Genomic DNA, 225307 nt, shown 5'->3' with positions numbered 1-225307 from the left:
AAAAACTCAAGGTACCAAAGAATATATGTACAGATGTCAAAACCAAAATCTAACACACACACAAGTGTGCTTGTGACACTAGAAGACACTGTGTGAAAGAAAACTAACAAACTCAACAATCCTTGATAAGAGCAACATTGTCAAGGTCTATGGTCAAATGAAATCAGATTGCTCAAGGTACTTCAGTGAATATTGCCATGTACTTCAGCAGGTCTAAAATGTCCTTTTAAAATGGAGCTTATTCACAGGACTCACCTGGACCTAGTGACTTCCCAACTTGACTTCTCTACACCTAGCTATGAGCACACTCCTGCCATAAAGAATTCCTTTCATTAAGCTTATGAGAGTGTGCTACACCAGTTAGTAACCAAACACTGAACATGAGTCAGTTAGGTCATCAGAGAGGTGATTTGAGTAAAATAACTACAAATCGGAATGACTGCCACAGGAGCCAAAATCTTTGGACAAGATCCCTTGATTCCTCACTGTGAAGATCTTTTCTCATTACAATCCAATTGAACTGGGTTATTAATAGGCATAGCTGTGACTCCAACATGCCACTCTGTTTCATCGCCAATCTCCTTTTGCATGGACACCTCTGGCATTTAGTTGATCATTTTCATCAGTGTCACACACGTGTAGTGACCCCAATATTGCTTTCTGTCACTCATCATTAGAGGGTTTATCAGCACATGTCCAATCGTCATACTCCGAGGGAATTTAAGCATTTGCATGCAAAAATTGCTTTCCTTTCACATGGCATGAAGACAGTTTTGCATAATTACAAATTATATGGTGATCCCAGACAATTGTTGTACTGGGGTATTAGGATGAAAGTGATTGTGACAGAAACTGAGAGGACCTGGTATGACAGTGGGCTACAGTTGGTGAACTCTGTGTTGAAAAGGGAGTGCATGAAAGACATGTAATAATCGGATAAATAACTGAGGGATTTTGTTTGTATGTATTATTGATACGTTTGACCTCTTATGGTTGTTGTTTTTTTTCTCGAAGTGAAAAAGGTTAGGTATGACCCTAAGCTATTAAGTGACTGTTCGAGAAGTCGACTCAAAGTTTTATCATAAGGTGTTTCACTGGACACGCTTCTCTTCTCAACTGAGAGAAAGATCATAGCGATGAAGAGCTTGTTTCCTTTAGCTGTAACTAATCTTCCAGTCCTAGTTCCACTATCCTTGTGCTTGCCAGTGCCCAGGGTCTTAATGCCTGTGCTAAGGTCTGGTGATGAGCCTGGCAATACCACCTTTCGCTCTGGAGTATCCGCAGTGTCACTGCGATGGACTCACCCATCGCTGCTGGCAGTACACACTGAATCACTTACAACCAAAACTGTGACATGCAATGTACCATAAAAAACCCTATTCACAACGTAATGAAGCCAGCTTACTTTTCACCTTCGATGAAAACATGCACTTAGGCAGTCAATGGTTTTGATCATATTCCAAGAGGTACTGTCACTAATCCAGATAACAGGGTTATCTGTTATACATTGGAATATGTAGGCACCCAGAAAGTATTGAGAGTCTTCAAGCCTGTCAAGGGTGTTTAAACACCCAACAGGTGAAGCTTTTTTGAGTCTGAACTCTCCGGTTGAAACTTCTAGAGGAATCTTTATCTGATTCTCTATCATGTAGCCACAGTGAGGGAGAAGAGCAATGAAATGGGAAGAACTGGTATTGCACACAGCTGATAATAAATGTTACTGTAAAAAACACATTCCGCAGTGTGGTCAGCCACGAGGAGAGAGAGACAGAGACTGCACATGCTGTACTTGCCCAGAATAGGGTTTGAAGTAGTATTTTCATTCAGTTATATTGCATAGCAATAAGACATCCAGCGATATGAGCCAGATAAGTTTATCCAGTTATGTCTGTAAATGTAAATGTTCAAGTCCAATTAGAATAATTTTCACATGACGAAGTGAACTTGCCTGATGTGTTTGTTTCATGGACTCTTTGTATCTTTTAAGTATTTATGTACTAGAATGTTTACCTCACCACATTTGTATTCATATGGATAATAATTAAACATAAACCAGTACATGAATGAGGAGTCACTCTGAAATGTAACAGAATACACTGTTGTCATGGTTAAATGCTACATTGACCACCAAGTTTGTCCTCTGAAGAAGGGATTCTCATTTTGTATCTCAAGACCACTATTGGTTCTTCCTGTTCTTGTGTTAAAAATGGTCTTTCATTGTTCTGTTCTTCACCTAAAAGCAGTAGGTTGATTTTTATGAGATGACAATCTTGCATCAAGCCCCTCCCCCACCCATGCACAAAAACACTGTTACTGACCCTTTGCATGTGAACAACTACAGTATCTATGTTCCTGAGTCCGAGGAGCAGTAACTGGCTTCTCACAATAGCAGGCTCACCAATCCCCAAACTTGATTCCTTTAATGAACCCAGAATAAAGTGTATGTGTATATAGAGAGACCAGGAAGGAAGGAGTAAGAGAAATGAGGGAAACGGGGAATGAGGGCGAACTGAACTCATCTGCATTTCAGATGAGGCCTGTATGAGAAAATCAACCATCCATAATGCATTACATGTTTCCCCCACCCGAGCCTAGCGACAGCGGTGATCCCTAGCAACAGAATCCTAGCAACAGCAACAACCACCCCCTCACCTCTCAGCCTATCCACAACCTGCATGTCTGATCCAATTGAACCAATGGTGAGAAAGAGAGAAACTGTGAGGGAAAGTGATGTGTTTCCTCTCCTAGCTGGATGGACATGGGCCACCACAGAGCCACGACCTTTCCAGGATCTTTTCAGGTGGGAACAGATATAGCACACTGGCTCCTGTCATATTAGGAACACAAAAACTACCAGAGATGCTTAACTGTAACTTCCACATCCATCACTATCACAGATCAACTTCAGTATACTTCTTTTTGGACTCATGTTTGTGTGTATACGGTGTGCATGGGTGTTTTGTATCACAGAAAGGGTTCTTTGGGTGGACACTTTCTACTGAAAAATAACTTATTTTTGAAAAAGAGAATTAATTGTGTTGTGGAAACATTAAAAATAAAGTAAATAATGTACAGCATTAGCAGAAATAATGTAAGAAAATGCTCATGCACATTTACTGTATCAGACATGAGAGCATGTAACTTATTTGGGCTGTCTGTCAATCCATCTATCTATCTATCTATCTATCTACATTCAGGTTTGACCATACTCTTATTTAGAACAGTTTGACGAGACAGAAGGCCATATAAACAAGTACTCACACTTACAAAATTTACCAACTCAGCTAAAGCTGTCTGGTCTCTCAACCTGCACTTAAACCTAAAAAGACTTTCCTGTTTACTGTACACGTATTGCTTAGGGCATAAATCCATTCACATAATGAGATTAACTATATAGTTCAAGTCCAAAAACCTATCCATTAACCTGAAAACAGCTTAACAACATTGGAGTCTTATCCAGGATTCAATATAGCTTTGCATCTGACAGCAACATCGTCATTTCTCTCCACAATCAGAAGTAGGTATTATCTCTCGATTCATTCTTTGGCTTAATCCTAAGAATGAAAGAGAAGGCTTTACCTGTGCTTTGAAAAGACAAACGTGTCAGTCATGGCTTTCTTCTCTATGAGGGTCAATCTGACCGAGGAGCTTTCCATTCAATGTTTTCTTTTCAGAAAGAAAGAGGTTCGTATGAGGATTTATAGAGGCTGTATTTTATACATGAGAGAAATGAGATGACAGTCTCATATCTATATGTTACATAATGCTAGAAGATAAAAAAGAAAATATAGTGCTGGAAGACAATAAACAGTATGTGTCCTGTCTTAATGTCACAGAAGTCACACTTTCTTTTAATTATATTCTTTTGACACCCATCAAAGCCTAGCATGTATTTGACGATGTCAGTATTTTTCTCTTGACCGGACACCTTTATTTTAAAGTTATTTGATGAATTCATACAAGCCTTTGAGTAAATATTTTGGGCAAAGCTTAATGTGAGATCAAATATGAATAACTGAAATTACATTCTACCTGTTCTCACCTAAATGGTTTGACAATATTTTAAACAATTGTGAATGAAAAAGGTCATTCTCAAGATGGTCAAGGAATAACATGTCCTTCTCATTAGTCTATGCTAGGCTGTAGCACGTCAACGCCTAACACAGCTAGGTATCGGAAAACGATGCCTCTTTCCAGATGGATCTGGCCCTTTTCAAACTCAGACTGCATTTATTCATAGACTGTGTGTGACAAAAAAAAAGCAAAATGTGACAACGTGTAGGAAGAGACCCAATTAAGAACATTGCACAGGAATGAGTGACGCTAACATGGATTAAGACTTCCTTTGACATGCGGGTCCCTGGCCCGACAGGTGAGTTCTATTGCTCACTGTAGAATAAAGGTCAGTGATTCACAAACACAGTGATTCCCAAACACAGCCCACATGTCTATGGAAGAGCGAGGGAATCATCTTCGCTAAATTAAATAGAACAGGAGAAGGAACAGCCTTGATCCATGTTATCAGCGCGGATCACTTTTGGAACCCCAGCTAGCCAACATTGAACCTTTTCTAAACATAGCAGTTGATAGTAGGCCTATAGTTTGTTCCTTCTGTCAGGTCATCTTTCTGTTAGAGAGTTTTCAATGACTTGGCCGAGTCCTTTCTTTCTGGATAAGGACCTGTAGGCAGAAGGTACTGTATGACATTCATTGGATTCCGTTTGAGCAAAACCTTCATTTGGTAAGTCACTGATCACAATATAATAGGTTTAAATACAACTGCATAGACAACTACAAACTCCGACCAATTCCTTCACATATCTGATCACTTCAAGGAGGGGAGGGAAGATTACAAATGGGTTAAAAAAAAGCAACACTTAATTGTTAAGAACAGATAAGAACCGTCAACCTATTTCTGTTGAGTTGCTTGTCTGTTTGATTTGTTATCTATAAATCATGTTGTGATATAGAATGCACCCAAGCAGCCCAACAGCCTCCTCCACACTTGGCTACATGATTTGACTTCAGAATAAAGGAATGCACCAATTTATGCCCAAAGCCTCAGTCAGAGGTCTTCTTATTAACAATTTAACAATGTATGCACAGACAGGTCTCTTTTTTCCAGCTGTATCTCTCTCTCTCTCTCTCTCTCACTCCATCTCTCTCACACACATAATCTATTCTCTACTCTTACTTTTTCATCCCCTTACTTTTCTTTACCCCAACTCTCTCTCTCTTTCTCTCTCTCCCTCTCTCTCCTCAGGATTGTTTTTCTCCATGACTGCTCAGATTAATCAGTGGCTTCCTGCAGCTGTCTGACAGTTTCCCCCTAGTTGGCTTCCATCCAAATCAGACGAAGGAGAGGAGACGATTGCTCTGCTCTGGTCTGCAGTGAATCAGCATATTGGCAAATGTTGCCACCATAATTTAGTCCTGAGGGAATACAAGCTGCTGAGTAACAATCTCTCACATCTACCACCTTGTTTCATGTGAACGTGTGAGCACACATAAGACAAACACACTGAGACACGCACACACACACACACACATGGTCAGACACATGCACACACACACCACTACACACACGTGGATATGCACAAGTACACACATACACACACACACACACACTCACACACACAACTATTAAGTCCTAAATTGTCACACGCTAGTTGTACACAGAAGATTTTCACACTCATAAGCTGATTTCTGTTTGTTTTTTTCATACAGCAAATGAGCATACCTGCATATGTAATCAAGAAACGAAAACAATCAAGTCATGCTGATAACACAGTTTGATCCAGGAATTCAAGATGAAAGCTTTGAAAACTGTACAAATCCAAGAAGTACACAACTGTTCACAAACATGTATTTTTGGTAGGTATGAATTTTATGGATACAGTTGCTTCTGTCAAAAATGTGTGCTGATGGGCTGTGTGATTTGCATTGTTTTACATGCTCATCTCAGTCTGGGAGGAGGGGTGAGGGGTTTGGAAACAACTCTATAAACTAAGTCTTCATGCATCAAATGTGTGTTGTTTACATCGTATGAATGATATATTGATCGAAAAATGGAAATTACATTTCGGTGCCCGTCTATTTGCTCATAATGCAATACCTACAGTGCACAATTCAGTACCACCTTTCACCATTTAAAGTTTTACGTAATAGAGCTTAACAGACCATGTTTATACCCATCGATAGTCATACTATAACAAACTAACATACTATATCTATATCTATATGTGTTTGTACTATGAAATATAAACAGCTACATAAGCTATCTACAATGGCTTTATGACTGCCACCCAAACAGGGTGGAACAAAACACAAGTTGTCAATTAATTTCCATCCTGCCCAAACAGCCCTCTCTGGCTCAATCATAAGGATAGTTAGTATTCAGAGCAGAAAATAAATATACAATATACAATGATATGTTTTACAAAATACTTCTTTGTCTCTCTGTATGTGATCAAAGTGATTACATTTATGGTATTAATTAACCTAATTACTAAGACATCTCTCTATCTGGATCTTCCACTTCAGTGAAGAGCTAAGAGCAAGCTGCCAAGGAAGTCATAGGGAATGCTAATGTGACTAGACCACTGGCTTGCTGACTGGCTGACTTACTCTTCTGAATCCATGCTTGGCTGGTTGGACGTCTGTCTGACTTGCTGGCTGACTAACTTGATATGTCTGAACAGGTTGGAAATAAATGATTCTCTGTTTGTCTGTCTGTCTGTCTGACTGCTTTATGTCCTACTTTCTGTCTGATTGAATGGTTATGGTAGGTTTCATACAGAGTCTTTTATACAAATGCATTGATTGGTGCTGTGTCCAATAATACACTGCTCAATAACATCATGGTATTTCATTTCTGGTGTGATTTTTCAGTCCCCACTGAGCATACGTGTGTGTGTGTGGTGTGTGTCTGTCTGTGTGTGTGTGTGTGTGTGTGTGCGTGTGTGGGTGTGGGTGTGGGTGTGTATGTGTATGTGTGTACTTGTGCATATCCACGTGTGTGTGTGTAGTGGTGTGTGTGTGCATGTGTCTGACCATGTGTGTGTGTCCGTGTCTCAGTGTGTTTGTTCTATGTGTGCTCACACGTTCACATGAAACAAGGTGGTAGATGTGAGAGACATGTATGTATGTGTATACGTGTTTGATTCTGTGAACGTATGCGACTTGAGTAGATACATGCAGTTTGTATTTTGTAGAATGTATGGGAAGTATTTCCTGTCTTCAGCTCTCTCATGCGTCTCTCACTCACCTCTACTGACAACCAAGTGACAGAAGCCATAAGCCACCGAGAACCTTCACCACACACAGGCGGGAAAATTACAATTTGACGTCCCCCCCTTCCGTGGGGACGTAAACACAACGCTGAGGTACTCAAGAACAATTGTTGGACAGATCTTGTGAAAACCTCTGAATATTACATTTTTCTCTGAAATATTGTTTTTCACAAGATCTACCATGTTTCATCATATACTGCCATGTGTACATCTATGCTCTCATGAACCCCTCTCTTTCCATCTTTCTCACTAAAAAATAAAGAACATTACTGTATCTGCTGTGTGTGGATAAACTATAGGCCTCTGAAGGGCTACATCTGTATAATACAAATCTGCCAACACACTCAACATAGACATTGAAAAGATCATTCTGACTCAGCATCTGTGACTATTCCCATAAAATATTGATGTGTGAAGATTGAAGCAAAGTGTTGAAGGACAGGGGAGAGATTGCACATTAGGAACCTATCCTAAAATGGCTGTTATCTATAATCCATATTTAAAACTCTCATCCCGGTACACCTGCTCGGTCATACATAATTAACGAAAGGTGTCTCGGCCCAATGGGCACCCCCCCTTCTCTTTTTCTCTCCCTTTCTCTGTCTCCTACTGTCCCTCTCCCATTCTCTCTCTCCTACTGTCCCTCTCCCATTCTCTCTTGCACACATGCTCTAACTCTACCTTCATTTAATTTGTTGTAAAATTACGTTTCCAGATGAGAAACTTAATTACACTGTGCTTTTAAAAAAAAGTTTTTATAATAAATCATGATAACATTAATCAGATTCTGAATCTGAACTTTAGTGCTCTATCAGCCCCCTCACCCCTCACCCGGCCTCTCTCCATTTCTCGGTCACAAAAATTATATCAAAATAATGTTTTGATATGAGTTCAAACTGAGTTCCATTTAAAGCCACTCAGAATTGACCATGATCATCTTAAATAAACACTTTAAAACATTAGTCTAACACAGGAACACTAAATTAAAAAATCATGACTTCAAGTATCACACCTAAGTGGGCTCCTCCTGTTTTCAAACGCTTGTGCTGGACCAATCCCTCCTAAATATTGCTTGGTGAATAAGGGCTCTAATGGGATTCTCCACGCTGTTTTTTTTCGAGCAGTCCAATTTACTGGAAGTGTGTCAACAGACTGAGGAAGTTCAAATCACTGAAAATATTCTTGCCTTCATGAAGTTTATTTCAATTGAATGTTTTAGAGTTTTTTGTGTTTTATTGAACACTAATGTTGGAAATAATTCCTCTCACATCATAGCCTACTTTGAAAAGATTAGGCCCTAATAGGCTTCATAACGGAAAATAACCAGTCCTGGTCTGAAATCTTACCAACAGCATACTGTTCCATATAAATTCAACATTATTTCAATGTAGGTTTGTGTCACACTCACTCAAGAATATCTCAGGAAGGACCAATTTGATGGCCCTTACGAACAGGTGCACATTGTGTGATTTGTAACCAAAGCCCATATCCTTGGTTGGTTTTCCTTACTTATTTGCGCTCTGCCATCAGATTCATAAAAAATGTAGGCTAAATACAACGGCAAGATTTCTATATTTCTATTTTCCTTTCCCTCTGTCATTTACATATATATAGAATTTGCAACTGTTGAGAGAGCGAGGTGGGGGGATATCGGAGTGATTACAATGTGAGATTACGGGTAGACTGAGAAACCATTTGTGTGATTATAAAGGGAGAAGGCAGAAGAACAGTAGCCTATGCAGATACCCAGAATGTGGAATCCGTTCCATTTCAGGAAAGGTCTCCGCTACTTCTCAACACTCATGTGAATATGGAGATGTAAAGTCCTATCATTATAGATCATAATTTATTGGAGGCAAATATCAAACAAATAAAAATAATAATGAATTGGCCCTATTGTGCAATGTAGGCCTAGCTTTATCATTATCCCTTCATGATTTTATTAGGACCTTTTATTGGAAAGCTTTTGCACTCATTTACCTATGTATGTAGGCTAACTTTGAACAGTTTAGAACGCACAAAGTAAACAGTGGGTTAAGATAAAGCAAAGTGTATTGTAATTGTAGTGCTCCAATCAAGACATGAATTTACAAGGACAATAAAGGGTTTAAGTATACATTACCACACGCCTCCTGCTTATATTTGACAATACTCCCACCTCCCGACAAATCTTGGTAACCACGTCGTGTTTGTTTCTGACATTTAGAATTTTGTTTGACTTTTGAATAACAGTTTTTCCTCCGTGATATGGTATATATATATACAATGCTTTGATACTGTATACGTTTGGTTTATTCACAGTAAAAACATCATGGTTAATTGACGTTCAAAAGAGACTTTTATATTGAAATCAAAATGAAATGTCATACCGGAAGTAATAGTGTTACACATGGGGTCATGTTTACAGTTTTGCATGTTAGACCCTTTTCGTTGACAGTTCAAAAGTCATTAGTTTGAGGCGTTAATCTGTTCAATGTTTGATTAGTAATTACTCTACAGCGTTTTGAGTTGACACTTGAACTCTATAAACTCTATTCACAAACATATATTCTATACTTCTACATAACGGAGAATCGCGAGCTATGAGTGCAGTAATCCCTCGAATCGAGCAGTTGTCGTCCAGAGTTGTGCGAATTCTTGGGTGTAATCCTGGACCAATGACACTGCAAGGAACCAACACATATTTAGTTGGAACTGGCAAAAGGTGCATTGCTTTTATTTTCTGATTATGAGGGCTACTGTTGAACTAGCATTATCTCCACATGTAATTAATTAAACAGCCGCTGGTCTACACATTGTAATAGGAAAATGTAATTGAATTTAGAACTCTCTTTTTTTATTTAGCATTATAGTGAAGTTTTAGGCTAAGGCAATCAAAGTAAATTGTGTGAAACTTACATGTTACACCAAAATAAGTAACTCTTGCTTTTAGGCGAGTGTTAATAGACACAGGAGAGCCTTCAGTCCCAGAGTATATAAGTTCTCTCAAACAAGCCTTGAGCCAGTTCAACACCACCATCCAGGAGATCATTGTCACCCATTGGCATCATGACCACACAGGTGGCGTGTCTGACATCTGCAGGGACATAAGTGGAGGTGAGGAGCAGGAGATTGTGACACTGACTGACACCGGAGAGAGTAATTGTGTCAGGATGCTACACCGCAGTTTGACCGTTTGTTTCTTGTTTTCTCCCCACAGAGTTACAAGTCAGCAAACTTCCTCGCTCCCCACCAGCCCACGAGAGAATAGGATCTGAAAGGACATACACTTATCTGAAAGATGGAGATGTCATAGAAACAGAGGGGGCTACATTAAAGTGAATTTATTATAGTTATTAAGAGGCTGGGTCCTTTGTTATCGGGATGCATTATGTACAAGCCACCACCTTGATGTCAGCGGCTAAATCCAGTTCTCCTATCTGCTCTATCTCATGTGTTTGTGGTCACACATGTACACACAGGGTCCTGTTCACCCCGGGTCACACAGATGACCACATGGCTTTAATTCTGGAGGAGGAGAAGGCCATATTCTCAGGAGACTGCATCCTAGGAGAAGGAACCGCTGTGTTTGAAGACTTGTACGACTACATGAGGTCCTTACACATCCTACTAGATTCAAGTGCTGACTTGATTTACCCAGGTTTGCTGTTGATTAAATATACAAATCACTTCAAAACACAAGGTTCCCCCTTGTGTCGTCCCCCCCCCCCCCCCCCCCCCCCCCGAATACAAAAAAAATTATCCTTCAAACTACTTCAATACAAGTGGTTGTTAATTTGCATTGCTAGAATGTTGATACGAAAGGAACCACATCAACGTTTTTACAATGGGTAACGGCAGGTCACGGCCCGGTGGTCCACAATGCCGGCTCGAAGATTAAGGAGTACATCACACACAGAAACCTGAGGGAGAAACAGATCCTTGCAGTGCTCCAGGCGGCAGGGCAGAAGACGTTCTCCTCTATGGAGCTGGTGAAAGTTGTTTACAAGGTGGGGGTCATAAAGTAGCCATCCTTCTTTTCATACTCTGCATTGATACAGTGTACTGGTCTGATGAGCATATTTACCAAAAATGTGGAGCTCATCTATGTCCTGTCCCAAAAGCTTAATCAATAACACCTACATTTATCTTTTTCTCTGCAAAAGGAAACCCCAGTACATCTCCATAGGGCAGCAGAAGTCAACCTTGTACATCACCTGACAAAACTGGAAAAGGAGGGAAAAATATCTATTGGTATGTCTGAAATTGAATTTTTGTCTACCAAACATAAAAAATATAATTGAAACCATATCAAGTTATATAATACCGAAACATGTTCGAATCGTAACATATGTTATTTCTATACATCTCATTCAGCAGATGATTCTTCCCAAGTCAACAAATGGAAGAGTAACTTGTGATTTAATATAGACTACAACTACGCTGGATGGACAAACTAACATCTCGATTTCCTCACACACAACATTCAAGATAGATTTGCCCATTGCATTTGAGATGCCCTTATTATAGTTGTAGACAAGTATTCTTAATTTGAAAAAGTGGAAGAATATTTTAAAACAGAAATGTATTTGTGCAGGTTTGTGATGGAAGGTTTATGCTGCAAGCCTCATCATAGTTTGGGCAATGGAGAGAAACTACAACTGATATAGAGCAACAACAGACCTTGATTTAAGGTATTTGGCATTTAAAAAAGGTTGCCCTGGGTGCACTGGATAACACAAAACATTAAGATAAGACAAAACATTTTTGTATATGCAGCACTTTTCATGATGAGGAAAAAGTAGGACTGGAATTGAGAAATTAAACACCTAATAATAAATATGTGTAATATGTACTTGATCACTATGGATAATACATACATGGACCACACTTAAGCAGATTTTGCAGTTCAGTTATGTAATTTGTGAAGGCAAACACCAGGTGGCAGTGTTTGTTAATTAATAGTGGTCATCTTTATCTGAATATGAACAGTCATTTCTTGTTTTAGCCAGTTTGTTTTTTCTCTAATCATAACTCCCATGCCAATAGCTAAGATAAACAGAACCTGTAATTTACTCCAATAATAATTGTGAATCTTAAAGACATGCTGCTTCAAACTGTGTGTGATACAAAGCTGCTCTCAATCTTGTGACCTCCACATGACTGCCACCTGATATGTAACAGTAACTTTCACAGACACTGTATGAAATATTCTGTAGTTGAAACATTAACTATGGAGGCACTTTTGATACATTTCTTACATTTCTTTTAAGACATTTAAGACAGCCTTAATGGTTGTAATACATTTAATGTTGAAATTAGGTATCAAGAAATACCACATAAGACTACAGACCTTTCAACCGCATCAAAATAAAGGAATATAACAAATAAAATAATAATACATTAAAATGGAATCAAATACATTTTCTCTAACTTCCACCAAATGAGGTTGAGTTTTAAATGATAGCCAATAATACATACGAAATAGAAAGGATAGTCATGGGTACTTTCATTATCATTTAATTTCTAAACGTCTATTATAGTTTCTAAACGACAGGTAAGACACCATTGCAGTGTCATCATTGTGGACAGCAACTCCATTGTGGTAATGAGGACTAGTAGGCTACCCTGCGCGTGTGGGGGAGGTCTATTCGTAAGATAAACAAGCACCCAGTCATCACAGGAATATGGCGGCGGCGGCAGTGCTGATCAGTGCTGATTCCTGATTCCAAAGGTTCTGACACAGCACATTACATTTACGATAACCACAAGTTAAGGTAAGTTCACAGAGAATAACTGGCTGTTGTGCACTTCATATTTAGAAAAAGTGGCTCAATTTGGGGCTGTTAGTTTACGTAGAAGATTCATAACGTCAGCTTCATCATGGGAAGCGATGTCCTATAGGCTTATTTAAAGCAAACAATATCTTTAGGTGGTTCGGGATGACTTGTTTTGAGTATGACAGACGGTTAAGAGAGCTATCTCTTTAAATTAGTTTGAGAAACATTAATATTTCATGGGGTGATTTTTAAAAATAGACTAATATTGTCAATATTATCCATCGTGTTGAGGGTTTAGTTAGGAAAAGTTGAAGATATCTGAGATAAGAAAATTATAGCCAAAGCAGTAAATATTATAAAAGGTAAGATACCGCAGTTCAGTTCTTCAGAGACTCGTTGAAACCCAAATAAATTCAGTTGTAAGAGCAACAAACGTCATTGTGGTTTACGACTGTTAAAGAGGATTTTTGCCGTTCTCACTGTTTATTTCAGTCTTGTGGATAACGTAAGCCGTCTGTAAATTATATCTCTATAGTCAAACACTGTTGCAAGCTTAGAAGTGCAACAAAGTAATTGTAACATTCACAGAAACAACTAATGTGGCTTTGACTTCCTCGACAAACTGTTCATCAACCTTTGACAGTGACGTCATGAGCTTGGGGGAACGTGACAGAAGTGTCCTCAGCAGAGTTGTGCGACTTATGTCGCTGTGTCCCGCTTTTCACATTGGCCAACGCTATTGATTCTTTTATATACAACTCACATATTCGTAATAAGCAAAGTTTCATTGGACATAAGTTAATTTACTAGATAGGCTACAGGTCCGTTAACTTGATCTTACTCGAAGTTTATTCTTGCATGATACACGTCATAGCGTACTGAATCGGAGCCACTTGGCCAAATGTCATTCATTGTGTCTGAATACCATTCGAATCTGTTGGAATGCACAATATTACTATGCCAACTAGAGGCCTACTGATGTTGGTGAAATCTAATTTACTCTAAATATTGAAGTCAAGACAACATCCACACTCAAAGTGAAATTGCATTGTTAATCTTTTTTGTTCCTTTACTGTTAAAGGGTGTGTTGCAGAGTGAACTAGAAAGCTAGACCCATTGCCCCACCACATCACAGACCAGATTCCCTAACTCTGTACTCACAGATGTCTCACCTATAGTAGTAAATGTGCATTGGCTAGATATGTGTGCGAATAATGCTTGCTACATTGATGGCACACATGAACCTGTATATATTGCATGTATAGGCCTATAGGTACATGTTACTGGACAGGAGATGTTTTTGCTGCAGGACATGTTTCATACAGAATAACTGCTACGTGTAGGATTATACTGAAACTTTGAATTTCTAGTTTAGTATGGTGTTCCTGAAATTAAAAGGGTCCCTGAAAATAGGAATCAGTATCAGTTCACGCACACTACATTTGCATGTGGTATACTGGATATTTATTATACTCAACCTAGTGTTATTGGATAAAATAAAAAATGTAAGTGTTATAATTGGATATAAAAGAGTGTATCTGGTTGGTTCCACCTTCCAGTCGTGAGGGCAGGAATCAAATGAATGGTTGTTTGGTTCCGATAAAAAATTAAAAAAAAAGATTTGGTTTGTTGATTATGGTTTTAATCACATTTCCACTTTTCCCCAAAGGTGTAATCTTAGAAAATGCCAACTTAGCTTTTTAATAGCTTAGCTTTTTTTTCATATAGCATCTTTAACACCAGGAGCCCTAGGTACATAATGTGTGGGTTTGGCAGTGTGCCCTAACTGTGATCTTCCTGGCCTGAATTCCTCTAACTGTAAGAGAGCTGGAAAAGCATCTGGACCAATAGCAACAGAGGGGAGGGAGTCTGAGACTTGACAGAGCAGTTTTCTGAATAGTAACAGATTTCTGCAGGCTTATCCCCAACTTGCAAATCCATATTAAAAAGGTCCTTCTAAAATTGAATTGCAACATCAATGCTCACTCTGATTGCAATAAGCACTATACTTATTATAAAAAGTAAGCTTTAGCACTGGAATTCTTTCAATTGGACGCAAATTCCTGAGATTATAAGAAATTGTACATTACTTCTTGTATGACAGTCTTATCAAACGGCATACTACAGTATAATAATATCATATTTATGTTTGATATTGAATTGGAATTTTTATGTTGCTAATGGAGACCTCTGTGGTGAAAAAAAGATTCCCCAGCTGTTTAGTCCACAGAGTAGTCAGTCATGTTCAGTTAGGAGTTTTGTCCGCCTTTGATCAAACACAGCACACTAGCTCTTCTTCTATGTTTTAATCCTTATTTAAGAAAAAATGTACAGTCAAGTGATAGTTGTTTGCAGGTGAGTGCTTGCATTTGTGCTTGCTTGCTGTGTGTGTGTATATAGTAAGTGAGACTCCCTTGGAATCCTCATATACAGATGCATCAAAGCTGCCATCTGGATGTCACACTGCAGAGACAGTTGTGTCAACATTCTGATCCTGGTCCCCGACCCCCTCTACAACATTTTTTCATCTGATTAACTTGGCCACGGGCAAAGATTGACTGACCTGGCCATCTAGTCCTCTAACAGTCAATCCACCATTCAGCCAACCATTCAGATAATCAGAGTCAGTCAACCAGCAAAGTCAGCCTATATTAGTTAAACCCATGTTTTTTTGAAGCAGTGTTGCTTTTAAGCTTTGTCTGTCTTGATTTAACCTGTCCTTTCTAGCATTGACAGATCAAGAATTCAGTCTGCAGTGCTTGTTCACTACCGCACCATACATGCACTGGAAAACATGGCTACAATCAGGATTCGATGCTGTGTATTTCCTTTTTCCTTTTAAATTCAGGTAAAAGGAATTCACAAGTGCACTCTTGCTCGCACATGTGAACAACCAGGCAGGTTGTTCACATGAGAAATGTGTGTCTTTATTGTTCGGTACGCTCTAATCAAAGTATGTTGAGTTGGTAGGTTGCACTGCACAAACAGAGTGAGTGAAACAGTAGCATGACATGGTGGATAGGGAGCCAAGTCCAGGGCTTGCATAACAAGTGCTAATTTGGTTTTAGCGGTGGCCATAATTCTGCAGCTCTGTGACAGTGCTCTGGTGACCGTAACCGAACAGCCTCCATGTCAGACCCTGTCTAAAAGCACACGCCACTTGAGAAGACACCTTCTGGCGCTTCACATTGTGTTTTTTTGAGCTCAGGTTTTGACAGGTATCAGTTTGTATTTTGGAAGCTGGAGTGGATCAGGAGGGGGGACATCTAGGTTGGTTATCGACATGCTATATGTTGCCCAATCAGAATCTGGGCTATGTGTTTGTCCATGATTGGTCTGAGTGTTTATATCTGTGCTAATGAAGTCATAATGTGTGTTGTGTAGTTTGACCATTTTGGTGGTCAGAGTGGTGTTGACTTGCGGATGCAGTTATCAAGTACCATACCAAAATACTGCGATGTAATATTGTGATATACACTGGCACATTTATCTAGGTACAATACACATATTTTGCATCAGTTCAGACCCTCTTTGCTTCCAGAACAATATGGATTCTTCTTCATTCTGTTGGGCTGTGCTGTTACTTGCTGTTAGCTGTCACAATCTTCTCTTGCTCTAACCCTTACCTCCCTCATCAACAAACTATGTCTCACAAGACCCCTGATTGGTTGATTTTGAGTTTGTAGCACCATTTCCATTCAACCTTAGAAAATGTGTAAAGGACCAAGTCGGTGGCCTTCCCTGAGGTACTGGAAACGACGATCGGCGATCATAGTACCACCTCTTAAGTCCCTTAGATCAATCGTTTTGTGATTCAGTTGTACAGCAACTCAATGCCTTCATGCCCCCTTGTCTGGTTTATACAGCAAGTCATCCACATGACTCACTGTTGAGGCTATTCCTTTTCATGAACAAGGTGCTGTACTTAATAAACGATACCTTCCCAATGTGTCTCACTTTAAAATAGCAATAATAGAACGGAGAATGGATTCCCTCAAGGCTGAAAGCGAGACAATGTCATAAGATTATAATTTGTGAATTTTATTAATAGAATTAGACGACATTTGGTTGGCTCAGTGAGTTGTTCTGCAGGTTGCTTAGTAACATGAATGAATCATAGTTGTGAAGTAGGTCTTTCACTGTTTGTGCGTGTGTGTCTGCGCATGTGCAGTTGATGGAGAACTGAGTGATTGAGTGAGTGAGTGAGTGAGTGAGTGAATAAGTGATGGCAGATGTGTGTGCATGAAAAGGCAAGACCGCCACAGTTTATTCCATTTTCTGCTTTTCTATTTCTACTATTCTACTTTTTGTAAAGCTATTTATCTCAAAACCGTCGGTACATTCTAAAGGAAAAAATACATTGTACAGATCAAGGATTAGCAGAACATTGGGCACCTTAATGGTGTACATTAGTTTAGAGAACTTGATCTTGGATATCTTTTTTATGTCCCGTTGAAATAAAAATGACAGCTAACGTCAGCCAAGATGTATGAGGGAGGGAAATGAACACGTAGTTTCAGGACAGTTGGTGTTGGAGCTGCCTGTCCCCTCCCTCCCCCTCTCCCTCCCCCCCCTCTCTCCCTCCCTCCCTCCCTCCCTCCCTCCCCCTCTCTCCCTCCCTCCCTCCCCCTCTCCCTCTCCCTCTCCCTCTCCCTCTCCCTCCCTCCCTCCCTCCCCCTCCCTCCCTCCCTCCCTCCCTCCCTCCCCCCTCCCTCCCCCCCTCCCTCCCTCCCTCCCTCCCCCTCTCCCTCCCTCCCCCTCTCCCTCCCTCCCTCCCCCTGCCCCTCCCCCCTCCCTCCCTCCCTCCCCCTGCCCCTCCCCCTGCCCATTCCCCCTCCCTCCCCCCCTCCCTCCCTCCCCCCCTCCCTCCCTCCCCCTCTCCCTCCCTCCCTCCCCCTGCCCCTCCCTCCCCCTGCCCCTCCCCCCTCCCTCCCTCCCTCCCCCTCTCCCTCCCTCCCTCCCCCTGCCCCTCCCCCCTCCCTCCCTCCCTGCCCCTCTCCCTCCCTCCCCCAGTGGAGGAGGTCACCAGGAGAGGAGCCATGCCAAACAGCATCACATGATGCTCCTGACTGTGGAGAATCCATGTGTGTGTGTGTGTCTGGGATCTGACAGGGTTTGGTTGAAGTGTGTGGAACAGCAGCAAACCCAACACCAGTTTGACTGGTTGCTTTTGTTCGGGCCATGCAAGACTTTACCAGCTGGTGTCTGGGGCACCTAAGTCGTGAAGTCTCTGTTTGAACGGCTGGAATGGTTCCCCTTAAATGTTTATGTTTATGAACTTCAGCTCCACTCAGGTCTGTGTCTTTAATTCTCGGTCTGACACTCATAAACACCCGCCACAGAGATGCATGTGTTCAGACACACACACACACTGTTGTTACAGTCCAGTATTTCACTCTCTCACACACAAAACACACAGTGTTCTTGCCGGAGAAAAAGTGTTAACCACAGTGACCGTGTCACCATACTCACTCTAATACTTAGTACGAAATAGTCGCATCTGGCAATGAAATCCTGATCTTTTTTCCAACTACTCGTCATGGGGCTCAATGTTTTACTTCCTGCTCAGTCGGACCAGGTCACAGGCCTTCTCCTACTCCTCAGTGTCAGTGTGTGGAAGCAGGTGCCTCCTAGTGTGGCTGGTGGCGAGGGAGTCATCCCTTCTGTTCCTCCAGCTGGCCGAGAAGCACCTGTCATCCACCCGGACAAACCTCCCACTCTATTCGTTCTCCTCCTCCTCCACACACTCTCTGGAAAGCACCAACAGATGTTTAGAGTTAGCTTCTCGCCAGCGAGAAAAAAGGAAGCTTCCTTTTTTTTTCTTCTCCTCACGGTGTCCGATAGTAGGAGCTTTTTGTTGTTCCCTTCAGTGTTGTTCGCGCACACACGAGTGACCCGCGGTCACGTGACCCGCTCCAGCGCTACGCGCACGCCCTCCAACACCCGAGTGGGGGCATGTGTGGGGGTTACGCCCCGCGCCAGCCAGGCTCGCGTGTATATCCTGTGCTTGTGTGTCACAATCGAATGTCAGTTCTGCTTGTGTTTTGTCGTTCGCAGAGCTGAGTGTGTGTGATGCCTAGAGGCGTACCCCAAACAGAGGCCAACAGAGGATGCTTCTCATTTAGAGCCAAGGTGAGTCCGGGGAGTCCCAACTCAGCCACGTGACCAGACCCTCATATTCCCGGGGCCTCTGTTCGCATTCTGTTAGGTACTGTTGAAGCAGTCTCCAAGTCCACATGAGTTAGGCAAGCCAGCTTCGACCCATCCACTTATTGGTGTGTAATCCAACCATTTGTTCCTGCTTGAATGCATTTGCCATGGTCTTGGGGGTGTGATTGTCCATAGCCCGTTGGATTCACATGGGACTGCAGAGGACTGGTATACTGGTCCACTGAAAGACATAACTGCTCTCGGAAGGCCTGTACTTCCACACGCTTACATAACAAGCTGCAAAGTGAAAGTGACAAGAGGGGTGTGTGTGTGTGTGTGTGTGTGCGTGATTTCCTCTCCTGTGTGCATAAAACGGAGCTCTCTCATGTCTTCTACTTCCCTCTTTCTACACACTCTTTCTGATCGTGTCTGTCTCTCCCCTTTTTTTTCGAAAACAGCCCATGGTGAATGTCCCTGACCTTGGCTGCTTGTTTAGGATCATGTGACTTGAGCATTATCTCAGTTGAGAGTGGAAGAGAAAAGGGAAAGCACTTTCACCAGGGGCCGGGTCTGCGGCAAAACGTCCAAATGATTATTTTTTTTCTCCCCGAACACCGCTAGCTGTTATAACTTTGGAGGACTGGAGCTCCTCTGCCTCCGCTTCCTCCTCCTCGCTCTCCTGCTCCTCTCTCAGTGGCTGGGTTATTTGTTTCTGTCCCTCTTCCTCCCTTCTTCCCCCTGCCGAGGAGGCGGGGTCGTGGGAGGAGCAGGGGGGAGGGGATTGGAGGCTGACGGGCGGCTCGGGGAGGATTTGCGCTGCTGTAGTTTGTCAGCTGTCATTAGGAGCAGATGACACAGGGAGGTAATCTGCTGTTTTTGCACCCGGCACCTCCCCCTTACCCCCCTTCACCACAGCATGTGCCTCTGTCTACACAGGGAGCAAGCGCTAAGTGCGCTAGCCAGCTGAATACCTTAACCTATAGCTCTACACAGTGACAGGACGGCTTCTGGGCTTTTCTCTGAGGAATTTGTTGCAATGGACTTGTTATGGACAGTTTGGTGACAGTGAGGGTAAGTCATGAAGGGGGAAGGAGCATGTTCTATATACTGAGTGTCTTGTCTGTGTTGTGGCTTTTGTTAGTAGTAGTATTTGTTTCACTGGGCACTGTGCTTTTTGTCAGTGAAGTCAATTAGCTGTTGTGTGCTCTTATAGAGGTTTGGAAAACTTCACGACCAGCGGGAAATCATTGAGATAGCCACACATTCCTTTGACGCTGTCAGCGTCCCTGGTTCCACTGTCACCTAAGACTCTCACTGTGTCAACACAGTCGTAGCCTCACTGGTGTGACCCCGAGGACGATCAAGGTGGCAAGATAGCGCTAGTCTGTAGAGTCGGATTCACACCAAAAAAAGAGAACAGTTTGATTTCTAGTTTTCAGTAAACTTTCGTAATTTTCCTACTTCTAAATATCATCACAAGGTATAATAAAACATGTAAATATATATTACACGTTTCAGATGCAGATTTAGCCATTATACAAAAGAATAATAACCCCCCCAACACAGGCCATATATAGCTCTCTTTATGTGGATGGTCGATGAAATTCTGCTAAGTGATATCCTTTCACCATACTCAGAAGTGCCTGTCAGGAGACATCCTCACTTCTGTAGAGGGTTGGCTGGATTGGCAAGGTGGAAATGGCCCTCTTTGGCACAGTACACTGGCGTAATGGTTACAGGAAGCTGCCACTGACAGTAAACAAATTACAAACAAGTGTTCGTCTGCCAGTCTCTGGGATCGGGCTACCATTGCCTCTTCCTCTCTCTTTCTCTCCATCACATGAAGACACATGCACACTCCACCTCTTTTACACACACTCCACACATCACAATGTGGTTTCTGTCTGTTTGCAAATGAGTTATCCATGGGGGGAGGCATGTTCACTGTTAATGATCCGAATCTACAATCAATGAATACTTGCATTGTTGAGTAGAACGTCGAAACACACATTGTAATGAGTAAATCGGGGCTTGTGTTTCCGACCACTTGGATCAGTGTGAGGGCACATTTGAGTACACAGCCTGTTCATAGAAACCCATCATTGATTTAATTTATAAATACTATTTAAGAAATGAAAATGACCTATGTGACTGTATTTGAATAGCAATGAGGCCTACTGTATTTGAACAGAGAGAAAGTGTTAGTTGAAATGTAGTTGAGGACCTAGGAGAAGTGGGTCACTGAGTAGTGGCCCACTTGGGCTTTATGACAGCCCCAGTCTCAGCAGACAGGCAGCCCATTGCTTAACATTCCACCACACAAGTGTTACAAAGCAATTGGAAAACGAGAAAAGCTAAATTGAAAGTCGGAGACAATTGCTTCTGCTTAGTAGCACGGAGTGGCAGATATTTCCGAGGCAACGACGTGGGCTCCCTCAGAAGTAATGAAGAGAACCATGGGAACCATTTCTCCTTAAATAGTGGTCTAGTTTTTAAGGATGCCACATCGGCCAATGTGAGGAGGTGGAGGAAGGATGTCGGGGTTGAGGGGTGGAGGTTGAAGGTTTGGGTTGAGGGGTGTCTGGTTCTGGTGAAGGAGGCAAGATGGAGCTGGGATTCAATTTGACCCGAGGGACCGGCCTGATAATGGCTGGCTCCAGCTCTCATTCGTTGTCTTGTGGAATTGATTCTTTCAGTCTACTGCCTATTAGCCTGCTCGTTGGATCTCAGAGCGCTTCCTTTTCATTTATGTTACAATTATAACTTTCATGTTATACGCTGATTCTTTGTTTGTTTTAAAGCGTGTTTTCACACATCTTTCAGGTTTTGACAACCATATTGCAGTGCTATTTCGACATTTTTCTAAATCTGGTTTATCTATTTCATCATCTGTTTATCTTCTGAGCTATTTTGCTCTGTGCGGTATAGATTCAGTGGCCCTTATGCCTTATAGCCACCGGCTGGATAGCTTTGCAACTGGAATGTTCTGCTTTCACCTCACCAGCCTGCTGTTTCCAACAAGCCACAACATCTGAGACATAAACAAAGAGATTGGGATGTTCCACAAACAGCCGTGCTGCACAGTATACAGCCTGGGACAGGACATGGGTTTTAATCCATACGTACTGAACCGGCAGGGGTTCAATCTTCTTTAGTGTTGAATGTCTGGTGAAGGGGTTTCAGCTATGGTTACCATGGATATTCGATAGGCTTACGCTTCCGTCCATACAAGGATTAGACATCAGTGGGCGGGTTCTGGATGTGTCAGTCTTGAACAGTGTCGTTTGAGAACTGCACGCTCATTCCTTAACATGGGTTGGCCATGAGTTTGAACCCTAACCCAATGATAAGACTGTCTTTCATGACTCACAAGTCGGTAGATTTGAAAAAGCTTTTGGTGAAATCACCGTTCACGTGTGCTCGTGTAGAGTACGGCGGGCGCCGTCGTGTTTTTCACTCGCATCTCCCTCAAGGATTGGCTGAGTCGATGTAGAAATCTATAAAAAGCGATCCATCAGGGGAATATTCCAGTCTGTGACTGAGGCGTTTCGCTTGATTCAGACAGTAAAGAAGAGAAAGACAGGGATTAGGGAACGTGAAACTGTGGATGTCTGAATCCAGCCCTGGTTAGTGAATCCAGCCCTGGTTACCCTATCAGCCCCAGCATGGGGTATCCACACTCGACTCATGTAGTGGAGATGCTCTCCTGGGACAACTCATCTGGGAGGGGATAGACAAAGTTGTTTGGGCACTGTCCTCCAAACAGTGTTTCTGAAATCCAAGATTTGAGGCAGATCAAAGCTTCTTGAAGTCAGCCAGCTGCACATCGAATTCATGGAACACTATACCTCAAGCTATAGATTTTCAGTTCAACCTCAGTAGCCCCCCCCCCCAAAAAACATAAGATTCGATATTTCCGTTTCCATTTTCCTGCATTTCACCAGGTCGACCCGTTTCCTTTCGGCATTGTTTGGAAAGGGCGGCCGTTCTTCTTTTGTGGTGGAGGACTAACAACAACACAAGTGATCCCCCAAAGGTAAACAAGGGGGATGCTGTCACCCAGATTCAAATTCAGTTAAAGAAAGCTGAGATCAATTTGCTGCCTAATTCCTTAATGGCTGCTGGGTTTGACCTGTCACCTCTTCTCTTCCACGTTCGGCCCAAATTGTTTTTAAATGGCTTCCTTTGTGCAAGCCTGCCTCCACTAATGCGGTTAGTATTGGACAGGAAGGAGAGGCCGCCACGACTGTAAGCTTTGGAAACGGCCTCTAATATTACTGGTAATTCATCAAGTGAGTGTGCCCACCTGTGAGATGGATTGAAGGGGTTAGGTGTAGAAAGCTGTGAGGTCATCCTACTCAGGGTTTGATATGTCTCATCAACATAGGATGTCAGGTGGCTGAACGGTTAGGGAATCGGGCTAGTAATCAGAAGGTTGCCGGATCGATTCCTGTCCGTGCCAAATGACGTTGTGTCCTTGGGCAAGGCACTTCACCCTACTGGGGAATGTCCATGTACTTAATGTAAGTCGCTCTGGATAAGAGCGTCTGCTAAATGACTAAATGTAATGTCATCATCATCATCATCTCCATTACCACTGTTGTTCCTGGCCGGCGGTTGAGGATGTGAAGCGCTGGAGGATGGGAAACGTCCTGACTGGCTGTGGTAGGATGTCATGTCTTAACATAGTGTTGTTTGTTGTTATTTTGCACCATGCTGAATGCTGTCTAGTCGCCTCAGCAATCACATGCCTTCCTTTTGAACTTGCCTTCATCAACCCTCTCTGTAGGATCCTTCGTTAGTAAAGGGGTTCATTCTAAAGAAGGCCTAGCAGCCGGTAAGGCTTGTTGTTTTCTATCCGTCGGACAGGCTGATTTGTCTAGCACACTGTATTATGAATTCCAGACAAATGGATGTGTGTCTACTTTCAGACGCCACAGGGTCATGTTGACCTGTTTCTCCCCAGTTCTGTTGCATGGTAAAGTGTGTGTGTGGGAGGGATTTCTTTCTCAGTTCTTCTCATTCATCTGAATGTTGGTCATCCAGTCCACTCTTTCCTTGAACGTTTTCACCTGTAATGGAATCTTCTTCGGAATGCGTAAGAATTCAGTGGCTTTCAAGGCTCAACCGGGGGTCAGCACTGTTGATGTGGTTGAGAGGTCAAGTGTCTTGTTACTGTAAAGAGCATGTAGGGGAAGGATATTGCTCATTGCGGTTGGTCATGGACTTAAATGAGAAATCTTTGGTTTCTGATCTACTCGCGAGTTGACTCCCTTCTCCTTTATTCCAGTTACTCATTCTCCTCGTCCTCCTCCTGCTCACTCACACCATCCCTTCTTCACTCCCTCTTTCTGTGTCCCCTCCATCCACCTGCCTCTCCCCTGATTCTTCCTTTCCCCCCCCCCTCCCCCCCTGCTTCCTCCCCGCTCGCACCACTCTCCTGCAGTGGGATTCGGTGATTAGAACTCCAGCAGAGATCTCGAGGCTGATTATTCATTCAGCCTTTTTTTTTTTTTTTTACAATCTACTTTTCTCTCCTCTAACTCCAAACCCCACAACCCCCACCCCTCCCACCAATCCCCTCAGCGGCAGGTCCAGAGTTCCCTCCGTCCGCGGCGTTATGTAATGGTCAGGTGACACGGCAGCCCGCCAGGGGCCTTAAAACCCCAGAGTGTAGTGTGTGCCTGCTGCCTGGCAGCGTGCTGTGGGCTCCCCTCCCTGCAGCTCCCGCCTGCCCGCTCGCTCTGCTAGCCAAGCCTGGCTGGTCGCTGCTGACTCTGCCCCTACAGACCAGCAGGTCACTGGCCCGAGGCCTCTTAAAGGTTAGCCCGCTGGGGTTCTGCTCTAGACGTGGGGCTCGTCCCTCAGGTCGGCTTCGGCCCGCTCATTATTGTTCACCACTCAGATCCCAAAGACCTGAGAGAGAATCGAGGAATGCAGGGAATCAGTGACAGCACATCACAATCTGGAGTGAAGCTGTGGCATTTTCAATCAGGGCAGTCTATATAGGTCAGCTGTTTTTTTATTTGTTTTGTGTGTGTGTGTGTGTTATCCCATACATACCATGTTGATGACAGGACTATTCATGCATTGATTAATGCAGTGGTAGAATGTTAGCCTATTTACACCCAAGAGAGGCCAGAGAAGTAGCTGGGACGGTACATAGCTAAACATAGTCTGTCATCTGATTCCTGATGTTCCATGATCATTTACAATGTATGATGTATGTAACACTTCATGAAGAATACAAGCATGGGGAAGAAAACCTAGTATTTGAAGCAAAGTGAACTCTCTTCAATCAAATAACTTCCCGTTTCTTTTTCTGCTTCGATGTTGCTTTTCAATTAATGAGCTAATTAGGTTAGATCAGAGACTTATACCAAAAAATCAGAGGTTTGATATGTTGAGTTTTCCCATGGTTTATGCATGGGGTATAACGTCCTTGCCTGCGTATTGGAAGGGTATGAAACAGGAGGGGTGGTGGGGGTGGACAGAGGGCTCACTCTAGGCTCAGCTGGCCACCAGACACCACAGGAGGCCACCATGTGTGGAGACGGTCATGTGACCGAGACACGGCCTCAAGAATCCACACAGTAGCACGAGCACACAGCCGTTTTATGGGGGTAAACATTGAGCACTTTGTTGGTCAGCGTCCTATATAAGAGGTTTCACCCCCCCCCTCTCTCTCTCTCTCTCTCTCTCTCTGTCTCTCTCTCTTGCTCTCTCTTTCTGTCTCTCTCTCTCTATCTCTGTCTCTCTCTCTTTCTCTCTCTCTCTCTCTCTCTCTCTCTCTCTCTCTCTCTCTCTCTCTCTCTCTCTCTCTCTCTCTCTCTCTCTCTCTCTCTCTCTCTGTCTCTCTCTCTCTCTCTCTCTCTCTCTCTCTCTCTCTCTCTCTCTCTCTCTCTCTCTCTCTCTCTCTCTCTCTGTCTCGCTCTCTCTCTGTCTTTCTATTTCTCCCTCATCACTCTCTTCTTCCCTCTCTCTGCAGGCGCTAAAACTTGCTGAAGATGAGTAGTGGGGGGGACAGATCCCTGGAGCCTCCGAGGGGTGAGTCTCTGAAGAGGAAAGACTGCCCCCCAGACCTGCTAGGGCCCAGGTATGGAACCCTCCCCCCCCCTCCCCTCTCTTTCCTTCTCAGCTCACCAGCCTCTCCATGACATCACAAGGTCATGTCCGTCCTTAAGTCTTGTACTGGTCATGAGGAAGCAGGCTAGTCACAAAGTTGCGGACTAAGTTGAGTTGAACTGTTGAACTGTGGGCCTTATCTCCATGGTTCGGCTTGATACCGCAACACGGCAGCCTTTAGCTCAGCGTGCTGGCGGCCCTGGACCCCCTCCTCACGTCTGTTCCTCCGCAGCCCCAAGAGGAGCACGGACAAGAGAAACCGGGACCACGAGAACAAATACATCGAAGAGCTCGCCGAGTTGATCTTCGCCAACATCAACGACATGGACAACTTCAACGTCAAGCCTGACAAATGTGCCATCTTGAAAGAAACCGTGAAGCAGATCCGGCAGATCAAGGAGCAGGGTGAGTCGTCTGTTGACATCGGCTGCTTAGTTCCTCCCTGAACACTGCAGCCCTTTCTTGACTCACAGTAATCCCTGCCTGCCTTCGTGCTTGTGCGTGCACAAGGCGTGTGTGTGTGAGTGTGTGTGTGTACGAGAGAGAGAGAGAGAGAGAGAGAGAGAGAGAGAGAGAGAGAGAGAGACAGAGACAGAGAGAGAGAGAGAGCGCACTACTGCAATCTGCGTAGGGATGTGTGTGTGTGCGGTGGGGGGTGGATGACTCAGTGAAACGTGTGCTTGGAAGGCGTCTGGTAGGCAGGCTGCCTGTGGACATGCCCGCATAGAAGTCAGGGCTGGGAGGGCAGGCAGACCGAGGCCAGTGAGTAAGCCGGCCACGCAGCAGTCTGCTTGGGACTCGCAGACAGAAAGGCTTATGTAATACCCAACAATGTGATGTAAGAGCTAGATGAAACTTTTTGGATTCCTGTCGGCCAACGATGGCCCCCCGACTCACTCATGCGAAAGGAAAACTTGCTTTCACAGCAGCCATCAGGAAGTATTTCATCCCAGCCAGAGATATGGGATGATTTCATCATTTTCATTCCAAGAGAAAACGGTCGCAACACAACGTTGTGCACAACGTCAAAGTGGATGATGTGTTGTGGGACTTTGGTGGGTTTTGGTCAGCTTCACACAGTGTGTAGCTCTGGGAGAACAGATCCATAGTATTGATCTGAGGCTGTAGTCTGCAGCTAGGGCCTAGCACTTTGTGGATTACGCCAGCTTTTCTACGTGCTGCTTGTTTACTGTGGGATTTGCGGAACCTCATTTCAAAAACCAGTACAGTGCCATGTTAAAGGAATAGTTGACGACAACAAGAGTTGCGCCCCTTAAATCCATCCAGTGTATTTTTACAATTTACCCAGCTTTTAATGTTGGTGAACACTTCCTTTAGGGCAGGACACTCCTGGAGTTTAGTCTCACAGTAATGACAAACTGTACTTCACAAATAAGTCACATAGACATTCTCAGGGACAGTAATGATGATTTGGTCCTTGTGACGTGGCATTGTGACGTGGCCCCGTCCTAAGTAGCTGAGTCACATTAACAGTCCACCTGTCCACCTGTTCTCAGCCAAACACACCTGTGGGAAGGGACAGAAATGGACGCCGACGAAAAAGCCAATTTACCCCAATCTTTCATTCTGATCAAATGTGTGTTTGTGCGTGGGCATGTGTTTGTGGACGGAACTTGTTCCAGGCATGTCAGCTATGCGCTCTAACGAGGTGCTCAGTTGCTTGCATTTATACACTGGGAAAAAGGGGAGCGATGGAGGGAAATGTGTGTGTGTGTGTATGTAGGTGTGTGTTTGTGTGTGGAGGGGGGGTGAGGGCCTAGGATCTCCATGTGTGGAGCATGACAGGGGAGGACAGGCCTAGTGGTGCATGAACACAACATTCCTTCTCTCACTGCTGCACCCTGGGGGCGGGGAGGCGACCACTGGAGCAGTGTTCCACTCTCTGAAGCTCACAGGAGCACACTCCTGCGCTGCGGTCCAGGGCGGGATCAATTCTCTTTCATTATTGATGACGTTATGAACGATTTGACATACGGCATTGACAACAACCTATATAGATTTCCAAACCTATAGAAAGCGTGTCATAGGACGGTATTTGTTCTTAGACGTCGGTTAGGGCTGCATACCTCGTACGACGTGCGAGTGAACGCGTGAACTGTTGAGCTGAACGTCCTTGTCTCTTCCTCCTGCAGAGAAGACGCTTCCCGCCAACGCGGAGGAGGTCCAGAAGGCGGACGTGTCCTCGACGGCCCAGAGCGTCATCGACAAAGAGGCCCTTGGACCAATGATGCTCGAGGTAGGAGCCATTTGAGCCACTAAGATCATTTCAAGTCCCGCCTACATCCGCCGTGTCACTCACTGCCTCCCACGGCCCGAAACCCTGAAATCTAGAGCCTTCTCCGGGCTGGGCAAGCCGTGGATCGGACAAAAGCTTCACCTCAAACCCCATGATAGCAACTTGAGTTGCCTTAGCAGCCCCGTGGTACTGTGACGCGAGAGGGGCTCCATGATCTGCTCCTGTTTGTCGTCACCTGTCGTCCCGTGGCTGACGGTCTGAGCTGGGTGGTTTCCAGCTCCCCTGTCTAATCTGGCTTGTCACTGAGGTATTAAAACCTCCTCAGGTCTCCGACCACGTCACAGCACACACTACAGGCTAGCCGCTAAATATATGCTGCACGTTGCCTGAGCTGCAGGAAGTAGTTGCTGCAGGCCGGGCCGGGGCTGGGCTGGGTAGGCAGGTGGTGGAGAGAGTCTGGGACAATTCACAGCCAGAGCTGTGGGAGAGGACAGTGCTGAGCCGGCACAAATGACACAACGCCTTTGTCACGTTTTTGTCATTGTTGTTGTTTTTTTGTCTCAAAGTATGAGTTGTTTTGGCTGAGTGGAGTTACATGTTGGACATTTCTGAGACCGCTGCTGTCATTCTTTACCTAGAGTGTCTGTGTCACTTCAAAGTCTTATTGTCATAGTGGAAATGGAATGTTAGAAGTGCGAGGAAAAAAGAAATCCTCCTGTGTTTTCAGCTTAGAGATATAATTAGGCTAAGCCTACGGTAACACCCACAGACACACACTCATCACACCCCTGTAGGAATGCCAGTGTCTGATGTGTGTGTGTGTGTGTGTGTGTGTTCCTTATCTCCAAGCTACAGTATCTAGCTCACTGGGATGATGAGAGGAGTAAATCTAGGCCATCTAGTTCATGTCAAAAAGCAATTTATTGTAAAACTACTACTAGTATTCAAAGATTCCAACTTCCATTTTGGAACTGATTTATGACCTTGGTACCGTTGTCTTATTGAAAAGAGTGTCAATATCTGATCATACGCAAAAATCCTATTGAAAATCCATGACTTGATGTAAGTGCATGTCCCAGAACAATGGCTGCTCGACACAAACACAAAGAGCAAAGCCAGTATGGTCCCAACCCTTCCCCCTCCCTCCCTCTCTCCCCCAGGCCCTGGACGGCTTCTTTTTCGTGGTGAACATGGAGGGCAACGTCGTGTTTGTGTCGGAGAACGTGACGCAGTACCTGCGCTACCACCAGGAGGAGCTGATGAACACCAGCGTGTACAGCGTGCTGCACGTGGGCGACCACGCCGAGTTCATCAAGAACCTGCTGCCCAAGAGCCTGGGTGAGACAGCCCCTCCCTCCCTCCCGCCCTCGCCCCCAACACCAGCAGCTGCACCACGAGCGTCCACGCCGCGCAGACACACGTCCCACATTTACAGGTGTGTGTGTGTGTGGCTGTCTATGAACGCACACGTGTCTAAGTATGTGTCTGCATGTGTGTGTTTGCTCCACAGTGAACCGCACTCCCAGGTCTGGGGAGAACCCCGACAGGAACAGCCACACGTTCACCTGCCGCATGCTGGTGAACCCCCAGGGGGCGGCGGAGGAGGAGCAGGGGGAGGAGGAGCAGGGGGAGGAGGAGCAGGGGGAGCAGACGGAGGAGGAGCAGGCGGAGGGCGGGCCGGAGAGCCCGCTCAAGTACGAGACCATGCAGTGTTTCGCCGTGTCGGAGCCCAAGTCCATCCGAGAGGAGGGAGAAGGTATGTGCGTGCCGGCAGGGCAGGGCACTTGCGGCTCGCATACCCCAGGCTGTTCAGGTGTTCTAGCGAGGAATGCCTTTTATTTAGATGCGGTCGGCGCCAATCAATCTCAAATCGTGACAGTCTGGTGCTCAGACCTGAGGTTCACCTTGGCATTGGACTTGTCTTTCTCCCCCCCCCCACCCTCTCTCTCTCTATCTCTTTCACTCGCTCTCTTACACTCGTTCTATCTATCTTTCTCTTACTAACTCACTCTCTCTTTCTTTCTCTCTCACCCACTCTCTCTGGATGTCTCTTTCTCACTCACTATTTCTCTCTCTCTCTCTCTCTCTCTCTCTCTCTCTCTCTCTCTCTCTCTCTCTCTCTCGTGTGCCCTGTCCTCCTTCAGATTGCAATCATCCTCCCCTCCTCCATCCACGAGGGATCCTAATTAGTGTGTGTCACTTCCCTTCTCCCCCTGAGCTCGGGAGGAAATATGTCTAATGTCTAATTTTAGTCCCCAGCTTCCCAGATATTCTGCCAAATTTCTCGCCTCTGACATTGAAACCGCGGCAGGGGCTGAAAATCCATCAGTGACGTGTGGTTAATTAGGAGGTGTTGATGGCACACGAGGAGTGGAGCCAGAGGAAGACCTCGTGGGGAGGAAAAGAGGGCGAACGCCCGCACTTTGGTTCTCGATACCGAGAACAGACAGGGATCGCTGGAAGGCAGCACAGTAGAAAAGGACAATGGGAATGTGGAGCCAGTCCTAAACATTCCTTTGGTTCTCGTGTTGTTTATGTTGTAGACTTTCAGTCGTGTCTCATCTGTGTGGCGAGGAGAGTCCCCAAAGAGCGGCCGGCGCTGCCCAGCTACGAGAGCTTCACCACCAGACAGGACCTCCAAGGTAGGGAACCCTTCAGGACCACCTCGGCATACAGGTAGCCATGCCAATGTTCGTGAACACTAAAGCTGCATTCAGTGTTGACTAACTAAAATATCATTGACGTATGTCCAACAAAGCAGGGAAGCGAACTGGAATGTAGCAACAGTTCATTCGGTTTTCTCTACCGAGATACTCTTAGAACTGTGCACTTCCAATCCTTGATCTCGTGCTGCACTCTCTGTATGTTTCTATATCACTTTGGATAACAGAATCTGCTGAATGAATGAAATATGAAACTGTGACCCCTCGCCCTTAGGTAAGATCACGTCCCTGGACACCAGCCAGCTACGGGCCTCTATGAAGCCGGGCTGGGAGGACCTGGTCAGGAGGTGCATCCAGAGGTTCCACCTGCAGAACGACGGGGAGATATCCTTTGCAAAGAAACACCAGCAGGAAGGTGGGTCTGGGTATCCCTGAGAGTAGGGCGGGGTAAGGCTCGACCGTTAGTGTCTGGCTTTAAATTGCCACTCATTGTGATTCCTCTCTCTCTCTCTCTCTCTCTCTCTCTCTCTCTCTCTCTCTCTGTTGCTCTTTCTCGCCCTCCAGTCCTGAGACAGGGCCATGCATTCAGCCCTCTGTACCGCTTCTCTCTGTCTGACGGCACCATTGTGTCGGCCCACACCAAGAGCAAACTGGTGCGCTCCCCTGCTACCAACGAACCGCAGCTCTACATGTCCCTCCACATCCTCCAGAGGTATGTGTCTCTCTCACTTTGTCTCTCTCTCTTTCTTTCTCTCTCTTTCACACTCTCTCTCTCTGTCTCTCCCTCCTCTGGTGGAAGAGAAAATGCATCTGGTTCTCTATCAGTCAGATCTCCATGATGGATCAACAACCTTTCCCTCATCATTGTCACACTTGTGATGGTGAAGCAGCTCAATGAGGTCTTTGTGTTTGTGCTGTGTCTAAAGCCGTGTTGGAGTGTCAACGTTTTTTTAGTGGAGAGAACAGAGTATTGTATTGTTGATACAATGACAATAAATACAATGGCAAGTCTTTCATATATTCATATTCATATATATGTTTTAGTGGACGTAGTCTGTTGTACTTGGCTCCCTCGAAGTGTTCAACATTTTTTATCCTAGGTCATCTCAGAATGTTTTTTCTTTTCTGAGTAATACAATCACGGACATCCTTTTAAACCACTTTAAATGTTTGCAGCCTATACAAATATGGCCCATAACTGTGTTGGTCTTTTCAGGGAGCAGAGCATGAACCAAGACTTGCCCAGCGGCCCAGGCAACGTGAAGTCCATGGCCGCTGCCTCGTCCACGACCCCGCCCACCATGGGCGGCCCTTCGTCCTCCCCGGGATTCCAGGGCCAGGATGCCACTGTCAGCAGCAACACTAACGTGGCTGCCGCCAACACCATGGGGGGCCAAGGCATGCGCTACGGGTGCAGCCCGGGCGCAGCCAGCCGGACCCCCACCCCTCAGGGAAGCAACTATGCACTCAAGACGGGCAGCCCTTCCTCTCAGGTGCTCGGCAGCCCCAGTGTTACCTCAGGACCCCAGGGCGCCATCCTCTCGCCGCGCCACCGCCAGAGCCCTAGCGTAGCGGCGGCTAGCAGCGGTAGCCCCCGCGTGCCTCACCCTCCCTCGGGTCCCTTCTCCCCTGCGACGGCCAGTAGCCTGCACTCTCCACCGGGCATGTGCAGTAGCACAGGGACCAATCACGGTTTAGGCAACAGCTCCCTCAATGCACTGCAGGCACTCAGCGAGTGCCACAGGGTCTCCCAGGGCCCGAATCAGGGGCAGTCGCCTGACAGGAAGCCAGCCTTACAGAGTCCAGTCTCTGGCAGTCATGGTGCTAGCATTAGCAGCAACGACATTGGCCAGCCACCCAAGAGCGGTAGCAGCGAACCACATATGTTGAGAAGATACGGGGAGCAGGTTCACACCGAGTCCCAGGGGGAGGATGAAGAGGAGGAGGGAAAAAGTGGCACCCCGGATCCTTTCACCGGGGGTGGAAGTGGCGTCGGCGTCCTCGGGGAACTCACCGAAGCCCAGAACAGGCTCCTGAACAGCAAAGGCCACACCAAGCTCCTCCAGCTCCTCACCAACAAGTCCGAGCACACGGAGCCCGGCTCCCCTCACGGCAACGCGGGCGCGGACCCCCACAAGGACGCCGCGGGCGGAGTGGGCGGCGCGGCGGGGCTCGCCATGGGAATGGCGGGGCATAACAACCACTCCACGTCGCTGAAGGAGAAGCACAAGATCCTCCACAGGCTGCTGCAGAACAGCACGTCCCCCGTGGAGCTAGCCAAGCTAACCGCCGAGGCCACGGGGAAAGACGCCCCGGAGTCGTCTTCCGGGGACGGCATGGCCGAGCTAGCAGCGGCGGCCAAGCAGGAGCCTGTCAGTCCTAAGAAGAAGGATAACGCACTGTTGCGCTACCTGCTGGATAAGGACGATAACAGCGCACAGGAGAAAGGCATCAAGATGGAGCCAGGGGAAGGAATGAAGCTAATCCACGTCAAGACTGAGAAACATGACCCTGGGTACAACATGGGCGACCAGGTGAGGAGGCCGGAATCCATTTAAATCTATCTCTAGACACAACACACTGGATGAAGTCGGTTCTTTTTTTCAAATTAGGCATCAGTGGGCCTGGACGGTGTAAAGCTTGTAAAGAAGCTAGGAATCCTCTGACCAAAATCATATGGTTGTTGTCATGGAATCCTCTTACCTTGCTGTCTTGAATTGTTAAGTGTAAGGTGACAAGTTGATCTCCTTAAAACACAATAAGCTGTTAACTACATTTTCGTGTGCAGGTGAGACCATCTGGCAGCAGTTTGATCCTGTTGGATGAATGATCTGGCAAGGGTTCTCTCCAGTCAGCTCTGGCCCACAGAGAAGGAGCCTCCTGTGTTATTACACAGTGACATGGTTCACTGAAAAGATCCAGAATCTGTGTCGCATGTGCTGTAGACTGCAGACGGAGATACTGTGCATATAGGCTGCATCCCCTCCTACAGCTGGGGCTACGCACAGCAAGCGCACAGACATTCAGCAGATTAAATCAATAGCATACGTACATACATGCATAATACAAACACATATACATACAACGTATGTTGGGCGAAGTGCCCCTTTAAGACAAAGCTTGCAGTTGGTGTCCCAGCAGTGCCGTTGGTGTGGCGTATGGATTAAGGATAAGCATGGTAGCTCGTCTGAGGCACTGCAGACATGAGGCAGTCTGTCAGTAAGGATCAACATAGGGTCGGCTCCATGCTGTGACAACAGACCCACTTCTGCTCTGCTCCAGTAATGGATGTGATGGCAGGTTGAAAACTGAACACATCTCCTGGTTGTATTTAGTATGTATATATATATTATATATATGTATATATATATATTATATATATATATATATTATATATGAGAAGCGGTCGGTGTGAAACTTAGTTTGGTGTGGAACAAGTTCTTGGTTTCCGATAGCAGTGAATGAGAGGAAGGCAAGTTGGCCTGTCTGGAGTGTGTGCCTGGTGTGTCTGTGGGGCAGACTAAGCACATTTGGGGATTGAGTAAGATCTTGGCATTAGCCTGCTAAAAGCCTTAAATTATTAACCACCAGCCTCCGCACCGGAGCTCCACCAGCCTCCAAACACCGTTTGAGCCACTCGAAAAGATACCTGAGAGTCCAGATGTTCTCGGACAAGCCGCGTGGTCAGCGGTCAAGTTCTCTGTGTGGACGGTACAGGGGGCGGTTTCACGCCGGCAGCTTCCGGAACATGTCACTCGTTGACGGGATAGGGGAGAATGGATAGGAAGGGAGACGAGGGGAGGAGGGGGTGAAGCGGAGAGAGAGGGGAAGGAGGTCGAGGGACCACATAGCTACCAGCAGGTCACCCTGTGTGTGTGCACGCAGAGAGGAGGGCAGGCGTGAGCAGGGCCAGAGGAGAGTCTTACATCACACATGACCTCATTAGCTTCGTCACTCTATTTATATCTCCCGGCTCGCTTTGTCTCCCTCCGTTTTCTTTCTTTCCCTCCCTCTGTCTCTTTCTATTCATCGCCTGTATGAAAGGCCATTTGATGCTTTTCCCATCGACATGCCTCTCTAATGTGTTGTGTGAGACCGATCAATCACTTTGTTGGCATGTTGTGTGCGCTCTCTCATAAACCTCAAGTCTCATTCGGTACCAAAGACAGCTTCTTCTCAGCGTTCTCTTCACTTTCAGACCTTTAGTGTGAAATGTGACCATGTAAGATTTTTTTTAAAGACACAGTACATCAATTAGGCCATGCGGACAATAACATAATATTTCACTTTTCCAAGTGGCACATACAGACAGCCGCGATTCACGCCTGTCTCTTGTGTATAAAACGTATCTGTCTGACTGTCTTCCTGTCTGTCTGTCTGTCTGTCTGTCTGTCTGTCTGTCTGTCTGTCTGTCTGTCTGTCTGTCTGTGCCGTGCAGTCCAGTGATCTGGAGGACATCTTGGATGACCTGCAGGGGAACCACCACCTCCACCACCACCTCCAGAACCAGCAGCTGTTCTCAGGTCAGCAACAGCCATCCCGGCCCGGCTCGCTCCCTCCTGCCTCCATGGACAAGCAGTCCATCATCAATGACATTCTGCAGATGACAGAGAACAACCACAGCCCCACGGGCACTGCCACCCAGCAGCGGGCATTCCCTGGCATGGCCCCCGGACGTGAGTTCACCCCCCCCACCCCCAACCCACCCATTCTTATTATTGCGGAACTTCGGCTACTGGAGATGGAAAAAGTGGGGGCGCGTGGGGTTTGACAGCCTGGAGAGCCAGCATGGGAGGAGTTCACACGTCAAAGTATATTGTTGCTGCCGACATGAAAACACATGTACTGTGTGTGGTTGGGTGGACCCGTCTTAGCTCATTCAGGCTGTGTAAGATCGTTGGTGTTCCACATGCAGCTTGCTCAAATAAAGGCAAGCTTTAGAAAAAGTAGGTGAATATATTTGTCTGGAATCAAAGTCTCCCCTTTGCTCCCTAGATTTCAACAATCTCAGAATGAGCCAGCCAGGTCGAGGACCCTCTGGGCGCAGTGTGTCTCTGGACACCCACCCCAACCCCCGGCCCTTCCCCCCACCCAGGAACAACAGCCCCTACTCCCTCATGCAACAGCAAGGCATGATGGGAAACCACGGGGGGATGCCCAACATGGGAAACACAGGTGAGTCGTACGGGACTGCACAAAAACCCAATTTTCAACAGTCTTCAGCTCAAGTGGATGAGCAATATCATGAGAACCCCGACTGTCTCTCCCCCCGAGTCTCAGGTATGATTTGTGGGGGGCCTCCCCGCCAGGGCATGCCTCAGGGCTGGGGCCCCCAGGGGCCCGGAGGCTCAGTCATGGGCCAGGGACTACAGCAGGGCGTGGGCCCTGGACACCCTCGCATGGTGCCCAATGTCACGGCTGGAGTACCCATGAGGCCGAGCGGCCAGCCCGGGCCGAGGCAGATGGTTCCTATGCAAATGATGGGAAACGGTTAGTTGGCCAACACGCTTTCCCTGACACACACACACCATTGTTCACGCTGCCGCTGACTCACATATTCAAAGCGCACTCACCATTTCCCAATGTCTATGGCCATTCATTCACGCACCGTCACCGAGCATATTCTGAAGCTGTTTCCTGCTCCTCCCCAACAGTCCAATCGGAGATGGAGATGGGTGGTCCTACCTACCCCCAGCAGCAAGCGCCGCCCAATCAGACTGCTCCATGGCCCGACCGCATGATGCCTGTCGAGCACGGGCCTTATGGGAATCCAAACAGGTACTCCACTGAGGTTCTTCTCTCTGTCACTCGTGGAGTTACTCTGGAACACGGGCTACGGGAAGGTACCAGTGCTCTCACGATGTGTGTGTGTGTCCCTCCCTCACAGACAAGGCTACGGAGGTCCCCAGGAGGAGGGGGGGTGTCCCGCGGTGAGCGTGGGCGAGGGCCCGTCAGACGAGGGGGCTCTGCTCAACCAGCTCTACTCCGTCCTGAAGGACTTTGAGGGTCTGGAGGAGATCGACCGAGCCCTGGGCATCCCAACACTGGTCAGTCAGGCCATCCCTTAAAGCCACACCATTAGTTGTGTTCTTCACTAGGTTTTTAGTACTGGTTAAATATCAATTGGGATATTGATTCTGGCAGAATTCTGTCTATTTTCTGGCTTTTTTGTTTTTGTAAAATAATTTTGGGAGTTCTGGTAGCATTTAGTCATCAGAGAAGGAAAAGGTCTGCTGTGGCCTTTGTTTGTTCTGTTCCTTCTTGTTTGACCTGTACTCGTGTGTGTGTGTGTGCACGCGTCCATCCACAGGGTCAGCCCATGGAGCAGGACCAGTACTCCAGTCCGGAGACGGTCGGCTCCAAGCCGCTCATGTACAGCCACTACTCCCAGGCTGGCAACATGGCCCAGGGGGGCTACGGAGGCATGCCCCAGGATCCCAACTTCCACGCGGGCATGGGTGGGCAGATGGGCCAGCGGATGGCCTACCCCATCCTCCGCATGCCAGCCAGGCCAGGGCTACGACCGGGGGGCCCAGTGCCCGGCCAGCCTACCAACCTGAGGCTGCAGCTCCAGCACAGACTACAGTCCCAGCTGGTAGGACACACACCCTGGCTCCAACCCCTGAAGCAAGCTGATTCTAACGTTAGCGTCAGTGTGTCTACGTTTAGAATCCTGCCGGCGTAATCGGTAACACTAGAACGAACGCTACGCATAGCGACAAATAGTCTTTCGTCGATGGTGCTTCTATCCAAAACACCTTGAGGTGGACTCGAGGAAATGTTACACGCTGTGTTGGCTCTCGTTAGGAACAGCCTCTACTGCCACCTGCTGGGGTTCCTCAGACAACAATACATCCAAAAAGACAAACTTGTTGCACAATGAAAAAAGAGACATTCAATACATTTTAACTTTGTCTTTTAGAGTGTCCGTTTGTGATGACTAGTCTAATAGACTTTGATAACCATTCTTAATGTTTTTGAATTTCCTCTGCAGAACCGGCAACCAATGGTAAATCAGATGGCCGTAGCATCCAACATGAATCTACCACTAAGAGCTGCTGTTCCAAATCAGGTCAGTTAAAAGAGAGTTAAGACTTTATGAGTCCTGTATGAAGGCCAATGTGTGTCTGCCTGTCTAAAATGTCTTTGTGTAGCAGCAAGTGTGTGTAACACCCCTGTGTTTGTGTTTGACCTGTGTGTGTGTGTGTGTGTCCAGGGGACCCTGAACGCTCAGATGCTGGCCCAGAGACAGAGGGAGTACATAAACAACCACCTGCGTCAGCGGCAGCAGCATGTGCACCAGCGGGCCATGATGATGCGAGCACAGGGCATCAACATGCCACCCAACATGGCCGCCAGTGCCCCCACGGCTCCCTCGGCGGCCATGGGCACCAACCCCCGGATCCCCCAGGGCAACCCCCAGCAGTTCCCCTACCCGGCCAGCTACGGTACCGGTCTGGCCTCACCTCCTATCCCTCTTCCCCCCTCCACCAGTCCCTTCTCCTCCCCTCTCTCCCCTGGCCTGCCCCCCGGCTCCCAGCACCAGGGGCTCCACCCCCACTCTTCCCCCCACCACCTCCCGCACGCCTCCTCTCAGATGGGCCAGATGGCTAGCCAGGGCATGATGGGAAACGTAGGCGGCCAGTTTGGAGCGGTAGGGAGTCCTCAAATGCAGCACAGTGCCTTCCAGTTCCCCAGCCCAGGTATTGTTAGCTAAGCGGACCCTCGATACAGGTGTGTGTGTGGGTGTGGCACTGGGCCCAGATCATGTGACGGTGTACTGGCTTTCCATGTATTATTTTTTTTATTTGAATCATCATAATCACAATTAAAGCATGGGAACGTAATTAATTTGACTCATGCTGGGTGTGGTGTTCTCACGTCTCTCATGTGCGACTCCTTCGTGTCATTGATAAATTGACAATCACATTATATTTATTTATTTAGCTAAATCAGCCTAATTCCATATTCCATGCAGTCAATCCCAGCTGTTCCTTCCCATCCCGCCTTTTTCCATCTCTGTCATGGTGGAACATCTGCCTGTGCTGCATTTGTGTTTGGCCTCTTTTTGCTTTGGTGTCTTCCTGAATACGTTCATCCCAAATGGAAAGCACCTTCCTCTCGTGAGAGGCTCAGGATGAATGAGAGATGCTGCACAGAAGTCACAGATCTACAGACGTCTTCGCTATGCCTTCAAAACCTTTGAAATGAGTTAATTCCTCATGCATTAAGATCAGTAAATCTGTGCAGCATTCCAGCCCTGCAGAATGTCATTGTGTCATGGTTGACTGAAAGCACTGACGGCGATCCCTAACAAGCCCCTCCTCCCCCTGCCTTTCGTCCCTTAGGTATGAGCCACCAACAACAGGAACCGGTTTCAGGCTACACAGGGTCTGCCACCACCCCCCAAAGTCCCCTCATGTCCCCTCGGATGAGTCACGCACAGGGCCCCATGATGCAACAGGCTCAGACCAACCCCTCTTACCAGCCTTCCTCTGCAGACATGAACGGCTGGCCTCAGGGCAACAGGTGAGGCTTTTGATTGGCCGGTTTAGCAACATTGTCGGTGGAAGTGGAGCGTGCAAACTTGTTTGTGTGTCAGATGCAGTACCTGGGTCAAATACGTGGTGATAATAATCTGATAGATTATAGCTGTGTAATGCGTCTAGTCAACGCAATCCTTTTGTAGCATTCTGTAATAGATAGGGCCTTATTAACCGCTGACGTGAAATTATCTGGTGAAAATTTGCCTTTTTCTCTCTCCCACCTGTGTCCATCGCAGCATGTATTCGCAACAAACACAATCGCAGTATGCACAACTGCAACCCAATGGCGGAATGTACAACAGCAACAACTCCAACATGAACATGGGTGTTCCCATGGCTACCAGCGGAGGTGGCATGAGCAACATGAACCAAATGCCAGGACAGATGACAGTGGGGCCTGGAGCTGGCATGTCCTCCATGGGCACAGAGCAGGTGCGAGAGGGCTAATGCTAATGCTAATGTTGGCGTGTTCCCCCTGTGGTACGCTAATCAGTTACAGACATGTACCACAACTCACTGGCAACCGCTTGCTCCTAATCTCGGGTCGTGTTGTGATGTAGTGTAGCATTACTGGGACTTTAAACATGGACTCCATATCTGTGTGTTTTGGACCCAGGTGAATGATAATGGCCTCAGCAGTGATAGCCTCACTCTAGAGGAGTTGGCTGGGATGTTAACACAAGAGGGGGAAGCCACTCCTGTGAGTAAAGTTTTGCGGTTTTATGACGGGGGACAAAAAGTATTGTACAAACCGATCACAGTTATCATCATTTAGGTTCTTTATTTTTCACATTCAGGGATAGAGTGCCTGTCCATTCCAGTTTGATGAGTGCCTTTCACATGAAGCCTCTTCAGTGTAGTGCAGCTTGGACACAAGCCTGGGTCTGTTGAACCTCTGGCTGGGTTACCTAGATGAGGATGCAAGATGTTCAAAACCCCCTGTGACACAGAAACATGTCAGATGATGTGTCCAGGAGCAGCTAAAGATAATTTTCTTAGATATAATGAAGTTAATGTAATGACCAAACTGTACAAAAAGTATAGGATTTGCATGATTCTGCTCCACCTTGAGGATTTGCAGTGACCTTGTTTATTACATTCCCTATACCCTTTTTTCTTTCAGAATTATTGCTGACGCTGGTAAACTGTGGGTAGATACAGTTGGCTGTTGGAACCGTAATCCATCAAAAGCATTGGACCAGTCAAGTAGCCCCACGCTGCGTGAATGGATTACAAACAAGACTCACCCAATGAAGAACACTGTACAAACTCTCTGGCAGTCCCTGAGCCGCATTCACCTTAGTGTGACTTAGCCCCTTTCCCTCCCTCCCTCCGCCCTGCTGAGCACACACACACTCTCGCACACCCACTTACACACACATCAACGCTGTCCTGCCTGTCATTACCAGCAGGCTCATGGTCAGATGAATGTATTCCCATCAGGGGGCAGAAATCAGACATTGGGTTCCTCTCATAATTCTCCCAAATCTCCGCAGGTCTAAAGTAATCATCCGCGTGGGTGCATGTGTGTGTGTGTCTGCATCCAGGCACGTGAGAACTTATATGATTTAAATGTATTAAAGAGTTGATTTTCTTGATTCGAGAGCAATGTTCTTGAATGGTTATATTTTAAAGATAAAGTAGTTAATTGAAAGGTTTATAATATAAATGTTTTGCAGGTATTTATAGTTTTAAAAGGTTTAGAATTGTTCTTTGTATGACACAAAAAGAGATTTGGAAATAAAAAGCTAGCTTTCTGTGTATATTTGAAAATATATTTTAGGTCCTGTAGTTTCAGATCAAATGTATACTGCTGTACTTGTTATGAAGGTGAATGTTGTTTTGTTGTACATATGTTTTTAGGCTTACGGTTTGTCTGTTTTCACCCAGCCTAGCATTGTAAACAACCTCTAAAACATGTGACTACAGTATTGGTTTCTTAGACAAAGATGATGTCTACTCCAGCCAAGACTTAGGAGCCCTTTCAATAGGGATTCACCATGGGCATGTGTTTTAGTCTGGGACAAGGTGTCTGGGATACCAGTCCTCAGAGTCTGTCTGTGGGGTTCACCCACAAAGGAATGTTTAACTGTGCATCAGGTTTATGGATCAGGCCAAACTGAATATTCAAGGGTGCTCACTGTCAAGACTTAGCTTTTCTGCCCCTTGTACATACAATAAAAACCTATGTTGGTGTATGTAAAATAACCAAGAACTATTATGTATGTTGAAACCCTGTTTCTGTGTGGCTCTCGTATTGGCTCATAGTCTTTAAGCACATAGCAAGTAAAGAGGTATCATAGAATTGTATTATTATGTATTTTTAGGAGAAGAATGTGAAAAAGACAAATTGTCTGCTTGGTGAAATCATGAAATGAAGTTTGGCTCAAGATATTTAATTGTGTGTGTGAATGTGTGACCAAAAATAATCTATTTTGTAGTTTTTCTACTGGTCTCAATGACTAATGTGTTTTTTTTTAAGATGACAAACCTCTCAATCTATTTTACCTTTTTCTGCATAATAGTTGATCAGAGTTTAACAATTTGGAAGGTTTCAAGTTTATTCACATTCAAAATGGTTGTTTTAGAATGGATGTACTTCTCTCTCTCTGCAATCCAAAGATTTATTACAACCATGTAAGACATGCAGTGTTTTTGTGCAGCGCTATTAAGAAAAGGATTTGGCAATGTGTGACAAGATGCAAAGAAAGAGAGTATACCAATATTCTATTATCTTAGTTTGGACTATAAAACAACAGCTACTGTAAACATCTGTAACATTGAATGATCACAAATGGTTTTGGGATAGCCTAAATATGTTTCTTAATTTATAGATGGCTATATTATTAATTGGTAAATAATGACATGCATACCGTAACATGCTAAAGACATAGCATAATGCCTTAGATCTGTTTTTCTGTCTTGTGTATTACTGTGATGTTTACAGTCGTATCAAATAGTGAGATAATACTAGTGAAGATGGTGCATCGTCGCTCAGTGTGATTGTCTTGCGGCAAGAGCAGACCACTACACCCCCCATGGTATTACCGGTTTGTCTTGACAGTTTTACAAGCATTTTTTTTGTTCAATCATTGTCATGTGTATTTTTTGTACAGTTTGTTTCATAATGACTTTCTTTGAGAAGAGAAGTATGTACACAAAACAATGGTAAAAAATCTGCAATATGTACTTTGTAAAAACAGTTTGGTCTAAAAAGCTCAGTGTTACGGTTCAGAGATGTATTTTTCCAGGTGTGATGTTCATATTAAATATCCACCCTCAGCGAGGTGCATCAGTTGGAGCGTTTTATGCAACTTTCAAGCTCACACCTTATGCAAGCTGTTGACTGACATTGCTTTCGCCAATGCTGCTTGCTAATTTATGATTTATGCCATTGTAAATAAATTATTTTTATTGAGTGTAACTGTCTTCACTTTGTCTATAACCATTCTTAGGGTCATATACACACGAATCCACCAAAAAGATGGACAACAGAAATGTAGGCCTAATTAATATAATTAAAAATGATTTGTATCAATCATTTTCACTCAGAATGATAACTCTGCATTGCAGAGGCTGTAATAGATGTAATATTATAACCGATCACATGTTATATTCTAGCTGTGTTGTTGTTGAGATCATATATGGAATAAGTGCCTACATCAATCATGTGCAAAGGGCAAAATAGCACTTATGGAATACCCACTTTATAATTATAAGGTAAGCCTTAAACAACCTATCGAATTTCATTGGTGCTGCCAAAGACAATCAGGTCATCATGGACATTCCAGTCCCCCAGGTGTAATATCCTCCCACCAACCACAGGGGGCAACCCTGTCAAAAATAAGATACAGAGTGGTGGTGCAACTTATGAAGTACTGCTTAGCAATTGATTTCTTTATAACAAGCATACAAGGCAAATAAATCTCTCACAATCATATCGATCCATTGTATCAAAAGCTTACTATCAGCATACGTTCAATTCCTCAAACCATGACTAACCTTAAAAAACGGAAATTGAAAACGATATAGCATTTTAAGACATTTATGACATTAATTTTAAATGGGATTTGGATATGTATTTATTTGGTTAGAAATCAACGTATTTTAATTCAGTTCTTAACGCGTGTGACTTTTGATACAGGCTAGTAATAAATACATCAATTAATAATTGGCTAAATGCAAAACATTTCATATTTCAAATAATGGTTAGGCCCAGTAAATTATGGTTAGCTAGATATATTGTTAATGTTTCTTTTTTTTTATCATACATTTGTGTGTTTTTGTCTTGATGAAAAGGAACAAGACGACACTTCCGCCCCAGTAAAATCGAACCATTGAGGATGCTCTAGCGCTGCGGAGACCCGGCTCGTGGTGGTAAACAACTCCCGTTTTTCACGGGTGAAATTATGGGACGTCATTGTCTTTTTCCTCTCTCATGCAGTTGCTGAACTTGTGAAGAGGAATGAAGGGTTCTGCTATGGCGTATAAATATCAGGTTTGTTACGTAATATTGACAGCTTGGCTACTATGTTATATTATTATTTATTTTATGAATTGGGTGCCAGCTATCTGGCTCATACAGTAGATGACCACAAGCTCACCCTTTGGCACTGGCTAGCTGCTAGCGACTAATCATTAGCCGCAGACGGTGGCTAAGCTATCTTGCATTTCCCAATCAGATGGATTTGCACTGCAGCGTCCTTCTCCATCAGTTGTCTAAAATGCAACAAGATGGTATTCTGTTCGACATTATGGTTTGCAACTGCAAGCTATTCTGAAATCATATTTGATTCCAGAGACACTCACTATACAGCAATTTATTTTAATGTAGCTATTAAGGATATTTTTCAGTATACGTTATGTTAACGCTATGTTAACGCTTTACTTAATAACGTTCGCTGTACGACAGGGGAGGCTCATGTCCGTTTTCCTATCATCAATGTGATCAAGGGTTTGTTGCTACACTGGGAGAACATACATATTGTTTTATCTTTAACTTATCTTTCTGTGTTCTATGACAGGAATGACGCAAGGACTATGTCAAGGCTGTTAGCCAACTGCGCAAGTTCATTTTCATTTTGCTCTTCTTGCAAGCACCTGTCAAGTAATAAACCTTGCCTGACAGGAACAGTTCTGGAAGATCAGCAAGCACCTCATCCGCGTGCACGTGATACGACTAAAAAACAAAACATGCGGTGGTGCTGGAAACGTTTTTTTTTTTTCTTCAGATAAGCAAGTGTTCAAGCCATAAACCATGTATCCGCGCTTACAACAAGAAGCACTTTAACGCTTGAATGAATTTACATTTTGCGTGGTGACAGTTGCTGTAGAAAGTGAATGGACATTTTGTGATAGACTAAGTAACCGGCAACACGATGGCTTCATGTGAGCATGAAGATAAAGCAAGTGACCCTTCAGAAGCTCTTCAAAAAGTAGATGATTTGTCTGGTCAGTTTGAAGAGCCTAATCCTAGTTTCAAATCTAAAAGTCTACCAGTCTTGAATGACTCAGCCCAACAGCGTGAGACCTTGTTGGCCAGCACTATGCATACCTCCACAATATTGGATAAGAGTGCAGAATGTATCCAACTCCCTCAAAGGACCGAATTGTGTCAACCTGAGTCTCCCACCAGGACTAATTTCCAGCCCCCCACTTCACGAGTGGTGGCACTCAGTAGCTCATTCAACTCAGACGGACAGAAAGCAAGACGCATAATCAACTCAAACTTCCTCGTTTCAAGTCTAGGCCGCATTCGTTTGCCCACCCGGGAATATATGAGTGTGATTCTAAAGGACTCGCGTTGTTTTTTGTTCTGTATGTGCTATCTGACATTTATACAGTCGCTAATGGTGTCTGGCTACTTAAGTAGCGTCATCACCACCATAGAGAAACGATACAGCCTGAGAAGCTCTGAGTCTGGACTGCTCGTCAGCTGTTTCGACATAGGGAGCTTAGTGGTCGTCGTCTTCATTAGCTACTTTGGAGGGCGGGGACAGAGGCCTCGCTGGCTGGCGGTGGGTGGGGTCTTCATTGCAGTGGGGGCGGCCCTATTCTCTTTACCTCACTTCATCTCCCCGCCCTACCAAATCCAGGAAGTGAACTCATCCAGAGGAAACGAGGGCCTGTGCATGAACAACAATGGGAGTGGGCGGGACTTCCTGGATGTGTCTTCCTGTCCCAGAGACCAGGAGGGCAACGAACACAACCTGTATGTGGCGCTGTTTGTTATTGCCCAAATCCTGGTGGGCATGGGGTCAACGCCCATCTATACCCTCGGACCCACTTACTTGGACGACAACGTCAAGAAGGAGAATGCCTCCTTGTATCTAGGTAGGTACCTGTGTGCTGTGTTTGAGATGTCAAAGCAAATAGCTGTGGCATTTGTTGCATTTGTGTGAGTGCATGTGTGTGTGTGAGTGTGTGTGTGTGTGTGGTGAGTGCCATGAAGGCATTATCTGACTTAATTTGATGCGTGAGCCTCCTTTTGAAGTCCATGCTGAAAGAGCCCCTTACCCACCCTTGAGAAGAGAGTCACTGAATCCTATTGACTTTTAGCAAAAATATCATTTTGTTAGTCCACTGATGTTTGGTTAGATATTATGTCGTAAAAGATACAATGAATATCTGTCTTCAAATATACTCTTATCAAATAGGTGGAATAAGAACTGAATGCTAAACAAGTAGTCTTCAACTTTTATTGTCATTCAACGGTGAGATTCCGTACATTTAATTCAAAAAAACATGATTGAGGATGGCCATATGGATGCATTTGTTTTTTCAAAGTTACATTATATTTCTTGCTGAAAGACACAGTTGTACTTATCCATCGGAAAACTCTGAATTTAACCTTGGACCTCAAACAGTGAACAATCTTCTCTCCCATTCAAAGCTCTCTGTAAAACCTTTTGTCCCAATACCCTGATCAGTATCCTCAACAGGCACTGAACACGTTTGGAAACAGGCTGGTGCCTGCTACAAAGAATTGTGAAAAAAACCTTATAGCAGGCACAGTGCCCCCCCCCCCCCCCCTCTTCCTAGTCGACATGCTTTTCCATCAACATTCCTGTTGAAAGCCCGCTGGGATAACAAATGAAACAGGTCTTTGATCATTGGACAACACAGTTTCGTTGGCACCATCGGGTACTGTTGTACAATTGCCTTAATGTAAGGGGGCTGGTTGGAAACTAACAGAAGTGGTTAGTTACTGTCAGTAGTTAAAGTAGTGATTAGACTTGGAGACACAGCAAGGGCCTCATTCATTCATTCATATTTAATTGTAATAGCCATCAGTATTACATTTTGGTAGTTTGTCAATGAAGAACAAGGGAAACATGGAGTCGAGTCTTCCTGTCTGTGGCAGATCACTTCCTGTAACAGGCAGTAAAGCTCCCAGTCAGGAGGTATTGAGGACACACCTGCGGTAGGTGGGGAGGACAGCAGTCTTCATGTTCAGTCGACAGTTCACTGGTAGTTTCAAATAGATGAGCTATTTTAGTCCATATTTAAAGAGACAAACCTTAACGCAAGAAAAAAAACCTCAAGGTCACGAGGACTCCCTCGCTTATCTGCTTTCTACATTCAGAGGCCTGGTTTTATCAGTTAATCCAGTTAGTGGTTCATATTTCTGGGTGGACATTTAGGCCTCTTTTACAAGGTGTTGTTTTACACTCTTTTATTCTCAGATGTGGAATTGAAGAGGTTTTCTGTAACTGATACTTTCATCAGTGTTCATACTGGAACTAAAGCTTCTGCTTTGTAGAAGAGAAAGAAAAGAAAAACTGCTGACTCAAGCAGTCCTCCTGACACATTTGGGGGTTATCTGGGCTTGAGAATTCTGTGCTGTCAAATTGAACACCAATGGCACTAAAACCAAAGCTAGCCTAGAAAAAGCATCTAGTTACATGGTATAGTGATACGTACAAGAGGCTTTGTTGAGCGTGTCCTGTAATTAGCAATTGCGAAATTCTGCCCAGACAAAACATTCTAGCAAATGATGAGCTGGCTTTTCGGAGTACTTCTGTGTGTAGTTGTGTGTGTGTGTGTGTCCTGCTCATGGTTGAGTATGGAGGGATGGTGGGGCAGTAGGTTGGGAAGTTGGAGACAGCTGTGTCAGCAGTTGCCATGACAATGCCGTCATCCCAGAACATGTGATTGTGCCGTCCTGTCCCCCGGCCTGCCACCTCCATCTTCCACTGCAAGGTCGCATGCTGGGCACATTGATCCGACTGCCAGCCCCCTCAGTGACTGTTATGGATCGCTGCAGTCAATCACCTTTATGGGCATGTATGTTTCTCTCTGCTGATCTGGCCTCATGTACTACTCCAGATCCAAAAGATTTGGCTCAAAATCAACAATTGTAATTGGGCAATGGCAATGAATAAATCAAGTTGTATTAGCAATTGTTCAAGAAACCATTGGTTTTATATAGCAAAACCTGTGTTTTGCAGTATCCCTATCATAAACCCACACAAGAGGCAGTGATTAGGAAGGTGTGGAAACAGTTGACTCTTCATTCTCAATGTATTCCCACTTGCAGTGGTTTTCCCCATACTGACTAAACCCTTGTTGTACTTAAAGGGTCAGACGTCACAGCCATTAAAACCTTGAAGCCGTAGCCATCTCCACTTCTCCGTCTCCCTGGCTCTGGTGTGTTGGCCCGTGCTTCTTTTAAACGACTCTAATCCCCACCCACTCAGCCAAATAGTGCTACGGCAACCACATTCAGAGATTCAGGAACCATATTTCCACTCCCTGGCTGGTCAACAGGAAGATTGTCTGCATCTGCAAGACTCTCCCCGTCCCCCCTCCTCCCTCACCCCCTGCTTCCTTCCACCCTTTCCACAGCTCACTGCACTGCAGTCAGCCGTCCATGAAAGACGAGAAAAGCCTTTTTCCCGGGGAACGCTGCATGTTTCAGCTCCGCGTCTTAAGACGCTGTGTGGTCCAGAGAGGAGCTGCTGTCTGTCCCGACAGGCTGGCCTGTGTGCCTGCCCCTGCCTGCTGACCCCAGGCCTCCTGCTGCGTGGCTGGGTAGCATTGCGTAACAAGCAGAGCTAAGAGTGTTCTGCCCCATCACTCGGCCAGATAAGGGATTATTTCAGGCTTTGGTCAACTGAGCATAATACACACAATCGGACGGGGCTCATACTTCCTGAATGTGTCTGGCATTATTGGGGGAGTGAATCGGTTTACGGCGTGCGTGTGTTTTGTTTCTGTCGCAGATGTTGTTAGGTGTTTGGGATTTCTCTTCTCTCACAGAAAGAACATCATGTTCAGGAAGTAGGATGGTCCTTGAAACTTTGCTGCTTCAGTTAGTGTTGTATATCTAAATAGGATAACACATTGGCCCTCTGCAAGATCAACTTGTTATAGGAAAAGCGCTGGAAACCTAATCATTAGCTGTAACTTGGTATGCTATTTGGACCGGTGGCACCTATTAGGCCTACTGTGCATTGCTTTATCTCTGGATTACAGTATTAGACTGTATTATAAGGTTTAAAGGCATCCCAGTGATTCAATGATATGACCATGCCACATGGTGAAGTCAAAGGAAGGCACACCAGTCCTCACACCACCTCATTGAAAAACCAGTCATTACGTTTGAGTTTGCGGCCTCCCTTCCTGTAAGATGGCAACATCAGAAGAGGGGGGGGGGGGGGGGGGGGGGGGGGGGGGGGGGGGGTGGCAGATGGGTTAGATCCTTAGTAGGTCCTCAGGATATGGATGGAACCTGTCCCTCTGTGTCTACAGCCATCATGTATGTGATGGGAGCCCTGGGGCCTGCTGCCGGCTACCTGCTGGGCGGAGTCCTCATCGGATTCTACGTGGACCCCAAGACCGTGGTGAACATCGACCAGAGCGACCCGCGCTTCATCGGCAACTGGTGAGCCACAGCGCGTCCTCCGTGACGGCGTCCGGGGGGAAGCAGGTGTGTGGTCCTGTGTGTGTGTGGTCCTCTGTGGTTGGATAATGAGCTGTCCCCCCTCCCTCCCCCAGGTGGAGCGGGTTCCTGCTGTGCTCAGTCGCCATGCTGCTGGTCATCTTCCCCATGTTCACCTTCCCCAAGAAGCTGCCCCCCCGCCACAAGAAGAAGAAGAGGAGGAAAAAGATCACCCTGGACGACATGTCGAGCGACGACGACGTCATGCGGGAGAAGAACAACAGCAAGAGCCAGACGGTCACCTCCTCCATGGGCTTTGGCAGGGACATCAAAGGTGAGCAAGCTCGCCTTAAAGGGCTGATGGAATGCGAAACCGAGTTGACCTTGTCGTAGGTGAATAACGACAGTTTGGAGGGGTAAAATGGACATATCAAAATAAGGTGCAACAAATCTAGGCTAGTTCATGCCTTTATCTCTTCCCAGAGTAGCAGGTGGGTTAAAAGTTGAAAGATACTGCATGACCCTCACCCCCCCCCTCTCTCTCTTTCTCTCCTCTCTCTTTCTTGCTGTCCTCTCTCTCTTTCCTCCTCTCACTCTCCTCTTTCTTTCTCACCATCTCTCTTTCTCTCTTTCCCCCGTCTCTCTTTCTCTCCTCCCTCTGTTTGTCTCTCGACTTCCCTCCCTGTCCTCAGACCTCCCGAAGGCTGCGGTCAGAATCTTGAGCAACGTCACCTTCCTGTTCGTCAGTCTGTCGTACACGGCCGAGAGCGCCATCGTCACGGCCTTCATCACCTTCATCCCCAAGTTCATCGAGTCCCAGTTTGGCATCCCCGCCTCTGCCGCTAGCATCTATACAGGTAACACACACACACACACACAGTTTTCATAGCTGGCCTGTGTGTGTCATAGGTTGTCCTTTTCATCATGATTTGAAACGCACCAAGCCACAAGTATGATCAGTCTTAAATAATAAGAGAGGCAATTTATGAAATCATAATGATAGTCTGCTCTGCACAAATAAGCCACAGAAGTGCTTAAGGGAATGTATTTGCCTGATGAGATCAAGGCAAGTGGGTCAGCTTAGTACACACACTGTTTGCATTTGACTTCAATCCCCGTTTCACGTGCTGCTCTCACACACACCATCCACAGAGCACCAGCATCTTCCAAAGGGTGCTTTAAGACAAGCTTGGCACCGACGTGTTGGAACTGAGCCACAGTTATTCATTATACAACACCCTGGTTCCTCAAATCAAAGGGGCACCTGGGAAATGTAGTGAACACAGTGTGGAAAGCTGCTCAGGATACGGCGCACTCCTCACTGTCACTTAGATGAAAGCAGTATCCTGCTTGTGCCATTCACCTGGTCATCCTCATGATGTATCCTTGTGTGTCGGCCGTTTAGTCTCCATGCCTCACCTCTTTTTAATTCTGTTTCAGGGTTCTTGCGTCCTCAAAATGGCCGGGACCAAAGATATCATTGTCAGAACAACGTCATGCGTTGATTATACAAATGTGATCAGATGATGGATGATTTTTTTCAGGAAGGATTTGCTTTTTTCCCCAAAGTGTCAACGGTGTGCCAGTCAATGCATGCATTTCAAATCTATCCAGATCACCTGAATGAAGTTCCAAGAATAACCTTGGCACTAAAAACCATTTAACTACACAACAGTTCCTACATACCTACAATGTTGTTACTATTGCTGTGTAGTTACAAGGTAGTTAATGTAACCTTCATGTAAATGATTGCCCCTCCTTCAAGTACCCACCACTGTGCCAGCCAGCACCACCACAGACTCTGACTGTCCCTCCCCCCCCCCCCCCCCCCCTCCGTAACTCCCCTCCCTCCCCTCCCTCCCCTCCCTCCTGCTCCTCAGGGGTGATCATCGTGCCCAGTGCGGGGGTGGGCATCGTGCTGGGGGGCTACATCATCAAGAAGCTGAAGCTGGGGGCGCGGGAGTCGGCCAAGCTGGCCATGATCTGCAGCGGCGTGTCCCTGCTGTGTTTCTCCACCCTGTTCATTGTGGGCTGCGAGAGCATCAACCTGGGGGGCATCAACATCCCATACACCACCGGGTACGGGACAGCCAGCACGTTGATGCTGCATGTGTGTGTGTGTGTGTGTGTGTGTGTGGGAGGGTGATGAGATCATGGGGGAGGTGAGGGACGTTGGGACTTTATGAAAAGGCAGGGAGGGCCCCTGTGGCTGTTGTGTTAACTGTCACCTCAGCACACATCCACAGCCGGTGTCCCCACAGTGGAGGACTCTGACACACACACACACGCAATGTTACACAGACACATTCACTCCCTCTCTCACGCACGCACACATAGTGGTACACAGACACATTATCTCCCTCTCACACACACGGACAGAGACACACACACACAGTGTTACACAAACACATTCCCTCTCTCTCTCTCTCTCTCTCTTTCTCTCACAGACACACACACGCACACATAGTGGTACACAAACACATTCTCTCCTTCTCTCACACACGGACAGAGACACGCACACACACACCCACCGTGTTATGATCTAGATGAATGCACTTTATTGTTGTGGCCTGATGAATGCTCTGTGTCCACCCCTAAGGCCTTGTGTCTCTGCTCTCCCAGTCTGTGACGCTGCCAGGCCCTTGTTATGACTTGGTCATCCCACTCACACATCTCCTCTCCCACCGCCAGGGTCACCTTCGGGCTCAAGCACTGGGCTCCGCTCATGTACATTTAGGACCCAAAATGATTTAACATGCGCCCCATGTTTTTATTTAAAAGGTTGTTTTGTTTTCCCGAATGTATTTTAATCCCCGTGTGTTAAATAAGCCCCTAAGGACGATCACAGAAACGCCAGCCTTTAGTATGGTATCAGTCTGTTACCCTGCTCAGACAGCAAAATGGTGGCCCTGGCCAAGGGAGTGTGCAACTTCATCGACAGTGAGGGAGCCTGTCCTCCGGGTTCTGTTCGTAGAGAGAAGAGTGTGGGGGGTTATTTCAGTACAGTGAATTCTCTTTTTATCTCCTGCCCTGTTCTTCTGTTTACCCCCCCCCCCCCCCTTCCCCCTGCTAGTGAAATAAGCACTTCTCCTCTCTCGCTCTCTCTTTATCTCTCTCTCTCTGTGGCTCTGCCTAGTCTTCCTTTATCTCCCCCCCCCCCCCCCCCCCCCCCCCCCCCCCCCCCCCCCCCCCCCGGCACCACCTTTTTTTTCTTCACGTTCCTCTGTCTGTCCTCAGGCCAACTCTGACTATGACCCAGCGGAACCTGACGGGAGGCTGCAACGTCAACTGTGGCTGTAAGATCCACGAGTACGCCCCAGTGTGCGGCTCTGATGGCATCACCTACTTCAACCCCTGCCTGGCCGGCTGCAGCAGCGTGGCCACCAACAGCACTGGAGTGAGTCTGGTGCACGGAGCACCATGCATGTACTGGGCATCATACACATCCGCTGATGGGGAAATGGGAAGTATGTGTGTAGGTACAGTGCAGTATTGTTCAACTGTGAGTGTGTGTGTGTGTGTGTGCTGGGCGCCTACCCCACCCTTCAGATCAGGAACTACTCGGACTGCGCCTGCGTCCAGAGCCGGCAGGTGATCACGCCGTCGTCCGGCGGCCAGGGCAACCAGCTGCAGCTGGTCATCGTCAAGACCTACCTGAACGAGAACGGCTACGCCGTGTCGGGGAAGTGCGACCGCACGTGCAGCACGCTCATCCCCTTCCTCATCTTCCTGTTCATCGTCACGCTCATCACCGCCTGCGCCCAGCCGTCGGCCATCATCGTCACCCTCAGGTACCGTGTTGTGCCGCAAACCACCGCGCTGTAGGGCTCTGGGGAAAGGAAAATCGACCACTTCACCTTTTTCTGTCATCTTTTTAAAAGGGTTGAGAAGGACAATTTTGAGTGAGGAACAGATGTGTGCAATTTTAGAGGCCACTGCACATCTTTATCCTTTTGTTCCTCACTCAAAATTGTCCTTGTCAATCTTTTTAAGAAAATGAAAGAAAAAGGTGCCATGGTCTCTCCAATCTTTCCAGAGCTGTATGTAAGGCTTTGTCTGCTGTAAAAGGGACATAAAGCAGCTTTCTTGGATAGGACTGACTTGGTTTTGAGTGTGTGTGCTGGTTCTGTCTTATAGGTCTGTGGCAGAGCAGGAGAGGCCCTTTGCTCTGGGAATGCAGTTTGTTCTACTCAGGACCCTCGGTGGGTAGCAAAATGCTTTAGTTTAGGATTTGTCACAATTCCATTTCAAACCTTGTACATGTAGTCAACTCTACATCAGACCCCATGGACTTTCCACACCGCTAGTAGGTAACGACCTCCTCTCCTGTCTGCCCCTCCCTGCCTCCCTCCCTCCCACCAGCCTACATCCCCACGCCCATCTACTTTGGCGCAGTGATCGACACCACCTGCATGCTGTGGCAGCAGGACTGCGGCGTGCACGGCTCCTGCTGGGAGTACGACGTCACCTCCTTCCGCTTCGTCTACTTCGGCCTGGCGGCCAGCCTCAAGTTCCTGGGCTTCTTCTTCATCTTCCTCACCTGGTACTCCATCAAGTACAAGGAGGAGCGCGTGGAGCGCTGGCTCAAACGCCACCTCTCCACCGCCGACACGGTGGGCGACCTCGTGTGCCACGCCGGCGGGCGCAAGGGCCACGCCCGCACTCGCTCCTGCCCCGTCAACATCCCCCGCAGCGAGCCGCACGCCGTGCTCATCCCCTCCGGGGTCCTCAATCGGGGGGTCAGCACTCAGAGTTGCCCGGGGAACGGCCTGAAAGCGATAACGCCGCCCCCGCCCCTGGCCGCCGCCGCGCCCGTGCCGGCCCGCTCGCTGGAACACGTCACAATCCGGGTCTAAGGAGAGGGCGATGGGGGGGGGAAGGGGGGTCAACTGTGCGCCCGTCAAGACTGGGAAATGTGTGCCTTTTTCTCAGTTTGTCCCTTCTCACGTGTACATGTCCTCCACATACGCACACAGAAGCACTTACGTACACACACATAGCCAGGCACTGGAGGTCCTGCTTGTTAGAAGTCACCTGAATGGAAACCTCAGACTAGAGTAAGTCCCGCCCCCCTCTCCTTTGGTGTGTGTGTCTGCTACCTCTTTATCTTTGTTTTGTTTGTTTACATGAAGAAGTGAATGTGGATGCTCCCTAAATCATGCATATCCTCTCTGTTTGAAAGATGTGGAAATGACCTTTTGTATCGATATCGATCGCAATGATGGTATTGAACTGGAAACCGATGGCATGGTGCTATGTGAAAATTGTGACTATCCTTTAATTGCTTTGTGTTTAGTGTTTGATTCATCCAAAAGAAGCTAATAGGATAAGGTAACGCGGGGCTTAGCAGCTTGGCTTGCATGAACAAAACACTGTTCCATGCAAGGTTTTGCTTTTCCACAATAACAGAATTCCACTGAGTATTTTAGCAAAGATACAGCAACAAAAGTGTTGCCTTCTCCCAACCTTTTCAATTTGTACTTTGTAGAGTTGCCTCCGACTCACATGTAATGTGTGATTTACCTGAAAGATTTGACTTTATTTAGTACTAGGCTAAGCAAGCATAAAGGTTTTTACATATGAGTATTTGGCACTGCGGTACTTGTTCAGCATAACCAAGCCAAACTATTTGGAAAAACTATAGAAATTCAAAATCTTCACCTTTCTGTTTGTGCTGTTATAATCAACAACTGTCTAACTGACATCCATCTTGGCTGCTGAGTTTGTACTTGCGTTGCTTTTTTGAACAGAAGTTGTGTAACATTCTCCCACAACTGTTTTGTATTAACCTGAAGGACATTTAAGGCTATCTGCTTGGACTGCCTGTGAGGTTTTGAACTTCCTCAACAAAGTTGAACTCGAGTGCAACACAAATGGTTAAACAGTGATGTAAAACTATGTGATAAATGCGTATAACATGCAATATTCAAGGAACATTTGCTGCGTCAGTTACTCAATGGTGTTTGAGGACACCTGCTGGTCATATGTGGTATGGATGCGATATTGAAAAGAAAAAGAAGAAACAATTATGTTGCAATGTGGTATTTTCTAAAGTGAGTTTAAAAGGATTTGGTGGATTGACATAGCTTTTTAGGTTAATTATGAGAGTTGTGTTTTGAAGTAAACATTTCTATGTACCTGTGTGCTTTGGGCAAATGAAATTGTGTTGCACACTGAAGGTGTTGAAGCAATGAGCCACCGGTCTCTGCAAAAAATATGGGACGAAAGTTCCTCATTAAAAACAGATGTGATAAAAATTATTCGTAGAAAAAAAAAAAAAAAGCTAATCTAAAGAAAAACCTTGCAAACGATCTGCTGCCAAAAGTACAGATAAACAAATTGATGCATGCAATGACTTTTGTATTATGGAACAAAAGACACATATTAGAATAGAAATCACTGAACACATTCCATTTCATGTAAATTAAACAGTAGGAAATGAGTGCATTCAATAAAAACCACCAATTAATATTCTATCAATGATTCTAACTAGTGTTAATTCATTTAATGTTAGTATTATACTCTACTACATAACGCCACTAATAATTGCAGTTGAGTTACTTTAATTCGCCACTGTTTAACCTTCATGTCCTTTTGTTGATTGGGGTTGAGCACTGGCAGAATGTTCTTCAAAGACCTGAACGAAGGATCTTTTCTGTGGAACAATTTCAACTGAGGCTACGTCATTTTGGTTTACTTTCTGCCTAATGTTCAACCAAGTTTGCTTGGAAAAATGTAATTCCACTTTCTCTGGAGCCTAAGGACAGTGTTTCACCTCCCTGTCTAGTGCTCACTCTATGTATGTGACATCAAGAAGACTGACTGAAACATGGACTTGACTTTGATTCTATCATTCTGAAAAGTTTCTGGTAGATTTGAGTCTTATCTTATTTTTTTCTCTGTATTGTATTTAATTTAAGATGACAGTGTTTAACTGGTAATGCCTCATTATATGGTCATGGTAAGAAGCAAAATGTAGTTTATTTGTGAACACACTGTTTACAAATGCCTTGGATACCTGACTTCTGTCAATAAAAACATGAAATAAAAAGTACAGTTGAGTTTGTTGTTTATGAAATCTGCATTTAAGTGAATGTAACCGCAGATAATTGTCGAATTGTTGATTGTGGAAAAATGTACTTAAGATACTTTGGAAACATTTACTTTATACAAAGCTTAAGAAAGCCAGTCAAGCCCCTTTTACTTAGCATGATTCGAAGCATGATTATATGTATGAAATCTGTGTGTATATATATATATATATATATATATATATATATATAAATTATTTGAGCTTCACTTTCAGTTTCACTGTAAGAAGGAACTTTGAGATCTTCTGCAAATGCATGTGCCTTTGGATGAATGAGTTTTAATTAGTTGGGGCTTGAGAGTTTAGGTTGGCTGAGGGACAGTTATGTGGGCATATGTAAAGCCCTCTGTGATGTTTTAAAAAGGGCCATACAAATAAATGCTGATTTGATTTAATTAGTATTGTGAGCTGAATAGAAGATGTGTTTCTTCCAATATACTTAATGTGTTGTGCCACTGAACGACCACAAGGGGATAGAGTAAAAAAAAAAAAAAGACTACAATCAATACAAGTCATTATTTTTCATACTGCACCTTTTTCGTGTAAACAAATAGGTTTACAGCTTGCTGTAACAGTAACAAAAATAGATACCACTACTTAGAAAACTGGTGTGAAACGTAGACCCTATGTTTTGAATTTGGTTGATGTGAACAGTTTTAGATCGACAAATAATATAAATAAACTGTGTAATAATGCAAAGGTAAGGTATTTTATTTACACCGCACATTTATGATAGTCATGTGTATTTTTTTTTTTTTTTTTGCGTTACAATGCAGACGTAGGCAACGGAATGACGTTGTTTCCTTCCAACATGGCGCTGACAGGTTACTAACAGAACGGTGGGATTTCCTTTTAATAAAGGATATTTATATGTTTCGTGACAGTACATGATTACCAGTCTTTGCCGAATAGAAATCAAAGACCCGTTTCTGTCCACGGGACAGCACCATCTATACGATTTCCTCACGTCATGTATGAGAGTAAAACGAAAAACATGTTTCTAACCCGAGCACTGGAGAAGATTTTAGCCGATAAGGAGGTGAAAAAAGCTCACCATTCCCAGTTGCGCAAAGCCTGTGAGGTGGCATTAGGTGAGTAGCCTATGTTACGACAATGTTTCTCTACAATTTGTCAATTGTTTTGTTAACGTCGTGCTACAGCCCAATACCAGGGAGTTTAAGAACAGCAACAACACTGTTGTATAACATAATTAGCTACATTATACTGTCTAATAATGTAGCTAATATTTGCGTTTAGGGTTATTATGCTAATTTTGTTCTTAAGCTTGAACCATTTCCTACCAAATTACGTGTATACAGTTAGCTGGTAGGGTCCTAAATAAAAGTAGCTAGTGCGGGAGGTTGCAGGTATTGGGAGGGGTTCTCTGTTTTGATCCTACCAGCATCCCGTGATGGCACGGTGCCTCCAAAGCTGAAACACACACAGGCTACTAAGCTGACTCGAATAGTGAAATGACTGAATGTTTTTTGAAAGTAGGCTACATTGCTGTTTTTGTCAAAATCCGACGAAATCCTTTTCTAGGAACAAGTTGAATGCAGCTGTTTACAGGACTGATATACCCCCGTCTTGCCATAGCAAAAATGATGAAGAACATTAGTGAAATAGGCTACTTGCGAACCTACCATCTGTATGTCTCTGATGGTACTTGAGGATGAGCCAATCTAGAACAGTGTTACTCAAGACATGTTAACTTGACCTGCTACATTACAATCGTCATAGCAGAGAAACCACAGACATAGAAAAACTGTTGGTCTCAGACTCACTGTCTGCTTCTACAGGTTGTGTTTGTGTTCTAGGTGCCATGCACCCACTTGATTTTATTATGGAACACAAGATATGTTTCAAATAATGGATCATATAAAATGAATATGTCAGACAATTTTAATCTGACCCATAGTCCCTGTTGCCGTTTACTGTTTACAGATGCCTTAACAGGAGTCAAGCCATTCATGCGGGAAGTTTCCATATCAGATCATTAGGAGAACTGTGTCTCATATTATTCAATTGCCTTTTCAAAACCAGAAATCCACGTATGGATAATGAAAAATGTTCAATATAGTTCCAGTTATACATGTATCGTCATTCACCTGCAATTAAAGTAATAACTACATGACACTATTTGCTAAAGCCTATAAACTCTGTCATCTCCTGAAATCTAATGCATGTTAAAACAAGCAAACTGAATGACTCTAACCTTAGGAGAGAAAGGCTTTGCAGAGCTGTGCTTGACCTGCATTGCTCCGCCAGTGGAAAATGTAGATTGAATCAGAAATAGTGATAGTATTTGAGTGTAGGTGACATGGCCTTGCTCTACATACGACAGTGCTGTGTTTGTGGACAATACTAAGCCTTCTCCTGCAGGGCTATGCCTTGGCAAATCTCATTTCTGAATAGGCATTGTTGCCAGTTGATTGATTAGAGATGTATTAAACTTGAACAAAGACTCTTCTGTTCTCACCCACAGCCCTTTAGTTTCAGAAGCGTTCTAGAACCCAGCTTTGTGGTACCCACTTCATTAACCTGCCTTACTTATGGCGATAAAGGCGTCTTTTTTAGAGAAAGTGGCATGACCCCCATTCCATCTTTATGGTCTAATTGATTGTGCGTCTCTGTCCCTGTTGAAGGGAAGAGACACATGTCACATGTTGAATTTCATATAGGCCATACACATACAGAGCATGTGTATGGCCAGGGATGTACTCTGTCTGACGATGTTTGGCCCTGGATAATAGTCGATAGCTCTGCTGAAGACCAGCAGATCAATATCAATATATTTTTTATTGCACTTTCTTTCTCGGCCTGGACACTTATCTATTTCTTCTACTTTAGCAAAGTAGTAGTTTTTTTTGTGTGTGCAAAATGTTGACCATTCATTGCATTGATTGATGTTTTCTTTTTTTCAGAGGAAATTAAAGAAGAAGTTAAGAAATTGAGGTTGGTATATATATATATATGGTATATTGGTGTGTGTGTGTGTTTGTGTGTGTGTGAAAGGGAGAGAATGTGCACGTTCATGTATGTTCGTGTGTGTGTGGTGTGTATGCTATGCCATGGTGTCATTGTCTGTTTAGATGCCTGCTTCCCCAGACCTCGTTCCTCTCACCACAGCGTTGTCCTCTGCCACACCGTTGCTTGTTTTCCCCCTGATGCTCCGATGATCAGTGCTGCTTAGTGACCCGTACAGCTCTAGCCTTGTGAAAGAAAAATATTCTCACTGAAACACCTGTGCCCTAATCGACCCCTCACACCAAGCCAAGGGAAGTGCAGTGAATCAGCATTACTCTAAAGTGACAGGAGCTCGGGGTTAGCTTCCTCCAGCTAATGAATAGTTTTTGTGACAACGCCCACCTTGGAGACCAGCACTGCCAGTCTGACATCCCTTATACCTCTCCACACGCTCACAGCTCCACAAGACCAAACCGGAGCTCAGCTGTCAATAGTAACCATGGTTCACATACGACAGTTAACAGTGGACCTTGTAGGGATAGGGAAAGGGATAGTCCACTCCAAATACCCAATTCTTTTAGATCACCTCGGGGCTTGTGTCATTTTGATTAGTCTACCTCCCATACTATTTATGATTATTATGAAGTGGACTTATGATTTTAAGTTGTTTGCTAAGGGAACAATCACATCACATGACATGTCTGAATCCCTTTGACGTGTTGTTTTGTGCTTTCCAGAACATGTATTTTAACCATGAACTCTTCCCTCCTCGTGTCCCGCCCTCAGCCCCCCGCCTGGAGACACCCAGGCAGATTCTAGTGCTCTCCCACCCGTTAAATCCAAGGAAAACTTTATCGAAGCCGACAAATACTTCTTGCCATTCGAGCTAGCCTGCCAGTCCAAATGCCCACGCATCGTCATCACGTCTCTGGATTGTTTACAGGTCAGTGAGTGGGTCCGCTTCCTGTATCGGGACAAGCACATCTACAATGTCGATGGGCCTGGTCTTGGGGCGTGACAGTCGTCTTTCTCCCCCCAGAAACTCATAGCCTATGGCCACCTCACGGGGAACGCCCCGGACAACACCACGCCAGGGAAGAGATTGATAGACAGAATCATTGAGACGATATGCGGCTGCTTTCAAGGACCCCAGACCGACGAGGGCGTTCAGCTGCAGATCATAAAGGTACGCGGTCGCATCCGACGACCGATCCAGTCGCTAACAGCTGCAGTAGACCTTGGGAATATACGACCGGGTCGAAATGAGAGATGAAGGATCTTCACATGTGCCCGTCACAGTATTGTCACACGCTCACCCCTGTGGCTCCTCCCCCTGCAGGCCCTGTTGACGGCGGTGACCTCCCAGCACATAGAGATCCACGAGGGCACCGTCCTGCAGCCCGTCAGGACCTGCTACAACATCTACCTGGCCAGCAAGAACCTGATCAACCAGACCACTGCCAAGGCCACTCTCACCCAGATGCTCAACGTCATCTTCGCTCGCATGGAGAACCAGGCCGTAAGCCCCTCCGCCGCTCTCTCGAAAGATGCCGTCGGCCGTGTTTACTCAGGGTCAGCCTGAGTCCAGTACAGGGGGGATCGGCATCTGGCTGCTCCTAAAATAGCGTACCATGCATTGTTGTTGTGTAAGCCAAAGGCCAGATTTTCATCTGTTTTGCTCAATAACAGCAGGGAGCAGCCCTTAGTGATGTGAGTTTTAAAGTCCATTATTCTAACTTTCCACCGGTATCCAGCATTCAAATCACAGGATAAGTGTGTCTCAGTCATCCAGAAAGAGAACGCGTCAGGTAAAGCGGGCTACAGGATATGGAGTGCTTGTTATTTGGAAATGGCTGATGTGTGAACAGTCGCTCTGTCAGACATGTGCATCTTGGCATGGCCCCTCCCTGCTGTGTCTGCCGACTGACGCCTGGTTTGGAGGGACTGCTCCTCCGCTGGCACGGCTGGTTCATGAGAGTTGATCTGTCGATCTGGAAAGCAAACTTAAAGAGACAGTTCACTCTCAAACCTATGTTGAGTTTGTCGAATGGTTTCAAACTTCAAGGGAAGTGCAGTCCTGTCGTATATTTAAGCCCCCAAAGAATGGAAAAGCACCGTCTAGTTTTTCTGTTATTTTAATTTTTTTTCTCAGGTTTGAAGCATGGTGGCTTGACATTGATCTTTGGTTTTGGAGTGAACGGTCAATTTAACTTTAGCTCTTTGCATTGTGGAAGACTGTGAAACTGTATGTATTTTACAATGGATAGTGCTGCACTTTTACCAGTTCACGAGCTTAACAGCTATTTTAGTTTATTTAAATGGTTATCATTTACCTAACCTTCCATATTTACACAAACATACAATGTTGTTAATCCATAAATTACTCCATGGTATGGCATTAGAGGTCTGAATAAGTATTGTACTATTCTGCTATGAAAAGACATGAATGAATATATGTTATCTCCATAATGATGCCCATTGCTGGATTGCTGGTATGCTTGGCTGTACAATGCATGGGAGACAGTTTGACCTGTCTTGTTTTGAGATTTATATTTCCAAGAGGCCTTGTCTCACTCTGTGTGTGTGTGCTGTTTCCCTCCCCAGCTCCAGGAGGCCAAGCAGATGGAGAAAGATCGTCTGAGGCAGCAGCAGCAGCAGCAGTCTCCAGGCAGCCACCAGGACCTCTCTGCCTCCCCACAGCCACAGCACACCGCCCTCACCCCGACCCCCGCCCTCACCCCGAGCACCACCGCCGCCCCTCCTGAGGAGGCCAGCCAGGTGCCTGAGCAGAACCTTCCCGAGGACCCGGAGCCAGAAAACGGCTCCGTGTTCTGCAGAGTGGAGAACGAGCAGACAGAGGCTGACCAGGCCACGGCTGCTGCACAGTGTAAGCGCCTCCCCCCTCAAGCCCCGCCCCCTCAAGCCCTGCCCCCCTTCAGCCCCGCCCCCCTTCAGCCCCGCCCCCCTCCAGCCCCCCCCCCCCCCAGCCCTAGCCCCAGAGTGGAGGTGGACTCACCTATACGGCTACCTGATGGTGTGAAACTTGCTACTGCTTTGGTCGAGGCACACAGGGCAAAGTAACCATTGACCTCCCTTCCCAGGTTGTATGAGGCAAGAGGCTTCGGGAGAGGGCGAGGACGACACGGTCAACTACGAGGAGCAGGCTCAGGAGATAGTCCAGAACATTCTCCAGGAGGTGGTCAACACAGTGGTCAGAGGTAATGGGATGTGACGCTTACAGACGTTTGATGTGTAGCATCTCTACCTAATCCCCCCTCCCCTACTCTTTGGGTGCTTGCCTATCTATACAGTATGTGTGTTCCTGTGTGAATCAGTATAATGAAGTATACATGCTGCGTGCGTGTGTGTGTGTTTTTAGATAGTAGAGAGCCCAGCAGCACCAGTGAGTGTGCAGAAGAGCTCCCTGCAGAGGAGGAGGCAGGCCTGGGCAGTGACACTGAGAACGTCCACACCAACGGCATCCCTGGCACCCCCATATCTGCAGGCTTCACCCCCTCCCTGACAGACGATAGGCTCTCTGTCTCCTCTAACGACACGCAGGTAACCCCCCTCCCCCCCCCCCGGCTCCAGCACCCCCTCGATGGCATCGTCAGCTCCGCGCCTCAAATGCTCAACAGCTAAAATCCCAGATCTTGTCGATTTGAAGTGAAATGCTATACTTCAGTGTCGAAGATCTTATGTTCTTCGGTCCTTCTGTCCCAGGAGTCTGGGGGGACGAGTGGCTCCTCCCCTGTAGCTAAGTTCTCCCACATCCTCCAGAAGGACGCCTTCCTGGTGTTCCGCTCCCTCTGCAAACTCTCCATGAAGCCCCTTTCTGATGGACCCCCAGATCCCAAGTAAGAGATTTCACTTTACAAACTCAACTGGGTTTGTGACCGTATTTACCTGAACGTAATCACTGGATCAAGACTGTCCAATTAGAATGTGTGTCTGTGTTTGACGTGGCTGTGTCTGCTTGTCTGTCTGTGTGTGTGTGTGTGTGTCCTTCTGTCTACCCAGGTCCCATGAGCTGCGTTCCAAGGTGCTGTCCCTGCAGCTGCTGATGTCCATCCTGCAGAACGCCGGGCCCATCTTCAAGACCAACGAGATGTTCATCAACGCCATCAAGCAGTACCTGTGTGTGGCGCTGTCCAAGAACGGGGTGTCCTCCGTGCCGGAGGTCTTTGAGCTCTCCCTCTCCATCTTCCTCACCCTGCTGTCCCACTTCAAGACACACCTCAAGATGCAGATTGAGGTATGGACCGGTATATTTATTAAAAATCTGATATTTGACCCTTGATGCCTTTTTAAATACAATCAATCACTGACCCAGAGATTTGAAATGTATCCGTTCAATACAAATATCCAGTGAAAACGGTTATCGTTTGTTATCAGAGCACTTCAAGTGAACACGTTCTCTTTCTTCTCAGGTGTTTTTCAAAGAGATTTTCCTCTACATCTTGGAGACGTCCACCAGTTCCTTTGATCACAAGTGGATGGTCATTCAGAGCCTGACCCGGATATGTGCAGGTACTGTGGTTTGCATCGGGAGGTGCAGAGCTTTAGTCAAAACATTCATAAAATATACCACATCAGTTATTCAGTTTGTTGATGGCATTATTGATTTGATTGCTTTGTCAGTATTGTTAACATATAGTGCATAATGTTCAATTCCATTTATGAAACAAACGGTTGTCGGTAGGATTTGTATATTGTGTGTATTGTGTATCATTCCATTGTGTATTGTCTATCCCTAACCCTGCCCTCCATAAGCTGCAGGGGTCTACAGCCTGGTCACTCTGTCCTCTCCTCCTCACCACAGATGCCCAGAGTGTGGTCGATATCTATGTCAACTACGACTGTGACCTGAACGCTGCTAACATCTTCGAGAGGCTCGTCAACGACCTGTCCAAGATCGCCCAGGGCCGGGCGGGCCACGAGCTGGGCACCACGCCTGCTCAGGTGACCCAGACCTGCGCTTTAGGCTCCCTGCTCACCCTGGTCCCCTCCACCCCATGTCCACTTTTGTCATCCATGAATGTAGTTCATCGTACCACAGCCCAGCAGAAAATCCACCACCACTCAATCCGACACTTACTGTTCACCCTTTTTGTTCGTTCAGTGCTTTGATTAGCGTGGTCCCTGCTAAGCGATAACAACCGTGACTCGATGTTGCTTTGTAGGAGCTGAGCTTGAGAAAGAAGGGTCTGGAGTGTCTAGTATCCATCCTCAAGTGTATGGTGGAGTGGAGCAAGGACCAGTACGTCAACCCCAACTCACAGACCAGCCTGGGTAAGACGTCCCCCTCAGGCCTGGGGTGCTGGGATGGGCGACGTCACCGAAACATGACACACGGTCTGTTTTTAGACGTGGGGCCACTGGCTGGGGCCACTGGGTCTCCATAGAAAGCTAGACAGCTAGCTATCTGCTATCACAAACACTCAAGTGGGGGGGAGGGGAACTTGGAAGTGTGTGTGTGTGTGTGTGTGTGTGTGTGTGTGGGGGGGGTTCTGCTGGTGAATCAGGGGCAGAGGGGTTGTAAAGCCCTTCTGAGGCTTCATTGTCAGTGTGAGGCAGTGAGGCAGTGTGTTAGCCTAGGGGCTCTCTACTGAGTAACTTACTGAAGCCAGACTCCAACACACTGTAAGGCAACTCACAACTGAGCTCGCTTTTGTCTCACACACCCGATGTCTCACTCCTTCTTTTATCCATCTGCCTGTCTGTATCTCTCTCTCTCTCTCTCTCCAACGTTGCTCATTCTCTCTCCACTTTCTACCATGGGTTTCACGAGAGCATTTAGTGACATGTTAGAGACTGTTACTGGTGATCATTTTCCCTGCTAGTTTTCTAGTTAAACAGCAGCATGATATGTGCAACACTGTAGTCTACTAGCATTGGGTGAGAATTATGGAGCACCTATGTGGAGCCCCTTCTTCCTAGGCTAGATAGAGACAGCACAGAAGTGCCTGAAAGACCAGTATTGGACTTCCAGACTTAAACACGTCCAGTATTTACAAATAGTACTTGACCCAGGTGTGGTCCCTTTAACCCCAACCGGATTCCCATGCCACTCCATTGTTTTATGGGTTGATGCTTATGATGGGATGTCTCCCTTGCCTTGCGTCCGTCTCCAGGCCAGGAGAAGCCTGTGGAGCAGGAGCCCAGTGAGCCCAAAGCCCCGGAGAGCATCAACCGCTATGGCAGCCTCAACTCCCTGGACTCCACCTCGTCCTCTGGCATCGGCAGCTACTCCACGCTCATGTCCGGGACCGACAACCCCGAGCAGTTTGAGGTGCTCAAGCAGCAGAAGGAGATCATCGAGCAAGGCATCGACCTGTAAGTCAATGGAGCGTCGGGAACGTCCGGCTAGCCCCACCTCCGTTTCCTTGCATTTTCGATCATTTCCTGGATGCTTCCGTATCGGGATTGGCTGTGTCGAGCGTGAGGTTGGGTGTGGTGTCGTCGCTCTGTCGTCTCTTACACGACTCCACACCTCTCTTCTTCTGCGTAGCTTTAACAAGAAGCCAAAGAGGGGGATCCAATACCTGCAGGAGCAAGGCATGCTGGGAACGACGCCGGAGGACTTGGCTCAGTTCCTTCACCAGGAAGAAAGGCTGGACTCTGTAAGGACCTCCACCTGGGTGGTGGTTGGGTGGGGCATTACAATAAAGCATAGCAGGGAGATAAATGGTATCCATATAATATATCATACTGTCTATAAAGCTGACTGTAGGGCAGCCAATAGCCAGAGCATTCTACTCGTGATAAAGAATGACATATTCAACCAATAGGATTCCAAACATCTTAACAGCAGCCGTGACCACCTGCTTGTGTCTCATGGTGTTTGTCAGACCCAAGTGGGGGAGTTCCTGGGGGACAACGAGCGCTTCAACAAGGAGGTGATGTACGCCTACGTGGACCAGATGGACTTCCAGGGGAAGGACTTTGTCTCGGCGCTGCGCATCTTCCTGGAGGGCTTCCGTCTACCGGGAGAGGCCCAGAAGATCGACAGGCTCATGGAGAAGTTTGCTGCTAGATACCTTGAGTGTAACCAAGGGTGAGTCTTTGTGGATCCCTGGCTGACTGGCTGACTGGCTGGCTGGCAGAGGTAGTCTGTCTTGGAAGCCTTGTGTTGCTATTAATAAGTGGTGGATAGGGACTTTTCTTTACTGTGCTTCTACTGTGCTTTTTTGTATATGATAACCATCTAGGCTCCTCTGCAGGGATTAGACTCGTAGAATCTGCTCAGCTGAATTCCAGGATATAGGCGTACAGGTTGTTAACATCTGTTTCCCTGTCCCATGTTTCTACCCATTCAGACAAACCTTGTTTGCGAGTGCAGACACGGCCTACGTCCTGGCGTACTCCATCATCATGTTGACCACGGACCTCCACAGCCCCCAGGTACGACAGGCCGCTTCACCTCAGCTTCACTCAGCTTCCCCAGGGATGGGCTTGAAGATCATTGGAAAATCTCCAAACGTCATGTGTGTTTTTCGTTCTCCTTCCGTGTCACAGGTGAAAAACAAGATGACGAAGGAGCAGTACATCAAGATGAACCGCGGGATCAACGACAGCAAGGACCTGCCTGAGGAGTACCTGTCAGCCATCTACGACGAGATAGCAGGGAAGAAGATCGCCATGAAGGAAACGAAGGAACTGACCCTCAAATCAAGCAAACATAGTGAGTGTCCTCCCTGTTGTTGTTCTGTATCCATGTCCTGCCTGTTCCTAGATCTGTTTGGATGTATGCATGTTTGGAGTATATTTTTTGTGTATGCAAGCTGTCCCATCTGTTATGTGTATCTGTCTAGCTGTTGTTTTGTGTGCCCTGTGCATGTATAGATATGTGTATTCGGACCCTGTGTGTGTGTTTGTGTGTGTGTGTACATTTATGGGAGCCGTGTCCCTCCCCAGGCGTGGCCAGTGAGAAGCAGCGCAGGCTGCTCTACAACGTGGAGATGGAGCAGATGGCCAAGACAGCCAAGGCCCTGATGGAGGCAGTCAGCCACGTCCAGGCCCCCTTCACCTCCGCCACGCACCTCGACCACGTCAGGCCCATGTTCAAGGTGACACGCGCACACGCTAAACACACACACACCTCAGCCATATTCAAGGTCGCATACACGCAACTCGATCTCGTTAGGTGTTTCGTTTCGGGGTCCTTTTCTCTTTGACTTTAGTATTTGGAGTGAGGCTTGTTATCGTGTGTCCCCCCACCTATTAACACGAGACAACCTGATGTGAAACGCTAACCCTGTCTGGACGGCGTGCAGCTGGCGTGGACGCCCTTCCTGGCAGCGTTCAGCGTGGGCCTGCAGGACTGTGACGACACCGAGGTGGCTTCCCTGTGTCTGGAGGGCATCCGCTGTGCCATCAGGATAGCCTGCATCTTCTCCATCCAGGTAGACTCCTCCTCCTGGGGCAGGGCGGGGGTGCCCGGTGCCCCCTACCACGTCCACAGCTCCTCCTACAGCCGCCTCTGTGGTCACGCCAGGCTGACGCTGTGTCGTGTGGGGACTGTTTAACCTGTGTGTGTGTGTGTGTGTGTGTAGCTGGAGCGGGACGCGTACGTGCAGGCCCTGGCCAGGTTCACCCTGCTCACCGCCAGCTCGGGCATCACTGAGATGAAGCAGAAGAACATCGACACCATCAAGACCCTCATCACCGTGGCCCACACCGACGGCAACTACCTGGGCAACTCCTGGCACGAGGTACTGGAGGGCCGGGTTCAGACTGACACAGGACACACACGGGGCCCAGTCAGAAGGACAACACTGCATTACTATCACTGATCAGACCCTCCCACGACCGGAAGGGAGGTGCACGCGTCTCACAGTGAACGTTCATCGTCTGTGCGTTCTCGCTGACCCTCTGACCCCTCCCTCGTGCCCAGATCCTGAAGTGTATCAGCCAGCTGGAGCTGGCCCAGCTGATTGGCACCGGGGTGAAGGCGCGCTACATCTCGGGCACGGGCACGGGGCGCGGCACCAAGGAGGGGCTCCTGGCCAGCCTGAGGGAGCAGAGCAGCGACGAGTACCTCGGCATCGGTCAGGCTGGACCTCTCCACCTCAGACGAGGGTCTCACACTGGGTTTGATGGAGTTGAACAACCTACTGACCTCTCTGTCTGTCTGTGTGTGTGTGTGTGTGTCTAGGTGGTAATGTGGACCGTAAGCAGATAGCCAGCATTCAGGAGTCTATTGGAGAGACCAGCTCCCAGAGTGTTGTGGTGGCTGTAGACAGGTACCTGTCACAACGTTGATATTCATCCTTGGAATGAAGTTATTCAATGCTGTTCGTGTCGTTTCCTCTTCTAAGTTGTACTGTTTTAAGGAACTTGAGTCGCGTGTACCATAAATTGACTTTGCGTGCGTATTTGTTCAGGATTTTTACAGGCTCCACCAGACTGGATGGCAACGCAGTAGGTATGTATGTTGTCATGTTATCAAATCCTTTTAGATTTGACATGATTAAAGGAGTAGTAAACCTAAGTTAGAGCCACTGACTCTGCACTGTAGAATGATTTGATACACATTTTTGAATTGTAAATGTATTTATAAATGTGAATATGAAAAGGCTTTTTGTCCTTGTGTCTTTAGTGGACTTTGTCCGCTGGCTGTGTGCTGTATCGATGGACGAGCTGGCCTCTCCCACCCACCCGCGCATGTTCAGCCTGCAGAAGATCGTGGAGATCTCCTACTACAACATGGGCCGCATCCGCCTGCAGTGGTCCAGGATCTGGGAGGTCATCGGGGACCACTTCAACAAGGTGCTGGACCCACTTCGGTCACAAATTCTCATTTATATGAACCCTGTGTGTTACTTATATGGTCCTGGTAGCACCTTGATAGGAGACTATTGTGGGAATAGAAAGAAAATGAGAGCATTGTTGTGTTGTAGGTCAGCCAGCAGATTATGACCGTCCACTGATCCTAACTCTAAACTCTCACTTCAGGTCTCACTTTTTACCTGTCAGCACAGGTCATTTGATGACTGTCAAAGTGTTATTGCCAGGTTCCTTACAAAGAAAGTATTGCCTGCTATTCTATTATTATGGTGCCATCCTAAGGTCTGACTGACTATGCTGAGAATACTTATGAATTGATTTGGTGCAGGTTGGATGCTACTCCAACGAGGATGTGGCTATCTTCGCCGTGGACTCCTTAAGGCAGCTGTCCATGAAGTTCTTGGAGAAGGGAGAGCTGGCGAACTTCCGCTTCCAGAAGGACTTCCTGAGGCCTTTCGAACACATCATGAAGAAGAACAGGTGGGTTCCAGTCCTTTTAGTTGGGAGGATCACACTCAGGTTTCCTCCTCTCTCTCTCATTCTCATCATAGTTCTGAGCTTGAGCCTTTGTAGATGGCAGCTGACATCCTGTGGTCGCCTCCAGGTCTCCCACCATCAGAGACATGGTGGTGAGGTGTATCGCCCAGATGGTCAACTCCCAGGCTGCCAACATCCGCTCTGGATGGAAGAACATCTTCTCGGTGTTCCACCTGGCAGCGTCCGATCAGGACGAGAGCATCGTGGAGCTGGCCTTCCAGACCAGTGGCCACATCGTCAGTGAGTAGGGATTCATCAGGGGGGTTTTGGAGGTTGGTTGTAGCTGCTCTTGCAGGTGAAGGGGGTATTAAGGTGGGTTTTTTTCACTCCGTTTCTATTGATAAATGCTACTTAGTTCCATGTCAGTTTCTTCACACCCAGAAAAGTGATTCAAAGAAACTTTGCGGATGATCTAATACAGTATGTCATGGGTCTGTTCTGTAAGGTCATGTTTGTCTGTGTTCTTCTGTCTCTCAGCGAATGTGTTTGAGAAGCATTTCCCGGCCACCATTGACTCCTTCCAGGATGCGGTCAAGTGTCTGTCAGAGTTTGCCTGCAACGCCTCCTTCCCCGACACCAGCATGGAGGCCATCCGCCTGATCCGCCACTGTGCCAAATATGTGTCTGAGAGGCCCCAGGTGTGTCCCCACAAACAGGAGGCCTCAACTCACAACTCCAACCTTAACCTGTTGAGTTTGAAACCAGCAAGTATCGGGTGCCCATGTTGTCGTTTGGAATCGACAATCTGCCATAAATACCCTAGTTCTATGATCAAAATACAGCACCCCCACTGCATTCAAATCTGATACAGTTAAATTAACGCTGTCCTCAAATAAATGCTGCAGATTTACATGCTTTTACATGTATTCATTTAGCAGACGCTTTTATTACATTACATTACATTAAAATTTGTATCCAAAGCGACCTCCAAGAGAGAGCTTTACAAAGTGCATAGGTCACTGATAAACCGCCAAAACATTGCAGGTAGCCAAAACATGAAGCATATATTGCGAACAACCAAAATAAATGCCAAAGGGCAACAGTAAATATTTCACGGCGAGTACAACATTTTAAATTAGTTACCACTAACCAACAAGAGCAACAAGTCTCTAAGCAAGAGTCATTGTTATCCTTGAGGAAACTAACATTGGGTCCAGCAAACCATTACAAAATCAAAACGGGGAAGTTGGTGACATCACTCACCAATCCTCTCCTCGTCACCACCCACCCACCACCCCCGTATAAAAGCTGCACCACAAAAAAACATGTTGTTCCACAAACGCTGCAACTTTTCATCAGAGAGATACGGAACTTGGTTTTGGGGTAGCTTAAACAACATGGAGGAAGATTGATGACTTTGTTTTGAATTCTTTGGTTTCCACCTCCTACATATCCCTGGGCAGGCCTTCAAGGACTACACCAGCGATGACATGAATGTAGCGCCCGAGGACCGGGTGTGGGTACGAGGCTGGTTCCCCATCCTGTTTGAGCTCTCCTGCATCATCAACAGGTGCAAGCTGGACGTCAGGACCAGGTGAGAGCCCTGGGCCTTCTGACCACACCAGGTCTCAGCTCCCCCACAGGGCCCTGTCTGACCTCACACCCCTCTGCTGGGACACCTTGGATCAACATGTACACCAGAACAAGCTGTGATATGTGGCCGGAATACTCTCCTGGCTTGAGGAAATCGGGATATCCTGAATGAAGCTATCCGCGGACCTAAAGAAAGACAGCCATTGTTGATGAGGGATTTTTCCCCCTCTTTTAATACATGGTGTTGACGGTTACCTATTCTATGGGTTGCTGTGGTAACTGATGAGTCATACCTGCTGGACATGTTTTCTTCTCCCAGGGGCTTGACAGTGATGTTTGAGATTATGAAGACCTACGGACACACCTTTGAGAAGCACTGGTGGCAGGATCTGTTCCGGATCATCTTCAGGATCTTTGACAACATGAAACTGCCTGAGCAACAAACTGAGGTACCACGCCCAGACTGCCTTTTAGATAATTAAATTCAATGAAATGTAATTGGGAATGAATAAGCGTTCGTCATTTTTACTTGTCAGAGTCAGAACCAAAATTCTGTTGACGGGAATCAATAACGATTCCTCTCTTCTTTTCTTTTTTTGCCACAGAAAGCAGAATGGATGACGACCACCTGCAACCATGCACTTTACGCCATCTGTGATGTCTTCACCCAGTACTTTGAGTCTCTCAGTGACATTCTCCTACAAGATATCCTCTCCCAGCTCTACTGGTGTGTGCAACAAGGTGAGAGGAGACTGCTTTGTTTGATCTACAGGTTCAAATTCTATTGAGGCTTAGTTCATCAGAACGATACTTCTTTCTTCCTTTATCCTGTCTTCCTTTGTTCCGTCCTTTGTTTTCTCTAAAGATAACGAGCAGCTGGCTCGCTCAGGGACCAACTGCCTGGAGAACGTGGTCATCTTAAATGGGGAGAAGTTCAGCCCAGAGATTTGGGACAAGACCTGCAACTGTATGCTGGACATTTTCAAGACCACCATCCCACATGCGTAAGAGACGGTTCTTATTCTCCCAGTGGTCTATCTCAGGATGGAAACCCATGTCACCAAAAGGTTTGAATACCAACAGCTCTAAACTGGTGTTGACTAGTCTGACCTGAGTTCAACTGGTCTCTAGGTTGCTGGCATGGAGACCAACAGTGACCGAGGGAGAGCCCATGGTGCCCTTTGACTTGGTAAGACGGCTGTTCTCCTTTCCATCAATTGAGGTCCTTGTTTCTTGAATCAGTCCTAGAAAATATCAGTTTTGGTCGTACCGTTGATGTTGTCGCCTTATAGCGAGGTGAGGATTATTACATACATGCTCTTGTCTGTGTGTCTTAGGACTCCATTTCCCAGAAGTCTTTGGACATCCAGAGTCGGGCTGAGGATCAGCAGTCTGTGGGCAGCGGTGACCGGATCTCCCAGGACAACCAGAGACAGAGGACATACAGTGGCTCCTCGGGCACGTACGAGGACGGCCCCAGAGCCAGGACCCCGGCCAGTGAGTGTGGGTCGGAGGGGCACAGGATACGTGATGTCCATCTCTTTTATGCGAAAATACTCTTCAGTTTGACCTTCCTTCTAGTTTTTTCTGTCACACCTCATGTCTCCCCTTTGCCTTTTCCACACATATGCCTTCCTCCATCTCTTCCTCCCTGTGTCTCCTTATCTCTGCTGCCCTTGGCTTTAAAACCTCTCCCCTTAAGGCCAAGCCTCAACGGTGCTGTGTGCGCGCGTGTTCTTGCTGTGCTTGCAGGGATCCAAGAGCAGCGGTTCTTCTCAGCCCTGCTCATCAAGTGTGTGGTGCAGCTGGAGCTGATCCAGACCATCGACAACATCGTCTTCTTCCCCGCCACCAGCAGGAAGGAGGACGCCGAGAACCTGGCTGCTGCTCAGGTAGGGGAGTCTGAGTTCACCATCAGTCGCTATAGCCAGTACTCTCAAAGAACACTAGCCAGTCTTCAAACTTCAGGACTCAACGGGGTTGTGCGCGTGTCCACAGAGAGACGGTGTGGATGCGGACGTGCGTGCCGAGGGCCAGGACCAGGACCAGGGCATGTACCGCTACCTGGCCTCGGAGCAGCTGTTCAAGCTGCTGGACTGTCTGCTGGAGTCCCACCACTTTGCCAAGGCCTTCAACTCCAACAACGAGCAGAGGACCGTGCTGTGGAAGGCTGGTGGGTGGCAGGGGGGTGGCAGGGTGGTGGCAGGGGGGTGGCAGGGCTGCAACTCTGTCCTGTCTGACCTCACATATCCCATCTCTGAATAACAGCCCCTTTTGCCAGCAACTCGAAAAGCTAGTCTTGACACTAGAATGAAAGGATGTTCTCGATAAAAATAAAATTAAAAAAAATGTCAAATGTAACTCTCAACAGGTCAACCACAGAGCGAGTGAGTGTGAATATGGACCAAATGCGTGCTTTCCTGTGTGTGTGTTTGTGTGTGTGTGTTTGTTTTTGGAATATTTCTTTCTTTGTCTTCAAGGTTTCAAGGGGAAGTCAAAGCCCAACTTGTTGAAGCAGGAGACCACCAGTCTGGCCTGCAGCCTCCGCGTCCTCTTCCGGATGTACGCAGACGAGAGCCGCAAGGCAGCCTGGGAGCACGTGCAGAGACGACTGCTCAAGTAAGACTCTGGGTCATTTTCTGGGATGGCTTCAATGACAATGGCAACGTGTCACAGGAAATAAACTGCGTTGATGTATTCCGGCCAATGCGTGAATAGGTTCTAACTGGCCGCACACAGCCGTACTAAGAGAATATCTTTCCCCCGCTGCAGTGTGTGTGGTGAAGCACTCGCCTACTTCCTGACACTGACCTCAGAGAGCCACAGGGAGGCTTGGACCAACCTCCTCCTCCTCTTCCTCACCAAGGTGGTCAAGCTGGGCGACGACCGGGTGAGTCCCTCGCTCCGTAAAGCTTACCCTTTGGACTGCATTCCCAAAGCACATCCGGCCCCCCTCTCTACATGGCACACCGGCTCCACCCCAGATAGTTCCACGCATCCATCCAACCCTGTTCTGTCCAGAAATATGCACCCCTCTACTCACCATACACATGACCACGGCAGGAATCTGCTAGAAAAACATTGTGATTGTGACAAATGTGCTCATGTCTTTCCACAGTTCAAAGCCCACGCGTCCAGATACTACCCCCTCCTCTGTGAGATCATGCAGTTTGACCTGATACCCGAGTTGCGAGCAGTGCTGCGCAAGTTCTTCCTTCGCATCGGGAACGCCTTTGATATCTCCCTGCTGCCCCCTGAGGAGACGATTGGCTCCGGTAGCCAGTGACAATAGTATTGGTGGAACCTCGACCAATCACAAAGGACCCAGGCTCTGCAGTGCCTCAGTGTAGAAGGGAGGGGGAGGGGGAGTGGATGAGGTCTCTCATATTTCCAGGCTTCTCCCTCAAACCTCAACCTACCAATGTGAACTCTGGCCTTTCTGAGGGCATGGAGGTACTCTTGTTGCCAACAAGGGGCTCATTCAATCATTCAAAAATATTATGGAAGAATCATGGAGTCTATAAAAGTGGAATATCAAATGGAATGTTTAATTGGGTGAATTGTCCCTTTGGGGTGTTGGCTTGGAGATCGAGCACTCAAAAAAGGTACTGGAAACATTTCCCCTTGACCCCTGCTGGCTACACACACGTACACATACATGCACAGTCACAGACACCGAGAAATACTGATTGAATGAGATTAATGTTGAAGCCTGTGGCATTGACTAAAGCACTGAATAAATAAATGGCTCTGCCTTCCTCGTAAAGCATACAAATACTCAATGAAATCATACTGAGGATTATTATAACAATGCAATTATAACGGTTGTTTTCATCTCTGCTTCAACACTTCTGTGGGTGCATTCCTTTTTGGGATCTTTTGGCCTCCTTTTCAAGTAAGGAATGAAGGGGTTAAGGAAAAAGGGATGTGAAACGAGCTGACTTTCTTTTGCACAGCCAAGAGGTCTTGAAAGGACCTGCAGCCCTCAACTGACACCAGGCAGAGCAACAGTAGCTTTGTGTTATTGTAAGATATTAACATCGGTCTTAAGTGTTTGTCTTCTCAGTACAAAACACTCACCATTTTCTAACCTTATTAACACTGACATTTCTCACCGAGGTTCACCATGGCTTTGATTAGTTTTTAGGTTTGCGATAATGACACTAATGTATGTAAGTGAGTCAACAATATTCCATTTTATATGTATAGTGTTTTATTTAAATTATAACATTTTGATTTTGCCCGATTCCACTCAAAATGTCATTACCCCTCTCTTCCCAAATGTGACACGATCATGCTGGATAAAGAGGTCTGATGTTTGACTAATAGTTGATGTTTTGGAAATGTAGGCCACATGATGTGTTTGATGAAATGTACTGTATGGAAGAGCAACGTCTGGGAAGACGTGTCTTGGGAGACTGGTGACATTGGGAAACAAGGTTTACATAATGTCACAAATGGTTGTTTCTTTTGTCACACAGTCATCTGGAACATTGTCATGAGTCAATAAAGATTTTGAATTATTTCATTGGTATGCAAACAGAGTGGTAACTCATTTCGTACTGTAAATTCCAGTCCCTTTCAAAAACAAATACACTGCATATTCACATCTATGTAGAATAGAATGCATTGTATCAGAGATTATTCACAATGTAGGTTAACTTTTTGGCCTTTAAATCAACTTCTATTTATCATAATTTACTGTAGAAATATAGTGCCATGCTACAAAAGTAGCAATAAATACTATTGAATACGACCTTGTAAAATCCTTGACACTGCAACCCAACAGCAGCTGGTGCAGCACACTCACAGGGTCTGATGTGGTCTTAGACTGGAAATACACATGGATTCAAAGCATGGATTTGTTTATTGCAGGTTAAGACTTAAGAAAAGTTTGTCATTTTCATAAGACGACACAAATGAATCCAACCACAAAGCTAGAGAGATTATCCGAGGTAGAGCATGACATAAACAGCCGTTCATTCTTACTGCGGCGATCAGGACCATGGGGAGAGACCCCCCAGAGACTCCTCATCATCATCAGACTGGTCTACAGGTGGTAAAGGAGACACCAGGCAGTTAGGGAGGATACTTATGAATCATCAACATTATAAACTTGTTCTCTTTGGAAACCAAGACCCAAGCGCACTACAGGCCGTTCTCCTACAGCCCGTTCTACTACATTGTTCGTTGTGTGAGTCAGATGTGTATGACGTGTGATGCGGGCCAAACATGATGCCTAGATGTGTCACTCATCTGACCCGAGTGGCGTCTCACTGCTGCTCCTGATAGGACAGGGCGAGCCACTGATAGTGTATGGGGGGTCACATGCCCTCTCGCGTCCGGAAAGCAGACTGTGGGACATTATTTTTTAGCATTGTTTTCCATCGGTTTTGTTCAATTTTTGTGTATCTACTGTACTTTACACCACAAACAGTGACCACCACCTTGCACACAAGCAATTAAAACACTGTTCTCTACATCTGTAAAACATCTAATGTCAAACGTTATAAATGGCTAAAACGAAATATTGATTTTAATTCCTGCAATTCTTTTGCGAACTATTCTTTTTGTAGATTTTATAGCAAATACAGTCATAAACAATAGTAGAAATAATGTATTGGCACGTACACTTTTGTAACTTTGTCCTCAACACAGATTGTAACTCCATAGAGTAGTACAATTATGTAAGATAAACAATTGACATAAGCTCTTTTAAACTGTAAAATATGGAAGTATTTAATATAGCTTCATGCATCAGCATACACAGCTTACACTTGTCAAAGCAGGTTAGGACAATTACATGCCAGTATTGTAATTACTAGCCAATTTTATTGGAAAGAATACGCAATTAAGGTGCTGCCAACAGTTTCAAGTTTAGTGATGATCAGACTGATGTTTTACCATAAACAAGCTTAAGGATTTAGCTGGATCTACCATCTATGGAGTTTTAAACTCAGGACACAGAGCTCAAAACAATCCTCTCCATGCTTTCAAATGGCCATTTTCAAATGTTGAATAGCGTTCTCACAATAAAATAAAAAACTTATGCTTGTGACAAGATACAGTCTATTCATTCAAAAACAAAAAAATAGCTATTTTGAATGTAGAGGACGAGAAGGGATAGCTCCAACACGAGATGATGAGGAATCTGTGTTGCAGATAGGATGACCAGAAATCCCTCTGTTTGCCAAGCATGCATTCAAAGACAAACCAAGTCAATTCACTGCATGGCATAGGTACATTTTCATTTTTAGGCACAACAGACTTGCTAATTGTATCCTATTAGATATCCCCCATTAAATGTTCTAATTGTATACAGTTAATACAGTCTTGATGTCTATTCCTATAATCAAACCAGACAGAGATACTGTATAAACCACAGATGTGTACACTTAGAACTATAACATTGTTGACGTATACTACGATTGACCCATCTCCCCTTATTTCTAATCTGAATTGATCTTTCCTTCAGTCACACCCATTAAGACTTGTTTACAAATCCAAAAGTGTCAAAAAAAAATCACCCCAAAAGAGTAATGCCGTGAAAAAGGGTATTTCTTTGAAATGGGTCAGCTTTTGAAGATTCAGTAACCAAGAGGTGGAAAGATATGACAATGCATTAAGTGAACAAGCTGAGGGACATGCATTTCCAGTCATATGGAACGTAATGGTTCTAAGGCAAGTTTTCCCTTCATGGACAGATGGGTCATCGTTAACACTGCAGCAGAGGAACCGGGGTCCACTTTCTCTTGTCAAGCCAACAATGACGCACGTCTCAAAGGTTAATTCCAAAACTGGATTTAAAAAAAAATGCATACAAAATGTTTACCTATTGTTTGAAAAAACAAAGAGAAAATGTATGTGCGTTATATTATGAAACAGGTCTAGTTCAGTCAATCTAGAAAACATCTAAGCATAATTAATTTTGACTAAAATACTAATACATATTCTACAACTTAAAGCACCCCCTCACATTTGATACATTCCCAAAAAAGTGAAGACCAAACTGTCCAGTACCTGCTAAATGAGGCCCTTCTCTGCATCATCAGGGTCATGTTTATCATCGAGCTCCTCATCAGAGTCTGGAAATCAATAAACAATCATTGAAGAGATTTGTGAACATGTAAACATTTACAGTTCACCATTTAGCTGCATTTCCTAGGGACTAACTTTTTAATTGTACATGTATCATACAGAAAGCGCAATAAAACAGGGACAAGGGACCACAAATCCTGGGGATTTTGCCTTGGAATACCAGCCACAGAAAAATTTTAGGCAAATCAAGTTCACTATCAATTTCTATGTAAACTGGCATCCATTTGAGGTAGTCACCTGCTACAGACTCAGGTGGTGAATAAAACTGCCCGTCTGATAGTGGTCCAGGGTGCATCAGGGGAGCCCTCTCTGGGGCATCCCTTATACAGAGATATCCTGAAATCACAAGCACAAAGATCATTGTTAACTTTTACCTTGAATTACGGAACTGAAAAGTTTAGTGTTGAATTTCTAACCTTCTTCTTAGGTGTGGCCAAGGCCTTGGCCCACCCTCACCACTCCTCATAAATAATATATTGGCAGAGGACACATAAGTAACCAAGATTTTTTAAGCACTATAACCAAAAAAACTTCAGGCATTTGATGTTATTTCTATGAATGGTTTGTTTGACTTGCCTTTCTCCTAAATATATTTTCACTGTGTTTATATGAAGTAAGGTTTAATAACCGATTACAAATAGAAATGGTTTATATATGCAGGACCATTGTGACATACACTCTACCACCAGTAAAAGTAAAAAAAGTAAACCAGGGTACAAAAGGGTGAACTGAAAACACCACTACAACACATGTTGCTCACTGTTTTCCTCCTCAGCCTCCTGAGGCAGGACCTTGAAGTCCAGCAGCCAGGTCTCCAGCCATGCCAGGACAAAGGACATGATGGGCAGGAGGTACCCAAACGCCCCCTGGGACAGGAGCTGGAGCACATGGACATATTTTACGTGGCCAAAACAAAGACATATCCACTGGCAAATGCACAGTCATGATTCTTACCTACCAACCAGGGTATAAACAGCCACAGAGGCAGAGTTAACAATAACATAGTAGTACAACAATATGTTTTCACAATGCCAAACATATCATTTGTACACACTTGGGGCCCAGGTCCCCTAACTCTCAGTGCCATGTGTCTAATGTGTTACATTAACTCACTTCTCCTGGTCACTGTATTGCACGTTGCACAATGCCCTTTGACAAGTTATACACATCTTTTTTTATACAGTTCAGTCAAAACATTGTTTTATTGCCTTGTTACATACCTTTGATAAAATGACTTTTGCTATCAGGAAACCACTGGTGGCTGCTGTTGTAATCTGTGGTGTATACATTAGAAAAACACCCTCAAGCAAAATCTTGACACTGTATGAATACTATCTCAAAGTAAGAAAAAGTATGTTACCAAACAATCCAATTATTTTCCATAACGATGTATTGTGTAGACTAAACAAGGAACAGACTGACAAATGAACTGGTTGGATACATTAGAAAAAGCTTGTCTAGGCTCAACAGCGCACTTTAGTGGCTCACAAAAAAGGAAGTGTTAGGAGGGTTGGATTTTTGGCTAAGAAAAACAATACATACCGCTATAGCCCACCAGTGACGCAGTTTACAAACAGCATAGGCCAGGATAAGAGCTGCAAACCTGAATACAGCCAGGAGCTTCAATTGTATATGTACACAGAGAAAGAGAGAGTTAGCATCTTTCATCTTAAAAAACACAATGCATGAAATGACAGACACAAATTTGACTTGACTTACAAATATGTCAAAGAAGGAGGCATGGTAGTCATAGTGTAAAACCTCCTTATCCAACTGTTGTTCAATGCCCCCATTCACCTGTGAAGGACAAAACAAAGCCATGAGAGACAATACATCAGTGATAGGGTTGTACTACATGATCTGAGTCCAAATTCTGGTTAAGAGATCATATAGCATAATACCAATAGACTAAAGGCTTGTCATTTTATTTGTAATAAAATAATCACCACTTTGTTATGGTCACAAAATATTAAAGATACTTTTATGGAGTATGGAAATGGTTGAAAGTAAAAAACGATCTCCCTTCAAAGATCATGAGCAATTGCCATTGCAGTAAATAATATGGAAGAGGAAGAAGTATCCCTATAGTCTGTTAGTCCCCTTGGTCCCTTGTTTCCTTCGTTCCTCTCAAAGATTGATGATTATTTCCAGGTAGTGATCATGTGCTAGTTATCAAGGGGAGAAAGGAAAAGTTGCCCTCCTGTTAAATGGATTAAATGTGTATTTGATTGACTATGTGTGTGTGTGTCTGTATGTGTCAATTATCATTCAATATGCTTATTTGTGTGTATTGTGCATACAACTTCAAGGGTGAGAGGGTTGTTGTGTAGCTGGGTCAAACTAGGCTCATCGAAAGACATTCAGGACATCCAACTGAGATTTCCTCTTTCAAATCACTATAAGCTCTACAGGACCCCATTTCATTTATAAACAATGTTAAGGACAAATTACTAAGATTAGTTAACCTAGTTAAAAAGGAATATAATGAAGCCAGATCAGACAGTTTTTCCCAATAAAATCCAACAAGTATTTTGGGAAAATCCACAGTACAAAACCAAGACCTTAAATTATTTTGATCCATACAAAAAATCATGACATCTGAAAATGTGTTGCCTGGTTCAGTGAAGAATGAATATGTATTTTATGCCGTAGGTATGGCAAACGACCTAGCTTTGGTTTTCACATGTCTTTGTATACGGAGCTAAACGTTTTTTAGCACTGTAAACTATTTTTAACAAATACTCAACAACATTCTTGCAATATACCACATTCCAAATACCAAGACTTCAAAACACCTTCAAACTTACATTGAGCTCTATGATCCACAGCAAGGTGATGAATAGGAGGTCAAAGGTGACAAACAGGCAGAAAGTCCTTCTGACATCAGAGATACCCTTCTTTTCACTGGCATCGTAGGGCTCAACTCGCCCAGAGAGAGACCCCACATCCCTGTGGGTTGCATGTGAGTCCACACTGCTGCCATATAGGCTATCCATGGCTGGCTCTTATCCTTAATGAAGTCAGTTGGTGGTAAGGCCCCCCTGTCTCACTTACAGCCAACGACTATTCAAGTTGGTGGAGTATGGCGACATCCACCACAGAAGACAACTTCAGTGGAAGATCTCACAAGCACAAGAGCTCAATGCCCATACAGATCCACAGTCACTGCATTCTTCCTGCTTTTTCTGAAATCAACCAAAAACAAGACAAAATTAGCATGTGTCAACAAACGTTTTCTTAACTAGAAGAAAACTATATCAGAATGATAAGTGGCATGGCTTACTTGTTCTTATGAGCTTTGTTTGAAAATGTGTGGATTTGAATTAAAAATTAATTATGATTTGACAAGAATCCTGTATAGTCTGTATTCATAATTCACAAGAAATATAGGCCACTACCTTTACGATATAAAACTAAACTAAAATATAATTTCCGGTGTTATAGTTCATGTGACACACAAGCAAAAACTGTTCCTGAACTCTTTAATGAACTTCCTTTTCAGTTGAAACTATTTTGGTATTACCAGTTAGTTATTTTGTGTGATTTACTTCCTGTTTAAAATGAATAGACATTCCTTTCTACACAAAGGAAAACAATATGCATTTTTTCAGGATTAGTTACAGTGAACATAAAAGCATTTGTTTTAGGCTTAGTTACAGTAGGAAATTATTATCTTCAGATGTCCAAATCAACACATTTTCTTTTTCTCTTTAAAAGCTTGTACATCATCTGAAAGGGCTTTCATCTTAGTTGTCATAAATAGTGTGAAAGGTATTACCTTATCTGGCTATTGAAGGCCTGCGATACGTTGCATTTGCATTGAAGACGAGCACCAACCTCTTGACCTCAGTTAATCATGCAGGTCAAGAGTCTAACGTTTTGGTTCTCTAACTGGCAGTTACTAGTAGGGCTGTCGTGATAATGCAGCAGTATCAACGTACAGATAGATGGCAACTTAGAATGTTCTTTCTCAGTCTTCACAAACTCTAAATGTACTGTAGACTGGGCTCTGGGCTAGCAAGCGGCATCTGGCCTACAACTGCTGTTCCATTATCTTGTGTGGTAAGGTTATAAGCAGTAGGCTTTTTGTCCAATGATGATTAAGCTAGTATGTTATGGTCCACTGTAACTACAGGAAGATGTGGGCTATGTCGATTGTTTCCAATTCCCAGTTATTTCCTATGTTGACTCGGGTTCGGCAATTTAGCACAATAACAAATGCAAGACAATCAATTGTCAATACAAATTTAACGCTATTTAGCAAAATGAGTTGTTTTGGCTACAATTTACTTCAGATGTCTATATTATAGACACCCTTGGTCTATTTTTATGGCAATTTGTTTATGCACATTCTGTGCCATTTTCTGTTTCAATTACCAGGAACTGCATTGTCAAATCTCTCATTGAAAACTATGTTAAATGTCACATCAGCTACATATTGAAAATATTCGATATCTCCTTACCTTTTACTTCCTGTTGTGCCATTATTCTAGATGTTTTTAACATGCGGAAGACGGAACATACCTACTTCTTTGAGCACCTGGCGAAATGCCTGTTTCCATCTCGGACAGGAAGTGACGTATGAAGTCTTGAGCTGTGGGTAATGTCGTTTTAGCACGGATACCATGGCAGACAAAATACTGTATCGCTGATTGTTAATTTTGCTTGGTTTACTGATTGCTACATTTATTTTAATTCATTCAGAAAAAAACGTAATAGACTTACATTGGTTTATTGCTAGAAGATCAGACTGTTATGTTATTTGCTAATGATCAATTTATAATTGTCTGCCAGATACCACAGCTAATAATTTTGGTTTGCAAGCAGCACAACTGGTTTTACCAGTGACCATCCCATAAACGAAGTAACCTATTTGCTGGTCACGAGTATTATATACCTGAATCTGGTCCAAACTTGCTACGCAGTGGATTTATTTGGTGTCTAGTTTTCCAAGTGCTTGTTAACAATCGCCACGGTATTTCCCCATAGAAGCCTACATCTCTTGGATTTATGCACCCAGAAATCAATCTGCTGCCGTCTGTAAACCAATCAGAAGTGTGGACTTTAAATGTCACCCATGAATTATTATACCACTGTAAGTTTGAACAGCAGCAAATGATGAACCAGTCGCCTGAATTAAACACATCTATTCCGATAATCCTTTTAATAAGAGTAGACAGACGGTTATCCAGACACCCCATCATGTTTAAGTAAGCACAATGCTGGCATTAATTCAAAACAGATTACAATCCTTGGCTGAATATTCATAACAAACAGGTGCCGTTACAGCTGCCAGTCAAACAACATTTTGTGCAAAATCTATTTAGGATCGTGGTCTGCAGGAACAACTAAATTATATTGGCAAATAGATAACGGAAAATGTAGATATTGCTGAATTCTATTGTTTCACAATTAGTTGTCTTAATTGAAATTATGACTTTATCCTATCATAAATGCTAATAAATTTGTTCTAGGTTTTGGATGTTTTATTACCACTTTATTGAGGTTTACAAGAGTTAATTCCTGAAAACTGGGGGCATACGTTATTTGAGATTGTGTCATTAAACTCTACAACAAAGTTCAATGGTCTTCCAAAACCAGTACTGAAAGCCATACTAAATATAATTATTTAGTATCAATTATTAGCATTATTAAGCATCATTTACCTTAATGGTTTCAGTTCAGATACATTGCAATTTTTTTTAAATAAAGACACCACAGCATTCACAAATACAGAATTGTCTAGCCCAGAATCTAAGAAATTGACCTAAATGTCCAGCGGGTAAATCAGAATCAGAATCAAAGTGATGAGTTTAAAGTTTTTAGGTACTGTAAACATGTACTTTAAATTGTAATTTTACACTACATTTTGACTGTATCTAATTAATTAATGGGTTAAAAGGGAACATCTCAGCAGTCAGAGTTCATCCTCTCCAGGCGGGCAGACTGGCAGGTGCTGGGTGGAGTAAACACAGCAGGGTCACTGATACCCAACTCAAGGTCAAAGAAGCGGGTGGAAGTGGTCACGCTACTGTTCCTTGTGTAGGTCTCCTGGACAGGGTAGCAGTCCTTCACTGTGTAGACACCAACCCAGGCCTCATCTGTTGGATGAACAGATGTGAGGATACAGATGCCATCTGCATAATGACCAAGTTTGGGTCTTACAAAATAAAGTCAGATTTACAATATTTCCTGTGATTTCAAATAGTGTCTCCAAAAACAGATTAGGCCACCAAACTATTGAAGCAATAAGTAACACACGTACTGAGGAGGAAAGAGCAGATTAAGTCACCAGATTAACTATCACTGGATAGGGGAATGGCATTTTCATTTTTAATCCTCAATGAAACGTATAGTCCAACAATCATAGATATGTTTGGAAAATGCACCCAGTTGAAAAGTATATATAGTTTGACAGGAGAAGAGATTGTGGTACTAATAGACACATTCGAAAATAACCAGAGAAGAATCCTAGCCTCTTTACACATCATGCTGTCTCCAGCCTCACGTGCACAGCATGAACTCTATCATACTCACGTTTGCGGGCTGGTTTCCTGTCTGACCACTCCTGCACCTCAACCATATCACCTGGGCCCCCAATGAAGTACTGGTCTTCATAGGTGGAGTTATTGGGGATATCAAAGGGGTCCCAAGCCTGGGCCAGAGCTATCTTTGAACACTGCTTGGTCTTCTGCTCAATCTGGAACATTATGCCACTATTATAAAGGTAGATGTATTCAAAGAACCTGTAATGTTAGATGAAATGAAATAAAAAATATTAGGCCAATAGTGTGGCAGAAGTGATTCACATCTATCAATGACAAGTCCAAATCGTCTGCATATCATAAATGTATTAAATATTCTACATATTGTCTGTTGATATTGATCAATAACTATACAGTATAGGCACAACATTCTAAACTTTAAATAATACAGGTTGCTGTATGGTGGATCCGACAACTACAACAGCAAGGATTTAGAGGATGAGCAAAGTAAGGCAAACACAATTTTCTAAATCTTGCAATGTCCCCTTATAGGGAGATCAGTGCCTACTCTAATAGTTTTTTGTGTTTACTTTCAGATAATGCAATCAAATACCGTAACACTCACAATGGCTATCTTAATAATGCTTTGAATTCAAATTCTGAATGTGTCACAATTCACTTTAGATGGCCAATATGGACAAAAATAATGTTTCTACATGTCCACCCCCATGCCTCACCCTGGACAGTCTTTCGGAATTGGAATACTTGAATTGCCAGGCAGATGGATCATGCTAGTAGCCTGAAAAACGCCTTGATGGCCTATAATATCCATGTACCACGCCCAGTCGTGAGCTGTAAATTATATTATTATTATCGGCTCTATATATTTATTTTTTAATGGATAGAGGGGGATACATAAATACAATTATGGCAGCCATGGACAATGTTGTCTGGTATTCCCTCCCCATCCCTTTTGTGGATGGATGGTCAATTAAAGGCCATCTTGTCGAAAAAGTTATGAAAAACACTCGTTTTTGGCATACTTACTTCTCACATGGTGTGTGTCTTTTATTCTGTTGGAGAATTCGAATTCTCTGGTTCTTGGCATCATACGACACGGCCGACCGTGTATTCCGGCCGGTGGAGTGGTCGTATTCAACAGACCTCCCCTCCCATTGAGTAGGTGCGAGACAAGGCACTGGGCTGCCGTCCTTTGCTTTTGGATACACAGAAGCCTTTATCTTCGTCAAGGAGAGCACAAACACAAACTGTAAGAAAACATTCATACTGGACGAAATATGAAGTTAAATATATTCTGCGTTGGGTGTGATGGCAAATAGCCTAACGAGCCCTTTTATTGATCTCCGCAACTCACGCAGTCGCGGCGCAAAACAGACGCAGGCGCTCAAGGGTTTGTTTTGCATTTGTTATGCACGTCATTAGAAAGCGTCGTCTGTAAAGTCAGTTTATGTGATGTGATATAAGCTATGGATATAAGCCTACCGGTTAGGCTATTATCAGAGGATCAGAGATGCATTTTATTAGGCAAGCTTTGAAGCGTGGCAATTCTGGTGACTGCTGGTCAGTTTGCCTTCACAATAATTACCCTTTGTATCCCATCCCACCTTTTTTTTCTGTACAGAAATTAGACCGTTTGCAACCACTGATAATTATTTTTGCAACCTCTTTGCACCTGACAGTATGCCCATAGAATGTCTTAATATATGCCATATGACCTCACGGCGTAGACTGATGACGTGAGCATACATACAAGATGGCGAAAAGGCAGCATGGTAAAAGTTTTCGGGATCGGACAACAGATAGTGAAAAAATGACTGAACATTTCGACCTCGGTCTAAACTCCAGCGATGATGAGGCTCCCGACGAAGTCACGTTTGAAGATTCTAAAGCATCCGCCATTAAGAGAATGAAAAATGCTTTGGAGACGGCCAGAAGGTAAACTACGCCAGCTACCAGTAGGCTACGGACTCACTACTGTAACGATAATTATTTGGTTGGACAATATAATTGGGTTACGTAATTGTTATGTATTTACATTGATATTTTCTTCTTGTTAATAGAGAAAAAGATTTGCTAAAGGAAAAACGAAGGAGGCGACAGGAGCTCTTTCAGGAACAGAAGGTAGGCCAGAATCAGAAGGCATAACAGAATCTCACAGGCTGAAAGCTCTGTAGTAGCCTATATATTTTTGGGTCGCTTTTTGTATGCCAGGACTTAAATGTAAGGCTTAAATCCCAAATATCGTATTTTACTTTTGTTATGTACTACAGCAGCGATTACGTTGTAGGTATATTGGAGGCTGTTTGCATTACGTGCATACCACTGTCCACTTAGTCATAACATTGCGCCGTCACTGTCCACTTAGTCATAACATTGCGCCGTAAAGTTGCGCAGACCATAGACATGTGCGCAGACTGCGTCTCAAATGCCGATGCAACAAGTGAGAAACAGTGGACAGGCAAATCATGCACACAAAATATCACCATAGTTCAGGCTTTTCATAGGGAAACGCCTATGCCCCATATTTGTATATTTTTATGAAAATTCACATAAGTTCCGTTTATTGACACGAGTGTTTTGGGTCAATAAAAGTGACAGTTCAATTTCTGTTGAAACGTTTTGATGTTATTGAATGTGTTGCAGAAAAAAAGGCTTCTTCCTGCTGATGTATTGGAGGAAATTGATATAGCCCAACCCAAGTGAGTGCAGAGGATCACTTAATGCCACAATAATTGTACCTTTACGTAATTCAAGATTCGTATATGTTTAGTGTTTGCACCTCCCTGCCACAGTAAATTCCGTGTGTGTATAGCCCAACCCAAGTGAGTGCAGAGGATCACTTAATGCCACAATAATTGTACCTTTACGTAATTCAAGATTCGTATATGTTTAGTGTTTGCACCTCCCTGCCACAGTAAATTCCGTGTGTGTATAAGATACATGGCGAATAAACCGAATTCTGATTCTAATAACTAATAAATGTTAACCAACGTTTCTTTTTTTATAGGAAGCAGAATCTTTCTATAGACCAAGGTGATTGCATTTACACCATTACTTTTATATGGATATAGCTAATCGTGGCTCAACGGATGACAAGCTACACCTATTAAAAGCCATGGTTTATGAAATGGCCTCAAATTAAGTTAAATGATGGAGAATGATGCTCATTTTGTCCAATAGATAATATGAATTAATTTTTTGACTTTTTCAAGTCAAAAAATATAGTCTAGGCATGCATTTTATTACTGTCAAAATAGCCTCTTGCTGGCAAGTTTTTCAAGACAGTTTGTTCTTTCTTCCACAACAGAAAAGGAGAACAGCGATATAGAGACTGGTGGTTCAGAGGAGGGGGAGGGAAAAGAAGAGAAGGAAACGGATAAGAACCAAGATGATGGTGTCAGGGGGTATGGAGCCATTTCAGTTGGAGTGATGATGGGAGCATGGCAACAGAATTACCCATACATTTAAAGTAAAAATACTGACCCTCATGGGAAGAAAATAACACAATTATTCCCTAAAATGTTCCATCACAGTTTAAAAGGGAACAACAGTGTGATGAGGCTGAAAGGCAGACCCTCTGCCAACTTCCAACAACAAGCAGCTGTGGACTTCATCCAATCAAGACTGTACGGAGCACAAAGTCATAGAACCACAAGTATGAGCTTGGCCCAAACACACATACATTTTCCCTTGACAAAAACATTTTATACACAGATCTACATACAGCCATGTTGGTTCTGATCTTCATGTCAGTACTTACCTGAGCAGCTGTTTAAGGGAAGAAACCCACTCAAACAATATGCCCACTGAATAAATTGTGGATGAAAATACGTTTATATAACCCATTTAGACAATTTTGTGTGAAAATAATTTTAACTCTTTGGGATCTCCTAATGTCTCATGAAATCCATATTGTCTCCTCACAGACAATGAACTTCTCTCCCTTGCAAATAAGAGGGGGCAAAACAAATGTGCCGCTGTGCAGTTTGTCAAGAAGGATTGGGGTGAGTTTTTCCGTGTTTAAGGGATGAGTATACAAAATGTATCATATGGACTAAAGCATGGCCTAAAATAGGCATAACTTGAGCATAACCATGTGTGTCATTTTGCTTTACAGCCACAAAGAAAAAAGAGAAGGCAGAAAAGTTTAAGAAACGATGGATTCACAAAAAAAATGCTTCCTCAAACTGAAAACTGGAATGTTTGGATTTTATTTATCTTCTGTAGCTTTTTTTTCTTCCACCTGAAGAAATCTGGATTGCCAGTTTATGAACATCTAAATGGGCAAGTTCAGAAAGCTCATTGTAAACAATGCATGTAAATTGAAGCCTGAACAAAAGATCCTTAATTTTACATTCTGAAGTAGTGAAGAGAGGTTAACCAGTGGAGTGGAGGTTGTGATGTCACAGTAAGTGAGTCACTGTTGTTCTTTCTGAATACTGAACAATTACGCTCTACAAATGCATCACATACAACTCTGCAAGTCACTAAATCTCAAATGGTGATTAAAGCTTTCATAAGCATTTAAGGCACTGGATGTTTTACTTTAATTGTAAAGGACAAATTGGTTGTTGCCTATGTATGCCATGATTAGTGAATACTTCTGTATAAATATATACACAATGTTTGCTAAGGAGTTTTATAATTAAACTGAAGGTGATAGGTTTTGTTTGTGTCAACACAATTTGCAGTGTGTGTCACAAGCAGTCCCAGCACTAGGCATTATCAACACAAATGCTGTTATTTCTTTTATTTAAATATAAATCATTTCACCCTCACACAACTGAATATCCCTTTTTTCAATGGACACAAACTAGCAGTGGACAACTCATTGTATTATACCTATGGATATCCATATACACTATGGATTGGTGGAAATAAAACATTTAACTTGATCATACTACCAACGACTATGGCATGCATAGGTTCTGATCAAAAGGACACTGTCAAACAAGATTCCAAAAGATGTGACAGCTCATGTCAAACCAGTAAGTTCCAACCTTAAGTATTAAATGCCAAGTTCGGCCTACTTAGAAACCACTAGGGATTTGAAGTACTGCACTGGTGTAGTATTAGCATTTAGCCTTAGTATTTCAGTTCCTTGGCAACAGCAAGCACAAAGACGGGCTAAAACACAGGTCCAGTGTCCTCTTCCTAGGTATTTGGTTCTTTATTGTTAATGTGGCAGCGACGGCACAGTTGACATACTGTAAATCATGTTTCTGCTGCATGAATACTGAGCCATAGAAGGGTCTGGTAAACAGGGAGGAAGAAGCAAGTCTGTGTAGACCGGGGTTAATTATGAATGTGCCGACAATCACCAATTACCTCACAGGGCCAAGCTAATAGGGCTTTTCACACATGAATAATCAATGTAATCACTTGCTAGGGTGTGGTTGGTTATGCTGTCTGACCTAGGGGGGAGTGGTCATGCTTGACCCAGACCCAATGCTATGGTTAGCTGGCTGTTGGTTTATTTGATTAGCTGGTATAGTATGAATGCTGAGATGAATAATCCATTACATTCTTCAAAGGGGTAGCATGCTATTAGTTTAAATGGGGGCTAAAATAACTTCTCTTTTTTATTCAAGTCTGAAAAGCCCCCTTATGAGCCCCACTGAAACACATTCAATAGTAACTAGGAATTGCAATTACATAAAGGAGAAAGGGCATTTGGCTCCTGAGTTATGTGTTGATACAGGACAAATCTAGACAATACATTAAGAAAATTCAAAACGACATTGCATCACCGCTGCTGTGCAGTTGAAAAAAGTGGGATACCTAGGTAGTCTGGAGGAGAGTGAACTCACCAACCACAGAGGAACTGGGGAAAGAAACATTGACAGCCTCTGTAACTGACCATCACAATCGATCAGTTGTCTGTCGGATAGTAGCAATGTGGATTGTTTTTGTATCGTTTACTTTCTTTTGATAGCTAAATATCTCACTCTTAATATAATAATTTTTGATTCATATAAATGTTAACATGTACACACACTGTCAAGGATTGGTGGGATTGGGACCTTTATTATTTGGTGGATTTCACTCTTACCGGCACTCAACAAATATACTGTGTAAGCAGGTCAAAATAATAATTTGCACCATGCCGTGTAAACCAGGATACAGAACCAGAGCCTAGTTGCCCTCACTTTACTCTTCTTTTCCACACTTTACCCCAAAAATATAAACAAGATTAAAAACAAAAGGAGAAAAAGGAGACTGTAGTTTCCCGCTGGCTTCTTCAAAGTTCGCGTCTACATACGTTGCAATCTCTGATATTTAGGATAAGTAGTTGTTGACTAGCCGCTAGGGAGTCAATAATTATGCATTTAATTAGCCCTGTAGGACACTGACAACATGTACCAGAGCCCTTTTTTGTCTGTGGTTGTATTGCCCACCCCCACCCCTGTCATCAGCACAATCTCAAGTTTGTGAACCAATGTTAAATAGAAGTTAGGGTATGACAATGGGGGGAGGGGGGGTTAGACCGAGGGTTGGCATGGTCTCTAAAGTGAGAAATGTACCATCTTTGTGTGAAAAGAGAAAGGGGTTTAGCCCTGACCCTATCCCACAAAGATGATCCGTGTTTGAGCAGATCAAGGTCGTTTGCTGAATGGTTACTTATGGCTAGTCTCTCTGCAGTCAACCAAATGGTGTAGGAGTCTTGTGAAGCCTGTATGCAACCTTGCACAGCTAGCCAAAATATGGGGATTGAGATTTAAGTTGATGGGGGGTGAGCGGCGTGTATTCGTGTGTCCTAAGACTCTGTCTAGTCAGCCACCAGCTCCTACACGCTTGACCTCTGTAGCTTGCGAGGACTGGACAAGTGGGAAGCATTTCACCTCGGTCAGAGAAAAAGGTGGTGCTCTCATCACACCTATTTGGTCCTTTAAGCATACACAAAGGTCTAGGAGCTAAGAGGGTTTACAACTAAACAGACCTTTGTGTGTGTGTGTGTATATGTATGTATGCATGTGTGTGTGTGCGCGCGCGTTGCAACTAATGCAAGTAATCGTCCACGGAGGCGAAGGCGCAGGAACCACTGCCGGAGCGTGCCATGATTGACAGGCATTGGGCGGCCTGGCCCACAGCCTGGGCCAGAGGGGGTTGCTTGGGAAGGTTATGAGTCTCTGGAAAAGGTGGAGAGAAGCCATGTAAGATTGACAAGGGGTGCAATTCAGCATATCAACATTTTCAGTGCAGTCAGTTTCCCTGTAAGGAGTCGTCAACGAGGGGGTCTGCAGATCTTAAAAGGGATCAAATAAATAAATGAGGCTGAAGTGGCACAAAGCATCTAAATGTTGAAGGATGTTGGGTGGTGTTTTTAGGATATGAAGGTATTCTTAGTCATTTATTTACATTTATATAAAATAAAGTCCTTTTAAGGTTTATCTTTTGGAATGCATTGTCACTATTGAAAGTATAAAAATCCTAATATATTTGTTTTGACTGTTTTCTAGATCATTTTTTGTTTTCAAGCAGCAGTGAGAAGCAACTGTTGGTATAAAGTCCAGTATTTTCAAGCACCTTACTTCTTCCATTACGAGGTAAAGAAAGTATGTTTAAACATAATGACCTACCCCTTTGGTGACTGCATCGGAAAGTATTCAGTGGACATGATAATGAGATGCAGCTATGCTAGACGTGTCATAGATTAATCTACCTACCTAATATTGCACTGTTGAGGGTGGAGCAAACCGGCTCTCTCTGGATTGAATCAAGCTGATATCCCACAGGGCTGCCCCAGGGGTCAGAGTAAGCCAGCAGGCTGAACGCATCCTATAGGGAGAGTAGGAGGCTGAATGAGAAGGCTTCATTGTGCTCACAAATGTAAACTCCAGAATCCACAAGCAGGAGAGAGGGGCGTTTCCCCCAGTCTCAAACTTCCCCTTTGACCATCGATCAATTCACGACAAACGTGCACGGAATGGTTTCTTATCATTGGGAGCAAACCACATACGCCCGGTTAAGCAAATCAAGCCCACCCAGTGTTCAAATAATAATGTATCCATTCATTTCATGACGTCTGTTAAACAGGATCCGTCTACCTTGAGCATCTTCTTGTTGGCAGAGTTTTTGCCGCACTCGCGACGCAGGTGCTCGCTCATGCTCTGGAGCTCCCGGCCAAAGTGAATCATCCTCTCGATGGCTGCCTGGCTCCCCCCACACAGTTGCTTCTTGGACTGGGTGGACTCCACCTCTGTTGGCGACAACATCTCCTACATGAGGCTACTGTTTACACCATTTGACAGAAAACAACGCAGGCTTCGCCCAAGGTCGTAACTCTTCCGTGTTTGGGGGAACAGCCAACTCACCCATGTCAGCGTCGCAGTCCTCCGGCTCGGCTCCGTGTTTGGAGCTGCCGTTGAGGAAGCCGTTAGAGGAGGACTCGGTGACTCCATTACTGAAATGATCCTCTTCCATGTCCACATCAGTGCTACCATACAAAGAAGCAAGCGGTGGAAAATATGTTAAGAGACGTAGAGATTTTCTCCACCCCATCATCGGTCCCAAATTTATACCATTTAAAGCCTAAGCACAATGTTAGCAACATTAGAAAGTACAATAAAGTAGAACTAGCTTTCGTTCACCCAACTTTATTTAAAACCTTGCTGCCTTTGCAGCTTTGGGTCTGGATCATTTGAGTGCATAAATGATGTCACATCGAAGGAACATTTTTGGGAAAACACAGACGAGCAGTCCCCTTCCGATGGATCACCTGGTGTTGAGGGGTTGGCTGCTGCTGCCATTGAGGCTGACCTCTGCTGTGGGGAGCGCGGGCCCCGGGGTGCAGGGCTTGTGGCTGTAATGGGAGGGGGATGGGTGGGTCTTACTGGAGGTCACGCCATTGCAGCAGTTGCTGTCGGACCCTGAGGAGAAAGTCAAAAAAGATATCACTAAACTGGAGATGAATACAGATTCAATAGGAGGTAAATATCTGAGATCTTTTGCCTAGGTGGAAATCTACTTGAAAAAGAACCAATCGTCAACAGACTTGGAGAGAGTAAATTGGGTCAAACACCGCAACTCTGAGGTAATATTCCTAGAATATTGGAAGTGTGTGTGTCTTGCGTCCACATGTACCTGTGAGGTAGGCCTGGGAGCCACTGGCTTTGTGGCTGGGACTACTGAAGTTGCGGGGTGAACCTGTGTAGCTGTCCTGGGACTTGGGGCTCCGTCCGCCCAAACACCTCACCTCACTGTCTGTCCCGTTTACCATCTCTATAAACTGTCTCACTCTGGTGGAGAGAGAGGGAGAGGAGGGTTTCAGTCAAAGGGCAGAGAGAACAGTCCGGATAAAAAAGAAAGTGAGATGGATGAGAAGTTAGAAGGGAAAGGAAAAGTAATAATAATCCAACAGGGATATAACGTATAAAAGGTAGACATGACACAAAGATCTAATCCACTAAGAAATTACAACAACCTTTAGTCCAGAATAGGCCTTTACCTATAAAACAACCAGAAAACATCTAAAACGCGTGTGTTATGGCAATATACAAAAATGCTTGGAGGAAAAATAGATGAGGGCTTTCATAAGTGCTAGTTAGGTGACATGGACAAGAAAATACATGCATGCAAATACTGCAGTGACTCACTTCAACATGAACATGAGGTCAGGGTTCCTCTCCAGAAGACTGGGGTAGAGCTGTTGGGTCGTCTCGATGGCCTCTCCCATTCTGCCTGACAACACCAGCTTCTGGATTTCTGCAAGCGTGTTGAAGAACACAGGGCATTGCAAACATGAGCATGCCAATTTCTTGTGTTCGGACATTTTAAGGACCGACAACATATAAAACAGTGAATTCTTAAATTCTTAGTTTTGCCCATTCAACATTGTATTCATCAATTCACAAATCAACACCCACAACTCACTCTGCCTGTTTTTGATGGAGGCCAGCTCCTCGTGCACAGCCTGGTCAGTGGATTTGGCGAAGGCTTCAGCTGTGGCACAATAGCTGTGATGGACCAAGTAGGACGCCACCATTCTGTGTTGGACAGTGAAAATACTCAGTAGGAATCATGTTGAAATGAAACCCCATGCCTAACACAACATAAGAGATCACCTTAGGAACCTTTAGAAACTACACAAATTGTCATCATGGGGATTTACAATTAATGTTCTCCCTCTTAAATGCTTGAAGTTCACAGGTTATAACTAAAAGGCCAATAATTGTGATTGAAAATGAATTGTAAAAATGATCAAGCTACTACAATTGTACCGGTAGCTTGCTACGTTTTGGTTGGTGAGTAGACAGTAGTGAACAACATTATCACTTACAGTTTTACAGTCATGAGTTCTCTTCTAACAAATAACATTTACAAAACATCAGCAAAAGTATACAAGTAAAGACTCTTTCGCAATCCAAATCCCCTTCGAATGGAGTTTTGTCTGCATCCAGTCATCATGGTGAAACAAGATGCAGAGGACAATCCAATGGCAGCGGAGAATGGTGGGAAATGTAGTATCTAGGGACTTACTTCTGGATCATGGACTGCCACTCTCCCTCCCGTTCTCCAATAGGAAACCTGTCGATTTGGGCCTGGATTTTAGTCCTCCACTCGCGCATGTAGTCCTCAATGTCGAACACAAAAGGGTGCTGGCCAAAGTTAGCATCCACCACTTCCCCCGGGGTCTGTAGTCCCACAGTGGGATACAGGTTGGGCTGGAAGGTGTCAGAAGAGAAAAAATGTTATGGCGCAAACAGATTTTTTCCATACATCTCACAGGCAGACGTGCTGCATTTAGGCTCTGCATTGTCCTACTGCAAATTGGCTTTTTATTCAGATGACAAAGCATTGTTTTCTAGCAGCTGTTACTGCTAAATATACTTGCCCACAGCTTTGTATAATACTAATATATAATTTAATTTAGTTCTACCGAAAGTAAGTAGACGTTTTCAATACATTCAGCATGCGGAGGCTCTTTTTAAAGAGCCTGTGAAATCAAGCTAGGAACTTGACTTTTGGATGCAGGGTGCCTAGGAGTCATGAGCTCTAACGGAGAAGACACTTGTCCAAGATCTGCTTTTCATGATCTAATGAGAAAGGTCATCTTTGTGACCACTGGGGGAGGTGACGCACAGCACGGACAAACTCAGAAACACATGAATGCTGGCTGACAGCCAAGCTTGTTTATCTGCTCAAAGGATTATTGTTTGTGCTAAGTCTTTTCTTATTCTATTCCCAAGCAAGCAGCCATTCTGCTGCAACGGACAACTGTGCAACACAGCAGTGAATAACACATCCTCATTCCTTAAGAATAAATACTACTGTGCAACACAGCAGTGAATAACACATCCTCATTCCTTAAGAATAAATACTACTGTGCAACACAGCAGTGAATAACACATCCTCATTCCTTAAGAATAAATACTACTGTGCAACACAGCAGTGAATAACACATCCTCATTCCTTAAGAATAAATACTACTGTGCAACACAGCAGCGAATAACACATCCTCATTCCTTAAGAATAAATACTACTGTGCAACACAGCAGCGAATAACACATCCTCATTCCTTAAGAATAAATACTACTGTGCAACACAGCAGCGAATAACACATCCTCATTCCTTAAGAATAAATACTACTGTGCAACACAGCAGCGAATAACACATCCTCATTCCTTAAGAATAAATACTACTGTGCAACACAGCAGCGAATAACACATCCTCATTCCTTAAGAATAAATACTACTGTGCAACACAGCAGCGAATAACACATCCTCATTCCTTAAGAATAAATACTACTGTGCAACACAGCAGCGAATAACACATCCTCATTCCTTAAGAATAAATACTACTGTGCAACACAGCAGCGAATAACACATCCTCATTCCTTAAGAATAAATACTACTGTGCAACACAGCAGCGAATAACACATCCTCATTCCTTAAGAATAAATACTACTGTGCAACACAGCAGCGAATAACACATCCTCATTCCTTAAGAATAAATACTACTGTGCAACACAGCAGCGAATAACACATCCTCATTCCTTAAGAATAAATACTACTGTGCAACACAGCAGCGAATAACACATCCTCATTCCTTAAGAATAAATACTACTGTGCAACACAGCAGCGAATAACACATCCTCATTCCTTAAGAATAAATACTACTGTGCAACACAGCAGCGAATAACACATCCTCATTCCTTAAGAATAAATACTACTGTGCAACACAGCAGCGAATAACACATCCTCATTCCTTAAGAATAAATACTACTGTGCAACACAGCAGCGAATAACACATCCTCATTCCTTAAGAATAAATACTACTGTGCAACACAGCAGCGAATAACACATCCTCATTCCTTAAGAATAAATACTACTGTGCAACACAGCAGCGAATAACACATCCTCATTCCTTAAGAATAAATACTACTGTGCAACACAGCAGCGAATAACACATCCTCATTCCTTAAGAATAAATACTACTGTGCAACACAGCAGCGAATAACACATCCTCATTCCTTAAGAATAAATACTACTGTGCAACACAGCAGCGAATAACACATCCTCATTCCTTAAGAATAAATACTACTGTGCAACACAGCAGTGAATAACACATCCTCATTCCTTAAGAATAAATACTACTGTGCAACACAGCAGTGAATAACACATCCTCATTCCTTAAGAATAAATACTACTGTGCAACACAGCAGTGAATAACACATCCTCATTCCTTAAGAATAAATACTACTGTGCAACACAGCAGTGAATAACACATCCTCATTCCTTAAGAATAAATACTACTGTGCAACACAGCAGTGAATAACACATCCTCATTCCTTAAGAATAAATACTACTGTGCAACACAGCAGTGAATAACACATCCTCATTCCTTAAGAATAAATACTACTGTGCAACACAGCAGTGAATAACACATCCTCATTCCTTAAGAATAAATACTACTGTGCAACACAGCAGTGAATAACACATCCTCATTCCTTAAGAATAAATACTACTGTGCAACACAGCAGTGAATAACACATCCTCATTCCTTAAGAATAAATACTACTGTGCAACACAGCAGTGAATAACACATCCTCATTCCTTAAGAATAAATACTACTGTGCAACACAGCAGTGAATAACACATCCTCATTCCTTAAGAATAAATACTACTGTGCAACACAGCAGTGAATAACACATCCTCATTCCTTAAGAATAAATACTACTTTTCATGAAAAAAAAAATTGTGTGGCCAAACTATATTCTAAGTTGTTTCTAGTTGCAAATATCACAATTTGAGTTATGGATGCAGCACTTACTGGTAGATCAGTAAAAGCGATTCCTGTTGGACAAAGAAGAAAGTAGAAAGCATCAGCAAGCTTACTAATCAGTTAAAAAAAATAAACATGAAATTACTTAGAGGGTGGGACGATTGGCAGACTTTCTTAAGGGGTATCTGCACAGTGAGACATCAAATGTGATTCTACCATTGTATAAAACAATAGAAGCAGGTATGTTCTGTACCCAAGCTGTGGCCATTCTTTGTGTAGAAACATGTGTTGTTGATGAGGTTGACACAGCAGCCAATCACATCGCCCGTTGTGAATGTGGGCCCGTAAGGTTGCCCAGTGCCAGAAGAGCAGAATGAGTGGCCATCGTCTCCGTGGTAACCATATGAATGTTTGTCCCAACCTGAGGAAAATACATGATAAATATATATATATATACACTTTTTTTTTACAGTACACTTCATCAGTAGTACATCAGCTGTGAATAACCAGCTTCCCATTTCATGTGCTGCTCTTGTAGGCTAGGATCTCCCATGAAGTCTCTTTTTGAAAAGCATTGTTGACATGCGATTTGTAGTACAGTAATTTGGAATACAGTTGTGTTTTCATTCCTCAAATCCTTTTTTTTATTTTTTTACCTATTTGGTCTAGATCCTCATGGGACAGGGATTTCAAGCCAATTCAGCACTCACACAAAACTAGCAACTGGATGCCAAGACCACCCATTGATGGACAATTTTCAGTGCCCCCAAACATATTTCATATGGCTTTACTTTCAGTTGCATTTTGTGAATGGGCTCTTGCAAATTGCAAACAGCTATTTGCAAAGACTTGGCAGTGCATTGGGGCTATCTTACTGCCCTAAAAAGCGGCTGCTTTTTCAGTGGGCCCACCCTGTCCTAAGGCCCTGTGACTGGTATTAAAGGGGCTGAGAGACTAGCCTGTAAAGCCAGATAACTGCCAATGCTAACATGTGACCCTGGCTCCACTGTGTCATTTCAAGCCAAAGAATGAGCAGAAGCCCATCGGGTCTCTTTAGACACACCTCAGCAATGCACTCCCCCCCCCCCACACACACACACACTATGCCCAATCATTTCTAATAAGCAGAACAGATTCTAAATTATCTGCACTTACAAGGACACAAGATGTGCACACAGAAGACGCCTGAATGACGCCTGACAATCCCACAGGCAGTGGCAACTAACAATGACACAGCAGTAAGCACACAAAAACCCACATTCTGTAGGTATTCTGCATGCATACGAAAGGCTTTCATGTGTCAACTTACCGGGGAGTCTGTTCATGTTGACACCTTGAGCTGAGAGACCGATACCCATGTACCTGTTATAGAAATGAACAATGAGCCAAGTTGTAAAGAAGGTCAAATATATACAGTAAATGTTTATCTAGGGATGCACCAATACTATATCCTTTTACTTTTTGGCCAAGTACGGCAAATAATGTTACAGTTGATTCTGTAAGGGTAATGACTTGAGGACAGGATTATTTTCAGCAACTGTTATTCAAAAGACACAGTAAAAAAAGCCTAGACATTCAAGACATTCAGAAGGCTACGGAAGCCTATGTTCTCAACGATTGACAGTGGTTGATCTTCAGACATAATGAATTGTGTAAGCACTTCTGTTATTTGTATGTCTATGTCTGCTAACTTTTTCTCTTGCCATTGCTAGGGTTTGTTGCAATATTGGTTGCTGTGTGGTACTGCAAGTGCAAAATATTTCATGCACACTGTTTCATTTTCAGATGTTTAATCAGGTTACTTGTGTTGTAAGAACTTGTTTTTGTACCTCCCAGTATCTCCCTTTTTGTTGTTGCCAACACTAACCCACTTGGTTGCGATTGTTAATTTGGAAATATTACCACACCACTGACAGTGTCTGATGCTGGTGTTTCTGTGCATTGAATGTTTATACATTGACATACATGTCAGATGGCATCAGTTTTTGGAATCAGAGCATTTTTAAGAGTTTGAGTGCATGAGCGCAGTATCAGACCCAGTACTGGTATTGGTGCGTCCCAAAATAAATTAATTTGGGATTAATTTCCAATTTCACTGCGAACACATCATGAATAAGCATCCGAAGACACATTGACCCATATTTTGTGACATTAACGTAAATAAATACTTCAGGGATGGGACGGGTTAATTATTAATTATTACGGATTAATCAACTAATCAAATATATGGAGGTCAACTGGGGCAATTATAGAGTAGGGCTCCACTACAGCTGCTCAAACTGACACTATTGCTCTGGCAAAAACAGCAAAAAGGTCAAGGACTATGAGTTAATTCTGTGCAACTAGTGTATTAGGACTATAATATAAGTTGGTTAAACTTAGTAGCCGAACCTCCTATATTTTTGATATACCATACAAATCAAAGTAATTCTTTCAGTAGTGTGTCTATTTGGCCTTACCCATCTCGGCCTTTGCTGATGATCTTCACCTCAAAGTAGTATACGCCACACGCGGCAGGGATGGGGTGTGTGGCCCGCACTGACGCTGCGTCTTTAGGGGTCTTTCCATGACCTTCAGAAAGGCACGTGGGAGGTTAGAGAGGTACAGAGGAGTAGCAATGGCCCAAAAGCCCAAAACACAGAAAGCCCACCACACACAGACCTGAGGGTGGTAACTGACCATGTGTTGAGTCAGGCGAAATGAACTTAAGTCATTCTCGTCAAGACATCACTGTTCATGCTGCCCTGGCTGTTGTTCATTGAATGGTTGACAAGTTTCGCTTCAAAATCGGTTTCATGGGGTTTCAGCAACATGGTCAAGCGAGCCCTGACTTAATTATACTTGTCACAAATTATTTTACTTCACAAGCTGGTCACAAACTGTGTGATTAAAAAATCTGTTAAACCAATAATTCTATATCATTACATTTACATCGTTACTACAGGTCATTCTGACTTCTTAATGGAAATTAACCATCTAATTTTAAGTCAACATTTTGGAAAAATTGTAAAACTCCCATAGACCTTTAGAAGTCCTAATGTCATTAGAGGGCCATATGTGTTGAACCATGTTACTATGGAAGCATCTAAACATTTGTATTGGGAAGCTATGGAGACCATATCCAATTTTGCATTAGAGGAACAAAGGGAATAAAATGATACATTCGTGTCAAGTGCATGCTTTACTATTATTTTAATATATTATTTATGTTTATTTGTTTTACAGTGTTTGTTATGCATTGCATTCTATATTTCATTTTACTTTTTTATTTCTATTACTGTCAACTACAGTATTCTTTCTGAAAACATGTTCGTTCATTCAACACTTTGCAGACATAAGTTATTAAATATCCCTCTCTTTCAATTAAATGTTCCCGACCACAGCATTAAAAAAGCTTTGAGGAAACAATATGTCCCACCCTCCTGTTCAGACCTCACTACTCTTATCTCTCCACCTACTGCCACATTTATGTTCAATCAATAACTGATGTAGCGGTCCATCTATCATGCAATACTACCTAAGCAGTCTTTGTATGACAAAATAGTCCTTACAGTATGTCAGGCTCAAGTGATCATGGATCATGTGTGTATACAGTCAGGAATGGGTATAAATTGCATTTTGCAACACAACACACTGGTAGGAAGAGTTTAGGAAAGTTAAGAGAATGACAAAACACACCCTGCAAGTTCATAACTAAATTGGCTATTCCAGTTTAAAAACTGTGCCCCAATGCCAAATGGAAGACCAGAATAGTCGACCAAGGGCAAAAGTATTGGTACTAGTAACGTTAAGTGTAACGTTTACTCCTCTGATCATGTTGAGGGGGTTGAGATGCCTATCTTGTTATAACTCATCTGGGCAGGAGGACTTACATTGACAAGAGACCCATGCCACAAATAGACATAACCAGCTACAGTAGCTACCAAGTTCACATTAATTGTGACGTTTCCAACCCATTTGGATTAATTCTGTCTAGCTGGTGAACTAATAATACATACAACCAATTGTCAAAGAAGCACATACTGACACACCAACACTAACCGTCAGTTAACTAGCAGAATTGTACCCGTTCCGCTAGATAAACAGATGCCTGTGTTAGAGTGGTCCTTCTGTACCAGTATGGCTATGCCCTAATAATGTAGCTCTATTTCGTTATGGGTTCATTATGGTATGAGCTAGCATTCGATCACTTCACTACTATACAGTAGCTAGCTAGCTCACAAGCAGTCAAAGACAAATTACAATTTCTAGTAGAAAACAGGATGTCTCAGTTTTGGCTGACGACACCTCACCAGCTGGTTTACAAGATGTCCTCTCCTGTTGTTGTTATAAAAATGAGCATGCTAGCTATCGGCTAGTGCTAAACTGCCATTGGATGCGTAGCTAGTAGCCTGACTTAGCTTGCTAGCTACGTAGTTAGAGCCAACTCTGCTTGCCTGGCTGATGCTAACGCTAGACTAGCTAGTTGGAATCTTAGCTGAAACCTGTCAAGAGTTGCAATGTTAAGATGGATCGTGAACCGTGTGGCTAATACCTTTATAATGCACTCGGAGATTGTTCTGTGATAGGCCAATATAACTGAACTTGTCCTTGGGACTCCATGATCGAGGAAGTGGGGTCTCATTTTCGTTTACTGCTGGATAAAGCCGTCGGAGTCGCTGGTTGAGCTCCTTTTCCTGCTCGTTCAGAGTCGAGTCTCCGTGAACAACAACTGACATAAGAAACCCACAGCCCGATGACTGTCCAGACATGGCTATTGACCTGTTTTAAATCTTAATGGCTTATCAGCCACTACAACAATTAATCTCAACAAGCTAACTATAAAATTAGCTAGCTAAGTTACCCCTCACTAGTTACCAACGTTAGCTCGGCTAGCTCAATTGCTAGCTGGCTAAAGCACTAGCCACAAACAAGTAGCTTGCGAGCTAGTTGGCTATGATGGCTTGCTTTTTGTGGCTGACATTAGCTTGTACCTAGCCTAGCTGACACAGAAATCAGGGTAACCTCGAATTCAACGACAAAAGCTAATACGTTAACTAGCTAATGCTACAGTACAGCATTTTGGGACGAGTTGACGTTTCGAATAAGCAGACTGATCTCGTATAATCAAAGGAAACAAACTGGCTAGCTAGCTAGATGGACACCGTTTAATCTCCTCGGGTAAACTCGATCTTTTGTTTGTTGTCGAAGCATAATCCTCAATTCTGATTGGTTCAATGCAGGTCCAGTCATACTTCCTTAAGAAGGACTATAAAGTAGCTAGCTACATCATCGTTGTACACCAATATCAGGCCAATCACACTGTCCGATGTCTCATCTCAATTCTGTAAAAAAGTGCCGATGCTTATTATAACACCAGCCTATTACAACACTGAAAAGGTGTATGCATACATGTAAAGTTAGATGTCTTCGTATCACAATTAAATTGAATACCAGTGAGACAAGTGCATTTAGACTTTCAGACTTGTATTGAATGGGCATGTTCTGATCCTTGTAAAATTTGAATGAATGTCTAAAAGGGCCGAAGGCTTTGGTTCAGATATATCATTGTGTTCACTTTAAATTATCTATATCTGTTTTGCCTGTATGCATGTGTATGTGTGTGTTCCCGGTGTTGCTGTTCCCTGCAAAAGTGTTTGTGTCACATAGTAAAGGCCAATATAACAGCATCATGGAGCATATGTTGTCATACAACACAAGTTGTGCTATTCAGTTGTGCCCTTAATTTTCCTCGATTGAGAGAAATATGAGGGTTTTTCAAATTGCCACACAGCTTCCATGTTTATCTGATCCCTCACTCTACCAAGTGAGAATGGTTATAAAAATGTGGAAAGGGATATGATATGATTTGATGTTAGTCCATCAGACAAGAACTCAGTGGTGAAAAAAAAATACAAAATGACTAGCGTGAGCTGTGATGGTTACCATCATACAGGTTTATAGCAGTCCATAAGAATATATATTCTACTTAACCATGATTAATACTCATGCAAATGCAATGTTTTCTATCAACAATTCTACTGGGCTCTTAATTGTAAGTTGCTATTGAATGATTAAGAACATTTTGACCATGAGGTAAATCTCTTTTTTGTACTGGATGCATACTGTACATGTGATTTTGCCTGAGTTTCATTCATCAAAAAGTTGACTACCGTACCACAGCAATGGCTTCCCACTGCCTGCATTCTAATTTCTTTAAATCTCTCCTTTGTTCTGTAAATAAGGCATTGAAACACACAAAATAACATGGCTACATTATAACTAATAAATACATATATCATTTATAATTACATAGCAGCTATGTTGTTAACAGGACTATAAACTGTTCACACAGCAGGCAAAACAAACAGCTATTTGAATTCCTGGCAAAGCCTTACGTGAAATAAATTCTCATTCATACAATATGGTAAAGGTTTTATTATTTCTTTTTTGTCGGATTCTTCTTTAGAACGCCCCCCTCACGTATGAGAAAGTGACACCAGTCTCGGTTTGGAATCTCAAATTGTTTAGTTGTTTACAAAAAGTTAATAGTTTTCAGAACAGAAGATCTGTCTATTTAACAGTCTATTTCTGTTAGTCATTTTAAAATGTTATATGTTACTATGAGAATACTGCAATTTGCTAAAAGTACAAACCAAAGCAGGGTTATATTGCACTTTTTCATAACAGCACTCTTTTATGTTGTGCCAGATTCAAAAGCCACGATTTGCCTGCTTATGCTCTATCAGGACTGTGACAAAAAATGTTGTGGTAGTTAAATCCTAAGCCACACTACAAGTTGCCACAGTTCGCAGATTTATAACGTTATTTTGATTAAGTACTACTTCATCCATGCACAATTCAATGCTCATTTAATTAAAATACCTAGACCCATTTATCTCTATAAGAGCTTCTTGTTAATTGCTCTGCAATTTTTGTATTCATTCTATACAGTCATTAGCCAAATAGATGATTCCAACACAAACTCATTCACACCCTCCAGGACTTCCCACTGTTAGTCTAAACAATTATACTTTGATCTGAAATGTAGATAATGCAGTAGTTAGTAGTTACAGTATCTTGAACATAATTGGTTTTCACACAATCTCCTAACTTCATCAAGTATGAGATTATAATTAAAGAATACAAATTTAAGAAAAGAAACATTTTACAGTTCTCATGTGACCCTTGTCAATGTCATTCAATTTGAAAAATATATTTAAAGATCTGGTGATTTCTTTTCAGCCCACCTACACAAGGATGGTTCTATGTGGGCATGCAGTCCCAGAACTCATGACAAATGCACTGACAGAAGCCATAGACCATGATCAAAACAAGGCTAGAGGGGACTAGGCTAACCAAGAGCACCCCTAGAATTGTCTTCTGCATAATGAGCAAGTAGACTCCCATTGGCAAGGAGCTGAAGTAGAGCAGTCCTAAGACCCACACCAGCGCCCTTGCCGAGGTCTGACACAGGAGGGCAGCGCAGTTCCACACTGTGCACCTCTGGGTGACGGACGCCATGGAGTCCAGGCTGGCGGAACGGTAATCCCTGCCCTGGATTGTGGCCACTCCTGGGGGGTGAGAGAGGGGCAGGTGAAGTACATGATCTTGGGGCGATGGAGGAGGGTGCTCCATGATGGTGATGACCACAAAGTTAGGCGAGCCACGGATTGAAGAGTAAGTAGTCGAGGTAGACAAGGAGGGGGATGCACTGGGATTGCTTCCCATCAGCGAGCTCAGTTGCCTGGGGCTAAGGACCAGCTCAGTGGGGCTATCATGGTGGTAGTGGATGTTCCTCTGGTTCCGGTTCTGGAGGGAAAGTGCTGCTACCAGGTTGCAGTCATCCGGTAGACTGCTCACCACCTCCCCAGGCAAACCGGTGATGTAGCGACAAAATGGGCACACCACAGCATTCGGGGGTGACTCACCAAGGTCTAAAATCTTGGTCAGACACTTGGCGCACAGACGATGGCAACACTCAAGTACCTTGGGCCGCCTCCCCCCAAGGCTATAGACACAGTAGCAGATCTTACACTCTAACTCTTCTGCATTGAACCCTTCCACTATACCCCCATCCTCTGTATTCCGTAACTGCCCCATCATCCTTTCTCTCTCTTGGTCGGTGTCTTGTTGTTCGTCTACACGTTTTGGTCAACAGATAGCCAGATCCCAGGTCCATGAAATTCAACATTGAGAAACATAATGAGCAGGAAGCAGCAGTAGATTCCTGTCGATTGAGGTAAAAAGAGCATTCCACCTCAGAGAAAGTTCTAGTTTCAAACTGTATGTCCAGGCTCCTCCGGGTGTGACTGTGTGTCAGAGAAAGTTATGTGGGAATTTGTGTATGTGTAGGGGGGCCCTAGTGAGTTCTATCCATGGGGGTGCGCGCATTGGAACATTTGGGCAAACAGTGTTTCGTGCTGGGCCGAAAGCCTTTCATGAATCGCATGGTGAGAGAGAGAGCGGCAGAGATAGAAGGGAGAGGCAGAAAGAGAGAGCGACAGGCAGAGATAGAGGGGAGAGGCAGAGAGAGAGAGGGAGAGGCAGAGATAGAGAGGGAGAGGCAGAGAGTAAGAGAGAGAGAGAGAGAGAGAGAGAGAGAGAGAGAGAGAGAGAGAGAGAGAGAGAGAGAGAGAGAGAGAGAGAAGAGAGAGAGAGAGAGAGAGAGAGAGAGAGAGAGAGAGAGAGAGAGAGAGAGAGAGAGAGAGAGAGAGAGAGAGAGAGAGAGAGAGGGAGAGGCCGAGACAGAGAGGCAGAGAGGCAGAGAGGCAGAGAGAGAGAGAGAGAGAGAGAGGGAGAGGCAGAGAGAGAGAGGCCAATAGTGAAAAACAGATAACTGTGAACACAGCATTAGAAGAGAACAAATACAGGCAATGGGACAACAAAGCAGAGCTTGTACAGACCAGGGCTGGAATTTTCGAGCCTGGCCTTTTGTTGCCCACTGAAATTCAGTCCAATTAGTGAGCCCCTACCCTCCATTTCATTTTTGTGCTTTTGTCTGTTAATGGTGTGTGTGTGTGTAGTGTGAGTGAGTATGTGTGTATATGTGCGTGTGTGTACAGTAGATGCAAGTCGTTTTTGTGTATTTGTGTGTGGCAGCGTATAATACTTGTGTAAAGTGCAGTCTGTGTGCACTTCTAAAGGCAATTAAAAAGTGGAACAGGTTATTGTTTAAGGATCATAATTTGGCACTAAACTGTGCTTTTGATTAAAGGCCAAAGCAATGGGGTTCACAGTTTAATGGGAAAAATGGGTCATTGTGTCATCCTTATTCAGTCTCTTTTATGTCTTTCAAAAGCCCATCATGAAAAGCCCCAACGGTATACATTGCCTTGACACTGACATTTTAGATTATAATAATTGATTATAATATTATTAATTATTATAATAAGATAATAATGTATTTATTATTACTGTTAATGGTGAAAATACAAACATTCAAAATGGGAATTGATAGACATTTAGTTCATTGTAGTAACGTTAGGCTAATAGATTACCGATCGATATGTGGTAATGATGGACCCACACCATTCCAAAAATGCATCCATAGTTTAAGTCATTTTGCAATGCCACCCACTGGTGAGAACTGGTACTCAATTCACTCTCAGGACATACTGAATCTCCTGGGGAACGATGGACCTAGGAGAAGGAGCCAGAAGGAATCCAATTTGAGAGCTCACGTGAAGCCTATATTGTCTGTACAGCACTTTTTTACTTCTGGTATTGAGAACATATATAACCAAAATAGTATGAAGAGCAACAGTTGGACAGCTGGGAAACTAATTTTATTACTAGATGTCGAATGCCAAATGTAGCTTAACTGTTTTTTATGCAAATAATATGCATCACCTTCAATTGAAACCTACAGTAACGTGGTGCTGCTTCCACAAAGCCTCGAGGGCGTCTGCTCCCGTCTCTGTACCTTTACAGCAGTGACGTCATTGCCCCTCACGACCCCGGCAGTCTGTCAATGACGTCGAAGACAGAACAACAACAAAACAAGCAGCTGGACTGCCAACAAGGAGCAAGCAAGAGGGGTACGTTCATATTCCATGGCGAGTAAGGTTGGAAACGACACTGAAGATGTTCTGACTGCGGTGCTGTCGGCGGGCGTAAGTGCATCGGTCCGGTCTAATGACTCAGGTGGGGCGATGGCGGCGGGGCAAGAGGATGAGCCAGCCACATATGCCGGTTGTTCTGTGTCTGGTTGCATCCTTAACATTGTCAACTGGAAAAGGCCATTCAGAACAACGGCACTTTTTGCTGCCATCAATTCTTTATTCTGGTGAGTATGACGCAGCGATTTTCTTCTTACTTTCAAAAACCTGTGTCGTAAAAATGTTGTCGAATAATTCCATCATTGAAAATATAATAAATAATTGATAATATTTTGTAAGTGACATACAAGAATCTAATATGACTAAAGAAAATCTGACCAATTGCATGCTATTTTTATGGATTTTGGTAGGCTTTAGGCTGTGTGTGCGTGTCTGTGTGTGTGCGTGCATGCGTGTGAGTGTGTGTGTGCTTAAGAGCAAAGAAACTATACTGCATTAGTTTTTCCAATGTAAACATTTAAGTCCAGTGTTTCCACTCAAATAGGCTTAAAATGTCCTGGATTTGAGTGAGATTAGACGCTGGGTTATGATTACTGCAATTAAGCTCACAAACTGTAAACAATCTGACGTGTAAAAAACTGAATGTCAGGGAATTGTGACAGAAATGTGTTGGAAATCATTTTGGGAGGAAAACAGTTTAATACAGACAGACTTAAAAACTGTCTGATGTATTGTTGAACTAAAATAGAATCTAATGTCCAATCATTTTATCGTACTACTGTACCTAAAACAATATGAAAATGTGCACACATACCAACAACGTAGGCCTATGTCAAAGAATGACATGCATCAAAGTATGCAGGAAGGTACTGCTCCAAAGGACATGCGCGACACTGTGTGACACACAAATACTTTTTCACCCTACAGGTTTGCAGCCCTAAGTTCCTACAGAGCTTACTGTCTTCTTGCCCTATTCATAGCCCTGATGGTGACAATAGTGACAGTCAAAGGCGTAGCTCTCTCCAGATCTAAAGGTGAGTCCATATCTGTTTGAATACAAAATGTCATACCATTTTATAAATGACTTGCGTGAGTGGACACCAACAACAAGATGGTGATATAAGCTCCAATACAGCTAGCTACTGTACTCCCCACTATTCACATATTAGTTCAGCTGGTAAATAGACAGCCTTTTATTCAGTAGCAGAATCCAGTACTAGCTACCTGAGAATAACAACCAGTTAGAAGTAAGCCCTTTGTCCAAACAATTGGCTGTCGCCCCATATCACATACTTGGGTAATCTCTCCCGGGTGATCACCTTTAAGCCTGCCATTGCTATTGTAACACAATTGGTTTGAGTCATGCTTATGTACTGAATTATCAAATCAATGCCTACTCATTAAACTCTAGGCTATAGCTCTATGGGCTGGTGACCAAAACAAACCAAACCAAACCGATGGGTCTGTTTTGGTGTGTACCACTTGAAAAACAACATTGGAGAACTGTGTGTCACTTTCTCTTTAGTAAGCAATTAAAAGATCATTGTGACTATCCAATTTTCCTGTGTGCAAAAGTGTCACATTTCATGTTGAATCAGTCTGATTCCAGCCAATATGCGGTCAGGCGCAGGCAGAACCAGTCAGATGACTGTCTTAACAGACTTAGTTAATTGATAGCTCAGTGGACCAAAGTTTGACTAATAAAATGTTTTCTTTCTTTCATAGGGGCCCACTTATGGCATAGTATGACTGGAAGGTAAGACAAGACGGGCAGGGCATGTTTGTAAGCATGTGTGTGCATAAGTGTGAAAAGAAATGGCTCTTGTTTTCTAGAGAACAGCTTGTTAAATCAGGCCAGTTTATGAAGTTGTATCAAATGTAAATGTTTATATGATTTCCCCCCAAAAGATTATAAGAGATCATTTATGTGCAAAGGTTATTTCTTGCTATGCCCCAGCAAATTATGGCCCCAGTTTGTATTTAACAGATTGAACAACCAAACTGATTATTAATTGCAACCCCAAATGTCTCCATACTAGCCCTTGTGGTAACCATCATTGTTAAAGTCAAGCAATCAGCTATCAAGTAACATGTCCTTACTTACGCCCACAATTCACACAAGTCACAAATCATGACGTGGCTTCAGCCCTAATGGGACATGTGTTTACCTTATCCTATTTGTTCAGCTGCCAGGAAAAGCACCTGTTGCTCATGTATAATAGGTCTTTGTTGATGTGAGTATCAAACCCATCGGTCTGCTATCATATGCTGGTGCTTCAGTGGCCGTAGGTCTAGTGGTGCCTGACACACCACACACAAACCCTGTTCTAGGTGATGGCGGCTGGATTGACCAGCCATTTTCCTTGCTCGTTGTCTGCAGTGTGCTTGGCTGACATATTCCATTGATTGTGGAACATAGCAATTTTGCTGTCAAACTGAGGAAGCACCTCATGTCCTGAACATCAGAAAGCAGTAGATTTTAGAATGTGGGTATGACAGTTGGGACATGGTAAACATTTTTATAGAACATTTTGATGGCTTATTTCAGATGTTATTTTAGGATATTCTATATTCTTATATATGTATATACAGTATATACATTATAGTATAGAGAAGAAAATGTCTGCACTAAACGATACATGCTGAGTAAGCAGTCTGTGTGATTTTAAAGTGCTGAGAATGAGCAAAAGGAAAGAAAGAAGTGCACCTGCTGTTTTTTTATTTGATTATTTTGCCATGTGTTTTATATCTGGATGTAACTGTTGTTTGTATTTATCTTATATTTGTCATCCCCGAACTCTTTGCATAAATCATAGTGAAATTACATCAAGATGTCTTCTACAACGTCAGTTTATTCTTTCCAGTAGCATTTCTGGGGCACCATTCCACCAGCCTAATAAGATGAAGAATCTCAGATCCACCATGTGAGATCACATGACCACAACATGGGGTTGATCCACCATGTGAGATCACATGACCACAACATGGGGTTGATCTACCATGTGAGATCACATGACCACAACATGGGGTTGATTGAAGACATAGACTGTACTAATCCAATCAGAGAGCCAATAATCCAACATTTGGGTGTTGGAATGCCAGGCATGGCATTATAATTTACAGTTTAGTGTCTATACTGTATTTATATATAGAAGCAGAATATTGAAAAATATATAAATAGGTTAAACAATATTTAAATAAAACCTTGCATAGAAAACACAAGCTAAAGTTACTAAGCAAGTTCATTTCAAGCAAGCTTGGAAAGAGTGTTGTTCAACAGAGAATAGCATTGACCAGTGCCCCAAGGGACAGCTGATTATCTTTCATTTAGCATTTTACCACCTACTTGCCATGCCTGGATCTGTCAGATTCCTTCTTAAAGCATGATCCACGTGATTCATGTCATGAAACTGTCATGTAATTAGACAACTATTACATCCATAAAAATTAAAAAACGTGGCCCATTCAACCTTCGTACTTAGGCACTCTTATACCATCAAATATTAAGCCAACTTTAGTTAACCCTAACTAATAATATTTAATATTGTAATTAAATAACATGAATACTAATATACTGTATTGGTAGTCTACTAAGAAGTTTCAGCCTACATTCAACCCTATAGGCGAAATGCCACAGCTGGCATACTGTTTGTGCCAAACTGGACGCGGTTCAAAAGCATTGTCTAACTTAAGAAAACTGAGATTAGTATAAAATATGTACTAAACTAGGACAAGGTCGATCAAGGTGGCCACTCATGAGATTAGTTATCATTATTTTATTATGTCAGTATGAGTATAGTGATATAGGATCAAATATGATTTCAGTGAAAGTAATGGGATCAGGACCCGATCCCAATTAATGCTTTGTGAATTTGGAGTTGAACACAATTCTCACCAACTGTAGCAGATACAATATAAAAGCAATGATCACAATGCATTGCCTCATCTGTAGTCCAGCATGTCTGTATCTCTGATGATCGCTGCCCTCTGGGATTTCATCTCTGTGACTCTCCCTTCCATGTGGTTTCTGGGCTGGAGACAGGGAGAGGGATTGTGTTGTTGTCATCTGCTGTTGTCTGTCAGGAGTGTCTTGTGGGTAATTGTGAGGCTGACTCCAGGTCTGGCAAGGGCTTGCAAGGGAGATTAGCCGACCCAGAATGTATGGTGACAGCTGGGTGTCTGAGCCGACAAGGGGACAAGGAGGATCCAAAACAGACCGGCCTGGGATCAGCTTTCCCTTTGTAAATCAACTACTAACACATCTTTGTTAATAAACATTGGTGAACTGGTTGTTCGAGTTAGCTTTGTTAGATGTTTGCCAAACTTGATCGACTACATTAAAGCATTCTCTGTATGCTTTACTTGCTAGTCTGATCACAGATATGTTCAGTATAGTTCTTTATCTTTAGACACAGGAATTTAGTGCTACAATGATGGTCAGAGCAACATGCTAAATACTAAGGCACCTTTTTCTATTTCCGTTTAAGTTGTCATTAGTGGTTTTGTAATCATGTCCAGTAGTCTTGTGATTCACAGGTATGTTATTTCTAAGTTGGATGGAATGGTTATGTCTTTCTAATGAACCTTTAGCCCTCTCGACAATCTCAGTGAGACTAACTGGCATGAATAAAGTGTGATCAATCTTATTTAAAAATGTAAGTTAAGGATGAGACTATACTTAATTTAAAACATGTCTCAGAATTCGCTGTATTGATTTGACAACTATAAACCTAGCTACTTCAAATTACATTAATGTATAGTTACAGATACCTAGCTTTATTACAACGTTTGTGGAATATTATGTATGCCACACTGTAATAAAAGCTTATGGAGCAAACATGCTGTTATGAGCCTTAAGAGAGCTAACATTTGCAAAACGTTTCTAGCAACCTAGAAATGACCTGAGGTGGCGTCCACACAACAGAGACAATGATGATAGACCAGAGATACAATCCTCAAAGACTTGGTATCTATTTGGTATCAAGAAAAATGTGTCATATTATTATTACTGGTTGGCCAGTTGGTCTTCTAGAAAGGACACACGTGTTGTTTGTTTTCACAACAACAGAGACGTTATGCTATGGGGTTGTGAAATAGGATGTGGAATGTAGTTTGTTTATGAATCCTGTGTGGGGAAGTGTGTGTGTAATTGATAGGATGACACAGCATTTCTATGGTTCCGGAACTGATCCCAAACCAGCAAACCTTACAGTTACTCACAATCTCAGACATGCTGGCAAGAACCAATCAGATTACTTGACGCAGAGAAACAGGGGTGTGCTTCTGAAAAAAACTTCTCATTGGACGAGGTCCTACTAAAGTGGGCAACAGAGATGCTTCTTCAGTTTGCACACCGATAAACTAGTTATGTGACTTCTTCGTCACAGTCAACTGATTGTTATGTCATTTGTCTTAAAATAAAAATGAGGTGACTTTGACTACTGCTGTTGATTTATAACACCTAAACCTTTTTTTCTAATTGATCTACTTCAAAATGGTTGTTTTCTTGTTTTTAACTAACTAATTGGAATACATGTTAGCTGAATTGAATATATATAAAAAGAGATTTTAATATAATTTAATATAGATAAAAAGGCTAATTTAAGCCTAGGAACCACAATCTTTCTAGCACAAGAGCTCTAACAATTATGGAACTTCTGAGAAAGAAAGTATCATATAATTCGTCTAATATGTCATCACACAGTAAAGATAACAGTAATTGTTTTTTGACACTCACACACGTAAGAGATACAACCTTAGGAACACTCCCTGGTTACTGTGTGTAGTAATGAAATTAGTGTCAACAATACTGTCAAAGTGTGTGTGTGTGTGTGTGTGTGTGTGTGTGAGAGAGAGGGTTGGGGGTGGGAGTCAGAAGGGTGAGGGCTGACACCAAAAGGGTGTTCCTACATCTGTTGTATTGACATGTCCCCACCTCCACCACCACCTAGCCCCCTCCCACCCCTCACCACCCCGTAGCCCCCTCCACCCCTCACCACCCCGTAGCCCCCTCCCACCCCTCACCACCCCGTAGCCCCCTCCACCCACGCCTCTGTCCCCTCTATAGTTGCCTGATGGAATGCTTCATGACCTGGTTATTTTTAGATGGGCCTGGTTGAAATAGCCAAGCTCAGGCCTCATGGAAGATAAACACACGCTGGTCTCTGCTGAGTTTGTATCTCAACGCAAGCATTGGCATTAGAGCTTTTCTGTGAAGTCCTCATCTAAAATCATATAATACTGTAGTGCTAGAACTGAACTGACAGAACCAACTGAACAAACCAAGATGTCGCCTGAAGACCGTGGAGCAGGACTGAGGTACAAAAGTGTCTGTGTTTGTGGCAGTCATTAGATGGTTCCCTTTGAACGACTTAATGCCAATTATTTGATTTGATATGATCTTTACTTTATTGGTTGTTTATGTTTTTTGTTTCTAGTAACCAGTCCACTTCCATTTTGTTATATAATCATTCAACAGACCTATAATGTTAGCAGAAGCAAAAAAAAGCTGTAAGGTTTAACTGTGTACTGCGGAAAAGACATGCTTGGAAGCTGGTGTGTAATGGAAGTCACTGTTTATAGTCTAGACTGGGGCTCGGTGGGGCACCTTGCACATATACAGAACATATTATTATGTTTGAAACTCAATAGTTTCGATTGTACACTCGGAGCAGAAATACATATTTACTCCCTTTGTTTTAAGAGTATTTAAATTACCTGGATGTTTTTGATGCCATCCCACACATTGTTTGCCTATTTATAAATACGTTGTCGCTGGCCTGGTTAAAGGCTCAAACATGTATCTCCCTATGTTGTTATAGAGATTACCAATTAGAAATGCCATGTCTCCCATACAGCTGCTTTGTGTGTCCAGCTGTCCTGGTTTAGTATGGTTGTTGTCATTGAAGGAGTCTCTTGCCTCGTTTTTAAGAAGTGTGAATAACCAACAAATAGCAGCTTGGTTCTGTTATGAATAAGTTCCTGTCTCTTTAGTAGATTTAGGGAGGTAGCTGAATGTGGTCAGAAAGTAAGAAAAACAGATGGCAGGATCAGGTTTGAGCTAGAGATGAATATTGGATATGAAATGTGTATACTCTGTGTAGGTACCAGATCCAATATACAAGCAGTGTAAGTAAGACTGTAATGTGTGATGGCATGACAGTCACAAGGGAACTTCAAAGGGTCTGAGTGATCATGTGACGAAACCGGTGTGATCCAATGTCTGTCAAGCGGAATGGAGTCAGATGTTACCTCTTGGATTTCACCCCTAGATGGAAACCTGTCCCGTGCCCTGATATTTCTTAAGGGCAATGTTACTTGCTTTCCCTCATTGTATGTTATCACTAATACCAAGAACCAGAACTTTTGCTAAGGCCTTTACACTTAGCACTGTCCTATGAACCAAATGGGCACACAAGGAAAAGTACTTTAGTCTTTAATACCCGTATTCCTGAAGGCTATTCTGAAGAGCAGCAAAACTTGATCTGTCACCCTGTTTTGGCCCTTTGGATTTACTGTTAATTAAACACCCTTTCCCTGTAACTTTCAAATACCAATATGTGTTGTTTTCTGTTTTCCCTTATGTAAAGTTGTCACCCAAGGAGATTGCTGACTTTAGAACTTTTACCAGGGGTTTACCAGACCTCATATTAAAGTACTGCCTTATTAACCTATGGCACACCTGTCTCAGTTGCGTTAGTCTCAATTTGGAACTCTTGATGCTTTCCAATGGAGCAGCATGGGTGGTCAACAAGGAATGAAGAAACCTTCATCTGAGTCGATTGGCTCACAGGCACAGTGTCACACGCCAACCAACACGTTTCCCATCTTCTAGGAAAGCTTTTGCCTGTAATATGAGAAGGGAATGGCAAGCTGATATTTTGTCACGTGAGGGGTGACGGAGGAATATTTGACCAGGTTTGGCAACGGCAGGGGAGTCGATTCAGTGGATATCTTGTTGTAGTGTTACACTCCAGTCTAAAGGCCCCAAACGGGATGAATGAAAGGGGATTGAACAACGCCTAAATGGGTAGTTGGCAAGTCTAAGGGAAAGTAGATCAAACAGCTGTGTGTTTGGGAAGGGGGCAAAGAGAGGTAACAATGTGGGGAAGGCCGCCATTTGAGACAACTTCCGTTAATAGATGCCTCTGACCTGCAAAATAATCCACAGTTTTCCCATACTTAAAGCCAAACCTTTTCCTTGAAGCTAAAGAGTAGCAGGTAAGGTATTCATCAAAGGTATATCATGTTTAAGGCACACTCAAAGAAAATGCATTCTAGGTACTGTAGACTTTGATCCCAATTTGAACCCCCCTCATCTCTATTTATTGGAATGGGCTCAACACAAATACAGTGCAATACAGTTGTCAGCCCTTGCAAGGTCACATGAGATTTAGTTTCAAGCACCTCATAAAGTTTGACCTACTTGCATGTCATTTGAAAAAGGCAATTAAACGGATTGAGTGTTGTTTCAAGCCAGATTGTGCTTCCTAAGCTCATCTGTCAACACAGTAGGTGTTTAAGGATATGGCATTGGTGTTAATGGGGACAAATCAGTATACCACCAGTTATGTTACTCCCATGATATTCATTTTTAATTTGGAAGTCAGAATGAAAGCAAAGGTTCATCAAATTAATTGTTGAATTTTTACATTGATTTTTTTTGCGTTATCATGGTGATGAACTATAAACGATTTGGGTCAGCTGTTTTAGCACTTTGCAGGGAACTGAAAGGTCTTAGGGATTGTACAGTGAGGCAGTGGCAGTGGCAGAAGGACTTCATAGCTACATTGTTCGTAGCTATTAACTTCATAGCTTTGTCCCATTGTACAGTGGGAGTGGCAGAAGTCATTCAGAGCTACATTACTATACTGTATGTAAAAGAGATGACTGCACACAGTTGGTTTGGTTGTACTCTCTTGAATTATTACACAACCTCATTTTGATAGAAATGTTTGAACTGTATCAACTGTTCACTTTCTGCCTCTGTTTTGCAGCTGGGAGATAGTGGACTCTGGACAGGACAGCAGGGCTGGGACTCAGTTCACCGACTCCTGGATGAGCTTCAAGCTCTTTATACAGGAGACATCCTCTTTCAAGCAGCAGAACCCAGGCAAGGTAAAACAACAATTATAACTTTTGGGTAATCATGCTGAATCGTGTTTTTATATGGTTACCTGTTTTAATGGACAGAGTACCTTTACAATGCATTTGCAGAATCTATTTGAATTAATGGATTTTACAAGTTAAAGAAAGATTTACTGTTTCACTTTATTTTTGTGATTTGTGCCATTAAGGCTATTTGCTCAAATGTTAGCTATGTTAATAAGTTATTTTGTGTGTTCTCCATTTTAGTTTTGCTTGCTGGTTTGCAGTTTATGCACCTTCTTGGCTGTCTTAGGACGTTACATTCCAGGGGTAATCATCTCATATGGTTTAGGTGAGTTTCTCTTTTATTTGCCTTTGTAACATTAATAAATCAGAAGGGAAGTTCTGATTTTGACACATGAAATCAAGCAGGTTTACACTACCTCTCTTAAAGCCCCTTCACAGCCAACACAGCAAGTTAATGCAATGATCGGCAAACCAGACTGTAAGCCTACTGCTGGTGCAGTAATTACTCAAAACAAATTTTGAGTTATTACTATGAGTATTGACCAAAATATTGATGATAATGCAATGTTAGCACAATTCTATTAGTCAGTCTTTGTCATAGAATGTATCATGAATGCTTGGCCATAGTGTTGCGTAATCACCATGATGCCATCAAAGTGTTCCTGCCAAACAGAAAAGATTAAGGTTCCAGAGTCAGAATTTCCCAGGACTCACATGATTGTGGGTTCCTGGAAATGCTTATCCCTAAATAATTCTCTCGTAGCCTCCGGTTGCACTTGTTGCTCATCACTTAGCAAGACACAATACGGGAACACACTGGTTGAGTTATTACCACCGCCTTCTGTCATCTGTCTTCCTTTCCCCAATTCTGCTCCTCAGTACTTGCCCTTTTTCTGTGGCCTCTGACGTCATCACATGAGTTTGGGTTGTGGCTGGAGCCAGTTCTGCAGAAGCTGGACTTCGGAGTCGGCGAGTTACTTCAGAAAATCAAAGTGAATCATGGTAACTAACTACATAGTGGCTGGCTACAAACATCTAAACACTACTTACACTGGTTTTCCCATGGGAGGCCTGGCATGTGAAATCAATCCATTACAGATTTCTGATTATACACTAAATGTTGTCATCAGTAACATCTGTTGGCCAACTCTATTTAAGTAAGATGATCTGATGTACTTTTGGAGTATTTCACCATTAAATGATAGAAAAGGATATCTGTTTCCATTCTAAGATAAACATGCAAACACACAATTGTACAAGTAACAAACTTACTACATAAACAATCACATTCAGGGCTGTCATTAATTGGTGGTGTAGTCAATTGTATACAGACACCATGTACAAACACATGCATCAAACCTAACCTAATCCAGTCTATAAATATGTGTGTGGAAAGGTATTCAGATCCATAGCTACACTACAACTGATGCACAACTGATCTTACGTGCTCCCTGCATGGTTCAGTGCATGGTCATCTACATGTATGGCTATGACAGAGGCTATTTGCAAAAGTAACTTGATTCTGTTTTACATTATAGAAAAGAGACTTCTTGAGGCCCAAACTGAGAGAGAGAACATTGAGGCTGACCTCTCCTCCCTGTTCCCCAAGGTTAGTTTGAATCTAATTAAGTTGATTGGCCCTTTGCTTGAAATTCAAAGCTCATGATCTGCATCTGCATTCTTGCTCAGGCCAGATTGTTAGGATGTTTGTAAAAATGATCAGTTTTCCCCTTAAACGCTGATTATGTTACAAATTTAGTTTGCAGTGATTTTGTGAGATGTTCTTCACGCAGGTCGTCATGTTCTGCCAGTTTTTTGAGGGCCCGCATCCAGTCCCCAAATTGATTTTAACCAAGCATGGTTCCCAACCAAAACAAAACAACGAAAAAGAGAATGCCAAAAAAAGAGACAAGAAATGCATGTAGAGTGTTCGCAGGCTCTGGGTGGTTATGATGGTTGCTATCCACACAAAGTATTTCTAACCTGTAAAATACTGCTAATAAGATGTACTGTTAATTTATCCAGGACACAGTATTTAATGGAGAGGGAGAACTGTTATTTTTGTGTGAAAGTTTAGTAAGTCATTAAATGGCTTAATAATGCATTAATATTTACAGGAAAACTCAATTTCCAAGAGTCCGTTTTTTAATGTTAATGTTTTTTAACTTATTGTACACCTTCCACCTTTCTGTTTATCCATTTATTTCCAAAAGATGGATTCTACTGTGTGTAAGGAGATGTCAGTATCAGACACAGATGTGTCAGACATCACATGGACGGAGAATGGAACTTTCAATCTGTCAGAAGGACACACACCCCAGACAGAAAACTCAGAGGGTAATTTGCTACTGTGATGCCACTGTAATCACTACCTCACCTCACATACACAAGAAGTGTCATAAGTACTAAAGATTCATAGTAAAAGAGAACACTTTAAAGTTGTTCTGTTTTTTCATAGAAGATGTCAAAGGTTATCTCACATACATCATTAACTCAATAGATAAAAAGAAAATTCTCTCATTTTTCACCACATGTGCAGACCTTGACCGGGAAGAGGTGTTTATTGGAGGCCTCCCAGAATTCCCCTCTCTTGACAATGGCATGGGGACAAATGGTGAAGATGATGATGATCTCAGCATTGGTCTCCCCACCCCTCCCCCACATCCTCAGTATCCAATCAGTTCCAAAGGGGAAATGCTGGTGCAGCCAGTCGATGCTTCAACCCAAGCGTTGAAACTTGTTAACAAAATGGCCAGCGATGCCATCACTGCTGCTGTTGCTGCCGCGATCCAGGAGAGAATAGAAGCTGCCATGGGTGTAACTGCTGTGGAGCCAGTGCGGCCGAGAATGCCTGACCCTGTGACCTTGGCACCACTAGACCTGGCAGATGACTCAGAGAGTGAAGTAGAGGACTTTGAGCTGCTTGACCAATCAGAGCTGGAGCAACTGGAAGGGGAGTTGGGTCTAGGGCAGAAAAGCCAGACCAAAGTTGAAGCCAATCCCAAACCTAGCAAGCCAACCTCATCTGGGGGATTCTTCTCAAAGCTCCTTGGGCGCCGTTGATTGGAGGAGCTGGAAGGGTTGTCATTGGTCATACTTATTGAGGACTGTGGGGTTTGGGAAAAAATATGACGGTATTTCCAGATAACCTTTTCAAGTTGAACTGCTGTAGGAACACTCTTTCTACATATAATGTATAGAAAACAATCCATCTGTATGAGAATCATTAACGTGGGATGATGGTCAGAGTTAGGCGCTGTGGTTGCATGGTAAGGCCATGTTTAGGCCTGTAGTGTTATTTGGGCAGGAAATAAGTGGGTCTTCCAGATTTTGCTGCCAAAGTATTTTTGTTTTCTTCAGATTTGTCCCATTCACTAATCTGTCATAATTATACAGCCTTATTTGACCAGACCCAAAGACAACATGACAATCACCTGTGCTTTCAGTGTAGCTTATTTTACTGTATGTCTATGTGTAATATTAGTTTCATGCACATTTAAGTCAGGCAGTAGTAGGCAATAGTTAACCAGAACATGCAACAATAGATTACACATAATAGTTATAATCAACATATTTTGTATCCTTTTTTTCTAATTTTGTATATTTTTTCATGAAAGACATACGTAGTTGATGGACTTGATCTTTTGTTATGACATGCAGACAAGCAATATTATGCATGGATATCTCAGTTTAGAACATATTAGAGGTAATGTTTTACTTATAGTGCATTGACATGAATGCTGACATAAGATTGTTACTGGCAAAAATACCTCTTATAACACACAACTGCTGTTCACGATAAACCCATTTTTAAATTTTGACATGTAACATAGTGATGCTTCTGTTGTTATTAAAGGGATAGTTCAACGTGTTCAGCGTTTAGTTTGATCTTGATCTAGAAATCATCTGATAAACTTGAAAAGAGGTAAAATTCCCAGCTGGCCTTTCCTTTTGGACCAGCTGGTCAACTAAATCAAGAACTAAAATTGGTTTCATTTGATCCATTGTTAAAGTAGTTGTTTTAAATAGGCTTGCAGCTGCCACAGCTTGGTTATTCAAAGATGAATTGATTCACCGATATTGGACAACAAGTTAAGTTTTGTCTTAATTGTCTTGAACTTTAGCAAACAATTATTAGCATGACACTTTTTATAGGCCAACTCAATTTCAAACATTCAAGCCAGCTAACCAGAAAGTTAGTTATCTTCTAATCTAGGCTAATATATTTGATTAAAAAGCTGACTTGAACGAAGGAACATAGTTAACGATCCAAATCCTTAATATTGGTTGCTTGAGACAGAAAACAAATAAAACAAATTCAGCTTCTAGATGTTAGTTAAACCAAGCTAAATGTTAAAGATGTTTCCATCTCTTTAACACATTTCATTGTTTTCTTTCAGCTATTCAGTGGGATGGCTTTTTGTATTTGTTATAACAGTATCCTTCACGGTGTTAATAAATGTTTTATTTGAATTTGCACCGTAATTGTTAATAAACAACTAGACACTTGAGAACATGAAATAATAACCTAAATGTATCTGCTCTAATAAACACATGTGTAATATTGCATTCGATTTCTGTATAAATAATAATAATAATGGCACAGAGGTTATTAGGTTAATGAAAAGCTTTAAATATACATATTATTTTCAAAAAGGTCAGAACTACAAAATTCTAGGAACAATTTGTTTTGTTTTGGAATGGGTTTGTTCAGGGGAAAGAAACTACTGATAGTTCAGAAAAATACAGTATATCCTAAGGGACATACATTTTGCTTTGCAACAAAAAGGCTTTTATTTCAGCCTTGCAACAATCTAGACTTTAACCCTGTTTTAATCCCAGTAATCCCAGTAAACAGAAACTCATTGTAAACTTGTTGTTGAAACTGGCTCTTACCAAATCCAGTCAACCAAATCATTAAAACAACATGTAAAAAGCTAGAAATGTCAGACTTAATTCTAGCCAATGCACGGTGAAGTCAATAGATTGCAATGCTTTAAGATATGGAATATTATAAGATAATACAATACCAATTTAATATAAAGTATTTCAATAAATCTGAACTCATGTCCTTACAATAATGACTGGTGGTGTCCTATCCCCACCTAATGATTATCAGGGGTTACAACCATTTGGCTGAAATTTGACATATTAACATGTAAGGTGTGATATAGTTGTAATAAAAAGTATTATTGTATTGCATTAGTGATATACTGTTATTAAAAAGACTGACATTCATTACAAAAGTACTTTTTAACTGGCACGAAACTTTACGCTAAAAAGATGTGTGACGAAAGTCAAAGAGTGTCATATTAACCCTAAAAATCTGGGATTTCAATTCACTTCAGTACTATCATTTCTTTTTTTTCTTCTTTCTTTACACAAATCAAGAAGAATAAGTCACTAACATGGTGCAAAATAATAATAAAAAGTGGTAAAAAAGGTGGTACAACAATGAGATCTGCACGGATGGAGTGTAATACGTTTTTCATAAACTTATTTTAATTCACAATTTAACAGTTGAATTATCAATTAAACGGCTGTTTTCACAATTTGCTGTCATTGTTAGACTACACCAACGAATGAAAAATCACAGTCACTCAAAAATGTATGATACATATTTTTCCTCTTACAGTGCTATGTGTCCATTTAGATGGATACATGAGTTGTGAGTTGTTATGGAGATGTTTTTGAACTCAACCGAACTTTATTTTTCTGGTTTCTCAAGATAATCCACAGGCTTTGGGTGATCATGCAGTAAATTAAGTACAAATAAAATAGTTCCTGCTCAAATTAAGATAACTGGATTATCTTGAATAACCGTTTTGGGTGAACTGTCCCTTTAAAATGGTTATGGATTATTAATCAGGTGATTATTATTTTTACATTTTTGCTATGCGTCAGAGGGTTTCATGTAAGTGTGCACTATGCAGAGTATACCTACTTGTCTGGTCAACAATAATATAGCTCAAATGTAGAACAATCTGGTATGTTATGAATGTATGCTAAAAATAGTATGTGAACTCACTTCAGTCCAGAAAGATGTCAACAATAAACTTTGTAGAAAGTAAACTGTGAGTCTGAGGCTGGTGCTGGGTCTTCTGATGTAGGATTGATGCACTGTTGTGTTGGAGGGAACTTGTTGCCATGGTCACCAGTAGCCACTGATTTTTGGATCTGCATCTTGTTATGAATTCTGAATTGTGTAAAATCTCTGAAAGAGTCATGGGAGCCTGTAACAATGTTGTGCCTGTGACATTTGACTTTAACGGCAACAGTAAAATCAAATAAAGTCCTTATCATACAATGTTGTTCTTAACTCTTTATTCAAGAAACACAACCCAGTGTTGTAATCTGAAAAACCACATCACTTGTTAACACCACAATCCATCCATTTGAGGTTGAGCAGTATGAGTGTGCGCCTGTGCAGGAGAGAAGAGTTGAAAGTTATCTGTCTGCACCACATAAAACCACAGGGTGGCGTTTGTTTGACATTTAGAATTTAAACGCATCAGTCAATGGGCCAGAAACTACAACTATACAAAAGGAGTGCTCCCAGATATTTAATATATCACCTCAATGACAAAAATAATTTACGAATAATTCCATTATTAATCTGCTAAATCAACAACACACTCATTATAACATTTCCATCTTTGTTTATTTAAAGTTCAAAATTATGACAGAAAATCCAGTGGTGTTTATCTCTGATGTCAAGGACCCCCAATTCAGTAGGTGGCGGTAATGCGCATTTTATGTAACATACTGCCCTGAAACTTCAACAGAGAAGGAGAGATAACCCAAGAACTAAACCTCGTGTAAAACCAGCCTGTGTTTGCAAATAATTTGTGAAACAGGGATTGGGCTGGTGAGTTAACTCATTTTTTATGCACACTATGATAGGTAGCTAGCTAAATCTGAGAAGTAACAAGCCAGCGCAACGTTTATCATATAGCTAGCTTCTTGCTGTCACTCGTTTGCTTACCACCCCCAGTGCCACTAACTAAGCACTACCAGGCTGATGCGCTGAAGTTAGCTAGAGCTAGCTTGGTAGCTAACTGTTAGGCTATTTGAGGAGATACAGAATGGCAAATATTGTAGCTACCACTTTTCTGCCTCATGATTGTTTGATAAGCATAGCTAACTTAGTCCACAATATGCCAAATATTCCCCTATACCCATAATATACTTTGCTGTTTTGAAACATATAACAGCTACACCACACTGTATGCTTGCGACCCACGCATCTAACCTCGTCTAAATAACTAGGTAGCTTGTCAAGCCACATTCACCCACAGCCAGTTGTAAACAAGCAAATTCTCATGTTTCACTGTAATACATTCATGATTTGATTTGTCTTTCGTTCGGGTAACACTAAGGCAAATGAACAGACCAAACCACCAGAAGAAAACTGTAGGCCTACTTGATGAATTTCCTTAAGCACAACAATATTTGGAAAGTATGTATAGTATCTCAAAACAACCAGAAATAAATGAAATAACGTGTCAGTAAGGCTTTTGTGATAAAAAATATAGTTTGTCTATTGGCTCTAACTGTTTATCCTATTTGGAATTTTGTGGTGACAGTCATTTGCCTGGCATTGGAGTGGCAGGGCCATAACAAATAATTTAAGGTGTAGATCAAACTGTGGAAGACTAGCAATCACCCAAAGTGCCTACTTGATCTCATGAACCTAAAGACCTTTCATGTGTGATCTTTGCCATATCCTAATTAGTAAATGGTGCGTTTCCAAGTGCTAGGGTAAAAACACATTTTAAAACCAAAAATTAATCTATTGGCCCTTTTTAAAAGTGTAAATGTGCAGATTCTGTAGGTTTTTCCACATTGGCATTCAATTTGACAGATGTTGCTATGGTATTTTGTTGTTGCAAATATCAGCCCCTATCCCTATGATCACATCCATTTGACCATGTGGTTCTCATAATCATGTTGTTCACTACAGCCATGTCCTCATACACCTGCATCAGCTGCCGCGTGGCGTTTGCAGATGGTGAGGTGCAGCGCGCCCACTACAAAACAGACTGGCACCGCTACAACCTCAAACGCAAAGTGGCGGAAATGCCACCTGTGACCGCAGAGAACTTCCAGGAGCGCGTTTTGGCCCAACGGGCCGCCGCCGAACAGCAGGTGAACGGGGCAGCGGTTAGCGAAGGCTGTGCCACGTGCAACAAGAAGTTCTCCACTGCTAACGCCTACCAGAACCATCTGCAGTCCCACAAGCACCAACAGGCGGAGAAGCAAGCTTTGCTAGTGGCTCAGAGGAAAGTGCAGAAAATGAACGAGAAGAACCTGGAGAAGGGACTGGGAGAAGATGGGAAGGTGGACCACAATGCCAGGAACGAGGCTCTCCAGCAGGCCCTGAAGGAGCCGCACAGACCCAGTCCTGCTGTGGCTGGAAAGGCCCAGGCCGTGGGACAGGAGGAGGGAGCGGAAAGGCCCAGGGCAGAGAAACCAGAGAAACCACCCAGGCTTCAGTGGTTTGAGGAGCAGGCAAAGAAGATCGAAGGAGAGGAGGGGGCTGAACCAAAGGAAGGTACGCTACCAAAATCAAACTCGTATATCTGTGTAGGCCTTGTATGCAACCTGCTCGATTTGACTGAAAATTTTAAGTGGGGATACCCTGTGATGTGTGATTGATTTCAATTGTTTTCAATATCGTCTGGGTTGAAATGCATTGTTTGGATGTGACCCCATGACATCAGACTAAATGTAGGGTCCATACTTCCGAATCTCCCTTGCAGAGGACTGGGAAGACGTGGATGACGACGACATGGAGGAGGACGATGAGGAGGATGAAGAGGAGACGATGGAGCAGGAGGAAGGGGGGGGCGGCACAGCATCAGCTCCCCCCCACCCCGCCCCTCCCCCCGGGGCCATCCCAACCACAGACTGTCTGTTCTGTCCTCACCATTCCCACTCACTCATGAAGAACATGGCGCACATGACCCACGTCCACAGCTTCTTCGTCCCTGATCTGGAGTACCTGATCGACCTCAAGGGACTCATTCGTTACCTGGGTGTGTAATGGTGTCGTTGGGAAAAGCCCAGCACAGATCTTTTCATCGTGGTACTTTTTGGAGGGGTATTTGGGCTGCAGGTCTGTCCTGTTTATGCTGATAACAAGTCTGAATGCTCCATTACGAAGCTTTGATTTACATGAGTTGAAACTTTAAAAGACCCTTCATGCATTTATTCAGGTTCAGACAGATGCTTCATATAAAGTCTTAAGACACTATTAGGTTACTACTTTGCACCATCCAATATCTATTATAATGTCAGTCCAGGGATTGCAGAGTCTGGTAAGGGGGGGGGAATGGAATACTAATCCTTGTACTGTTTTCACAGGAGAGAAGGTTGGCACAGGTAACGTGTGTTTATGGTGTAATGAGAAGGGGCGGTCGTTCTACTCCACGGAGGCGGTGCAGGGTCACATGACAGACAAAAGCCACTGTAAGCTCTTCACCGACGGAGACGCGTCATTGGAGTTCGCAGACTTTTATGACTTCAGGTAACGGACAATAAAGCAGAACTCCCAACAACCTACAAAATCTGCTCAACATTCAAGAAACGGAGTGAACTGCCATTGCCACATCATCAGCTTGGTTACCAACATTTGGTAATGTGTCTCACCTACCTACTCAACCAAACGTTCTTGTCTCCATTGACTACACAGGAGTAGCTACCCAGACCAGGTGGAAGAGGGGGCTGAGACGGAGGACAAAGAGTTGCCTGACGATAAGAACCTAGAGTTTGATGATGATACACTGGAGCTCACCCTCCCCTCAGGTAACAGGACCCAATGATGACATTGTGCCTTGGTCAAAAACAAAATACTTTATGTTTTGTTTCGAGTTACATGGCGTAGAATAGTCTGGGTGTCTAGGCTGCATCCTGGGCACGAGTCATTCAAAGTATACGGTGTACAACAGGTGGCGTCTGAACAAAGATATGTGTATTGTTGTCTTTACATGCTGACCTCCCCCATATCTCTGTCCCCCAGGTGCTACGATTGGCCACCGGTCGCTCATGCGGTACTACAAGCAGCGTTTCGGCGCCCCCAGGGCAGTGGTGCTGGCCCACAACAGGCACGCTGTGGGCCGGGTGCTCCGGCAGTACAAAGCCCTGGGCTGGGGCGGAGACATCGGTAAGGCTCGGCCAATGACAGGCGTTTGATTCATTGTCACGATGCATTACCTTTTCCTTCACTCAACAGTTTGCCTACACTGACAAGCTAGCTCTGATTTGAATGCACCTGTACATCGACAGATCTTAATTATCCTAGCCCTGATCTGCTATTGGCACGAGTCATTAGATTGTGGTACTGCAGCAACACTGCCTTTTTAAAAGACACCAGCATTATTGCATTTAGTTTGATTTCTTTAGGATTTTTGGCAGAGAATATAGGAATGCCGTTTTAGATGATTGTTCAAGGTGTTTGGTCCAAAGACAAAGCTGTGTTAGCTTTCTTACTCATCACCAATACCTCAATGGCAATTCGGACCTCCATCAAGCCACTCAAAGCTAAATTGGTGGTTCAAATGCTTGTTTTGGGATTAATGTATACATTTACAACCACTTACCATCATGTTCCACTCCTCTCCCCTCCCAGGAAAGCCTGCCTTCCATCAGACCCAGAAGGACATGCAGTATGTCCAGAGGATGAAGTCCAAATGGATGATGAAGATGGGGATGAACCACAACGCTACCAAACAGCACCACTTTAGGTGCCAGGTTCTGTTCTAGTCTCCGGCCCTTTTTGATTATGAATCATTATCATTTTGAATCAGTGAACTGTTCCCACCGTCGCTTTTAAGTCAACCTCTCAACAAATAAAGCAGCCAGTTATCTTTGGCGGGTCTACCTTTAATTGAAAAGTATTTCAGTGCTTTATAATTATGGTGTCTGAATATTGTTAGGGAAATACAGGTGTGTACTATTCTGCACTGTTCATGATCTGGATTTGAACAAATACAAAGGTAACAGTTTAGTATTTTCAACAAATATGTAAATTTCACATGCAACTATTAAATTCTGATTGAGAAAGCAGATTTCCGTATATTAAATCTCAATTTAAAATCAGTTTATGAAAAATTTAATGTACTATATGATATGTAATAAACATTGTATGGATTACATTTTCTTTTGAGAATGAAATGCAAACATTGCTTTAGTAGTATTGATATAATTTTTGATCAGTAACATTTTGCAGTAGCATATTTGCTTTGAATATGCTGCCTTGCTAATGAAGAGAATAACACCCTGATGGGTACCATAGGGTTCCATCTTTGAAAGCCAGTGCCAGAAATGATGAGAAACACATCCTTCTGTCACTCTAGTAAGTGAAGCAAGCAACATATACACAATCTTGGTGTTCCCTTCAAAACCTCACGTGTGTACACCACTCCACCGCCATTGTATTTTCGGTGGCTAATATGTGTTATTAATGCACTTAAAAAGCAGGGTTACATTAATATATCACAAACAATATACACTCCTAGGATGCCAAGGCTAATATCGGCCAATACTGAGGGACCAATATACTGTGCACCCACTGTGTTATGAGTCTTTGAATTGTTCTTTCTGGTTCTGAAGCAATGATGTCATGTAAAGCCCTGCTGCAGAGAGAGAGAGGATGCACATCAGCCCCTGTAATGAGCTCACTGTCCATTTGTCTGTGGTCCTCTCTTGTCTTCTTGGCAGGCTTTCTACTTCCTTTATATAAGATCCAGAGTGTGTTTGTGGCTGAATGGATTTAGGTTTAGGGCACTCTGTCTGTAGCACTCGGTCCACTTGACAACTCACACGTAGGCAAGAGAGGAAGCCCAACAGACTAGCATGCAGGGGGGAAAAAGCTAATTGATTTCAAGGACATTAAGATAGTGGAGATGCCTGCAAGGCACCATATTCACAATTAAGTAATCAGAGGCGATTTTAATGTCTGCCTCAAATGTACGGTCAACACGGAAGTATCTGGCCTATGACACGTTGGTTCTGGCACTGTACCCATTCCATTGTACAATTTAATGAAATTATTTATCTATAATTCAGTTTTAGGAAAAGGGGTTTTGTCCCTAGTTTTTAAGCATGACACAGACAAAGGCTAGGCTACTCTGTGACTACTCTAATGTCTTGGAAACATTGTAGCTGGCCAAACGGATTTATAATAGGCCAAACAAGATCTCTCATATATCGGACTGACCTAACTTTATGGTAGCCCTACCTTCCTGATTTTTAATGCCCTCTTGCATCATTCTTATTTGTGCCTTTGTGTACAGTTGGGGGTCAATCTCTACTGTTATAATGGTCCCTAACCCCAGCAGCTATGCCAAAGCATAGTCTACTATCACCAATACTGACATGATTACATTGATAAGTTTATAAAATGAAAGCTGCTAAATGAGTAGATGGTGAGAGTTTGCCTTTCCCTTTGACCAGGTAACAGTAACTACCTAAAAGATCTCAAACAGTGTAGCCTACGTGTCATCAACGTCAATCTTTATTCTGATTGTTGGAATCTTAGATGTTTGGGGTGACCCCAGTAACCTTTGCCGGGTCAACCCTACAGTACATGCTAAAATACACATTGTTCAGCTAACCGCCCTTCAATTCGTTAAGTTCATCAGCATTAAATAGCTGGGATTCTAATCTAATAATGGCTCTGTGTGGATCTGAAGAATTTAGAGACTATGGTAACCACAATATTTGACAGTTGTGTAGTTTATTTGTTTTACCAGAAACCCCCTTCATCCTCTTCCTTTATAGGCCTTCCCCCAATCTCCCCCGGTGCCTCCGGAGCCTGGTATTGATCTGGGACTTGTAGGTAGTGATTGGACATGAGTGGTAATTTCCTTTGTTGCATTAGTATCCATTACTGCCACTCCTTGGAAGGCGCTACACATCCTCAAAAAATAGCAGATTCCGCTTGGAAAAACCAACCTCAGACAAATTGCTCTCAAAGGCTCTAACGTGTCATAGAAAGACTTAGTTGGCATAATCTGGAGAGTATAAGTCAACTTAGTAAAGTATGCTGATGTTTGTCTGTTTGGCATTTTGTTAGTAATGGGATTCACTTTGGTTTGTACCTGAACATTTACTGAAATGTGTCACATCACATTTCATTTATATATTTGTATTTTACCAGTAGCCTACCTTGCATCTTAATCAATTAATCAACCTCAACATATCATCATAGCAAATGGTTTTTTCATGGTGAATTCCATGGTGAATAAAGGATTAACGCTATTGTAAAAAAGTGAACCTTAAAATGCTACCATTTACAATGGCACGAGACAAGACACCTTTAGCCTGAAGCGTATGTCGTCGTTGCATGCATATTTTTCTCATCTGTGCACATTGCCTAATACCGCATACCCCAAAGCAACCGTTTATTCGTCCATTAATCATATTGCAACGTTTGCTTTTGGCGACAGTGCAATAAGGCATAATTTTCGATGCGTGGCTATTGCCCCATGTCTGTGGCTCGAAAGTTTATCGTGCGTTTATCAAATTCTCGGTTTCCTTGGAAACGCCATATAGGTAGGAGAACATTTACGTTTCAAGCTCTTTGGTGTCTTCGGGGAGTCTCTTCCATCACAACCAGACTGTATGTTAGGGAATGCTATTTTCCGAGCGCAGCTAGCCTTCTTCACGACCTGCATCACGGGCAGAGATAACCGACAACTTTGTCAAACTGCCATCCTAACCTCATAATTTGGATTTAACCTACCGGTCAACACTGGATGTTTCTAGTTTCAGCGTTGTTTTGTTAAATCATGCGAACACAAGCGTTCTAAGTCTAGTGCTAGACGGATTGTCTTTCCCCCATCAGCCTTAGCTATCATTTATGTCATTTTATTTTGACTTTATGTTATTATGACCGTAGAAGATGGAGAGGCGGGTCCAGTTTGCCAACAGACAGGGTGTGAACCACGGGGAGGCGCTGATACCGAAGGACACAGTCAGTCCGCGGAGAAGATCCATGAGAATATAGGACATGCCAGTCACAAGTCTCAAAATATTGTTATCGGAGGGACGCAGAGCCAAAACAATGTGGCCAAGAATGGCGAAGAGGGCACGTCTGATGAAAAAAGGAGCTGGGAAGAGAGAAAACAAACGATGGACTCAAACTGCAGCAGTGAGTGTAGCATCCTAGCTGCAAGTTGCCGAATATGCTTCCAGGGTGCAGATCAGGTAGGTTAAGTTTCCTACTTGTCTAACTAGTTAGATGCAATAGCCTCTACTGTGTAATTTGATGCGCGCAAGTTTGTTGGTCAGCACCACGGACAGCGGCTACAGACGTTGGAAGACCAATGAAAAACTAAGTAAAAATGTGCGTACTTCTGCATACTACTGCTTTACTTGTAGTTTAAAACAGCATTCTGTATGAAAGCCAATGACTTAATTGCCATGAAAAGTTGACTAGTCATTCAGCTTGCTTGCTTGTTTGCGGTAAAGGATTATTCAACATGCAGGTGATAAAGAGGTGAAGGTGGTGTTTCATATAGATAGATATATCTATGGTGTTTCAAACCTCCCCACTCTGTTGTATCTAAACATAAACACCAATAAATAGCAATAATATTCAGTTTGTCACTTAACAATATCTTAAATCTGTAGCAATAGTGCCCCACTGCCTACAGGCCAGGTGGTGCTGATATAGCAAATGTTGTGAGCTACTTAAAAAATGTTGTCCAATGCAACACAAATAGCCTACCATATGTCATTCTTAAATGACTCTAAACGACTATAAATAAAGGCTTTTCTCTTGGGCCATATTGGCCAACAGAACATCACAGTTAGGCTACTTACAACTACTTGGTCATTTGATCCCCTTAGGTACTATAGTGCAGTAGGTAGGGGCCTAGGTTTGTTTTCAAATGTGGGTGGGGCATCTTTTTAATAACTGAGGTAACATTACATATAATTGACTTAATAAAAATTGTGCGTGTGTGTGTTGGGGGGGGGGGGGGGGGGGGGGGAGGGGGGAGACAGCTAGCTCAACAAGTAGGTCTAATAGCCTAGCTAGATTTGCTGATTGTAATATTTGCAACAACAAAAAACTAAATACATGCTATAAATCTCGAATATTTCACCCTTTCTGTCTTGTGCAGTCTGTCGATTACCATATAGTTGTGACAGCTAAAGGATAGCTCAGCCAAACATTTTGAAGGAGTCTATCCAGTATCCACTGCAGAAATACTGGTTTACCATACTGTTCAGCAAATGTTGGAGCCCTAAGCTAACCTTAACCCTAACATTAGCAAGCCATTAGAACCGGGACCCCTGGACATAGTTTTCGATAAGTCACTGATTTCTGTACAACACCCGAAACAAAGCAATTGTATTTGGAAAATCACCCAATGAATCGTATCAGTTATCCCCATACCCCTCGCGTGAATTGATCTATTCAGTGAGCTTCCCAAACTTGAGAGATGGAGATAAATTGTTCAATTCCGTTTTTATAGATATTTACTCAGCCTTCAATCATGTTGTTTTCTACCGTGTATGTGATACAGGCCTACCCACTTACTGCCTACATCTTTGAGCCTTTGTCCTCCTGACCTTTGACATGTTTGCTTTCAGGGGGACCTTTTGAACCCCTGCCGCTGTGACGGCTCGGTCCGCTACACTCACCAGCAGTGCCTGTTCAAGTGGATCAGCGAGAGAGGCTGTTGGACCTGTGAGCTGTGTTCTTACCGCTTTGACGTCATCGCCATCCATATGAAGAGACCAGGGCAGGTAGGCTGAAGGCCAGGGGTTCCACACTGGGTTATTTTCAATATTCACTTAATTGAGATACTTTGAAAAATAGCTGCGCTTAGCATGTCTACTGTGCATGATCCTGTTTTAGGATCCATTTAAGATCAAAGGAAGTGTTAAGTGTCATAGAAATGGGTGCAGCTGGGGGCAGGATATGTAGATGTGTGTGTGTGTGTCATCATAAAGGGAGCTGTGGTCAATGGTATCATGAATGCACTAGATATTCTGTTTTTGACTGCTGATTTAGTTGACTATGCACTGCTGCTCTCCAAACATATGAATATTGGTCTAATTACGTTGAAATCTATAAACTGGTTGATTATCTCAACGTATTCATGTCAAAACACACAACTTATGGTTGAGGTGCTGCTGCCTGATGTCATTCAGACCTCATGTCTCCTACAGTGGCAGGCCATTACTATCACACTGGTGGAGAAGGTCCAGATCGTTGCTGTGTTCCTGGGCTCTCTTTTCCTTGTGGCCAGTATCTCCTGGCTGCTGTGGTCAGCCCTCAGCCTTCAGGCTGCGTGGCAGCGCAGGGACATCCTCTTCCAGATCTGCTACGCCATGTACGCCTTCATGGATCTCGTCTGTATAGGTGAGGATTAGCTCTGGACCTTTTCATTTAGACACGGGAGGCCGGCTCTGCACCCACCACTTGGGAAATGCGAGCAGGTCATTCTCACATTGTTTGGGGGCAATGTATGGGTGTTAAGTGGGGGGAGCATTGGTGGAATAGCATAGCCTCTGCAAAGGTGGAATATGCATCATGTGGGAATCATAAAAGGTCATTTATTTTGGGGGGGGTTAGGGTTTGCTATTCTCTCTGCGGACATGAGAGAGTAAAGATAATATGTCTAGTGGCATGTTCTGATCTGAGTAGAGCTTTTTTTGCGTTACAACTCGGGAAATGTATAGAGGAACTCGACGTATCAGCTTGAACTGATTCCACGTTTTTATAGATCCAATACCAAAATCGAATCTAAGAACAATCCGTGTTGTGTTTGTGGATGTACAGGTCTGATTGTCCACGAGGGCGCAGCGGTGCACAATGTCCTCATGCGCTGGCGAGCGCTCAACCTCCACTGGGATGTCCAGAACTACGACAAGGCAGCAGACATGGAGGAGGCTGCCAGGGCAGAGACCGCATTGGTTCCCAGAACACTCTGGCTTCCCCTAGCTATCATGGGGTCTGTAGGGCCTTTGCAACCCATTACCCAGCTAGGACCCCCACAGCTGTGGGCTTTTCTCTGTCTCCCCCCCTTGACCCTCTGCTGCCCTCCTCTGGCTGCCCGAGGCACTCTCAGCCAGGACAGGGACTCTGAGGGGGTCGTAACATCTGTGTGACGGTGTTGACACCCTTCCATCTTCCCAGATATAGTCCAATGAGGCACTGTTGCATGCTGGGGCAAAGGGACGGTATACGTATGGCTCTGGACATGGGTCATTTGACTGCGTGTGCCTTTGGGGACGGATCGATTTGTGTCAATCTAAGTTGAGATCACAATTTAGAAGCTGTCTTGTCAGGTATCTATTTCTGTCAAATGGATATGATGTAAATCCAGATAAATGACTAATCAAGATACAATGAGTAGCTATCTGGTTACAGCAGTTTATCAGATGAATTTATACCAGAGATGATAAAGAACCCAGGTGCATCACTCCTGACTGAGTTACATTCAGGGGTGTTGCTTAGCAGACTAGAACGGGCTGTTAAAACATGAATGGTTGCTGGATTTGGCCATATACTGTATGCTTCATTGTAAATAAATTTTGCACAGTACTTGTTTGATTTGTAAAATGTCAAGTCTAGATGGTTGTGTGCATTTTGAATGTATTTCACTGTACAGCCTCATACTAGACATTCAAAGTCAAACGTCAAACATGTGAATGAGGACCTGTCAAAATATACTATTTGTGTTTGTATTTGCTTTGAATAAAAGCATCTGCTCAATTAAATATGAATGTGAAAATGTACATACATGTGAAAATGAACCCTCATCTAATGGACAGTGCAATACACAGAAATGAGACACCTGTTATAACATTAAGCCATTTTGGTGACTGGATACAATCCCCGATGAAGGGATGACATGGAAGTCTTATGTTCTTTTATGGACAAAAATGGCTCAGGCGTCAATACATCACTGACCAGTGGACGTGTGTGCTCTCACAGCGCCACCTGGTGGACTCTGGAAAGGCAGTTTAGGCTGCAGATACTTACCAACCTGGTAATTGTGGTAAACACACATCTGATCCTTGATATCTAATGTGGTTTATATTGTTTCATAGAGGAATTCATCAATAAATACAGGATTTCATGTCATAATTCAACACAACTAATATGTTTATAGTTTTGTTTTCATGGTTTATTAACTATTTCTTTTATCACAAAGAATGTCTTTGAAATGCAGACTAGATTTTATGTATATAAACTGTACATAGAAGCAAGGCACTATACATTCAGATTCATCAAGTATCTGTCTTTCTTACCAACCATGCCTTTAAAATACATCCACAGTCATCGCTTGGGGTGGGGGTGTGTCGTACTAACTAGTACCATCACTGAAGGCCAGTGAAAGAAAAGGTACATACTTTATGACCCCTTTGAGACACCATAGACACAAGGAAAACACATTTAAAAACATGATACACAACACTTTCATGAACACAATGAACAAGTCATCCTACAAGTTTTTTTTTAACATAAATAGAAATTCATACTTTACAAACACACACAGCATAATCGCACCACCGAATTATCGACAGGTTTTTTTTCTGCTCACAATTCCACACTGTGACCAATGACATAAATGCTTGTAGTAGACTGTTACAGAACACACACAGTTAAACGACTGTAGGAAATCTGCGCAAATGAGATTCAGGTGTGCACCTGATCAAAGCAACTTGTATACAATGTCACGCACAGCCAATTTCCCTACGTTATAACACTGCTGAAAGGTAAAGCGCGATTCTGAAGCTTGTTCACCTTAGCAGACTATGGCCCCAGTCGCCCCCCTCATCCCACTCAGAGTCAGTCCCTGAGCTGGTGGGTTTAATAAACCACACAACAAGGAACGATTGGGGGGCTGGGGTCCCTTCCATCTTAAAAGTCCAATCCACAAACCATCATCAACGTTTCCTAAAACAGTCCTTTGGCTTTCTTTAAGTTCCCTTGCTTCCACCCTGGCAGTCCTTCGTATTCCTCTCTCTTCATTTCCAGCGCTTTCTGCAAGAAGGTCGAGAGGAATAGGAGTTTTTAATAATCCTTAAAATCTTTTTTAGTTACGTAATCGACCCCATAATGACTATTTTGTTCATTAAGACAGGCAGTGTGGCATTCCATGGGAACATTGGGTACGCTTCATTCAAATGCTCCTGTTATATTCAGTTCAGTGGGTGAAACCCTTAACCACAGTATACAAAAGCTGAGATGATCTACTGGATACAATGCTGCAAAGAACGAGAGAGAGGGTGATTGGATGTTCTGCCAAGGTGTACAGAGAGGATTGGTGGAGAAGAAGTGGGCAAACAAGCAAGGCAATCCAGAGAGAAAATTAAGGAGGGGATGGGTGAAGAGGACGTGTGCTGGAGAGGAGGTAAGACCAGAGACAGTGTTCATTCACCATAAACAAGACCAGGAGTTGACCAATCCTGACCAGAAGAAAAGTCAAAGCCTCATATAGTATGACTTACCTTACCTTAGTTTCCCTATAAACCAGTCTGAAATGTTAAAATGACGAGTTAGATTGGAGATTCATAACCCAGGTAACATTTACAAGTACATGAAAGTAATGATGGCTCTGCAAGATCTTGGACATTTAACAAAGAAAGGACGGCAGTGTACCGGCTCCTCGAGGGGCGTGGCCTCACCTCAAAATCCTGGTCTGATAGGTAGATCTCCAGTCGGAGGGGGTCGACGCCCTCGGGGAGTGGGCGTGCCAGCAGCACTGACAGGTCATAGGTGTTCTGGCACAGCCTGGCGAGCACATCCTCCACCAGGATGATCTGGTTACACACCTCTGCCTCCTGCACACACACACACACAAAAGTGACTTCCAGTGCACAAAATACATGAATGTAATCATTCATAAAAACTAAGGACCAGGGATACTGTGTGTATCCCTTTTTATGTATGATGACTGTTTGGTTCAATGAGTGTGTGTCTGAGCATTGAGTGTGTACTTGTGTGGTTCCGTTTCTAAAGGGAGCCATGAAGTGTTTGTGCGTGTTTGTTAGACAGTGTGTGTGTGTGTACACGGCTCACCCTCTCGGTGATCTCAGCAATGTCCTCCCTGTGCTCCCAGCTGGGGAACATGTTGGTGAAGGTGAGGGGTTCCAGACCAGCATGAATCAGATAAGACTTCTGAGGCTTCTTCTCATTCTTCTCTGTGGAGCAGAAAAACAAGCACTCATCAATGCTTTCTGCATCCAAACAGTCCACAAAAGCAACTTGCTAACCAATCAAAGCAGACTGTGACCTCAACACGCAGTGCCTTACCTCTGCAGTACTGTAACACGGTCTCCATTGCACACTTCCTGTCTGCGTCCCAGCGGATACGCGCCGAGCCGGGGCTCTCACTGTCCTGAGGCCACCAGCCTTGCCACAGGTACACCTCGTGGAAGTTGTCCACCAAGAACAGAGCTAGCACAGGAAAGAGGAAGTGATGTCACATAAGGAAGATTCCCCCGTCCGTTTCCCTTTTGAAACGTCAAGGTTTCTAGGTGAGGCTTTGGAGCCAGTCGATGAGCGATAAAGGACGATGGTGTTGGATCTGCGTGAAGCGTGTGTCCAGTAGTTCCTCACCAGGCTGCGGGGTGTTGTAGAGGTCCTCCTGGAGGAAGGGCAGAGAGCTGACCAGGTCGGGCGCTCGGTACAGATGGAAGAACTCTGTCGCTACAAACTCCCCTGAGGTGCTGCTCAGCTGGAACAGCCGGGGGGTGAAGTTGAACTTGCCCGGATCTGAAAAAACAAAACAAAAGACGCCACCTTGGAAAACGGGACATTTTCGAAGGCCCCTGCGTGACTGTGTCCCCCTTCATTTCGATTGAGGAGATGAAACGACATGGACCTGCAGCTGCATATCCACAGGTGCGTTGATAGCTCGTTTCGAGCCTCGTTACAGCAGATCATCTGTTTCCACTCAAAACTCCAATGTTGCCTACGTGAAGGATCTGGTCGATGACCCTGTGTCAATGCGCTGCCTCTGAGTGGGCCGGTGTACAGTACCTTGCAGCATGCAGTCGTACGCCTTCCTGTCCTTCCTCCCGAGCGCTTCCCAGAAGCCCACAGGCTCCGCCCCCTCTTCACACTCGTGGATGGTCACCTTGCTGCTGCTGTGGAGCCCCGCCTCCAGCGGACATCTTGGGAAGGACATACATAAATCAGACCCCCTCCTTTTAGGTGGTGGCATTCTCTAATGTAAAAAATAAAATAAAAATCATGCCCGAAGCTATGTAAAGGATGCTTCGCAGCTTAACAAAGACTGCATCCACCCCCCCCCCCCCCCAAACAAACGGTGTGGTGTGACTTGATTTGGGACAGTGTGGTCGCGGAACATGCAGGAGAGAGGAGAGGAAGATGAACTCACTGTTCCTTGATCCTCTGTGCAGCAGTGCGTCCCACGGCGTGCGTGTGCGGCTGAGACTTGCAGCCGTGCCACAGGTACAGGATGGCCTTGGTGACGTTCAGGAGGATCATGGAGGTCCGAGAACGCAGGCTGCTGCAGTGACACGCCACCTCCAGCAGGTGGCCCTCGACGGGGACCTCCCCGCGGACGCAGTACAGGCGCCACTCACCTAAAACGCACACGAGGAACAATCGACATGAAAACAGGTGGTCGACACACTTTGGAGCTGGATCCCCCCTGTTGGTAGGTCGTCTAGTTTACGGGATATCATCCTGGACCGTTTCTCAGATGTGCTACTGAGCAGATGGACGGTATCCAACCCCTGTGACGTGCACCTGGGTTGGTGAGACAGCTGTGTCTAGAGTGTTACTTACTCTGGGCATTCTCCTCTTCCTCCTCTCTCTTCCCACAATGGATGATCATCCCCCCGTTGAAACTCTGCAGGAAACACGGGGGCTCCTTCCCTTGCTGGACCTGCACCTGTTACCACAAACAGGGTTGCACTCGAGCTGAGGTAAATGGATCTGCGTTTTACATTTGTTTACGTGGCAGACGCTTCTCCAAAGGGACATCAAAATGATGCATGCTGGGTAGAGCAGGACATCAAGGAAGTGCATAGTTCTAACAGTGTTTCAGTGTTCAGAGACTAGGAATGGTCTGTATTCATCAGGCACAGTATACAAACTATAACTGAGTGTATACTTGTTAGCATTGATCAATTAGTATACAGTGCCCTCCAAAAGTATTGGAACAGTGAGGCCAATTCCTTTATTTTTGCTGTAGACTGAAAACATTTGGGCTTGACATCAAACGATGAATGTGAAACCAGAGATCAACGTTTCAGCTTTTATTTCCAGGTATTTACATCAGGATCTGATGCACAAATTAGAAAATATCACCTTTTTGTTCGAACCCACCCATTTGTCACGTGAGCAAAAGTATTGGAACATATGACTGACAGGTGTGTTTTGTTGCCCAGGTGTGTCCTATTACATACATTATTCAATCAATAAATACCACTGAATGTCTACACTCAGGTTCAGATTGGGTAAGATAGGTTTTGTCTATGCAGACTGTATTCAGAGGTGAAAACAACATGAAAACCGGAGCGCTGTCTTTGGGTGAAAAACAAGCAATTGTGAGTCTTAGAGAAGATGGAAAATCAATCAGAGCCATTGCAGAAACATTGGCCATAGCCAGTATAACCATTTGGAATGTCCTGAAGAAGAAGAAAACTACTGGTGTACTAAGTAACAGACGTCGAACAGGTAGACCAAGGAAAACATCAGCAGTTGATGACAGAAACATTGTGAGAGCTGTAAAGAAAGACCCTAAAACAACTGTTAGTGAGATCAGCAACAACCTCCAGATGGCAGGAGTGAAGGTATCACTATCTACTGTTCGCAGAAGACTTCATGAACAAAAGTACAAGGGCTACACCAGAAGCTGCAAACCACTCATTAGCAAGAAGAATAGGAAGGCCAGGCTGGAATTTGCCAAAAAGTACAGAGATGAACCTCAAAAATTCTGGGACAAAGTTTTATGGACTGATGAGACAAAGATTAACTTTTACCAAAGTGATGGAAAGGCTAAAGTTTGGAGAAAGAAAGGAACTGCTCATGATCCCAAACACACAAGCTCATCTGTGAAACACGGTGGAGGTAATGTCATGGCTTGGGCTTGCATGGCTTCTTCTAGGACGGGCTCATTAATCTTCATTGAGGATGTAACACATGATGGCAGCAGCAAAATGAACTCGGAAGTCTACAGAAACATTTTGTCTGCCAATTTAAGGAAAGATGCAACCAAACTGATTGGCAGAGCCTTCATCATGCAGCAAGATAACGACCCAAAACACACTGCCAAAACAACAAAGGAGTTCATCAGGGGCAAGAAATGGAAGGTATTAGACTGGCCAAGTCAATCTCCAGACTTAAACCCTATAGAGCATGCATTTTACCTGCTTAAGAGGAGACTGAAGGGAGGAACCCCACAAAACCAACAACAACTGAAAGAGGCTGCAGTGAAAGCCTGGGAAAGCATCAAAAAGGAAGAATGCAAAAGTTTGGTGACGTCAATGGGTCACAGACTTGCTGCAGTTATTGAAAGCAAAGGATTTGCAACTAAATATTAAGTCTTATTCACTTAAATATGTTTTAAGTATATCTGTTCCAATACTTTTGCTCACATGACAAATGGGTGGATTCAAACAAAATGTGATATTTTCTTAGTTGTGCATCAGATCCTGATGTAAATACCTGGAAATAAAAGCTGAAACGTTGATCTCTGGTCTCACGTTCATTATTTGATGTCAAGCCCAAATGTTTTCAGTCTACAGCAAAAATAAAGGAATTCGCCTCACTGTTCCAATACTTTTGGAGGGCACTGTAACTGTGTTTATAGTTTATAGCTGTGGTAAAATTATTTTAGAACAGAATATAGATTTGTGTCCAGTTTTTACTGCTTCAAAAAAATGGAATTGTTTCATTAATGAGATGAGAAATGAAGGAGCTGTAGCGATAAAACTGAATCATTTGACAGCAGGACCTGTAGCTGTGTATGTATACCTGTGAGCCTCTTTCCTCATCCAGCTCCACGGTCATCAGCGCAGACGTTCCTTTCTCGCTGACCGTGGAGTTCCTGCCTTGCCAGAAGAAGTAGGAGCACTTCTCTTTACCGGGACCTGCGGTTCTCGCCTCAGGGTTCTGCCTCCTTCCAACTGTGTCAGACACACATGCCCGCGCACATATTCAAGAAACTGCCGTTGTTTTCGATCCAGATGTTTATTTATAGCGCTCGAGTGGACGTGGAGAAAATGGGACGTAGACCAGGGTAAGAAACTGCTTCCACGGCAGCCAACTGCACCATGGAAGTTGTGCTGCATTTATTTACGTTTGTGGACTGTATGTGGTGAAGGCATGTGCTGAGCGGATCCATACTGACCTGCGGCGCTCACCATGTACTTCCACTTGACCACGTAGGCGTCGCCCTCGTGGAACTGGCCGATGCTCTGGCGTGGCAGGCGGCTGTAGTCAAACTCCAGGATGTGCCACACGTCCACGGAGACCGTGCTGACCTCCAGCGTTCTGAGGCTGTCCTCGCCGCCCTCCACCTGCCCGTGGCCCCGCCCCACGTTGACGCCATCCAGCACGGTGCTGACGGCCGTCTGCAGCACGGGTAGCATGAGGGTGGCGTCGTACGGCCGGCACTCACGCCCGCCAGGCTCCTGAGGGAGGGAGGAGGGGGATCATCACGCATGGAAACATACTGAGGAGTTCGCAGTAAGAGACAAAGGATGTCAACTATGCGTTTGTAGAGAGAGGAAGACATACTTTCTGTTCACTGACTTGTTCGTTGCCATTCTTTGGTGTTGGCTTCTGAGTGTCTGTCCAGTCTAGAAACTTCTCTTTGAACAGGGTTGTCTCATTGTGCTCAGTTAGCCTGCCGAATATTGCCCAGTCAGGACGGCCCTGACCCTTCCTAAACACAAAAACACACATTCATACAAAGTTTGGGCATTGAAAGAACAAAACAAACATTGAAAGAACAAAATTTAATGAATCTGAAAGGAAAAAGTCCTTCAATAAACACTGCATACTGTAGGCGTTATTGAAATGTACTGTTAAGATGATCCTCCCATATTTTCAAATGAGAGTGCAAAGTGAGCTTGTGCATGGGCCTACTTAAAATACGTTTATTCCACATAAAATATTGTGGCATATAGTGTGTTTGGCTAGACTATTTCATATGGTATGCAATAGCCTTGGTACTGTATACTGTACATTGATACTGTACATTGTGTGTCTGCATTTGTGTGTTTGTGTGCTAGCTTGTAGCCCATATGTATGTGTGTCTGTGTGCTAGCTTGTAGCCCATATGTATGTGTGTCTGTGTGCTAGCTTGTAGCCCATATGTATGTGTGTCTGTGTGCTAGCTTGCCTAGGAATGAGTGTATTGCACCCTCCCGGGTCCAGGGGGTTGATGTCGCAGCAGGTGTAGTCGAAGGTTCCGTTCCACAGGTGCTTGGCCAGCTGGAAGGCCACCTTCCTCTGTGCCAGCGTCACCTCCTTGCCGTGCCACACGTACACCTCGCTGCCAAAGTCAAACACCAGCACCTGCAGGGCGGCACAACGTTTGTTCCTGTCCTGAGTTTCGGACCAACTGAGCCAGCTCAAGCGTCAGTTGCAGACCAATGATACATTCACCAGAAGCGTTTTCAAATCATACATAGCGGTCTTCCATGTGAATATTGAACATTCGGACATCTCCATGAGTACCTAACTGTAGGTAAGTACTGAAAAAAGAATGGCGCTTTTATCCAATATTATATTCATGTTCAATTCAGGTAGCTAGAAATTGTCCAACTTGTTTTTACATATGCATGTACATATTCAGAAACGAATGAGATAGTAAGTCTAACTGTATGGGGTAACCCCATTCATGAAAACAACCGACCTCTTTTGGCTCCAGCAGAGTGCAGCGAGGGACCTTCCCCCACTCGTCGTCGTCGGGGACGAGCTTGTCATCCAGCAGGCGGAAGATACAGTTGGTCTCCACAATGGCGCTCTCAAACTGTTCATCCTCCTCTGGAGGGCCCGCCGCTGTAGGGGTACGCACACAAACAAGCACACGCACATGTGAACACAGACACGTGACACGTGCACAGACACTGCATGCAAACATAAACACACAGTAAGTATGCAAAGACTTACGGTCTAAAGCACACTTAATGACAACTTTGGATATAAATTCCCAAGTCTCTTACACTGGTAGGTGGCCTGTCCCCCTAGAATCTTCCAGAACTCCTGGGCAGCAGGACCCTGGGGGTTGACCCCCTCCTCGATGGTCTGGATCTGGCTTGCTCTGCAGCCCAGGTCCCTCTTAGTCTGGATAAATGCTGCCAGCTCTGAGGCCTGGGACACACAAACACACACACACATAAATCTGGTGTTGAATCTTGTCTTGAGTCTTGTTAAAGTACCAGTATTTATGAGTTATATATTTTTTATATAAATGCGTATTGTGTGAAATTGAAGATAACCTATTTTTCTATGTCAAGACAAGCTACTCTCCAAAGAGGACTGCAGGCAAGTGTGTGTTTGCGTCATGAAGAGATACCACTCTCTATCTATGACAACAAACAAAGCAGTTTGTGAGCATGTGGGTCTTGGTGTAAGTGCTATGTTTGCATACTAGTTCTTAGATGTTCATGTGTTTGTCTGTCTTAATGTTCTTTCGTTTTCAGTTCGTTTCAGAAGCTATCGTCACATAAATGACCCAAAGTCCTCACTTGGAAATCTTCTCCCCCCAAATGTTAATATCAACTCTTCCAGCTTGATCCCCTTGATCTCGTAAACCCAAATTCCAGCAAATATCGTCAATCGGGGAGATTAAAACACAGGGGACTTAATCCAGGAAGTACTGAATGAACATACTGTGCCAGCAGAGGTCACTCACTTTGGCTCTCTCGATGACGTTGGAGAACTCTCCCATCCAGACAAAGCAGTTCTGGGGAGTGACCAGGAGGAAACAGTCTCCGCTGTTCAGGGACGAGACTCTTGGCTCCACTAGTCTGGTCTGGACGTGTCGGCGACCTGGTGGAAGCAGTTTTTGATTAGACATGGGCTCAATTCGTTCACAAGAGAACAGCAAATAAGGTCACACCAGTGAGGTTTGGCAATAAGTTCAGCAATAGAATACCTGTTGATGTGATGGCTCAGAGAACTGCAGCTTTCAACTCACATGTACTCTAACGCTAAATGCAGTCCTGAAAAAATACTAGCGTTTCACAATGGAGGGATGATTAAATGAACTAAATGTGAAATGTTGCTGTTTTTTTTACTATAATGTTGATCCTTATGATCCTATGTCAGTGGAAATGTGCGTGTGTTCCTGTTTGCATCTAGAATGTAAATCGCTATGTTGAAGTGTACTGTACGTGTGTGTGTATATACTGCATGTGTAGATGTGTGTGTATATACTGCATGTGTATTCCCGGTTCTCTGAGTGCCTTGAAGGATAGAGATTGAGTTCTCAGGTTCACAGTGCCCCCCCCCCCCCCCCCCCCCCCCCCCCCCTACGCATGGCCAACATGATTATACATGTTAAATCACATTTTGCCAAGTAAACATGATTAAGCTCGGTAAACTGGACTTATTAACCACATTCCTCTTTTTCGGACTGGTAATCAACTTCCGTATCCATCTTTACCACGTGGCTGTCCTTAATCTTTCATGCTCTCTCGCAGAGATACTGAATGACAGTCGGAAAGAGACAAGACCTTCATTCAACACAAACACACACACACAAACCAGACTGCTACAGTATCAGATGGATAATCCATCTCTTCCTCAGCAAAGCCTAGTCAATGACTGACATTTGCAATTGAAATTATAAAGCAAATCTACCACAAAGATGCATGCCTTCTTTTAAAAACACAACCTGTTCTAATCTCACAAATGACTTGTGACGTAATACTTTCATACAACTCTGTTGGGACATCTGCTTGTTATTTAAACGTCCATCCTTCGCCTAGTCCCTGACTTATCAAAGCTATTTTCACGGGCTATATATAGTCCATTACAGTTTGATACGGTTTAATGTGGCATGGTATGAAACTGAAAAGTTTAGTGTGTCATTATAAAGCATGGTATTTTGTAAAATATATCATAATACATTGTGATAGGGTATAGTGTACTGGGACTGCAAATTCTCTTACACCCTGATACCTTTTTAATGCAGTATAGTCTAATAGTTTGGTACAGTGTGGTATGTTATAGTACAGGTTAGTATGTGTTAGGGTTATACATTGGAGCCATGCAGTGGGACTAACCTTTGACCTGCATCAGCATGAGGTTCTTGTAGGGCACAGCGCTGTTGTTGGACATCTGCTCTGAGATGTTGACACTACGCAGACTCACGTTGCTGAAGTTCTCCTGACTGGCCAGACCTGCGAGGGCCGCGTCTGAGAACTCGGACGTCTTACTCACTGAGACACAGGAGGGGCACACGGAACCAACATCAAGCAAGCAGTCATGACCTCGTCACCACGCAGCGCTAGTTCTACACTGTACACATCGGTTGGTAAACTGCATTGGCAAGTCACTTTGCCATGCTTGATACTTGTGTGCAAGCCTTTGTATGTATTATGTCCATGATGTAGTGTATGGTATGACAGTGTTAAGGTAGGGCTTGCAGGGCTAGGGAGGCATCTCCTGCATGTGGGACCAGGTGGTTGGCTCACTCTTCTCTGCCTTCATCCTCTTGCTCTCCAGCAGGCCCACGTTGAGCCTCTGCTCCGTGTACTCGTGGCGGATGTCCTGCCGGGCCGCCAGCATCTTCACAGGGTTCTTAGAGGACTGGACGTTCCTGGACGGACGCACTGCACGCCTGTGCTGCACCATGGCCGAGGTTAACCTGGGAGGGGGGAAGGGGGGGGGGGGTAAAGGGTGTAAAGATTGAAGAGGTTTGTCAATGAGCAAATGCTGTAAAGTGGAGAGTGAATGTTTGTAAAGAAGGAAAATATTTAGGGCATTATGTCATCTGGAGAAGGCATAAGTTAGCTGTCGTTCCATAACCAAATACTAATTTGGGAAATTGTTTATTCACAGCAAACGTATCTTCGGGGAGTTGGGTAATGGTTATTCCCCCCTAAGAGATCAAACAGGTTTACTGTAAGTCTTCTGCTTACTTGGGTGCCTGAGTGCCAAAGATGACATCAAAGTCCTGGTCCATGTCCATCCTGCTGGGCATACGGGGGAAGTCTGCCACGTGACGGTAGAACTTGGAGAAGATTTCATCGTCCAGCTTCATGACCTCTTTCACCGCCTTCTCTGTCACCGTCAGAGTTGTCTCCTGAAGACCTGCCACTGAAACAAGACAAGAATCTATGCAAGTGACCTATGCTCTTCTGTAAAGCTCTCTCTTGGAAGTCGCTTTGGATAAAAGCGTCTGCTAAATGCATAAATGTAAATGTAAGAATTGCAGCATTTATTTGATATAAAACGGTCACTGAGTCAGAAAGGGGCACTATTTCAGATATACTGTATGTAAAAGTATGTACAACAGTGTTTTTATTTGTTGTATTACAATATTCTTTTACCATCATTTATCAAATGAGGATAAGATGGAATAATATAATATAAGGTAAGGTAAGGTAATATCCATAGGAATGCAGGATTATGAAGTGTGAAGAATCGCCTATGACGTGGAAAAAACTTTTTAACACCAACCTTTGCTGTTCAGACGTCCTAAGAAGCTCTCCAACTTATCCAGCTTTTTATCAGACTCCATCTCTGGTTTGGCTTCAATTTCTAGTTAGAAAATCACAATCAATAACAACAACAAGACATTGTAAAAAGGCAGTTTTATTATCAGCCCTTTGTTACTCGCCAACAAACTGCACTGAACATAGCTGCTTAGACCATGGTTGCAATAATCAACGACTGGACAGTATCTGTAAGCATTAGATTTTTTCCCACAGATAACATACAGTACATGGGATTTGTTTCTGTTCACTGGAGTAACATGTGAATCTCACCATCCTGGGGTTTGTTGATGGCAGGTACACTGCTCCTGAGCTTGGTGGTGACAGGAGACAGGATAGGACTGATAACTGAGGAGGAGGCAGCCAGCCCTGAGGTCGCACACACACACACACACACACAAGGTCATGACACAAACTGTTTCTTCTGCCACTGTATGAAAAGCAGATCATGTGAGAGGACCATAACAGTCCCGGAATGATCCGGGTCTTGACCTTTCTTGACCATGCGCGCTGCCACAGTGTACTGATTGGAATCGTTGGCCACTCCTTTGCCTTTGGACATCCAGGCCTCCTCTCTGGTGGAGATCATCTGCTTCCTCTCCTCGATGGACATCTGGGCCTCAATCTCCCCTCCCATCCTCTGGGCATACACACCCACACACAAACACACAGAGGAAAAACACCCACAAAAAAGAAAGTTGTTTTTGCGAAAAATGTCATTTTGTTGTAAAAGGTGTCCATCCAATCTGTGGTATTGTATGTTGAACATGGGCACAGTACTGCACTGTCAGTAATGTTACTGTAACACAGCAGTAATTCCCAGACTGCTTTTTATACCAACACACCACACACACAGACACACCGAGGAAGAATACGTCGAGCAGAAACGGAGCACTGCATGTGGCCAACTCACATATTCTACTTGAGAACACCAACCGACAGAATCAGTTGCACACACATTGCAATTAGACAACTGTTCAAAACCAGGAAGAAACTGGACATCGCCAGTACAACCAGTGGGTGGGCACCAAGGGGGTTTGAGGGCATCAAACCAGATTATACAGAAAGCACATTCCCGCACGCAGGTTTACATCCTTACCTGACTATGAGGGTCAATATACTGACACTTATGACCAAGGGAGATAGGAGGAGCATAGGTGGAGGAGAAGACAGGCTCCTGAGAACAGAGTGACTGGATAAGTGGAAGGATGGGAGGTGGAGAGGAAGACGGGATGAGCATGCAAGTCGAGGACGAGAGGGGAATGAGGAAGGGGGGGCGGGGGGTCGCGGGAGGGGGGCAGCAATACAATCTCAAACCAGATCAACGCAGACGATGGACTGGGGCTGTTTGATGCAACCAATTGAGTTTTGTATCCAGCTTGATACAAATCCCATTTCGCATGGGCTGCAGTACATTACAACATCATATTTTGTTCCCTTATCTGACAGAAATGGTTCATTTTGAAGTTTAAGTACACAGCAAAATAAAAGCGACATTCTTCCAGTTCACAAGGGAAAACAGAGAAACAAAGTCTCCCATAGTTTATTCACACAAAATGCAAAGACATGCAGTCAAGCTTTTAGTTCTGTCTGATACTTGCACTAATGGTAAAGCAAGAGCTAATGGATGATGCTAATGCTAGTGTAAAGAGTACATGCACTGTGGTTGTGGACTACTCTCTAATTCAGGTCAATCCTGTATCCCAATGTTGGAATGTATACTTACAAATAAGAGCACTTCCTGTAGATATTGTGGCTTATGGCTTAGCTACCATTATCTTATGTTTTAGATTCCATAACATATTTATTACATCCTTATCATTTCAAAACCGCTAAAAGGACAGGTTTAGTACACAAAGGCAAGTAGTGGCAGAAAATGCATCCCATACAATTGTGTACATGTTGACTTCCTAACCAGCCAAAGGGTGAGAAAGCTCAGAAAACAAGCAAAGCACTGCCAAAGCATCCACCAGCCACCAAACATCAGTACAGTGCACCACCAGTACGAAGAAGTGACCAGTAGTCTGGTCGAGGCAGAAAGCCCCACACAAAGCTTATGGGACAACGTACAACATATCTCATTCAAAGCCATTAGGACGACTGTTGCTGTGGGAACATATCGTCAGGGCTTACCCACAGTTGGTCAGACACAGCAGTGTACTCGTGAATGACCACCGCTTCCTCCTATACAGGTCCAAACAGAGGGAAGAGGGGCACCACACCGTCAGTGGCCACTACCACCAAGACAAACTACATTTACAGAACGGTGTAGGCTACATGCACCATTTTATCATGTGACTGACATTACAGCTGCTCTATATGTAGGCTGATATGACCCAGATTTTTGTGTCAATCGAGTGCAAAGAAAGTATAGTATGGTGAAATGATAACATGATCAATTTGAAATAGACAAAAACAAATCTTCCCAAGAGTCTTTTCTGATTTTGTACTAAGAGCTGATGCAATGCTAAAATATTTCTTACAGAACAGACTGCTCTGACAAAAATTCCCTGGACATTGTACATCAAACAATACTGCTACGATTTTGTAAATTGAGCTCTCCATGAGCCATTATCTTTTGGGGTGAAACCTAATCTGCTGAGTGTACATTTTGCATTTATAACAGCCTAAAGTAGATTTCTCCAAAGACCCCAGACTGCTAATGCCTTTGGGAGACTGGCCCATATGCTGCAGCCTATGTTTGCATGGATCTGTGGGGGGGGGGACTGAAAGAGCACTCAGCAAGAGGGCTGAATACCAAACCCCAACAAGGCCAGAGATCACAAGATGACTTTCTGGACACTTTAGTCAGTGTGTTATTTCAGTTTTTATAGAATTAATGGAATAGATAGAATAGAATTTGTTAAAGAAAAGTTACAAAATATGTATCAAATGATACATTCTTATGTATTTTTATTATAATATGTGACTATCTATTAATCTTAAGTATATATAATATATATCTAGGTTGGTTTGGTCCATCATGATTTGTTAGAGACCCCTTGTCATACGTGCTGTTCTTGGTTGGGTAATTGGTGGTGATGTCACAAGTCATGTTCAGTTGAAGCATGCCACCCTACTGTTAGGCATTGGAGCTCAACAGCACTAATCAAGGGTTGAGGAAGAGGGGTTTGAAGTTGGACGGTGCTCAAAATACAGAGCAGCACAGTCCCTGTTTTTGGAACATTGCCAGCATGTCAAGGCATCCAGCTTGCAGTCCTTGAGGCGCACGGTGAGGGCGAGGCTCACCTTCTTCTTGTAGGACTGCTCCACTTCCCAGACCTGGGTGTGCTGCTCCGCCCCTGCCTCCTGGACCACCTCCTGCTTCTTATTGATCCTGTTCCTCCAGTCCTCCTCACCACTCTTCTTCAGCAAAGCCAGTCTGATCAACGGACACACACATTCTTAGTTCTAAACACAAGTCACATAACGTAGTACAAATTCTATGAGGGTAATAGTGCAGACTTTTAACGGACGAATAGAACAACGTGCAAGACCAAGTCAAGTATTATTAACTATTATTAACTATAATGAAAGTCGTATAAACAGTCAGGTACAACTGATCTGACTATTCTAATAGTACTGTACATCCTATCTGAGAGAAGGCACTTAGTGTACATGACCCGTTTTCACAGAACATACTAGTAAGACCAATAGTAAATATAGTTCCTTCAGCTTCTAGAGACACAGACGACTACATGTAAAGAGGCTGGATTCATGTAAATTCAAGCATGATGGGGAAAAAACATGTCTGGCATTAAAGCTAACAGCCGAAATGAGAGCAACATCCTTTAAACCTCCAAAATCTCTCAGGATTTCTGGAGACAGCTGCTCTCCCTTCCACCTCATCGTAGGGCTGAGGGAAAATGCACCATGTCCGAAAATAACTCCCCTTCACCTAAATAAAGGTAAGTGGGTGAAACAAGACCTATATTCCACAAGGACACGCGAAAGGAGTCTCAGTCACCAGGCCTTATACAACGCACACATGATTCCTCATAAGCCATGATAAAACATCAGTATAACCACTTACAGAAGAAGCCAATCAAACTCAACAAATCGACATGAAAACATCTCATGCAACTGTTATTTATGCCTTAGAAAGACTGTATTGTGAGATGAATTTGTTTCAGATGAAAATGCTGTTGAATTTTGGAAGGGTCTAAGACTGTCATCTCTTATCACATACCACACCTTACAGCTATTTTCGATAGTTCTAAGCATGCACCTTCTGCAGACTGACCTCTCTTTGATAGACATCTGTTTGGCCGACATGCTATCTGACAATTCGTCCCCAGAGTCAGTAGGCGACAGCAAATCAGTGTGGAATCTTGGTCTGGCAAAGTCTTCACTGTGCTCCAGGGGCAAGGACTGGGACTTAACCAGGGACTGGGGAAAGGACTGGGGCTTGGGCAGGGTCTGTGGGGGAGCTGGAGGGTGGTTTGAAGGTTTGGGCTGGCTTTGGGGGGCAGTATGGGAGTAAGGCTTGGGCAGAGGCTGGACGAAGGTTTGGGATTTTGGTTGAGTTTGAGGATAAGACTGGGTGAATGGTTGGGAATGGGGTTTTGGCTGGGTCTGGGACGGAGGCTGGGTCTGAGGCTGAGGCCTGGGCTGGGGTGGTGTGAGGGGCTGGGAGGGTTGTGGAGGAGGGAGAGGCTTGGGCAGGGTCTGAGGGGGCTGGCTGAACGACTGAGGCTGCTGCTGATGCTGCTGTTGCTGGGTGCTGGAGGCGTGTGACACACTTCTGGACGACACGGTCGCTGTCGTAGCCCTCAGTGTACCAGGATGATCTGGAGGATCTGAAGAGACATTGGCACACACACACAGACACACAGACACACGTAAACACACACACACACACATCCAAATACATTTCAAGTTCTATGTGTGCTGTAAATGAATGCCCATATTGCACTGAGAAACACACAGGCACACAGGCACACTCTTTATCCAGATGTTTCACACAACACAAGGCTTTAATGGCACATCCACGCTCCCACGGCGTACCGTGGGCTCTCTCCCTCTTCCTGCACCAGTAAATAAAAGCCCGGAGCTGCAGACAATCCTCCCATTGTGTCCTCCCTGCCCTCTACCTCGCCCGTTGGTCTACGGCCAATTGTTCTCCTGTCCCTCTCCTGGATGTTTCCTTCATCCCCCTTGTACCGAGTTCAAACACGCACAGGAGAACGATCCCCCCCCCCCCGACACACTGTTTTGTCGTTAACACTGTCACCCGGCAAATTGCCGGTCAAGCCCGTAATCTGCAGCTATACGATCACGGCGCATTGTGTTTGAATCCCATAGCTCCTCTTTGACATTTTTATCGACACACACCCCCTCCCACGTGCACACACGGTTGTAAAATGTTGATTTGTTGTTGCTTGCAGACGGTGTGTCAGGGAAAGGGCTCCCCCTCAGCAGACAAAGAGAGCCCAGGGGGTAAATGCATGGAAAAATATGCTAATTGGATTCAGCGGAAGCCGACTCTCTCTCTCTCACTCTGTCTTTCACTCTCTTTCTTTCTGTCAGTCTGTCTCCCTCTGTGATAAACCCAGACCGGGCATTAACCCTAATGTGCAGCACGTCAAAAGCGTGCCAAAACACATGCTTCATGAGACAATAAGATTTCCCTTTCAACACATCTTTACATCTCTCTCTCTCTCTCTCTCTCTCTCTCTCTCTCTCTCTGTCTGCATCTCTCCCACTATGTCTCCACTCCTTGCTTTACGGTCTTTCTCTTTCTCCCTCTCTTCTGTAATCTTTCCTATCTCTCTTTTTCTCTCTCTTTCTCTCTCTCTTTCACTCGCTCTCTATGTCACTCTCCATCCCTCTCATGTACCTGAGCCCAGCTCCCGGCTCCTGCTGCTCCTCTCCCGGTCTGCAGTGTCCTCTCCCGGTCTGGCTCTCAGGTAGCCCCCTCCTCCACGCTGAGCCCTCCTCTCCTGAATGCAATCTTTGTCTCGGTCTCCCTCCTCGTCTCTGTTGAGCTCTCTGCCGCTCCTCCAGTCCTCCTCGCCCCTCCCTTGTCTTCCAGAGGAGGAGGGGATTTCCGTCTCCCGCTGGCCACTGTCTGGGGCCCTCAGCTGGGCTTGGGGGAGAGGCTCGGGGGGGGGTGGGGGCTGGTGCAGCTGTCTGCTCTCCCTGTCCCTTTCGGGGGAGTGCAGCTTTGCCTTGCCGCTGCGGCTCTCCTCTCTGGCGCCTCCCCACAGCCTGTCTCCCTTCTCTAGCCCCTCCTCCTCCCGCTGCTCTGCCTGCAGCCTGGAGCGGGCGGGAGGGGCCTGATGCTGCTGCTCTGATAGGGGAGGGGGGGAGACCAGCTCCGGCTCAGGGGCAGAGGAGTCTCCGCCCTGGGTCATGGCGAAGTACCTCACCCCCTTCTCCTGGTTGGAGCTGGTTGCTGCTGGTTGCTGCACGGGATTGTAGGGAACCGTAGTGGATTTCTCCTGGTGGAGGTTACTGTGACTGGACACAGCTGCCCCAGTTACTGTGGAGACAGATGCCTGGGAGGTGACAGCCACTACGGAGCGGACCAATGATGCTGACAGAGGCTCCAGTTTGACCACGCCTCCATTCTGCACCTGCAGGGATTAAAAGGAGGGAAGGAAGGAAGGAAGGAAGGAGAAGATGGAGAGATAGCAATATGATAAAAGAGATGAGGTAAAGAGATAGAAGAACCAATGGAAGAAAGGATGGGGGAAAAAAGTGAAAATGGGTCAGCTGAGGAAACAAGATGCCAGGTGTCCAAGTTTAAGAAATCAAAGACATCCACAGCCTGTTTCAAACTACAAAAGTTTAGCTAATGCTTTACAGGTGTTTACATTACTACCACTCAGCATTCACCCTACTGCCTACAGTCTACAGTACACAAGTATTGCCATTGTCCATGAAGTGCCAGTGTTGTTTGCAAAAAACCTACTACAGCAAGCACTATGTCGAAACCATGGCAAGCTGATGAAACCTGATTACAATGAAGGTCAGCATTAACGAAGATATAATAAGAAGGTGCATTTCTGTAGAATAATTTGCAGAAATGACCGTTTTAATAGCCGAGGATCTTCAAATCAACAGTCCAATATCAGCATATCAACAGCATCCAGCCATGTAGAAGTGCTTCTAGAGAGCAGACATTACAAGCCTTAAACAAACCTTAAACAAGCCACAAGCGCATGAGTTAACCAATCAGAGCCTGTGCAGCAGCTAACGACCTATCAGTAGCTCTGCAGATGTTGCAGGTGCGCTTACTTGTTCTGTGTGACTAGGCTCTAAGGCCCCATTTGCCACAGGAGAGGCATCCACAGGACCAACATCCTGTGTGGACACCAACATTTACAACAACTCACAGGAAGGGGAATGGTTGAGGCCAATATGACTGTTTTTGAGTTTGATGCAGTTTTTGGGATGATAGATGACAACAAAAGGGGGATGCTGCAGTCTAAAAGTATAGACATGAATAAGAAACAAAGTCTGTAGAGTTGTGGGGCACATGCTGTGTTTACAAACTGGAGAAGGCAACTTCTTTGACCTCTTGATCAACTGAGACAGAAACTGGTTGTTGTGAATAAAATGGTGGTTCATTTGCAGCAAACTGAGGAAAAGGGACTAAAACTGAGAGTCTATTTTTTTGGAACGATGCAATAATAAAAAAAATATTGCACTGGTGTGTAGTCTGTGACCCGTGTGACCTTATGGGTTCATCATTAGGCGCGTGGCCGCCTACCTTTTCCACCTCTCCTTGCGTGATAGGCTGGGTCTGAAAGCGGGCGTTGGCCCTGCGTTGACGTGTGTCCCCTTTGACCCCTGACCCTGACCCCGCTCCGTCCCCGTCGCCCCCGTCGGCAGGCTTGGCCGAGGTCTGGGCCAGACGGTTGAACAGCGCCATCTTCTCTGTCAGGCTGAGGGTGGAGAGGTCAGGCTCGTCTGGGCCAGCCTGCTCTCCTCCTCCAGCCTCCACCTCTCCTCCAGGCGCAGGCTCCTGGCCTGCCTGCTGCTGGGGCACCCTCTCTGGCTCCTGCTGCTCTGGGGCAGACTGCGAGGACACCTGCAGTCTGGGAGGGGAATAGCACACAGGGGACAGATTAACGGTTGGGATGTGTGCCGTTTAAACGGTACACAGTTTGAGTAAAATCAGGGAACTGGGCTTTGCTAGGCTTGCTGGGCCATAAGCTTATGCTAAAGAATATACAGCTTCTATAACGTGCATGACGCAAAGCACAAAATGTATGTATTATTAACTTCTTTTTTTTTACAATGTCATGTACTATGAGTACAAATGTTGGGTCAGAATTCTGGATCACAGTTGAAGTTCAACTCAGTTCACCATTTTGGACAATTATGTCACTTATGCACATGCACTAAATTAGTTAAATTAGACTGTCTACTGTACAAGCACTGCAGTAGGCTGGTACCCCTGTACTTGTAATAATCTTTGTTCTAGTAATTTTAACATTGACTATTTAAGGTGAGATTTATACTAAAGGCAAATGACTGGCGTTTTCATTCCAAGAGACTGCATCCAAGTTAGAAGTGAATGTGTGTGTACAAGTGGTGCAGATAATAGTTTTCACATTCAGCTGCCTCCACTGTGCCATTAAGTTTCTCTTCTGTAAATGTATTAAGAGTACACATGACCAATCAGAGAGCTTAACTGGGTTGACCTTTGACCTGCCTATATGTTCAGCTGTAAGAAAGTGCAAAGCTTTTGAGTAAAGACTCATGACATGTCCGTAGAGGGTACAGTTCCTCACAGCTAATCCTGTAAAGCAAGCAGCAGCAGCAGCAGCAAAAACAAAAATAAATCATGGTAATGTCATTCGCACTACAGAGGGCACTGTGGAGACATGTCTCCATGCATCTACATACGGCATCAGACAGCCAGTAAACAACAAGTCGCAAGTACACTAAAGATTCTGTGCAATATCACAAGTCAATTCCAAATGAAAGACAAAATATGAAATAGAGTTCTCATAAAAGAATAGGGAGAGGTGGCATGCAAGCTGTAGTTACGTAAGCGCAAATATATATATTTCTACCAAATGCTAGCACATGCATGCATGTATCACAGTGTGTACCTGGAGCTAGTCATGGTAGTTCTGACTATCGTGGGACAGGGGACAAGGGCAGCTGTGGAGCTGACGGTCCCAGCTTGTGAGGACACAGCAGGGACACTTGAGTGTGCAGGGGACAGATGACATGTACCACACCACGGGAGTCACAGAGAGAGCAGAGTCAAAGAGAACAAGGGGTCAAAGGGCCCATGGGGTCAAGAGGTACGGTCAGACTTGAGAAGGGAGGCATTCGTGACATCACTTCTGCTCGACAATATTAGAGCAAATGATACTGAAAGGAATGCAGAATTTAAGCCCTGTCTTAAATCAAACAACCCTGGGTCGTAGTGCTATTGTCTGAGGGAAATGGACGTACGTGGTGGCAATGTCAACTTCCTCGCTGGTGATAGGTTGCGTGTGCGCGCGATCCAGGGCTCTCCTTAGACGCCTCTCCACGGCGGCGTTCCGTGAGCGAGGCTTGGGAACGCCTCCTTCCGTAGTCCTCTCCAGCTCCTGACAGAGAAAATCGCACCGTCAGTTAGAAGAAGGTAGACAGGTAAGATGGACGACGCTGAGATGTATTTCAATAAAAAGATCACTGACAGCATTTCAGTGCCAAAACAAGTGACATTAGGTAGTGCGATTCTTTACCCTGAAGAGGGACCTTTTGGCCGCCACACTCATCTTTGCCCTCTCATCCAGCTTTTCTTCGTCCCCTGGAACATAGAAGGATAGAGAATACAGGATGGAGCCCAGAATACTGTTATCTTCAAGTTCTAGAACTGTGTGGTATGACAATGTAATACAATTCAAGACAGAGAAGAACTAAAGTACAAATTGTGCTTCTCACTCGTGTCCTACTGTATATTACAGGTCACAAGGTCAGGCCTAAAACCAAGTTTGACGTGTATTTTTCCTGCTTAACTCAAATGTGGTTGCATGGCCCTGGCTAGTCTGTGACACTAACCACTGCAATACTGTTAGAGCAGAGATCTTCTAGTTTTTGACGGTCTGTTGCACATATTCTCAATTTATATGTTGCTTTGCACAGAAGCGTCTGCTAAATAAATACATGAATACATGTATTATATTTGTGTATTTTTGATTCTATAGACTCATAGTCACAATTCACCAAACATATTCCTTTTGTCCTTCAGTTTTGTCCATTGGGAAACAATAAAAAACAATTGCTTGTTCATTCAAACAGAGTTATACTGTATTTTTTGCATTCTCTGTAGGGAACCTGTACTGTTAGATAAATAACAGTTTGTTTTTATTTCAGTTTAGTAGTGGGGGTACAGGGTACTTGCCTTCAGGGTTTACTAGCTCTGTTGGACTCAGATGCCTGAGAGAGAAGAACAAAAACAGAAATCCATCAAAATACTTTATCAAAACACACTACAAATAGTAATTTGGGAAGGATTTGAAAACAAAACACTTCTTTGTTTAACATGTGTAAAATGACCGTGATCTCGTAAAAACCAGCAAAGAATATGAACCACCAGCACAGCGCTCCATTGTGATATTAAAAACCAGCCAGTCGTAAGAGTAAGAGATACACAAATATGTTCAGTAAGACTTTTGTTCCTTTTTTTAACACCCAGGTCTCATCAGTACCTATCGGACTCCAGCCGCTCTGCAGAGGTGATGGGCTGGGTCCTAAACCTCTCGGAGGACTTGCGGTTGTCCCCTGGGGTGATGTAGCGCCGCGGCCGCCGAGCCCCCCTGTCTCGCTCCACGCCCCCCGCTGGCTCCACTTCCACCGCCTCTACTTTAGTCTCCCTTTGAAGGGTTGCGTATCGGAGGAGGAGCACCAAAACAACACATAACAAGAGAGGGACAGGTTGACATGACCTCCTACGGCCTTTTGCTTTCCATTTTAGCGGGTTACGTCTCGTGCGGCAGGGTTGATGTTAGAAAGGTTGGTAGCTCACACATTCAAAATCACGCCAAACAAGCACATCCCAACACTGAACGGAAGGCCAAAGTGACTGTTTTCCACTGCAATCCATTTGTGTAGCCACACAATGTCACCTACCACATACAGCCACAAACCACTCAAGTTTATCTGCTGAAAGGCAACATTGCCCAAAGCTTGTGACTAAAAAGCAATATAATTCCAACATGCTCACCAAATCAGATTAGCGCCGCCATCTTCGCATAAAACACCAATATTACTGCATTCCCGATTGCGCGAAACAAACTGAAGCCGTAATATCACATTCTTTAGTGTTAGAATCAAAACAGGCGGACGGCAAGGTTAGAAGGTAGAGGAACTGGCGGTAGGCAATAATGACAGCCATGCCCGTCCACCTACGGCTCTGGCTTCCTGTTGGCGTTCTCCAGGTACGAGTGCCTCAACTGAGCCACGGAGACCCTGGTGTCCAAGCCCCCCACCTCCCCGTTGGCTACCCCTCCATCCCTGGCATGGAGACCGGCCATGGCCGTGTCCCTGCTGGCCTGCCGCTCCATGGACCGGTACATGGAGGACCGCTGGCTCACGCCGATGTCTGACATGGAGCGGGTGCGGATCTTGGGTTTTGGAGCTCCAGAGGCTACCTCCTCACTCCTGTGTCTGGCCTGGGGCAAGGGTGCGGCGCTCTGGAGGTAGACGGCCGTGTCGCTCCTTTGTTGTCCGCGGAGGAGGTGAGCCTCTTGGGGTGGAGGTTGTTGGGGCGCCTGGGTGGCTGGCTGGTGCTCTTGGGGCCTTTGCTGGTACTGCTGTGGTTGATGGCGTCTTTGCGGCTGCTGAAGGTACTGATAAGGAGCCTCCGAGCCTTGGTGGTGTCTGGGTTGGTGGTACTGGTGCTGGGGGGGTTGTGATGCCTGGAGGGGACCCATGGACCTGGCCATCTCCTCTTTCTGGGTGTCCTGGCTTGACCAGCGTTGCTCTCTCTCCCTTTCTCGGCTCTCCCTTTCACGCTCTCTCTCCCTCTCCCTGCTCTCCCGCTCTCTCTCCCTCTCCCTACTCTCCTGCTCTCTCTCCCTCTCTCGGCTCTCTCTCTCCCGCTCTCTGATCGCTGTTTCCCTCTCCGCATCCCTGGTCTCCCTTTCCCTGGTCTCTCGTTCCCTCTCCATGCTCCTTTCTCGGCTCTCTCTCTCGCTCTCTCTACCTCGCCCCCTTTCGCTGATTCCTCGTCCCCGTTCCACCCCTCGGTCCCGCGACCTCTCCCGTTCCTCCTCGGGGCGGTGGGCTCTCCTCCCTGCTCCTCCCCCTCCTCCGCCTCCTTCCCCCCCACCACCTCCTCCGCAGCTCTCCCACTCCGTGTCCTCCTGACGTCCCCTCTGGGGGTCGTCCACGCTCTTCTCACGTCGGCGGATCTCGGACGGGAGCACGGCCTTCCTGCTCTTCAGCAGGCCCACCGTGTGGACCTCCTCCCGCAGCGCCTGGCGGCCCTCCCTCTGGGGGGCGTAGGTCAGCTCGCCGCTGACCCTCCTCCGGGGCTGCACCTCAGGCGGAACGCTCCCCAGCTTGGATGCCGTCGGAGCGGGCATGGCGAGGTAGGCTTGGGGCTCTGCGGGGAGACCTGGGTGGGGGGCTGTGGCAGGGTACGCCACGTGGCTATGCCCGTAGCTTGGCTGGCGTGGGGGCGGGTTGGGCTGCTGGGAGTTGGGGGCAGTTCTTGGGTAAGCCAAGGGGTCGGCACGTTGGGGCATGTAGTGAGGTGAGTTGACCTGAGGACGATGCCTGCTGGTGGGGGAAGGGTCAGGCCCACGCTCAGGGGCTCTGGGGGTGCTTTCGTCTCTCGACATTCTCTCTCGTACTCTGATTCTTAGAAAGGGAAGAAGAGATTCAAGAACTCTTAAACTGAGGAGGACCAGCTTGGATCAACGTGACTCAGAGTCTTCAAATGACTAGTCATTTAGACAGGGATTCAAAGCAATACAGCATGCAAAAAGACACTGGGGCTAATATACAGTATAGGTCGAGTAGCGTCTTCCATGTTTCAGATGAACCCTAAAGCAGTTTAAGAGCAGTCCTACTGTGTGTTATCTGCGTGCCACGAAATCAAGCTAAATCTAGTTCTAATCATGGACCTTTCCACCCCTGTAATCTCATTGTGATTCACTAAGCCTATCCTAATTGATTGACTGTTGATTCATTCAACATGACATGGCATGAATGGTTTAAATAGCTCACACGCTACCTGAGACCAGGCATTTCCATTGTTCTTCAATGCTAAGTGCACATGGGTTCTGCACTCACAGTAGGGGGGAGATCCACACCTGTTGGGCCAGCTACTGTACGTAGCCTAAGTCAAGTCAAGAGTAAATAAGGGGCCATGCATCAAACCATTCTATAAAAAGTGACCCAGATAACGAGGTGCGCTAATGAAACAATCATGTTTGACAAGCTTTGCAGGTTTGGGCTAGGTAGGCTGTGGCTGATTCACCTGTCCACAGCACTCACACGGTCTGGCTACGGGCCTACCCACTCTCTCAGCCCTCTCGGCTGACCAGCTATGCAGCCTATTTGGGACAAGCTTCAGTCCAAAAATATACCCGGCCAAGTCCTAACCTTTTTCACTCCAGGGAGGCAATGGTTAGATCTCATAGCCCTGATGTGGGAGTTCTCAGCGTTACTCAGTTGGGAAGATATAGGATAGATATGACACTAAAGAGAGTTTTGTTTATGTGACGAGAACACACTCTGCCCCCTGAGTCATTTCTTTAGATGCATTTCGGCCACAGCCATGAAAAATGTGCAGATCATTCATTCATTCGATGTTAAGTTAGAGCAGGTGATTGGATGGGTTTAATGCAGAAGGCAGCATGTAGAGGTGAGATAGCTAAGCTAGATACTGTATGAGACTTGGCTGACAAGTGCTGAGTCAGGGGACTGCCTTCCTGGGGTCAGGGCATGGACTTGACGAATGTTCTCACTGAGACAACTCCTCTGCTTAACACACTCCGGGTCAGACACACACACACACACACACACACACACACACACACACAGGTGTACACTTCCGCACACAAGCACATACAGCACTGTATGTGGATACCATCCCTCTCACTTTCAGATAGACCTATAAATAGTTGACATCATCCAGGACCCCAATGCACGACCAAAGATTTCAACATCTCTCATCCAGGGTCACTCATCCAGGATGAAGCGCCCGGAACTCTGACTGCAACATTAGGAGGGAGGGAGGGCAAGCATGTCAGGGAAACAACTGCAAATCAAATCTCACTCTGAGGATTTTAGGAACGCAAAACACCTGTTAATCGGGGATGACAGAATTAGCAACAGGAAGTGTTCAGGAAGTGCTCACTCGGTCCACAATGGGACCTGGAAATGGAAGATATTACTGAATAATTATGAGGCGTCGGTTGGGGGGAGGGGTTACATCTTCGGTTAGGGAGTGGTCTAGAGGTTGGACACACCCACATCCACTACATCCAGCCAATTGTGACCGTACCTGGAGGGCCAGCTGATGACAGACTGGGTGTCACCTTCTGAGTCTGCCTGGAGAGACCAGTCGCTTTTGGACAAGGCCACCAGGCTACAGGACAACATGGTGATGGAAATGACAACGTTTGAGTTACTCTGACTCAAATTCCGAGTTGTGTCTCATAAACAACAAGTAATATCGTTTGATGTTTTAGTAGCTTGATTTTTGTTCTCCCACCGATTAACTTTTGATTACTGTACTGTTGCTGTAGAAACCTCAAAGAAATCAAATATGTATCACATGGAAGTCGTCAATATTCACTGGACTCATTTGTAAGATGTCTGCAAACCTAAACGCTCATCTAGACTCGGCGCCCTAACATGCACAGAGGAGATGAGAAACCATACAGCCACGTTCTCAGCACCCATCCCACCCCCACCCCCACTCCCACCCCCCAGCCCCATCTCCCTTGGACCCCTAATGAGATCTCCAGAAGCTTCTCTCTCTAGGCGAAACCAGACTGGTTCTAGCGTGACTGAGACCCGACCCGCAATCTAGAGAGAAGCGTCCCCAGCGTCCTGTTACTGAAAGCAGAACCCATGGGCATCTGTGGGCCAGAAGGAGAGACAGATCCAGGCTTTACAGCTCTGAGCTATATGTCACCCTGTTAACAGTCTGAAGAGTCTGGGTATGGAGGCTGGAACTGTGTGACCGGGGCAAATGCAATGTTGATGGAAATGTTACCTAAAACCTCTGTATTTTTAGACGGTGGATGTGTTAACCAGGGGGCACTGTACACTACACTTTGATCATTTCAAAATAGCAGGTTCCACTTGGTTCTTGCGATGGAGCACGTTTTATTGGGTCGTTTGGTCCCAACACCAACAGACTCCGCTCCAAAGCAGCTGTTACGCAACAACCAGAACATGAGCTCCACTCACCCCTGTCTGCTGAGGATGTTCTGGGCTTGCTGCTCGATGAACAGGTCCCCTGGAGAGATGCCGTAGCGCGTGGAGGGCAGTGAGGCCCGGCGGGCTGTCCTGGGCGAGCTGGGGACTGCCGCCACGCTGTAGTCCCTGATGGAGGAGGCCCTGGAGGAGGGAGGGCTGGACTCCTGGGGCCCAGCCTGCTGCTGGGGGGGCTGTGGGTGGTGGTGTGCAGCCTGCTCCTGAGGCCTGGTTCTGGGCCCGCCCCCTCGCTCGGAGCCCCCCCTGCGGTAGTTCTCCACGTTCAACATCCTCTCCCGTTCTGAGAACGTGCTGGCCCTCTCTCGGGGTGGGGGCGGGGCTTGGGCCGGGCCAGGGGCCTGGGCGGAGCCGGGCTCGGGGTGCGCTTGCATGTAGACCCGCCCCACCCCGGAGCTGTAGGGCGCCCTCCTCCCTTCCCGCCCCACCTCATCTGCATCCTGCCTCTCGGCCCGCCGCTCTGCAGCCGGGGCCTGTCTGTCCGACGAGTCCGACTCCCGGCGGGAGCGTGAGTGACGCGGCGTGTAATCCAAGTCCACTTCCTGGTCCAGCAGGATGCCGTAGCGCTCGGAGAGCTGGCGACGGCGTTCGGCCTTGTAGCGGGCGATGCGTTCAGCCTTGGAGCTGAGGCTGGCGGGGTCGCTGGGGCCCATGGTGGAGGAGGAGGAGGCGGTGGGGGTGGAGGGCATTTCGCCGTGGCCCCGATGAGGCTCTGGTCGGCCCCTGCCTCTGGAGGACCTGTCTGGAGATGACACCTGCATCTGGGGGGGGTCCAGCTCTTCTCTGCTGTAACGTCTCACTGCGGGGGGCCACGGGAAACGGAAAGTCACATCAAATTCCAAACCAGGAAAAAATAATATGTTGATTTACATACAATATGTTTCATGCATGACCAGCAGAGGCTGGACTGGTCAAGCAAGCTCACACACACCTTAAGTAACACTGATATGCTACTTAATCACTAGTTTACGAGGGTTCAGCAAGCTGTACATTGTCCTGCAGGCCATGCTCGTATATACATTTATATATACATATATTTATGTATATATATATATATATATCGTGATATATACACAAAGTATATATCACCATTCACACATTACTGAATCACCAGTGCACACCATAGTATACTATCACATGCTGTAGTTCTACTGTGAGCATACTAGCCAGATGCCAGTGTAGAGTGTGTATGATGCATACTGTACCATGCAGTGCCATGCTTACCCATGACACATGGCTCACGAGGGTCTGAAGCGCGGGTGTAGCGTGGGGAGTCTTCCTCCAGCATGCGGTTGGCCACCAGGCCTGGGATCAGGCTGGGCATCAAGGCAGGGGGCGCGTCACTCTCCATGCCCTCCAGGCGGCGGGCTATTCTATCCTTTCTGCTCAGAGCAGGGGTGAAAGGTCAATGGATCACTGAGATTTGTTCTTTCAGATAGGGCTTTTTCTAATTGTCTACATCTTGTTTAAAACAGCCCAAAATGAGCTTTTTTATGCACAGTGAGATTTTAACATTTGCTAATTTGGTAAATTAAGTAATGAGAAGGAATGGGTACAATGATATGTGAAACAAAATCAGAGGCATTATTAGACTGTACTGGGGCACAGGCCCCTATTCATATCCCTTTTTTTCTTTCAAGCTTGCTGCGCACAATGCACTACTAGGCTATAGAAACTCCCCTTGCTTAACCCACTATACAAAAGTATACAACGCAAGTTTGATTTCAGCTTTGGCAGAGACATCAATAGTTCATGTGAGCGCACAATTTTTTTTTCTCGCAGTCATCTGAGCACAAATACTGTTATTTTGAGCTTCAAGTCATAATGTTTTTTATGTTTTAGTCAAAATAAAATGATCGGTAGGCCTCTCATTTAGAAACTATCTGTAGTTTTGTCATGTTTTCTTAACCTACCTCAATTCTGACTTGTGTGCCGAGTCACCTGGACTTCTGTGTGTGAAGAACGCGCTGCCATGGACTTCTGTGTGCATCGGTTTGTGTTTCTGATGTAAATGAATGCACTGACTAATAAAGTAAATTGTTCAAACTCAAACTTTTACTTTACTTTTAAAATTTTACTGGGGCACAGCAGATTTATACTGGGGCACGTGCCTCAGTAAAAAGGGTCTAACGACGCCCATGCATAAAATGTACACCCACGCATGTTGGTTTTAAAGGACCCAAAGTTTACCTGTTCATTTTTAAATCACTTTGGACAACTCTCTCAAACTGCTTCTTCAACTCTGAAACTGGAGGGATAAAATACATGCATTTTTAAACAGTCTGACATTAACAAATGAATACATTTTTACAATCCTTTTCAATGCCAGTTATGGAAGACCTCACCCTTGGGTAGCACTGCCAGTAGATTGGCATCGATATCTGTGGCACTTTTGACCAAGCCGGTCTTTTCCCCCAATGAAAAGTCACTCTGGAAGCTGAAATGGATTACACTTCATGAAGACTGTTTGGAATTTGTGACATTTTCAATCAACGTTTGAGAATGTCCTTTTTTACATTTTGGAAACACTGTACATTAATGTTACATTTACATTTGACATTTTCTTACCATAACAAATCAGCATCAGCAAGATAAAGCTGAACATTCATTTCTGAACATGATGTCACTGTTACATTCATACATGATAGTTTACAAAGCAAGATTGTCAAAGACTATGTCATTTCTTTCCCCCCAATGCAGGTTAACAGCATGCTGTATGGTGCTCCAGATCATTTCAGGATCACCATGCCTCACTGGATTTAGCAGGAATCAATGTCTCCCACTGGACCATCGCTGTGGCAACCTAAGCAGGCCTGTCCTGACCCAGCCTGCAGTTAACCCCACTGCTGGGAACTAGAACTGTCCTGTGGCCTGGATACTTCAATCTTAGAAATGGTCACATTGTGTCCAGCTCCAATGGATACTGTTTCCTAGCAGCTGCTCTGATATGTGTTATTCCTTTCATGTCACACATTAAAACTGGGGATCGTTTTTCAAAGGGACTAATGACGCAAAATAACAACCAAAATAAGATTCATTAAAAAGCAACTCTGAGTATTTAGGATAATGCTTACCAGGCCATATGACTTAAGCCTGTCTCAGATTTTGTACCTTTATCCTTATCTATCCCCTTCTTGATGATTTGGCAAATACAATAGGCTACTGTGTGTCTATCACAGACAGACACACACATGCACATACACAAACATGATGGCATCCGTTACCTTAAGGTTTCTGTCGGGAGAGAAGCTGATGTGTAGAGCTTGGTTGGAGGCTCAGATCCAAAGCCTACACAGAAACCACAGAAAAGGAAAAGAGTATCACATACACAAATGTAACACAACTCATTTTTTATATTTCTTCACACTTTAAGGTATCTACACTGCATAAAGTAGAATACAAATGACAATATCATGACTTGTCAAGAAGATCTGAGTAAAACACTCACTTGTCACACATACAAAGGCAAACCAACAATAAAATGTTCCCTTATTGCGATGTAAATATCTTAGCAATACCAGTGATAGCAACATTTGAAGTACAAGAACTGGTGTAGTTAGTTACTACATAAGTAGTGGCCAAAGCATTTACATAGCGATCCTATGTAAAAATGTAACAATGTTGTTACTGCAAGTATTCATGCGTAGTAACATAGTAATTCATGTACACTTAAGTTAGGCTAACTATCAGTATGTAAAGAGTGGGTCAAATTGGGTGTTTTGAGCAGTCCAACACAGTCCAAGTTCTGGGTAATTAACATCATGGTAAAGCTTTTAGCCCTACAGCTGGAGAGTGTTGTAAAGTTGTACCCTAGGATAGAGCCTGATCGTGTTACTGACTCCTCAGACTCCAGTCTACAGGGGCCTCCAGGTTATTTTGGCTCTAAAAGATGGAGCATGACTGGGTAGGGATGAGACAGGAGAGAGGGTCTTGGGTATGGATTAGGGTTAGGAGGTGTGTAGCTGTGACTGTGCGTTGTGTGTGTTTGTGATTGTGTGCGTGTCGGTGCGTGCGTGGATGCGTGCAGACGCTGTTTTCGAAGAGGTAAGAGTCGGCCCTGTTGGTAAATCTACCTAGCAGTTCTATCCTAGGAGCGTCCGGGTTGCCAGGTTGGTTGGGGATGTCTATGGATGGAGGTGGGGGGAAGGACGTGTCAGAGAGCAGCTTAGGATGCTGACTGTCAAAACTGCACAGGGTAAAGAGAGGGATTTTCTATAAATACACAGAGGGAAGGACAAGGTGGAAAATAGACTCTGCTAAACAGCCCCTTCGCCCATGTATTGGTAACACACAAAGTGAAAAAAAAGAGTGAGAGAAAGAATGATTAGTCCAGGAAGGTAAATAAATAATGATCTCTCCCTCCACAATCAGTGTATGGTATTTGCACGTATGTGCAGACTCATGCCCTCAACCGAAGGGCCATGACAGAGGTGACCATGTAAAGAAAAGATTTGCCTACTAGGCTGCCCTTGCCCTAGTCTTTAGCCTTCTAGCCCCCTATCCCTCCAACTACCCCCACACCCCACCTCACACACACACACACACACACACACACACACTCGGCTAGTCACCGAGCCCCTTTTCCCACTGGCCCCCTCTGTCCTTACCTTGCGCACAGTATTGGACATGGCTCAGGTAGTTAGTGATCCATGGGTTCCGGTACATGTTTGTGGTGAGCCGACAGACAGACGTTAGCAGACCAGGCCCCGCAAGATGAGCTAAAGCAGGGGGGCAGCAGTGGAAGAGGTGGAGTCCCCACCCCACACACACACACACACACAGAAAGTCGGACACTTGGGTCTGACTGCCAGCAACACACACACACAGCAGGAGAAGATTCCCAGAGCACACAGAAAGAAGCAGTCCTGAGGAGACTCCTAGCGTGTGGTCAGCAGGGAGCTCAGCTGGGAGAGAGAGACAATGTCTGAATGAGAGAGAGAGAGAGAGAACAAGACAGAATGAGAGACAGAGAGAATGAGAGAGAGACAAAGACAAAGAGAGAGAGAGAGAGAGAGAGAGAGAGAGAGAGAGAGAGAGAGAGAGAGAGAGAGAGAGAGAGAGAGAGAGAGAGAGAGAGAGAGAGATAGAGAGAGAGAGAGAGAGAGAGAGAGAGCCTGCGGGGTGCTAAAGCAGCTCAGCGCTACTAATCAGATTACAGGCAGAAATTAGCCCCAATGATAAACATGCCGGATGGGGATTGGAGGAGGAGTGTGGCAGCAGGCAGAGGGGTGGAGGAGGGAGGGGCCTCAGGTCTGTCTGTGCATCCAGGAAGTCAGATCGTAACCTGCCCTCACCACCCCACCCCACCACCCACAAACACATACACACAGTACACATGAAAACACTTTCTCACACCTAAACACACACACACCCACACACTCCACTTAGAGCACAATATGGTGTAGCACACCTTGTGGGTGCATCTCCTCTACTGGAGGAGAAATATCACTTGTACAGTGTGTGTGTGTGTGTGTGTGTGTCTAAGTATAAACAAGGTAACACAGGTGAGAGGGCAGAAAAGATTCAACGGGGCTCTCTGAACTGTAACGTCCACTGTCCAACTACCACCACGTCTGTCTTCAGTAGTAGAAAAAGGAGAAGGCCTTTAAGCCTTGTATGTGAGTACTCAAAACAAAGAAGGGTTTCGATGCCACGCTCACTCACCACGCATATTGTCCAGGATACAGTATCTTCGACTTTAACACATGACCCAGTGAAGTTATAATCTGCAAACAGAGGGTCGTTCAGCTGCTTATGGCATAGGAATGCAACTGCCACACATAACTTGAATAAGGGTTAATAGGTTAAGCAGACATGCGGTGTGCTTTCTGAGTGCCCTGCTGACACACACACACACACACAGTACACTATGCTGTTGTTAGCCTACAGTCTATTAGCTTGTCTACTTTGTACAATATGCAGACTTTATGATGAGGCAATTGTTTTGGTGTCTATCCTATCAATCTGTTAATCTGCTTTATCCACTGTTGTCAAAGCAGTTGCGTTGCCGACTTACTTTTGACACTGACACACACACACATACACACAGGCACCCATTATCTGCAACACCATGCTGAACATCTCTTGTTCAGTGTCAGTGAGGGTTGGCGGTCTGCCTAAACCCCAGTGTTAGTGGCCAACTGAGAAAGATATTGTTAAATTGACTGAGAACTGATAAGATAGCAGCAATGCTGAGGGAGGCTTTACACTGTGACACACTGACAACAGTAAACAATTGCCAGATAACACATAAGTACATAAGTACAGTACCTAACACACAACCCTAACCCTAACCCCTAAACCATCTTTATAACAATAAACTAAACAAAGATGTACAGTACCTAATGCACAGGCAGAAAACAGTATTGTATACTGTCCCCTTTCTTCTCTGTGATTTGTATTGACAGTATTTACTTCACACAACTACATCTCTCCATCAACACTCAAGCTCACTCACACACACTCGGCACTCTTGGCCCTACCCTAGTCCGCCTCGACTCCCTGCAGACATTCCTAATAAGGCAACGTGTTAGCTGAGTGGCTGCCTGAGGGATAGGAGCCACAGCCAGACAGACAGCTAGTGTTTACCAGGGTCCTGGCTTCTGACGCGCGTGCTGCTCTCTCTCTCTCTCTCTCTCTCTCTCTCTCTCTCTCTCTCTCTCTCTCTCTCTCTCTCTCTCTCTCTCTCTCTCTCTCTCTCTCACTCTCTCTCTCTCTTTCTCTCTCTCTTTTTCTCTCCCCAATTACTATTCCACACATCTATCTATCTACAGTATCTATGTATCTCTCTATATATATCTCTATCCATCTACATCTATCGATTTAGTTATATCTATCTCTATATATCTCTATCTGTTTATCTATCTTTCTCATTCATCGATTTTTCACACAACCACTTGCTTTGTTTTTCTCTGAGCCCCAACAATGACAGACACCCCCCACCGATGTACGATTTCAAAACTTTGCAGTCTTTGCAGGCCAAGCAGTTGGTGAAGTTATTCTTAAAAATCAGTCACCCTAATGTAACCCCTGTGTCCTCTGTATTTTTCCACCTCACAAGACCAGTTGGCCCCCAAAAGAAAACACAAGGAGTATACTCTGTACCAAGTGTGTGTGTGAAGACCCTGAGATTGGTTAACAATACTGCTTGCCTATTCCAGCATGGGTGTATGTGCATCTGCTAACTGTCTGCAGTGAGACAGGTATAGAATACAGACTAACATACCGAAGACTGACCTGAATAATAAGACCAAATCATGTCAAAGTAAAAAGCTGACTTCTTTTGTCAAACCAGTCAAGAGTAAAGCCTTGGGAACCAGCTGCAGGATGTGAAAGGTGAAGTGTTGTCCTTCATCTACAGCTGTGCCTCTTCAGATGGGTCTTTGTACATGTGAATCACAGGTAACCCAAACATCTCGATTTCAGTATCATAACGTCAACCTCCGGTCTCAGGGAAACACAACTCAACTTAGGTTCCTCCAATCCAACTGTTCTTTCAGAAATCTAGACGTCACCGCATCAAGCTGATGTCAAAACGATCCCACTGCAACATCATGCAGACCCACACACTGCACTGGTGATGGACCATGTGCTCTGGGCTCTGTATGCCTGTTGATCACCTGCACCGAGTTTCAATGTCAATGGCCTCAAAAGGTCTAGCTATGACACTGAAGTGGGATACGGAGAGGTATCTACAGTAAACATGATCTATCACACAGTAAATGTGGGCTACAAAGATGTCATGTTGTTGATATAGGGCACAGCTTATTCCCACAGCTACAGTGCAGTGTGGACAGGCACTTACTCAGCTCCATATGACTTGTCATAGAATATGGGACAGCCCCTTGTCTGGGAATACACTCTGTTGTCATAGGCTGAAACAACAAATGAATGAAAATTGGAAAGATGACCTAGTTTGCACTTGCTTCATTTCCATGAAATGTTCTTTGAAATGAGATAGTGTTGAGAGTGCCACCTGCACCTGGCCCCTCCTTCACTGCACTCAGTAGCAGAAGGTCCAGAAGGCTGGAAGACAGCAACCCCTCCCAGTCCTGCTTTTATCAGGAGACAGTGGATGACCTGCTTCGACCTCGCTCCGGTTTTGACCTCTGTTTGGGTTATCTTGCACTCACGCACACACGTGAGCACTTTCCGGCTTGCACACAGATCCAGTCCAAAAGCGCATGCTGCACCTACACACGCAACACACGCAGGTCCCGGGTTAGGTTGGCCCTCTCTGGGGGGAGCCTGGGCCTGGGCCTGTCACGCTCCATCCTCCTCTGGAGTCCTCCTCCCTGGAGATGTTTACTCTGGCCTCCACAAACACAGTTCCAGAGCCAGGTCCCAGCGCGTTCTCTGGCTTACGTCAAGCGCAGACTAAAGCATACAGCCTGTCGGCGTGCAGGTCTGCCTGTGCTGTGCTCTTATATGGGTATTGATGAGTGAAGAAGGGTTAGGCTGGCGACGCAGATGGACTGACGAGCTAGTGTGGGCAGCCAGATCCGGCCTAGCCGTGTCAATCAGGCCTTGCAGAGGCAACATCAGGACAGACACACAGACAGGCAGGCAGGCAGGCAGGCAGGCAGAACAAGCAGACTGACAGAGCTCTATGACCTCCTCTTGGTATCCCTGCCCTCCACATCCACACAGTCTGTCATGGTCTGAAGATCGTGGCTAATTAAGAGTGCACGCCATTCCACTAATTGAAGCAGTGTGTGATAATGTGGTGTCCTGTCATGTACAGCTTGACCAAGCGAGAACAGCAGTCCCGCAGGGCTCTTGACAAACCCTGGGAAGCTGCTAGGAGACTGGTGAAAGCTCGCCTCTCAGACACGCTTGGTGGCCCCGGCGCCGATGGTGTTGGCGGAGTGTGTGTGTATGTGCTACAGATATCAGAGAGAGTGCTGAGTGCAGGACATGGGCTAATTAGCGGGCATGGATGAGATCAGAGCTGTAAGCGGCTGGTAATGGGGGGAAAGTCATGGTGGACTACGAACACACACACAAGCACACGCACACATGGGAGGCGATGTACAGAGGGCTTCTGGGAGTAGAGTAAACTAGACCAGGCAGTACACAAGTTACGGTAATAGAAGAGAAAAACATCAGTGAACCCTATTACAAAGAGAAGGGCAAGGTGTTAACTTTCTCACAAACATATTTTTCCTAATATGGCTTCACAAGCCACGACACGGCTGACGAGAGCTTGTGCATTGTGTGTCCAGTTGCTTGTGGCCTGATAGTGATTCGGGTGACGTTTTGAGTACACTTGGACGTTTTGAGTAGACTTGGTTTGGTTTAATTCATAAAAATGTCCCACATCTCACAAATGTTAAAGAAAGACGTTATCACTGTCTGTCTGACACACACTGGGAGAGTTTGCGGAGGAGGAATAGTCTGGACTTCATGTTTCAGTATATATGAGCTGATACCTGTAGCAACCCACAGATATGCCTTTGTGTGTTTATGCGGTGTGTATGTGTGTGTTTGTGACGAAGCATGTGCCTTATCGTGTGCACAGAGAGTGGTCATGACATGCAGTGTGTTTATTGCATGTTATTGCATGGGTGGCAGGTGTGGAACACCAAACAGCTGTAAAACGCAGCCTGGCACAGCCCCTCACAGCCCCTCACACTCACCATCCTAACCACTTTTCTCAATCAACAGGCTACTACAGAACAACACGCCACTTAAACGTGGTGCCGAAACCTGGGCTTTACTAAGAACGCCACAACTCCAACCCCATTTTAGCATTTCATAAACCCCAAGCATCTTACTTGAGGGAGTCCAAGGTAGAAGGGAATCTAATCTCCTCACCTTTAACCACTGCATTTACAGTGGTGACACTGAGGCCTACATTTCCTGCAGGTGTCCAGTGTGTCCCAGTGATTCCCTTACAGTTTCTGTGTGTTCTGTGTGATTTGGTACTGTACGTTTAGGAGAAGGCTCTGCACATCTAGAGCTGTCAGTGGGATAGATGTAAAAATGGAAATGAAAAAAGCACTTGCCACACATGAATGATTTGCAGTCCACAGACATGTAAGCCTGGCCCCTGACTAAAAGCATGTGAGCTGGTTGAGGTTTTAGCAGGGAGTTCTGAGGTCTGTATTTATTTAGAATGAGTCTGAAAGGTTAGAACCCTTGTCATCACAGAAGAACCTGGGATGGTAATGCGACAATGAGACATTTCGAACATCTTATTATTTTATACAACTTTTTCATCATGGCTTCTCACGTATATATGCACAACTTGAAATATACCACTCCAATGGTATCAGTGTGGGCCATGGGATTCAACACATACAAATGTGTATGGCAGGTGTTCATCCAATTGATCTGATAATCATGCACTCTACCAATGAATGAATAACGCACAGTCAGACTGTCAACAGAGAAAGACACAAGGGGGGGGGGTTAAAGTTGTGGACTTACTTATTTTTCCGTTGGTTCCAACTACGGTCAAAAGCTATTTGAGTCCAACAGTACTATGCAGAAGTCCATCCATCCTGAGAAACTGGAAAGCTGATGAGGCTTTCAAAACTGGAAAACTAGATATTTGACTGGTCCTGGGAGAGGTGTGGTGCTGGAACGGCAAATGCAGGTGTGCGTTTGAGAAACCAACACCTTCCCAGAGGAGAATCCAGCCTGAACCACGAGACAAAGACTCAGCTTTAGGAGCCGACGAATATGAACGGGTGCTTTCCCTCATGCTCTGCTTGCACAGAGCCAAATAAATCAGTCGAGGAATGAAAGGGAGAGAAAGAACGAGAAGAGGGGTAAGGAAAGGGACAGGGGTTAGGGAGAGGAGGGTGGGAGGGAGGGAGGGAGGGAGGGAGCGAGGGAGGGAGAAGAGGAGGTTGCAGGAATAAACAAGTAAAACCAACAACCCAACAAACAAAAAAAGAAACAAAAACAAAAAACACTCCAGGTGGCTCAGTCGAGCTATTCCAAAAGTTGAGTTCCAGGGACTTGCTCTAAAAAGAGTCTGACTTGTCATAAACCTGTCGCACCTCCTGGGACCTCCGAAAGTCCATTCTGGTTAACATTGTTGGGCCCCTCAGGTCCTGACAGCTCATACTGACAGTAAGAGGCGTGTGTGCGTGTTGCCGTAACTGGGCCAAAAGTGTCGGGGGTAACCTCATCCAGCAGCAACCATGTATGGGCTGAGGAGAGCAGCCTTGATAGAGGGGAATCTGCCATAAATAGCCAGGGAAAGAGAGAGAGAGAGAGACACAGAGAGAGAGACAGAGAGAGAGACAGAGAGAGAGAGAGAGAGAGAGAGAGAGAGAGAGAGAGAGAGAGAGAGAGAGAGAGAGAGAGGGGAGAGGGAGAGGGAGAGGGATAGAGATTGAGAGAAAAAGAGGGAGAGAGAAATAGAGGGAGAGAGAAACGAGAGGGAAAGAGAGAAGGGGAACGGAAGCGAGGGGGGATTTAATCAGCTGTTAGGACAACAATCCAATGCTGCAGTCGTGGAACCAGTCAATGCAAGGTCCCTTGTACCACCCAACAAGAACCGGGTGGCTCAAGCCCCTTACAAAATAAAGAGGTGAAGAGGACATGGTAGTACAGAGACTTTTCATCCTAATTATTTTTTTGCGGTCTTCATAAATATTTGAGTAGGTTGTATTTTTCTTGCAGGTCTAGATGGTTTTGCAACCAAACTACCAACTACATGTTACTCCCACTGGAAATCTTTATAAAATTGTTGACAAACTTGCTGTTGGTTTTTTATGGCTGCAGACCGCAGTAGATATGTGAGATGCACATGACAGGATCTGGGTGTGGGTGTTTTACAAGGGCTTTGATTACACTCGTGTTCCAATGTGCTGGATAAATATTTATGAAAAGCCCCTGCCAAAATAAATATTTTCTCTATTAAAATGGCACGAGTGGACATCTTGACTTGAAACCTTGGTTTTACAAATGTTGGTTTATCAGGTTTGACGCAGCCTTCCAAAACGGTTGTATATTTCAATACAGTATATCTTGACATATTTACAAAATATGTAAACGCTCACTCACTGAGTTTGTATGTTTGTGCAATGCAGACATGCATAGGCCTACCTGCTGTGACGATTGAATGAGCATGTTTTTGTGTTTACGTGCTTGTCTGCATGAATCTGTGTATAGGAGTCAGAGCAGGACAACAGATATGGCAGCAGATTCAGACTCAACCAACAGACATACAGACAGACAGACAGACAGACAGACAGACAGACAGACAGACAGACAGACAGACAGACAGACAGACAGACAGACAGACAGACAGACAGACAGGCCTCTAATGAACCATTCCCTGTATTTTGAGTAACCGACTAGTCAGGATAAACAACGACATGTGCTCTCCAAGTCATCTGATGGTGAGAAGTAGAGTCAGGTTTATATGGCAGGACAGGGTTTTAGGTTCCCCCCTCACGCAGTGAGTGTGTGTGTGGACCCTGTTACAAATGGATTGGATTTACGAGGATACTTGCCACCTAGTGGCGAAGGGCAGCTACAACATGACATGCATGCAGTACCGACCAATGTAACACCTCTGTCATCACTTCCAGTTAGTGCTTTGTTGACATGTAGCTTCTCACTGCAGACGGTGTCGACACATCGATACCACGACAAAGCAATCGGTAGCAATTCGCTTGAATAACACACACTTTGCAGAGAAGCCCACTTTTTGGACTTGAAACCAGGGCACAATGAATGAGAGAGGGAGTGAAAGGGAGGTATAGGGCCACAACTGTCACATAGACAGAATGCCTAGATTCCCGGGCACTACGGAGCTGGCAACAGGTGCGTAACCACAACTAGCGTGCTGTTTACTCACTGGTGGTGGGTCGTCGAGACGGCAGCTGACAGCTTGAGGACGAGGTCCAGGGAGGAGGCCGTAGGGACGTGATTCAACAGGAGCACGGGGGATATCACAGGGTTCCAGATCGTTCCATAGCTCACTGGGCAGTAGAAGTTATTGCAATTATTCAGGTCCTCCAGCAACAACTGCTGAAACTGCTTCAGTTATGTCTGAAGTCCATCTGCCTTGAAGACACATGATTCAGTATCCATGTGGGTGAATTCTGTATCTCTTGGCAGCCTGCATCAAGTGTCTTACCGATATGCAGAGCAAGAGAAACAGAGAGTTTATTAAAAGTGTGTCGGAAAAAAACCAGTCGGACCTAAAAACCAGTTGCACAATACGTCCACTCTGGTGGTGGATTTTCAGATTTGTCACTGCCCAAGAAGATTTAAAATCAGCTGCACCAAGCGCTTTACTCCCAACCGGCCATACCATAAGCAGCACAAATCCTAGTTTACATATAGGACTCAGGCCTCTGTGGTTGTCACGGGGCAGATTTAAATAATGAACACTGGTCTTTAATTCTGTACATTCTTTGCAGTGAGTATAGAAGGCAAATCAACCTAATGAAGTGTTTCTATATCATTTATATATAAAGGTGTTGGAGCAGACACACTGTTAGCCAAATATTTGGTTAGTAAGGTTGCAAGTTGGTCTTTTGCAGGCTGGGTAGGCTGATGGGATCACAACAGCCTACCCAGATGCTGGCCAATGCAACCCAAAACAGATACCCATAAGTGACTGATTAACTAAAACTGCCTGATTTACTTTAGTTTGTTGACTGCATCATTTCGTAAGTAAGCAAGCCAATCAAATTATCCATCTATTGTCCATTGAGAGAAATGCATGGCAATGCTTGTAGCATCTGTGTTGACCTCAGTTACTCCCAGTCTGTGTCAGACAGACTAACTTGGTAACGGCACATTTTAGCAGAAAAGAAAGAGGGATGCGTGGATGTCCTCCAAGCCACAGAGAAGCATGCTGTGAGGGTTTCTTTTTGCAAGGTTTCATTCTCAAGCAATGTGCCAACACTTTCATCCAACAGGCCGAGCCCAGTGTGACAGTCTGGCAGGGTAATTGAGCTGAAATTACCAGCAAGTTGTCTCCACAAGTGTGCTTTAAGTGTGCATTTAGAACCAGGCTGTTATTCTGAAATACTTCAATACATCTGTAATTGATCACAAACACAAACTTCATGCAAATAGTTTATTTATGAATCAGACTGCAGTATCTTACAACAACAGCACAATCATATGACTACGTATTATGCTCATATTCATCAATACAAAGGTAAAAGTATGCCTTAACTGAAAAGAAATGAATGAGTTCCCTTTTGATTTACTCTAAAAATAGCTTTTAAATACTTGGCATAGTTCCACAACTTAAATTGTGAAAGATCATGTTTGCCCACTGATTAGACTACTGGAGTACCAAATGCAAATATACTGTATGCAAAAGCCAGGTCTCCTCCTCTCTCCTGCAATTCATGCAAGGAAGAAAAAACTGATGCCAGTGAGTACAAAAAGCACTTAAATCTCATATGAAAATAGAAAATATTACAAGTGTGCATAATTATTCATGTTGCACATAACCTGCAGTACAAAAAGTCAAATGACACCAAGTTACAATGTACCTGGCATGCCAATTGGTGGGATTTATGTTCCAAACTAGACTGTTTCAAACCGGTTTTATTGTGGCTACGGGCAGTTGACTTCTTTAGACTGAGGCCTCCATCAATCATGTCAAGCAAGATTTAAGAAATTACAGTAAAGTATAGTAAATTTGTCATTTGCAACAGTTTGTCCTTATGTGACTTTTGGGCTCCTCTGAATTTAAACTTTTTATTTGTCTTTTCACCTTTTGAGGTGGACAGAATGTTGTTTGTAAAACGATGTCCTTCTGACTCAGCTCTGACCGTACATACTAGAGAGGGAATGGGAGCATTGCTGCCATACGTCTGTTTTGGGGGATGGCAGAATGAGAAGTTGGTTCTAGAAACTACAGTAAAAAATGGAACAGTGCTAGGTAAGTAATTATTTGGCATTGCCTAAGTATAATGTAATGCACACATAATAAGGCGACATGATTCATTATTTCAAATTTACAGTAAATATGTCATTAAGAAATACTCAGCTTAAGACTAAGTCCATTAAATGCTACAACTGTAATAATGCTACATTACAGTTAAGTGATAAACGATGATTGAACAGTGCTATGTTCACCTTGAGCAAATAACAGAACAAACACGCTGTAGATGTTTACATTTATGAACGGATTACATCCCCAACAACTGTACCATTGAAAGTAATTGACTTACTGCGGAAAGAAAGGTTTGGCTGCATGAATAAAATAATACATTTTCAGATTTTATTTCTAAACATTGACTTGGGTTAGCAACAAAACAGTACATGATTTGCCTTGGAAGACATACAAAGACAAAACGATCTCAGGTCACATGACCTCTAACTTGAGAATGCAACTTGTATGGATCCATGTATCAAATGTCACGACAAGCACCCGACAATGACTCTTTCTTCATACAGTATGTTAGAAGCACTATAAAATAGAAGCTTATACCACAATCTGAATTTTTCCATCAAGTCGAGGAACTTGCCTTGATAAACCCTAAATCTCCTGAAACCGAATTGTGTGGTCAAGGCACACCACATGGTCATCCTTTCGTACTAAGCTCTAGAAAATTATACTCTCATCATGGTACTGTACAGACATATGGTATTTTCAACTTGTGTGGAGAAATAAAATGTTATGGTTAAATACAAAATATCTCTTAAAATATTTAAAATATACTTTATTTTGTACATATGCAAACTGATTAACAATTCAATGATAAAAATAAATAAATATTCAGTGAAATGTAGTCTCTTCGATACACAAGTATGGACATTGATATAGCTATAATGAAAAAAGCACCCATCCACACTCATACCCTGAAACCTTACCCACTTTACTATGGGATGATTCAAATGAAGACAGATTCACAATGAAATTCCCGACAATGGCTCCCAGCTCTAGTAACCTATTGATCTGTTTGTAGGCTTCTACAATATTGCTCTATCTTTTAGGCCTAATGTCCATGTAGCTCACCTTAATAGTAGCAACTCATACTATACACTCCATACCATTATTGCTTCCCCTGGAATTTCCTGGAAAATGGAGCTATACATCAGATTTACATTAAACTATCCCAATTCTGAACCAACCTACTATATGTATATGCACATCTGGAAACAGAAGGCAGCGTCCACCCAATTAAAGTAGAACCATTATGTCTTTGAATACATTATTGAACTGTCATCATGCCATATATATTATAGTCACTCTTCACTGAAGAGCTCTGTGGGTGATGATGACCAATGAGAAAGGACAACATGTATCAAATAATAGACTGATATCTCAATCGATTGATCTGAAAATGAAAACAGTTCTTGAGCCAAAAGACATTAACTTCCAGTTTGATACATTTCTCACCTCACTACAACAATCAAAATGCAATTTTTTTGGTGTTATCGACTTTGAATGAAACAGAACAGTTTTCTTTAATGACAATTACTCTCTTATGTCTGCTTAGTGTCAGACATAAGTGCTTACATTCATATTCCATCTGCTCGCTGTAAACAAACAGGATCATACAGTATGTGCATAATGACTGGACTGTATTCACCATGGACATTTTGAAGTTTTATACGCAGGACAGAATTGCATAATATCTGCCAATGAAAAAAAGCATTTGGGAGGATAGGGTAGAAAGGAGAAGCCGCTACAAGAAGACTGACTAGTAATAATCCAATTCGAGGATGGGTCAGGGAAGGTGGAGTGGCGGAGTGAAAGAAGGGGAGGTTAGAAGTTGGATCGTTGGTTGGGGGGGTGGGGGTGTGTGGGGGGGGGGGGTATTGGAAGCTGCCCCTAGGTGTGGGGGGGATGCCTCCCTTTTGGCAGTGGAACAGCACTCTTAGTACTCAACGGCGCAGAGGGTGAGGGTGTTGTACACAATGCTCTTGTCGGACAAGAAGGCCATTTCTGTGTTGGGATGAGATGAAGGCAATCTAGTGGGCAGCCAGGTCACAGTGTTGGAGCTGAAACCTCCAATGGAGATGACGGGCGTGGTCTCTCTACACTTTCTTCGTCCGGCTCGAGTCGAAGACCTCTGGGACACAGCGGAGGGGATACTAATTTTAGAAAGAGAAAAAATATGTTACTAACCCAATATGTACCCAATATATACCCCAGAATTTCTTTGCAGTTGAGTGATAGTTGTGGGCTTGAGGGCAATTCCTGTATTGTAACACCTTCTTGTGGAAATATGAATAACAGCTAAAGGCTCAGTGTGATGGTGCAGTAAATGTTGGTGGTCTGTCTTCGTTGTGGTGATACTGTAGTGGTCGGTTTGGAACACAAATTAAATTAAAATGTTCAACAATGCAACAACAACAAAATAGTAGTAAAATAGTATTCACTGTATAAATATACTGTACATTATATTTGTTATGAACTTAACATACCTGAAACAGACAGTGCCTTGTCTTGGTCTTGCAACACCGTCTCCATAGAGACTGTTGCAGTCTGGGAAACCTCTCCATCATCCACTTTATTCCTGTGAGGAGTGGGGAGAGCCTCCTCTTCCTGGCCACCGCTGGCTTCCCCCTCCCCAGAGTCTGCGCTTCTGATGCTGAGTCTCCTCATGCGAGAGACAGAGTCCACCTCCTTCATCCGTGCCAGGCGTTCTACCGCTACCCGGCTAGGGGAGGCGGCCAGTTTGTCCTGCAGGGCTTCAATCCTCTGCGAGGGGCCCCAGCTCCTCCTCTCTCCCTCCACACTGAGAGACAGCCTGTGGTCGGGGTTGAGGGGGACCGAGAGAGGCAGTCTATCTGGTGGGAACTCTGGTATTCCTGGGTGGTCTCGACCCAGATGGGGCCGCAAAACAATCCTGGGTTCTAGGACGGCCTGCTGCTTCTTCTCTTGTTCTCGCCCGTCAGCAGACCCCGCAGACTGGGAGTCCGGGGCCTCTTGCTCCTCTTTCTCACCAGATGTTAGTTTGTCCCCACTGCTCTCAGGCACATGTCGAATCGTTTTATTCTCGGCAGGTTCCATTTCTCCTGTCGCTGACTCGCTCGCGCTCTTCTCCTCTGTGACCAAGGACTCTGCAGGCACATTGATCCCTAATATCCTAGCTGCCCTCTCCTCTATAGATTCACTCTCTGACGTGCCCTCGGCTAATTTGACCTCGCGTGAATCCTTTAAGTTCTTGGTTGGAATGGCGCGGCCGGTCTCAGCGCCGTTTTCATCTGTTGGTGACGGCTGTTCCTCCCCATCGGGGCACACGTTTGGCTCGGATTGATTTGAGCCCAAATCCGTGCGTTCCGGTGTCTCTCCACCCTCCGCCCGGTTTTCTGTGGCGGGACACAGAAAACCGGTGTCCTCAGATGCGCCGTTTTGGTTGGTCAGCTCCGAGCAGTCCTCCTCGTGGAGCGGAGGCATGGGCAGCTGTCTCATCTGGCTCTCGCTCTCTCTCCTACAAATGGGGCATTCCTCTTCAGAGTCCACACGGTCATCCTGGGGGGGATCCGAGTCACCCGCCCCGGGTTTCGATCTGCACGTCTTGGCCTCCGTCGTGTCTCTCGACTGGCGCAGGGTCTGACAAATGTCCTCGTAATCCGGCGGGCTCGTCAGGGTGGAGGCGTCCTGCATGGGCTGTCGGTCCGCCCAGGGGACCTCGGCTGCTGTGGCGTGTGTCGTCGGGCTGAAGTCACATAATGGCGTCTCGATTGGCTCGTCCGGGAGGTCGAGCTTGACCGTCCTACCGTCGCTGTTCCTCTTGTGGGAGAGGTTTGGGATAACCCTGTATTCTCGGAAGCCTGTTTCCCGTGGCGGGACAGGCAGCTCCTCTCTAAGCTGCTTGCTGAAGGTTACCGATTTGGCCGCTGGTCGGGAGAAAGCGCTCTTGACCTCCCTGTACTCGGGGTCGACGGACGCGGACCAGCTTTCCATGCTGCGCCGCAGGCTGCTCGGCTTGTTCAGGGGCTCCCCCGACATCCTGATCTTGATCCGCTCCGGGATCTGCACGTTGGAGTCGCTGGAGACTTTATTGCTGGCAGTGCCTAGCTCCAGGATGTCTTTGTAAGCTTCGTTCAGGTCCTCGATGCACTGGTCCACGCTGGGCCGCTTACTGCTCTGCTGATTCTGGAGCTCCTTGTTGATGGTCTCCAGCTCCTCGATGGCGTCCCACGGACGTCGGCTGACGGGTTTGAGCAGGAACTGTCCGAAGGCTTCCTGCCCGCCGCCGCCACCGCTGGCTGCTGCGGCGGCGACCGCTGCTGGTTTCTCCGCCTCCTCCTCCTCCGCGTTTCCTGAGGGTGGTGCTGGCGTCGGAGCTGTGCTCTTGTTCAGCTGGCTGGAGAAAGTGGACGTCCGGGAAAAGGCGCTGTTGCTGGACGGTTTGAGGCTCTTCACGCCCTTTATGGGATAGCTGAACGCAGCGCCGCCCACGCCGCTGTCGGGGGCGACGTCCGAGCCTTGCGGAACAGGCTCTTGTGCTTCCTTGTTTTCAGGTCCTGGAGGGGCAGGCTTTCGGGCCTCTGGGCTCGTTTGCGTCTCCTGGTCCCGGTACTGGTTGGCAGGCCAGGAACCCGATAACTTCAGCTCCTTGTAATGGTTTATCTTAGGGGGTCTACAGGGGACTCTTCTCACTACTTTGCTACTCGCTCTGCTGCTCGTTAAGCTGCTTGCTATGCTACCAGTTAGTGCTTGCAGCTCGGCCTCAGCTGAAGATGTGCTTTGGAGACTTTGGTTTGTTAAGTGGCCGGTTTTGTTCTCGCTGGGACTGTCAACCTGGTCGGGCGGCTTCTCGTCGTTGTTGTTCTGATCGCGGGTCGTCCCACTGGACGCCGCCGGGGGAGCGGGAACCGACACCAAACAAAAGATCGTCTCGTTGAGTTTCTTCCGTATGCTTTTAGGTCTCTCCTTCTCTGGTTCCGGCTCGCTCTTTTTCACAGTTTGGGCCACGCCCTGGTCCACAGGCTTGCTCTGTGGGGGGGGAGGCGGAGGTTGGCGGACCTGAAAAGCCGCGGGGTAGCTCCCGCTGCTTTGTTCACAAGCTACACTGTCACTTCCTTTGCTTATGCCCCTGTTGCACCACCGATTACTGCTGTCATTGTCGTTGATGGATGCCTTGCGTCCGTCAGTATTAACAGATGGCCCCTGGAGGGGTGAAAAGGCACTATCATTTGTAGATTGTCCTAAAACCTTAGCGCAGGGAATCTCTTTGTTGACGTTTCGGATCTTGTCCGAGTCCGTGAGAGAATTTCCACCAGGCCCTCCTGAGTTATGTCTCAGTCGCGGGTCATCGAAGGGTAAATAACGCACGTGTCCCAGGTGCTCCTCACTGTATCCGGGATGCACGTGTCTTCGATAGGGCGCGCCTCGATCCCCGTAATGTTCGAGCCACGAACCTCCTGTCTGTCGGGAGAACCACCTGGCCGCCTCCGAACTGACAGGCACCTGCAGAACCTCCCCCCTCCACCTGTAGTTGGTCAGCTCGTTGCGATTGATCGGGCCTCCCCTTGGCAGTGGGGCTCTTTTATAAGACGGGGGCGGGATGTAACCTGGGGGCTCTACACCAAAGATGGCAGAGTGTTGTGCGAAATAGTCCTGTCTCTGCAGTTCCCCGCCCCTCGGGTAATAATAGATGGGTCTGTCTTTCTGTTTGAGCCCCTGATCGGCAGCGAGCGTCTCCGAGCTACCCCTAGTCTGCTGGTGAATCTCATACGACGGAGGCTTAACAGGCCTACTGAACCTGGGCTTTGGTAAAAGTGCAACATGGCCGCTTGGCCAGCCCCTGCCCCAGCGGTCCCGACCGATGGCGGCTCTGTAGTAATACCTACTGTAAGGCCCGGAGAAGACAGTGCTGTTCACTCTTTGTCTGTCGAGCTGGCTCTGTCTGGACAGAACCATGTCAGTGTGCTCCGTTCCGTCCGGCGATAGCACTCTGGGAAGGGACTGGGACTTCCCTCGGGTTCTGGGAAGGGCCGCGCCCTCCGTCATCCTCAAGCGGTGCTGCTGCTCCTGCGCCCAGCGTTCGCCCTCGCCGTCCGACAGCTGCCTCCCCAGCCCCACGGCGGGCTTCCACTCCTCCGTCCCCAAGCTCTGGCACTTCCTCTCCCCGGTCACCCTCAGCTGCCCCGGGGCCGAGTCGGGGTCCCTCAGCCAGGAGAGGTCCTCCCACAGCTGCTGCTGCCTCTCCCGGTGTTCCCCGGCCGCCACCAGGGCCTGGGGCCTCCATGACCCCGCCGACGCCCTCAGCTCCCTGCCGTCGGCGTAATCGAGGAGGACGCTGAAGTCCTGGCCCCGCCTCCTCCAGTAGGAGACGTCCCTCTCATCGTGGCTCAGCAGCTGCTCCGAATAACTCAGGCTGGGAGCGTCGTAGAACCTGAAAGGTGAACAACATGAAGTTTGGATGACTACAGATGCAGAGCGGCACGGAGATTGAAACATTCAGTTGTGGGATTGGGCCAGTTCATGCATCCTGAAATGAAAGCAGCAAAACAAGGAATAGAACTGAAACGTTGGAGATAGATGAGATGTTTGCATGCACACAGTGGTGATACTGTGTTTGATTTATTATGTGACAACCGCTGTGGCGTATTTGAAATTTTTGTGAGCCTTTAAGTTTATAAAGTCCGTTGAACCCTCTTATTGGTCATTGGATTAAAAAAAACTTCTAGTGACCTTCGAGTGACCTCAGGCTGCCACCTCTTCGGAGAAAAAAAAGATGAATTTTGCAGCCACGTGTTCAAGGAAAAAAAAAAGAGGAGAGGGTTTTTATCTGGGACCCTCTCAGAACTGTTTCAGTGTAATTACATAATGCTGACCAGCGAGTTAGGATTTGATGAAATCGGGATATTGATAATTGTGATATTATATATGCAGTATGTCTGGCAAGTATCCAAGACAGTGTTTGGGCTTTGGTAATGGAGAACAATCAGTCTCCTTCTCCTTGCAAACCCCCTGAGGAGGGTGGGAACAAAGTGGGGAGGGAGGGGGGGGGGCTAGAGGGAGGGGCAACACATATCTGATGGAAATGCTTGAGTCAGCGGCTCCCAACTCCCTTGAAGATACCATGAAATTGTGTGGCTGCTGCAATATGATCTGCATATTAAGACATACACTGACCTTAATTCTGAAAGCTGGTTACGCGCTCTGCCACTCCCGCTCTCTAAGTGTGTACGCCCCTTGTTTATGAGTTCCACATCCCCTCACATGAACGGAACACACCCCTGCACTTTCCTAGCCATTGCAGCCCAAGAACATACATTTTGCAGACTTGGCAACATGGCAACGGAATCCAAGCAGCTATGATCAATTGTAATCAAGGATTCAATCTATTCCCAATCAGGGTTGATTGTTTTATTGTCTAGAAGACATGAACAAAAATAGTTTAGGGAATAGAATTCTCACACCACCATTGAAGGGCGTAAATCAAATTTTCCAGCTAAACACCTATCCAAGAATAACAAAAGCCAATGCTTGTTCCAATGTGTTTTAACTTCCATAGCTTACAATCATGAAGATGAGTAAATATACATTGGTAGAATTTTACAACAACTTCACAGAATAAAACATTTGCAGCATTACTGTTTCTGAATAACTAACAGAAGACCTTTGTCATGCACTTGTAAACACCTACAAATACCAGATTTTTAAAAATTAAATAACAAATTAAATAATAGTTATTACATTACAAATGTGTAGTGTTTGTTAAGTGCTTCCCATGAATTACCATGTTTGAAAAACCCTGTGAAAAGGATAATGATAACAATTATGACCGCGAGCTGAAATTCATGTTCACATCGCAAATCTTTGGACATGAACATCTGATCTGAGAAACGCTGTCGGTTTGTGTCAGTTTACGTTCTAAGGTGTTCAAGTGGATATTCATCAAACTGTACTTGGGAATGGATATGGGGCTCTCGGAATGTTTGCCCAGCAACACGCTTACATTAAGGATTGAGCAAAGGGCATGTGCGATTCAGTGAGCCTGCCTTTCTGTTTACAGTGTGTGTGTGATTATCCTCCTGTCTTGAGGTTGACGGAGACTCTGGAGGTGGTGGTTCTGCAGGTGGTGGTGGAGGCGTGGGCTGAATTGAGAGAAGTGTAATCTCTTTAAGCACGGATTCACATTGTGATGTAAACAAGTCGACAGCATAGACGGCACCTTTCCATGATTCCTCATATTGCAGCATAAGACAGTGGTTGCTGCTGCAGCCACAGTGGGTCTGCAGCTTTGGAAGGGAAAGGAGGGGAGGGGGGGCGGGGCGGGGGGGGGGGGAGGCAAGGAGTAAAGAAGAAAAAAAAAAACATGCGCAGTGCAGGCAGAGTGGCTTGGCTTTGCATGCAACGCTGAGGGGCCGGGAAGGTACCGAGATCTCAAAAGGGAGGGTAGGGTGGGGAGGGACAACTCACCCACTATCCGTGGCGAGAGAATCGCCCAGGGGCTGCGCGTCACCTAGGTTACCGCTGCCAGCTTCTTTTCTCCTCTGGTGCTCACTGTCGGCGGGGTAGCCCTTCGCCAGAACCAGCGCCTGCCTGCTGCCGTAGACGCACGCCCCCCGGTCTGCCTCATAGCCGTTCAGCGCTCCGCGACTGGGCCTGTTCTCGGCGGTGGTTTCACGGTGGCAGTCAGCGTAGCGCTTGTCGTAAGGTGCGGCGGCGGCAGCGGAAGCGGTGGCAACTGACGAGGACGAGGAGGTGGAGACGGTCTTGGGTAGTTTGTATCCATGCGAAATGAGGAGGTCCTCGACGCTGTACATGGTGGTGTCTCTCTTTCTCTCCCTCCCTCCCTCTCTCCTTCTCTCTCCTGCTCTCTCTCTCTCGCTCTCTTTCTCTGGTCTTGGCAGGAGGGTGAAGAGGTGTGTGTCTCCTTATGCGCAGTGCTGGTGGAACCTGGAGCACAGCTGCACAGCAGAGGCCATCACTGACAGAAGAAGAACAAGAGGGAAAGAAAGAGATGGAGAGGAAAGGTAATGTTTGGTTTAGAACACACCTTCCCAGTTCAGTGTACCCGCACCTATAGGTTGCAGGAGAGTGAAAGAACCACACTGACTATTATTTCCAATACTCCCCAATCTTCCTTCTGATTGCCCCATATCCATCCCTATTTGACTGAAAAAAAAAACATTTTTGTTCCAGATTCTCCACCCACTGTATGAACAACTAGACTTTGCTGTGGGCTGATAACATCAGAGGGGTCAATATCAGTGTTTGGTATTTATTACTAAGCCACTATAGAGTTGAGCCTGGATTTGGTTGTGACAGACTCTTGTTGTTGTCCAATTGAGAAAGCCCATTAAACCAAACCTCCATAAGTACATGGCAAAGAAACTGTACTAGAACATTTAAGTGTAGTAAAGTTACTTATAATGTATACAACATTACAATAGAAGAACAGAAGAATTGTGTCATCTAATAACCTCAAATATTTTGTAACTACAAAAACTCTTAACATACAGTTAGAATCAACTGTATTTAACTTTTACGTCATAGGCCAAGTTATGGTTAATAACATTTCATAATTCACTTTTTAAGCATTCCATGCAAAACTGTCCAAAACTTAGAATGATATATATTCATATATACACATGTACACATTTTTGTTATCATTGACATCATTATTTCATGTAATTGTGTTTCAAACTAATTTTGGGGATGTAATGATTCCAGTGAGTGCACCATCACACATGCTTTTCAATATTTCTTGAATGGACGTACATTTCTGTGGCTGATTCATTACATGCCAACATCAATCCATTACCACAGCAGGGTTAGCAATAAACAGATGCTGTTCAACAGCAAAGTATCAAACTATCTTTTATGACTTGAATACTTGTTGCCTCTTCTATCTGACTGTGCTTTAAATGCCATTTACTTTTTCACTATAACTTAATGATCAATGTGTTACATCGGTTCAAATTGTTGTCATTGAATATTTTGAATACATGTGTTTCAATTTATTTACCAAGAGAGCATACGTAATAAATTAATTATGTATTTGTATGTATGTGTATGTGGTGTGTGTGTGAAAAGCTTGACTTGTCTGATATATTCAATAGTGACAGTGCAGCTATTAAAGATGTTGCAGAAGTTAGCATTCTGCTGATCAACTGAGGATTTGAATGATAGCTTGCCATCTAGTTTCCATTTGAACATTTTAATTCAAGGAAAATATTTGAGTAAAACACAGTATTAAAAAAGGTTTTTGTTGTCTGATGCGGAGGTTTTGCATTTACTTTTAAAACAAACATTGCTGACTCTTTCACAAACTCATTTTCCATCAGCGTTTATTCTGAGAAATGGCCGCGTAAGATTAACATTGGTTGAAATAAAGGCGCAAGTACTAAGAACTGGTTATCAAATACAATATTTCTCTTTGTCGCCCCCTATTTTCAAACAACTGTAAAAACCTTGGTCTATAAAATACATATCCTGCATGACAACAGGTCTACAATATTTCACCCAACCACACCCAGCTCAGTAAAACTTTTGATTGTATATATATATTTTTTCAGATATAGTTGTTAACTGATTTTAGTTTGCCTTTTATGCAGAAAGATTAGTGTAAAGTATTTTAAAAAAGGTGTACATTACTGTTCATGCAATGAGAGGCCACAATGTAAAGCCAGGTTACTTGTACTGCATATAGAATATCCCACTGCCTCAGAAAAGTGTTTAGTGAAGAGAACAGGAGAGTAGTAATAGTATGCAAAACTTGAGCAAAGATTCCTTGTCTCCTGCTTGCAGAACATGGGCGTATCTAGCCCTAATTTGGGTGGCTTGAGCCCCCCCCCCTCCCCCTCCAACGTTTCATTGGCCCCCAAAAATTATTACCTAATAATTATTAAATTAATTATTATTATTATTAAACGTTTTACATAAAATAAAAAAAAATCATCTTTTAAATCTAAATGTGTTCATTGCTCTTCCTAAAACCCACTAGAGGATAGTATTTAAAAGGATATTTTCAAACATTTATTCTGGAGGAACATGCCCCCAGACCCCCCTAGTTTTGCTGGGTCACAGGAAAAATTTTAGGTTTTATCTAGGGGCTTTGTCCCCCCAAAAGTGGGAACCTAGATTTGCCCCTGTTGCAGAACCACAGTCCAGTTACCAATGGTCCAGTTTGCAGTTACCAATGCCGCATTCACATGCTCACATTTTCAAATTTCAATAGTTTGAGCGGTAGTCTGTTACAGATGTCGATATGCAACCAAAAGCACTTTGTAATGATAAGAAGAAAAACATTCTGGATGTAAAGGGAAAATATTTGGTAAGTTTCCAAATGGATTTTAAAAGAAGAGATTAATATACTTATCTGCTCGATAAATATATCTCCATATACTCATGGAGATAGTTGATGATATCAAGACAATGAAACCAAAACTATGATCAGGTGAATGACAATACATATTCTATGTAGGCATGAACAACATCATGTACATTGTTAACAAACAGGGTGACTCTACACAGTATATTAATACATCTGTCTGTTTATAAGTGTATGAAGGGAAATGTAGATCTATAGTGCAGTGAACTTGAATTGTCCGTGATAAGAACTTAACATGGTACCAAACATCCAATCACTAGGGCTGGATGAAAGAACAGAGCCTTAAAAACAAGAGACTTAATTTTTCAGTGTCTCACAATCATAACTAAATAATACATCTGTTATTTGTATAATACATGGAATTCATTCTAACATTCTAATATGCTCTTTTTCAATTCAACCAAATTCTCTTGACCTCCAGTTGACCTTAATGCTTTTTGCTTTATAATCATGTATGTTCTGCCGATCATTAATGTTATTATTAATGTATTTATGTATTGAAATGTACATGGCTTTTATGACCTCAGTTACCAGTAAATAAAAATTCCCAGTAGACCAGGCTAGCCTGAATGACTAAATAGCTGTATGGAGCTCAAAGAGAGAACAACTCTGTGTCACGTCAGCACACCCTCATTTCAAGTTGCAATCACACGTATTTGAGTTGGATTCATTCATCCATACAGTCTATCCAATTCAAGCACACATATGTGTCTGAACATTGGAGTGCAGCAAGTCATCACTAACCCGTCATCAAACTTTCCATTTACAGTAAAAGTCCAATCCTTTGAAACCATTTGAAACTGTGAGCCCACAAGTTAAGCCATTCTGTGCAATCTCTAACAACCCACCACATACACAACAGGCCTATCATTCACGAGGAATTTGTCTGACAATCAGGAGAATGAGGGGTATTATAGAATATGTTCACAGATAACAACACTTCAGAGAGTATTGGTGCCAGTAAGACTCTATTTCGTGACTTAGGAATACAAAGTAACCAGATAAGAGGTCAAGCAGGAACCTGTAATGCAAGGTCATCACTGGAAGGACTTCTAAAATAACTTATTCCTACATGACAGCAACAACTGATTAACTGCCGATGAAACAGAGCACTTCTAATGTTTATATAGAATAAGTAAAGAAACAAACAGCTTATTTCCAGTCAGGGGCAATTCGATTCAAGTTATCAGAGTAAACTGATGAATAACCAATTCCAAAAGTAATAATATGAATCTTATGATGGTGACTCAATTGAATGAAGGGAAATTAAAATGACCCCAACCATGCAGCTGTTGACCCTACACCTCCTCTTCTCTTTTCTCTTCTCCTCTTTTCTCCTGTCCTCTCCTCTTTTCTCCTGTCCTCTCCTCTTTTCTCCTGTCCTCTCCTCTTTTCTCCTGTCCTCTCCTCTTTTCTCTTCTCCCTGGCTGGGAGAGAGGAAGGTCCCCCCCTGCTCAGGCCTCCGAGCCTGCATGTACAGGTAGTGGGCACTGTAACACACAAGCAGCAGCACCACCCCTATAGGCAGCTGAGCCAGTACTTGGCTGTTGATGGGCAGAACATGGCATTTCATGGGAGAGATGTAGGTGACTCCTCTATGCTGTTGCACTTGCTATTTCAGCTCAGTTGTGAGTTGATCTGTTTGTGTGGACCTTTCATCCAATCAATCTCATCAAAATTAGAGCATTCAGTTCAATGAATGTTTGATCATTTGATGCACAGATTTTTGCATCCTAAGCATCCTTAAGAGATCATTTATGTTGACTAGCTGCATATAGATTCAGTATGTGGTATGACCTACTATATCAACCTATACTGCAGTGTTATATGGCACAGCCTACATCAAATTGTCTGTTAGGAATGCTTTTTTTTCAAATCAGGTTTTGCACACCATACACACGTTTCTTTACGCAGCTGCCTACTGCAGGTAAGATTAATAAAAAAAAAAATTGCACACACTGTAAGTTGAAAATTGGGTGATATTTGAATGAACGGTAGATCAAATCATAACCCTATTGAAATATTACGTCTCCCAGAAAATGCACCGATCATGTCATCAATATCGAATACATATTCATATCTCGTCAGAAACAGCGGATCAGCGTTGATCAGTCGAACGGTAAAATATGTTGGTACACAAGTTTAAGCACCTTTAATTATTAGGTTTTGCAGTTGCGTCTTAGCTGACTGTGAATGTTTACCAAGACCCACTGCCCTGCGCTACCTTACCCTATTAGCTACGTGATGCAAAAATAAGCAACCCCTCCCTTCAAATGCATGTTGTCGGAAAAGGGCAAAATCTTGGTACGGGGATGTCTGATTTTTGGAAATCGCTATAAAGGCGTTGCATGAGAGACATACCTGTGAAGATGCTTGGCGCGGCCGTCGCAGTTCCCCTGCGCCCAGCTTCAGTTGCTGAGAGCACTGCACAGACCTTCTGCTGAGCATGCCTATTGCGATAGGGAGAGACGCGCTGGTGGAGTGGGTTCTTGTCACTAGGCTGTGGGCTTGACGGAGGGGATTTCAGAATGGTTTCTTCCAAACTGTGATAGAAGTTTGTTTTTCTAAGGCAGCAAGGATGTTTTTTCAAAAGCCTGCTTCAAATATGTACTTCACGCACCCACACGCCCACACATACATAAGGTAAGTTATCTTTAATGCCATAAATCCGGTCAGGTCACCATCAGAAAGGTTCTGGGATGAATTAAATGAAAACGTTTCATATCTCACCATTTATGTTTCTTACTCTGCTGAATATTGTGTGAAAGTGTATTCCAGTGTCTGGGCTGTGTATACATTAGAATGTGGTCTGTGTGAATGCTCTTTGAAATATATGAATTTGGTCAGGTATCAAGCCTGTTAACATGTCATCTTGGTCTGTCATGTCCATTTTCAAGTTTTAAACGGTCTGTTTTAGTTCTGAAAATCCATAGGAAACATTTCAACAAAACCAAGCTAAAGGCCCAGTTGGTTGAGAAATGACACCTATAGATTTGTGAATCCGTATAAAGAATAAACCAATAACCACAAGCACATATAAGTCATTCAGATTGCTCAGTTAAAGCAATTCTGGGCATCTATCTATGCCACTTCTCCTCAGTGGTTTGATTGCTTGACATTCAAGTCTTTCCAGTATACAAAATAACATCTATCCAACGCTAAAGCTATTGAACACTTGTAGGGGGAAAGTTTGTTTCCCAGACAGGAGCACTTGTACTCAGTATTAAATGTATGTCAGAGAGCTGAGACTTGCCCTTGGTGATGACGATGACTCGTCATTCCCCTCCAAACCAATGCAGAGAAAGCTTGGCTAATTGAATGTGCTCCGCTCAGCTGTTCCCGTGCCAACTGTGACATGCTGCGTTGGGAGGAATCCCGAGGCGTGAGCCACTGAGTGACCGTGGAACACACGAGTCACACTGGTGTATATGCGTGTGCAAGTGTGTGGGTGGAAAGTCCATGTGTGTTCATTGGCAGGATGAGACACACATGTACATATATGAATCACATTACACTTATGCAACAGGCTTCATCAGCTAAAGTAGGGATTTCAGACAAGCCCATCGGAACAACACATTTTGCTGCTTAAAAGTGATGACAGTCTCTTCAGTCTCCCATCCCCCTGTCCCCGTCCCCCCCACAAGTGTTCTGTGAAACATCCAGACTGTTCACTGCCAGTCCCATAAACTAGCACTCAGGATTAACACTTTTGTTCTGTATCATATCTTTGGGGCAGAAAGGTACATTGACAAAATAGCTATATTTATTTGCTTTCAGCTTCCACCACCTCAAATGGGGTTCAATGTGTACACAACACAATACTCAGTAATTTCAACTGATATTTTCTCAATTTGTATGTTACTGTACCAGCACTGGCCCACCACATTTTTTATTAATTTCCAATAGAAAAACTAAGGCTAAATTCTGTAAATCACATTCATTTTGTTTTGTATATACACCACTGTGTATCAAGTCTAAAGCATGTCCTAAACCAGTCAACGCAGTTAAAGGCAAAAAATAGGATCTGACCTCCATCTCCCAATGACTGGGCTGGATTTCAGACTTCACTGTGTCTTTGATCTTTTCCCTGGTCTAGCTCCACAATCCCTCTGCCCTACCCATGTCCATGACCCCTGTTGCCTAGGAGACCCCTCACTATGGGCACTGTGCGTTGCTGTATGGTGGTACAATCAATCTGTGTAAATCGTTGCCACCTAGTGGACAAAACATGCACACGGTTGGAAATGATGTGCCTTTGATGGACTGATAGTCCAACATTTCTATTATCCATGAATTAATGTCATGAATGTCTTGTAAATGTGGACTTTTTTAGACAACATTGTTTTTATGTTTAATGTCCTGTGCTGGTGAAAACCCACATAGCATTAAACTTAGTAGCTTCATAGTAGAATGAGAATTATTAATACGTGTCAAAGCAACATAATAGCTGTAACATATAATTGTATGTAATGGACATATTGCTTGGTAATGCCATTTCACATGTGGGCCACACATTTACATTTACGTTTAAGTTTTTTTTTAATATTTACATTTACGAGAATATACCAAGTTCAGTAACAACAATTTCCAATTGCTCTTTGGCTTTAAGTCTCCCATTTTCAATAGTGAATTCAATAAAATTGAAATTTACTTAATTCTGCTGACACTGACTATGATATAACCAGACATGGTATGAGCTCTGCTTAGTGTTGTATGTAGCTATCATTTGTCACAAGTCTTAGTTAACATGTTTACTGAGTCTACTGGGCATTATCTATCAGATTTATCTGAATTCAAAACCACTTTGCAATAATCCTAAAGCATTTACAACGACAAGTTACAAATAACGTGAATAATATAGTTTAATATCCTAATAGTAGCCTATGTAATATGAAATATTAAAAACATCAAGTAGAAATGTGTACCTTATGTACACAGCAGCAGAAGCAGGAAAGTGGAATCAACAGAGAAACCAAAATATAACATTTGAATGACATGATTATGCTAAAGACTTTCTGTGTGTGAAACAGTCCAGCAATACATTTCCAAGAGAGCAAATTCTTGTTTATCTCCAAAATGTCACCGCCACCTTGTGTATGTGTAGTGTTGGTGGAGGTGGGGGCAGGGTGCCACAAAGTACTCAGTTGAAGATGTCAATTCATCTTAATTTTTGATAACACTTAAATGAACATAATTAAAACAACTAAATGGATTACATAAACTAGGTCTCATGCCTGCTTGATGGTCATTTTAATTTCTTGAGATCTTTTTTTCAATAAAGCTTAGAGGTACTACCGATTAAATTCCTCTCTATCTATATTCATGCTCAATTGAAAGAAAACACTGACGTCCTAAAACTGATTCTATACATCTGTAATTTTTCACTTTCTTCTTTCACTTAACATTCATCAAACATACACGCTTCCCTCTTACTTTCTCTGGGCACTTCTTAAATACTTCAATGTTTTCAATAAATAGTTTTCTGACCAAGAATTGTCTACACATGTAAATCTGTCATTGGATATATTTAGACAAATGTGACTTTAACAATACCAATAGAAGGTACAACATACACACATTAATCTGTACATCCGTACAGAAAACAGAGAGTTCAAATTATTTCTTAAGTCAACCAAAACAAAAAAGTGAAGTATGAAACTAGATAAACCATTTATTTCTTCTTTGAGATAGATATTCTGCTATAAAGTACAGTAACTATCCTGTAGTTTGTATGACATGATACATATGCCGTATGATATTCCCCTGCTGGCATGATATGCATTCTGCAGTTTAGGCCACTGATTCTGACTGGTCAGTGGTGACACAGCCGTTCAACTCCCCTGGTCCTGATTGCTCTTCAATTCCCGTGATTTCCCCAACAATAAAGGTTGGCCCCACCCCTCCTTTTCCATTGGCTGAGCCGCTGTCTAGCTGCTTCCCTGACTGGCTTGTCAGAGCAGGTTCTTCGTCCAACCTACTGGAGATGGACCAATAAAGGTGAGCCTCCAAGCGAGCTGCAGCCAATGAGAGCTCGTGTGCTGAGCAGGTAGGTGTGGCTACCTGAAAAGAAGACAAGAACATAGGATCAGAGTTTTTGGACAAAATCCACATATTCTGCATTCCAACTATATAGATGATTAAAGAAGAAAAGCATGGTTGGAAATCCCAGGGGGGTGGGGGGGGGGGGACATAAAGAACAATACAATTACTTGATGATATATACAAAATTCTGGAAACATGTAGGTCAGTGTTTCACCTCAAATGTGTGATGGAAGGCACCGTAGTCAATGTCAAAGAAGCCTTCGGCCAAAGACATCATAGGGCTGAACCTGTGACCCCACTGTACCTCATCAGCTAGGTAGGAGCTCCGTGCTTGGCAGGTCATCCCTGGACACAGGCACACATAGTAAAGATCAAATTAACACCTAAAGCCAAGCCACTCTGGTCAAACATGTGAAGCAAGCAGTTCACTTCTGCATCCCATGTGTGATACTGTGAAAAGGCCACACATACTACAACTAAAAGTAACTCTTCAACAAACCATGACAGATGCCAAGCTAATGTCTAGACACACATCATAAACCCACCATTCCCAATTCAAGACAGGCAGAGTTATGCTGGGTCTCACAACATGGAGTCTGAAGGTCCTTAACACTTGACCAACCTGTGGCTTCCACCATGCCCTCCAGGATGACCACAATCTCAAAGTCGTCTTTCTGCAGCTGGCCCTGGGACATGTCCCAAAAGGGGGAGTGGACGTCAATCTCGTGGGAGATGACCAAAGGCGATACAAGGAACAGCCGGTCGTCGCCTGTCTCAAAACCCACGCTGATATCTGTCTGGTCCAGAGGGATAAACTCACCTAGTAGAGGGGCAAGAGAGGAGAAGGTAGTAAATAATACAGGGATTTTGAAAGGCCAAAACCTTTCTTCAGAGCCACTGAGTTAGGCAATTAGAAGAGTCCAAGAGATGAGATACATCAAGATACCTTGGCACACTAGAGGGTAATTGCTTTCACACATACAGTACGAGCCCTTCTATTAGTTTGATATGCTGAATAGTACAACAGCCAAAGACAATGTGTGTTCCTGTGTGTGTATGTGCACTGCAGGTGCAATACCTTCCTGAGTCTGTTTGGACTTGATGAGCTTGGCCCTCATGTTGGCGCCCACGATGTGGGAGCTGCGGAGGTCGCCCACGCGGAACATGAGGCACATGCGGTCGTCCCTCAGGGAGATGACGGCGTGCTTGGAGAAGACCAGCGTCTCCGCACGCTTATTGGGCTGGGAGATCTTCACAAACATGCAGCCCACCTTGACGGAAATGGATGAGATGGGGGGTTAAGGAAGGGGAGCCAGAATAGAAAAAGATAACAAGAATGCGAGAGAGAGAGAGAGAGAGAGAGAGAGAGAGAGAACTTAGTATTGTATGCTCAGTGGTGCCTAATTTATCCTATAATTAAAGTGCAACTTTCACACAACATGCACTATAAAAGCCTGTCTAACATCAGCTAGTCTCACCATAAAGGCATTGACCATGGACCCCAGTATGGCCTGCAGCAGTAACAGCATGGTGCCTACTGGACACTGGTCGGTGATGACGCGGTGGCCGTAGCCGATGGTGGTCTCGGTCTCAATGGAAAAAAGGAAGGCAGAGATGAAGCCGTTGACGTTGTTGACGCAGGGGGTCCACGTCTCGTCCTCCAGGTGCTCCAGGTCGCCCCTGGGGAAGGAGCAGTGGGGAGGCAGTGAATCAGTGAATACTGAGAGAGAGAGACAGAGACGTGGAAAAGCAATGGAAAAAGGAAACAAATTAAAGGGTGTCCAGAATAGTCCAAATAGCCCAGCCATGCTTCATATTCTCCAAACAATGAACCAGCAGGTTATCCTGCCAAATTTCCACTCATCTCGGGTCAACACAACCTGACTTACAGTCGTTTTCGACGTCATTATAAAGGTGGCTAAACACCTTTTTGTGGCAGTTGTATAAGCAAGGCTGTCACTAAGGTAAGGACCAGGGGAAACGATTCACAGGGCACATTTACCATGAATGAAAAATGTCAATTTGTAAAAAATAAAAAAAAACTACAGTTTTATTCAACTGCAGTATTCCTTTCAATTCATCTGTGTATTATCTAAAACCTTGAATTTATGTAACATTCCGATTCACACTTCCAGGAAGGTCACTGATCTTTATTTCGATCCTCACCTGTTTTGGGGACACCGTACTCCAATAGTGCTTACCTAACATACGCTATCAGGTACCATATGGCACCAAAGAAGAGCCAGGTGGTGGCGTAGGCCATGACGAAGACAAACAGTGAGCAGCGCCAGTTGAGGTCCACCAGAGTGGTGAAGATGTCAGTCAGGTAGCGGTAGGTTTCGCGCATGTTCCCATGCTGCACGTTACATCGGCCGTTCTTCTCCACGTAGCGCTGGCGCTTGCGCCTGCTGCGGCCTGTGGAGGAGAGGAGAGAAGAAGAAGGGGGGGAGTAAAAAGAGGAGGAGGAGATAAGAGAGGACAGGTCAAGAATTAGGCAACAAAGAAAGAAATAACATAAAAAGGGAAGGGGTGGATGTGGGAGAGGAAGGATTTAAGATCCTCCCAGAGAGAGATCATAAGTAAAGGGGAGAAAGAGGGGGCTGTGTGAATGTCCGAGCCAGTGAGGAGAAACCCCAGCAACAGAGTGGTATCACTCTAATCAGGGAGAGACTACAGGGGGAAGTTAGGGGTCGGAGGATGTCCACATGTCTGGACAATACACAACGCACACGTGTGGAGGAGGGAGAGGAAAATTTAAGTCGCCAGTCAATAACTCAATATCTTTAGAGAGGTGGACTATTTAGGGTCAGAGTTCATTATTTAAACATTGTCCAAGCTTTAAAGGATTTGGTTCCTTTCTTCCTTTGGTAGCTTGGCGGTAACACCCTAGAGCTCCTGATATAGACTGTAACTGTGCTTTGTCCAAGGAATTATTAAGGCCAAGACAGTGTTGGAGAAAGAGTAAGGTTCTTTACTCACCCCAGCCAAATCGGCCCCTCTCTTTCTCTGGCACCTGAGTCTTTGCTGTGTGCTGATTGGCTGTGGCCTCCCTCTCTGCCAGCTTGGACTGAAACGATCGGTTGACCTTAATGGGGGGCTCGGAGGGTGGGGCTGTCTCCGTAGTGACCACATGTCCCAGTTCTTCGGACACGTTGAACACCCCAGTGGCCGTGGTTACCTCCTTAGCCTCATCCACAGGCTCCTCCCCCTTCTCCGTCGCGGGCAGAGAAAGGGACTCTGGGCGTGAGGTGAAGGTGGAGTTCTCAAGGGCCATCGGATCGTCCGTGTGTGTATGTTTGTAAGAGTGTGTGTCAACAAGTGTTTATTACAGTGTTGCTGATATCCTCCCTATTGCAGACTGTCTGATGGCTGATGGATGATTATATCATCTGCTTCTTTATGCACAGGTCCTGAAAAAGAAGGTTTTTAAAATTAAGAAATGATGGTACAGAATGTTCTGTATATAACTTTGCAAATATCACTCAAATAAACATAATCCATTCCAAGGGTTTCTGTCTACTAAAACTAATCTATTCTGGCTTCATAAAGAAATATATACAGTGGCCAAGTGGATATCAAATCCATTTAGTTCCAACCAATTATGAGGCACCTCAGGCATAATGTTGACTTAAGGTTTTGTGGGATGTCCAGTCTAAACCTGACTATCCATTTCACAATTACACCTTCACTGTTCTCACCCATCAAATCTCGTTCCATACTAATCAAATGAGACAGGTTTTCCACACCAAAAAAAACGAAGAAACTGTGGCAACGAGGATGTCAAGATGGAGAGCAGAGCTACGTACTTGTGAATCTGATACTGGAAAGTAGTGTGACATGCATATTACTGCCAAAGGACACTCTCCAATTAGTCAGATGTCCATGTCTGGAGGAGGTGTTTTGAAGGAGTGTGTGTGTGTCTGTTTGAGTGTGTGTCTATTGTCTATTCCATCATGAGTTTGTTGTTATGCATTCTGTCTCTAATTATAGAAAACATGCATAGGCCTATCGTGTGTAATAGCCCACACACAAAGGTAATTACATTCTAAATAAATGTTAATTTAAAATGTAAACAAATCAAGCCAAACGAATAAGTAAATTACTTTCAAAATGGTCTGGTCTGTAAATGACTATAGTCTAAGCACCGTAGCTTGTGTGAAATGACTGAACAAAACAGTTTAAAAAAATACCTGTGGGTTTGCCTCTCGCAGTTTAAATATCCTCAATAGGCTATCTTATCATAAGCTGCTGCTCATTCATACAAATGCGTGTACTAAGGAAATGTTCCAACAGGGAACTACGATCGGACCCATTTCTTATGTTTACCAGGGCTCCGATCCGGTAGGCGTGCGACGCAGCATCAGTTTAGTTCATTCTGGTATTCTCCAGGAAACAAAGGCAATTAGAATCATCCAGTCGGCAAACCATATGCGTGAAAATCCACACTGAACAAACAAGAAAATAATGCAATAGCCTCTTTCAGATGACAATTCAAGTGTTTCCCATCGTATTTGAAATGAAAAGATGGTGGCAATTCAAAAGACGACAGTATGGCACACCATCTCTGCATCTGACGGAGTGAATCACCGGCAGATGCGCAGGTGTGGGAGCAACAGTGGCCGAGAGGATGCTGTCATCAACCCACTCCGATATTTCAGAAGAAATTCTGTATCAATAGTCAAACGTGAGTACTCAAAACTATGAATGGATTTAGATGTGCCGGCCTGCTTCAGAGAATATATTTTTTTCCGTTAATAGGCCTAAGTAAAATACCATTTTTTTTATATAGTGCTAGTTCATAAATATACATTTGGGATTATGGCTGAATTGTAGTCTAGCCTACTTGAAAAGGAACTAAGATGTTTTGTTGTTTTGTGTATAGGGGCTACTAATATTTAAGATTACACATTATGTGGATGTTGAGTTCCATTCATTAATCTTTATCTTAGTTAAATAGCTGCTCAAATCAGTCATTTGGTTGCAATATATTCACATGTAGGTATGCCTTTTGAAGCCTCAACATATAAGCACTTGCATCCGTGTGCCCACTCCACTCCATTGCTGAGTGTGGCAGTAGAGCGCTTCCACTTGTTGTCATTCAACCAATGTAAAAACCCGAGACGAAGACGTTTTCCTTTTCCAACATGTCGGTGTACGGGCCAGTGGTGAAAATCCATCCTGTCGTTCTCGCCTCAATTGGTGACTCGTACGAACGAAGGAATGAGGGCGCTAGTCGTGTGATTGGAACCTTGCTAGGTAATTCAAAATTGATATAGGCTAACTTACTTACTTCATGAGTGGCATGGGACAGTAATGTATCCGCTTGCCGCGCTAGGTTGCTTGTCAGCAAGCTAAAGGTATCCCATGTTAGCATACCCTATTCAACATGAGGAGTTAGCTAGCTAGCAGTTTGCCTAGATTACGCAATCGTGCAAACTAGCCCACTGGCTAAATAGCCCAGTCAAGCGTCACTTCTCTAAAAAGCCCTTGTTAGTCGGATAATGTATTTAGCTAGCTAAATGAATGGGTAGTCAAGTTCAACTTCACATAGGTAGCAATTAGCAGGCAAGATACTCCCTGTTTCCATGCTTAAAGGCCCATCTGTTTTCTCCAGGTACCATTGAAAAGCACTCTGTTGAGGTGACCAACTGCTTCTCTGTTCCGCACAATGAATCCGAGGATGAGGTGTGTATTTAGTTTACATGACTTTTGTCATTTTATTGAAAAAGTATATCAGCTTTATCGGTATTATAATTCCCATACGTGTTAAAGTATGGGGGGGGCGTTTTGTATATAGCTCTTTTATAGAACGTATAGTTAAAGTAAATTACCATTACCCCTCACGGGAGCCACCCCTAGTATGTTTATACATTGTTGTAGCCAGCTGGCCTCATGTAAATTGTGGTATTTAACTTGTTTTATTGTAGGTTGCAGTGGACATGGAGTTTGCTAAAAACATGTACGAGCTCCACAAGAGGGTATCTCCCACTGAGGTCATCATTGGTTGGTGAGTGTATCCCCCATTCAGAGGAATACAAAAATAAGATTGCATCAGATTGTTCATATGTAATGTGAATGAATTGTTCATTGAAACAGGTACGCCACAGGGTTTGACATCACAGAGCACTCTGTCTTAATCCATGAGTACTACAGCCGGGAGGCCCAGAATCCCATTCACCTGACTGTGGACACAGCTCTGCAGAGCGGCAAGATGAACATCCGGGCCTACGTCAGGTGGCTTTCTTGTGTTTCTCATTCCTTTTCTCTCAATATTCCCTTTGATCTGCTTACTGAAGAGTTGTGGAGTAACGTGAATGTTTTTTTGGGGGGGATCCTGACAGTGCTCAGATGGGTGTTCCAGGGAAAACGGTTGGCGTGATGTTCACCCCACTCAGTGTGAAGTACATCTACTATGACACGGAGAGGATAGGCGGTAAGAACTGTCATCAACTGTCATTTGTAAAACTAAGACTGTCTTGTAGATGGTTGGAGTATTGTTGGGACTACGTGCAAGCACCTCAAGTCATACTTGCCTAAAAGCTTATAAATGGCATATACAAAGTCAGGGCTGTGTTTCTTGGCTTATGGTTGTTGTTGAACATGTTGAATACATGTTGGTTGGACCAGTGAGTAGTCGGTTTGGTGTGCACTCATTTCCAATATCAAGAAAGCGTTTCCCTTGGTGACGTAGCTCACCTTCCAAGAACTATCTGAAAGGTGTCCTCCAATATTGTCACTAGAGCATTGATGGTTTGTGAGGGTAAGGATGGTCATTATTGGAAATTTATTTGGGCCTCTGACAAGGTATTGATATAATATTGGGCTAGGTGACCCAAACACACTACTTTTGTCTAACCAATAACGACAAAAATCTGTTGTTTATGTTTTAGCATTTTTTCAGCATCGTCTTGGTGAGCACTGTTTCACTGTCCCCCTTTTGTCATTTTCTCTAGTGGACCTTCTCCAGAGAACGAGAGATTCTCCCAGCCACAGCAAGGGCCTGACCTCTGACCTCTCTCAGGTGGGAGGGTCTGCTGCCAGAGTACAGGACATGCTGACAACTGTGTTAGCCTACATAGATGATGTGCTTGTGAGTATTCGTGACATAGTAGTCCCTGCTACCAGGTACTACTAACTATTGGGCTGTTATCAACTTTCTCCAGGATGCCTAAGTAGGGTATTGTTTACGTGGCTCCTTTCTACCTGAATTACTCCTGATGCGTGCAACGTCTTGATAAATACCTGTTAACCTGTCCCTCAGTCTGGAAAAGTGACGGCAGACAACAGCGTGGGACGTTACCTGATGGACCTGGTCAACAAGGTGCCCAAGATCTCAGCCGAGGACTTTGAGACCATGCTCAATTCCAACATCAATGTGAGTACTGCCTTAGTTAACACGGCATGCAAGATGAATTTGTGTAGTTTTAGATGAAGTTGGACATGTCTGTTTGTCTTGTTTCCCTAGGAATGATTGTTGTTAAGTGGTGTAATTGTCAACCAATTGTATCTCAAGCGTAGGATTGATCTTTTTGTCCCTTGTTTTCCCTGGTCTATATTCAATGATAAATCCAACTTGTTTGTCTCTCTATTCTACCCTCCCCTCTGGTAGTTGATTCATTCTCTTTATCTCTTGCAGGACTTGTTGATGGTGACCTATCTTTCCAACCTCACACAAGCACAGATCGCCCTGAATGAGAAGCTGGTGGTACTCTGAGTAGAGATTTGGACAAATTTGGTCAATATTTAATTTTGTATACACTTTTTGGGAGGCCAGAAATGAATAAAAGGTGTTAATAGCTCACTTCCTGCTTATACTTATTGCCTAATGCATCTCACTACCTCATATTGGCATTGAATCATAGTTGTATTTGTAAGATGATGGTCTAACAAACTGCATGGGTTACATAACTGAAATGCTTTGGGGGTGAGGATCAGGGGCCTAAAGCCAGAGCAAAGTTTGCTTGAGCGAGCCCCCTCTACCTATGTAGTTGCTGTCATATGTAATATGTTAAAGATTTGCAGATGAGAACTCAAAGCAAGGGGTATAAATATGGGTCAGTGACTGGGTGCAAGATTTTGTTGGCAATGATGGGGCTGTTGATAGCGTGACCCATCTCTGAGATATGGTAAGTGCAACAAGTGGAAATATTTGGTGGACACAATTGTACATTTAGTATGCGTATGCCACTCTTTAACCTTTTTGTTGTTATACATCTCTGATTTCACTAAAAAGAAAGCTGTAAAAACAGTTACTCTTTTCATAAAGTATACTGTATTCTTGCTCCTTGGCATATAATTTAAGCTACTGTAATTTGTATTTTTGCATTCTAATATGATAAAAAAAATATTACACCATTAATATAATATTGCATTGTAAAAAATGGGTGACATGGGTGAATGAAAACTTTGTCTTGTACTTGTAGGCTACATGTGGCTGCAATTGATGTCATTTGTCATGTAGGCTTACTTACACATGTACTAGGCCACTTTACAATCAAATACATTAACCTACGTTTTTCTTAGATAACCACCCGTTGGGGGGGGGGGGGGTTATTTGCTATTTTATAGCAAGGTTATTTTAGTTGGTTCTTAATATCCAGTTCATAAAAGAATCACCCTAATTCAAATGATTTCTTGTGGAACTGAAACAAAATTCTCTTATTTGAGCTGAAGAACCCTTTGTGGACGTAATTTGAACCTTTATTTAAGAGGGAAAGCATGCATTCTTGGAAGTCCAACTCCTATGCCCACTAGTGGAATAAAGTGGTACCTGTTTTCTGAAGACACGTGACTTCATAGAAATCAGGAAATTCTATTTTAGGTTAAAGGTTGAAAAAATACGCTCTATATAAATCCAATCGACTCGGGGAGTAGGTTAGTGAAGTTGTTTGACTCAGTTGCTGACCATATCCAAGAACAAGGAATGCATTTGCACGAGTGAGTATCATATATTTTTTTAAATACTGTATTGCTTCTGGGCATATTGAATGTATGGCGATGTAAAATAGTTTTTGACATAATGGTGCAATAGGTGTACAGATTGTTGTCGTGACCAGAGAAGTGAGTGTACTCCAATATAAAATTACATTATTGGTGCGGGTATACTCAATAGGCTACATGTATGACATCCAAACAATTTCTGACATTTTCTTATTGGCGTGTTCAGAGGAGGTAGTTTTAGTAGTTCTAAAACATTACAAGCTACAAGATTGTTAAGTAGCTACAAGATTCCATAGGCCTACATCATGTTCTGTTAACTGACAGTGAGTTGACATATCTTTTGTCGATAAGGCCAATATAATTGGCTGTGAGCTTGTATGGTACCAGCTAACACATGACGTTGCGGCAACGTTGCCAGTAAGTGCTCAGTTGGTAACCCGCGACGTTACCTTCTGGCAACGTCGTGGCAACGTCGTAGCAACGTTATAAAGGGAATGTTGCCAGTTGGTCCCATGGGCAACGTTGCCACAACGTCGTTCCTTGGTCGGCTGGTTACGTTATTTTTAGACCAGTGGGCAACGTTGCCGCGACGTCGTACCTTGGTCCGCTGGTTACGTTATTTTTAGACCAGTGGGCGACGTTGCCGCGACGTCATACCTTGGTCCGCTGGTAACGTCATTTACATCAAATGTAAAACTGCGCGAGTAAATCAGTCATGTTGTATACTGTGGGTTTGTTTGTAGCCTTGAAGCCGGTGCTGATTACAGCGTGTCGGGAAAGCTGATTGTGTCAATCTTATCGGCTCTCTGTGTTTTGGGTTGCCCATGTGTTTGCCTATAATTATTTTTTAATATTACTTCTGTATGTTTGCCATGTGTTGTTGCCGTGGTCTATGACACAATTTCCTGGACTATCCTAAATTATTTGGTGAAATGGGGGGGGGGGGGGGGGGGGGGGGGGGGGTGTATTATTGATTCACAAATATGTACGGTAATAAAAATGGTTTTACTTTACCAGTTCTCAAGACTACTGCATAGGACAGTGAAGTCAAAATGGAGGTAGGAAAAGCTATCTTTTTACATTACAGTAGATTTAAAAAATAAAATGTTCTCCTTTTTAAAATCCAACAATCTGATTACACTTGATTAATAGAACATGTTTTGATCTTTGTAGAATAAACCTTTTGCGGATGAGGCCAAAGGGAATGATGAAGAACATCATGACAGGAGTGATACTACGTCCAGGGCCATGGGTAACTCAGGTTTCCCATTGAAAAATGGTGAGATGGACAAAATAAATACAAAACTATATTGTATGTGAAGTTAACAAATTCTCACTCATGACACCCTCATTTCTGTTTTAGTGACCCCTAATCTGACAATTGCATTGGTTGGTGACATTGATGCAGTGACGATTGGAACAGAAAATCTGCTTCTTTACCAAGACAACCTCTATAATGAAGTAGATGAATATTCACAGATTGCATCAAGAATTTATGACTTATCAGGACGACACATCTCTATCATCAACATGTTGGGCTTGAATGGTGCACACTTTGAAAAAGCCCTGCAACAACACTTTTGCAGTCAATTTAAGAGAAATAACCAGGACATCAATGCTTTCCTCTTACTTAAACCTCTGGGTCAGCATACCAGTGCTGACAGAACTGATCCAGAAAGACTTCAAGAAATACTTGGTGAAAGATATACTGAGTGTGCAATGAGTCTCTTCACATATGAGAATGTTAAGGAACGAGAGACACTGATTGATGATCTGAAGGGGAAACGTGCTTTCATAGAGCTGATGGAAAAATGTGGAGGCCGGTATCACATCTGTAACAAGCTTATGAATGATCCAACGGAAATGTTGTCATTGGTTGAGAAGATCAATTTGTTGGTATCTGAAAACAAACTGCATGGCTACACTGTAAAGATGTTTGAGGACGAGATACGACGGAGACAGGAAAATCTGAAGGCAAAGGTGAAACACCATAAAGGACAAAGGCTTGAACAAACTGAATCAGGTTGGTTTTTGTCATTCTTATACAAGGTTTTTAGTCACCAAGAAACAAAATCAATTCCATTAAGATTAATATTGTATGACGATTATACTGAAGATGTCAAGTAGTTGACAAAATAATTTATAGTTTAAACTAATAATACACATATATTATAGTAATAGTTTTTCCATTTTCTTTCTAGGTGACACAGAGGGTGTTGTTGAAAATGTGTCTGTGGTAAGTATTCAAGCTTCAAAGTTGTATTTCTTTAATACAGATGCTTTCATTATAATCCTTATCCGCTCGGAATCAGCCAATGTATAATGGTAAAAAATGACTTGTGCCATCACTCCACTCTAGAATAATGTTAAAAGTAAATTATCATAATTTTGTGCTCTACATTTGCACTTAAACATCAATATAAAAGTCTAGATGTTTTGCAATAAACAATTTGATGTTGGATTGTCTTGATAGGATACTGAATACTAACATTACATGCGTCAAATTTCAAGGGAGAAGACAAGAAGCAGCATTTTCTTGACGAAAAACCACATACAGAAAGTTCAACAGAAAAGAAACAGGCAATTTGTGTTGAAGTAAAGGAGCTCCTGAGTAGGCTTAACCTTCGTCGTAGGTATGAAGACAAGCTTACAATGGCAGATGTACTGGTCATCAACCCATCCTCCCCCCGGCAACAAGAGACACTGACAGAAAAAGAACTTGTTTGTATTTTTCTTCAGAAGTTATTGGCAATGGACTACACATGTAGAAGTACTATGGTGAAAGAGTCTAGTGATCACACCCATGTAGAGGACAGTTCCTTTGATGACTTTTTTGAAGAAAACACAACCACTGCAGACAGTGGAAACCTGCAATCTCATGTTCATCCAATGGACCTGCAAATGGCAGTGTTTCATTGCTCGGACGCCTTTCTACAGCAGTACATGGTTTCAAAGTTGTCACTGTGCCAGTATGCCTTGCCTTTTCTTGTGCCAAATATGATTACCAATGAAATCGAGTGCCCTTTATGGGCATTCAGGCAGATAAAAAAAAGCTGGAGGTCAACTGATGATTCAAACTCAACTACCTGCAAAAGTATGCCAATTTCCCAAGCAAAGACACCAATGGTGGCAGTCTTTCGACTTGGTGCCATCCCCACATCTAAATCTCAGCTGCTGAGCAACTTGATGAATCCTCGCCATAGTACTTTCTTCCATAGGAACTGCCCGGGCAGCACCAAAAGCAGTGTCCTGATGGATGGTGTTGTGGATATAGCGTGGTACTGCCCTTCTGGACAGCCCAATGATGCTTTCAATGATTGTGTTGCTTTCTGCAATCTCCATGGTGATGCTATAGCTAATGAAAAGCAGCGTGATATTCTAACTGAGAGTGCCTCTGTCAACATTGTTCTCCTAACAAGTCCAGGGAAAGATGAAAAAACAAAGGTCGTTTTGCAGAAACTTTTCAAGTCTAATAAACCTCTCATTTGTCTATTCACTGAGAAAAACACTCCTGCCACTGCCATGAATGGAAAGTACAAAATTGGATTGAGAGACCTAAGTCAGGCTGATATATCTGAGGTGCTGCAGAAGATTATAAGAGAAAGTTTATCTGGATCTTCATGTACCTTCCAACTTCAGGAAATCGTGAAGAACACTGAAGTCCAAGTGAATGAGAACTGTGAGGACTGCCTAAAAGGGAAGAATGCTGCACTGAGTATGAAAACACTTCTCAAAGGAATCAAGCTCTCAACCATCAAACAAAATACCTTGCCATGTCAAGGAGAACTCTGGCACAAGTGGTGTAACAAAAATAAAGAGCTCTACCGCCTTACAGGGAACCTTGAGATAGAAAAAAGCAGGATACAAAATGAAATTAAGCAAATTCGAAAAGACCAAAAGAAGTGTGATTTCAGTGAATACCTGCAGATGTTTGTTGCTAATTTGAGGTCTCTGAATCAGAGAGAAAGATTGTTTTTTCTCAAGTGGGTAGGGATGCAGTTGGATGAACTCTCAGCAAATGAGCTTTCACATATTCATCACAAATATAATGAAAAGTGGTCTGATGTCCTGAATTTGAAGAAGAAACATGATAAAACAGAACAACTGGGAAACCAACAAAAGGAACTGGAAAAGATTTCAGTGGAACTGCTTGCAGCAACTTTCGGCCTTGAGCACCTCTTCAGGGAGATAGGGCAGATTTACGAGGCCTATGCATCCTTAGGGAACGCTGATGAGGTAAACTACCTTCCTGAACTGGCTGCAGAACTTATGATATCAGGACATCCAGTTGAGCTGATGGATGGTGATGCTGCTCATGTACCCCTAACATGGATCAAAAGTGTTCTGGATCAGGTCATCAAAAAACTAGGTGATCAGAGAGTCTTTGTTCTATCTGTGTTAGGCATTCAAAGCACTGGTAAATCTACCATGCTGAATGCTATGTTTGGACTGCAGTTTGCTGTCAGTGCTGGAAGGTGCACCAGAGGGGCATTCATGCAGCTGATGAAAGTAGCTGATGATAAAAGAGCAGAATTGAAATTTGACTTTGTTGTTGTCATCGACACGGAGGGACTTCGAGCTCTTGAGCTGGCGGGCAGGGCAACCCTCCACCATGACAATGAGCTGGCCACTTTTGTCATTGGCCTTGGAAACATGACCTTGATTAACATCTTTGGGGAGAATCCTGCTGAGATGCAGGACATCATTCAGATAGCTGTCCAGGCCTTCATGAGGATGAAGAAGGTGAATTTATTTCCCAGTTGTGTGTTTGTACATCAGAATGTTGGAGATATAGCCGCAGGGGAGCAAAACATGGAGGGGAAAAGGCGCCTACAAGAGAAACTGGATGAAATGACTCAGCTAGCAGCCAAAGAGGAGGTATGTAATGTCGAGTGCTTCAGTGACGTCATAGCATTCGATATTCAAAGAGATGTCAAAAACTTTGCCCAGCTTTGGGAGGGAAGCCCACCCATGGCCCCACCAAACCCTAGGTATAGTAGGGATGTTCTGGAGCTTAAGGACTTGATCATTTCAAATGCATCACGATCGGGTGGCATAACCCTCTCGCAGTTCCAAAGCAGCATCCAGGACTTGTGGGATGCACTGCTAAATGAGAAGTTTGTTTTTAGCTTTAAAAACACCAAAGAAATAGCAGTGCACAGGAAACTTGAGACAGAATATGGAAAATGGACCTGGGAACTCAGATGTGCCGTGCTGGAAGTTGAAAAAACAATATGCCAAAAGATTGAAAATGAAAAATTGACCATGGTTGAGGAAACTATCGTTGCTGCTTTGGACAAGAATCACAAAAATGTGAATATAGCAATGGAAAAGTACTTCAGTGAAGACAGTGACAAAGAGATCCTAATACAATGGAAAGGGAGATTTGAAGAACATATCAAGTCACTAATCAAAGACCTTGTTAAAGTGACAACAAAAAAGCTAGAGGGAGTTATAGAACAGAAGAAAGCTTTGAAGATGCTGCAGGAGAAGAAGATAGACTATGAAGACAAACTTTTTCAAAGGAGCAAAGAGCTTGCCTTGGATATAAAAGGAAAGGAAATGGGAAAACAACAGCAAGAAACTGCATTTGATGCATTATGGGAAAGATGGGTAATAGATTTAACCAAAGACACACAGCCCATTCAAGAGATTGACATGTCAAAGGAAGTGACCAAAATCCTCAATGAAATCCATGAACCTTCATTAGTATATGACCGGAAAGTTGCTCAAGAGTTTTCTCACCTTCATAGCTTGAATGACTACACCCACTACTTGCAAACATTTCAAAGCAAAACACATATTGCAAAGATCGACCAATTCATTGAAACGGTGAAAGCAACTATATCCTTATCATCAGAAGATCAAGATGCTGTTAGAGTATTGATCCAAAGAATCATGAACACTTCTGCAAAAAATGTCCTTAGCAAGCCAATTAGCACAAATGGCTATAGCAGCAGTTACATGCAAGAAATTGTGCGTCACATCCGAGATAAAGTTTTGGATTTCCAATCAACTGTTAAGAAATATGTCTTCAGAAAGGAGTTTATTGTGGATCTATCACTCTTTGTGTGTGAACAAGTCGGGGTAACATTTGCTGCACTGCACAGGGAATTCATAAATCGTAATGCTGCTCATGTTCAACTTCAGGCCAAGAAATCAGAATACTATAATGTTTTTCAGAAATACTTGCAAGGTGCAAATTCAACAACTGTGCTTAGTGAGCTCATTTGTAATAAACTGAAAGAATCAATTTCCCATGTTATCTATGAACAAGCTACCATTGATTTGGCATCAGGTATGGGGACCTATTTACCAGAACTGTGTGGAAACAGATCTAATTTGGAAAAACACATCCTGAAGTCACTTGCAGAGGAAGAAAACTTTGATATGTTCATGGAATATGTGCACTATCCAAGGGAGCATTTTGAGAAGTTTATCAAAGAAACAGTTGAGAAGCATGTCAACACACAAAATCATGCTAACGTAATCACCCTGATCAAGAAGAATTTAGACCAAAAAAAGAAAGATGTAGTATGTGCAATGGCATCTGCCACCACAGAAGTAAAAGAAAACAAATGTAAAGAACAAGTTAAACAATGGATCACAAGCTTGTCGAATGAACTCTCCGATAAACTTACGTTTACAGACACTTTCCCAAATAAGGCTAAAACCAAAGACATCACTGATTTTGATTTCCTAGAGCATCTCATTCAGAAAGGTCTCGCTACCATCACTCAAGAGTTTGAAACAAGCCTTGAAGATACAAGTCTTCTAAAGATGGAGCTACTTAAAAGGAGACCTGAGGAGAGTCTCATTGAACACCTTTGTCAATGCTGCTGGGTCAAGTGTCCCTTCTGTCAAGCCTGCTGTACAAGCACTGTTGAGGGACATTCAACAGATCATAGTATCCCTTTCCATCGTGCCAGTGGAGTATGTGGGGTAGCGTTTTATCAAACAGATGACCTTGCTGTTGATTTTTGTCAGACTGTTATGGCAAGTGATCGGAGCTTTTACAGTTATCGCCTTGATAAATCAATCCTCTACAAAGAATATCGCACAGGTGGTCCACATATGTCTTGCTGGAGCATTACAACTGACTTATCTGAGCTGCCTTACTGGAAGTGGTTCATCTGCAGATTTCAAAGTGACTTGGAGACACATTACAAAAAGAAGTTCCAAGGTTCTGGAAAAATTCCTTTGGAATGGTTCAAATTTGAAAAAAAAGATGCACTTGCAGCCCTTGAAAAATACATGTAAAAACCAGTGGATTATCCATGACGAATGAAAACAAGTGGATTATCCATGACGAATGAAACATCTTGTTCCTAAAGTCAAAAAGCTTGTTACAAAGTTTCATATTCATTGAATTATTTCTTTTATTTTGGTTTAAGTAATATGTTGTTTGTTTGAATATTGTTTATTTCCTGGTCATGTAATTAACATAAATAATTAGCAGATCAATGTAACCATGATAACTAAATGTTATCATGGTTAAACTCTGTAAATTGCTTGTTTTCTTTAATAAAGCATGAACAATATCTGATCAAAGTGTATTGCTATGTTGATCTGTTCAAATAAGGTGGTACTGTCGGAAGAGTGAGCGTGGAGAAACATACCTAAAGACAGATATTAGCTAGTAGCTTACCACACTTTCTGCAAAAAGTTTTTTTAAATTACCTGAAAAAAACGCCTGTAGGCCGAGATGGAATTGAATAAAAAAGGGGACAGAATGCAGCAGTAAAGAAACATAATACAACAAACTGTGAAACCAGCAATTTAAGACTATAACACAAACTTTATGAGGAAAATCCTTTGAATTCTTTATTGATAGACTATGAAAGCTTGGTAAATATGCTTCATTTCTCCTTGAATTCATACATCATAAAGTGGCATAAAACAAAGACATGATTGTTTCTGCCGTATGAATACTTTCAACATATCACCCAAAAAAATCCTGGGACAGAAAATGGTTTCCAATTATGACACAATAAAGCAAAATAAAATATTAATCTATTGTTATGCTGGTGGGGACCAGAGCCATATAAAAAATAATTTGTATATACCTATGGTGGGCCCAATGGTAAACAATGACCTTTTCATTTTTTTGCCATTGCCCTTCAAACCACAGAAATCTGAATCCAAATTCTGTAGCCACACCCACTTTGAAAATAATATGACGTCGGTTTCCATGGCAGCAAATAAACTAAACGTATCCTGGAAAACTAAATCCCGCAGAACACTGACACGTCACGGTACTGTGAGTAAATTCTTCATTCAGTTATTTAACGTCAACAAATCAACAGTTTAAGTTATATGAAATGTTCGCATTGTGTGTTATTCATAGACTGTAAGGTATCGTAAGAAGTGTACAAATCGTTCCAGTGCTCAGAATGGATCTATCATCGTTCCAGAACTTGCAGGCGCTCTCTGCCTTGCTAACGACGCAGGACGATAACGATGACTGCAAAGTAAGTTTCCTGCAGTGGGAAAACAACTGAAAACAATCTCCCTCCTCGGCATAATTAAAAACAGATACAGCTATACAGAGACATCATTTTAACCAGATACAACAAACCGTAGTGGTGAATGAAACCGTGTTTTATTTTTTATTTGTTTACAGAGTGCGAAACCAATTGCCAAAATGGGCCCAGGACATATTGGGCACTGTGCCTCATCCAAAGCTACAAAAGAAGGTAATAAAAGAGCTCACATTACATCTGCATATCAGCCTTGATTATGTCTCTGTTTACTAATAGTCTGTTTATTTAGCAACAACACCTTATGCTCAGAGGAACAGCAAGGATATTTGGAGTGAGGAAGAAGTGTCAGAGGGGGGGCAGTATGATGATGTCGCTGACCCACGTCCCCAGCCAGAGTAAGTCATTAATGTTCAGATTTGTATTAACCTTAGCATAGGATTTTCCCACATAACTCTGCTAAACATTAACCTTGGAGAATAGGATATAGCATAGCATAGTTGTTTATGTATCTTGCAGAGATATGATACATTTGAATTAGACTTAACCTCAGTTGGTTCATTACATTTTATTTACATGTTATTCATTTAGCAGACACTTCTATCACTGTTCAACAGACCCTTAATTACTTGTCGGTCTTAAAGATATTCAAGACCGGTCATGATCATCATCTCTTCCACAACAACCCTTTCATACCCTTGTAATTGTATGAGACTCTTAGCCGTGTTGTGTGTGTGTGTGTGTGTGTATGAATTTGTGCAGATATGAAGTAATACTGAGGCAGAATGTTGGGACAGAGGATCTGTTTCTGGGGATGAGCAGGAAAGACCCCTCTTCCATGTGCTGTGAGGGCATGCTGGTAACCATGGAGACGCATTACTATCTTCCATAAGGTATATTGAATATTATAATCTGGTTTATTCCATAATTGAAAATGTTAACTTTGACCTCTTAGGTGAAAATCAAGCTGCCTGATACAAAAGCATCTGATGTTGTTTTGGATGTAAAGGAGAAATTTCTTGATCTTCGAACACCAAAATAGTAAGACCCCTTTAACAATGTACTGACATTAGTGTGCTGGGATTTTAATATCAGTGCCTCTACTTGTACTGGGGAATTTGCATGTTGTGGGAATCATTTGGCATTGAGGCCACTGTCACTATTGATATCGACAGATTTCATGTCTCTCTTTGAATTCCACCCATGAACCTTCTTGTCTCTATTACAGTCGACTGGGTTTACATCTCCCACACCCGGTCCACAGCCAGGAGGCAAAGGCCAAGTTCTTCAGCGAACAGGAGACACTGGAGGTCACCCTACTCATGAACCGCCTCATGGATTCTATTAACCTGTCATGAGAGGATGAGGGAATGCTCAAGTACTCTGTGACTTGTTCAGTGACCTTCTTTGGAAACATGTATTAAGGCAGGAGGTTAACAAGTGAAGAAAATCTAAAACATACCATCAAAACTTAGTTTCATGGGATATGACAAGTTAGTCTTGTGCATTGTACGTGGAGCATACTGTATTTTGTTTAATAAAGCCTGTTCTTACTACCTTGCTCAGTCCCCTGTCTTTAATATAGCCTACATGATTCTGGTTGCTGTTGCTGGTTGCCGTCACAGCACAATATATGCTTTTTTTATTGAGCAAAAAATATTGGGGAGTTGGTGAGGGGCGTGGATTACCGCAGCATCGAATGATCATGTGACGCATGCGTTTCCGACACAACAATACACAGCGGACTCCATAACGGTACATTGCACGGTCCAACTCCCTCACGCCTTGCTTACGGTATGGCGGACGGCGAGAGGTCCCCGTTACTGTCAGATCTTGGAGATGGTGCTCCTGGCAGCGGTAACGGTGGAGTGTCCCCTGGTGCACCTCCTTATGGTTTGCCAAATAAACCACAAAGTGAGTATCCATAGGGCTAGCATAGGTTAGCGACAAGCTAATGTTAGCTATTACAGTAGTCTAGATAGATAGCTACTTCGCAAGCTAGCCAACAAAGAATTGGCCTTGTGTGATGATAGCAAGCTAGAAGAATGTTAAAGATTTATTGTGGATGTCTGGCTGTCGAATACTTTAAGCGTACACTAAAATATATCGTTATAGTAGATGCACTCGTAGTATGCACTGGGGGATGCTCAAGGGGAAATTCATGGTTGCTAGCTACACCAAGTACTGCACTGTTACCTAGCAAGCTCACTGAAATCAGCACAGCATTGGTACTGTAGCTGGCTAACTGGAAATTGTCTGATGCCAGCATCATGCCCGCCTATTAGCTAAATATAAAATAGCTCGCATGTTTTTTATATTACCAATTCTACATGATGCTCTACGCTGCATTTGTGATATTCAACTCAAACACTGTGTTAGGGAGATTATTTTGTCATCCTCCCACCTGCTGGCAGTAGACAGCGTCACGCTACATCTGTTAGCCAGAAGCCTAGCCACCCCATTCAGCAAAACATGTGATTTGATCGGCCTTGGAATGGCCATCCGCATGCTAATAGTTACAGGAGATAAACGCCAGAATGTGGTGACTGTTGTGTCCAAATATTGCAACAACTTTGTAGCATTAAACTTCCAATGCCACAGTAGTAGGCTTAGCTGGGCTTGCTTAATGCATCAATCAAATGCCTGCATCTCCTGCATGTGTAAGGTCAGGTAGTATAATACAAAGCTTGCACACCCAAGTAATCTCGATCATACATTCCTGCCGTCTGTTTACAAAACCCTTTTTATTGCCCTCAATACCTAATCTCATTGTTTTGTTAATCCTAATTTAGAGGAGAAAAAAAAAAGTTTTGCCCTTTAAAGCCTTCATTCCACAACTCGTGTGACTAATACAGACTGATGTATTGTACACTTAATTGCCATCCACCACCTTATTTTCTGTCTTGGTCTCTCTCTCTCTCTCTCTCTCTCTCTCTCTCTCTCTCTCTCTCTCTCTCTCTCTCTCTCTCCCCCCTTGTTCTCCCTAGGCTTCCCTCCGTTCCCCAGTCCCACCCAGCCCTCTGTGCCCCTGGGGGAGGATCCCCCTCCGTACTCCCCCCTCACCTCCCCTGAGAGCGGCAGTGCCCCTGTCATCAGTTGCAGAGTATGCCAAAGCCTTATCTCCGTAGAGGGCAAGACCCACCAGCATGTGGTCAAGTGTGGGGTCTGCAACGAGGCTACGGTGGGTCCCATGCACTTCGCTTACTCACCTGTTCGGTTAGGGACACAGTTGTTCCAATAACATAAGCCTGTACTGTTCAAATACTGTGGTTGCGCAAAAACTAGCCTATGTCATTATGCTTTGTGTTTGCTGTACAAATTTGTGTTTGTGCAGAGCGTGGTTGCTTATTGAATGACTTAGGAGTGGTCACTCACTGATGATTCATGAAATGGAAGGTGCCACACACTCTTAACGTAACTTTTCCTGGATGGGTCGTGATCGGCAAATAGTTCATTGTATTTATTAATTAACTAGACATTTGTGCTTGCCGAGACAAACCGTGTCAGAAATTGTAATTCCTTCAATGTGTAATTTTTGATAAATGTTCCTGTGAAAATGTTTATTTGGTGTGTGTCTTCCTCGGCTGTTGCACACTTGTATCATGGACACAATCAAAACAACTACCCTTATTAATGCTGTGGGCATAATGGCTTGAACCTCACACTCAACAACATCTTATTTTACTGTCATTTACCTCCTTCTTTTAACTGAGAAAAGATCATCAGATAAGGTCTGTTACTTTGAATATTTAGTCCTTAGTCCTCTATTTGTTGTCCAGGGTTGTTCTCTATTATGTATAGAGAACGGGCAAGTGTATTACATGTTGCACAGATATGCTCATCAATAATCAGTATGTCTTTTGATCATTATGATCCGAGAAATATTGAAACTTTGTAACTGATAGGGGGTAGGGAGAAAAAGCACCGTCAGCATGAATGATTTATTGTCATGGTGTTGCTTCTTAATTACAGAGCAGCAGACGCCTGGTCAGGCCCACCTGGACCGGTGTTCATGACGCACTGCCATGTCTTGTCTTGTTTTGACAGAAGAGACAACACAGTTTCTTATTTGGTCTTTAATGGTACTAAATGTTAGAATGCATAACAGAATTCCTGTGAGTGCTCATAGTTCCCTGTCAAACATGACCTTGGATATTTGTGGATTTTTTTTTTTTGGGGGGGGGGGGGGGGGGGGGTTAAATAGGTAGTAGGTAAATAGTGGACTTGTTGGATTGAATTATCAAAGTAAATACTTTTACACACTTTGTCTCAAACACACTTTGTCTTGTTTCCTTTGGCTCCCCCTACAGCCAATAAAGAATGCTCCAGCGGGCAAGAAGTACGTCCGCTGCCCCTGCAACTGCCTGCTCATCTGCAAAGTCACCTCCCAGAGGATCGCCTGTCCCCGGCCATACTGGTGAGAGGAAAGGAGGGGGGGAGCAAGAGAGGAAGGGAGAGAAAGTTTAGTGTCGGTAAGGGAGGTGTGTATTTACAGTGTGAGAGGAGGCTGGAAAGAGAGTGTGACAAGGCAGAAACTGAAATGAGGAAGAAGGGGAGTGAAGGCATGGGGGAGGACAGATGTAGAGGCGCTATGGTTCAGAGGAGATGATGATCTGGCCCGAGGTAGGATTCCTCCGAGCAGATGCTGCCCTGAGGCTGGATACGGCTCAGACAAATTGCAGCTCTGAGTCACCATGTGGATATGATGGTGTAATTACATCCACTGACAGCCACAACGGCAGTGCTTTACACAACATATGTAAAGAAATAGAATGAACTGGATGTGCGCTGTTTCCCACGCCATTCTCTGGATGTCACCAAAAGTGGCCCTACTTGGACCTTTCTGAGACCTCATTCTAAGGATTTAAAAAAAAGAAATCGGAGTAAAATATATTGCGTTTAGTTCACAAAGTGTCCTTCCTACTTAGGTTGCTGCTGTTTGGGAATCAGTGAGTTATTCTGTGTGTCACCCACTGTATTGTAAACTAATTAAACTAAAGAATTATGACTGAAGTGTGTCTTTCCCCCTCAGTAAGAGGATAATCAACCTGGGTCCAGTCCACCCTGGGCCAGCTAGTCCAGACCCCCAGCCTGCTGGAGCCAGGGTCTCTTGTGGACACTGCAGCAACACTTTCCTGGTAGGACCTATCTACACACATACAAATATATCGTGTACATAAGATGAATCTACCAATGTCCCAGTACCAATGTATAACCACTGGATCTCTAAGATCTCTCTTGAGTACCATGCCCCAGTAGTTTGTATGTTTGTAATACATATTGGGGACTTCCAATTTGTATTTTGCCTCATCACTTTAAGTTATATACATTCATATGTCCTGCGGTAAGCTTTTGGTAAGGCAGTTTTAATGATGTTGAAAAATTGGTGAGCCTGGAAGTATTTTTGTCAGTCTAGCTAGTGTATGCTGTTGGAAAACCTTCCATCAGCACTAGGTATGTCATTTTTTCACCAGAAGTCCTTTTCATTGTTTCAGTGGACAGAATTTACTGACAGGACACTGGCCAGGTGCCCTCACTGCAGGAAAGTGTGAGTATCTTTAGGTTTGTGTTGACTGCCTCTACCGTTATCTGTCCTCCCCCAGTAGCTCACTGTCAATATCAAGTTGCGTGGCCCATGAAAGTGGTTTTCGCACATTTGTAAGGAAAATGATGCGGTCTAGACCCTCTCTCCGCAAAGATGTCAGTTTGAGTGCCCGCAAGGCAATTCTTTGAACTCTCGCTTTGTGTTAGCTTCCCATACCTTGAGCTCGCTCCCTGTTCAGGGGGTAAGCTCCTTAACTCCTTCATGCAGCAGCCAGAATCTCAGCTCAGCCTGGAGTGCTTACACAACAGCTTGTGTCCGTTCCATGTTTTAAACAACAACTATCTCTTCCCCTTACCTTACCCTTACTCCCCCCCCCCCCCACACACACACACACACACCACCACCAAGATCTTCTATTGGTCAGAGGTACCCCCGAAGGCGGAGCTTGTGGTGTTTTCTACTCTGCTTGCTCTTCAGCATCTCTACTGCTGGGCTGATAGTGAGTACACTATAAACTGAAAGCTGAACAGTTATTTGACATGTTTCCAAATCAAGAAGTTGGAGCGAATATTTATTTAAAAAACGTTTGTTTTTACATTTGTATGTACCTCAGCAATGGCACTAGGAGGCGACCAAGTGCAGCAGTAACCATAGAAGGATACTCTTACATGCAACTTTTTACACATTTGGTGTATTTTTATGTCTTTCTCTTTATCTTCAGGCCGGCACATGGTTCCAGGCCCAGGACTACAAGGGCATCTATGCCTCATGGGCTGTCTTGATCCTGCTGGTTCTGCTCACCCTAGGCCGGGCTTTCTACTGGGCCTGCATGCGTGTTAGTGAGCCCCTGCAGAACTTCACATAGACCGCTCTCCCAACGCACACACATACGCACACACACACACACATACAGGACCCGAGATGAAGGAAGAGAGGAAGGAGGAGAGACGTCTTTTCAGATAAAAGAAAGAAAAAAAAGAATATTTATTTAGCTGAAAATCCCCAGTTCTCCTTTTCCTTTCCCCTCCTTTTTCTCTTTTAGCTATTGTTCAGTGTGTTTCTAAACTGGGGTGGAGATGTGTGTGTGTGTGTGTATATGTGTATATATATATATATATATATATATAATCTTGTGGCCAGAGGGAGTTCATTTAAAATTTTAAAGTAATGTTTTCCCCTTTGCTTTCATTGTGGCTCAGACCTATCCATGTCAAAACCGCATTAGGGTATGGCTCGTTATGTAAATCTTAAAAGTTGACATAGTCCTAATCCTGATTTAAAATTAATTTAATCTGGGCATTTTGACAAAACAAAAAAAAAAAAGATATATTTTGGTGAGCATTATGAACTGAAGTCAGATCAAACTAAAAACTTGGCCATTGTGAAATGATGAACGCAGCCTTCCCCTGTTTGGCTGAACCTCAACTAGGGCCTATACAGTAGGGTGTCTTCAAAGTGAAGCTAGTCAGTCTGTTTTTAAATTGTGTTGATGCTGCATATCTGTGGGACTGTCTTTGATCCAAAGCAGCTTGGAAGCCTTAAAAAAGAGAGTAACAAGATCATATTTTAACATTCTCATTGCCACACACACACAACAAAACACTCACTTTTTAATATCACTTTGACACTTACTTTAACATACCAAAAACTCTCTCCCCCCCCCCCCCCCTCAGTGAGAAATGTTTGACTTGTAGGTCTACAATACTGTACACTAATTAACATTAAGTGAAACTACTTTCCACGTGGATGAGGTCAGAGGACCTTGTCTTGTGGATGAACTATAGAAGAAAACTCCAGCACTCTATGACCTTGCTGGAGTGTCATTTTAAAGGGGAGGGGGTCAAGGAACGGTCGCAGAGGAAGGAGAAAAAGATGGCAGTTTGGAACATGGCAGCAGAGAGAGTCAGGAGCGAAGGCTTACACAGCACACGCATATTAAAACACTAACCAAACAAACAGTAACTTGTCAGTGGTTCTGAATGTGGTAATAGTTTTTTATGGCTTTCTGTTTAATTGTAAATATATTTGTGGTCTGTGTAAGGTGCGTTAAGCACCCTAAACAGATATTTTGCACTGTGGTGCTTAACACTATGGGATTCCTGGAGAAACTTCTATTTGTTTATGTTGGTGGCTGAAAAGGGTTATTTTTGTAACCCTTTACCCGTGACCTGGCTTAATGAGTTTATTAATACTAACCTATCTAGCCTTTGGATGAGAGATCATCCAAATCATAACTTACAACCAACACATGCGTGCATACACAGACACATACACACTTTACTATTTGAACACATTTCAGCCATGTTACAAGAAATGTCATTCAACGCTAATGATGACATTACACACACACCCGCCGCTAGGGATCATCATGCTCTACACATACTGCTACATGAGAAGGTCGACCTGCTTGACAGGACGGTAGTAGCAGACAGTGACAGTTCTTTTGAAAATGTTATTTATTACAATGATGATCATGTTTTATCCATGACTGTACATTATTGATCATGTTAATGCCAACAATCGAAACACCTGGCTGATTCTCTGAACAGAGTTTGTTTACACTCGAATAAAGACATGATGTATGATGATGTGAACGTGGGCTTCATCTGTTTATTCAGGTAGAATAAAGTTAAAGTATGAATTTTTGAGTTATTTTCCCCCCACTATGACCTCCTTCAGAGACACACACACAGACCACTTGGCTCCATTTGGCCTCTTGAGTTTCACGCGGATATATTTTTTCCTTGACACAAAGAGATGGAAGGATTAGGAGCATTGAGAAACCTTTCAAAAACCACAGCTCCCCCGAGAGAGAACGGGGGAGCAGGGAGAGAAGTCAGCAAGAAAGAAAAAATAAAAAAAAAAACGGACGACTAGAGGGAAAAGGAGAGGAAAGACAATTGCTTCTGTAACCTTCTAGGTTTAAGTGGCTTTAGCTCAGAGGGCATTAGTGTTAGCTCGCTGGCCCCTTTACGAAATATAGCTGGGCATTAATCTGGTCCTTTTAACACACACACACAGTCTCTGTCTCAGGCACTTACCCGCCGAGGGAAAGGATTCCTATTAAACTCTGTGTCATTGCAAACTGGGCCTTGACAAAACACACTGCCTTCATCCCTCTTATTTATAACTGGATTTGACCCGTAAGACCCAGAGCATCGCCCTCTTTTGACTTAATAACATTATCCTGTCTAACACACCAATTATGATCCTCCTGTGATATGCATGCACACACCTCATCCAGCATCATGCATTCAGACATGAATCATATTGTGTCACATAAGCCTCTTTTTCCTGCCTAGAAAAATAAATAATGGTGGGGGGCAGAGGGAGTGGAGACAGAGGATGAGAGGATGAAGGGAGAGGATGAGAAGATGGGGAGAAGGGTAAAGAGATTGAACAGTGGCTAAGAAGCCAGATTAAGCATGTGGGTCATCAGTTTCTCTAAAACAAACAGTCCTTTTAGAAGCCTAATCCAGATTTACCCCCTTTACACACACACACACATCCAGAATACGCAAAAACTTTCCTTTACATTGCTTTGTCATGGTGGAAATAATGCTGTTGGAGAAGGGGTAGATGTTTTGTGGAAACGGATTTCCATTTGTTGGGCCATTTGTGTGTGTTGTTCTCTCTGGCTGGCTAGGATGAGTCCAAAATCTCACCAAGGCACAGTGTATTTACACAGTAGGAAATGACTAGCAAGGATATATCACCCCATACAGAAGCATCTCTGAACAAACCCTCAAGCTAAAGTATGAACTTCAATCCTATTTATTTTTTAAACCTGTACATGGCCCTTGTATCTATCAGCTATATGTGTGTGTGTTTGTGTGGACAACCACCTGCATGTGTGTGTGTGTGTGTGTCTGCTTTCAGGTTATCCGCATGTGACCCAAGATCCCTGCACTGCAAAAAGCACAACATTTAACTCAATTAGCAGCATGCATAATTGATGGCTGTCTGGAGGAGTATTTGTATTTACACTGGAATTAAAAGCCTCCGGTGTCAGTTATCACTTCTGAGGGCAAAGAGCGTGGGTGGGGGCGAGAGAGACAGAGAACAAAAAGAGTTTACACTCATTTTGTCCCATTCTTTTCTGATAGAAAATGACTATTTCTGCACTGTGAATTAACTGAATGTAATCTTCTGGAAGTGTTTCTTGAGATGAGATTGTCACAGCTATGTATTTGGTCATTTAGAGTGTCAATGTAACTAATGTGTGTCTTCCTTGTAGCAGCTTGTTCACTACAATTGTACGCTGACTTGTTGACCTTGACAAAAGAACATGTCAAAGACGTGTGACCAGCAGGTGAGGAGGTGTTTATCATGTTCTGCTGTACTTTGTTGTATGTTGTTGTCGCCTTCAAAGTTGTTATCCATTGTTTCCCATATTTTCACTAAGATAAATCCTGTAATTGTTTATAGATTACATATGATTTTGTGTCATTTTTGTGTCAATTTCCGATCAAATTCAGACCTACTTTCAGATCTAGGTCTTGGAATAGGAGATGTAGGAAAAGGAGAGAGAGGGAGTGAGAGAAGGAGAGAGAAGCAGGGTAAGGTAGGGAGGGGGATAACAGAGAAAGGTGGATGGGATGGGGGTCTAAGCTTGATTCTAACAGGCTGTCTTTCATCCTTCTCAGACTTCAGGAGGACTAACAGACAAACTGATCATTGTGGCACTCGAGGAAGCCACAGCTTCAGCTTTGCAGAACTACAGTGGCAACAGAGGTAACAATAACATGTTCTCGTTTACAGTTGTAGAAGTCTATGTTACGCAAAGAGAAAAAAAATCCACACTAATGGGAGTACTGCATACCAACTGTATCTTTTGCTGAGATGCATCCTTGAAACTTATTTTATATGTTTAAATATTTACGGGTTTATGGTTTATATGGTTTATATCATTAAGACAAATGTGAAGGTTATGTTCGAATTAGTCCAATTATCAAGTGTATGTTTTATCACAGCTTTGATGATGAAAATGCTTAATTGTGGGTTATGAATTGTGATTGAATTCCTTTTTGCTTTGCAACAAAGATAAATATGCTACAGACGTTAAGGAAGTTTTGATTATATTAAAAAAGGAGGAGGAAAAACTTTATCTTGCCTTTGTTTTTTACGGAAAAATGTAGATAAGTAAAACAAATCAACTAATGCAGAATTATATTTTTAGGGGGATTATTAGCAATTCGAAAACATCTATATTTCTTATGAATGTTGCAAAATTATACATTTTTTATTATTTTATTTCTCAACCACTTTGTCATCTATAGTGAATGTATAAGATGTTATACAAGTTTTAAGCACTGCTGAGAACTGTGATACAATTTCATTTTTATTACAATGTATATTTTTACTGATCAAACGATGACATGTTTCAGATGCAGTGTAACTGTAACTCTTCGATAGGATCCCTCTCGTCCCCGTATTGGAGCAGAAGTAAGTATGTTTTCTCGCTCGTGTCTTTAGCTGTATCTACAACAACCTCCCTCTATCTGTTCCCTGATTCTACCCAACTGTTTCCCCAGCAGTGCTGTTCCCTGATTGGGCGTACAAGCCCGCGTGGTCCCCAGGCTCCAGGCAGGTGCAGCTGTGGCACTTCCTGCTTGAGCTCCTGGGGAGGGGCGAGGGCGGGGCCATTGGATGGGGCGGGGAGTGGGGCGAGTTCGTCATCCGTGACCCGGAGAAACTGGCCCGACTGTGGGGGGAAAGGAAGGGCAAACCTCACATGAACTATGACAAACTGAGCAGGGCACTGAGGTACAACAAATCATGGGGAAACACACAGACACACTACAGGCATGGAGAACATGACATGCATACTGGCGCGCCTTGAAATCATAAACCTTGTGTCCTTCAGATACTACTACAATAAAAGGATCCTCCATAAGACCAAAGGAAAGAGATTCACCTACAAGTTCAACTTCAGCAAACTGATTCTGGTTAACTACCCAGGATACCCGCCTTGCCACCAGGTCAGTATCATATGGAGTTGAGAAGACTCAACAGTTTTAAGGCAGATTAAAGCATCATAATGAAATCATGCACAATATAAATGTATTTTTTTCAAGCTTTAAGCATTCATCATCATGAATCAAAAAGGTAATCAGTCATGCTATAAAATGCCGTCATCTCCTTGGTTGCCATCCTTCGCTTTACCTCAGCTGGTCCAGAGAGACCCTCTCCCATTCCCCCTGTTTCCCTCGAAGGGCGGGGTCCCTCTATGTGGAGGGGGAGGCGCTGCTTTGGACAGAGGTGAGAGCCCCCCCCCATCCCCATGATTGTAAACATAACTGTAGCTCTACCATGACTATGTTCATTATCAATACTCTTTTATCGTATCATCGTCATTCATAATGTGTGACCACATAACTGCTACTCTCATAACCCACTGGACGTTGTCAGTCTAATGTCAAAGACCCTAACCCTAACCCTGTGGTGAGATTAAATTTTCGGTCCAACCCTAAGCTTGATCGATATATATCCATGAAACTAACAACTGTATTGTGTTTTTGTGTATGTTTGTGTGTCTTTTGATTGACAGCTATCCAGCCAGTTCCCCAACCTCTCCTGCTGCCATACTGCCTCCCAAAACCAATCCCATTTCCACAGTCACATCCTCTACCAGGACACTTCCCCTTCCTATCAGTCCCGCCTCCTCCTGGTACTAACATAAGGGAGATATCAGGTCACCCCCCAGCCACTGCTCCCCTCAATGTCAATCAAAATAGCTGGCCAATCAAGACTGGAATAGAGTGGAGCTTGAACAATGTAAACAGAAGTTTGTTTGTTGGAGGGAAAGAGAAAGGGGCTGGAAGTAAAGGAATGCAGAGGAAAGACAAAAATATTGTAGAATAAGTGACTCGTGAGAGCTGAATATTAGAATGTCATATGCCTCTGGTAATAGCTACAGTATTGGAAGTAGTTTGTGGTGTGGTTCTACTTGGAACATGGTATATTTTAATTGTCTGAGTGGTTGTACTAAAGAAAATATCAGAAGGCTTGAATATTGCATTGTTTGGTCAATGCAAGCTTAATTGTTTTGTGTATGCACTTCAAATAATGAAGAAAAGGCGCCTGATTGATATTAGTTCTATTCATACAATATCAATTTACATGCACTTACTTGTATGATAATAAATATCCCATGCTCAGCTTTCTGTGTAATTGCAATATTTTTTTCACATTTCATTAGCGATAATTAATTCTGAAACACGTACTTGTAAAACAGCCAAGACAGCAGAAACAGCATGTGAGCTGAGCTGCTCATTCATCAGCACAACCTTTTTTCTAGCATCAGCACCAGTTTATGGCAAAGTGGGACCTCCGGTCCAAAAGGGGGCAGTACATTCTGCAAATGTTACTTATCACACAACAGATGACATTTTCGGAAAAACACG

At 44.1% G+C, this 225307-nt stretch overlaps 20 protein-coding genes across 42 annotated transcripts in view; 14 read left to right on the top strand and 6 right to left on the bottom strand.

Moving 5' to 3' along the window:
* Positions 1-9662: 9662 nt before the first annotated feature.
* Positions 9663-12635, top strand: lactb2 (lactamase, beta 2). 2 transcript variants are annotated; one of them, XM_047027558.1, is made up of 7 exons: positions 9663-9996; positions 10225-10388; positions 10492-10609; positions 10754-10932; positions 11133-11281; positions 11438-11525; positions 11649-12635. In XM_047027558.1, the coding sequence occupies exons 1-7, from the start codon at positions 9875-9877 to the stop codon at positions 11690-11692; spliced, it is 864 nt and encodes a 287-aa protein (XP_046883514.1). In that variant the 5' UTR covers positions 9663-9874; the 3' UTR covers positions 11693-12635. The 2 variants fall into 2 exon arrangements, with proteins under 2 accessions (XP_046883514.1, XP_046883515.1); XM_047027559.1 differs by having other exon boundaries at positions 11652-12634.
* Positions 12636-12922: 287 nt separating this feature from the next.
* On the top strand, positions 12923-43211 carry LOC124472483 (nuclear receptor coactivator 2-like). Of its 5 annotated transcripts, none has more exons than XM_047027348.1 (23): positions 12923-13048; positions 19109-19183; positions 26190-26297; positions 26559-26731; positions 28480-28583; positions 29744-29921; positions 30094-30339; positions 31127-31225; positions 31521-31661; positions 31811-31958; positions 32463-33780; positions 35685-35922; positions 36242-36421; positions 36527-36736; positions 36901-37024; positions 37134-37293; positions 37557-37841; positions 38241-38318; positions 38463-38694; positions 39595-39775; positions 40029-40224; positions 40409-40492; positions 40916-43211. In XM_047027348.1, exons 3-23 carry the CDS (start codon positions 26209-26211, stop codon positions 40925-40927), a joined length of 4476 nt encoding a protein of 1491 aa, XP_046883304.1. In that variant the 5' UTR covers positions 12923-13048; positions 19109-19183; positions 26190-26208; the 3' UTR covers positions 40928-43211. The 5 variants fall into 5 exon arrangements, with proteins under 5 accessions (XP_046883304.1, XP_046883300.1, XP_046883301.1 ...); XM_047027344.1 differs by having other exon boundaries at positions 38463-38949; XM_047027345.1 differs by lacking the exon at positions 19109-19183 and having other exon boundaries at positions 38463-38949.
* A 922-nt stretch (positions 43212-44133) lies between these two features.
* On the top strand, positions 44134-55313 carry LOC124472751 (solute carrier organic anion transporter family member 5A1-like). Its single transcript, XM_047027763.1, has 10 exons — positions 44134-44290; positions 44817-46125; positions 49546-49678; positions 49792-50009; positions 50368-50532; positions 51556-51754; positions 52913-53072; positions 53225-53466; positions 53813-53877; positions 54038-55313. Exons 2-10 carry the CDS (start codon positions 45171-45173, stop codon positions 54529-54531), a joined length of 2631 nt encoding a protein of 876 aa, XP_046883719.1. The 5' UTR covers positions 44134-44290; positions 44817-45170; the 3' UTR covers positions 54532-55313.
* Positions 55314-57575: 2262 nt separating this feature from the next.
* Positions 57576-76119, top strand: LOC124472190 (brefeldin A-inhibited guanine nucleotide-exchange protein 1-like). Its single transcript, XM_047026897.1, has 39 exons — positions 57576-57856; positions 59690-59720; positions 60519-60675; positions 60772-60918; positions 61072-61251; positions 62337-62619; positions 62834-62950; positions 63112-63293; positions 63456-63589; positions 63753-63987; positions 64163-64262; positions 64555-64694; positions 64916-65024; positions 65867-66068; positions 66244-66355; positions 66584-66789; positions 67052-67136; positions 67251-67416; positions 67650-67801; positions 68009-68137; positions 68288-68446; positions 68629-68782; positions 68890-68977; positions 69119-69159; positions 69334-69503; positions 69850-70001; positions 70126-70298; positions 70536-70696; positions 71462-71592; positions 71911-72040; positions 72197-72332; positions 72457-72595; positions 72723-72780; positions 72929-73088; positions 73344-73483; positions 73590-73764; positions 74072-74210; positions 74364-74481; positions 74710-76119. The coding sequence occupies exons 1-39, from the start codon at positions 57736-57738 to the stop codon at positions 74875-74877; spliced, it is 5580 nt and encodes a 1859-aa protein (XP_046882853.1). The 5' UTR covers positions 57576-57735; the 3' UTR covers positions 74878-76119.
* On the bottom strand, positions 75787-83272 carry stard3nl (STARD3 N-terminal like). 5 transcript variants are annotated; one of them, XM_047026899.1, is made up of 9 exons: positions 83153-83261; positions 81497-81874; positions 80409-80486; positions 80232-80309; positions 79910-79963; positions 79450-79567; positions 78927-79025; positions 78612-78676; positions 75787-76641 (listed from the first exon to the last, which is right to left on the bottom strand). In XM_047026899.1, the coding sequence occupies exons 2-8, from the start codon at positions 81683-81685 to the stop codon at positions 78615-78617; spliced, it is 678 nt and encodes a 225-aa protein (XP_046882855.1). In that variant the 5' UTR covers positions 81686-81874; positions 83153-83261; the 3' UTR covers positions 75787-76641; positions 78612-78614. The 5 variants fall into 5 exon arrangements, with proteins under 5 accessions (XP_046882855.1, XP_046882857.1, XP_046882854.1 ...); XM_047026901.1 differs by lacking the exon at positions 75787-76641 and adding an exon at positions 77738-78423 and having other exon boundaries at positions 83214-83272; XM_047026898.1 differs by lacking the exon at positions 75787-76641 and adding an exon at positions 77738-78423.
* Positions 83273-83845: 573 nt separating this feature from the next.
* Positions 83846-86605, bottom strand: epdr1 (ependymin related 1). Its single transcript, XM_047027155.1, has 3 exons — positions 86222-86605; positions 85227-85435; positions 83846-84790 (listed from the first exon to the last, which is right to left on the bottom strand). The coding sequence occupies exons 1-3, from the start codon at positions 86458-86460 to the stop codon at positions 84600-84602; spliced, it is 639 nt and encodes a 212-aa protein (XP_046883111.1). The 5' UTR covers positions 86461-86605; the 3' UTR covers positions 83846-84599.
* A 37-nt stretch (positions 86606-86642) lies between these two features.
* On the top strand, positions 86643-89973 carry nol7 (nucleolar protein 7). The gene is made up of 8 exons (XM_047027154.1): positions 86643-87130; positions 87256-87316; positions 87839-87894; positions 88203-88228; positions 88503-88599; positions 88729-88850; positions 89122-89199; positions 89313-89973. The coding sequence occupies exons 1-8, from the start codon at positions 86949-86951 to the stop codon at positions 89384-89386; spliced, it is 696 nt and encodes a 231-aa protein (XP_046883110.1). The 5' UTR covers positions 86643-86948; the 3' UTR covers positions 89387-89973.
* Positions 89974-90986: 1013 nt separating this feature from the next.
* On the bottom strand, positions 90987-103730 carry ranbp9 (RAN binding protein 9). Its single transcript, XM_047027152.1, has 14 exons — positions 102954-103730; positions 100879-100990; positions 99729-99781; positions 98673-98840; positions 98468-98490; positions 95675-95859; positions 95069-95181; positions 94792-94900; positions 94280-94434; positions 93915-94065; positions 93511-93632; positions 93244-93395; positions 92863-92974; positions 90987-92325 (listed from the first exon to the last, which is right to left on the bottom strand). Exons 1-14 carry the CDS (start codon positions 103168-103170, stop codon positions 92195-92197), a joined length of 1803 nt encoding a protein of 600 aa, XP_046883108.1. The 5' UTR covers positions 103171-103730; the 3' UTR covers positions 90987-92194.
* A 1796-nt stretch (positions 103731-105526) lies between these two features.
* rnf182 (ring finger protein 182) lies at positions 105527-106849 on the bottom strand. The gene has a single exon (XM_047027153.1). The coding sequence runs from the start codon at positions 106502-106504 to the stop codon at positions 105665-105667; it is 840 nt and encodes a 279-aa protein (XP_046883109.1). The 5' UTR covers positions 106505-106849; the 3' UTR covers positions 105527-105664.
* A 1153-nt stretch (positions 106850-108002) lies between these two features.
* Positions 108003-121444, top strand: retreg1 (reticulophagy regulator 1). Of its 2 annotated transcripts, XM_047027812.1 has the most exons (9): positions 108003-108686; positions 109387-109493; positions 110185-110215; positions 117456-117576; positions 117814-117898; positions 118453-118575; positions 119112-119182; positions 119787-119910; positions 120113-121444. In XM_047027812.1, the coding sequence occupies exons 1-9, from the start codon at positions 108454-108456 to the stop codon at positions 120634-120636; spliced, it is 1419 nt and encodes a 472-aa protein (XP_046883768.1). In that variant the 5' UTR covers positions 108003-108453; the 3' UTR covers positions 120637-121444. The 2 variants fall into 2 exon arrangements, with proteins under 2 accessions (XP_046883768.1, XP_046883769.1); XM_047027813.1 differs by lacking the exons at positions 108003-108686; positions 109387-109493; positions 110185-110215 and adding an exon at positions 114556-114777.
* A 2899-nt stretch (positions 121445-124343) lies between these two features.
* znf622 (zinc finger protein 622) lies at positions 124344-128729 on the top strand. The gene is made up of 7 exons (XM_047027530.1): positions 124344-124441; positions 125537-126127; positions 126336-126611; positions 126940-127102; positions 127268-127380; positions 127595-127738; positions 128204-128729. Exons 2-7 carry the CDS (start codon positions 125539-125541, stop codon positions 128335-128337), a joined length of 1419 nt encoding a protein of 472 aa, XP_046883486.1. The 5' UTR covers positions 124344-124441; positions 125537-125538; the 3' UTR covers positions 128338-128729.
* A 2737-nt stretch (positions 128730-131466) lies between these two features.
* LOC124472311 (E3 ubiquitin-protein ligase MARCHF11-like) lies at positions 131467-135089 on the top strand. Its single transcript, XM_047027084.1, has 4 exons — positions 131467-131784; positions 133177-133332; positions 133759-133951; positions 134372-135089. The coding sequence occupies exons 1-4, from the start codon at positions 131467-131469 to the stop codon at positions 134698-134700; spliced, it is 996 nt and encodes a 331-aa protein (XP_046883040.1). The 3' UTR covers positions 134701-135089.
* A 623-nt stretch (positions 135090-135712) lies between these two features.
* On the bottom strand, positions 135713-173740 carry LOC124472619 (supervillin-like). Of its 10 annotated transcripts, XM_047027567.1 has the most exons (42): positions 167262-167358; positions 165879-165942; positions 165000-165091; positions 164845-164902; positions 163879-164036; positions 162631-163453; positions 161717-161800; positions 158611-160065; positions 157911-158075; positions 157604-157638; positions 156945-157009; positions 156670-156806; positions 156318-156413; positions 154967-155294; positions 154492-154557; positions 153089-153827; positions 151493-152048; positions 150499-150631; positions 149383-149433; positions 148349-148426; positions 147742-147889; positions 147523-147618; positions 147215-147295; positions 146674-146851; positions 146227-146399; positions 145816-145971; positions 144441-144577; positions 143749-143896; positions 143439-143584; positions 142923-143098; positions 142316-142463; positions 141927-142209; positions 141551-141702; positions 139358-139463; positions 138945-139152; positions 138584-138717; positions 138161-138316; positions 137855-137998; positions 137621-137742; positions 137227-137382; positions 137050-137076; positions 135713-136582 (listed from the first exon to the last, which is right to left on the bottom strand). In XM_047027567.1, the coding sequence occupies exons 1-41, from the start codon at positions 167317-167319 to the stop codon at positions 137065-137067; spliced, it is 8301 nt and encodes a 2766-aa protein (XP_046883523.1). In that variant the 5' UTR covers positions 167320-167358; the 3' UTR covers positions 135713-136582; positions 137050-137064. The 10 variants fall into 10 exon arrangements, with proteins under 10 accessions (XP_046883523.1, XP_046883529.1, XP_046883521.1 ...); XM_047027573.1 differs by lacking the exons at positions 137050-137076; positions 167262-167358 and adding an exon at positions 173086-173740; XM_047027565.1 differs by lacking the exons at positions 137050-137076; positions 167262-167358 and adding an exon at positions 168319-168343.
* A 19877-nt stretch (positions 173741-193617) lies between these two features.
* On the bottom strand, positions 193618-199279 carry kcnj9 (potassium inwardly rectifying channel subfamily J member 9). The gene is made up of 8 exons (XM_047027649.1): positions 199127-199279; positions 197916-198346; positions 197138-197351; positions 196415-196616; positions 196015-196207; positions 195559-195756; positions 195151-195281; positions 193618-194954 (listed from the first exon to the last, which is right to left on the bottom strand). Exons 2-8 carry the CDS (start codon positions 198208-198210, stop codon positions 194685-194687), a joined length of 1503 nt encoding a protein of 500 aa, XP_046883605.1. The 5' UTR covers positions 198211-198346; positions 199127-199279; the 3' UTR covers positions 193618-194684.
* Positions 199280-200051: 772 nt separating this feature from the next.
* On the top strand, positions 200052-202737 carry eif3f (eukaryotic translation initiation factor 3, subunit F). Its single transcript, XM_047027216.1, has 8 exons — positions 200052-200192; positions 200551-200621; positions 200864-200943; positions 201033-201170; positions 201278-201369; positions 201890-202026; positions 202198-202311; positions 202573-202737. Exons 1-8 carry the CDS (start codon positions 200081-200083, stop codon positions 202648-202650), a joined length of 822 nt encoding a protein of 273 aa, XP_046883172.1. The 5' UTR covers positions 200052-200080; the 3' UTR covers positions 202651-202737.
* A 1009-nt stretch (positions 202738-203746) lies between these two features.
* Positions 203747-211422, top strand: LOC124472411 (interferon-induced very large GTPase 1-like). The gene is made up of 6 exons (XM_047027210.1): positions 203747-203873; positions 204894-204934; positions 205050-205155; positions 205240-205899; positions 206078-206112; positions 206388-211422. The coding sequence occupies exons 2-6, from the start codon at positions 204929-204931 to the stop codon at positions 211134-211136; spliced, it is 5556 nt and encodes a 1851-aa protein (XP_046883166.1). The 5' UTR covers positions 203747-203873; positions 204894-204928; the 3' UTR covers positions 211137-211422.
* A 98-nt stretch (positions 211423-211520) lies between these two features.
* dnaaf6 (dynein axonemal assembly factor 6) lies at positions 211521-213917 on the top strand. Of its 4 annotated transcripts, none has more exons than XM_047027212.1 (7): positions 211521-212131; positions 212262-212347; positions 212500-212572; positions 212649-212754; positions 213119-213215; positions 213312-213397; positions 213585-213917. In XM_047027212.1, exons 1-7 carry the CDS (start codon positions 211801-211803, stop codon positions 213712-213714), a joined length of 909 nt encoding a protein of 302 aa, XP_046883168.1. In that variant the 5' UTR covers positions 211521-211800; the 3' UTR covers positions 213715-213917. The 4 variants fall into 4 exon arrangements, with proteins under 4 accessions (XP_046883168.1, XP_046883169.1, XP_046883171.1 ...); XM_047027213.1 differs by having other exon boundaries at positions 212224-212347; XM_047027215.1 differs by having other exon boundaries at positions 211521-212136.
* A 148-nt stretch (positions 213918-214065) lies between these two features.
* Positions 214066-220645, top strand: pip4p1a (phosphatidylinositol-4,5-bisphosphate 4-phosphatase 1a). The gene is made up of 7 exons (XM_047028426.1): positions 214066-214270; positions 215344-215537; positions 216667-216773; positions 217389-217494; positions 217852-217904; positions 218310-218400; positions 218623-220645. Exons 1-7 carry the CDS (start codon positions 214153-214155, stop codon positions 218764-218766), a joined length of 813 nt encoding a protein of 270 aa, XP_046884382.1. The 5' UTR covers positions 214066-214152; the 3' UTR covers positions 218767-220645.
* A 1376-nt stretch (positions 220646-222021) lies between these two features.
* Positions 222022-224978, top strand: LOC124472994 (protein FEV). The gene is made up of 7 exons (XM_047028197.1): positions 222022-222213; positions 222548-222635; positions 223289-223346; positions 223436-223667; positions 223768-223882; positions 224072-224162; positions 224452-224978. The coding sequence occupies exons 3-7, from the start codon at positions 223289-223291 to the stop codon at positions 224763-224765; spliced, it is 810 nt and encodes a 269-aa protein (XP_046884153.1). The 5' UTR covers positions 222022-222213; positions 222548-222635; the 3' UTR covers positions 224766-224978.
* A 303-nt stretch (positions 224979-225281) lies between these two features.
* The window catches only part of lig1 (ligase I, DNA, ATP-dependent), a 12018-nt gene continuing 11992 nt past the window's right edge, over positions 225282-225307 (top strand). Inside the window, exon 1 of the mRNA XM_047028274.1 lies at positions 225282-225307. This exon is cut by the window's right edge and continues 169 nt beyond it. The gene's annotated coding sequence lies outside the window, so the exon portion shown is untranslated.

Source organism: Hypomesus transpacificus, chromosome 10 (assembly GCF_021917145.1).
Source record: "Hypomesus transpacificus isolate Combined female chromosome 10, fHypTra1, whole genome shotgun sequence".
NCBI classification, from domain to species: Eukaryota; Metazoa; Chordata; class Actinopteri; order Osmeriformes; family Osmeridae; genus Hypomesus; species Hypomesus transpacificus.
The sequence above is the reverse complement of the archived record's forward strand: the minus strand, read 5'-3'. Positions and strand labels throughout refer to the sequence as shown.

Bases quoted from the DNA above. Each gene is read 5' to 3' on its own strand.
- lactb2 (XM_047027558.1), top strand. From the start codon at position 9,875: ATGAGTGCAGTAATCCCTCGAATCGAGCAGTTGTCGTCCAGAGTTGTG. The intron at 10,610-10,753 runs GTGAATTTATTA...ATGTACACACAG, and splicing joins ACAGAGGGGGCTACATTAAA to GGTCCTGTTCACCCCGGGTC. The intron at 11,526-11,648 runs GTATGTCTGAAA...CATCTCATTCAG, and splicing joins GGAGGGAAAAATATCTATTG to CAGATGATTCTTCCCAAGTC.
- LOC124472483 (XM_047027345.1), top strand. From the start codon at position 26,209: ATGAGTAGTGGGGGGGACAGATCCCTGGAGCCTCCGAGGGGTGAGTCT. The intron at 26,732-28,479 runs GTGAGTCGTCTG...TTCCTCCTGCAG, and splicing joins CCGGCAGATCAAGGAGCAGG to AGAAGACGCTTCCCGCCAAC. The intron at 33,781-35,684 runs GTGAGGAGGCCG...TGTGCCGTGCAG, and splicing joins GGTACAACATGGGCGACCAG to TCCAGTGATCTGGAGGACAT.
- LOC124472751 (XM_047027763.1), top strand. From the start codon at position 45,171: ATGGCTTCATGTGAGCATGAAGATAAAGCAAGTGACCCTTCAGAAGCT. The intron at 51,755-52,912 runs GTACGGGACAGC...GTCTGTCCTCAG, and splicing joins AACATCCCATACACCACCGG to GCCAACTCTGACTATGACCC. The intron at 53,878-54,037 runs GTGGGTAGCAAA...CCCTCCCACCAG, and splicing joins TGTTCTACTCAGGACCCTCG to CCTACATCCCCACGCCCATC.
- LOC124472190 (XM_047026897.1), top strand. From the start codon at position 57,736: ATGTATGAGAGTAAAACGAAAAACATGTTTCTAACCCGAGCACTGGAG. The intron at 63,294-63,455 runs GTAACCCCCCTC...CTTCTGTCCCAG, and splicing joins TCTCCTCTAACGACACGCAG to GAGTCTGGGGGGACGAGTGG. The intron at 70,002-70,125 runs GTGGGTTCCAGT...GGTCGCCTCCAG, and splicing joins CACATCATGAAGAAGAACAG to GTCTCCCACCATCAGAGACA.
- stard3nl (XM_047026901.1), bottom strand. From the start codon at position 81,685: ATGGATAGCCTATATGGCAGCAGTGTGGACTCACATGCAACCCACAGG. The intron at 79,568-79,909 runs GTATGTAACAAG...CATGTGCTCCAG, and splicing joins CAAAAGTCATTTTATCAAAG to CTCCTGTCCCAGGGGGCGTT. The intron at 78,677-78,926 runs GTGACTACCTCA...ATTGATTTCCAG, and splicing joins ACCACCTGAGTCTGTAGCAG to ACTCTGATGAGGAGCTCGAT.
- epdr1 (XM_047027155.1), bottom strand. From the start codon at position 86,460: ATGAATGTTTTCTTACAGTTTGTGTTTGTGCTCTCCTTGACGAAGATA. The intron at 85,436-86,221 runs GTAAGTATGCCA...CTAACATTACAG, and splicing joins AGACACACACCATGTGAGAA to GTTCTTTGAATACATCTACC. The intron at 84,791-85,226 runs GTGAGTATGATA...TTCATCCAACAG, and splicing joins CAGGAAACCAGCCCGCAAAC to ATGAGGCCTGGGTTGGTGTC.
- nol7 (XM_047027154.1), top strand. From the start codon at position 86,949: ATGGCGAAAAGGCAGCATGGTAAAAGTTTTCGGGATCGGACAACAGAT. The intron at 87,317-87,838 runs GTAGGCCAGAAT...AATGTGTTGCAG, and splicing joins AGCTCTTTCAGGAACAGAAG to AAAAAAAGGCTTCTTCCTGC. The intron at 88,600-88,728 runs GTATGGAGCCAT...GTTCCATCACAG, and splicing joins CAAGATGATGGTGTCAGGGG to TTTAAAAGGGAACAACAGTG.
- ranbp9 (XM_047027152.1), bottom strand. From the start codon at position 103,170: ATGTCTGGACAGTCATCGGGCTGTGGGTTTCTTATGTCAGTTGTTGTT. The intron at 95,182-95,674 runs GTAAGTCCCTAG...TGTCCAACACAG, and splicing joins TGGCAGTCCATGATCCAGAA to AATGGTGGCGTCCTACTTGG. The intron at 94,435-94,791 runs GTGAGTCACTGC...TCTCTCCACCAG, and splicing joins GACCTCATGTTCATGTTGAA to AGTGAGACAGTTTATAGAGA.
- rnf182 (XM_047027153.1), bottom strand. From the start codon at position 106,504: ATGATGGGGCAGTTACGGAATACAGAGGATGGGGGTATAGTGGAAGGG.
- retreg1 (XM_047027812.1), top strand. From the start codon at position 108,454: ATGGCGAGTAAGGTTGGAAACGACACTGAAGATGTTCTGACTGCGGTG. The intron at 110,216-117,455 runs GTAAGACAAGAC...TCTGTTTTGCAG, and splicing joins TGGCATAGTATGACTGGAAG to CTGGGAGATAGTGGACTCTG. The intron at 118,576-119,111 runs GTAACTAACTAC...TTTACATTATAG, and splicing joins GAAAATCAAAGTGAATCATG to AAAAGAGACTTCTTGAGGCC.
- znf622 (XM_047027530.1), top strand. From the start codon at position 125,539: ATGTCCTCATACACCTGCATCAGCTGCCGCGTGGCGTTTGCAGATGGT. The intron at 126,128-126,335 runs GTACGCTACCAA...TCTCCCTTGCAG, and splicing joins GGGGGCTGAACCAAAGGAAG to AGGACTGGGAAGACGTGGAT. The intron at 127,739-128,203 runs GTAAGGCTCGGC...CTCCCCTCCCAG, and splicing joins GGGCTGGGGCGGAGACATCG to GAAAGCCTGCCTTCCATCAG.
- LOC124472311 (XM_047027084.1), top strand. From the start codon at position 131,467: ATGACCGTAGAAGATGGAGAGGCGGGTCCAGTTTGCCAACAGACAGGG. The intron at 131,785-133,176 runs GTAGGTTAAGTT...GTTTGCTTTCAG, and splicing joins GCTTCCAGGGTGCAGATCAG to GGGGACCTTTTGAACCCCTG. The intron at 133,333-133,758 runs GTAGGCTGAAGG...TGTCTCCTACAG, and splicing joins ATATGAAGAGACCAGGGCAG to TGGCAGGCCATTACTATCAC.
- LOC124472619 (XM_047027564.1), bottom strand. From the start codon at position 167,319: ATGTACCGGAACCCATGGATCACTAACTACCTGAGCCATGTCCAATAC. The intron at 152,049-153,088 runs GTACATGAGAGG...ATGTCTCTTCAG, and splicing joins GAGCCGGGAGCTGGGCTCAG to ATCCTCCAGATCATCCTGGT. The intron at 142,210-142,315 runs GTATGTCTTCCT...TCCCTCCCTCAG, and splicing joins AACAAGTCAGTGAACAGAAA to GAGCCTGGCGGGCGTGAGTG.
- kcnj9 (XM_047027649.1), bottom strand. From the start codon at position 198,210: ATGGCCCTTGAGAACTCCACCTTCACCTCACGCCCAGAGTCCCTTTCT. The intron at 197,352-197,915 runs GTGAGTAAAGAA...TCTCCTCCACAG, and splicing joins GAGGGGCCGATTTGGCTGGG to GCCGCAGCAGGCGCAAGCGC. The intron at 195,757-196,014 runs GTATTGCACCTG...CCCCTCTACTAG, and splicing joins GTCCAAACAGACTCAGGAAG to GTGAGTTTATCCCTCTGGAC.
- eif3f (XM_047027216.1), top strand. From the start codon at position 200,081: ATGTCGGTGTACGGGCCAGTGGTGAAAATCCATCCTGTCGTTCTCGCC. The intron at 200,944-201,032 runs GTGAGTGTATCC...TCATTGAAACAG, and splicing joins ACTGAGGTCATCATTGGTTG to GTACGCCACAGGGTTTGACA. The intron at 201,171-201,277 runs GTGGCTTTCTTG...GGATCCTGACAG, and splicing joins AACATCCGGGCCTACGTCAG to TGCTCAGATGGGTGTTCCAG.
- LOC124472411 (XM_047027210.1), top strand. The intron at 205,900-206,077 runs GTTGGTTTTTGT...TTTTCTTTCTAG, and splicing joins GCTTGAACAAACTGAATCAG to GTGACACAGAGGGTGTTGTT. The intron at 206,113-206,387 runs GTAAGTATTCAA...TCAAATTTCAAG, and splicing joins TTGTTGAAAATGTGTCTGTG to GGAGAAGACAAGAAGCAGCA.
- dnaaf6 (XM_047027212.1), top strand. From the start codon at position 211,801: ATGAATACTTTCAACATATCACCCAAAAAAATCCTGGGACAGAAAATG. The intron at 212,573-212,648 runs GTAATAAAAGAG...CTGTTTATTTAG, and splicing joins ATCCAAAGCTACAAAAGAAG to CAACAACACCTTATGCTCAG. The intron at 213,216-213,311 runs GTAACCATGGAG...TTGACCTCTTAG, and splicing joins TGTGCTGTGAGGGCATGCTG to GTGAAAATCAAGCTGCCTGA.
- pip4p1a (XM_047028426.1), top strand. From the start codon at position 214,153: ATGGCGGACGGCGAGAGGTCCCCGTTACTGTCAGATCTTGGAGATGGT. The intron at 217,495-217,851 runs GTAGGACCTATC...TCATTGTTTCAG, and splicing joins ACTGCAGCAACACTTTCCTG to TGGACAGAATTTACTGACAG. The intron at 218,401-218,622 runs GTGAGTACACTA...CTTTATCTTCAG, and splicing joins TCTCTACTGCTGGGCTGATA to GCCGGCACATGGTTCCAGGC.
- LOC124472994 (XM_047028197.1), top strand. From the start codon at position 223,289: ATGCAGTGTAACTGTAACTCTTCGATAGGATCCCTCTCGTCCCCGTAT. The intron at 223,668-223,767 runs GTACAACAAATC...TGTGTCCTTCAG, and splicing joins AAACTGAGCAGGGCACTGAG to ATACTACTACAATAAAAGGA. The intron at 223,883-224,071 runs GTCAGTATCATA...GCTTTACCTCAG, and splicing joins GATACCCGCCTTGCCACCAG to CTGGTCCAGAGAGACCCTCT.